Source organism: Mustela erminea, chromosome 20 (assembly GCF_009829155.1).
Source record: "Mustela erminea isolate mMusErm1 chromosome 20, mMusErm1.Pri, whole genome shotgun sequence".
Lineage (NCBI taxonomy): Eukaryota > Metazoa > Chordata > Mammalia > Carnivora > Mustelidae > Mustela > Mustela erminea.
Window position 1 is genome coordinate 11770535 of NC_045633.1, and position 283957 is coordinate 12054491.

General features: G+C 48.3%; 4 protein-coding genes, 2 long non-coding RNA genes and 1 other non-coding gene across 23 annotated transcripts in view; 4 read left to right on the forward strand and 3 right to left on the reverse strand.

The window, feature by feature from the left end:
- The first annotated feature begins 2149 nt into the window (after positions 1-2149).
- MYH11 (myosin heavy chain 11) lies at positions 2150-113307 on the forward strand. Of its 5 annotated transcripts, XM_032328677.1 has the most exons (43): positions 4280-4298; positions 18812-19173; positions 29031-29187; positions 48087-48114; positions 58008-58110; positions 59646-59666; positions 61973-62065; positions 63313-63376; positions 64986-65084; positions 67834-67977; positions 72406-72501; positions 74405-74523; positions 76121-76273; positions 77164-77337; positions 78518-78691; positions 80193-80307; positions 82975-83168; positions 84492-84613; positions 84741-84810; positions 84986-85146; positions 86486-86594; positions 88795-88926; positions 89018-89224; positions 90100-90237; positions 91301-91424; positions 91922-92093; positions 93736-93948; positions 95383-95527; positions 97453-97659; positions 99025-99129; positions 99218-99370; positions 99603-99851; positions 101336-101548; positions 101840-102052; positions 102271-102432; positions 102852-102980; positions 103252-103340; positions 103779-103902; positions 104404-104612; positions 105538-105646; positions 105735-105907; positions 109544-109582; positions 112612-112693. In XM_032328677.1, exons 2-42 carry the CDS (start codon positions 18829-18831, stop codon positions 109572-109574), a joined length of 5838 nt encoding a protein of 1945 aa, XP_032184568.1. In that variant the 5' UTR covers positions 4280-4298; positions 18812-18828; the 3' UTR covers positions 109575-109582; positions 112612-112693. The 5 variants fall into 5 exon arrangements, with proteins under 5 accessions (XP_032184570.1, XP_032184568.1, XP_032184566.1 ...); XM_032328679.1 differs by lacking the exons at positions 4280-4298; positions 109544-109582 and adding an exon at positions 2150-2257 and having other exon boundaries at positions 112612-113307; XM_032328675.1 differs by lacking the exon at positions 109544-109582 and having other exon boundaries at positions 112612-113307.
- A 498-nt stretch (positions 113308-113805) lies between these two features.
- NDE1 (nudE neurodevelopment protein 1) lies at positions 113806-147282 on the reverse strand. Of its 3 annotated transcripts, none has more exons than XM_032328680.1 (9): positions 147175-147281; positions 139583-139706; positions 138016-138169; positions 132408-132556; positions 120558-120694; positions 118805-118984; positions 117651-117742; positions 116051-116202; positions 113806-115231 (listed from the first exon to the last, which is right to left on the reverse strand). In XM_032328680.1, the coding sequence occupies exons 2-9, from the start codon at positions 139663-139665 to the stop codon at positions 115138-115140; spliced, it is 1041 nt and encodes a 346-aa protein (XP_032184571.1). In that variant the 5' UTR covers positions 139666-139706; positions 147175-147281; the 3' UTR covers positions 113806-115137. The 3 variants fall into 3 exon arrangements, with proteins under 3 accessions (XP_032184571.1, XP_032184572.1, XP_032184573.1); XM_032328681.1 differs by lacking the exon at positions 147175-147281 and adding an exon at positions 146015-146136; XM_032328682.1 differs by having other exon boundaries at positions 115138-115363; positions 147175-147282.
- Positions 147283-151767: 4485 nt separating this feature from the next.
- Positions 151768-191740, forward strand: MARF1 (meiosis regulator and mRNA stability factor 1). 10 transcript variants are annotated; one of them, XM_032326935.1, is made up of 28 exons: positions 151768-151908; positions 152529-152611; positions 155525-155726; positions 157891-158580; positions 159327-159501; positions 160419-160645; positions 161883-162000; positions 162589-162761; positions 163979-164407; positions 164606-164763; positions 164851-165009; positions 166564-166756; positions 167459-167637; positions 169165-169245; positions 171413-171649; positions 171761-171880; positions 172601-172776; positions 174055-174275; positions 175041-175183; positions 175352-175485; positions 176583-176785; positions 177443-177670; positions 180927-181157; positions 183736-183948; positions 185179-185239; positions 185326-185451; positions 187158-187328; positions 189097-191740. In XM_032326935.1, exons 3-28 carry the CDS (start codon positions 155583-155585, stop codon positions 189339-189341), a joined length of 5235 nt encoding a protein of 1744 aa, XP_032182826.1. In that variant the 5' UTR covers positions 151768-151908; positions 152529-152611; positions 155525-155582; the 3' UTR covers positions 189342-191740. The 10 variants fall into 10 exon arrangements, with proteins under 10 accessions (XP_032182826.1, XP_032182825.1, XP_032182827.1 ...); XM_032326934.1 differs by lacking the exon at positions 152529-152611; XM_032326936.1 differs by lacking the exon at positions 152529-152611 and having other exon boundaries at positions 166567-166756.
- A 9601-nt stretch (positions 191741-201341) lies between these two features.
- Positions 201342-283957, reverse strand: part of BMERB1 (bMERB domain containing 1) — a 105639-nt gene continuing 23023 nt past the window's right edge. The window contains exons 2-6 of the mRNA XM_032328288.1: positions 241136-241259; positions 212898-212971; positions 206337-206451; positions 204982-205064; positions 201342-202600 (exon numbers count right to left, since the gene is read on the reverse strand). Coding sequence (XP_032184179.1) covers positions 202488-202600; positions 204982-205064; positions 206337-206451; positions 212898-212971; positions 241136-241259 — 509 coding nt within the window. The 3' untranslated portion in view covers positions 201342-202487. The remainder of the gene's footprint in view (positions 202601-204981; positions 205065-206336; positions 206452-212897; positions 212972-241135; positions 241260-283957) is intronic.
- On the reverse strand, positions 214186-214349 carry LOC116581541. The gene has a single exon (XR_004282100.1). It is a non-coding gene; the product is annotated as a U1 spliceosomal RNA (small nuclear RNA).
- On the forward strand, positions 220302-249473 carry LOC116581207. 2 transcript variants are annotated; one of them, XR_004281953.1, is made up of 8 exons: positions 220302-220438; positions 220952-221064; positions 234182-234427; positions 238329-238502; positions 243531-243659; positions 244801-244912; positions 248454-248561; positions 249118-249473. It is a non-coding gene; the product is annotated as an uncharacterized LOC116581207 (long non-coding RNA). The 2 variants fall into 2 exon arrangements; XR_004281952.1 differs by lacking the exon at positions 249118-249473 and having other exon boundaries at positions 248454-248934.
- The window catches only part of LOC116581208, a 23881-nt gene continuing 3638 nt past the window's right edge, over positions 263715-283957 (forward strand). Inside the window, exon 1 of the long non-coding RNA XR_004281954.1 lies at positions 263715-263761. This is a non-coding gene — a long non-coding RNA (uncharacterized LOC116581208). The remainder of the gene's footprint in view (positions 263762-283957) is intronic.

The window sequence follows — 283957 nt, forward strand, 5'->3', positions numbered from 1 at the left end:
GGAAGCATGAGGAAGTGATCAAGAGGGTCTGAGACGCTGAGCCCTGCGGTGGGGACCCTGCAGGAGGGACAGGCTCTCACTCGCCGTCACATACCCAAGGCCTGTGCCAACCTACTGGGTTTCAAGTTTGTCGAGAATAATAACTACCAGATAACAGAACCATATGTTCATTTTACAAGGATCATCTCAACGACTGTTTACAAACATTCAGGTAGGGAAACTGAGTCACGGAGCCTTTAAGGACTGGCCTGTGGTAGAACAGCTAGAAAGCTGCACTGGCCACCAACCGCAGAGGATTCAGCCCGAGAAGGCATTTCCCTTTAACAACTCTTTGGAAGTAAATCCTGGCAATGATGGGCTCCAGTCCCAGCGAGAGCCTGGGCAAATCTCTGCACACCTCTAGGACCTCAGTTTTCTCACCTGGAAATGGGGGTATTAACACAGGCCCACGCCCCTCCTCCACCTAATCTGATCTGGTTACTAGGGGAGGGGTTGTGGACCAAGGGCACAGAGCCTGGCAAGGGTCTTCCCACGGCCTCTGACCCTCTCCCCAAACCCTCTGGCCACCGGGAGTAGCTGGAGCCCGCGTGGGCCTGGGGGGCTGTCCCCGCGCGGCGCTGTCGCGGCCGTGGGAGGCAGGGCCCCCTCCCCCGCGCCCGCCGCGCCGGGAGGCCGCTCCGCACCATATTTAGTCAGGGGGAGCGGGCAGCCCCGGGCTGGTATGCGGCGCTGGGAATTCCTGCAGGAAGGAGCCCGCGCCTGCCCTTTTTGGGTTGTCGCCCGCCCTGCGCCCCCCGCCGCGCCCCGGGAGGGAGGACCGGCCCGGGAAGCCGGAGCCCGTGCGGGGCGGGGAGCGGGGTGCGCGGGTCCCCGGCCTGGCGCGGGGCCAGCCCACCGCCTGGGCTTCCTTTTATGGCCTGTGTGCGTGCGGGCAGCGGAGACCAGGGAGAAGACCGAGAGCCAGGGAGAGAGCCAGCCGGAGATCGGGAGCCAGAGGCAAGGGCCAGAGACGGAGGGAGACGTGCGGGAGAGACAGGTGCCAGAGACAGAGGGACACTTACGACAAAGGGAGAGACAGAGAGAGACGGTGATGGACACAGTGACATACAGAGTGGCCGCAAGACAGAAAGCATGATGGATTTGAGTCAGACATACGGGAGAGAGAGAGAGACAGACAGACAAATGCCGGGGGAGGAGGGGAGAGAGGAGTGCTAAGCTTTAAGTCAAGTTTTAAGCAGCTTCTTCATTTGCAAGAATTTTGTGGGCGGGGGAGGAAAGTTTGGGGACTTGCAAGGGCGGGGTCCCACCCATTTTATTTGGATCCTGACATGCACCATGCAAATTACATAAATGTACCCTCCCCAACACACGCATCCGTATTTTTTTTTTTTTTTTTTTTTTTTTAGCTGCGGACACTAAGGTTCAGAGCAAGGAAATGACTTGCCCGAGGTCAGGCACTCAGCGAAAGGCACATGGAGGCCTGAAGTCACAGCAGCGTTTTTTTTGTTTTTTTTTTCTTCTTTTCTTTTTCTTTTCATCTTCTGCTTGTGGGTGGAGGTGGGGATGGCAAATTGGGAAAAATAAAAAGTTCCCTTTCCCGAACAATTCCCAGCATTCGGGGGCTCCTGCCTCGCACTTTGCAAAGTTCAAAAAATCCCCTTTCTTTACGCTTCACGCAGCACGGCCAACCCCGTATCCAGCCAGTGGGAGGCAAATAAAATCAGGAGCCGGTCGGCGAGGTGGCAATTCACAACCCCCCCGCCCACCCGCTCCGTGGGAAGGAAGCGGTTAAAATCCGCGCCGTGCTCTTGACCGGGCCAAGCCATTCTCAAGCATCCCCTGTAGACGCTGGCCGCTCGCCCCCTTTCTCTGGGAATCAGAGTCTCGGTGACTGTCCCAGAGCAGGGAAGGCGGGTGAGACACGTGCCCCGAAGCCTTCAGCCGCGAGCTCCGCAGCCCCCTGAGCTCCCGCTCCGCGTGCGCCCCTCTCCCCGCGCAGCCGCAGGTGCGCCCTAAGGCCCGCACTGAAGCCGCTCTTCCCGGGCCCTGCAGGGGGCGCTGCGGAGGGAGCAGCATGGGACCCTCCCTCCCACTGCCCCCGGGCCGCCTCCCCTCTCCCTCCCGCGGGCAGCTCCGGGTCTATAAAGAGAGGAGTCCCGGGCCAACCGGGAGATTTGGACTCCCCTGCCTGGGAGGTGTGCCAGATCTGAGCTCTCCACCCAGTTTCTTCTCCGCTGTCCCCCCAGTTGGGAGATCTGTAAGTAGGGTGGTCCTGGGGTGGGGGTGGGTCAATGGGGTAGGGGGTTTGAGGGTCCCACGGGGCATCCTACAAGGGCTGGGGAGCCGCGAGGTGTTTTGGTTGTCGTCCTCTCAAGGACTATGGGGAGGAAGGAGGGATTCCCAATGTGCATTTCTCTGCCCCAGCCAGCCTAGGTTTTCCTCAAACCAGCATCTCAATGATAAATACCTCCTTGGGGGTTCTTTCTAAAGACAAATGCCCAGGCCCACCTCCAGTTACACTTGAATCTCCAGAAACAAAAACAAAAACAAAATACTTAAAAAAAAAAAAAAAGAGGCGTCCTATACTGTTCTTAAAAGGCAAATCTGGGAGATGTGACCCCTTACAGTCTCAGAGGACCAACTTCCTAAGCTTCTAACTTTGATTTTAGGCACAGATAAAACGCAAATGAACTTCACTGAAAAGTCGCTTCCAGGCACAGAGGTGTGCAAAGTAATGCTCCAGGTGTATTCGGAAGCAAGGCTAGTTCTGTTGAGAATGTGTTAAATGAGTCAAAAACACATGGGCAGTTGCTCTGCAGAAAGAGGAGTGTTTTTCACCATTTAAAGGATGTGCTTGTTGATATCCCTGGAGAGGTAGGGCTGGTTATGATCCAATGTATTTCTTACAGCCCAGTTTTCTTCCAGACCCCCTCACTCCAAAGTAAAAAAAAAAAAAGTCTTATCCAGGCTAATCCCAGGGGCTTCAAATACCCAGACAGATGCCAGAGCTTCAATTTGCATCCATGACCCGCAGGTGGATTCAGTAAGAAGGTTCTGGGATGGTCTGCAGAGCAGCTGATACAAATGTTGCTCTTAATGTCCCACAAAGTGGGCGCACCTGTTGCAGTTTCCTCCCTGCGCAGAGAGCTGGTGGGGATTTTGCTGCTTGAGGAAAGGCACCATTCAAAGCCACGCTGATCATAAAGTCAGAGAAAGTATTTAGAAACCCAAGACAGAGAGTGTTTAGTTCCAGTATTAAGAACCGATCGATAAAATTCCAATCGATAAAATTGCAAAGTGGCCAGGGTTTGGCAAAGGGAAAGTGGGCAGATTGTGAGTCAGCCAATGTGCATAGTTGTGTTTTCTTTGGTCTTTCTGGATGGGTTTTGTTTTCTTAAAGATGCTGGACTGAAAGGCATTGGATGGGTGGCAGTGTGTGACAGAGGATGTTGAATCTCTGTGGAAGGAATTCTTTCTTCCGAGCGTTTCCAGGGAGATAGCCACCCAGCCTGATGGGATACGTATGTACCAGGCACTGTAGCCATGTTTGATGTAATTTAGCTCCTGAATCACCGCAACAATCTTTTAAAGGAGGCTCATGATGCCCATTTCGTAAAAAGGCAGCTGGGGCTCAGAGAGGTTCAGTAACTTGTCCGGCGTCACACAGCTTGTAAGCGGTGGAGCCCGTTCCTGGGTATGTCTGATGCCAAGGCCATAGCCTTGAACCCACCATCTTTTGTCTTTACGAAAACCCTTTTTGCAGTTAGGTTTCTAGGGGCGACCAGCTGTTTCCAGGAAGGCAAGGTTTTATCATCTTCTCTTTGAAGAAAACAAATGGGCCTTTTGTAAATTTAAAATAAAATGTGTTGTTTGTCCCCCCCCCCAGGGATGGGGGTGGTGGGCCGTCCGGGCTGCCATCCCGAGGGTCCAACCCATGAACCAGCTGGGCTTCCCACAAGAAGCTTCTAGGGCTCGCCTGGTACACACCGTGTTTTTTTATTTTCGCATCTGAAATAGACGTGTTATTCCGTACAAGGTATTTGTTATGGGTTTGTTATCATTACTTTTCTGTCCAGGGGCCGAGATTGAGGCAAACATGCCCATGTATGGTAGCGTTTTCCACGAGGCCATCCCCAGCTCGCTTGCAAATTAGCGTTCTATGGCAGCTTTGTTGGTCGAGACTCTGGGGATTTCTTGGCCCTTGTTCTTCCCATTTGGGAACAAGTCGGGGAGCCTGGAGAAGGAGGCCTTGGGGAGAGTAGAGGGAAGACTTTTGCCTGCTCCTCTCTTATTTACAGGTTTTATTTATTTAAGGAACTTTTTTTTTTTTTTTTTTTGGACCACTCACGTTTCTTCAGCTACTGCTTTCCAAGGTGGGAATAGAAAACAGAATTTCTGTTCTGTAAAAAATGAATTACCTTTGAGAGACTCTGTTGCACGGGGGGTTAATATCTCCAAGGCTTCACAAAGTCTACGAGGCGTCCTGTCCAGTGCGTTGATGAATTTCTCTAACACTCCACAGTCCGGTCCCTTCATTCACCCGCAGGTCCCCCTCTGTCCCCTTCTCCCCGTCTACCTCTGGCACTGTCTCATCTGCCCTTCCCTCTTCCCGGAGCTCTGGCTCTAGAAGATTTGGCCAAACCAGCTCTTCAGAATCCTGCTTGTTCATCAATTGCCGATGACCTGAGTCCCCTTCTTGGCCTCTGGCTCTCGTCATTGACTAAATCACTTAGCCAGATGAGGACCTGTCATCTTAAGGAAGAGAAGAGGACCAGCTCTGGAGGCTGTGATGTCCAATGTCAAGGCACCGGCCAATTCCATTCTTGGTTTGAAGAAGAGTGCCTTCTCGCTGTGTGTTCACATGACCTTTCCTGAAAATTTTATTTTTTTTCCGGTGGGGGAGCTGAGGGGGGGCGCGATGTGTCTCTTCTTTCTGCAGAACATTGGATCCAAACAGGTGGATTTTCTGTTGTAGGCACAACCATGTAATTCTGAAATCAGATAGGCATCAGATTTTTCTGGAAAGCCAAGTCCAGTATTAAATCCCCTGGAATCCTAGAATGTCACGAACAAATTTAGAAATCACCCGCGTTGGCAAACCTCAGTTTTCCCATCTGAAAAATGGGGGGTGGGGAAGAGCTAATGAGCACTTTTGCCAGCCGACCTGCTAAGCTCTTCACTGGCATCATTTTACTGGCTTTACAACAACCCTTTGGAGGAGATATTATTATTGGCCCCTTTTTACTTTCGTGCTCTAAATAACTTGCTCAAGATAGCTTGCCTGACTGATGAGAAGGAACGGATTCTGCAGATCTAGGCCTTTCTAACTCTAGAGCCCAAGGGATTACCCTGTTGGGAGGATTAAGTGGAATAATGCCAATAAAGGCTTTAACATAGTGCTTGGTCCCTGGTCAACTTCAGTGGACAGTTACTTATAACGCACCTGACCAGAGACCTTAAGGGTTTTGCTTAATATGGGAGAGTGGGTACTTGGCAGAACCAGAATGCCTGTCTCTGCTGTGACCTTTCTGTAAAGGAGAAACTTGTCCCTGATTTTCCTTTTGGATCATGTCTCCATAAATCCTATTTGCCCCAAAGGTGGTTGCTAGAATCTTCTGCTTCAGTATGGTCACACTTCCTCAACTGTGCCAAGAACATCGCACATTCCAGTGCTCTTGGCCCATTTGTGATTTTTTAAAAAATATTATTTATTTATTTATTCGACAGACATCACAAGCAGGCAGAGAGGCAGGCAGAGAGAGAGAGAGAGGAGGAAGCAGGCTCCCTGCTGAGCAGAGAATCCGATGCGGGACTCGAACCCAGGACCCTGAGATCATGACCTGAGCCGAAGGCAGAGGCTTTAACCCACTGAGCCACCCAGGCGCCCCCATTTGTGATTTGTGTAGGGTCGAGATGGCCTCCTTGAGGCGCTCCCCTGTGAACGAAACCCTGTCTGACTTTTATAAGGGTTCTTTTGCTCCCTGGGGTCTCTGCCCTCCACCCCTGACCTGTAAAGAGTTTAACCATGGCCACACATCAGAGGAAAGGCTGAGTCTGAAGAAGGCCACGTAAGGATTTGAAGGAAATTTTGTAAGAGTGCCTGTTGTTTTTGCTGTTGTTTTGTAAGAGTGCCTGTTGTTCTTACCTTGGATTTGAATCAGTTAATAAGCAGCTTGGAAGGAAAAGCCCTCATCAAAAGTCCCCAGGAAAGGGCAGCAGGACCTGCCCCTTGCTCACTCACGCAGCCTTGAACTTGCCACTTCCCATTCCTTCCTTAACGCCGCCGGACCAGCAAAGTCTGCAGCAGATGATACAGAATCTCAAAAGGGTCAACCTTTGAGACCTCTGGGGTGGCGATTGCCATTCCCCAGGCTCCAGGTTGAATGCCCTTCTCATCCCCTGAAGTGATCAAGGTTAGTGTATTCTCATAGATCTTTTGAGAACCTTTCTATCTCAAATTTCCTTTTGTTACACAAATATTGGCATTCTGGAAATTAGACCTTTTCTTTTTATTTTTTTTTTTTTTTTTTCAGTTAATCCTAGATCTCCTGCCTCTTTCTGTATTAGCCTGTTTTGGCATTTTAAAAAATCAGCTGCGTAATACTCTATTGTTTGAAAGTCTAGCTTCTTACGGAAACAACCCCTGATGGAAACATTACCAGCTGCTTGCCATCACTTCTCTGAAGAGTGCTTCAGGGACCATCCTTGTATCTATTTTTGTCTAATTACATGAGTTTATCAGATAAATTCCCAGCAATTCAATGGCTAAGTCAAAGGGTATGCACATTTATTTTTTTTTTTTTTATTTTTTTGAGAGAGAGCGCGAGAGAGCGAGTGTGGCGGGAGAGAGGCAGCAGGACAGAAGGAGAGGGCAGAGGAGAGGATGAGGGCAAGGAGGAGAGAATCTTTTTTTTTTTTTTTTTTAAAGATTTTATTTATTTATTTGACAGAGAGAGATCACAAGTAGGCAGAGAGGCAGACAGAGAGAGAGAGGAGGAAGCAGGCTCCCTGCTGAGCAGAGAGCCCAATGCGGGACTCGATCCCAGACCCTGAGATCATGACCTGAGCTGAAGGCAGCGGCTTAACCCACTGAGCCACCCAGGTGCCCCAGGAGGAGAGAATCTTAAGTAGACTCTGTGCCCAGCGCTGAGCCCAACACCGGGCTCGATCTCACGACCCTGAGATCGTGACCTGAAGCCGAAATCAAGAGCCGGATGCTTCAGTGGCCAAGCCATCCGGGCGCCCCGGCAGGCACATTTAAAATAGATAGATATTGAGAAATGTCTGTCCCATTTGAGACTGTCCCTTTATTGTAAGCTGCGTTATGCCAGGACTGTAAGCTACAAAGTACAATGGGGCTGTTAGGGCCAGAAATGACCGGTTCTCTCTATCCTAAAACTGTTCTGCATAGGAGCTACGATGTCTCCTGCTCACTCAGTTTCTCTCCCAAGGGGAGAAAAAGGAGTTTGCTCTCTGAACTAAAACACTTCCTTCGGAGTGACTTTAAACACAGTATCTAAATGAGTTAGATGTTGAAAGCAAGACAGAGCTGATAGTTTCATTGCCCATCTTTTTTCTGTTATGGTGAGGGCGGGTTGCCTCGGGACCCTCCGGAGGTAGGGGATGTGATGGGGGGAAGGCGTGGCGTGGGGGCCAGGCCTGGCGCAAGGAAGAGCTTTTCTGCTAAGAGTAGATTGGGTGTCAGGCAGATCCGGATTTAAATCCTGGCTCCAGCTTTTACCAGTGAAGACCTTTAATGTAGTTTACTTTCCAGGATCTCTGTAATATTAAAGGAATAATAAATGATGCTTACCTTGCCGGACACTTAGGACACACTGTGAGCTGGTGTATTTAATAAAGGCCCCACCCCAGGGCGCCTGGGTGGCTCACTTGGTGAAGCGGCTGCCTTTGGGGGGATGGAGCCCTGTGTAGGGCTCCCTGCTCAGTGGGGAGTCGGCTTCTCCCTCTCCTGCTCCCTCTGCTGGGCACTCTCTCTCTCTCTCTGTCAAATAAAGAAAAATTTTTTAAAAAACTTCTTAAAAAATTAATAATAATAGTAATAGATGGCCCAACCCCATACCCCATGGAAAGAAGGGGCCCAGTAATGATGGTGGCTATTAATAGTAACAGAGGTAGAGCCCAGTGGCCTTGTGGGGACAGCTTGAGGCTGGCAACACTGGTGTGTTGAGGGAGCCTGGTCTCACTTCTACTTCCTTTTGCTCCTACTTTCGAGCTCCTCCCACACCTGGGCTAGACCTTGACATCGTTTCTCTGATGCAGAGGTCCTTCCGGCAGGTTGGCTTATGTCCTGGATGGGCTCAGAGGACATTCAGTTTTGTCTGTGTGAAAGGGGCAGCGTTTGTTTTAACTTGAGGGGATGGCACTTTCGTACCTAAACTCAGACTTGTGGGTCTGTTGGCCATCTGGCCGTGCATGGCCCACATTCTCACCAGGTGACCCCACCTGGGCTGAAGGAGCTGAGGCCATCTCTAGGCAGAGTGGGAGGTCCCCCAGCCACCTGGAGCCTGGGTCACTCTACATTGCCGCTCTGACCCCGGGGACATTTAGGTTTGTGTCTCTGGTCCCAGCTCCCGAGCCGCAGCTGGGCAATGAAATCTTCAGGGAAGCTGTTAAGCAGGCGTGGTGATGTGCAAATCCTATATGATTTGGGCCCTGGGGTATTTTACTCCTTTTTCATTAGTGCGGAAACAGAAAGGGCAAGATCTTTTACCCCTGCGTTCCCCTGGGGAAAATAAAGCCGACATGAGAACACACGAGAGCCCCTGGACAGTCTTCATGGGTCCAATTTCAAGCCTTTGGTATCCACGGATATCATAAAATGTGAGTGTCAGGCCAGCCTCCTCTTCCCCCTTCCCCCACATGAAAAAGGCAAGGCTCAGAGAGGCAGGGGGACTTGCCCAGAGTCACCCAGCGAATGCGTAGCGGAACTGGGACTTGTAACCTGGTGGTGTCGCAGAGGCTAGCCGACAGCTTGTTGGAGCTCAGAGAATGAAACTGTGTGAGGCTGGCAAGGAAGTTGGGGCTGTGTCCATGCTGGACACACTCAGCTGTGCTGGATGTTGCTGACGCAGAGCACGAGAGTCCTTTGTTCTTATCGAAAGGCTTGAGAGCAGCCCTTGAGGAATGAACCCAACTGAGGGTCCATCAGTCCTCCGCAGCACTACCCTGGGTGACCTTTCCGACCCTGAAGCCGATGCAGAGCGTGGGAGGAGGGGACGGTGGGGGACGGAGGAATCTCCTGGAGGCTCAGCTCTCTGGGAGTCTGTCTCTTGTCTGACTCATGTCTTCATTTCACCTGTGTGACCTTCTGCACTTGGCCTTCCAAGCTGGTGTGGATGACGGAGCGACGGTCCTCAGCTTTCCTTGTCTTCCTAAGAGAACCCCTGTGTTTGTTCTTAAGCGGTGATTCGCACTGGGGACAGTTTCGAGCATCTGGCGATGTCTAGAGGCCTTTTGGCTGCCACAGTGGGTAGGAGGAGGGGCTGCTGGTCTGTAGCAGGTAGAGAACAAGGATGCTGAGAACATCCTCTAATGCACAAAGACAGCCCCATCCCCCACCAAAGAATGATCAATGCCCAATGTCCCCAGCGCTGAGGTTGAAAACCCCTGCTTGAAATGAAGGGCTGCGGCCAGGAGCAGGAGACCAGGTTTTGTTTCCATGCAGCACGAGGAGAACCCTCTCGCTGGGATCCTGCTCCCTGACCACTCCTCTGATTTTGCCAGCTGCCTTTTTTTTTTTTTTTAAGATTTTATTTATTTATTTGATAGACAGAGATCATAAGTAGCAGAAGCAGGCAGAGAGAGAGGGGGAAATAGACTCCCTGTTGAGCAGAGAGCCCTATGTGGGGCTTGATCCCAGGACCCTGAGATCATGACCTGAGCCGAAGGCAGAGGCTTAACCCACTGAGCCACCCAGGCACCCTGCCAGCTGCTTTTTATGCCTCCCTGTGTCTCCTCCCCTAATGCCTGACGTGACACTGTGGTGAGGAGCCAGGATCCCAAATTTTGTAGACACAAGGCTCTGGCTACATGCTGGGGCATATCCTTTTAACGATGAAGCCGACTTACCGGGAGCCTTCGACACGGATCGGGGACCTTTCTCAGGCACGCCTGTATTTCCCAGAGCCCTCAAGTGTTCTGCCTGTTTCAAAGAAGGCGAACAGAGCAGAAGAGATCATCTTGGAAATACACCTTTATTCAGGGTTCACTGTAGCTGGCTGTGCCACGATGGACAAGTAACAGCCCATTTCCTCGTCTGTAAGCCAGAGTTAATGGTGTATCTTGGTGTTTATGAGGGGATTAAATGAGATGATACCAGGTACCTAATAAAGATTTAGCAGCTGTGAGTACTCATAGTATTATCAGTTTGTTAGGCTCACTGAATTTTCTCAAGGGCAAATCTGTAGGATTTCATCCGTGTTTGGTGGGAAAAGAGGTCTGTGGCCAAATGTTTTGGGGAGCCCTGGGTCCAAAGGCATAATATCGTTTTTGGGAGTCAGGACCTATTAACCTCTTGGATGTTCTGATACGTGGTCTCTCTGTGGCAGAGGTAGGGGGGGTGGGAGCTTGGGGGAGTGGAATGAGGGGGGCGGGGAGTAGCACTTTTCAAGTGGCTTTAACCACAGAATTTTTTTTTTTTTTTTGGAAGAGTATCTCAACTTCCCTGAATCCCACCCAACCCCCACCTCTACTATTTCAAGGGATTAGAGTTCCAAGGAACACACTCTGGGAAATGCTATTCCAGGGTGAAGCCAGGCTTCTCTTTGCTTTGACCAAAGCAGATGTCACACTTCGTAACGGCCGGAAGCATCAAAGCCCTGAGAAGTGAGCCTGCTTTTCTCTCTCCTTTTTTGGCTAGAGACAGACTCTCTGCACTTGATCTTGTTTGGGTTTCTGAGTCCTGGACGAGACAGGGTTTCTGGTGATGGGGATTCCTATGTCCTTTGGTTTTTCTGTTGTATTATGTTTGCTGTTTTTCTGACTTGTAAGGCGGTTGACCTACATCGCCATCGGAAAGAGCCCTTTTAGTTGTCACTTGAACTACGCCCTTGGTAGGTGAAGGTGGTCAATTTTATGTGTATTTCCTCGCGAAGATGAAGAAAAAAAAAGGAAACCACAATTTTTCATGGAAGTGTGTACTTTGTATCAGAAAAGTACTCATAATTTGGGCACGTAGTGGAATGAATGGTCACAAAATGATCACGTCCCTGTCCCCGGCACACAGATTAAGAAGGTCCTGCTCTTCTGGCTAAGATGTCTGATGTCTATCACTGTAGGATATAGCTTTGCCTGGTTTCGAACCTCCTATAAACAGAATCCCACAGTACATCCTTTTCGTGTCTCCCTTCTTCATTCAAATGTGTGCGTGAGATTTTTTTCTTGCTGCGGTGTGGAGCCAAAGTTCCCTCCATCTCACTGGGGTCCCATTTTGAATGTTGATAATGTGCCAGGAACGGTGTCAGATCCTTTCAAGGGTCAGATCTTTTACTGCACATTCTCCGTTGAGCTCCAGACAAGCCCATCCGGCTCTTGTGGGAGGCAGAGGGGCACAGGCTCTGGAATCAGATGTGGGCTCAGGACCTGGCTCTGCTGTGTGACCTCAGGCAGATCGCTTCACCTCTCTGAGCCTCTGTTTCCGTATCTGTAAGATGGAGCTGAGTGTAACAGCCAGTCCTAAGGCTGTGCTGTTGTTCCCTGGTGGTCCTGCATGTGAGCCACTCAACCCAGCCCCTGGACGGGGAATGTGAGTGTTAACACTCCCTGTGGGTATACAGAGAACTTGACCCTGGGGATGACATACAGGCCAAACGGGAAATGGTGTGGGATACTGATACTGCTTACACATAGATGGGAATTGTACAAATTTTATGTAGTACTGTTTTTCATTTTAAAGGAAAATGTCAAACAGAACAGCGTAGCCCATCTGTAGGCATCCCAGCCCTCAACCCCTGCCTTGTCAAGCAGTTACAACTACTTCTGACTATCTCAGAAAGGAAGGGCCTCTAAATAGTTTTTTAAAGTTCATTCACTTAAAGTCCTGTCCATACCCCACATGTGGCTCGAACTCATGATCCCCGAGATCAAGAGTCACGTGCTTCTCCCACCGAGCCAGCCAGGCGCCCCAGGAAAGTACCCTAAATAGATGAAATCATGGTACCATGGTTGTTCTGAAAAGTTTAACACATTCCCTAATATAAAGGATATTAAGCTGATGTTCAGATTTTCTTGATCGTCTCCTATGCTTTTGGGACAGGTTGTCGGAATTTCGTTTTTTCTCACAATTGCATTCGATTTTGCAAAGCTTCCCGTGAAAGACGTGGCTTTTCAGAAAGGCGAAATGTGCCCTTATTTCTGATTTGCCCTGGTATATGCATGTTAGGGGAGGAGGGGTTCTTCCCCCCGCCTCCATGTTTGTCTTTTATTTTCTCTGTTGGACTTTTTCATTGTGAAAATGTTCCTATGTGTGCACAAGTAGATAGACCGCTAGGCCACCCCCCCCCCACCCCCGCCGCACCTGCCACTCCCCTTTGGTACTAATCAAACCGGGAGGCCCCTCTTTTGTCTTCATCCCTCAGTTTTTCTCTGGGTCTCAAACCCCCTTCTAGTTTAAACTATCCTCTCCTTTTTCTGTACTTGGTTAAAGGAATGCAATCATTTGTCTGATGCCTTCCCACCTGTGGACTTTGTTGCAGCTTCCCACCGTCCCCCATGTTTAGTGCATTCCCTGTGCCTTGCATTTCCTGGGTGTTAGACCTTCACCTAATGAGGGTGAAGCTTTGGTTCCCCATCCCCCCCCACCTTCTTTCTGGAAGAATATTTCCTTGACACTGGTGGCACTTTCCATGGTTCCCCATCTGGCGTCTGATCAACTCTTTATTGTGATATTAAGGTTAATGGCCACACTTAGGTGACACCCTCCTGATGTACACATGATAAACCTCTCCAGCCACTTCTCCTCTAACTCCGTGGGTCTAAATTGCAGATCCCAGACCTACATTCTCAGCATTACCCAGGAACTTCTTAGAAATGCACGTCCTGGGGCTCACCCCAGGCCTGCTGATTCAGGAGCTCTGGGGGTGGGCCCAGCCATCTGTGATTTCACAGCCCCACCCCCAGGGCAGGGTCAGGGTGCTGGTGCACAGTGATGTGCGTGAGCCACGGGTCTCATGGTTTGAGTGACTACCGATGGTCATTGTCAGGGCCCACTGTTTTATTAGGGCTTCCAAAATTGCTCCGTTCTAGTTTTGTTGTTCCTTCTGCATTTGCTCATTGAAATTCTTCCAAGCAGAAGGAGTGTTCTTTCACAACAATTAAAAGTGAGGTTGCGGGAGGGATGCCCCTGGAATAACGTCCCACAAGAAACCCAGAAGAGTTTAAAACTGCAGGAATTGTGATCGTGAAACTCAAGGTCATGTGCAGTTCCTTATTGTGCTTCTTTGAGTGACGAAGTGATTATTCAGAGTTAGGGAATAATTTACTCATTTCTCCACCTTCTTAAAAATGCACTTTTAGGGGCGCCTGGGTGGCTCAGTGGGTTGAGCCTCTGCCTTTGTCTCAGGTCATGATCTCCAGGTCCTGGGATCGAGACCTGCGTCGCGCTCTCTGCTCAGCAGGGAGCCTGCTTCCCCATCTCTCTCTCTCTGCCTGCCTCTCTGCCTACTTGTGATCTCTGTCTGTCAAATAAATAAATGAAGTCTTTAAAATCAAATGCACTATTACAGGGGCACCTGGGTGGCTCAGTCGTTTTGGTGGCCGACTCTTGATTTCAGTTCAGGTTGGGGTCTTTCGAGCCCTGAATTGGGCTCCAGACTCAGCAGGGAGTTGGAACCTGGTCGAGATTCTCTCCCTCTCCTGCCCTTCCTCCTGCTTGTGTACTCTCTCTCTCTCTCTCTGTCTCTCAAATAAATGAATATTTTTAAAAAATGAGCCACTAGATCAGGACTGCTGTTATTTTCACCCCTGAAAGAGACAAGCGGCTGAATTTTGCCTTGCAAAGTCTGCATGTCCGGAGTTGTCTGCCTGTTCACGGGACAGGGGGCTGCTCCATCTCGCTGGGATGCGGGTTCCAAGCGCGGGCGTTACATTGGTGAATTCAAAGGAGTCATGAATTCTTCTCTGCCAAAGGAGGGGGAGCAACCACACTGTATGTCCCGGTGGCCGTCCATCCTAACTCAGCCTGCGCCTCAGTTCCTGGGGGGCACAGCAGCAGTGGGTGGGGGAGGAGTCCTGGGGCGGGTGGGAGGAGCCAGCTGGCCAATCCAGAGCCGGGTGTGTCAGTATCTTGGTCCCGGACACATGGAGACATAGGATGAAGACTGTTTCAGAGGGGCTCCTCAAGCTGAGAGGACGTTTAATGACTTGAAATTTTACATGAAGACTTTTCTCTGCCAATTATTTAGTGACCTTGAGGAACGATTTGTTATCGGGAAGGCAGAATCAATGTTTTGCTTCTCCTCCGCTCAAGGTTACCAGTTTTCAAAATAAGGTCCGGGTTGCCCAGCATCCTACTTGGATGACCTTTGAAATTTATGTTAATTACCGTGCCTCATGGGTTTCCGCTGAGCAGGGAGCCTGATGCAGGGCTCAGTCCCGGGACCCTGAGATCATGACCTCAGCTGAAGACAGATGCTTAACCAACTGAGCCACTCAGGCGCCCCTTACAGTTATTTTTCTTACCAATGTTCAAACTCACCTGTATGGGACCAGACAGAACCATAGTTTAATATTTTAGCATATAGCGTCCTATTTTTTTTTTTTTTTAAGTCCTCCCTAGGGGCACCTGGGTGACTCAGTGAGTTAAAGCCTCTGCCTTTGGCTCAGGTCATGATCCCAGGGTCCTGGGATCAAGCCCCGCATGGGGCTCTATGCTCAGCAGAGAGCCTGCTTCCCCTCCTCTCTCTCTGCCTGCCTCTCTGCCTACTTGTGATCTCTCTCTGTCAAATAAATAAATAAAAACAATCTTTAAAAAAAAAAAAAGTCCTCTCTACACCCAGCCTGGGGCTCGAACTCACAACCCCCAAAGTCAAGAGGTCACATGCTCCCCTGACTGAGCCAGCCAGGCGTCCCAGTGTTCTAGACCTTTAAAAATGTCTATACATACACATAAAATTACAGGAAAGATGCTGTTATAAATATTCCCATCCACTTTATTGAGATATATTCTACATACAGTAAAGCTCACCGATTTTTTTTCTTTTTTAAATTCACTGGCTTTTAAGTGTATAACCCAGTTCTGGCAAATGTGTACAGTCGTGTAACCACCATAATCAGAATATGGAACGCTTCATCACCCTGAAGTCTCCTTTGTGCCTCTCAGTGGTTAGTTGCCCGGGCTAGTCCCAGCAGCTCTCTATTGATCTGCTTTTTGTCATGATGGTTTTGCCTTTTCTAGACTTACGTATCAGTGAAGCAATGGAGTCTTTTTAGTCTGGCTTCTTTGATTTAGCATAATGCTTTTGAGATTTGTTCCTTTTTTTCCCCCTGAGTATTCTATTTATACATAAGTATGACGTATTTCTAAGTTATAAGTATCTTCGCATGATCCACGGTCACCTACGGTATGATTCTATTCATATGAAACGTCTAGAGAAGGGGAGCCTGTAGAGACAGAGTAGATGAGTGGGCGCAGGGACTGGGCTTGGAATGAGGGCAGAGCAGCATAAGGGAACCCTTTTGGGAGTGATGGGAACATTCCAAATTTTACTGTAGCGATAGAGGCACAACTTGGTAAATTTGCTAAAAGTAGCTGAAATGAACATTTACAAACGAGGGAATTTTATGGCATGTAAGTAGGTTAAAAGGAAAGGGAGAAATTTTGGCATAAAGGAAAGTCCACACGGTGGATTTTGGGGGGAATTATCCCATGCTAATGGATGGATGTCCCAGTTAAGGCATCACTGGAGACCCCTGAGATGGATGGCAGGTTTACTGTTCCACATAACAGTGGCCCCCACATTGTGGTGCATCTGTGAGACCTTGTCTGTTCTCTTGGGCTAAATTCCTAGAAATGCAATTGCAGGGGGTGCCTGGGTGGCTCAGTCAGTGAAGCATCTGACTCTCACTTAGGTCATGATCTTGGGGTCCTGGGATCAAACCCCGCATCAGGCTCCTGGCTCAGTGGGGAGCCCCTTCTCCCTCTCCCTCTGCCCCTCCCCCTATTTGTGCTCACTCTCTCTCTCTCTTTCAAATAAATAACATCTTTTTTAAAAAAAAGCAATTTGCATAGATTTTTAAGGTTTTCCATCTGTAAGGGTGACATGTGCAGCGACCGACCCCATACAACTTTTGACAACACTGGATACGACCAATGGTTTTCATCTCAGCTAAGCTCATCGGGGAAGATCAACATCTCATTGCTTTAACTCATTTGCTAGTGAGGTTGCGCGTCTTTCTCATGTGTATTGGCTACTTGAAGGTCTTTGTGGAAAAAAAATAATCTAATAATTATAAATTTAACAAAAAATATAAAACTACAAATATGATACAAATAGATCATTGAAAGTCTATCCCTGTTCATAGTAGCATTACTCACAATAGCTAAAACACGGATACAACTCAGGTGTCTATCAACAAGTGAAGGGATAAGCATGGAGATGTGTCATATACATATAATGGAATATTACTCAGCCTTGAAGAGGAAGGAGAGTCTGATACAAGGGACAGCATGGGTGAATCTTGAGGACATGGTGCCAAGTGAGGAAGCTAGTCACAAAAAGACAAATACAGTGTGGTGTCACTTGTATGGCTACTTAAAGTAGCCAGGTTCATAGAGAAAGTAGATGGTGGGTGCCAGGGGTTGGCGGAAGGGGAGTGGGGAGTTAATGGGGGCTAAGTGTCAGTTCTGTAGGACCCGAAACTTCTCAAGTTGGATGATCGTGACAGTTGCATAACATATGAATGTACCTAATGCCACTGAACTATATACCTAAAAATGGTTGATAGCGAATTTTATGTTACATATATTTTATTGCAATAAAAAAATTGGGGGAAAATGGTAGAAAATAAAAATCACTAGGGGCATCTTGGTGGCTCATTCGGTTAAGCATCCAACTCTTAGTTTCTGCTGAGGTCATAATCTCAGGGTCATGAGATCAAGCTTTGTGTCAGGCTCTGTGCTCAGCAGAGAGTCCATTTGGAATCCTCTACCTGTCTACACCTCCTGCCCCTGCTCTGCTCTTTCCAAAACAAAACAAAACAAAACAAAAACCTCTCTTAAGTATATTCACAAGTGGGTATTTCTCTAATTTTTTGCCTTTTTCCCTAAATACTTTATTTTAAATATTTAGAAATATCTATAAATAAATATATGATAATAAAATAAATACATATAAATAATAAAACAACAATAAGACATATATTTAAAAATCTAAATTATTTTATTTTATTTTATTTTTTAAAGATTTTATTTATTTATTTGACAGAGAGAAATCACAAGTAGTCAGAGAGGCAGGCAGAGAGAGGAAGGGAAGCAGGCTCCCCGCTGAGCAGAGAGCTCAAGGCAGGGCTCGATCCCAGGACCCTGAGATCATGACCTGAGCCGAAGGTAGCGGCTTAACCCACTGAGCCACCCAGGTGCCCTAAAAATCTAAATTATTTTAAACATTTTAAAATAAAAATGGGGTATTACACCTACCGTTTACATTCTCCTCTCTATTTTTTTTTAAAGGTCTATTGAGGGGCGCCTGGGTGGCTCAGTGGGTTAAAGCCTCTGCCTTCGGCTCAGGTCATGATCTCAGGATCCTGGGATTGAGCCCCACATCGGGCTCTCTGCTCAGCAGGGAACCTGCTTCCTCCTCTCTCTCTGCCTGCCTCTCTGCCTACTTGTGATCTCTCTCTGTCAAATAAATAAATAAAATATTTAAAAAAAAAAAAAGGTCTATTGAGTTATAAGTCACATGCTGTAAAATTCACTGCTTTAAATCGTACAGTTCAGTGGTTTGTCACATATTCACAAAGCTGTATAGTCACAGCTACAGTAAATTCTAGAAATTTCCATCACCCCCAAAAAGAAGCCCTATACTTTCTCAGCTGTCGCTCCTCAGCCCCTGGCAATCACTAATCTACTTTAGTATCTATGGATCTGCTTCTTCTGGACATTTTAGGGAGAGGGGATCCTAGAGCATGTGGCCTTTTGTGACTGGATTCTTTCACCGGGCACAATTTTATCGAGATTCATCCACGTTGTAGCACGTATCAGTACCCTGTTTCTTTTCCAGGTTGAATAATATTCCTTGGCATGGCTAGACCCCATTTTATGTGTTCATTCTATCTGTTCATGGACGCTTTGGTCACTTGCACATTTTAGCCATTGTGAGAAACACTTCTGTGAACATTCTCTACAAGTTTTTGTGGCGACGTGTAGTTTCATTTCTCTTGAGTTTGCGCCTACGTGTGGAATTGTTGGAACATGAGAACTCTACGTATAACTATTTGAAGAACGCTCCTCTTTTATTTGTACAGTAAACAGTGAGACGTGGACACCTTCTTGTGTCAAAGCATGTAGATCCTATTCTTGCTTCACAACCCCTGGATAGCATTTTGTTGTATGAAAATACCATGGTTTGCATCTCGGGCGCCATGATGGTAAACAATAGGCCATGATGCAGATCCTTTTCTGAGGGGCTTGGCGTTGTTTCCATTCTTTGACTTTGTAAACCATACTGTAGGGAACATCTTCATTCTTTGTGGAATGTTCCTGCAGACTGCGTTCCTAGACATGGGAGGAGAAGGTTTCGTCTGTCTCTAGGGCTCAGTTTTGGCCAGATTCTGATGCTGTCCCTTTTTTCCACAGGGGACCAACCAGGCACCATGGCACAGAAGGGCCAGCTCAGTGATGATGAGAAGTTTCTCTTTGTGGACAAAAACTTCGTCAACAGCCCAGTGGCCCAGGCTGACTGGGCTGCCAAGAAGCTGGTTTGGGTCCCTTCGGAGAAGCAAGGCTTCGAGGCAGCCAGCATCAAGGAGGAGAAAGGGGATGAGGTGATTGTTGAGCTGGTGGAGAATGGCAAGAAGGTCACGGTTGGCAAAGATGACATCCAGAAGATGAACCCACCCAAATTCTCCAAAGTGGAGGACATGGCAGAGCTGACATGCCTCAACGAAGCTTCTGTGCTCCACAACTTGAGGGAGAGATACTTCTCAGGACTCATCTACGTGAGTAGCTGGGGGGGACATCCAGTCACTTCTTCCAGGCCTCCTTCACCCCTGAGGGAAGGAAGAGCTTTTGAGATGTGCTTGGGATACAGGTTGGGAGGATCAAAGTCTCAGCTGAGGGGGGCCCACGTGGTGAGGTAGAATCATTGACTTGAGTTCACACCCCAGTCCTGTGCCACCTTGTACTGTGACCTTGAGCAAACCCTTTCACCTCCTGAAGCCTCAGTGTTCCTATCTGTGAAATGGGCATAACCACCTTCCTCCCCATAAAGGAGGTGCCAAGATGCTGTGTGATCGCCTGTGCCGAGCGCTAAGGTGCCTGGCAGATGCTCACCAGACTCACTGAAGTCGTTTCTGCCTTTCCTCCATCTTGGAAATGAGGAGGAGCTCTTTGGGAAGGCTGGACCACCTGGGCATCCAGGTGGGGAGGAGACATGAGGGTCTGGCTAGGTTTTTGTGGAGGTCTTCCCTGTCACAAATGGGAATTCCTCACCTGGAGCCAGGACCCCTCTGGGTCTCCCGCATAGACCAGAGCAGACCAGAGCTGCTACCGTCCATTCTGGTAGCCACTGGCCCCATGTCGCTAATTAGGAATCAAAATTCATTTCTTCGGTTGGACTGGCCAGTGTCCAGTGGTCACCAGCACGTGAGGCTGGTGGCTGCCATATTGGGCAGCACAGGATAAAACACTGACATTACTGAAGGAGGTTCTGAGGGGGGACGGTGTGACTCGGGGTGTGTGGGTTCCAACTCTCCAGAGGAAGAAGGACCTAGGTTGTCCCCCTGGTATCAAGCTGCTGGGCTGGGGTGGGGGTCCTCCAGTTTAGCCTTTGTCTGCCTCTCAGAAAGGGCACGCTCATCCCTGGGGTGAGTTGCCTAACTTCCCTGAAATTTCATTATCTTTTCTGTGAGATGAACACGAGATGAGCACCAGCCTTGCAGCGTGGGTTACTCTCAAAACAAAGCCCTTGGGACTCCTCCAGGCACGTGGTCCGCTCTCCGAGTGAGTGCCAGGTGTTACTGCTGGTTATGTCCGTGTTACAGCCTTTTTTTTCTTGGATCTTTTGCAAATCTGTGAAACAGTCCCTCCCTTCCATGTTGCCGCGTAAAAACGACCGAAAAAAAAAAGGACAAAAGAACCCTTGTCATCTATAAAAATGCACTGCAGATTTTTTTTCCTAATTAGGAAAATAAGTCACGTTTATTACAGAAGATTTGGCAAGTTCAGAAAAGCCCAGCAAACACACACAAAAAATCAGTCCTCCCCCAGAGGTCATAACCGATAAAACGGTCCTTTCTTGAGCTCTTTCTTTGCGAGAATGGTATGTGTTTACGTATTTACAAGCCCGCGCACATACGTTAGCCTGCTCACTCTTTTTTTCCGTCTGTGAGTCTGTGCTGATCGTGCCCACACTTCCATTATAACCCCAAAGATATCCTCTTAGGGGCTGTGCGAGCTATGCCGTGGATGTGTCGTAACTGATTATCCCTTCTTCATATGGAAATGTCAGACGGGTTGACAGTAGCTTTTTTAAAAATTAAGATTTTATTTATTTATTTGTCAGAGAGAGCGAGCAAGCACAAGCAGGGGGAGCAGCAGGTAGAGAGAGAAATAGGCTCCCCGCTAAGCAAGGAGCCCGATGTGGGACTCGATCCCCACGGCCTGAGCCGAAGGCAGACGCTTAACCGACTGAGCCACCCAGGCGTCCCAACAGTAGCTTTTTTTTTTTTTTAAGAGCCAAGAGGGATTAGAGGAGCAACCTGGAATTATCCAACCTATCCTCTAACCCCTGTTGTGTGCCTTGACGCATCTTATCTCATTTAATCAACACAATGCCCCCGGAATAAGGATACTTGTCCCATTTTACAGGTGAGCAAACTGATCTCAGAGAGCTGAAGCCTCTCCTTAACTTCCCTAACTACGAAGGGAAAGTCCCCTTGGTCCAAGCCACTCCTTGTATGGAAATACCATCGACTTGGAGCTGTCCGTACAGCCTGGGCATTTCTAAGGAGGCCGGTCTGCAGGGGCTGGAGAAGGGGCAGGATGGATCTCTTCCAGGCCTTCCCCATCTCAGATGTGTTCTCTCCCTCGAGGAGGTCAAGGGCAGGCCTGTGTATAAATCTTACCTGCTGTCCTCTGACATCGCGTTTGAGCCCAAAATAGAAATCAGGAAAAAAAAAAAAAAAAAAAAGAAAGGTTTATGAAGGTGCTGAGACCCAGAATATCTAATCTGACAGCAGATTAAAAAATGAATCAAAGCTTCAAATTCCTGCTATGCTTCTCCGGACAGTTTAGACGAAAAGCCTTTCAGCCTGACTGCACGCGTACTCCTATCTCACTCCCTACTGGTCAGTTTATTCCCTTAAATAGAATCCACTGTCCCTGACGGAGGAGACAGGAAGTCGGGGAGGGGAAGCCTAGTGCGTGACAGCAGGTGATGCTGACTTGGCTTTTGCTGACGGAGAGAGCTTCCCCTTCCATTCTGCAAAGTTCACCTCCAATGAAGACCTTTGTCCTCTGGGTTCTAGAAGAGTCTATGGAAGCCATTGGGTCCTGTGTCTTTATCCTCGAGAAGCAGGTTGTTGCCTTATCTGTTCATGGCACACATCACGCACGGCGCATGCGTGTGACTTGTCCACACTCACCTGCCCTTCTGGGCGCTGGGTTCCCTCGGCTAGGAGCTCAGCACACCACTCAGCAGTTGGCTCTGTCCTTACTGTTTGGCTGGGGGATGGGACAGGGGGTTCAGAGAGAGGAAGCTCAGCCAAGCGTGAGCCTTGCTGGTAGTGGGTACTATCCTAAGTCCTTCCCGTCCTGTGGTGAGAGCAAGGCTGACCTCCCATCCTGCACGTGACATGTCCGAGGCAGAGAGCTGATGTGACTTGCTTGGGAAGGGACCTGTTGGGGGGTCAAACTCTGGCCTGTCCAGTAGAACTCTCTAGGCTCTCCTGCTGGGGGGATGCTGAGCATGACAAGGCCCAGCCCTTGCCCTGAGGCTGCTTCCTGATGAAGGGGAGGAAGAGAAGACACACTCGAGCCAGATGCAGATAAGGGACCTAGATTCTAAGACGAAGGATGGATAAAGAAAACGTGGTACGTCCGTACCATAGACCAACATTCAGCCTTGAGACAGAAAATCTTGCCATTTGTGGTCACAGGGATGAAGCCAGGGGACACAACACTGTGAAATAAGGCCGTCACAGGAGGGCAAACAATTGGGGTTCTGCTCGCATGAGGCATTGAAAATCGTCTTGCTCAGAGTCAGAGCCTGGAATGCTGGCTGGCGGGGAGCGAGGTGGGGCGGGGGCGGAGGGAAACGGGAAGGTGTTGTCCAACAGGTACAGGGTTTCAGTCATGGAGATGAGTGCGTTCTAGAGAATTGTGGCTACAGTAACAATCCTGTATGGCACGCTCGAAAATTGGTTAGGATGGTTGGGGTGCCTGGGTGGCTCAGTGGGTTAAGCCTCTGCCTTTGGCTCAGGTCATGATCTCGGAGTCATGGGATGGGGTCCTGGGATGGAGCCCTGCATCGGGCTCTCTGCTCGGCGGGGAGCCAGCTTCCTCCTCTCTCTCTGCCTGCCTCTCTGCCTACTTGTGATCTGTCTGTCTCTTAAATAAATAAATAAAATCTTTATTTTATAAAAAAATTGGTTAAGAGGGTAGACCACAATTGTGTTGTGTTCTTATCTCAAAATGTTTTTTTTTTTCCCCTAAAGCACGTCCTATACTCAGTTCCCATAAATGGGCGCTAAGACATTTGTCAGCCTCCAAGGATTTTAAGGTCAAGTCTAGGTATAGGTACATGTTCTTTCTGGGCAGGGGTCTTGCTTTCATTAGACTCTCGGAGAAGCCTCGTTACCCCCACACCAGTGACGACAGCCGCTGTCACCGTGTTACAAGTTCATACTGAGATGCTAGAGCTACTATTGTTCTATTCTTTATGTGAGAGAGAGACCCTGTTTTGAATCATATTTTTGCAGATAAACTGGGGCTTAGAAAACTTGCATAGCTTGATGAGAAACAGCCGGGTCTTGAACCCAGGAAGGCGGGCCCTGGAACCACTGCTTCAAACTGCTGCTCATTTAATCTTTCCAAAGATCCTATGAGACAAGAGGCTATTACAAGAGGCCATTTCAAAGACCAGGCCAATGAGGCTTAGCTGTGCTCAGTCCTCTTGCTGGAAGTGGGCAGAGCTGGGGTCCAGGGAGGTTTTTCTCCTCCGGGGCTGGAGTGATTGGCTCCCTGTGGATGGTGAAGGTTCCCAGGAGAGCTGGAACCTTGAGCTTGAACGATGGGCGTGGGCCACGGCAGGTGGGGATGCTGCCATGGGTGCTATTAGCTTGGAGCCGCACAACCTTCATGTGCAGAGAAGGAAGAAGTTCAACTTTCTAATTATGATTTCTTGAGCACCTACTAGGTTGTAAGCTGTTAGCCCAGAGTGAGTGATTTTTTTAAAAATTGAATTAGTTTGATATATCTCCTCTCCCTACCCACTCTCCTCCCCCTTCCAAAAGAATAGAAAAGAAAATCTCAGTTTCTGCCATTGCCTGAAGAAGGAGAGGAGCTGGTGGCCCGGGGCTCAGGTTGTTAGGTCACCATCCTGTTAGATGGGGTGTGGGCCCTGTCTTTTCCGCAGGCCTCACTGCTCCCTATTGTCTCCCAAACCCTGGGGCTAAGTGTTCTTGGTTATTGATTGCTACACCTGCTTTTTATTCCTAACTGGCTCACTTCACTCATCTCTAACCTGCGCGTTCCCTGTCAACAGTGAGACTTTCCAGGTCTGTGCCAAGGCCCTGGGGTTGGGAACATGATCCAGAACAGAGGTAGATGAAGTCTCCCATTCACTGGGTTTCCCAGCCCCAATTTCCTACCTGTGAACCCCAGAGGGTATTTTTCTGGTTCTGATTTCACTGTTCTGGGAAGACCAGGTAGCTAAGGAGAGGCCTTCCTTCCAAACTCGAGCAAATGACCATGTTTTTGTCTTAGACATTTGGCCCAGTGACCTGATGGAGTATCTATTCTGGGGTACTGAGAACAGGCCATGAGCAGAGACCTCCTGAGTGCCAGAGGGTCCTGGATGGTGGGGAAAAAAAAACGCATTACTTCTTTGGGTCTCGGAAGGTAGAAAGGAAACACAGCTGGGAGCTGCCCCTGACTGAGCCCTGTGACCTCACTGTTTAGATCTTCCAAACTGTTATTCTTTCAAAGAAGCTTTCCAGTAACACGGGGCTGTTCGTGCAAAGACCACAGGGAAATATTTAAAAATAAGAAGCCTAGATCATGCTTTGTGGCTTCTTCTCGTGTGTGTAGTTAACTGTCTGGCCAGATTTAAAACGTTATTTGGAATAGATCATACAGGCAAAGATTCAATAGTATATCAGGAGGTTCAGATTTCGACCTTTCAACCCTATTCCTCATCTTCTGTTCCCTTTCTTTGGAAGGCTCGAGCACGTTTCTTACGTAGGCTTCCAGAAATATTCTATACCTATACAGGCAAATATGTGCATATTTGTATATGTATGCATGCATGTAAATGTACTTTAAAATAATTTTTATTTATTTGAGAGAGAACACAAGCAGGTGTGAGGGGCAGAAAGAGAACCAGACTCTCCATTGAGCAGGGAACGTGGGCTTGATCCCAGGACCCTGAGATCATGAGCTGAGCTGAAGGCAGATGCTTAACCCACTGAGCCACCCAGGCGCCCCTGTCTATCATTTCACAGATGGGCTAGAAGAGGCTCCAGGGTTCGGCCACTCGCACAGATCCTGCAGGTTATGGAGGAGGGCCAAGCTAAGGTTCTGCCCTGCGCTGTGTGACTTACAGCCTAGTTTCCTTCCACCTTCCCCTGCTTGTTCTTGTTCCTGCCGGAGGAGGCCGAGGGAGCAGTTGCCTGCTCAGGGCTCTGTGGCTGACCATATAAAGTCTCAGGGAAGAACTCGAGTCCCTTCCTAATACGGTCACAAGAGGGAAACCCTGGGTCTGTGGCTGAGACCTGCTGGTGGCAAGGATCCCTGAGATGCTGGCTGGAACACAGGAGGTGGGGATATTGAAACTCTGAACTTGACCAGCTGGAGAGGGTCAAGTTTGTGGGGGACAGGGAGGCAGAAAGGCCACCAACTGCAGGGGGGCCGGGGCTGTTGAAATGAACCGAGGTTAAACAGCTCAAGCCTGCAGATTCTGAAGCCCAGCCACCCTGGGTGAGGACGTGCTCGTCTGCCCAGCTCTTCCTCTCGGGTCGCTGTGCCCTGGAAAGATGTGCTGAACTGCACAGAGATTCAGAACTGCCTGGAGACTTGGATTAAGGGCTTGCTGGGGGCTTTGCACCAGGAGCTGTCCTAGGCAGATAGGAGAAAAGTGCTGCTTCTTCGGTAGCTGGTGATGGAGTTGGGAGAGCCATGCGTTCTTTCTTTCCTCTATTCAGTGTATTCAGCAAGGGTTTACTGAGTGTCTGCCTTGTGCATGGCCCCTGCAGGGCATCTTGCAGTCTGGGAGCTGATATTTAGGATGAGCCCTAAAAGAGGAGATGGAAATGGTTCTGGGAAGATGGAGGGGAGATATAGAAGCAACAGCACGTGTGACGGTTCCAAGCTGGGAAGGAGCAGGGTATAGTCACTAACATTTATTGAGCACCTGTTATATACTCCACACTCTGTTAAGTGCTTCATGAGCATTATCTCCCAGCAAGCCCACGAAGGATCTGCTATTACACACCTTCATTTTGCAGTAGAGGAAAACAGGCTCAGAGAGGTCAAGAGACTTGCCCAGGGTCACACAGTAAGGAAGTAGCAGAATGAGGAGGGTTGGTTCAAAACAAGTTCTCAGTACTCGATTCTGTACCCTAAACTGCTACCCTTGACTGTCTCCAGGTCAAGGGCTTGGGGAGAGGGAGGTTTATGTAAAATGTAAATGACATAATGTAATGTCATTTACAGTGTAAATGACCCACATTCCAACAAGGGCATGGAGGTTGGCTGGGGGCACAGCCCAGGGGCATCTGAAAGTGGAGTTAAAACCCGAAGGAGAGGTAGGGTAGAACTTGGTTGACCATCATTCAAATGACTGATCATTATTTGGACACTTACTGCACCCGAGGCCCTATACTAGGAACCAGGACACAGAGCCCCTGGCCTTTGTAACCAGGTCAGCAAACATCTACTGAGCACCTACTGTGTGCTAGCCCAGTGCAAAGCCCCAGGTCACAGAGATGAAGGCATTGCCGCCCCTGTTCTGGGGAATCTCTGTAATTAACATACCCCTCAGGCATTTATTGGGCAGGCATTTAGTGAGCACCTGCTGTATGCCCAGGCCTGTGTAGAGACTGGAGAGGAGGAAGAGGGTGCTCTGGCCGTTGGGGTACTCACACTGGTGTTGGCCAGATGGCGGGAGGGGGCTGGACAATCAGATGGGGGAGGGGGCATCCAGGCGGACAGTGGACCCACCAGGCGAGTGCGGGTCCGCCTGGGCCTGCTATTGTAGGAGCGTCTGCTACTGTAGGAGCCTCTGCCTTTACCCTCGCTTGTCTCCTCCTTTATGATCCAGACACACTAAACTGCTGATAATTTCCCGGCATGCGTGCCCTCACCCTGCTGCCTTCCACGCTTCGCTACCTCCTGAGCAGGCTAACACCTCCTTGTCTGCTAAGGCTCAGGGCAGGGAGCTCCTCCCTACTGGAAGTTTCCCTGACTGCCCCCCAGTGGGGATTAGGTCTCTCTCTCTCTCTCTCTTTTTAAAATTTTATTTATTTATTTGACAGACAGAGATCACAAGTAGGCAGAGAGGCAGGCCGGTGGGGGCGGGGAGCAGTCTCCCTGCTGAGCATAGAGCCCGATGCGGGGCTCGATCCCAGGACCCTGGGATCATGAAGGCAGAGGCTTTAACCCACTGAGCCACCCAGGCGCCCCTAGGACCCTCTCTTTATTGCTCCCCTCATTCCCTTGGCTCCATCCTTGTTCGAGTGACAATATTTTAAATATCCTTGTCCCCGCTCTGATCTGCAGGTTCTTGGAGGGCAGGGGGGCCACCACTGACTTATCTATCTCCAGCATCTAGCACAGACCCAGTATACAGTAGGTGCTCAATAAAAGGCTGATGGATGTTTAGACAGGCCTGTGTTGACCTCATTCCTGCCTTTTTAGGGTAGTGCCTTCTCCCACCTGCCAACCCTATACTTCTCGAAGATTCTGTCCCCTTCTCTCGCAGGGCCATCACGCCCCATTGGCTCTCCTCCTCCAGTCAGCTCCGGGCAAGGCTGAAATCCCTTTGTGGGAAGGACATTGTGTTTTTTGTCTTCTCTAAGCCCAGAGCCTTGCACGGTGTCTGGGACGTACCCACTGAATGAGGGACTGAGTGAACAGGTTTGTTTTTCTTTCTGTAGGACAGGCAGAGGTCGGAAGGCCTCATGGCTGGTGCCCAGGCCTGGCAGTGAGCCGAGCTGGGCTTGGCGCCGCTAGGGTCTCGCTTTGTGTCTTTGGTCAAGTTGCTTAACCTCTCTGGTGTTTGCTTGGTCTTGAGTGTCACCCAGAGATAGGCCATCTGCTCCTGCGTTTGTCCCTTCCAGGGGGAGGAGGAGGGAGAGAGGGCCTGCTTCCTGGCTGCTAGAGCCTTGGGCAGCACTGATGGTATCGTTTGGGAAAATCAGTTCCTGTGGGACAGGATGGAGCCTTCCCCCCCGAGCTGTGACCTCAGCCCAGGGAAAAGTCGGTGTCTAGTACAGAATGGCCAGAGCAAAGGAAAATGCCTCGTGTGTGCACACAGTGGGGTTTGCCAAGTGCCTTCAGCACTTTTCCTACACAACTGTTTTTTTTTTTTCGTTGTGATAAAATCCAAATGATCTAGAATTTGCCATTTGAGCCGTTTCAAGGGGAAAATTCAATGGTGTTTAGCTCATCTCCAGCGTTGTACAATTAGCACTATCTCGTTCCAGAATGTTTTTATGAATCCCCCCTCCCCCAAAGGAAACCCCCGTTGCCCGGAGCAGTCATTCCCTCTCCCGCTCCCTCCAGTTTCTGGAAACCAGGGCTGTGTTTCTGTCTCCATGATTTGCCTGTCCTGGATATTTTGTATACATGGAATCCTACACAAGGTGACCTTTTGTGTCTGGCTTCTTCCATACCGAGCATATGCCATTTTCGGGGTTTGTCCGTGCCCTAGTGTGTGTCAGGGCCATTCCTTTTGGGGGACAGCTGTGTCCGTCCCTTTTGTTCACAGATGAGGTGGAGTTTTGTTAACCGTCAAGAGAATGTGAGCTCTCTTGGGGTAGGACAGTCGTGCTGGCTAGCTCTGATTATCCCGGCGACGACCTCACCAACCCTGTTTTCATCATCTGTTACATGGGCAGCAGGGAAATCACAGTGTGACAGTCACAGGGGAGATAAGGGGACTCAATGAAGAGATGCCTGTGAAGGGCTTAGAGCTTGGTACAGGTGCCTAGTAAGTGTCCAGTACACGGAGGCTCGGGGAGGTGAGAGGCGGCCTGCAGGAGAAGGGCTTGCACCCCAGAGAGGGGTCTGAGCCCCAATTGTCGGAACGCACTCAGCTCTAAGATAGAACACAAGTGGCCCGGAAACCCAGGCTTGCCCCTTGCTCCTCCTCTTCCCCTCTAGCCCTCCTATCAGTGAAGCCCAGGCGTTCCCATTAGGACTCTGAGCCTCAGTTTCCCCATCTCTACAACGGCAATATGAATGCACCCAACGTTTTGTCGTGAGGATGCCGTGAGCAAATGCTTGCAGAGGTGCTCAGTACGTGTTTAAATGCAGGCGGCGATGGGCATTGCTGGGTCAGGACCCGGTGGACTGGGTGTCTAAGTTCTCGCCGAGGCCCCATGCTGCAAGTAAGCTTGGTTTCTCTCTTTGGCAGACATACTCTGGCCTCTTCTGTGTGGTGGTCAACCCCTACAAGCAGCTGCCCATCTACTCGGAGAAGATCGTGGACATGTACAAGGGCAAGAAGAGGCACGAGATGCCGCCCCACATCTACGCCATCGCGGACACGGCCTACAGGAGCATGCTGCAAGGTGAGCTGCCCTCTAGGTGGACAGGGTGTTGCCCAGGGGCCGCTGCTCCCTGCCGAGGGCCGCCTCCGGGAGCTCCCGCTCTGCCCGGGCCCCTCCTGCCCGCCCGCCCGGCCTGCAGTCCTCGCCAAGAATGCAGAGTTTGGCAGGCCGAGCTGGGCCCCAGGAGCCTTGTGCCTGAAAAAGGGAAAAAGCCGGCCGAACATCTGGGTGCACGGCTGGGAGGGTGAGGGAGAGCGGACGGCTTGGGCAAATACGGGCATGGACTGCTCTGCGCCCCAGCCCCTCTGCTGCCCCGGGCCCGGCCAGCTGTCTGCTGGATGGTGCGGAGCCCTCTTCACCTCTGGAGGGAAGAGGGTGGTCGTCAGCCCCCGGGTCCCAGCCAGCCACCTCTGGATTTGCCGCCCTATGGGGTGGTGTGAGAGGTCTTCTCCTCTCTGGCCTCAGTTTCCCCATCTGTAAAAAGGGAGTGATAAGGTCCATCTTGCTGCTTATGGAGATTCTCAGGCAGCCTTGTCCAAATGGAAGCCCTTTGGATATCACCTCCATGTTTGTGTATTACTATGATTAGTATTACTATTATTAATGAACTTTTAATTGAGGTAAAATATACATACAGTAGAGGGCATAAGGTCCACAAACTTCGTGTTCAGCCTGAAATTAATTCTGGCCTACATCCGCAGTCATCTGGCCACCACTCAGACCAAGATGGGAGATGTTTCCAGAAAGTGACAGTTTGAATGCTTGCCCCCTACAATGAGTAACACAGTAAGGATGTCCACTCTCACCACCCCTAATGAACATTGTGCTCGAAGGCTTAGCCAGTGTAATAAGACAAGAAAAAGAAATCAGGGCATCTCTAAGTTGTATGGCTTACCTGTTCAACTGCCTTGTCCTCTCTCAGTAAATTCCCTTGCCTCAGAACGATTGAGCCCTTGCTTTCCTCCTCACGTTTTGGGTGCATTTTGGGTGCATCACCCATCCCACGGTGACTATCTTTGGGGAAGGGTGAGAGCGTTTTCTTTCCTATACGTGGATCTGGACTTGAGACACAAGCATTCTCCCATTCTTACACTTGGGAGAGGGCCATGGAAAAGGACTTGGGCAGTCCTAAGGCTGTATATGATTTCACGTGGTTATAAGGTGTGACTAGTCCTGAGGTTATGAACCAGCAGCTGGCAGGCTGCCTCCAGCTTTCAGATAAGTTTGATTTGGTCCATACAGTCTTAAGGATACTTGAAGTGGTTGTCATCTTTCAACAATTGAGAAATGATATATAAAAAGTGTATATATTTTGTCAGGGGCACGATTTTTCCAGTTCCCCAGTCCTTTCCTGGGGCATTTGTTCATGATAACTGCCCTGCCCTTCTGTTTGATTTTGCAACCTCTGGAGTAGCTACCTTCAAGACTATTCTGAGTCAGGAATTGAAAGCTCAGTTCTGGAAGCTCCTGAGGGCGGGGATCCAGGTGTAGCCAACCTAGCATGGCTCAGTAGAAGTGCCTCCAAGTTACTGACAGCATTAGCCAAACCCCACATGTGTGACCCAAGCTGGATCACTGCAGACAAGGGGCTGCCATTACCTTCAAAGACCAGCAGATGGTGCCTTGCAGAAAGGGCTACAGAGATGTAATCTTAGTTGTGAAGGGTGGCTTCTGGAGTTAGGTATGTGTCTTTGTTTAAAAAAAAAAAAATTCATTTGTGGTCTCCCTTGATGGACAAGTTTATAGCGATGGTTCGCACATCTTTTTAAGGAAGCTGAACATCACCAAGTTACAGTATTCGTGTCATTTGGGGTACTTTTAGTTGCACAAAAATATAGCATACCATATAGCAACCAATTAAAGTGGCTTAAACAATAGGAGTTTATTATTTCACATGACAAGAAGTGTGCAGGCTGATGATTTCAGGATTAATTAGTTGAGAAGCTCAAAAACAGACTCCTTTGGGATTTTCTTGGCTTCTTCCTCATGGTCACAAAATGGCAACCGTAGCTCCAGAGATCATGTCTTTATGCAATAATGTCCAAAAGCCTGAAGAAAGTGGAAGGTTAGGTTCTTTTCTTGTCTCTTTTGTATCAGGTAAAAAAACCTTTTCCAGAAACTCCTCAGCAGGCATCCCCTGATGTCTCATTGGCTAAAACTTGGTCACACGCCAACCTCTAAACCAATGGTTGGCAGAGGACTGGGATGTTAGTAATTGTTTGTAATTGTGTCTCATTGGCTAAACCTTTGGGCATATGCCAACTTCTAAACTAATCGTTGGCAAAGGGGACTGGTACCTTTATAATTGGCTTGGACTATTTCTGGTTCTTTCCTGGAGCTGAGGGAGCTCCCATAAGCACGTTTTCTCTGAACACCAGAATGAAATGAAATTCTGTTAGCAAAGGGGAAGGGCACAGTGCTCTTAAAATACATGTATGTGACTTTAAAAAACCTTTAATATTGGAGATTCATCCTAGAAGAATAAAAACATATTTAAGCTAAAGAAAATATACCAGCACCCATAATCCTATCACTCAGAGATCACGATCATCAACAGTTTGGCATTTAGCTTTCATGTCATAACTGAGCTGAATATTCTGAAATGGAGGAAATTTTGATTGTCTGAAAATAATTGATTCCAGAAAAAAAAATCATTTCAAACAGGGACCAAAATTTCACTGTAAGTGGGGAGAAAAGGTTTGACTGGGTAGAGGAAATGACCTTGCCAACTGTCAGTCTATTTTAGCTGCATATAGTAGGAATTTGGTTATAACTGCAGCTAGATACTAATTCTTAGATTGAGTAGAAAATTAAGGGTTGATTTTTTAAACTTTTTTTTTTTTTTTTTTTTACAAAATCCCATGAAAGCATAACAGAAAGTTCTTCATGTCATGTTTGATTCCTGCAGCTAACGAGAATAATTTTTGCAGTCTTACGAGACTTACAAGAGGGGTCACCTGTTTCTCTGAAGGGCTCTTTTGTTTTGGGGGTGCTCCGTAAAGGCTCCATTGTGTTGTCCTTCATGATGAGTCTATGATACAAACTTTATTTGGTCTATTGAGTTCAAATGTGAATCAACAGCTGCTCCATATGGTTTCATTTTGGCATTACCTGGTACTTTCTGGAACACTACTAATGATAGACTCCGGTGGAACAAATTGTGGGGGGAAAATACAAGCTTGGGAAAAACAATATTTTCTCTAGAAAGTGGAAGTTTGGTTTTTGCCAAGGAAGGTGGAGGCCTAGTTTTTTTGACTCCATTGATGAAGGTCGTGCTCCCAGGTTGGAAGGTCACTTGGCTGGGATGCGCAATGAGCTTTCTGTCTCGTTGGAGACGTGAAGGGAGCAGCTGTGGCTTCCTCCTTAAATCCTTTGTACGACAAGATGAAGTGTGAAGAGGGGGCCTGGGGAGGGCTAACACATCCATCGAACTTGGTACATGAACCCTTAAGCTCCCGAGGACCCACACCCTGCATGAAAGCCAGACTCCATCCTTGTCTGCCTATTCAACTCTATCTCTACTGGTGTCCAGCACTTAGTAGCTGCTCAGTTAATTTTTTTTCTCAGTTAATATTTGTTGATGAATGAATCAACAATTTGTTGATCTCCTTTAAGTATGTCCAGATATATGATGGGGACCCTGCTTATAGCTTATCCTTGAAGGCAATTACTACTGGAGCCTTCCAACCTGCCCCAGCTACCCTCTATGACAGGCAGCCAACATCTGGGACTTTCCTTAGCATGTTTGGAATTGGCTTCAACCCTCTCATGGTGGATTCCTTGTTTCCTGGTTTCTGTGCCTTCCTCTTCCTTGATTCACCCTCCTGTTTAAATGGAGCACCTTTTCTAGTACCTTCTGAAGTCAGGATGTAGACGAGGCAGATTGAGGTCCCGCATATCTCATCTGAAGACTTGATGCATCTCTAGTAGGTAAAGGCCAGTTTAGCTGCGTGTACTGTTTTCTTTCAGCGTTTTTAAGGCATGGCTTCACAGCCTTCTAGCTTGTTCCGTTGCTGAGAAGATAAAAGGCAATCGGATTCATAATCCTTTCCGTGTGACCAAAAAAAAAAAAATCATTTTTCTCCTTCTCTGGAAGCTCTTAGACCCTTCTTTATGCCCGTGTTCATGACGCTGATGGGATTTGTCCTGGGTCTCTTTTCACGCGTTGTGCTGGAGACTTCGTGGACGCCTTTCATCTATAAACTCGTGGTCTTATACTCTGAGCTATTTTTGTGAATTACTTACTTGATGATTTCTTTCTGTGTCCTCTGTTCTGCTTTTCTAGAAGTCTTCTCATGTCCAGAACTGAACTCCGGGACTGTCCCTTTTTCATTTCCTTATCTTTTTCTTCTTCTCTCTCTCTCTCTTTTTTTTTTCCTTTTCTGGGCAGTTCCTTTAACTTTGTCTAATGAGCCTTCTGTTAAGCTTTAACTTGTCATCATATCCATATTATATATGTGTTTGCAGGAGGGACTAGCCAGGGATGAGCTTGGCTATCGTTTGAGTAGAGCTGGGCCATTCCACTGCAGCCCTTCTCATAGATCTTTCCATCTTTTTCTTTTCTTTTTTCTTTTTAAAAATATGTCATTTATTTATTTGAGAGAGAGAGAATGAGAGAGAGCATGAGAGAGGTCAGCTGGAGAAGCAGACTCCCTGCCGAGCAGGCAGCCGGATGTGGGACTCAATCCTGGGACTCCAGGATCATGGCCTGAGCCAAAGGCAGTCGCTTAACCAACTGAGCCACCCAGGCACCCCTCCATCTTTTTCGTCCTTGTGCTCATCAGGTTTTCAGGGAAGACTTGCGCCGTGGTCTGTCTCCCATCATTGTGAGGGTCTAGTTAAGAGGCCAAGGGTTCCAAACTGTGGAAGAAGGAAACTTGCATGTTATCCTTTCAATATGGCCCCTGGTGCTGCCCAGGGATTTCATTCTGCAGAGAATAAAATCTGTCTCCTTCTGTGGGCTGGGGGAAGGACAGATCCTTGGCTGCAGGGAGCGCGGACAGTATCTGGCATGTCTAGCAGCTTCTCAGACGGACTTCCAGCGGATCCCTGTGTTTGTCAGTCCTCATTTCTGCCGGGTCTCCCGGAGCCCCCGGCTGTGGCCGGTTACTGAGGTTTGACCTGGAGGTAGGGGAGTCTGTGATGAAATCAGGCTGCTTTCAGCTTTGCCCACTGGAGCTTAGACGTCTCCTTTCCTGCGACTGTCCTCACGCATCCTGTTTTCTGGCTTCCAAGACTTCTTTGCGTTTCTCTCTTTTCCAGTTCATTTCAACTCAGAAAGTCCCTTTACTGTCTTTTTACTCGGGTTTGGGGAGGAAGGGCTGTGAGTGACAAGGGTCCAGCCCACTATCCTTGAATGGAAATTCTCTCTCTGAAATCTTCTTTTCCAAAGAGGTGATAATGATAATAGTGGATTTTTTTTTTCATAGATTTTATTAATTAATTTATTTTACAGAGAGAGATTGAGAGTTTGATCCTAGGACCCACTCAGGTCATGATCTCAGGATCCTGGGATCGAGCCAGGCATCCAGCTCCCTGCTCAGTAGGGAGCCTGCTTCTCTCTCTGCTCCTCCCCATCTCCCTGCTCATGCTCTCTCTCTTTTTCTCTCAAATAAATAAATAAAATCTTTAAAAATAATAATAAAATAAAATAAAGCCTTGAAGCTATTATAATCCAACATACGGACTCTAGAATAAAAGCGATACTAAACCATAAAGTCAGGAAGGGCAGCAAAGGTTTATTTTTCCCCACAGCATTTCCCGTTGCTGGTTTTTATGAAACAGCAAATACTGAATCCTTTCAAAATTCCTCATTATTTTTCCCTCTCTTCCTTCCCATGTGTGCATGTGCCCATGGGGTTTTGTTCATATGACTTGTCAGTTAATCCAACGCTGGGGCCGGGGGTTCCTTTTAGAGCCTGGGAAACTGAGGCTCGGGGGAGGCAGAGAACTTGCCCAAGGCCCTGGGAGACTCAGAGCTGGATTTGAACTTGGCTTATCTGATGCCCGAGCCCAAGGCTTGCCCGGTCAGCCAGCTGCTGCGCCGAGCCCTGGGCTGTCCCGTGGAAGGCGGTTTGCTCCTGGAAGGTCTACCTTCTTACACATGTGGGGTGTTGAAGGTTCAGCCCTAATGAAGCCAGAGTTAACCGACTAGAGTAAATTAGCAGGATGCATGTGGGGAAAGCACCACGAGGCTTCCTGGGGGTAAGCCACTTTGGATCTCCCGCCTCCCCTGCAGGGTCCCCAGGGATGGGGGATGTGCCTGGGAGAAGGGTGTGAGAGGCGCCTAGGATTTCCTCCTGATGTGCCAAGTGGAGCCTTCAGGATTTGTTACCCTATGCGGGAGAGCAGAGTGTCTCATCCTCATGTAATTAGCATGGATGGGCCACTCTCCCAGGGGATTAAAAAAGAAATCATGGCCCGGCTGGCCGGCTTCTGTCAGCTCCGGGGCTCTTGGCTGAACCCTCTTGAAACTGACGAGAAATCTAGGAGATGGCATGAGCTAACCTCTAAGCTCTCTGCTTCGCAAGTTCCCACACTCTGTGTCCCTCTGTCCGAGGGAGGTCGAGGTCGGTGGGTCCTGGGGGGCCGGCTCAGGCTCACCAACCCGCCAGAGGCTGCTCTGTAAGCTTGGCAGAGAGAAGGAGGGCACCGATGTCCTCCCCAGCCCAGCTCACTGCTCTGGAAAGCCCGGACAGCTCGGCTCTCTGCAGCACCACGAGCACCCATTTTACAGATGGGCAAAACTGACCCTCAGTGCACCGAGTGAGTTGGCCCTAGAGCCCCATGTCCCACCTGGAGACATCACCTTCTGCTGCCCTCAAAACACTGCTTTTTCCCTCCTAGGCCGCATGGTAGTGACGTGCTCTTACCTCCGTTTTTCAGGCCAGGAAACTGAGGCCCCAGGGGACTAAGGGACTGGCTTCGGCCCTCTCATTAGAAAGCACTGCTCTTGGCCTCATATGCCGGCCCCCTGGGACAGAATTGTTGCCGTCTAGAGCTGCTGCACAAGCTCGCTATTTTGGGTGACGTGGACGATGGGCTTGGTGATGATCAGAGCACTTGCCGAATTCTTCCACGTGCCGTGGGTCATTTTAAGCTGTGTCCATCCAGTCTTAGTTCACTGTTCTCACTCCTCTCCTGGAGAGGCGTGGATTCTTATCCCTCTTTCCCTCGGAGGGACAGCGTCTCGCCCAAGAGGTAGAGCCAGAAAGTCATTCCAAGTCATTTTGCTCCAGAAACCATGTTGCTGCAATGTGTCCCCGCGGAGGGGACCAGGTGCCTTGTTCTCTGCCGTTTGGAGATTTTGCAGCGGCTCTCAGCTCTGCGTCTGGCCTGGCGGTGGGGTGGGCAGACGGGGTCTCTGTCTGCCCGGCTCGGTCATCGTGGAGGCCCTGGGACATGTAGGTGGGCTCTCTGAGTGATCATGAGAAGTTCACGTTCTTTGCCAGGAAGTGAGGAAGGGTAAGGATCATCTGATGCTTACAACCCTTTTGTGGAGTGCTTCTGGTGTCTTACTTAGACGGAGGGGAGAGAGCTGGGGAGAATTCTTTTTTTTTTTTGGTAGCAAGCAGTAAATATCGAGTTGAAGAAGCAGGCCTGATCGCCTCAGTCACCCCACGCGGACGTTTGCTGAGCACAAACACATACGCCAGCCTCCTCCCTCTGCATTCCCCCAACCTCAGAGGGAACCTGGCTCCCTGTTCCCCTTTTAATTCAACAGTGTTGAGACCCCACTGTGGGGGGGGGTTGGTGAGGTGGGGTACCAACTACTTGGTAGGGACAAGGCAAGGGAGAAGGCAGGTAGATGACCAAATCATCCCCACAAACACACGGGCTCTGGAAGGGAGTTCCCGGGGGCCTTGAGGTGGACCCTGGAGGCTGTCAAGAGTCTGGGAGGGCAGGGCAGGGGACACATGGGCGTAACAAATGAGGTGCATATGGGATCCACAGGCTGGTGGGGTTGGAGCAGAAAGGAGGAGGGAGAGTGGGGCAGGCGGGAGCTGAGGCCCGAGAGCCCCCCAGGAAAATACTGGTCTCCCCAGACCCCATCCATCACCTGGCCAGGTCTGCTATGAGAGATGTCAGAAGTCCCTGTGGATCTGGAAAATTCCTGCTGGGCTCCAGCATTCTCTCTTCCCACCCGGAATCTCTTCCTACCAGCTCCGCTGGAGGACGAGGAAAAGGCCCTGAGAAAGGGAAGGACCTTGACCTGCCCAGTAGTCGGTTGGGCCAAGGGCCCTGGAGCTGGGTTAGAATCTCTGTGAGCCGTGAGGCTAAGAACTGGGCCTGCCCCAGCTGGTGCAGGGGTTGATTTGGACAGTGCACGGGGGACACGCTGTCCGCTCCCGGCCGGTGTCGCAGGTATCGGCTGTCACCTGTCTGCGGCCCACAGCGGAGGCCCGGCCCTGACATTTACCTTCACGAGTGGCATTAGTTAGGCAGGTGCTATTCTGCATACGGGGGAGGCTGTGTCCTCCATTCCTTACTGGCTGGGGCGGGGAAGGGTGCCCCTCTAGTGACATAGGCCTGGCCACCTCCCTCTTGCTGGGTCCCCTAACAGCCTGGCATGGGAAGAGAAGCCGTGAGCCCGGGTCTGTTCTCAGTCCCAGTTTGGTTTTCTCCTTTTATGGTCAACCTGCAAGCCTCTGGCTCCCCAGCCATCAACCACGAGCTTGTGTTTGGGATCGGGCCGAAATAGCTGGTCTGCGGGGAGCTGGGCGTCCCCTGAGAGTCCTCAGGCCTCTTCAGGGGAGGGACCACCAGAGTGCTTGATCTCCCCCGTACGCTGACTCGCAGACTGGCACATCCAAAGCCGGACCCCGAATCTGGGGAGAAGAAAGAGAGAGGGGGGCATGTTTCGGGGTGTATGTGAGGTAGGGAGCACCCCACATCTCTGGGCTGGGCGATGCTGGACTGCCGGCCCCAGCCCTGCACCCCTCTGCTCCTGGACTCTGTTCTCTCTCCATCTCTGACCTACTGTGTGCCAGGCCCCCTGCATGAGGTTCTCTACTTCCTTGGTGTCTCCCACACTCCCTACCCCGGTGATTCCTACACAGTCTACACTCGCTGCTCAGAATCACTTCAGCTGTGAAGACTTTGCATCTCTGTCTCAAGCAGCTGCAGAACCAACCTTCTTGTCCATAGCATTTTGGGCAAACACCTATGGGAGCCTTTGCTCGCTTCCCGCCTTCATTTCTTTGCCCGTCTGACTCCCACCCTGCATCCCAAGCCTCTCAAAAACAGACTCAGCAGTTCCTCAGGAACTTTGTGTTTCCAGTAGAGGCTCAGGACGTGTTTGCTGAGTGCGGTTGTGACCATAGACAGAAGTGTTTTTGTTGCTTCTGTCTCGATTGCCTTGGGGGAGAGAGATGCAAAGGAGAAAGCATTTCTTGAGCACCTACTATGTGTCAAGCTCTGTTCCTGGTAGCTGGGATCAGGCCCAGCCCTTGCCCTTCAGCCACTCAGGGGCCAGTAGGAAAAGCATGAAAAGCAGTTTTGTAACTTGTTCTCTTTTTTCACAAAATTAATTTATTTTAGAGAGAATGTGCGTGTACAAGCCGCGGGGAAGGGCAGAGGGAGAGGGAGAGGGAACCTGTGGCAGACTCCTTTCTCCTTTCTGAAGGCGGGAAGCGAGCCTGATGCGGGGCTCGAACCCGAGACCCTGAGATCATGACTTGAGCCGAAATCAAGAGTCAGACACTTAACTGACTGTGCCACCCCGGCCCCGTTTTGTAACTTCTGAAAAACAAATAGATCTATGTGAATTTTAAGGAGGCAGGTCTCTTGATTCAGAGATGGTGTAAAATTAACATAGTTTCTTTTAAAAAGCTTTATTGTGGTATAATTTATGTATCATAAATCAGTCCATTTGAAGTATACAGTTCCCTGGGGCACTGTTCCCTGGGTGGCTCAGTCAGTTAAGCAAGTGCCTTTGGCTCAGGTCATAATCCGAGGGTCTTGGAATCGAGCCCCACATGGGACTCCCTACTTAGTGGGGAGTCTGCTTCTCCCTCTCCCTCTGCCTGCCACCCTGCCTACTGGTGCTCTCTCTCTATCCCTCTGTCAAATAAATAAATAAAATATTTAAAAAGTATACAGTTCCCTGGTCACTAGTGACTTTATGGCGGTGGGGGAGAAGGCAGCCATCAGCATAATCTGATTTTCTGTATCTCTAACCACCCCTCCCAAAGAAAATTGTGTGTCTGTTGGTAGCCATTTCCCCCTCCTACCTTTAGTTCCACAGGATTGCTTGTCCACCTTCTGTCTCTCTAGATTGGCCTGTTCTGCACACTTCCTATCAATGTCACGAATGCTACAGTATGTGGTCTTCGGTGACTGGCTTCTTTCTCAGAGTATCATGGCTTCAGTGTCCATCCACATTGTGGCAGGTGTCAGTGTTAGATTTCCTCTTTCTGGCTGAGTGATATTCCACGGTATGGATTTTTGTTTATCCACTTAGCAGTTGATGGATTTTTTTGTTGTTTCTACTGTTTGGTTATTGTAAAAAATATAAAGCAGCAAAATTATTTTCTAAGATGGAAAATTTCCCCTTCATCCATAGAGTCCTCTCGTGGATAAAGGATCCATTATTTTTCCATATAATCTATACCTTTTCCCACTACAACATCTTGAGTTAAAACAATGATCACAGTGACATTAGATTACAGTGGAGGGAGCCTTTGGGCTATTGGAGCCAGGGCCACCATGAAGCCATGTGGTACTTTTATAGAAATAGAAAAAGGCACTGCTGTCCCAAGGCACTTTTCCTCTATCTGCCGGAAGATTGTTTTAATAAATGTACAAATCTATAATGACCAGTGTGAATGGTTTCCACTTGAGTTAAGCAGTGTACAACTTATACCACTGTCCATGGCAACCCTAGAGGGGGCGTGCAGTGGAAAGGTCTCTAGTTTAGCTCTAGGAAATATAGAGTCAGAGAAAATCATAGAGGAAGTGACTCTCAAGGTGCCATTTCAAGAATGGATTGGGAGTGGGGCACCTGGGTTGCTCAGTAGGTTAAGCATCCGACTCGTGGTTTTGGCTCACGTCATGATCTCAGGGTCGTGAGATCAAGCTCTGTGTCCAGCTCGGTGCTCAGTGGGGAATCTGCTTGAGATTCTCTCTCTCTCCCTCTGCCCTCCCCTGTCCTCATTCACGCTGTTCTCTGTTTCTCTAAAATAAATAAATAAATCTTCAATTAAAAAAAATGGATTGCGGTCTCTAGTCCAAAGAACTGAAAACGAGTTCTCAAGTAAAAACTTTTACTTGAATGTTCAGAGCAGCACTCTTCACAATAACCAAAAGGTAGAAACAGCCCAAATGCTCATTGGCAGATTAATAAATACACAAAATATGGTATATCCATGCAAGGGAATATTACTCAGCCATGGAAAGGAAGGAAGTGCGGACACATGCCACAATATAAGGATGGACCTCAAAAACACCACACTAAGTGAAACCAGGCAGACACTGGTTGCTAGCAGTTATGGGAGTGGGGAAGGAAGAGTGATTTGCTAAATGGGTTGAGAGCTTAGGATGATAAGAATGTTCTGGAACTAGGGGCGCCTGGGTGGCTCAGTGGGTTAAGCCTCTGCCTTCAGCTCAGGTCATGATCCCAGGGTCCTGGGATCGAGCCCCACATCGGGCTCTCTGCTCGGCAGGGAGCCTGCTTCCTCCTCTCTCTCTGCCTGCCTCTCTGCCTACTTGTGATCTCTCTCCCTCTGTCAAATAAATAAATAAAAAAATCTTAAAAAAAAAAAAAAAAAAAGAATGTTCTGGAACTAGATCTGCACCAGGCACACCATGCACAGGGCACAAAGCTATGAACATACTCCACACCACCGAACTGTTCACTTTTACTTGATTCATGTTGTGTGAATTTCACCTCAATGGGAAAAAGGAGGAGGAGGAGAATGGGTCAGGCGGGAATAGGGTGCCGTGGGCAGAAGATGCAGGTACAAAGCTCAGAGGAAACTCTGCTTCCCACATTCAGAGGACTCTGCTCTCTTGTGTCATACCCAAGTTTGGGCTCAGGAAGGAGGCAGAAAGCCCCAGGAAGTCGTGGGTCAGCACGCGGTGCCTACATCAAGCCCTCCTTCTGCCCGTACCCTCAGCTTCCCACGCTTGGAGGCAGTGCGTTTCCGATGGGAATGTCCCCAGCCAGAGGTCCCCGGCAGCCCCCAGCACAGAGCTGCCCTGGCAGCTTCTGAACCTTCCCCAGGAGTCTGCTGCCTCTCCTGGGGACCTGGCGGGGAAAGGCCCCAGGACGAGCGTCTGACCCTATAAATCTCTGGGCCAGGCTTCCCAAGACTGCTGGGAAAGCCTGTCCCTCTCCCTGGAGCAGAGGGATCAAGATAGCCTGTCTGTCCGTCCGTCAGTCTCAAAATCATTCCTTAAAATAGCAGAGGTTGTCTGGGCCAGCCCCCTCTGGGCAGGGGTGGAGTATGTGTCTCTCTCTCTGCCTGGTTCTGATCGCAGGGTGCTCTACCCCTCCCCTACTCCCTGCTCCGTTTTTCATGGGTTTCCTATTTGGCTCTGTCCCTGAGCGGGTTTCTCCTTTGGGTGGAAGTTGGAGGCACAGACATCCATATTCCTGAATTCCAGAACAAGGAGCTGGTGGTTGTGCCAGAGCCGGACACCTTCCCCAGCAGGTTTCCCCTCCACGGGAGAGGTGATCCTGACTGCTGTCTCTCCCTGCTGTGCCCCTCGGAGATGAAAGGCTTTTTTTTTTTTTTTAAATATTTTATTTATTTGACAGACAGCACAAGTAGGCAGAGAGGCAGGCAGAGAGAGAGGAAGGGAAGCAGGCTCCCTGCCGATCAGAGAGCCCGATGCGGGGCTCGATCCCAGGACCCTGAGATCATGACCCAAGCTGAAGGCAGAGGCTTTAACCCACTGAGCCACCCAGGCGCCCCATGAAAGGTTTTTCTCCTGTTTTTTTTCTGCCCGAATGAAGGCATGGGCAGGGTTGGCTCCTTCTGGAGAGTCTGAAGGAGAATCCTGGCTTTAGGTGGTGGCTGGCCATTCTTGACTTTCTTCGTCTTGTAGACACATCCGTCCTGTCTCTGCCTCCTCCTTCATGGGGCCTTGTCTCTGCACCTCTAATCTCACTGTACTTTTCCCTCAGAAATAAGAACAGTGGTCATGGATTTAGATAGCTATCCGAAGTCCAAGATCATCTCATCTGGAGATCCTTAATTACACCTGTAACCTCCTGATTCTAAATAAGGTCACCTTCTGAGCTTCAGAACAGACATATCGTCTGGAGGGGTGGTGGTGCTGTGACCTTGGACAGGTCACCTTCTGTACTCTGTTTTCCTCATCTGTAAAATGGGGGTGATGCTAGTGCCCACCTCCAGGGCTGCCATGGGAATTAAATGGGTCATGCTGCACCAAAGGAGCTCAGCGCAGACGCAGTGAGTTGCAGTGAGCACTCCGGAAGGGGGAGCCACTGAAGGCATTGTAGGTGGTGGCTGTTTCTTTCCCCCTGGGTCCCAAACTTTGGGGTTACAGTGGTTTCCCTAAGAGCAGTAAAGAATATTTTTCCAGGGGCGCCTGGGTGGCTCAGTGGGTTAAAGCCTCTGCCTTTGGCTCAGGTCATGATCCCAGGGTCCTGGGATCGAGCCCCGCGTCGGGCTCTCTGCTCAGCAGGGAGCCTGCTTCCTCCTCTCTCTGCCTGCCTCTCTGCCTACTTGTGATCTCTGTCTGTCAAATAAATAAATAAAATCTTTTTTTTAAAAAAGAGTATTTTTCTATTCACCACTTTTTTGCTGAGATAAAGGAATGGTTAGAAGAATCCCAAGCTGACTTCCGGCTCAGTGCAGAGCCCGATTGGGGGCTCAATCTCAGGACCCAGAGATCAGGATCTGAGTTGAAATCAAGAGTCAGATTCTTAACCAACTAAGCCACCCAGATGCCCCTATATCCTTTTTAAGACACAAAAGGCATATTGCTGTCTTTCCTAGCTATTTATTTTTTAGCTTAACGTATCTTAGAGTTCTGCATCAGTGGGTAAATATCTGCTTGGTCCTTTTTACTGGCTGCCTAATGTGCCCTTACATGGCCACACCAGTGTTTAACTATTAGAAGTTGTTTGATTAGCTTGTCTTCAGTGGATGGACCAGTCAAATGGTTTGCATCCAGTCTTCCACTACTGCTGATGTTGTTACAGTAGACCGACTTAGGCGTCTGTCATTAGTCACATGTGTGGGTATTCCTGATGTGGATGTTTCTGGAAGGGTGTGGAGCAGCCAGGAATCAGAGCAGAAGACGGCGGTATAGGTACGAGTCAGTGCAGTTGGACTGGAAGATGAGACTCCGTGGGGATGGAGTTCTGATGCAGAGGGAAAGCGCTCCATCTTTCTGTCTTGTTCCTGGGGTCCTTCTCCCTGCAAGGGCCTCCCCTTGGCCCTCAGCTCAGGAGTCAGACTTGCCTGAATGGAGCATCTCCACACTCCCTGAACATGGTGCCCGCAGGCAGCTGAGGCTTGTACTGCCACCTCAAGGTGGAAAAACTTAGAGCAAGAAAGTAATTAAGTAGTGTTTTGGAATTAAGTAGTGTTTTGGTATCTCTTCCTTTTGTTTTGAGGTTGTGGCTCAAATGAGTCACCAGAATGCCCATCTGTAATCTGAGAGAAGAAAAGGAGAACTAATTCGAGGTGGAACAGGGTTCATGGAACTTTCCCAGTCATTCATGTTGCCTTGTGGTGGGCCTAGATCTTCCCTATGTGATAGAATTCCACCCTCTAGATATGGTCATTACTGTCTGCTCTATTCCCCAGTGACACACAGGAATGACCTTCTCCAGTCCCATCCATCCATCCATCCACCCTCCCACCCAACTGTCTGTCCATCCATCCACCCACCCACCCAAGTGTCCATCCGTCCATCCATTCATGCATGCATCCATCCATCCATCTTTCCATCCAGCCAGCCAACCATTCATCTTTCCATCCATCTATCCACCCACCCACCCAACTGTCCGTCCATCCATCCATCCATCCATCCATCTTCCCATCATCCAGCCAGCCATTCGTCTTCCCATCCACCCACCCACCCACCCACCCAACTGTCCGTCCGTCCATCCATCCATCCACCTTCCCTTCCATCCAGTCAACCATTCATCTTACCATCCATCCATCCATCCATCCATCCATCCATCCATCCAACAATATAATTGAGCACCAACTATGTGCAAGGTGCTGGAGATACAATGTTAAACAAAACGTATAAGCTTCTACTTCCCCAGTAAAGCTTGCTTTCTAGTATAGGGAGATAGACGATGTGGGCTCAAAGTGATATTTCTTAGACTGGGGGAGACAGGCGTGCTGGGACAGATGTGTGGATTTGAGATGTGCTTCTTAGGAAGTGGATCCTTCTTCTATCCTAGAGGCCACTCCATACTGTGGTTCCTTCTTCCCACCTCGACCTTAGCACAGCTTCTTCGTGGCCTGGGAATAGGCCTCATGCCTTCTCTTGGCTTGGTCATGCTGGTCTCCCCAAGCTGCCTTGTCCCCCAATGTCTTTTCTAATCTCCTGCAGCTATGGCCCCTCAGGACCCATGTCACATTTCCTATGTGCTCTCATACCCGGGAAAGCAGGAAGAGCCCTCCCTCTGACCCACGGTGTTTCAGAACGCTGATTGGTCACCGAAGTGGCCATGTGACTTTGGGCTACCTAACTTCTGTTTCCTCAACCCCAAAAGGGGAAGGGGTCAAGATCAAAGGTTGCACATGGAAGTGTGTCTGGCCCAATTTGGGTTCAAATCCTGCCTCATCCACTGTTGCATAACTATGGGCAAGTTAAAAAATGTCAGTGTGTCTCAGTTTCTTCATCTGTACAATGGGGATAAAAAGGCCTATTTCATAGGATATGTGAGGTCAAATGTGTGTTAATGCAGGTCAATGCTTAGAACAATGCATGGCACCGAGAAGGTGCTAAGTATTACGTACTATTATGTGGTACTTTTAGGGCCGGCATCATGCCCAATATTTGGTAGATACCCTTAAAGTATTTGTTGAATGAATGAATAAACAATTCAGTTTTTCATATGTATATCAAGTGTTCCCATCAAGAAGCCGACTTCAAAAAAAAAAAAAAGCCCACTTCTTTTTTTTTTTTAAGAGTTTATTTATTTATTTGATAGAGATCACAAGTAGGCATAGAGACAGGCAGAGAGAGAGAGAGAGAGAGAGGGAAGCAGGCTCCCTGCTGAGCAGAGAGCTGGATGTGGGGCTGGATCCCAGGACCCTGAGATCATGACCCGAGCCGAAGGCAGGGGCTTAACCCACCAAGCCACGCAGGCACCCCAAAAGCCCACTTCTTCTAGGGTTAAGGGTGGTTTTTTTTCAGAGCTCACCAACTAAACTTTCTATATCAGGAGCTCAGGGCTTGGGAGCTGGGGTCCGGAAACGGAAGGAAGCAAGGTCCAGAACTGGTTGCTTCTGCGCAAGGATTCCATAGTCCTGTGGGGCACAGACACCAGCAAATAGAAAGAAGCAAACCCGGGACAGAGCATTTGGGAAGCGCAGGTGCTATGGGACCAGGGGTGTGGAATATCGCCCCGTCTTGCAGACAGGCAGGAACCATGGAGTGGTCCTGAATTTCCATCTGGGAGGGACTTGGAGGCAACAGAGGGATTACGGAGGAGACTGGAGGCTCTTCTCAGGGCTTACTCACTCCAGCAAGGTTGACAATTTGTGATAGCTTGGCAGTGTTGAAGGAGATTTACAGCCAAGCCATGCCGTGGTTCCATCGCTGTAGGGAAGGCTTCTTGGAGGAGGTGTCATCCTTTTTTTTTTTTTTTAAGATATTATTTATTTATTTGAAAGAGAGAGCATGAGCAAGAGTGCAGGCAGAGGGAGATGGAGGCGTAGATTCCCCGCTGAGCAGGAAGCCTGATGCAGGGCTCAATCCCAGGACCCTGGGCTCATGACCTGAGCTGAAGGCAGATGCTTAACCGACTGAGCCACCCAGGCATCCCAAGGAGGTGTCATCTTTGAGGCCGAGGGACCAGGAAGGGGCCAGAAAACAAGGGAATAGCCTGAACAAGCAGGAGTATGCTTGGGGCGGGGGGGTGAGGGTTTCCGTTGGGGCATCAGAGTGAAGGACCCAGGGGTGTCAAGGCTGGGGAGTCTCCGGAGGCCTTGAGTGCCATGCTCAGGCCTGTGGGCTTTATCTAAGAGCACTTTCTTTTTAAAAACAACTTTATTGGGCACCTGGGTGGTGCAGTTCCTTGAATGTCTGACTCTTGGTCTCTACTCAGGTCGTGATCTTGGGGTCCTGAGACCTAACCCTGTGTCGGGCTCGGCATTCAGTGTGGAGTCTGCTTGAGAGTCTCTCTCCCTCTCTCTCTGCTCTGATTTCTCGGTTACGGTTAATTTGCCAGCAGTCGAATTTGTCGGTAACTCTCCCCAGATCCCTCATAGGGCAGGAAATGAGTTCCAGACCCTGGCTCCACCCTCGGAGGCCACTTTAAGAGTAGAAGGTCAGGGCGCCTGGGTGGCTCAGTCATTAAGCGTCTGCCTTCGGCTCAGGTCATGAGGGTCCTGGGATCGTGCCCCGCATGGGGCTCCCTGCTCAGTGGGAAGCCTGCTTCTCCCTCTCCCACTCCCCCTGCTTATTTCCCTCTCTCACTGTGTCTCTCCCTGTCAAATAAATAAATAAAATCTTAAAAAAAAAAAACAAACCAAACTTGGTCAGTTAAGCCTCTGCCTTTGGCTCTGGTCATGATCCCAGGGTCCTGGGATCAAGCCTCACATCCGGCTCCTTGCTCAGCAGGTGCCTGCTTCTGCCTCTCTTTCTGCCTGATGCTTCCCCTACTTGTGCTTGCTTGTTCTTTCTCTCAAGCAAATAAAATCTTTAAAAGGGGTGGGGCACCTGGGTGGCTCAGTGGGTTAAGCCTCTGCCTTCAGCTCAGGTCATGATCCCAGGGTCCTGGGATTGAGCCCCACATGGGGCTCTCTGCTCAGCAGGGAGCCTGTTTCCTCCTCTCTCTCTGCCTGCCTCTCTGCCTACTTGTGATCTCTGTCTGTCAAATAAATAAATAAATAATCTTTAAAAAATCATTAAAAAAAAAAAAGAGTGAAGGCGATCAGTAATGTCTGCTTAATCACCTTTCATCTCACGATGCCCTGTGTTCCCCACCAGGGTCCTCTGGTGGTCAGCAACATGACCCAGCACTTGATCTAGGAAAGGAATGTATGGAGGATGGTCAGGGGGCTCCTGGACGGGGTGGGAAAGCTAGAAAGCCAGCCTCAGAAGTGGCAGGGAGGGGCTTCTTGGGATCTGGGGGCAGGAAGTACGGCCCCTTGGGGCTCTGTCAGTCTTTTGTGCTTCCCCGCCCTCTGGGCTGGGGGACCCAGTGGGGACCAAGACTGTATATGATGGCAGGGGTGAGGTGGGGAGCATGTGTGCTAGAGGAACATGGGGTGCTGTTCTTCCCAGGACAGGATACGCTGCATTTTCAAACCCAAACTGTCAATTACTCTATATTCCAGATGCAGAAACTGAGGCACGGAGGGGTTAAGACTGTTTGCCCGAGGCCACAGAGCTAAGAAGTGGCTGAGTGGGATCCCAGTATGCTCTGTCTGGCAGAGTGGGCTCCCGGGACACCCCCCACCCCACAAGAGCTGGAGGGGCTGGAAAGCCCACTGCCTTTTGAACTCATCAGGCTCCAGCATCTTTCCGGGATTGCTTTCAGGACTTGGGGGTAGGGAAGAGCGCTGAAAGGAACCGTACTGTCCTCTTGGCTCTGCTCGTGTCCCCTGCACCCTGGGCAATGAGCCCAGCAGGCCCCTCGCCTCTTTGATGGGGCCAGTGTGCAGGAGTTTGGGGGGCAGAGCGCGGGGAGGAGCCGTCTCCAGACCCTCAGCTCAGAGCTAATTCTAATTCATGGCTTTTTTTCTTTCTGTTCTCAGATCGAGAGGACCAGTCCATTCTGTGCACGTAAGTGGAACGCCTTTTTGGTTTGTTAATACGGTCGAGATCCAGCCTGCTAAAAAGAAAAGTCCATGAGGGCAGAGCTCTTTGCTGACCTTCCCAGGGGCCTCACTCATATGTGGCACAGAGTAGAGATGCACTTGACATTTGCTGAATGGAAGTCCTTACAGGGAGGCAGGCACAACCAAACCATCAATAGATACTTGGTGCCGTCTTGTTCTACACCATCCCCCTTTCTGAAATGAGCATTTAGTGAGCACTTACTGTATGCTAAGCCCTGAGTTATTTACAGACAATTCCACTGGGCGCCTCCCCTATGGCCTGGCCAGAGTTCCCTCCCAAGCAGGCCTCCTACTTTGATGCCACCTCCCTTATCCCTTCTGCTGTTTTTGAAGAAGGCACACTTCTTGGTAAAAGCCTACAGGATTTTGATAACGCAGTGCGGTATCAAGGGGACACAGATAATCTCAAGAAGGCAGCCCTCGTGGTTAGGAGGTGGGGCCTTGGAGACACAGGGCTAGGTCTGCTTTCCTACTTCACCGCATGCCGGCAGTTCTTTCTTGGGCAAGATGGGTATGTCTGCAAACCTCAGTCTCCTCATCTGTAGAATAGGGCCATCAATTGCCGCCACACCCTGGGCTGGTTGGGAAGATTGAAGGGGCCATGTCAGGGGAGAACTTAGTATGGTTCCCGGCCCGTAGCAGGTGTCACATCCTTGTTGGCTGGTTGTCTGATGCAGTGGTGGCGCTCTGCGGGGGTTTTGCTGAGCCTTGCTTGCTGGAGGCACTGTGGGGTTCCAGAGCAAAGCCCAGGCTGAGGAATCAGAATCCTGGCTGCTGTGAAGCTCTCTGCTTTCACAGATCCAAGAATCCCTGAGATAGATCTCTGTGATTTTAGGCCAGGAGTCAGCAAACTGTCACCCTAGGGCCAGATTTGGCCCTCTGTTCTTACAAATAAAGTTTTATTGGAACACAGCCACACCCACTCGTGTCAGTTTGGCTTGTGGCTGCATCTGTGCTGTTGAGTTGAGTATGCACAGCAGATCATCTGTGCGCCTCAAGGGCTCAAATAGTCACTCTCTGGCTCTTTGTAGAAAAAGTTTGCTGACTTGCGGCTTCAGGCAAACCAATGAACTTCTCTCTACTTCCTTTTGCTCTTTTTTTCCATTCTACCCTAAAGACAAAATAAACAGTTTTTAATTTACATTAAATTGAAATGCAAAATGCATTTCGCAAACACATATATTTTATATTTAATTTTTTTGTAACTGTAAGAATAAAGCAGATAAATACCCAAAAGTGAACAATGGGAAAACTTCACCCACAGTCCACTGCCAAGTTTGGCCCCAGTAAACCTTGGTGTGGCCCCTTGTTGCTGATGTTGCCTTGTTGTTGTATTTCTAGGCAGTTTTAAACATGAGCGTGAACTCAATCGTGCACATACATGTTTTTCTCTTGTTTTTTTTCCTGCTTGACTTTCCACTGATGTCCCATTTCCGTGTTATTTACAAATATCCCTTCTGATGACTACGGACCCTCTGTAGAGTTAGTGAAACCCTTGATCAGACTCCAAGTGTGAAGTTCTTAGGTTACAGAAGGAGACAGAGAGAGAGGGAACACAAACAGAGGGAGTGAGAGAGGGAGAAGCAGGCTTCCCGCTGAGCAGAGAGCCCAATTTGGGGCTTGATCCCAGGATCAAGGCAGACGTCCCAGGCAGACGGTTAACGACTGAGCCACGCAGGTGCCCCCTCTTAGGTCATTTTAAATTTTATCCTCAGGGTGACTGGGTGGCTCAGTGGGTGAAGCATCTGCCTTCAGCTCAGGTCATGATCCTGTGGTCCTGGGATCAAGGGGTCCTGGGATCAAGCCGCATCGGGCTCCCTGCTCAGCAGGGAGTCTGCTTCTCCCTCTCTGCTGCTCACCCCAGGGGTATTCTCTCTCTCTCTCTCTCTCAAATAAATAAATAAAATCTTTAAGAAATAAATAAATGCATATTATTCCCAAACAGATATATGATGATGTCCTTCTTTGTGGGCAGAACTTCCTCTGTGACTTCTCAGCCTCTGTCTTTGAGGATGGAAGTAGGATCCCAGAAGCAAAAGTTGCCTCTGGTCTAAGGCTCCTGATTCTGGAGTTTGGATTGAAAAAGAACTCACGAAAAAAGAAAAAGAAAGAAAAAGAACTCACGTTTCCCTGACCTTATTTGCCTGGCACTGTGGTTAGGATTTTGGCTGTGTGTGCACATTATTGTTAAATTACTGTTATTATTTAAGTGGAATCACTTAAAAAAATAGAATATTTTTGAAATGATTTTAGATTTACAAAAAGATTGCCAAGATAGTGTCGAGAGTTCCATATCCCACCTGCCAGGTCTCCGTTTCTCCTATAGTAACATGTGACATCGCCACATGTGTCCCACTAAGACAAGAACCAGTGTGTTTACTAATGTCCTTCTGTTTCGTGATCCTATCCAGAATGGCATCTTGTTGTCATGTCTCCCTAGACTCCCCTGGGCTATGACAGTTTCTCAGACTTTCCTTGTTTTTCATGACCTTAATGGTTGCTTTTTTTTTTTAAAGATTGTATTTATCTATTTGAGAGAGAAAGATGGAACATGAGTGGGGGAGGGGCAGCAGGAAAAGGAGAAGCAGGCTTCCCGCTGATTAGGGAGCCCCGCATGGGGCTCTATCCCGAACCTTGGGATCATGACCTGAGCCAAATGTAGATGTTTAACCGACTGAGCCCCTCTGGCACCCCATGATAGTTTTGAGGGCTGAGCAGGGATTTAGCCGAACACCCCTCAATCTGGGTGTGTCTGATGTTTTTCTGGGACATTAGACTGGGGTTACAGGTTTTGGGGAGAATGGCGTCGAGGTGAGGTGTCTTCTTCATCCCACCATTTCAGGAGGAAGATCCAACCCACATGACTCTAATGTGACCTGTCCTAAGTGATGTTAAGCTTCATCACCTGGTTCACGTTGGATCTGCTGGGTTTAGTCATCATGTCCGTGTCAATGGTGGCTTCCCCGGGCAGGTTATTTGGGGGACCATGACCGCTTAAAACCAGCTCAGGTAGCCCTGGGGTGCGGGTCCTTCTAGACTTTCTGTCCCCAGATGTGTCTGAACATCAGTTGCTGAATGACTGGCCTGGAAGCCTTATGGCCTGGCCTCACCGGTGGGGCAGGAGGTACTCCTGACTCAGTGGCCAGATTCCTGACCCCGGGGTGCAGGCCTTTTGGCAGAAACACATCTGGGTTACCTGGTGCATACAGAGGTTGAAGAAAAGGCCCTTGGTCTCAGCTCACGGGGAGCCTGAACTGGGCTGGAACTGCGCCCACCCCGGCACAGGGGTCCTCAGGCTGTTTGCGGACTCTGCTGACTGACAAAGTAAAGCAGTGGGGAGCTCTGGGGTCCCTTTGGCCCCTAAGTGACGCTGTGACAACACTCAGCTGGTCCAAGCGAGCCATCATGGGGCCATGTTGGCTCCAGAAATAGGCCAGATTTTCATGTCAGGGGCAGCCAAGGAGCTAGACGGATAAGTAAGGAGTCTGGGACCCAGCTCTGCCGTATTTCCACAGAAAGCCACCCACCCTGTCTGAGCCTCAGTTTCCTTGCCTGTAGAATGGACAGCTGCACCCGCCTCACAGGGCGGTTGTGAGGAATATATGAGTTAGTGACGGAAAACACCGAGCACGGCATCTGATGATGTCATTTAGCACTCAGCGAACATAACTGCTGTTTGTTCGATGTTTTTGGAAATGTGGCTTCACTGTCAGCCATGCTAAGCGGAAGCAAGGAGAAACGTGGCGGGGGGCGGACAGGCAGTGAATAGTAGCGAGTCATAATCCTGATAAGCTGTGTCCATGATTTTCTTATCTTAATGCATCTTTTAGGCCTGGCGGGTAGATCTACAGCTAGCTTCTTACAGACATTATTGTCTCCCCAGACCAGGATTTATAGATGCTAATGCCTCGGAGAGGCTGGCGGTAACAGAAAGGGGTGGATGAGGTCAGGGGTGACGTTAGGGAGTGGTGGGGACTGTGGCAAACTGGAAAGCTCACACGCATTCAAGGGGCAGCTGTGATCCTGCTCCAGACGACGTATGCTGTGAGAGAATGCTGACGTGCTGTTCCCAGAGCTGGTTGGGATTTTCTTCCTCTCTAGGAGGATCCAGAACTCTGGGTTTTAGAAAACACAGTGGTTGTGTTTTGCACATGCTGGTCTGCCCTTGGTTTTTCCACTCCACAGTGGATCTTGGAGTACGTTCTGTCTGATCACACATAAACCAGTCTCCCTCCTTGAGGCTGCCCAGAAATGCTGTGTCATGTTTAACCATCCTTTAGCGATGGTAGCTGTGATTGTTTCCAGACTTTAAAAAATATGCATAAATGAACATAAAGACACACACACACACACACACACAATCGATCCTTATTATTTCTTGAGTCCATTTTTTTTTAAAGATTTTATTTATTTGATAGAGATCACAAGTAGGCAGAGAGGCAGGCAGAGAGAGGAGGCAGGCTCCCCACTGAGCAGAGAGCCCGATGTAGGGCTCTCTCGAGACCCCGAGATCATGACCCGAGCCGAAGGCAGAGGCTTTAACCCACTGAGCCACCCAGGCACCCCTCTTGAGTCCATATTTGCAAATTCACCTACTTGCTAAAACCAGGACACACAGAGCCAGGAAACGTTTGAATGGCCCAATGACATACACGTTTCCAGCGGAAGAAACCCCACCTTTGTGTTAACTCCCTGACTGTGTCCTTTCGGTGCTAGATTTAGTTCCACACTGTGTGTTTGTGGCTTTTGTTAGTGATTTCATGTTAATAATGTACCTACATTATAGGCTACGCCTGCATTTCGCAGGGCTCCTCTCCTCCTCTGGGCTACCCAACAACAGCCACCCCATGTCCCCAGTCCCCCATCATGCCGCCCTGATGGAGCAATCGCAGACCCTCGGATGACCTTGATTACTTACTTGTTTCCTTGGCTAGTGTCTCCCTCCCTCTCCTGGAATGTAAGCTCAGTGAGGGTGGGACAATGTCCTCGTTCCCCAGCACACTGCCCCTGTACATGGCCAGTGCCCAGTGAGAGGGGTTGGCTATAGCCATTCAACTGTCGCTTGCCAGTGTGTCCAGTCCCCCCGAACCATCAACAGCTTAGCTCTCCTTCTTAAATTTCTTTTGGGCCATTGTCAAAATCAGCCCAAGTGACTCGAGCATTAACCTGTTGATAGCAGGGTATGAGCTTTTAAAAATAATCAGTGGTTGGGGTGCCTGGGTGGCTCGGTGGGTTAAAGCCTCTGCCTTCGGCTCAGGTCATGGTCCCAGGGTCCTGGGATCGAGCCCCATATTGGGCTCTTTGCTCTGCAGGGAGCCTGCTGCCTCCTCTCTCTCTCTGCCTGCCTCTCTGCCTACTTGTGATCTCTGTCTGTCAAATAAATAAATTAAAAAAAAAAATCAGTGGTCAAGGTAAGCCCAGGTGGGACTCACAAATTTGCGACAGATGTTAATGCAGTCAGTAACTGGAAAGTGAGTGAATGTAATGTTTGGAGCGGAGTCCTGTGGTCTTGCATGTAGTTCGTGCTGTGTGAACAAGTCGGGAACCCAGGTGAGGGAGACATGGAGAGGTCCTGGATTGAGAGGAAGTGCTACGTTCAAGGAGTAACCCATATGTGACAACGGGCTAGATTAGAGAGAAGGGGGTGGTGGGCCAGGAGGTCAGAGGAAGGTAGGGGGTCTTCTGGGCCCTGGGAAGGATTTTGAACTTTAGTCTAAAATGTATAGGAAAGCGTTGGGAGACCACAGCCAGTGGGCCAAATGCGGCCCCTCACTGTTTTTTGTAAATAAAGTTTTATTGGCACACAGCTGTGGTTGGTTGTTTTCCTGCTACAATGGCAGAGCTGAGTAGTTGGGACAGAGAATGCATGACCCACAAAGCCTAAAGTGTTCAGTAATTGGCTCCTTACAGGAATGGTTTGCAGACTCCTGGCTTGCATAGTGGAAAAATAGGGTGGGATTTATAGTTTTTTATTGTTGCTGTTAATTTTTTTATGGTGTTATGTTAGTCACCATATAATACATCATTAGTTTTTGATGTACTGTTCCAAGAGTATTTATGTTTAATAATAGTGTGAATGTTGAAGATAATGATATAAACAGACTATAAGTATTATATAAGCATTAATTTAGAAGTATTAATGTAAGTATTAGGGAAGAAATGGTTATAAGTAATAGTAGCTCATCTTTTTGTATATCTGACTTTGTTCTAAACATTTTTATGCATATCTACTTATTTAATCCTTGTAACTATCATATAAGTGCTTTAATTATACCATTTTATAGATAAAGAAACCAAGGCATGGGAGTAGTTGAATGACCTACCCAAGGTCACACAGGTAACTGGTTGAGCAGGGATTTGAACTAAGATGGTCTTGCCTTGGGACTGATTGAGTTTTCTGTGGGCTGATGCTGTCAGGGAAGGAGAGATTGCTCCTACCTAGAGGCAGCATTCAGAACAGAGGCAATGCTTACCTGGGCTTTGCAGGGTGTGTAGGAGTTGGACTACAGATTTGCTAGAGGACCTCACTGGCTGCGGGGGTAGGGGTCCCATGAGGACCAGGGACTGAACAGCTCTGAGACTCAAAGCTAAATTGGCTTCGCTGCCAAGGGCAGACCACAAGCTGAAATGGTTTCGTAAATGGTGTTCAACCCCGGGACCCAAGACCAGCCACGTGATGTAAAAAATTATGCAAAATGAAAATGCAGAGCCCTTTACTCAAAAAGTGTTAAGAATTTCAAGATGGCAACAACAGAGTGCAAAGTCAAGCACAGGGCCCTCCCATGTAGCTGGCATAGCTGGGGTTAAAGGGCCCTTGCTTTTGGGGCAGGACTTGGCAGTGGGGGGATTACAAGGCCAGGAGACCTTATATGGTCACGAGGAGAGAACTGGGCACCAAGTTCCCTACGAAATAGGACAGAGGTTTTGAGTACGTTGATCAGGAAGGCATCTTTACCCCTAGAGTTCAGGGGCCAGAAAAGTAAAGATATTAATGTTTCTAAAGCAGCCCCGAGCACATCAATCTTCAGACACTCGTGGGCCTGGAGCTCTGGAGTTTTCTTTGGCACAGCCTCCCAGGACAATTTATTTTTATCAGTAAAACTTGGAAACTGTTGAGCCAAGCAGCCCACATGGGGAGAAGCAGATTCCCAGAGTGTATGTCCCACTTCCCCTCCCTCATAAGGTCAAAGGTCAGGGCCACAGTCATGGTCATGCCAGTATCTTTGCTGTAAAACAGAAGAGGTAGGAGAGGCTGAAAACAAAGGTGGAAAATGAGATTACTGTGGGAAAGGAGACGTTCTGGGGATCTAGACGCTGTGTGTACTTAGACCTGAATAGGCTCAGCATCACCTATAAAGGTGGCTTCCTGTACTCAGATTTTCTCTCCTTCCTCTTGCTCTGGTCAGAACCTGCCCTTCAGTCTGGGGGTGACATCTGGCAAGCATTCTGTTGTTAGCCTATAATTATAATATAAGTAATATATCATATAAATAAATATAAAATATAAATATATATATAATATAAATATATATTATAAATATAAATATAAATATATATAATATAAATAAAAAGTAATATATATAATGTAAGTTATATATATAAATTATATATAATATATAATATAAATATAAGTAATTCATACTAGGGTGTAAATGACTCAATGTCTTGGTTCATTGGTTCCTCTGGCCTTAGAAAGCTAGTCCCTGGAGGGGTGGGCCTGTATCGTGGAATGACTGGGCGAAAAGTAGTAGAAAGCATCCTGACTGCATTGGAATCAGAGGCCTTTCAGTTCTGACTGTGCCCTTGCCTTACTGTGTGACCTAGGACAAGTTGCTTACCCACTCTGGGCCAGAGTTCCTCTTCTGTAATAACTGGGAAGTGGTACATCCTACCTTCAGGATTGGGGGAGGGAAGGTAAAGGAGATAATGCATGTGAAACAATTAATATGGGGCCTCTCCTTCCCCTAAAAGTCAACTCTCCTTAAAATTTAAAAAAAAAAAAAAATTTTTTTTTTTTTTTTTGTTTGGACTCTATTTCCCCCTCAAGAAATAGGAATAATTGACTCCTCAGTTCCCCATTCACAAAGTGCGTCTGAGGCTATGTGAAACAATGTGGCCACTGGGACAAAGACCATTAGGAAGAAGGAGAGGGTAGTACTAAGGCCAGCACTCCTGGAGATCAGACACTTGATGTCCGGACATCAGGACCTACAGCACTAGGTCCAGATATTCAGGACACGTGTTACTTTCTGTCTTTTTTAGCCATGAGCAAAGTTGTTAACGAGTGCCTGGCAGGGAAAATTAATGTCTTTCCTAAATAGGAAAAAGAGCAGGGACCGCACCAGTGCTATGGCACTGGTTCAGTGTGGAGAACCTTGAGCTGACCTCGTGGGAGACACGTTCTTTTCCAGACTTAAAAAAAAAATTATCTCTTGCATTTCAGAATGTTCTGTGAGCTCAGAAAATGAGAGAGTCTAGGCAAAGAAAGGAAAAACAAAAGAAGAAAATGGGAAGGGAGGCCAAGAAGGAAAGAAAGTTATTGTTGAGACCCTGTCCTTCCAATTCACCAGGAAGAGAGGGAGTCAGAATCAGTATCTAGAACCCTTGGAAGAAGAAATCCCACCACGATGATCTTTGCTGGCCCAGAGAGGCAGGTGGGTCAAGAAGGCCATTTGATTAAAAAAAAAAAAAAAAAAAAAAAAAAGTCTGCCATATTCTAGGATTGCTTTTTTTTTTTTTTTTAAACATTTTATTTATTTATTTGACAGAGATCACAAGTAGGCAGAGAGAGAGGAGGAAGCAGGCTCCCCACTGAGCAGAGAGCCCGATGTGGGGCTCAATCCCAGGACCCTGAGATTATGAGCTGAGCCGAAGGCAGAGGCTTTAACCCACTGAGCCACCCAGGCACCCCCTAGGAGTGCTCTTTTGAAAAGACTAAGAACACTAGGCTGTGCTAAACATATCAGTCATTTACACTTTAGTGTGAATTACTTCAACCAGGTTTGTCTTCTGATACTTGCCTCAGATAATTAGCTAGTCACCTTACAGTCAGCATGGGCTTCTCCAGGGGATGAAGGCACTTACATGGCTGGTAGGAAAACCCATAAGGGAAGCTTCTAACACTTTTATCTTAGAGGCTGGCACTCTAAGAGTTACCTGTTCCCTTCCTAGAAGGCTGCCCTTTGCCTGATCTTTCTGTCAACAAAGCTAATGTCTTATAAGTAGACGATTTGCCGAGAAACTATTCTGTGTGGGACTATAATGATGGATTCATGTCATGTCACATGTGTCCAAACCCACAGAACATCCAGGACCTAGCATGAACCTTAGTGTGAACTCTGGACTTCGGGTGACGATATGTTAGGGTATGTTCATCAATTATAACAAATGGACCACTGGTGGGGGGGGGGTAGGTGTTGACTGTGGGGAAGGCTATACATGTCGAGAGACAGGCGGATAGAGGAACTCAGTGTATTTTCTGCTCAACCTTGTTGTGAACCCGAAACTGGCCTAAAAAAGTAAAGTATCTTAAGCAAAAAAGAGAAGATTCCAAATAGACCTAAGTTTGGACCTTGGTAGGAAAACTCAGTTTGTCTCTTTTACTCTTTTCATCTGAATCCTTTCCTGCATCCTCTCGGGGCAGGGAGGACGAGGAGCGTACACTGAGGTGGCAGCCAGCCTAGGGTTTCAGGTCCAGCGCAGCTCTGGGCCGGCAGCATGACCTTGGGCAAGTCGCTTCCCCGCTGGGAGCCTCATTTGTCCTACCGGCAAATGGCCCGGAGCTCTAGAACGAGGGTAAGGTTATTTTCAATGTCATACTGTTCCCGTGTCTTTCAGAGGGGAGTCCGGAGCTGGGAAAACAGAAAACACTAAGAAAGTCATCCAGTACCTGGCCGTGGTGGCCTCCTCCCACAAGGGCAAGAAGGACACAAGCATCACGGTGAGTGCAGCCCCTGTTCAGTGGCCGAGCCCTAGCGCACAGGTCTCAGCTCCATGGAAAGACCCGGGTCCGTGTTTAACGGGTCCCTTGCCCAGCAACTCACAGGAGGGGTCTTTTTCCAGCTGAGTGGGTCCTTTGACTCTGGCCGATTCCTCACCTCAGCCCCGATCAGCCTCTTGAGGGGTCCTGTTTCATGACTCGGGACAAGCCCTCTCCTGCCACCGTGAGGAGATTGCTTCACATCAGGGCCTCTCAGTAGCGGTGCCGCTGTCATTCCGGACCAGATAATTCTCTGCTGTGGGGCTGCCTTAGACATTGTAGGACTTTTAGCAGCATCCTGGTCTCTCCCCAACAAGATGCTGGTAGCAGCTCCTCTGCCAAGCTGTGACAGCCCCCCCAAAAAAGTCTACAGGCATCTCCAGGTATACTCTGGGGCACCCAGATTGGAGAACCACCCTGTAAATCTTTGTAAACTGCCTAGGACTGAGACGCACCTGTCACTCCTCCACGTGCCGCTCTGACTGGGACCCCAGGGGATGGGAAGAGCAACATCCCTCAGCTATGGGCTTTGGCTCAGTGCAGTGACTGAGCATCGCCCGGATGCATCAGAGGATGGGGTCCAGCGAGGAGTCCGAGCGATGCTGTTCTATTCACCAGACTTCTAGATGGGTGGGGAACAGAGATCGCTGCTAAATAACCATACAGATAAACCCACACTGACACAATCTGAGGACAAGAAGAGCAAGTTTCTAGAATTATCCCTCCTGGGGTCCATTCTTCTCTTCTTTGTCTTCTGTCTCACCCTGCCTCATCTGTCCCTGAGGAGGAGGGGACATGCAGTGGGGCTGCTTGAAGGACTTGTCAGTGCCTTTGTCTGAAGGTTTGGGGCTGGGGAGGTGGCAGCCTGGAGGCCTGAAGACAGCTTGGAGGGGCTTGTTTTCTAGACCTGCTGGATGGTTCTAGAACTGTCACAGAGGCAGCTTGTCTGGGCTGGGCACCATCTGGAGGGAACCCTTCCAACAAATGCAGGAAATCCAACTTTTCCAAACTGTGTCTGGCACAGTGTGTAGGAACACAAAAGCCTACGGTTAAGTTTACACGGCCGTTAAACATGGCTTCTCGTTGCCTTCTCTTTCTCTATAATAGTCAACCCAAGACATAATAATACCTAATAATGACTGACCTCCCCCAAGGGCCTACGATGGGCCGAGCCCTTTTTTCTCTGCTTCTGCAAACCTGTCTCCATCAATATCTCATTGATCTTGTTCCAAAGAGCCCACCTTGGCCCCAATGACCAAAACTTTTGAAATGCCTGAGCGTCTAAGAAATTCTTAAAAGGAACGAGCTCAATGGGAAAGAATCAGAATCAGAGAAAAGTTGCCCTCCCCCCCAATTACCCTGGGGAACCCAGGCTGTCTGGGGGAGGCAGCGGTGGGGCGGGGGGGGGGATTACTATCCCGATTCTCCAGCCCCGGACGTGGCGTGTGACTGGAATGACACTGACGTTTGTTTTATACTGTATTGTTCAACTACAGCAAGGCCCAGCTCTTGCCTACGTGAGTAACTAAGAGTGTTTTCCTGGTGTGTACGGGGAGGCACGGAGTGTATTTCAATCTGCATGGTCCTTTTGCATCCACTGAGTCCTCTAGGTGATGGTAGAAGGGGCGGGGCCCCGAGTGGCCACAGCCCAAACCAACAGCTCACCAAAGTACCATCTGGTGGGGGTTCCAGCGCCAGCGTGTGGGGCGGGGGGCCCGCGTGCCTGCCGTGGGAGCCCCTTGGAATGCTCCAGGTCGTCCTCCAGCCCGGAATGGAATTCCCCAGTTCAGAATGAATCCCCTCCCCCTCGTGCCCGCAACCCTTCCCACCAACGCATCCATCACCGGGTACCTCAAACTGGACCACCCTAGAGATGTCTGTCCCACCTGGTTGAGTGTTTTAGGACCCCTCTGGCCCTGAAGCTTCCCTGGCTTGATTGACAGTCGGTTAATGGCACTGCTGTGGCATCCCTCCCTCCCTCGTCCCTGCCATCATGCCTACGTTTCTCCCCTGAGCCCTGTCCCCTGTGCACCAGTGTGTCCTCGTGCATGCGTGTGCAGTGCGTGTCTGTCTTTGCATGCCAGTTGCTCGACCCAAGGCTCCAGAAAAAGGAGACTTGGCGTTTGCGATGCACTAGCTTCGGTGGCACGGTAAGGCCCCAGCTATGCAACACCCAACGGGGTCCTGCCTGGACCTCTGCAGATGGGAACTCATCTCTAACGCAGAGCTTGAGGGGCTGGTGTATGGGTCCCCGTTCTAGAAGAGATCCTCAGAGGTCCTAGCATGTGCTGGGATCACACTCAGTTCATCTGAGTGAGATCCTGGGAGGCCGTGTCATGGATGGATGTCAGAAGGAGAATCAGGATTCTTATTTGAGATCTGCTCCTGTGTGACCCTGGCCAAGTCACTTAACATCTCTGAGCCAGTCTCATCATCCATCCAATGGATGGTTAGAACCAGATGTCCATGTTTAACACTCTCCTGAGAAGAGAAACCCATCTACTGGAATATTCTTGATCTTAGCCAAAAAGGCTGAGAAGCGATCCTGGAATTCCCATTCTGGAAAGGGAACCTTTTTGGGGAGATGTTGGGATCCCAAGTTTGTGTTGACAGAAGTAATCCCTTTGGATTTCTTCCCACCAGGCAAGGAAAGTCCTTTGCCCTCCTTGCAGATTCCCACAGGTCCCAGTTAGGGGGATTCTGCGTATGCCCTGGGGATTTTCACAGAGGTGACACCTTCATTTCATCTTTGGGAGTTACAGAGGAGCAGGGCCTGTGAAGGAAATAAGAAGAAATAAGTAGCAGCTTCACGTCCCCTGGACAGCTACCCGTGATGCCCTCCTGGTGGACAGAGGCACGGGGGAGAGCTGTGTGCTCCTATTCCCTTCTAGAACTGTTCCCAGTTTCTTTTTAGCCCTGCCCTGCTGCCCTGAGGAAAGGGACAGGGAACTCAACAGAGGGAGCGTGGAGGAGACCCCAAGGTCCCAGGACTTCCCAGGGGAGGCCCGGAGGAAGAGCTTGGATGGGAAGGCCATTGAGCCAGTCTGCAGCCATCGTGTTTTGGGGCTAGGCAAAAGCAACTCATCGCTTTCCTGGCATGACTTACCTCGTTGGCCCTTTCCTGCCACAATTAATCACATGACCGCATTTGTGCACAGGAGCTCCCTCAGAGGGGGCTGGGGGGGGGTGCTGTGGACAGTCTCAGCTGCATTTAACCTGATGAATGGAGCTCAGGCAACCTGCTTTGAAGCTTTGTTCTGCAGTCAGTTAAGAGTATTCCCGGTGGGTTTTGTGCATTCTTTACTTGTCTTCCATAAAAAACTTCAGAAAAGTCCTGAGAGAAGAAAACTTGCAACTTAAAAAACCAAAATCACACTAAAACCATCAGGAGGAGGGCTGTAGTGGTTAGCCTGAAAGACAGCTGCTTGTTAAATGTGAGCAGCAGCAGAACTGCCATGGACAGCAGTGCAGGTTGTGCACTGCACAGCTCCTAGGAGCACAATTCATTATGATACAAATGATGTCCTCAACCTTGTGCAGTGGTTGTCAGTGAAATGGCATTTCATAGATGAGCAAGCCCTGGTCAGAAAGTGGCCTTCCTAGGGAACAGATGCCCTAGCTATAAGAGAGCCTGGCCAGTTGCTTCTCTTCTGAAATCCTTGAGTAAATCTGGACCTTAGCATTGGAGTCTCAAACAGGGTAGGAGATAGGCAAGGAGAGGACCTGTAGGTTAAGGGCAGAATTTTGGGACGACCTCTGACTAGAGCAGAGCTGTCATAGCCTGGGTTCCTCTCTCCACTAACTAGATGTGAATACATTTTAGGGTGAGCTGGAGAAGCAGCTTCTGCAAGCAAACCCGATTCTGGAGGCTTTTGGCAATGCCAAAACGGTCAAGAACGACAACTCTTCACGATTTGTAAGTAGCAAAACTCTTGTGGTGTCCTCGCCTGCCTGAGAATGCAGAGCCTGTGTGTGTGGGGAGCCTGGGACAGAACGGGGGGGAGGTGAACCCTCGACAGCGCTGTGCTCATATCTTCAGTCCTGTCGTGACCTTACAAGGCTGCAAGGGCTCCTGCCACTCATTCCTTCCTTCCTTTCTTCCTTCCTTCAGATATTCATTGAGCACCTTTGGTATACTAGGCACCTGTAAGGCATTTGACATTTATTCAATAAATATTTACTGAGCACCTAGTAGGTGCTAGACACTTAATACTCATTCATGCATTCAGCAAAACACAAATTGAACACCCACTATGTAGTAGGCACGTACATCCTTTAGTGAGTATTTATTAGGCACCTACTGTGTCTCATCGTTCAAACACTGTTACATGCACCATCTCTTGCTTTTTTGTCGGCTCCGTGGGTTTTTATGAAGCATCTGCAGGAGACCAGACGTGGAGCCAGGCTCACGTCTGGCTCAGCAAACGTGAATTGTAGCAAATGATTCAGAAGTGGTTCCAGCCTTCATGAGGCTTGTGGTCTAGTTGGGGAGTTGATGAAGGTATGTGAGGCGGAAAGTGCCACCTTCCCACATACGCTTCCCCAGACTCCAAGAGGCTCCGTTTCTCACTGGAGCCTCACGGGGGACGGAGAGCCCTGAAAGTGGGTGATTAATGATTCAAAGACCTGGTTCACCTGTCCCAAAGAGGAGGATTGATTTCCACCTGGATGAACTTGAGCCTGGTAGATCGTATCATGGTGGAACCTGCCTGCTTCTGGGAAGAGGGCAGGGAGGGAGCCCCCCCAGCCACAAAGCTTGCCACAAAACTGGCTTCCTCCTTACTTGTGGCTTCTCTTGGGAGCACTGTCCCATTGGGCAGATCACACTACCGCTCTTGGCCTCAGCTTACCCACCTTTAAAATGGGGATAACCATGACCAGCAGAGGGGCATTGTAAGAGCCAAATGAAATTGATTTGCGAGTGTGTTTTATAAGTTCCTCTGTTGCTGCAAGGCTTAAAATCATCCCAGCTCAGCCGATGGTGGTTCCTTCTCACATGCTGACCTGTGAGGTTCTGAGTGTTTGCAAGAAACTGTCTGTCCTCCGCCGAGACCCTCAAATGCTGCCTGACCTCTCTCTCTCCACTTGCCTACAGTACAGGGGTGAGGGGCTGAGGCTGGGGAGCCACCCTCAACCCCGTGAACTGTGTTTTCTTGTTGGCAGGGCAAATTCATCCGCATCAACTTTGATGTCACTGGTTACATCGTGGGAGCCAACATTGAGACATGTATCCTTTGCTGATCCTGGGTCACACGGGCCCTGCCCGGCATCCCACCTCCTGCCCCGAGCCTGAGAGGCCCAGAAAGGTGGACGAGCTGCCCCTCTATCTCTGAGCTCCTGGGTTCCTTCCAGAACAGATCGGCCCTGGGCTTGTTGTCTTTGAACAGCAGGCACTGCAGTGTGTTTGTCGCACAAACGTGAGTCCCAAATAGCCCACATTTGGTTCTGGGGTTGCCCTCTCCTTAGCTGAGTGACCTCTGATGAGACAGTTCCACAAATTCCAGAATCCAGCGACTTCTGAAAACCGAAACTCAGCAGATGGTAACACCTGCTGAGCCCACAAGAGGCTGTCTGTAGTCTCTCTAGTCCCCTTAGGAGAACAGTGACAGGAGTATCCATGAGCTCTCTTAAAGACACTGAGGGTGTCCCATGATACGCATACAGAACATCCACATTGGTCTGTCCAAAATCTAGCAAATTCTGAACCACTTCTGGTCCGAGCATTGGGAAAAGAGATTGTGGAACTTCTGGCATTTTGATGATTGTTAACCTTACACCAGGGTGGCGTGTGTTGAGCACTAGCTTGGGCCTTTGGCACATAGTATCTCATTTAATTCTGGCCCAGCTCTGAGAGGTGGAGAAGCGGTCTCTGCAGAGCGACCCAGCCGGGCCCAGAGCTTGTGCTGGAATGGCGCTGAGCAGGCCTTGGGCACTGGTGGAATTGAGCCAGTGGAATTCAGATTTTTCAGATGTAAAGGAACAGCTTCCTGCTTTGGAGGAAGCAGGCCCCACCGCCAACCAGCCCAGCCTCTCTGTGCCCGCTATGGGGTGAACCCCCCACGACCTTGGGGCTGCATGGCCGGCCCATCCAGGGAAGAGTCTTACAGCCTATTCTCAGACCCCTGCTCACTCTTCTCAGCTGTTCATTTATTATGTTCATGGCGAGTCCCAGACAGAGACCCCTCCCTCTGGCCTCAGCTTCTACCTTTCAGATCCGGAGCTGGCATAGTGCATAGCCTGGCCAGCAGCCCCTGTGCCACCTGGGAGCTTGTAAGAAATGCAGGCCGTGGGCCCTGCCCCAGACCCGTAGACTCAGAGCGATAGGGATGGGCCGGCCCCCTGGATTTTAACAAGCCTTCTAAGGATGCACAGTTGGAAGTGGACTGGGACAGCGGAGCGACTGCTAGGCTAAATTTTAGGGCTCCAGGAAGGCAAGCACTGCTACCTTTGCAGGGCACAGGTGGGCCTGCCCTAACATCCAGCCACATCGCACTTATGGAAGAAGAAATCCACCTCGTACAACGGCCCAGCCACCTGTGTGCCCTCCCCCACAATCTGGGACCCCTGCGGTCTCCATGGCACACCGAAGTGGAATGGCTTCTCTCCTTTAATGAGTTAGGGGTGGGTTTGCATTCTTCTTGTGTGCTCTTGGAAAATGACTTCTTTCCCTGACCCTTGGTGTCCCTATTGTGTTTACTTCCTTGGATAGTTTGTAAGGCTTAAGTGAGATCTCCTCTCCTGCTGTTGGTGAGACAGAGATGGGAGAGGAGAGATAGGTTCTGGCCAGGGGAACACCTGTGATACCCCCAGAATCCCTAACTCCTCCCCCAAACCAGATCTGCTGGAGAAGTCGCGGGCGATTCGCCAAGCCAGAGACGAGAGGACGTTCCACATCTTTTATTACCTGATTGCAGGAGCCAAGGACAAGATGAAAAGTAAGTGACCTGTGAGAATGCATCACTGGGGGTGGGGTAGGTGATGGGGTTCAACCACCCCATTCATCACGACCCAGGGTTAATAGATTGGCTATTAAACCAGAGCCTCAGATGCTGTCCAGGGAATAAGTAACTTGGGGTGGCAGGAGTGTAATTCCTCATCTCCTTTTGGTGAGCTGAAACCTAGCCTTGGCCACCTGCTAAGCCACATTCCCTAACACAGGGTTGCATCTAGAAGGACAAAGGGAGGCCTTTATCTCAGCTGCCCCCAAACACCTGCCTTTAGGAACAAAGCTGCCTGAATAATTAGATCCATATTTATCCATCCACTTATGAAACTTTATCACATATTAATATGCATGAATTTTAAAAATCAATTACTGTCAAAAGGTTTATAATAAAAACACCATTCCCTCTTCACCCTTTTTCTAATTCCTACCTTACCCTATAGTACTCCTTTTCTCTCTTTTAGCTGTTCCTTCTGTACTTACCACTATCTCTCTATTTAACAGCTTAATATAGATGATCTATAACATAGGCTTGTATATACTGTATGTCATATATAGGCTGTTATACGTTCTGAAACTCCAGTAATTTACTCTTAAAAGAATATATAAATCACATAGCTGAAAGGAGGAATATATACATATTATAGTCTAAATTCTAGTAATAATTTTAAGATTAACATTTTATGAGAGCAATACAAACTTTGCTTCCCATCATTTTGGGGGCCCAGGGTTAGTGATTTTGCTTAAGAAATTTATCCAAGAGATGTGTGCGCTGGTATCAAGGTGATGTGGTGTAGTGCAGTGTTATGCCACTAGGGGGAGACCTCATTCACTCTTAAATCCTGACACTTGGCGGTCTGGAGCTTATAATAGGGTCTGAAGTAGAGTAGCTTTGAATAAAAGGGGGCGATGCTGAACAGATGTTGTACACTGGAAATTAGGTAAGTTATCAGTTACAGTGCGGGACATTATGAGGTGGCCCAGGGAGAAATGTGTCTATCTCTCCATTCTTTGGAACAAAAGTCAATAGTTTGCTTGTTTGGTGATCTGGGTTCCAGGTTTGTGCTCTGTCTCTAGTCTTCCAACAACTGGGCAAGGATAAAGCTAACTCCTAAAATTCCTCGGGGCCATTTTTATTCTTGATGCTAGATCTGGAGAGAGAGGATCAAACATTTGTAAGTTTACCCAGAGTCTGGATAATGAAATCTTGGTCAAGACCCAAATCCCTGTGACTTTAATCAGGCATCGTGGCTAACCCAAAGGCTGGAGTTAACTGGTTTCTTGGGTCAGTTTAACCTCAGGCACTTTCCAAGTGACTTGACCCGTAAAAGACCTTTGTTCAAAAAGAAAACTGTCTCATTGACTTTTCTCCAAAACCACAGTCAAATCCAGCCTCATTAAAGATTGTTCTGGAAGAGGACATTTGTTGAATTGTAGGGTGTGCTAAAAGCAGATAGTACAAGAAAAAGAGAAGCAGTTATAAATGGGAGAGAGGATGAACAAGAGCGGAAACAAAATGTAACCACAGAATACCGCTTTACAGAGAACTATCTTTCCTGTTCCAAACAGGGAGTTGGCAAATGTTGCCACTAAAGGGACTGATGGTAAATATTCTAGGTTTGGGGGACCATATGGGTTCTGTCGCCGCTACTCAAATCTGCCTGCCCCTGTAACATGAAAGCTGCCACAGAAAAGAGACAAGGAAATGGGAGTGGGATCGTTTCTAATGAAACTTTATTTGTAAAACAACCAGGAGGCACGCCTGGGTGGCTCAGTCATTAAAGCGTCTGCCTTTGGCTCGGGTCATGATCTCAGGGTCATGGATCAGCCCCACATCTGGCTCTCTGCTTAGCAGGAAGCCTGCTTCTCCTTCTCCCACTCTCCCCGCTTCTGTTCCCTCCCTCACTGTGTCTCTCTGTCAAAATAAATAAATTAATTAAATAACATCTTTTAAAAAAACCCAATAGACTAGATATGATAAGAGAGCTAAATCTTTATCCACCATTCCAGGTGATGGATAGATAATATCTCATTTTGAAATATACAGAACTAATTTATTATAGATGATATCTAAATACAACATTGAAATTTGTATAAACCTATATAATATATGACATATAGTGTATACAAGCCTATGCTATATATAATTTATATTAAGCTGTTAAATAGATAGTGGTAAGTACCAGAAGGAACAGCTAAAAGAAAGAAAAGCAGTACTATAGGGTAACGTAGGAATTGGAAAAAGGGTAAACAGGGAATGGTGTTTTTATTATAAACCTTTTGACAGTAATTGATTTTTAAAATTCATGCATATTAATGATGCGATAAAGTTTTGTTAAGTGGATGGATAAATACGGATCTAATTATTCAGGCAGCTTTGTTCCTAAAGGCAGGGTGTTTGGGGGCAGCTGAAATAAAGGCGTCCCTTCGTCCAGCTAGATGCAACCTTGTATCAGGGGATATGGCTTAACAGGTGGAACTAAGACTAGGTTTCAGCTACCAGGTACCTTGGGGCAGTGCACAACCTGCACCACATTATGAGGCTGGTGATGGCTGGTGATGTCTTCTGTGTGACAGAGTAAAAGGAAGGTTTTAAATTGTACAAGTCTCAGGAAAGGGAACAAATTTAGTGATTCTGCTTAAGAGATTTAGCCAATTTATCCAGACCCTTCACCAGGTTCCTGCCTCTCATGTTCAAAGTCCATCTTCCTGACCACCATCCCATCTTCATCTCCTTCTAGATGACTTGCTTTTGGAGGGCTTCAACAACTATACATTCCTCTCCAATGGCTTTGTGCCCATCCCAGCTGCCCAGGATGACGAGATGTTCCAAGAAACCTTGGAGGCCATGGCAATTATGGGCTTCAATGAGGAAGAGCAGCTGTGTAAGTCTTCATGCCTTGAGACTGAAGGCTGGTGAGGGGACCTAGAGTCATGGCCACAAGAATTAGTTAGAGGTTCTTCTCTGGTTGGGACAGATTTCTGCTTGCTGGATTTTCTCCATATCCTTAAAAAAAAAAAAAAAAAAGGAACGAAGGAAAATTAATATTACCTTAAGTGGCTTATTGGTGTTTTAGAAAAGTGGCTTCATATGTTAGACTCTTTCAGTTATAAGCAACCGGAATTGGCATAAGCAAAAAGGGAAATGATCCACTCACAGAGCCGAAAAGTTCAGGGATAAGGGTTTCAGTACAGTGGGTTATGTGGACTCAAAGGATATCTCTAGAACCTGGTCTGTGAGCAGTATTTTCTTTAGGTGGGCTGCCATTTCTTGGCAGCAAAATGGCTGCTGAGGCTCCAGCCCTTACGTCCTTTGGGTTTATGTCCAGCAAAGTAGACTGGATTCCTTGTCTGAGTCCCTGGATGGAGTTCCATTGACTCTTACTGGTTGGCTTAGGTTGATATGCATATTCCTGAGTTATTCACAATGATCCCAGGAAAGTTCTGAGTGGCTTATGTTATCGTCTCTGTTCCATGCTGGAGCTGGAGCTGGAGAGGACGTTGGCCTTCTCAAGAATATACGGGCCCAGGATGGGCAGGGGTTGGGGGAGTAACTGAGGTGAGGGGCTTACTTGGATTCTTCCTGGAAAGTGCGTTCTGGTCATAGACCCATGTTGATCAATATCACCGACCAATGACTAAGAAACACATTTAATTCTGAGACCAAGAAAGCTCAAAGAGATCATCTTGGTTTCCACACTGTGCTTTAAGAAATACTTGTCCTGGGGTGCCTGGGTGGCTCAGTGGGTTAAGCCTCTGCCTTCGGCTCAGGTCATGGTCTCGGGGTCCTGGGATGGAGCCCCGCATCAGGCTCTTTGTTTGGTGGGGGGCCTGCTTCCCCCTCTCTGCCTGCTTGTAATCTCTCTCTCTGTGTCAAATAAATAAATAAAATCTTAAAAAAAAAAAAGAAGAAGAAGAAATACTTGCCCTTCTGGGTTAGACGTGCCCCAGTGTCCAAGGTTAATCTCTTTTGGGAACACTAGGACACGGTTGTGGAAAATTTTTCTTCGTTCCCACGCCCACACCCCTTTGGAGCCCCAGAATCGTGCTAAGGTTGCTGAAATGCAGTCTAGAGGGCAGCTTCCCTTGAGATAACTGGGGGCCCAGAAAAAGCAGACTCCATGGGCCAGTGGACTAATGGGTGGTGTTTGTGGATTTTAGCCAGAGCCCCATAGCAGAATCCGGGGTAACAGCATCCCTTCCTGAATGGCATGGGCTCTCCCAGAAGGATTTATTTTATTTGGGACACGAGTCATTTTTACTTCTAATCTTTGCTTTAAACACACACACACATTAAGTACTGTGTGCCAAGCATTTGCTAATGCCTCTTTAAAAAAACAAAAAGGCACCAAGATGTCCAGTGTTAAATAACAAAAACCAGAAATGTTGATCAGCGAGGATTTATTCAATTATTATTTGGCCTTGAGAAAGAAAACGATTGCTTTCTCTATTGTTTTAGAACCACAGGCACTTGGGGAAATATTTCTAATATATTTAAAGTGAAGACATCAGGAGATAAAGCAATATGCTAAGTGCTTTATATGCCTTATTTAACATCAGAAGAACCCAGCGATGTGGCCATTGTTATCCCCAATCTGCAGATGAGACTACTGAGGCCCAGAGAAGTGAAGAAACTTGCCCAGGGACCAGCAGCGTGTTGCTGGTGGAGCTGGGACTCCCTGTTGTGTCTCAGCGACTCCCAAGCCTCATTGTGTGATTCTCTGTGCTCTGTGTTTGTGTGTGGAAAGGTGGTTTTTGTCCTTGATCTCAGGGTCCTGGGATCAAGTCCCGCATCGGGCTCTCTGCTCAGCGGGGAGCCTGCTTCTTCCTCTCTCTCTCTCTGCCTGCCTAAATTTACTTAATTAAACCCTTTCCAAAATCCGTGTCAGAACCAGGGCATGGAAATCAAGGCTAGAAGGAGCCCAGTGTATTCTAAAATGTGGACTGGTATCCTTATCAGGACCGGTCGAATCCCACTGTGAGAAGTTGATCCTATTCTCTGTTCCTTTTTAATTCTAACGACTTAAAGGAAGCAGCAGCAGCTTGGCACCCATTAGGTCCTCAACCCCTCTCTGGTCCTTGTGCATCTCCCGCTTTCACCACATAGAGCAGCCCCCGGGGCCCAGCATCTTGCTAGAATTTGATTAATATCCCGCCTCCTCCCCTGGAAATTTTTGGATCTCAGGGCTCACGAGAGGGAACACTGCTGCCACCTAGTGGTTGGAGACCAGGAATGCTTCTAAACATCCTATAGGGATACATGGAACAGCACGAACAGCGCCCCCTCCCTCCCCCGACCCTGTGCCCCCTGCAAAGATTTATCTGGTCCCAAACTTCAGCAGTGCCAAGGCTGAGACCCCCTGAAGGACACTCCTTCCCTGGGCCCTGTGAGCACTTCAGCAATCCTTAGCTTAAATTTAGAGTTGAAAAACTATTAGTATTATACTTAGCAGTTGACAAAGCCCCTCTGCCTTAGTTGTTTCCCATCAGGAGAAGCTCTACCCTTCTGGGGAGGAAGGGTTTCTGCAGTAGTGAGTGGGAGCAGATGGGTGGGTGGTCAGTAAACTGGGCCTTCCTCCTGTTGAGCTGGGCCAGAGTCCCTGAGGTGGGAGGGCAGCTGTTGCGAAGGGCTGGCACCCCAAGGTTGGCCTGAAGAACCAGAGGAGGTTGGGATCTCAGGCTTTGTTTGCAGAACTCGGTGATTTCTTCTTGGAAGCCAGAACCCTGGGGGATTTGCATATGTGTTCTACTAAAGGCAAGCACCCAGCTTTCCGTCCTCCACCTTTCCATCTGTCAACACCATCAATTAGCCCATTTATTCGTCAACCCACTGGTCATCTATCCAAGATCAACCACCCACCATCCATCTACTGGTCCAGCCATTGATTTGTCCATCTTCCTCTCTTCCTTCCCTCCACGCATCCCCGATCATCATGGACCATCCGCGCGTCCTTCTATCCTGCAACCTCTTTCCAACTTCCCTCCCTCCCCATGTGTGTCTGGACCCTGAAGGAGGCTTTGAGAATACAGAGATGATAGGACAGTCCCCCACTCTCCAGTAGCTCACAGTCTTGTGGGGATGTCAGACGTAGGGGCCATTTTAACGGTAATGTTAGTTAGTTAGTTAGTTAATAGTGTTCCAAGGGTCTGGGAACACATTGTTTTACCTGAAGACTCTTGGATAACAAGTAGGAAGAAGTTTCCCCCTTCTTGATCCTAAGCAGAAGTATCTTTTATTCTCAGCCAGACAACATTAAGAAGGACGGGGATTGTTGTTTTGCTTTGTTTCATTTCTTACTTTTTAAATATCTCTTTTAAAAAGATTTTATTTTATTTATTTGACAGAGAGATCACAAGGAGGCAGGCAGGGGGGGGGGAAGCAGTCTCCCCGCTGAGCAGAGAACCCAATGCGGGACTTGATCCCAGGACCATGAGATCATGACCCGAGCCGAAGGCAGCGACTTAACCCACTTAACCCACCCAGGCGCCCCTTTAAATATCTTTTATTGACATATAATTTACATTTAGGAAATTGTGTATATTATAAGTACACTCTTTGATTAATTTTGAGAGACTGAACATACCTGTGCTCCTCACACCCATTTAAACTAAGAGAACACCAACAGCCCCCCCCAAAGTTTCCCATAGCCTTTCTAGTAGTTTCTCCCAATCAAGGTTAACCATTATCCTGACTTCTAACAGCATAATTTTCCCTGTTCTTGAACTTTCTGTTAGTAGACTTACATACTGATGTTCTTGTTTGTATTTGGCGCCTTTTGCTAAGCATTTGCGAGATAAAACAGTTTTACTCTTGTCAGTCATTCATTCTCCTTGTTGTAGAGTAGGGGTTGACAAACATTTTCTGTAAGCGGTCAGATAATATAATATTTTGTGGATCATATGATCTCTGTTGCAACTGTTCAGCTCTGTCCTTGTAGCATCAAGCAGCTACTGACCATATACAAATGAATGTTTGTGGCTGTGTTCCAATAAAACTTTATTTACAATGGCAGGCAGTGGGCCAGAATTGGTGAATGGGTTGGTCCAACCCCTGCTGCGCAGTATTCCTAGATAACATAAGATTTTTAACAACCATCTGAATGTATTCTGCTATCCCCAGCCAGGTTTTCTACAGTGTTAGCAGGGAATTAGGTTAGTTAGCCTTTTTCATAGACTTAGGAGCTCAGACCTGAGTCTTTTTGGGAGAAAGACGTAAGCTGGCTCTAAGGTCCCTGATAACTTTGGGACTCTAACCCTCCAGAGCACCTTGGCATTGACATTTGTGTCTCATCTGCTCTTCTCCTCTTACCCAGCTATACTCAAGGTGGTGTCGTCTGTCCTGCAGCTTGGAAATATCGTCTTCAAGAAGGAAAGAAACACAGACCAGGCATCCATGCCAGATAACACAGGTTCTTCTTGCCTTTGCTCAATAATTGACAACTTGTGTGATGGGAAGGAGGGTCACATGAAGTCTTTGCTTGTTTTTTGGGTGAGGGTATTAACAAGAGCCAAACTAACTTATTTTCGCTGACTTCTGTCTTTGTTTGACTTTTACTGCTGATGATCCCACAGGGGGAAGTTCTTGAATCAGAGCGTGGGCTGGGGGGCGGGGAGGGGAACTGATAGTTTTAGATCAGACAGAAAGGATCTTTAGGGAGCATCAATTCTAACCTCAACCCCATTATTTGTTTTGTTAAACAAATATTTCTGAACATGGGCAATCTGCCAGGCCCGGGGTTCATCAAGAAACCCCATAAGAACAGCCCCATTCGTCATGGCACACACGGTCTTGCTGGGGAGACAGAGCTCAGGTTTCTCTGCAATTAGAACTGCCAAATAAAATCCAAGATGCCTAGTAAAACCCGAATTTCACATAAACAGCAAATATTTGTATTGCAAGCCATATAATTTTATAATACATTGTATGTTCTTTGCAATATTTGGAAAGTAATTACAATTTGTAAATATTGGTTGTTCATATGAAATTCCAGTTCAACAAGCATCCTGTATTTTTTTTTTCTAAAATTGACAGCCTTACCTGCAAATAAGCAGTGTATTATGGAAAGGTTGCATGGTTACCCCCTTGCTTGTGGGGGCCTGAGCCAAAAGGGTGATTTAAGCCCTCGGCTTGTCCACCTGTTGTCAGTGTGCCACTGGCGTGGGCTGTATATTGTGTTGCTTTCTGAAGCTCCTGGAACTTCCCCTTCATTGCACCTGTTGTGTTTCTCATGGGGTACACTCCAAAATACGGCAAGTGAAAAGACTTCTCTCACCGAGGAGAAAACTTCAGGGAACGACAAACCAAAAGCCCCCATTCAAAGCGACGGGACAAAATCCTAAAATCACACTGTGTATCAACTGTCACACGTGTGCAAACCATCAGGCACCACTAGAGGTCGCACGGAGGAAGCGTCATGGAACCTCAACCTTTTGAGGAAAAGGTTTAAAATGCAGATATGCAATAATATAACAAGAGTCCCCCATCCAGGATGGACACTTGTGAATATGTTCTAATACCATTTTGTCTTTCAAATGAAACGGAGTAGCTGACAGGGACGTCCCCTTGGCCTCCCAGCGGGATTCTGTTCTCCTCCTCCAGCCTCAGCAATAGCGCCCCCTAGTGCGACAACCAAAAATGTCTCTGATTATTGCCAAATGTGCTGTGGGACCAAAATCATCTCCAGTTGAGAGACATTGGCTGGTCTAGAGAGAGAGAAAATGAGAGTTGTTCCTTTACCTGCTGGTGGGAACTCATCTTGTGAAAATACCACGATATGTTTGTTCATTTCCATATTAGTGGACATTTCAGTTTTTTCCAGTATTTTTCCAACACAAAAAATGATGCGACACACATCTTGGCTCAATGGGACACATCTTTATTGGTAGCTGGCCAAATGCTGGGCATTTGATGTGCCTTACCTCATTTAAGTGCGTTGACAGCCCAACAAGGTACCAGGGGGCCCATTCTTTTTACAAGCTGAAAAAAGTAAGAGTCTAGGAACTGAAATGGTTTTTCCAAAATCACGTGGTTAGGAAGTGGGAAAGGGGCAAGGGCTTGGACTTAGAACTGTCTGACCCTAAGCCCCTCCTTGAGGGCATACTTCCATCCCACCTCTTAGCAAAACACTGGGGATGAGGTCACCAACGACAGCAGTTTTCAGGACTCTTTCATGCTCTGTTCACTACCGTCATGTTCCATTTCTCTAAAAATATCCGATGTACACATAGATCATAAATATCTCATGTGATGGGCCTCCCTTCCTAAGCCTTATCTTTTGTGATGCTCTTAATATGCTTTTTTCCTCCATCCAGCTGCTCAGAAGGTTTGTCACCTCATGGGAATTAATGTGACAGATTTCACCCGGTCCATCCTGACTCCACGTATCAAAGTTGGGCGGGATGTAGTACAGAAAGCTCAGACAAAAGAACAGGTAATGATACACTTGCTGTTGATTTTTGCATGTGAAATGACTTCTGTGCTTGCCTTTTTTGGTGCAGAATCATCCATCCTTCCATCCATCCGTTCATCCATCCATCCATCTGTTCATCTGTCCATCCATCCATTCGTCCATCCATCCATCCATCCGTCCATCCATCCATCTGTCCATCCATCCTTCCATGCATCTATTTATCCATGCATCCATTCATCGATATATACATACATCTGTTCATCCATCAATGCATCTTTCCATCCATCTGTTCATCCATCTATTCATCCATCTGTCTGTCCATCCGTTCATCCATCCGTCCGTCCATCCATTCATCCATCCGTCTGTCCATCCATCCATTCATCCATCCATTCATCCATCCATCCGTCTATCCATTCATGCATCCATCCATCTGTTCATTGAACAGACCATCCATCCATCCACCCATTCATCCATCCATCCCTCTGTCCATCCATTCATCTGTCTGTCCATCCACCCATCTATCATTCATCCATCCATCCGTTCATCCATCTGTCCATCCATTCATCCATCCATCCATCCGTTCATCCATCCTTCTGTCTGTTCATCCATCCGTCTGTCCATCCATTCATCCGTCCATCCATCCATCCATCTATCCATTCATCCATCCACCCATTCATCCGTTCATCCATTCATCCATCCATCCATCCATCCATCCATCCGTCCATCCATCTGTCCATGCATCCGTTCATCCATCCATCTGTCCATCCATCCGTTCATCCATCTGTCCATCCGTTCATCCATCCATCCATCTATCCATTCATCCATCCATCCATCCATCTATCCATTCATCCATCCACCCATTCATCCGTTCATCCATTCATCCATCCATCCATCCATCCATCCGTCCATCCATCTGTCCATCCATCCATTCATCCATCTGTCCATCCGTTCATCCATCCATCTATCTGTCCATCCATCCATCCATCCATCCTAACTTATTTTCGCTGACTTCTGCCTTTGTTAGACTTTAGACTGCTGATGATCCCTCAGTGGGAAGTGTCCATCCATCCAACCATCCATACGTTCATCCATCCATTCAGTCATCCATGTATCATCTATTCATCTTTTCATCCATCTGTCCATTTCTTTATTCCTCATCCACCCAATACTAGAATATTCAAAGTCCCATATCAGGTTGTGAAGATCCAGTACTGAACAAGAGCAGCACAGTACCGCACTCACGATCTCATCTTGATCGCTTAGTTGTACATTCAAGGTCAGACCTAAAAGATATGTTTTTGAAAATGACTGTGTACCCTTTCTAGAGGCAGCACTGACCACTTCTAAATGGTCCCTCTGATGCAACAGGCTCTCCTCAGTGCCAGCTCCCCTGATAGGAAGTATTTAATTATGCAGACAGTTATTCCTTAGGTCTGACCACTCAATTCCTTACTGCCACTTTTCTACTGGGTGTAGAGATGGTGTAATTTCCTTTTTTTGTTTATTTTTAAAGGACTGATTATGGGTAGGAGGGGAATAAAAGTCTGAGCTGCTCACCAGGCTTATCTGAAAATGTGGCCCACTGGAGATGACCATGTTCCTTCACTTGTCTCCACAGGCAGACTTTGCCATAGAGGCTCTGGCCAAGGCCATCTATGAACGTCTTTTCCGCTGGATACTCACCCGTGTGAACAAAGCCCTAGACAAGACCCACCGGCAAGGGGCTTCATTCCTGGGGATCCTGGACATTGCTGGATTTGAGATCTTTGAGGTACAGCTTGGTGGGATCCTGATAGCCCTGGTCTTGACTCTTTGGAATGAAGTCTCCTTTGGAGAAGCCATTATTTCAGAGAAGGGCAGGCAGATAACTACTTAGACTGGGAGGCTGTCTAGCTAAGGTTACACCCTCGAGGGTGTAAGAAATGTACTGGTTTGTGATACTGAGAAGGCCAGAGCTTCAGCTGGGTCCAACAGGCAAGACCTGATCTCTTCCACCTCTCTCCCTCTCTCTCTTTCTTTCCCACCTCTACATTGGTTCTGTTCTCAAGCTGGTTTTCCCCTCATGGTGGCAAAATGGCTGCCACAGCTCTAGATTGCCTTTTGGCAACCCCAGAAATTCTGACCAGCCGCAACTGCTCCCAACAGTTGTAAGCAAAATCTTCCAGTTGAGTCTCACTCCCTCTCACTCCCTTGAGCTGGGCCAAGCCCTGTCTTCAGGGTCTTGCTCTACTTCTTGTAATGGGGATATGACTACTAGATCCCACACCCACAGACTAGAGGGACGATCCCAGTGAAAGGGAAGGTCTGGAGATGGACAGATAGTCTGAAACACATCTACGAGAGAATCACTCCCTCTCTGAGTTTCATCATCCCCATCTGTGCATTGGGGGGGTGATGAAGGACCCTGCATAGTTGTTCTATGCATAAATCACTGCACAGCTGAAGGAGATAAGCATCCTCAAAACAGCATGTGTGGGGACCCCCTGGCGTGAGAAGAGCCAGTCCCGTGAACTCTAGGCAGCCTTTGTTGGGACTCAGCCCGCTCTGGACTCTGGTGCACAGGCTGCCAGCCACGGCGCTCTCTCGGGGCCGAGCTTCCCTGGGTGCCGTGTCCTCTGACCAAGACGCTCACCCGGCCTCCCCGCTGTTGCGCACACTCAGGTGAACTCGTTCGAGCAGCTGTGCATCAACTACACCAACGAGAAGCTGCAGCAGCTGTTCAACCACACCATGTTCATCCTGGAGCAGGAAGAGTACCAGCGGGAGGGCATCGAGTGGAACTTCATCGACTTCGGGCTCGACCTGCAGCCCTGCATCGAGCTCATCGAGCGGCCGGTGAGGGCCCACATCACACTCGCATGCGTGTGTGGCCTCCTTCGGCTGTGGCACGTGGACCCTGCCCTCGCGCCACGGGTGCACGGCTTCCCCCGCCACCGAGTCCTTGTGAACTCGAGCACACTGTCCCTTAGCCCACACTTGGTTCTCAAAGGTACTTTCTTTTTTTTTTTTTAAATTTCTCTTTCCCACCGCTCTTCTCGCCTCCTTCTCTTGCGCTCCCCTCCCCCCCCTTCTTTAGCATTCCTTCCCCTCCATTCCCTTCTCTCCCCTCCCCCCTCTTCCCCTGTCTCAATCATTCATCCCCAAAGGCAAGGGTCTTTGGTTTGTTAGCTCATGTACCCCTAACCCCTAGAACCACGCCCACAGTAGGCACCCAAGCAGCAATCGTTGAATGACTGTGTACTAAGCACCTGCTCTGTGCCGGGCCCCCTCTTCAGGGGCTGGGAATGTAACCATGGACCGGATGGACCTAGTCCCTGGCCTCCTGAAGGAGCAGACATGAAGCCAGACAAATCCGCTAAAAGCTCTCATAGGGCCCATGTGGGGAACCATTCAGGGAGGCCGGCTTTGGATACAGCAGTGAAGAAACGCTCAGAGCGGCTGGCCAGCTCGGTCAGAAGAGCATGTGACTCTTGATCTCGGGGTCCTGAGTTCAAGCCCCTTGTGGGGTGTAGAGCTTACATTAAAAAAAAAAAAAAAAAAGAAAGAAAGAAAAGAAAAAAGAAAAGAAATATGCCTCCCTGATCTGAGTCTAAAAAGTGAAGACCATTTGAGCAGAGTAAATGGCAAGTGTGTAAGTTTGGCCGTGTTCCTGGCACCTTGGCTTAGCCTGTCGGGGCCACAGAGAAGGGCTTTGTCCAAAGGAACCCTGGAGGCGAAGTTACATGTAAATTACGTGGAAAGCAAATTACATGGAAAGCAACAAGTTCAGGTGGGCTGTTCAGCGTGTTCTGCCCACTAGGGGGCAGCAGCAAACACGTTCTGCTGGTTCCCGCCTGTCCTTCCCCAGTGCAGGTCCAGGGTAATTTGAGGATAGATCTGTGGGAGTGGAAGACACAAACCCATCTTTATATGTAGGCAGAAGAGGTGACATGGCGTGTTTCGGTGACTCACTCTTTCTGGCAAGCCCGAAGCACGGGCACGCTAGCTGGGATCCCGCCTGCCTTGTTTCCCACAGAATAACCCTCCTGGCGTGCTGGCCCTGCTGGACGAGGAGTGCTGGTTCCCCAAGGCCACGGACAAGTCCTTCGTGGAGAAGCTATGCACGGAGCAGGGCAACCACCCCAAGTTTCAGAAACCCAAGCAGCTCAAGGACAAAACGGAGTTCTCCATCATCCACTACGCCGGGAAGGTACCAGCCGTGGGCCCCAGCGCGCTCTCCGTCCCCCCGGGGACCAGGCGGGGTGCTCAGAGCAGGAGTAATTTAGGAATGGCAGAGCCCAAAGGTGTGAATCAAATGTAGACCAAATCCAAGCAAGTCTTCCTATCTATTAATCTATAAGCGAGATATTTATACAGATATGTTCTAATCTCTATAACGTATTCCAGGCAATTCTTTCTCGTATAGACCCTGACTCCTTCTTGCTACCATTTAAACCCAAGAGGAAGGGCCAGATGGGATGGGAGAACTGATGCACACACTTTGGGGCCCAACAGACCCCTCCCTTACTGCAGCCTGGAGCTTACCACAGCCAGCTTCTGCTGTCCAGGAAAACACGTGATGGAGGTCTCCCTCCTCCTCTTTGTCCTCCTCCTCCTCGGTAATCATGGTCATCACCTGAGAGCTGTAATTACCCAGGAGCTTCCCCGGGGCTCCCGAGGGTCCTGGATAACGTGGAAAAAAACACAGCTTGGCCTGGCCTGCAGAATCTGAGTATTTTCTTGTCTCTCCAGTGCCCTCCCCTCCCCCCCGCCCCGCCTCATGCCAACAGGCAAGGCCCTGAACCGGACATTGGCAAACCACAGCCCACGTGCCGCATCTCACCCACAGCCTGTTTCTGTACATGAAGTTCTGTGGGCTCACAGCTCCTATGTTTACATAATGTCTTTGGCCGCTTGTGACCCATAGTGACAGAGATGTCATGCCCTGTAGCGCTGAAAGTATTTACTCTCTGGGCCCTTTACCAAAAAAAAAGTTTGCCAAATCCTACTCAAACTCAAGGGCATGTGCATTCCCTTAAGCACGCAAAAGAACGCCTTCCTCTTTCCCGCTTTCCAAATGGCTCTTTTCTGTCCCCTCTCCCATCAGGCCTGGCGATCCCCGTGGCAACCCACATCCCATAATAACCCCCCAGAGCTATTTTACGGGCTGTTCCCACTTCAGCATCACAATCATAAAATGAAGGGTTCTGCCATTGTCCATGTTCAAGTCAGGAACTGGAAAAGCTTTATCGATCCCTTTGGTGTGTCAGAATCTCTGAGGTACAGCAGTTACACTCATCAGAGAGGGGACGTGAGGTCCTCACACGTCATGGGATTGTTGCCAAGGCCCCTCTTCATGAGAGGGGAGCCTTGGGGGTGAGGGAGGGGTTTTGCCATCTGCAAAGCTCTCCAGGGCTGGAACTCGAACCATCCTCCTGGGCTCTGCAGAGGGGGGGCTGCCAGAAACTAAGAGAAGCAGGGATGGAGTCAGCAGGGGGCGCTGTTGGCCGAAGCCCCCATTGTCACAGGGTCCTTCAAAGGACTGATCTGCTGGACTCATCATGGGTGTTTGAAGATTTCCATCACGGAGGCTGCTAATGCCATTTCCTCTCTGACCTGGGAAGACCCCAGAGGGAAACAGGAGCCCCTGGGCCCTGGCCTTAGTTAGTCACAGAGGCAGACAGCCCTGACCAGTGCGGTGATGCTTGCAGGTGGACTACAATGCCAGCGCCTGGCTGACCAAGAACATGGACCCGCTGAATGACAACGTGACTTCCCTCCTCAACGCCTCCTCGGACAAGTTCGTGGCCGACCTTTGGAAGGACGGTAAGAGCCGGCTGGCTGGAGCTGGGGGACTGGGTACGGAGGGCTCTGCCTCCTTCCAGGTGCCCCTGGTTCACACACCTGCTCCCCGGAAGGGGTGGGCCTGTGTGGGGGTGGGGAGAGGACAGGGTGTGCAGTGCTAGTGACAACTTGTTGATGCGTCCTGCCACTTCCAGAGTGATGACCCCTGACCCCTCAGTCCCACACCTGGGGCCCAGGAAGACAGGTCTAAGTCAAGGGACAAGCAGTAACAGAGCAAACAGTGCAGGAGGCATGATGACTTCCCATCTGGGGTCAGAAAGACTCGACTATGATCTTCTCTTGGCCACGCACTAGCTTTGTCATCGTGGCTGAGTCTCTTGATGTCATTAAGCTTGAGTGTCCTCCTTAGTAAAACCAGGAAGAGAAGCATAATCCCCATAGGGTAGAATCAGACCTGGGACTCTCGCTTGAGCATGCATCAGGGTCTGCTGGGGGGCTTCTTGAAACTCAGATAACTGGGCCTCAGTCCTGGAAGTTCTGATACAACAGGTCCAGGTGGGGCCTGAGAATTTGCATTTCTAACAAGTTCCTAGGGGGTGGTGGTGGGGCTGGTGTTCTGGGGACCAGAACTTGGGTTCCCTCTGAGAACCAGAGAAGAGCTAATCCATGTTGAAGTGCTTACATCTGCCAGTCCCATAGTGAAGACTCAGTACATGCCTGCTTCCATGAGGCCTTTGGGGCTGATGGGGTTTTCTGCTTTTGTTCCTGGACCTTGGTGCCTGCAGCAAATTGTGTCCTTGCACAGGGCCTGTCAGCCTTGGGCTTATAGGCCTGGAAAACTTGTTTTAAGCATGGTAGAAAATGCTGGAGGAGGGGTTCTGTTGTACCAACATTTACTAAGTGCTCGCCATGTCCCAGGCCATGGGATGGGGTAATGGGATCTCACCCTGAGATTTGTGACCGTTTCAGCAAGACCCTTCCCTGAAGGAGCCCAGAGTCTGGCAGAAGACAGAAACAAGCAAAGACGCTATGACATGGGGTCATATGACCTGCCTGACTACAAGGAACAGAAATAGGGCATCCTAATGCCAGTGGAGTTGAGCTGAACCGTCATCAGCCAACTGATAGAACTGCAGTCTATGAGGCACCTGGGTGGCTCAGTGGGTTAAGCCTCTGCCTTCGGCTCAGGTCATGATCTCAGGGTCCTGGGATCGGGTCCCGCATCGGGCTCTCTGCTCAGCAGGGAGCCTGCTTCCCCACCACCACCCTCCTGCCTCTCTGCCTACTTGTGATCACTGTCTGTCAAATAAATAAATGAAATCTTTAAAAAAAAAAAAAAAAAAAAGAACTGTGGTCTATAGACTACTTCATCCCCCAACAGCAGAATGCACATTCTTCTCAAGCTCCCATGGAATTTCCACCAAACTAGACCACATTCTGGTCTATAAAACACACCTTAATGAATCTAAAAGAATAGAAAGTATACAGTGCCTGCTCTTCGGCCACCATGGGATTAAACTAAAAATTAGTAAGAAAAAGATAGCTGGAAAATCCCCAAATACCTGGAAGTTAAATGACACACTTCTAAATGGCACTTGGGTCTTGGCCCCCATGTCTTATTTAGAAGTGTCTGGGTGTGTTATTTAATTTTCTCAAGTGAAATTTTAAAATATTTTGAACTTTAAAAAAAAAAAAAAACACAAATTACCAAAATTTGTGGGGTGCAGCCAAAGCTGTGCCTTGAGGGAAATTCATAGTTATGCCAGTGGTTTTGGCTTGGATGGGCAGCATGGGAGTCTCTCATTTTGTTCTGAAAGAAAAATAACCTTGGTGGCTGTGATGTCACACCAATAACACCACCACTTATTCCTTGTTGAGTCCCTATTAATGTGCTAGATTCCTACCTTGGAGTGTTTGCTATACATTGTCTCCAGAATATTGATTCTCTGAAAATCTACCTAATCACTCACTAAGCTTATCAGAGAGATCACCCCCATTACTCTTTCTCTCCCTCTTTACCCTGCTTTTTTTTTTTTTTTCTTTCTTCTTTACCCTGCTTTATCTTCCTAGGTATGTCTCACCGCTTGGAATATTGTGTACTTATATACGTTGTCATTTTTGGTCTCTTTCCAATAGAATATCCATAGAATATGAGCTGGGATTATGTGTGGAGACACAGGGTCATTGTTCATAGCTGTATTTGTGGGGCCTGGTGCATAGTAGGCTCTCAATAAATATTTCTTGATAGGTGAAGGTCTGAAGGCAGGCAGGAGAGGTAAACCTTATTCACTTCTTCCTGCCCTAGGAAGTAGGTGCTGGTTTGACTCCCATTTTGTAGGAGAAACTGAGGCACAAAATGACACCAGGCCAAGAGAGTGGCAAGAGAAGGATTTATTTCCAGGTCTCTGTGATAACCTAAGAGAGAGAATTTGTTCTTTTTGTCACTTCAGGAGCTTTCAGATTTCCCAAATAGACAATACATGGAAAGCAGACCTCTACACACCTCCCCTTACCTATTGCTAGAGGAAAGGTGTTGGTCCACAGAGGAAAGAATGGGGACAGTGCCCACCAAAATGGAGCAGATAACTTGGAGTCTCCACTCCCTGGGCCTAGTCCTCTGGCTTATTGTTGGGGTGGAGGGCCCCTGGGTGGGCCAGAGGCTGACACCAACATCAATGTGCCCCACAGTGGACCGCATCGTGGGCCTGGACCAGATGGCCAAGATGACAGAGAGCTCTCTGCCCAGTGCCTCCAAGACCAAGAAGGGCATGTTCCGCACAGTGGGACAGCTGTACAAAGAGCAGCTGGGGAAGCTGATGACCACCCTACGTAACACCACACCCAACTTTGTGCGCTGTATCATCCCCAACCACGAGAAGAGGGTGAGACCACCTGCCTGGCTTCTGGGGGTGGGGGCCAGAGTGTACTCTCTGGGGATATCATCAGGAAGCTTTGGGAAAGCAGACCAGGGTAGAGAGGAAGGAGGAAAACCTCCATACCCCACGGGCTCCGTCTGATGCAGGTGGAAGGTTATCTGAACTGGGTACCCACTCCCCATCCCGGAGGCAAAGGAAGGCAAGGAGACAGAAGGGACTTTGAGCCTTGGACTTTTGGTTCAGGGCATCGAATCACTCATGCATTCATTATTCTAGTCAATATAGGCAATCTAGTCAGTAGAGCTGCACCTGTGCCAGGGACTGAGGATAGAGTGCTGGATAAATCGGGATCCTTGCCTGCAGGTTTCTTCCGGTGATCTAGTGCAGGGATGCTTAGCTGGGGCAGTGTCCCCCGGGGACATCTGGCCACGTCTGCAGACTTCGTTGGCTGTCATATAACAGGGAGGGAGCTGCTGTTCAGATCCAGTGTAGAGAAGCTAGCAATGCTGCTAAACGCCTTATGGCACACAGGGCAGCCCTCACAGTTGGAAAGCAGAGACTAAGCCCAAGATGTCAATGGGCTGATGTCGTGGGAGACCTGCTGGGAGAAAGAGATGCACAAGCTGATATGCACAACGCAACATGGTAAATTACAAGAACACCATGCAGCCGGGGCTCCCACTCCAGCCTTGGGGCTCAGAGAACGCTGCCTTGGGAGTGAGTAGGCACCAGCTTGGTGAAGTGGAAGGCAGGGTGAGGAAGACATCCTAGGCAATGGGACCAGTAGAAGCAACGATGTGACCTGAGAAGCGAAAGGTCTAGGCAGCGACTGGGTCATTTCATGCTGACCTGTGATGGTGTGAGGCAGGGATTGGGGAGAGATGGGACCAAATCCTTTGGCAGGAGCTGGGTCATGGCACTCCTTGTGGGTTGACCAGAGGAGGCCGTTGTGGGCTTTTAAAGGCAAGGGTATGTCACGATCCGACTGATGTTAGGGAAACAGAATGAGAGGTTGCAGAGGGAGGCAAGACAGGGGCGGGAAGCAGGGAGGGAGCGGTGATGGTGAATGGATGTCCTTTGGGAGCCATCTGGGAGGTAGCTGCTGCAGCACCAGTGACAGGAAGTGAGGGAAGGAGAGGCTTCTAGCCAGGTGAGGCTGGTGCCACCAAGTCCAGGAGAGGTGGCACTGGTACCTCAGCTGGGACCTCCACTGGTGCCTCTGTCAGCCACGGTGGCCTGACACTGGGTCACCCAGGCCTGAGATTCGGGGCTTGCTGCTCCCGGAGTCCCAGCCCCCTGGTCCACCGCTCTGCCTCTCTGGCCTTGCAGTCTGGCAAGCTGGACGCCTTTCTGGTGCTGGAGCAGCTGCGTTGCAACGGGGTGCTGGAAGGCATTCGCATCTGCCGCCAGGGCTTCCCCAACAGGATCGTCTTCCAGGAGTTCCGCCAACGGTGAGCCTGCTGGGGTCAGGGGAGGGGGCTTGGGTGCAGGGAGGGCGGGGGGGTGAGCCAGGCCAGGTGGAGGGCTGGAAGGATGCCGAGAGGCGTTTCATCAGTAGCTTCTGCCCTGTGTCTCCAGCTACGAGATCCTGGCTGCCAACGCCATTCCCAAAGGCTTCATGGACGGGAAGCAGGCCTGCATTCTCATGGTGAGTCCCAGCCCCAGCTCCAGCCCCTCCCCAGGGATCTGACTGCAAATGCCCCCCCACCCTCGTCGCTGGGGACACTGCCAGGAGCTTGTTGGGGTGGAACCTTCCTGAAACATGCCCCATGGACACATGTCACAGCTGAGAACAAGAGCACCTGTCCCTTTTTCTTCTGCAGATCAAAGCCCTGGAACTCGACCCCAACTTGTACAGAATCGGACAGAGCAAAATCTTCTTCCGGACGGGGGTCCTGGCACACCTGGAGGAGGAACGGGACTTGAAGATCACTGATGTCATCATGGCTTTCCAGGCCATGTGCCGCGGCTACCTGGCCAGGAAGTAAGGACCTGAGCACTGTCGCCTTCCTGCAAAGGGCCCAGAAACACACCCTCCTCTGGGGCTTCTGTGGCCTCATACTCTGGTTCCCTGCTTCTCTGAGAGGCCACCTGAGTTAGGAAGCATCCTGATCGCCTGGCGCTGCTTCTGGTGGAGGCAGAAAGGCTACCATTGTAGGGAAGTGCCCTCATTGTAAGGGCTGCCGTCCTGCCCCCCAGCTTACTTGCTGGTGAACTTGGGCGAGTTTCTCTCTCTCTCTCTCTGTCTCTACGAGGCTCAGATCTCTCCACTGGAGGAGGATTCTTATTCCTGCCCATGGGGTTGTGAGGAGTCCGTGGACAGGGCTAGGTTGTCATTTCAGAAGTGCGAGAAGATGGTAAGGACAGGAGGGAAGAGGATTTGGCTGTCCCCATAACCCCCTGTTCAAAAGGGATCCAGAAGGCAGGGTCTTGGGAGATCGGATGCTCCTTCTGTTTTGCGAGGCTTAGGGTCTGCATGAGGGATGGGGCTCCTCGAGGGAAGTCACACCCCACAGAGGACTGCAGGGACTGGCGGAGTGGCTCTCTGCCCAGGGCAGAGTAAGCCCATTCGTTACTCAATGGACCCAAAAGGGTGAAGGCCAGAACCAAGGTGGTGAAGACCAGAACTGGGGGGTCTGCACCCCCAGGGACAGACCTGAGTGGTTATATTTCATAGCTCAATTCTCTGATGAGCCCTCCCACCTCCACTGACACGAGCAGTGTCATTCTTCAGGTTGACCCGTGTACCAAGATGGCAGCCCCGCAGGGAAAGAGGAGCCATTGAGCTCCCCCTGGCGGTGGTTTTGCAAACCCGCCAGCCCTGAAACCCAAAGGAGCCCTGATTCCGAGTCAGACTTGAGATTTCGAAGACACAAAGACACACCGGAGGAAAGAGTGGGTCTGCCTGTCACTCACTTTGGGGAAGACACGGCATGGCTGGAGATGTGTAGGACCCCCTTTAGGACTGGTGGAGTGTAGACTGACTACCTAGGCATTGTTTGGACCACAGATCTGAGTCCAGGGCGTTTGGTGAGCTGGGGGTTTTCCTTGCCCACCGAGAAGGGAGCTGGCCTCCAGATCATTGAATTGGTCTGCGCCCGGACGACATGCATGTGCTGATGCTCGAGCTTCCTGAAGAATCCGAGCTGGAGAGCAGGGGGGGAGGGGTGATGCCCCTGCAGGAGTCACAGAATCACATGCCGGACAGGCGCGTCTTGCTTTTGGGATGTGCGCGCGCACGACCCCGGGGAGACAAGGCTTGGGCACCACCCTCCCTCCGCCTCCCCGGGGGGTTCTCACAGAACCCACTTCCCCTGCCCCAGGGCCTTTGCCAAGCGGCAGCAGCAGCTGACGGCCATGAAGGTGATTCAGAGGAACTGCGCCGCCTACCTCAAGCTGCGGAACTGGCAGTGGTGGAGGCTGTTCACCAAAGTGAGTGCCGCGGAACCCGCCTCTGTCGGAACCCTCTGCCCCACTCTGCGCCCCCGATGCTCCCGCTGTGGGGCCGCATGTGGTTGACAGCCCATGTGCGCATGCGCTGGGGGGCTCAGAGTCACACCTCGCCTGTGTGTAGTTTCTTGGCCCGAGAAGGCTTAACCCCCCTTCTCCTTCGGTGGGCTCACAGGTTATCAATGACCCTGACTGGGATCCCAAGCGTTTGCACGGGGATCCCTCCCGTTGCTCATTTCTTTCCGCACCCACTTCCCCACCATAGCCCCGCTCCTCTGTCCTCCCTTCCTGTGGTGTTGCCGTTTCGAGAATGTTCTACAAGGGGAGTCCTACACTCCGTCATCAGGGCAACTGGCTTTGTCACAAGGCACACCGTTCTCTGAAGATCAGGACTTGGGGGCATTCGTGGTGGATCTTACAGTAGCACGTCAGGGTCCAGCCCCCAACACACTCCTCCCTCCGTAGGATACTTTGCAACTCTTAAAAATGACGGCCACCTAAAAACGCTGGACCAAAGCCGTGTGGAGGGCCCCTCCCTCCGCACAGTAAAGGCCTGCTGTGAAAAACCCACAGCCGACGTCATCCTTAATGGGGACAAAACTGAGAGCTTTTCCCCTCAAGCCAGGAGAAAGACAGGGATGTCCCCTGTCACCGCTTCTAGAGCACAAAAATGGCAGCTAGCAAAAAACAAAGGCATAAAGCTGACAGCGGCACGGGGTCATGATTATCTTTTAGTTTTAAGTAACGGACTTGGCGTAGAAAATTGGAGAGCGTGGTCTCGGGTGTGTTTTTTAAACATGTAGGAGAAGGACTGGCGGGAACCGTCAAGGGTGCACACGGTCACCTTGACGGGGAGGTAGAATGTGGGAGATTCCTCCCCGCTTTCCTCCTTGGGATTGTTAGGGTACGGAGTCGACCACCCCTCGATTAGACAGAGAACACTCTTGATAATGCAAGTCACACAGCGAGGTTTATTTCCAGCTAGCTGGGGTCCAAGTATCTCCCGGGTGCAGCGGGTTTCAACAAGGACCCCAAGCACTCAAAGCCAAGGGTTTATATAGCCTTTTCAAGGCACTTCTCCATGGCTACATACATATCTTGCACCCTACTTTGACAGCTTAACTTTGTTTAACCTTTTGCCACCCCGGCGTCACCCTGGAGCCATCTTGGTGGTTAAGTGAGATCTAGGTTTAGAAGAAATGTAACTTTATTTACATTTTCTTCTGCTTCAGCCTCCTTCAGTTTAATGGTGCGACCTTAGGCCTTGAGGAACTGAGCCCTTTGTCTCTGGAAATTGGGCCATTGAAGAGATGGCCCTATTTGTTGTAAATCACCAGGACATTTGCAAACCAAGGGAGACTCCTGTCTTGCAGGATTGTGATCTCTGCAAGTTAACTATTTGTTTTCTTTAACATTTGGTCCCTGTGGCGCCACCACCTAACCGCCCTGATGGTATATGATTAAGTTGTTTTTCCAGGTTTTAGCTACTTTCTCTTACCTCAAGTTACGCGCGCCCTGTGGCCTGGTTAGGGACGCTCAGTAACAAGGCTTCCCGGCCTTCAGGATGGCCATTCTGATGCTAACCCACTCTTACAGTGCAAGGTGCCAGCTTTTGCTTTGCCAGGATGGCTGTACTTATGTCAGGGCTAGACTCGAGGTGGGTACAGCCTTGTTTTTCTTGGCTTCCACACCTGGAGCTGATTTCTGGGACTTGTTTTTAAGTCCCCTGGGGGAGGGGAGCAGGGACAGTAAAATAGGTCCTTACAGGATGATATAAGCCGGTTGGTCAGCGGTAATTCTCTCTCTGGGAACGGACAAAGTAGGAGAAGGAGAGAATTTTTCCTTTACACTGTGCACATTTTTTTCCGGTGGCTTTCATTGATGATTTCTGAACTTCAGTGCTATCAGAGTGTTGGATGGAAAGGCTGTGTCGCGGGGTGGCTGTCCCGTGCTTTCTAGAATCTGCAGCGGCACCCCCGGCTCATACCCACTAGGTGTTGGTGGCATCCCCTGCCCAGACTGGAACAACCCAAACTGTCCCCGGCAATTCCCAGGCATCCCCTCGGGGGTGCGGGACAGCATAAACCAGTCCCTGGTTGAGAACCGCTGATCAGAGGTATCAGGAGAGCTTTTAGCATCCTCGGGCCATGGACGCCCGTGACGGCTGGCGGTGTGCGCGCAGGTGAAGCCGCTGCTCCAGGTGACTCGGCAGGAGGAGGAGATGCAGGCCAAGGAGGACGAGCTGCAGAAGACCAAGGAGCGGCAGCAGAAGGCCGAGAGCGAGCTCAAGGAGCTGGAGCAGAAGCACTCCCAGGTAACGGCCCAGAGCCCGGCAGGGGCTGCGGAGGGAGGGCAGCCGTGCCCCCGCGGGGCTCACCGGCCACCCCCCTGCTCCCTGCCTGCAGCTGGCCGAGGAGAAGAACCTGCTCCAGGAGCAGCTGCAGGCGGAGACCGAGCTGTATGCTGAGGCCGAGGAGATGCGGGTCCGGCTGGCGGCGAAGAAGCAGGAGCTGGAGGAGATCCTGCATGAGATGGAGGCCCGCCTGGAGGAGGAGGAAGACCGGGGCCAGCAGCTGCAGGCCGAGAAGAAGAAGATGGCTCAGCAGATGCTGGTGAGGCCCTGCAGGGGCTGCTTGCCTTATCGTTTGACCCTCGTTGCAAGCCTGTGAGGGGCGTGTGGTCATGTATGTCCCCGCTGGGGACGGACTAAGGCTTGGAGGGGATCGGCCCGTCCCGGTCTCCCGGAGAGCCCGCCCCATTCTCCGGCTCTACCCTCCGTGTGCAAACACCGTTACCCCTCACAGCCCCGTGTGAGGGACATTCGCATTAGTTAGCTGTTGTTGTACGACAAAAGGCCCCAGAACTTAGCAGCGTGGAAGGACACGCCGTTGGGTCACAGGGTCAGGAATCTGAGAGTGGCTCGGCGGGAGGTTCTGCGTGAGACTGTATCCTGCGGTTGCAGTCGGAATGGGAGCCCAGGGTTGGAGGACCCACGTCCACGTGGCTAGCTCCCGTGGTTGGAGTCCGGAGGCCTCATCTCCTCACTAGGAGGGCGGGGAGCTTCTCCTTAGGGCTACGTGGCCGCTGGCTTCCCCCAGGAAGGGCAAATCAAGAGAAGGAAGAGGGAGGAGGCCACAATGCCTCTTACAGCCTGGCCTTGGGCATTATACCTAATCACTTCCTCCTAAATCCAGCCCACGCTGATGGGGAGAGGAATTGGGCTGCTCCTCTGGAAGGGAAGAGTAGGAGGGTTTGCAGACACATTTTGAAACCACAGAGTATCTACTATCCCCATTTGACAGATGGGAAGACTGAGGCTCAAGAAGCCAGTGGTTTCCCAAACCTTTTATTTCCAGTAAAAGGAGACCGCAGCGCCGGGGTCGGGGGGGGGCATGAGACCCGGGCTCCGTGTGGCTCAGCCCCCAAGCTGCGAGAGAGGGACCCCCTTGGGAGCGAGGTTTGTGATTCCGTTCCCTCTCCCACAAAGGACCTGGAAGAACAGCTGGAGGAAGAGGAAGCCGCGAGGCAGAAGCTACAGCTGGAGAAGGTCACGGCCGAGGCCAAGATCAAGAAACTGGAGGACGATATTCTGGTCATGGACGATCAGAACAATAAGCTGTCAAAAGTGAGTGAGTGGGACCAACACCTGCGTCAACTCGGCAGGCTCCCCGGGGCTAAGCACTGCAGATGCTTCCCCTTTCTGGCCAAATGCATGGTGCAGAAGGCGGCCTCCTGACTGCCTTCTAGAGGCAGGTAGACCCCATGGATGGGGTCCCTGGCGGTCCCTCCAGGACCAGGGCTTGCCACGGATCAGGTCTCAGAAAATCCATTCCAGTGGGTGCCCTGAGTTGTGCAAAGGCAGCCGCATGTGCCTGAGACTCGGGGGCCTTTCCCTCATTCTCACGGGCCGCTTCTGGTCAGTGATAGGGTGACCTGCAGGCGTGGTTTGCCTGGGACTGAGGGCTTTCTGGGATGTGAGACTTTCAGTGCCCAAACTGGAAAAGTCCCCATGTCACCTGGAATGAGTAGGTCACCCAGATCGGGAACCACTAGGCAGCTCCACTGAGTTCAGACTCCCTTGAGGTCTTTGAGCTTGATGTCAGCTGGGCCCCTGTGTTGAGTCAGGCTCTGTCTGGGGTACAAGGCCTGTATGACAAGGGGGGGCCCTGGCCTGGTAAGGCTCATACCTAACCATTAGTGACCCTCACAGTCAGGGTTCTGAAGAAGGTGTTCACAATATTATATAAATAGAACATCAGGGGATAGAAGGAAGGTATTCAGGGAAGGCTTCCTGGAGGAAGTGACATTTAAGAGAAAATCTGAAGAATGAAGAGCAGTTGGAAGGGGAGTGGAGAAGCCACTCAGGAGATGGTCCTATCTGTGCAAAGGCCCTGTGGCAAGGAAAGAACTGGCATGTGGGAGGAAGGAATGAGGGTTCGATTGCCTGGACCATGAAGTGTGGGGGTCAGAGGTCACATGAGGTATGAAGTACCTGGGTTTTAGGGAATGATTGTTAAGAAGCTTTTTTTTTTTTTTTTTTAATCATTTTAAAGCTAGAGGTTGTATTGAGTGTTCATCTGGGTTTTCTTTCCACCTGTTTTTCTGGAAGTGACTAAAAATGAAATGTAGATCTTAGAAAAGGGAAAAGAAAGCAATTGATATTTTTTTTCCTTCCCCCCCCCCCCAAGGAGCGAAAACTCCTTGAAGAAAGGATTAGTGACTTAACAACGAATCTTGCAGAAGAGGAAGAAAAGGCCAAGAATCTTACGAAGCTAAAAAACAAGCATGAATCTATGATTTCAGAACTGGAAGGTAAACCTCGTACCTCAAAGGGGGTTTCAAATGGGTGTTTTAAAATCAGAGAGCTGGGGCGCCTGGGTGGCTCAGTGTGTTAAGCGTCTCCCTTTGGCTCAGGCCATGATCTCAGGGTCCTGGAATTGAGCCCCACATCGGGCTCTCTGCTCAGCAGGGAGTCGGCTTCACTTTTCCCCTCCGCTTTTCCTCCCACTCATGTTCTCTCTCTTTCACATAAACAAATTAATTCAATTAAAAAATACAATCCGAGAGTAAACCTGAGCGAGGCCCCTTGCAGCGGACACACTAGTAGCAATAAAGGAGCCGCATTGACTTTCCTCCTGCAAGATCATGGTCTGGGCCAGGCCAGGCCAGTCACTTGTGGGGCCGTGTGTGTGTGTGTGTGTGTGTGTGTGTTCATGTGTGTGTCCGTGAGGTGCCAGAGCAGAGAGGCTTGTCCTCTGGGTGCCTTTCTGATAGCTGGCACCTGCTGAGAACCCCTGGCTTGGTCGTAGTGCGGCTGAAGAAAGAGGAGAAGAACCGGCAGGAGCTGGAGAAGCTGAAGCGGAAGCTGGAGGGGGAGGCCAGTGACTTCCACGAGCAGATCGCCGACCTCCAGGCGCAGATCGCAGAGCTCAAGGTGCAGCTGGCCAAGAAGGAGGAGGAGCTGCAGGCCGCCCTGAGCAGGTAGCGAGGCTGGTGGGGCTGCGTCTTGTGGTCCCGGGGGGTCCATGTGCCCAGCGGGCTCCCGCCACACCGCAGTGGGCCCCGTCTTCCTCCTCCTCCAGGCAGGCCTCCATGCTGCTCGGGGCCTCCCCTGTCCTGCCTGCACTTCCAGAACCATGCCACTGATTTTCTTCTCTTCCCTCCAAACTCATCCTCTCCTGCACCTCCCCTCCTCCCGCCACGTCTGCCTCTCGGATGTCCCGGCCATTCTCGTGTCCAGTGGCTCCCATGTCCAGGAGCCCGTTCCACTGGAGTCTCAGGCACCGCATGCCTGAGGCTGGGATGACCCCTGCCCCTCCTCCCGAGGGTCATTTTGTCCCCTCTTTGCTCCTCCCACGCCCAGACCGCAGCCGGCCTCAGATTCTACCGGTCCTTAGAAACGTGTCCCTGTCCCATTCCCTGTCTGCCCGGCTGGGTTCCAGCTGACAGCCTCACCCTGGGAATCCTGCAGCGACAACTAACAGGGATTTTCCTGCTCACTGTGTGCCAAGATCTTTCCAGGCGGTATCTTCACGCACACACCAGGCTAGGGACGCTGCTGCGATCTCCGTGTCACTGAGCAGAAAGCCAGGCCTGGGATCTGAGCCCCAACACTTCCTGACTGGTCCCATGACCAGCTCTTTTGCTCCCAGTGTGTGCTGCTGGACAGCACTAGGGTGATGGACCAGAAGCATCCTCTGGGTTGTGAACTTGACTTTTACCCGACCACTTAGCCTTTTCTCTCACTGCTTCCCGTTCCCAAGCTCAGTAGGATCAAGGTGCTCACCTCCCCTTGCCCTGAGGGATCTTGCCTCTGGGCCCTCTTTCAAGCTGTTCCCGTTCCTTCCATCACAGCAGGAGGCCAGCCCCACCATGCGTCAGGGGGGAGCTGCCTTCCACGCAGGTCCTAATGGTCTCCAGGCCATTCAGACCACGCTTCTCGCATCCCAACTTGACCCATGGTTGCTGCAACCCCCAGGGGGCCCTGGCTTTTAACATCTCGCCAAGCACTTTGCATGGTGAAGACACTTTTGAACCGTTTGAACCAAAAGAAGAAAGAAAAACAAGTAGTTGCTCAGGAGAAATGATTGTCCAGTGTTCATAAGCGTCTATTAAGCTCCTGGTGTGAACAAGGCACCTGGCTAGTCCGGGAGCAGGCTCGGCTTTCCCTCTTTCTCTCTCTCTCTCACATGCACACACACATATGTGCACACACTCTCACCAAAATGTTTTTTTTTTTTTTAAGATTTTATTTATTTATTTGACAGAGAGAGAGGCAGAGAGGCAGGCAGAGGGAGAGGGGGGAACAGCCTCCCCGCTGAGCAGAGAGCCTGATGCAGGGCTCCATCCCAGGACCCACATGACTTGAGCTGAAGGCACAGGCTTTAACCCACTGAGCCACCTGGCACCCCAAAATCTGTTTTTTGACATCAGATCTGTCCTAACCCACAAGCAGTCCCACCTAGAAAGAAGGGGTCCACCGTGTCCCCGGGACGTGGCCGGAACCTGGTTTAATGTCCGTGGAACATGAGTATCTCATTCAGGAAATCATTTTCGGCGACGTCGGGAGACCGCAGGGGCCAGAGAGCCCGGGGTCTTCATTCTGGTGATCTGTCCCCGGCAGGCTCGACGACGAAATCGCTCAGAAGAACAACGCTCTGAAGAAGATCCGGGAGCTGGAGGGTCACATCTCGGACCTCCAGGAGGACCTGGACTCGGAACGGGCCGCGAGGAACAAGGCCGAGAAGCAGAAGCGGGACCTGGGGGAGGAGCTGGAGGCGCTGAAGACGGAGCTGGAGGACACCCTAGACAGCACGGCCACCCAGCAGGAGCTCAGGTGGGTGCCCGGCCTGCGGACCCCAGCGGCTCCCGCCACTCCGCTGCACAGATGGGGTGGCCAGGGTCGGGGTGGGGGGCGATGGGCAGCCGCCAGGCACATCCTGAACCCCGAGGTCCTCAGGCCCTACAGTTACCGTCTGTAATAGAGGTGCGATCCCTTCTCGTCTTATTTGGCATCACAGTAGTCAGACTTACTTGATTCGAAAACGATTTGAAAGCTCTAGAAACGTAGATACGAAAAACATCAGTCTTAGTCCTAACACAGTCCATGTTTTTTGGGTATTCCTTCTTGCCTTTTTTTTTTTTTTTTTTAATTTATTTGACAGAGAGATTACAAGCAGGCAGAGAGAGAAAGGGGGAAGCAGGCTCCCCACTGAGCAGAGAGTCCAATGCGGGGCTCGATCCCAGGACCCCGAGATCATGACCCAAGCCAAAGGCAGAGGCTTAACCCACTGAGCCACTCAGGCGCCCCTTCCTTGTCTTTTCATGTGGGTGTCTACATGTGTCAGTAATTCTCTAGATTCCAGTCCCCGAGAGCATATGTCTAAGTTTTGTGATACATGTTTTAAAATTTTGGCTAAGATCAAGTGTAAAATAACACTTGTTGGTGGGGCCCTTAAGATGTGCTAGAAGATCACAGATACCAGCAACAAAAAAATACCCCAAAACATACATACAGAACAACAAACCCCCCCAAAAAACACTTTACCTGCTAGATAAGGAATGCTGACTTTAAAGAAAGTAGGTCGTTTATTCATTCAACAAACATGCAAACGCTTTTGATTGTGTCCATGTCAGGTGCTGTGTTAGCACTGAGACTGATTACCCACACTTGGGGTTTTGTGCCACACCCCTTACCTGTGTGGAGAAGCCAGCCCAGTGTTCCCCTCCTAACAAGGCCCATGATCCAGAAAAGCCTGGGTACGGTATTTTAAACACATTAGCTCAGAGCCAGACCAGATTCTGGCTCTGTCAACAAGCGCCCACTGCTTACCCTCTCTCAGTCTTAGCTTTCTCATCTGTAAGTTGGAAGGATATACCTGCCTCTGAGGGTCACTCTGAAGGTTATATGAGGTCACGTATAGAAAGAACTGAGGTTGGGGCCTGGCACATAATAAGTGCTCAAGAAATAAGAGCTAATATTAATATTTGAGGAACATTTTGCAATTTACAGATGTTCTTTCAACACATTCCTGAGTATTTTTGTGTATTTATTTGCTGGCCTTGAAGAGTTTCTGGGCAGTCACCATACTCCCCCGTTTTGCAGCTGAGGAAATGCTAGGTCCAGAGAGGTTGGGTGACTCCCCTGAGGTCACACAGCCAGGGAGGGGCCGGTGATGGAGACCTCAGCTCTGGGTCCCAGGAGAGCTCTCGTCCCTTTCCATGGCGCTGTCTCCACCCAACAGCCAGCCTCTGTGTTCTTCCTGCCCAGGGCCAAGAGGGAGCAGGAGGTGACGGTACTCAAGAAGGCCCTAGACGACGAGACACGGTCCCATGAGGCCCAGGTCCAGGAGATGAGGCAGAAGCACACACAGGCCGTAGAGGAGCTCACGGAGCAGCTGGAGCAGTTCAAGAGGGTACGTCACGGTCATTTTGCAAGCGTGGTGCACCGACAGCTCCCCATAACCACAGATCGAGGTCGGGGCTGAGAAAGAGCCAGCCCTACGAGACTGGAATGATGGGTCGTGAGAGCATTTATTAAGCACCCACTGTATACGTGCCAGTTAATCCTCACAACCAGCTATGACGTAGCTACTGCTGAGCTTGACACATGAAGGAAGAGAGAGCCTGGAGGTGAAGAGACTTACCCAAGGTCACACGGCCATTGATCGAGCTATGATTTGAACCCGCGTGGGCGGTCTGGTCTGCAGACCTGCCTCACACCTTCCCCAGGGCAGGGTCTAAAATCCACAGCAGCCCCCACTCTGCCCTGATAAGCAACTATTTAGCAAAACTTCTGGGAGGGGAACTTGAGACAGAGGCCATCCTGTAATTTCTCTGCAGATTGGCAGAGTTTGAGAATGACCAGATCTAATCGTTCACCCGCCCCCCATGGTTAGCTCTTTGGGGGTGTAGGGCACATGGGGCAGCGAAATAGCACTCCTCTGAATGCAGTGTACCAAGAACTTCCTCTCCCTTGGGAGAATTTCCCTGTTTCATTCAGGGGTGAGCTTTCTCGCTTGTGACATCCGGATTGTTTCCGTCCGGATCGGATTTCTGTCTCTCACCCACAGCCCTGTGGCTGCCCTGCATCCCTGCACTATCTAGGTATCCCCCCAGCTCGACTAAGTGGGGGCACATTACCTAACCCTTGCTGGAGTTGGCACCTGTTTCTGTTACCAGCCCAGGGGACTATTCTTCAGGGGGTGGTTTACTGACACCTTCCTGGGAGCTGGGTCACTCCTGCTTCTATCAGAATCTGCAGAGGTCCTGCCGGTGAAAATAATGGTTCCAGCTCCCTAGGCAGCACAGATTGTGAGCTAGATGGTCCCATGGTTTTACAAACACTAATTCACGTCCTCTGCAGCCTTGTTCATGAGCAGATCTTCTGGCCCCATCATCCGCCCGTACACAGGTGACCTTAGGACACTCTGAGAAATGGAGTGTGAGACTGAGCCCCTTGCAAATGAATAAAAGGACACTTGTTCGTGTCCTCTTGTCAAGTGGGATCTTAATACTAACCTTTGACCTTCTGTCAAGTCTTTATGCGTGTTGGACAAATAAGATTTTGCTAATTGTAACTACGACGTGCATTTCCCCTTCTGGTACTATTTGAACGGAAGTGATGAGCGTGGACGTCCTTACCTTGTTCGTGATCCTAGGGGAAAAGCCCTGTTTTTCTCACTGAGTATGAGGTTTGTCTTGTTTTTCAAAAGTCAGAAGTCCTCCGGTATATGCAGTAAAACCCACCAATTTTAACGGTATACATTCATATTACCAGCACCTGTCATGATAGAGAACACTAGAATTTTTTGTAAAGAAGTTGGAATCCGATTTTAATTTTTTAAAAAATATTTTGTTTGACAGAGAGGGAACACAAGCAGGGGGCATGGGAGAGGGAGAAGCAGGCTTCCCGTCGAGCAGGGAGCCTGATGTGGGGCTCGATCCCAAGACCCCGGCATCATGACCTGAGCTGGCAGATGCTTAAAGACAGAGTCACCCAGGTACCCCTGGAATCCAGATCTTTACATGACATTATGTTATTAAGGTGTTGGCAGCAAAGAATAGGTCAACTAGGACAATGACAACAGGTTGGATGTAGCCCGGGAGATGCTCATTTGCAAACTTTGTGATTCAGAAAAAGAGATACAGTCTTACTGTCACTGGTGTGCCCTCCCCACCGCCCATCCCCGTGTCGACAAGCACAGGTGCCTGGAACCTTCCTGACTCACTGGACAGAAAGGGAAAGCGGAAGATGCCCCAAGGGATGGAGGGTCCCATCTTAAAGTGCCTTCCTGGCCAGAGCTGTAATGCCTTCCCTCTCCTCTGTTGACTTGGCCAGGCCAAGGCCAATCTAGACAAGAACAAGCAGACGCTGGAGAAGGAGAATGCTGACCTGGCCGGGGAACTGCGGGTCCTGAACCAGGCCAAGCAGGAGGTGGAGCACAAGAAGAAGAAGCTGGAGGTTCAGCTGCAGGAACTGCAGTCCAAGTGCAGCGATGGGGAGCGGGCCCGGGCCGAGCTCAACGACAAGGTCCACAAGCTGCAGGTAAGGCGGCAAGCATCCCTTGGTCCCAGCTCTGCGGCCATGAAGCTCCTCTCAGCTAACTGAAGTCTCACTTGCTACAAAGCAATTTGGTTTCCTCCTGTTGTGTTCCTCGAGGAGAGGAGATGGCCTCCCTCTTCCATTCCATCTTTAGAAACCTTCGTCTCATTCAGCAAGTATTTGAGTATTTGCTGTAGGCTGGGCGCCATGTTTAAGGCTGAGCTACAGGGAGCAAGAGAGAGACAGCGCTTGCCCCACTAGAGGGAGAGGCATTTCTAATCCCATGAATGAAGGTCAAATGATGCAGTAAGTATAAATTAACAAAGGGCTTGGCCTGCAGGAGGAGGAGTCGAGAAAGGCTTCCATAAGACGGAAGTATAGTCTGGGATAAGAAGGCTGGGAGGCAGAGGGAGCAGCATGTGCAAGGGCCCAGTGGTAGGTGGGGGAAATTAGAAAAGATCAGAGAAGTAGAGCTAGAATGCTGAGCTGGAAGGCAAAACGTGCTGCAAAGTGGGACTAGAGAGGTAGGTCATGGCTGAATGGCACAGGGCCTTCAAGGCCCCATTCTATGTGCATGTCTTTACTCCGAGTGACAAGAAGCCATAAATAGGCTTCAAGTTGAGCAAAGATGAAGTCTGTCTGTCTTTGGTCTTACTTAGCTTTGACTAGACATTTGGCCCGATTTCCAGTTCTGGGATACAGGCAGACCTTTGATAATTATTTAATGTGCTTACAGCTTGGGATAAGAGGGCAGGGGAAGCATTAAATGGGACTTTTTCCTGCGTGCAGGGGAGAGCAAAGGTTCTGCTCTCCCAACAGTAGCAATGTGCTAGAGGAGCAGAGTCAGAATCATTTACATCCCCGTAAGTGGGAAGAGAATGGACGGTGGACTGACACCTGCAAAAGGACCTGCTCCCCGCATCTCTGGCTTTAGCCCTAGGGCCCATGAGAGGGCCAAGACTAGGGGTGAGGAAGAGGGCGGTGGAAAATGGCCCTTGGAAGTGGACATGCCCTCTGTATGCTCTTCCCCAGCATTAGGGGGCGGGTGAGTCCAGAAGAGCTCTGTGTGGGGATTCTCAAACCTGTTTCATTTTCCCCCAACCTTGGGAAGGATCTGGGATCTATTTAGTGGGATTTGGGCCCAGTCAATACAGTTGGGCGCTCTAAGAGGTTCTTAGAACCAGGCATCCCAGCTTGGAGGGGATACATTTCCCTTGGGAGCCGCAGAGCTAGTGTGATCAGGCTCCATAGTTCCTGGGTGTGTCTCAATCGGCAGATCCCACAGGAACCACTGTGCGACTAGAGAGGGCTTCTCTTAACAAGGACCCTGTTCTGGAAGTTCTAACCAAAGTCTCTTGGCGTCCTCAGAATGAAGTGGAGAGCGTCACAGGGATGCTCAACGAGGCTGAGGGGAAGGCCATAAAACTGGCCAAGGACGTGGCGTCCCTTGGGTCCCAGCTCCAGGACACCCAGGTGGGTATTCGGCCGCATCCTCCGGAGGGACCCCGGGGCATGAACTTCCGGGCGTGGGTCCCTGGGACTTCCGTGCATCCTTCCGTAGGAGCTGCTTCAAGAAGAAACCCGGCAGAAGCTCAACGTGTCCACCAAGCTGCGGCAGCTGGAGGACGAGAGGAACAGCCTGCAGGACCAGCTGGACGAGGAGGTGGAGGCCAAGCAGAACCTGGAGCGTCACATCTCGACTCTGAACGTCCAGGTGCTGGCTGTGTGTGCGTCCTTGCTGTTCCAGGACAGCCTTGCGGGGAGAGCAGGAGCTCGGATGGGCTGTGGTGGTGGAGCCTCGGAGCCATTTCGCTTGGCTCACTGGCCCCCCCTGCTGTTGAATTTCTGCAGTGCAGCGAAGGTTGTCTCTTCCCAGGGTGGGGTCAGGGACGGGAATCACCCAAAGGCCCTCTCCCCTTATTGGAGCCTGGACACTGCCATTTTAGCTCTCCGATTCGAAGAAGAAGCTGCAGGACTTTGCCAGCACCGTGGAAGCCTTGGAAGAGGGCAAGAAGAAGTTCCAGAAGGAAATCGAAGGCCTCACCCAGCAGTTCGAAGAGAAGGCAGCTGCTTATGACAAACTGGATAAGACCAAGAACAGGCTTCAGCAGGAGCTGGACGACCTGGTCGTCGATTTGGACAACCAGCGGCAACTGGTGTCCAACCTGGAAAAGAAGCAGAAGAAGTTCGATCAGGTAGGGGCTGGAGGGTGGTCCACTCTGTGTGCGGACGCGGGCCGGGGCAGGTGGGGCTCCGAGGCCGCTGGTGGGGTTGCTGTGTCTCTGCAACTCATCCTTGCTTGGCTGGTGGCGATGGAAAGTCACCTTGTCTCGGGTGACCACGAAACACGAGGGCTCCTAGGTCAGAGTAGGGAGAGCAGCAGCGCTCGGACATGACTGCCAGGTACCCCCACCATGAGGGTACCCAGGGACCCCGGTGATGCCTGAGTTTCTCGCCCCAATAAGCAATGAGGTTCATTTTATTGACTTAAGCACTTGCGGGTTGCCTCCTAAATATTCCAAGTCATTTAATGTTTCTACTCTTTAAATAACCAATTTCCCCTCACATTTCATTACGCAGAATTGCAAGCACCCAGACACGCTAAAATCACGCAACAGTGAACACCTATGTGCCCACCACCTGGATGCGATCGCAAACATTTTACCAGACTTGCTTTATTATGTGTTTATTTACAAGCATGAACTGTACTTGTCAAGGGGGTCTTACCTTTTGGATGCATTTCAAAGCAAATTACTGACCTCCCCCTCTGTATTCTGCGTATCAACTAGAGTTCTTGTTCAAGATAGAAGCTTGCTTCCAGGGAGATAAAAGTTTACCTACATGGAAATGCACAAATTTTAAGTGTACACTCTTGAGTTCTGATCGATGCCTGCAGCTCTGTAGCCAAGATCCCCAAATACCGACTTTTACTACGTTACTCAGATTCAGCAAATATCATTTGGTTTGCAAGTGACTGGGGGTTATCCTAAAAATCACTTTGGGGATGGTACTGGGTCAGAGGCGTGGGGGGCGCTCAGAGCACCAGGCTTCTGGGCGACAGGCTGGCCCTTCCCTTTTCTGTCTCTGTGCGGTGGGCCTGTCTTCACTGCTGGCACCTTGCTGTTCCGTTATCGGTTTGAAGGTCCGAGGCCCCATCTTTTCTTTTCCTGTCACACTGGGTATAGGGTTTTTGCATTGACAGTGCTGTTTGGGGGTCCCTGTTACTTACTTGTCTTTGCTGACTTCTATAAGTCTGAATTTTGGATGTTTCCGTGTATGATATATGCTGCTCTCTCTGCAGATGAGATTACTGTCCCTAGTCTGGCTCCGAGGGCACTTTTGAGAGCCGGAGACGAGTGGCCATGAAAACAACAGAATGACTGGCCCCCGGCAGGATTAAATGTCACTTGGACCCCAGCAGTCGTGTGTTCTAACCGACATGGGTGACATGAGTGATTTCAAAGCACAGAGACTCAGCAGATGCTGGCTGTGCTTAAGGTCGACCTCAAAGTCAGAAGCAGGCTTGTCATTAGCTCTTTCCATAGGTATCTGGATGAGTTACCCCTGCCCCCGAGTAAATGCAGCAGGACACGAGGCTTCTCACCCATATTTACAATGAGATGAAGCCTGCCTTCAGGCTGGCCTAGGGGTCACCGCCAGGGTTTCTGTTGTGTTGTAGCTGTTGGCCGAGGAGAAAAGCATCTCTTCCAAGTACGCGGATGAAAGGGACAGAGCCGAGGCCGAAGCCAGGGAAAAGGAAACCAAGGCCTTGTCCCTGGCGCGAGCCCTCGAGGAGGCTCTGGAGGCCAAAGAGGAACTTGAGAGGGCCAACAAGATGCTCAAGGCCGAGATGGAAGATCTGGTTAGCTCCAAGGATGACGTGGGCAAGAACGTAAGTCGCCCTCCCCGCGAGTCATCCGTCCTGGGGGTGGGCAGGGGGCGGGGGCGATGGCTCCGTGCCTCTTTGATGTGAAACCATAATCTGGCCTAAAGGCAGTCCCTCGGATGGTCCCATACACGTGGGTTGGGAACAGCTGTTGGGGAGGGGTGGCTCCGAGTCCACAGTTCCCAGAGGAAGGCTCTGGTCCTCACTGGACAAAAGCCGCCTCTCTCGGACCCGAACGAGGTTCCTGGCACTGCGGGCGGCCTGCCCGTCTTCATGACGTCCGCTCTGGCGTGACAGGTCCACGAGCTGGAGAAGTCCAAGCGGGCCCTGGAAACCCAGATGGAGGAGATGAAGACGCAGCTAGAGGAGCTGGAGGACGAGCTGCAGGCCACGGAGGACGCCAAGCTGCGGCTCGAGGTCAACATGCAGGCCCTCAAGGGCCAGTTTGAGCGGGACCTGCAGGCCCGCGACGAGCAGAACGAGGAGAAGAGGAGACAGCTCCAGCGGCAGGTGATCCGGGGCAGGCCAGGGAAAAGGAGGGCTGTAGGGCAGGGAGAGGGAGGGGTAGCCAGCTTCCTTCCTCCCCTTACCACCTCCTGGCCCGATGGAGACTTGTTTTCCTCCCTTGTAACCTGGGGGCGGGAAGACCCACCTGGGAGGGGGCTGTGCATGCCTGGGGGCTGGGGGGACGGCGCAGCCCAGCGGCACGCATCTCCCCTCTTGCTCAGCTTCATGAGTACGAGACAGAACTGGAAGATGAGAGGAAGCAGCGTGCCCTGGCAGCCGCGGCCAAGAAGAAGCTGGAAGGGGACCTCAAAGACCTGGAGCTGCAGGCCGACTCCGCCATCAAGGGCAGGGAGGAAGCCATCAAGCAGCTTCGGAAACTGCAGGTGGGTGATGCGTCCGACGCAGGGTGCGGGCTGACAGCGGGGCGGGAGGGAATGGCGTCCCCAAGGTCGGGGAGGCAGCAGCAGCAGGACACAGGCCTGGAAGTGGTGCCTACGAGCTGGTGTTTTCCCAGCACCGTTCGGCATTTGCGGGCTCTTTCCTGCCCCGGGTAAGGCACGGTTACCAGGCATGTGGCCGTGGCCTTCCATCGCCATATTTTAGGTCTTGCTGAGCCCCTCCAGAACGGGGCCTCCAAACAGCAACCTGGTCCTGTGAGATGACGGGCATTGCTCCTAGGATGGGGACGCCTCTGTGGTTAATCGTGGCAAATCCTAGGGGTTGGCCTGGGAAAGCTCATTTGGGCAGCGGAACTCGGGTGAGTAAGGACCTCTTGGCTTGTCCTTCCTGTTGACTCATGCAGGCTCAGATGAAGGACTTCCAGAGGGAGCTGGAAGATGCCCGAGCCTCCAGAGATGAGATCTTTGCCACCGCCAAAGAGAATGAGAAGAAAGCAAAGAATTTAGAAGCAGAACTCATGCAGCTGCAGGAGGTAAAACCTTCTCGCTGGGAGCCCCAGAATGGGGGGGGGGGGTAGGGGTGTCGTGGTAGGAGCCCTTGGCACGCCGGTGTGTGCCCCCATGGATTTCTCCCATTCATCCGGCATTCCATGTGGCCGGACCCCGGAGTAAGGGCAGGGAAAGACAGGATGTGGAGACAGCACTTCCCCTGAGCTCAGGGAAGGGTAGCCCTAGAAACTGCTGGAATGCAGCCCTTCCGTGGTAGATAACAGGTTTCCTTCCTCCCCACCCGCCACCATCCAGGATCTAGCCGCGGCCGAGAGGGCTCGCAAACAGGCCGACCTGGAGAAGGAGGAACTGGCGGAGGAGCTGGCCAGCAGCGTCTCAGGAAGGTATGGGGCCGTGTACAGAGGAGGGGGTCCGAGACGTGGATGATGAGAGAGAGGCAGCTCATGGGAGCACCTCCCGGACACCCATTTTAATGCTAAAAATGACAGTGCCCTGCTGAGCTTGTCCCGGGGGTCTTCACCCCCCAGTTGAGTGTGGCCAGTTTCATTCATTCTGAATAAGCAGCATGGCGGGGCTGGGGCGGCTGGGGGCATCAGAGCGCGGAAACTCTGCGACAGGCCTGGGTCTGCTGATACCAACTGGGTAGGAGTCCTGGCTCCCTCCTTGCCGGCTGTGGGACTTTGGACAGACAGGTGTCTAAGTCTCGGAGCCTGTTTCCTGTTGTAAAGGAGAGCAACCCTCAGGCATCACTCCTTCAAGGAGAGGGAATCTTACAAGCCCGAGGGAGGCTCGAGCCCCAGATGTGGCTGCATTCCCCACAGGAACACCCTTCAGGACGAGAAGCGCCGCCTGGAGGCCCGGATCGCGCAGCTGGAGGAGGAGCTGGAGGAAGAGCAGGGCAACATGGAGGCCATGAGTGACCGCGTGCGCAAGGCCACGCAGCAGGTGGGGGCCGGCGCCACGGGTTCCGGGGGCCAGCCTGTCTGCTCCCCACCCCTGCTCCCTCCTCTCATGGTCCCGCAGCACCCTGCCAGCCTGCACTGTCTCCGCGGCGGGCCAGTGTGTGTCTGGCCTCCTCCAGCAGACGCTGTGTACCTCGAGGAAGGACCTTGGGGGTTTACTTCTTGTTCTGTCCCCAGCCTTACTCTCCTGAGCACTCAGTGACGTTACTGAGTGTCGGGCTCCAGGACGGGTGGTAGGGACCCACCACGGGACCTAGAAACAGGGAACCCTGTAGCACCGGGACGCTCCCCCTGAGCCCAGGAAGGAGCTGGTGGCTAGAGGACATGGCGGGGGGGAGGGCTCTTGGGGGCTCCAGCTCCAAGGACCCATGCGGAAGCTGAAGAAGAGGGGTGGTGGGGGGGGGCAGCAGGAGACATTCATCACCTCTGTGGACCACCCTGGGCTTCTGGGCCCCTACCTCATGACCTTCCCCATCCTCCGCAGGCTGAGCAGCTCAACAACGAACTGGCCACGGAACGCAGCGCGGCCCAGAAGAACGAGAGCGCGAGGCAGCAGCTCGAGCGGCAGAACAAGGAGCTCCGGAGCAAGCTGCAGGAGGTGGAGGGGGCAGTCAAGTCCAAGTTCAAGTCCACCATTGCGGCCCTGGAGGCCAAGATCGCACAGCTGGAGGAGCAGGTCGAGCAGGAGGCCAGGTACGTGGAGCCGGGGCTGCAAAGACAGCCTGCATGCCAGCGCGTGGCAGGGGGGAACCGGGGTGGGGGTGGGGGGCTTAGGCTCTCCAGGCCCCAGCTGTGGCTGGGAAATCATCCCTGTGGTACCCGGACCGCAGCCGTGCCGGGGGAACGGTGTGTGCACACGGGGGAGAGGTGGGCCTGGCCCGGAGGAGGCCCTTACGGCAGCACAAAGGAGCAGGCCTCCTTGGTGAGGTCAGCCAGCCTTCCCGGGGGCACGCCGGCTTGCCCTGGCCTGCATTCGCAGAAGGTCACGTTAAGGGCTGTACAGAAAGTTCCCATCAGCCACCCATGCAGCACAAGCAGCTGCAGGAACGCTGCTCACCAGAAAGGAAGGTCACAGCACCGTGGTCCCCGTCAGATGGCAAGGATTCCCACCCGTTCTTTCCATTTTGGCAGTGGCTTCCCCAGTCACTCCCATGCTGTAGACTTCAGCCCTTAGTGCTCCTCTTCATGGCTTGGAGTCTATTTGCAGAGAGGGGCCCCCTCTCCACAGCCAACCAGGGAACACTTCCGTACCCCCATAAGACCCCCTGTACCCCTACACCCTCCCTCCCCGCCCCCCCCCCCCCCCCGTGTGTCCCTGAGCCCTCAGCACCCACTGACCGACTTTCCATTTCTGTGGTCTGTTCTGGGCCCCTCCTATGAATGCAATTACGTGCTGTGGGGCCTTTGGTCACCCGTCGCCTTCACGGAGCGTGTTCCCCGTGTTGGAGCCCGTCTTAGAACTACGCTCCCTTTCGTGGCCGAGTCCGGTTCTTCCGATCTGGGGGAGGAGCCCCAGCGTGGGGCTCCGGACGGGTGCTCACGGCGCGCACAGTGCCAGTCGGGGCTGCGCACGGACGGCCAGGGAAGCCGACCCCACTCCCTCCGTGTCCGTCCGCAGGGAGAAGCAGGCGGCCGCCAAGTCGCTGAAGCAGAAGGACAAGAAGCTGAAGGAGGTCCTGCTGCAGGTGGAGGACGAGCGCAAGATGGCGGAGCAGTACAAGGAGCAGGTACCCCTGCCCCGCGCCCCGCCCCCTCCGCCCAGCGCAGACCCCACGGCCCCCTCCCCCCACTGACCCTCTGTCCTCTCCGGGGCAGGCGGAGAAAGGAAACGCCAAGGTGAAGCAACTGAAGCGGCAGCTGGAGGAGGCGGAGGAGGAGTCCCAGCGCATCAACGCCAACCGCAGGAAGCTGCAGCGGGAGCTGGACGAGGCCACGGAGAGCAACGAGGCCATGGGCCGCGAGGTGAACGCGCTCAAGACCAAGCTCAGGTGAGGCGGGCAGCGCCCCTGCCCCCTGCGTCCTGCTCCTTGCCGCGGGCTCCAGCATGCGCCAGGCCCGACCGGGGACGCGGATGCTCCCGCGGCGTCTGGGACGGCTGCTTCCCTTCCCGCCGGTCCTCAGGGAGGAGGCGGCTAACCCCCATCGCCCGCATCAGCACCTGCCCTCCTCTCCTGAACCTCTGCTCCCGACTCTGCTCGGCTCCGTGGTCTACCCCAAGGGCTCTGGCACCACTGCTGTCGGGGCTGGATCGATTGTTCTAGATCGCAGGAGCTGGCCTGCGTGTGGGGGATGTGAGCAGCAGGCCCGGTCTCTCCCCACCGGGGGCAGCGGCGTGCCTGGGATCCTGCCAACCCAAAATGTCTCCAGACCCTGTCCAGTTCCCGTGGGGGTGCAGTCGTCCCTGGCTGAGAACCTCTGCCCTAACCGGGGCTGAGTTCTCTCCCACACTCCCGCACCTCTGGGCTTGAAGGCGGGTGGGCCACCCCCCTGTACCTCAGGGCTCCTCAACTCCTCCCCTGGTTCCCTGAAGGCGGGGACCCCGAGCTTCCTGCCTGTGCCCACAGCCCTCCATGGGGTCAGCCCTAGCTCTAACTTGCCCATCAAGCATCGAGCCTTCTCCCTGCCGCCGCCTTTAATTTGTTCAAACACCATGCACACGAAACCACACTTTCTTCCTTCTGCTCAGAGTGGTTTGAGAAAAGCAAACAAGCACACTGCCATTTCCTGCCGGGCATCCTCTAGGGCCAGGGGGAATGGACCCCACTCACTGCTTCCTGGACCTAAGGCTCCCCTCATCTTCCCTCTCCCTTGGGCATCTGCTTTCCCGCCAGACTTACTCTCCTGGCCCATCCTTACAAGGGCCCGTTTCCCCCCATTGACCTACCTCCTGACAGACACGCTCATTTCTTCTCTGTCCCCGTTCTGGGCTGGACCATCTAGAACGAGCTCATGCTAATACCTCTGGTAGGCGTACTCCTCGTGTTCACTCAAGGACGTTGCTCCAGAAATTCTTACTCTTCTCTCCTTTACAACGTTTTCCATCCACAGAGTCATTCCGTGAGCTGAGCCCGACTTCCCTCCTATCTTTACCATACAACCCTACTGGTCAGTCCTCAGGCCCCACCGGACCCCGGTGCAGCCGGTCCTTCCTTAGCTGGGGCTTCCTGGACACTCCCCGCAGCTGGTTTGCTGCTTTTCTCGCTGTCTTTCCTCACCTCTTCTGCTGGTACATCTCCAAGCCAGCTTGCCCTTGGCCTGCCCCAGTGGCCTGCCCCGCCATCTTGGTCTCTCTTCATTGCCCTCTCTGCTCACTCCCTGGCTGATCTCAAACAGCCTGGTGGCTTTTGAATTCTACCCACAGCAAGTGACCTCCTTGTTTCTATCTCCAGCCCAGACTTCTTCCTGGAACCCCAGACCTGTGTGCCATTCCCACCCAATGCCTCACAGGGCAGCTCACACCTTGAGCCCTGACTGAACCCCTTCCCCCGCCCAAACCGCTTCCCACATAGACTTCTCCAGCTTAGCAACTGGAATGATAGCGCCATCATTAACCCAGGCTACAAACCTGGGGTCATACTTTGCTTTTTCCTCTCCTTTATACCTTATATCTAATCTGTCAGAGAATCTGGTCAACTTTCCCTTAAAAATACTGTATATACAGAATGCAGCTGTTTCTTGCCATCCTGGGTCAAGCCACTCTCTCCTACCATCTGGATAATTCTCACACTCTCCTCATGGGCCTGTGTTCATGCTGTGCATTTGTAGTCTGTTCTGAACACAGTAGCCAGAGGGATGCTATTGAAACTGAGGGGAGTCACAACCCTCCTTTGCTTGGAACTATCCAGCAGCTTCACCTAGTGCAGACTGAAAGCAGCATCTTTATAATGGTTGGTTCCTGGAGGCCCTAAGGATCTCCATCCACTGCCTCCTAAATGAGACCTCTAAGTCTATACAGGCTGCCTCAGGGCCTTTGCACTGGTGGTTGCCACTGCCTGGAATGCTTTTCCCCCAGCTCTCCGTGTGGCCGGATCTCTCCTTCCCTTCCTTCAGGCACGGACTCATCCACGATACCTGGTCTACAGCGTCCAGCTTCACTCCCTGCAGTCCCCCTCCTTGGCCACCTGTCCCCATGTAACCTATTTATTTTACTTAGGTCACTTTTAGCCTTCACTCTGATGCCCTGGGCACATGGGTCAGGTTTTGTCTGTTCATTCATCCCCAGTGTCCGGGATAGTGCTGGGCACAAACTTTCAATCACTGAGTCACAGATGTTTCCCCAACCTCATTGTCCTATCACTTTGGCCCTTCCTCCATAACCTCGTACTACCTGTACCTTGGTTGACTTCCCATTGTCTTTAAAATTAACTGTTCTGATCACACACATCTATTTGCAAATAAAATCTACTACCCCTGTATGGTTAAACCAGCATCACTGGCATTAATGGGTCACAACACAATAAAATACAGCGAAAACAAAGCAATAATGAATTCTAGCCCCCGTGGCTACAAATTGATGACTACAATCAGAAAGGCCTACTTTCCAGTGAACAAGAGAGTGACAGAAGACATTTGCACCAAGAAGACATTTGCACCAAAAAGACTATCTCTGATATAATCAGATGTATTTAAAATGAGCTGGAAAGGGAATACCTTTGTCACTGTGCAACCCAGTCATCCAAGGTCACGGCCAGACACCAACAAAAACCACCTGCCGTGTCAACTCCAGACCCTGAGAACCCCTGCATGGATGAGGGAAAGCCCAAACCCCTTTCAGAATGGGGAAGAGAAGGGCTGGCGAGCGAAGGTAGAGGGCTTCGGGAAGGAGACCCCGGATCCTGCCCCAGGTGAGGGGCTGTGGGTCCCACTGCTGGGAGCCAAGCCAGACATAAGCCCTCAGGTCCAATAGAGGCTTACGAAAACCCCCCAGGGTGATGGTCCACAAGAAGCTGCTCTCACCACGTGGACCTCTGGAATTTGCTCTGCTGGGGACTGGACCCTGACCCTCCCCGGCATCCCGCCGTGTGGTGGGGCAGCAGTCGGCCTCTCTGGCTGTCACCCTAAGCTGTCGCTGCTCCCTTTTCTTGGGACTAATGACCCTTTTGGCACATGCTGAACATCCCCTGTGGGTTCTGCCCCAAACAACCCTTCTTAGGGCGCACAGCTCTCCGTTTCTTACAGTCCTAGTATGAGCAAATGCTAAGGCGGGGTGAAGACAGGGCCTGCCTTTTCTGCCTCCTGAATCTCATACTCGTGTAAAACCAGAAGGCAAGCACTAGAGCTCTGAATGAGGGGGTATGCCCTAGCCAGCTCTCCGAGGACAAGCGCAAAGCAAGTTTCATAGTTCTACTGACCAGATAAATCTCAGCTCCTGGTAGAACCTGCGCATTGTACCCAGCCTTTGCCATGACGCCAGTGCTCCCGACACGAGCTTCTCAAACTCTACAAAGGCTTAGGTGCACCAGCTGCTCTAAGAGCTCTAGGTAGCACGGGCCTCACTGCCAGGTTGCCTTCTACATGCCTAATTTAAGAGCTGAAGTGAAGGTCTTCAAAGATTCAGCCCGCACTCACACAGCCTCCCTCTCGTTTGCGGATGGTAACCACCTGGGCCTCTCTCTCTGTTTCAGAGGCCCCCTCCCCCAGGAAACTCTGCAGTGACTCACCAGGTATCATGCCTTTCGCTTCGCAGCTCATGTGTGTGGCAGTTGGGTTCCACTTTTCTCTTGCCACCCCACCCGCCCTGTCCCCGGTAGCCCCCTTTTCTGGCCTCTGCCCTCAAATTTCCACGAGATTGCTGTAAAACCTGCAGGCGTGGAGATCTTAGTTCAAAACCCTTTTATCACAGCTGAGATCAAACTAAGAAGACTTCATCTCTTGACCTGTTTTCCTTTCCTACCTCTGCTTTGGCATCGGCCATGGCTCCCAGCGTGTCCCTGTCACCACGTGTTGACTGCTGTTCAGAGGCTGCGTGCGTCACCTGGATTGTTCTTACCTGCCTAAGAGGGTGTGTCTCCCACACTGCTAGGACACTTGGCTGCGCTGTCCTCCCTGGTCTGGTTAAGACCCCACACTGAGCTGGTAGGACAGCTCCACAGTCCGGGTCCATTCCTGAATGACAGCTTCAGTAGGTTGGCTGCTTTGGTTCGCCAACCCGAATTCACAGGGCACAGGGTCATGGTAACCCCAGCCCGACAACTGGATTCCCCCACAACCCCCCGCAGCTGGGCTTCCACAAACACATCTGCAAAAGAAATGAGCTCTCACCGCGCCTCGTACGGTTGCTGTGGCTGCGTGGGGCTGAAGCAAGGCCCGGCCAGCTGCTAGCTTCATTTCCAGCACACCAGGGCGCACACCGGCCCCCTTGAAGCCCAGCGTGGTCCTGCCACAGAGCCTTTTCCATAGAGGTCTTGCAGGCACATACTCAGAGCAGGGAGTGGACACCCGAGACTTGAGGAAGAACACAGCGCCCTTCCCGAGACAGAGTTAAGAGGCCTCGAAATGCCTGGGCGTCTCACAGCTCTATCACATGTGAAGTTAGGAAACTGGGGCTGTGTTTCCCTCCCAGTTTCCCTGAGAGGCCAAGCCAGCCCTGGCTGGTGTCCCCCTTCTGCTCTTTTGGAGAATCCCAGCTTTGCTGCCACTACCTGGGTACTTACAGGCTGACGGAGGGATCGGCAGGACCTTTAGGAAGAGCTTTTGAGCAGTGCTCCTGCCAGCTCAGCCGGGACATGGCACCCACTAGTTGATGGGAACCCGAGTTCTTGCAGAACAAATGCTTGGTCTTGGGTCGATTCCTGCCATGCTACTAGGGCCTCACACAAGTTCTCTGAGGCCATGAATATAAGCCGAATGCTCCAGGATCAGACCCTTTAAGAAAATCTCTAGAGGGGGTCTTACTTCATGGGGGACAGATGCAGCCAATGCCAGTCTTTGCCTTGGATTCGAAACCAATTCCTTCACGAAGGGCACCTGAACTGGGAGACAGGCTCACAGGACGGGAAACTAAGCAAGGGGGGGGTTTATGGGAACTCTGGGCACAATTTACCTCTTAGATCAAGGGAACCCGTTTCTCACTTCAGCTCTTCACACTTGCCCATACAGACTGTCCCAAAGGGTAAAGAGTGCTTGGAGCCTGGAATGGGAGGAGAGAGAGAGTTTCCCAGCCCCAGGCTGTCCCATCAAGTCTGAACAGGGAGGGGCGGTGCCGGAGGAGACCCGTGTGAGTGGTGGCTGCTACTTGTCCTGTCCTGTCCTCAGAGACCCTTCTCGGGGACCCAGGTTCTTGGAAAGCACAGTGATCAAGAGGATTTTTTAAGGTCACTTCTAGAGAGTGTGATGGAAAGTCAGTTCTAAGGGCACTGGGCACCTCCCAGCTTCCCCCTCACGTGAGGCTGGCGGAGCCTTCAGCTGGGAGTGGCTACAACTTGAAGTATTCGTTCCTGATCACTGCCCCCACCCCCCAAAGTACCATTCTCTGAACTGGGGTGGGTTTTCCCAGCCCATGTCTCTCCCACTCTCAGGCCCTAAAAGGCTCCGGTTGGGACACCCCTTCTCAGCAATCAGAATACCCTGGGCTTTGCTTTGCCTCCAATCTTACCTCTGAGTTGCCCCTTTTGACTAAAGCACGGATAACCGGAGGGGAGCTCTTTCCCTTGCGGCTTTTCTGCTCAGCCTTTGCATGGTGGAGCGGGTCATTTTCATTACAGAAAGTCTGCACTCCTCTCAGGCATCCTAAAATGAGTTAAGATAGGTCCTCCGATTTGGGTCAAACAGGGCCACACAGCCAGAGCCCAACAAGATTATTTGCTGTGGTCGCAGAAGAAAGGACCAACAGGTCTTCCAAGAGGAGGAGGTTGAATGCGGGTGGCTCCGTCTTCTCCTTCTGCCTGCCTGCCCTCCTAATCGAAGACTTAGGTCAGGTGACCCGGCAGTTACTCAGGGCATCTGGCACTCCAGAGATGGGAGCCCTTAAGGACAGAGAGAAATGGGGGGCCCTACCAGCTAGTGCTAAAACACATCTCGGATTAACAGGTCTATCTTACTTTTCTAACGTATTCCGTGAGCACCTATCTATAGGTCAGGCCTGGTTCCTGCATGGTGAGCGAAAATCAGATAAGACCCCTGCCCTGTGACAACTCACGCCAAGAATTCTGCTCCACATGCAAGCAGGGTGCCCTGCGCTGCCCGAACCGAGAGCACCCTTCTGGTGTCCGCAGAGACCTCTCCCCTGCAAAGGGAGGGGGTCCCACCCCTTGCCAACCGACAACCTACAGCCCTCCCCATTTCTACCTTCTGAAAAGGAGGTACAGCATGAGAACACACTCCCCTTTATACTGGCCCCACAGGGTATGAAGGAAGCCCACGGGAACGTGTCAGCCTCCAATCGGTGTCTCCTTCTTTTCTAAATTAAAGACCCCAGCAGACCAGAATCTTCTGGGTCATCGGATGACCGAGCCAGATTTTTTTTTTTTTTTTTTTTAAAGCAGATCATCTTGCTTTGAAACATCTCCTTTCCCCCAGGCCAGCTGATGAAATGCTAACTGTACCTTGAGGCTGGTCAGGGCTTGACTTCAACCAGAGACTCCGCCTCTCACTTGAGTTTGTCCGTGTTTGTTTTTGGCCCCTTGAAAAAGCTCTTCCCATCTCGGGGGAGATTTCCGTACTCAAGAAACACGTGTTTTCTCGAATCCCACAGGCGAGGCAACGAGACCTCTTTCGTGCCCGCTAGAAGGTCTGGAGGACGTCGGGTCATTGAAAACGCGGACGGCTCGGACGAGGAAGCAGACGCTCGCGACGCAGACTTCAACGGAACCAAAGCCAGCGAATGAACGACTCGTTGCAGTCAGGACAAAACCAAACCCAGTGGACTCTGCTCAGCACTGTCAAAATCCAGCCTCAGATTCTGAACACCACAGACACCCCTCACGATGACTATAAACACCACCGTCCTGAGTCCGGGGCATCATGGAACTCTCGAGTGACGTACCAAATGAAAAAACCCAACAGGCGACACAGACACACCCCCGCTGCCTCCCGTCGGTGAACTGTGCAGCGACTGTGAGTTTTTAGGGAAGATCTAACTCCAGTGCCTGGTCACTGTGACATGGGGAGGAAGTCACCAGAGCAGGTGCCGCCTCTGCCTCCCGCTCCCAAGTCGCTCCCCCTGTGTCCCCTGCCCACGTGTCGCGTGGGCCCCTGTTTGAGTTCTTTCCCCTCCCGGTGACCACACCTCAGACGCACACAGTTCACGGAGACCAAGTGCCTTCGGCAGTCACAGGAATTAAAAAGGAGACCCTGCTCCGGTGGGAACGAGCAGGATTGTTAAACACTGTTTTATACGCACCCCGATTGTACTTAAGGACACCCTCACGAATAAAAGGTTATAAATCACTGGAAGGCAGTCAGCTCTTCTGTTGTTTTTGAGAGTGAAAGAATGGGGGAGGGGGCAGGCAGGGGCATTCTTCGAGAATCCTTACGGTGACCCTGTGAAGCGAGTTTACTCTTCATCCATCAATGGGGAACCTGAGGCCCAGGGAGATGAAATAAACCGAGATTCCAAAACTGCCCCCCCCCCAAAATCCACAAAAAAACAAAAAACCCAGCTCCCAGACATGTCCTGTGAGTCTGTGGGAGGGGGACTTCTCCAACCAGAGGGGGGCAGCTCCAGGCCCAGGAAGTACGACCGTCGGGAACATGACCAGGAAGAACGTCCTGACCAGTCCAAACCCATACGTACATACTGTGAAGAGTACAAGAGATTCTTGAACTTTTAGGTTAAAACACAAGACTCCATCCAACAGGGGACAACAAACTTCCTGTGAAGGCCAGAGAGTCAGTATTTCAGGCTATATATGGTCTGTCAAACGTGTATCTGTCGTTTTTCAATTGGTTTTTTTTTTTTTTTTAAACAACCTTTTAAAAACATAAAAGCCATTCCTACTGCGGGGGCCATGCAACACCAGGCTGTGGGTCATTTCCTTCCTCAGCTTGAGTGTTCCAGATAGAGATCCCTTGCAAAAGTTCTATTTAACACAAAACAAGTCCACACACCGACTCCGTGGGGGTCCAATAGATCTGAGAAGAAATAATGCAAACCGAAAAACTCAAGCCAGTGACCATAAGCAAATATACCCCAAGCAATACACACACATATCCCAAATACACTTCCTTCTAAGGAACGGACTTGAAGCGAATTTTTACAAGTAGGGTTTCCTTTTTCTGTTTAGTTACCTGGTTAAAAAACAAGGTTCTCACCACCGTGCAAACCGTGCTAGCGAACAGGAAAACACAAATGAAGCGGCATTTACTGGCATTTACCTCCACCGCCACAAACTAGGTGAAACTTAGTTTCTCTTGATTTTATTGTTCGTTTAAAAAAATAAAAGTATGTCTTTCACCGATACAGGTTAGAATGTTCCTAGGGTAAGGAGCCGGCCAGCAGAGCCCAACTGTCTGTTGAATTTCAGTAGCACTTGCAAAGTTCTATCTTCAACTCAAGGACGTTTTTGCTATTCTTTTGGAAAAATAATTTAGTGACAAAAAGGCCATTAAGCTGCAGGCATGCTCCTGATTTCGTGTGTTCTATTTACTTGCCTCCAAAGGTGTGAGGCGGCAGCTCACACCAAGCAGGGTTGAGCACACACAACGTCCACGTGGAAATCCCGTGTTTGTTTCTTCTTTGACGAGGAAGCTTAAGATCTCCTCAGAAACACAAACACCTCTTCTCAGTGCCTCAGGGAGAGGCAGATTAAAAAGTCCCAGAGGTACATGACAGCATAGATTCTTTTTAAAAAGGCAGGGGCCTATTGTGCCCCTCTCTCCTAGACATGACTTCATTACACAGACACTTCCTGTGCCACAGAGCACTGGGGGGTTCTGTCCTGAGGTGGACTCACACGCCACGTTGAAGGCATCTCCAGACATTAAAAACTCATCTCAGAACCATTCGGGACTCCGGTCAGCTCACAGGGATGGGGTAGCCTCAGCTTCCGCACCTCTGAGCCCTTACCAGACGGTCCCGTTTGTCCCTGTCCGCACCAGCAAAGATGGGGACCGTGACACATTTCCCCGGGACGACCATGGGCGATGGCCTCGTTGGCTAATGTGACTGTTTGCTCCTATTTCTCAAACTAACTTAAAAACACAAACACCTAGTTTAAAGAGGGGAGGAAAGGCAGGACTCCCGCACGGACACACCGGGGCTTCAGCTTCCGTGGATTTCCTAAAGCAACATCTTGACTACACCCTGGGCTGACGGCAGCGACGGTGAGGAAGTATTTGAAGGCGGCTTCCCAAACTCCAGGCGTTTTCCCAACCTTCAGACAGAGCAAACCAAATTAGGCGGACATGACAGCTGTGACACACTGGCTAGCATCGGGGCCCACAAAGTTCTAACAGTGACGATCAGGAGTCAGGATCAGGGTCTCCCTGAGTGTCATTTTTCTGTCCTGTGAAGCGAAGGAAAGGACACTGGCCATCTGGCTCCCACATTCCCAAGGCCACACGGAAAGCCTGATCACAGAAGACCTGCTAAAACATCCTCATCGACCGGGCTGGCATTCGTGTGTATGCCGTGGAAAATGAGTCTTCTGTTTCCTGCTATCTGTCTGCCATGGGTTTCCCACGGTGACGTGGCTTGGGGGCCAGGAAGATGGTGGCATGGGTTAGAAAACGAATGAATCTAGAAGCTGCCCCCAATTTTCCGCAGGTAAGAAAACATGCAAAGTTGTCCGAAGGTCAGATTTGCATTTTCCCCTCAGGTGACTGGCTTCAGGAATCGAGTCTGGGCTGGAACTTAGAGTCTGTTTCCTGAGTTTCTAAAGATTTTTTTTTGTTTGTTTAAGGAAAAAAAATCCTCCTCTGGGGGAAGCAGAGCTGTGTTTGGAGCCCAAGTCTCAAACCAGGGTTTCACACAGGACATGGTCCCAGCATGACCAGGAGATGAGGCTACCAGAATCAACTAATGAAAACTAGCCTCTCCCTGAGCATTTGCCCTTAACCAGAAGACACCACCTAACTCGGTCTCAAAGGGGTAGAGGGAAAGCTTCATGGACATAACTCTGCAACTTTTCCAAAATGGCTAGGGGTCACGGGTTGGAGGCTCCCCCCTGGAGTGGACAGCTAAAGGTACTGACCCTTTGTCACCCAGAGGCACACCGGTGCTGCTCGGCTGTCTCTCACCGGCATCTCTGTGCCTGCTCCCCCGTCCCGAGGCTGGGCCACTCGTTCGGTTTGGGGACTGATCATACACGAAGTTCCGGCAGGACGCAAGCTTCGACTCCAGGGCCTGGAGAGACACACGCACTCATCTTCCCAGTTCAAGACAAGAACTCCCCTCTTACCCAGAGCCTATACACAGACAATAACTGGAAAAAGGGGCCCTCAATTTGTGTTGGATGCTGGAATTCCAGCGAGGGGCCCGGAAGGAGTCCAATGTACATCAACTTTTAGAGCCACTGGCCTAAGACATTTCAGAGCTTCCAGGGAAAACAATTACCCTGCCTATTATCCAGTTCTGCCTATGGGAAATAGGAAATCCACATTCGGAATAATTCGCTCTTTTGTTCACCTCCATAAACATGCACAGAGAGATTTGTGCAGAAGCCATGTGCCTTGCTGGAAAGGGACCCCATGAAAACCAACAGGGCACTGAGGCCAGCCCACACTTCCTGTATGCTAACTACACAAAACATTAATAGAGAAATGTGTTGGGGTGCCTGGGTGGCGCAGTCGGTTAAGCATTCGACTCTTGAGTTTCAGCTCAGGTCGTGATATCAAGGTCGTGGAATCGAGTCCTGCGTCAGGCTCCACCCTCAGTGCAAAGTCTGATTCAGATTCTCTCCCTCCTCCTCTGCCCCTCCCACTTATGCTCTCTCTAAAAAGAATAAATCAATCTTAAAAAAAAAAAAAAAGAGAGAGAGAGAGAGAGAAATTGTGCTTATGGTACAGAAAACCAGGCAACCAAAAGATAAAAGGAAAAACACGAGACATCAGTTGTAAGCTTCTAGAAGATTGCAGTTCTTACTACATACATTCTGGCAGGATTTAAATTATGTGACCATTCCAGGCCATCATTGTTGAAAATAAAAGAAACCATCACAAAGAATACCTATGTTATTTCTTAAGTTAGAGACTTAAGAAATAAGTTCATTCCCCTGTAATGAATATAAAACCTATGAAATTAAAGTTTTTTGCCCTAGCCTTTTCAGATTGTCTTTAACTCCCTAAGAAGCTTTTAAAAAGGTAATTTTTAAATGTTTCTCAGGTTTTTTTCAAATTAGGAAAAAAGAAATCATAGGGGTGCCTGGGTGGCTCAGTGGGTTAAAGCATCTGCCTTCGGCTCAGGTCATGATCCCAGCGTCCTGGGATCAAGCCCCGCATCAGGCTCTCTGCTTGGCGAGAAGCCTGCTTCCTCCTCTCTCTACCTGCCCCTCTGCCTACTCGTTATCTCTGTCTGTCAAATAAATAAATAAAATCTTCAAAAAAAAAAAAAAAATGGAAAATCAGACACCAACCAAATTTCCGAAATCCCAAAGAAAAATGGCAGGGAAAGATATGCCCAGGTATCAAAGGGAAAACAGTCAGAGCTCTGGGTGTTTGTCAGGAACTCGAAAAGAAGCAGAGTTTTGCCTAAAACACAGGGAGTCTCTGCTAAAGGGGAAAGGAACCGGAAAGGTAACCCGTTTCCAATATCCTGAAACACAGGCAAGGAGCCCGGGGAGGTGGCAGTCTTACCCCTACTTTCCGAAGCAGGTCTCCCACAATGTTGAGGGCCGATATCCGTGCTGCAGGAGTGAGGGGGGTCCCACCCGTGGAGTCGTCCAGACCTGGGTATGCAAAAGAAAGCACACGTAACACCAACCCGCCAACCCGCAGCTCTAAGTCTGTGCACTAACATCCCTCAACGCAGAACCAAGGGGGCGCACTTGGGAAGCTGACTCTGCCCTCCGATCCCGCAGGCGGCCCTGGTGCACTCACTAGTTACCTAACACAGGCAGAGTCTACCTGAGGACCAACTTTCTGCAGCCTGACAACCACTATATTCAATGTTTAACTTTACGTGTTCTTCTTTCAAAACAAAATCAAAGTAAGTCCTCTTGGAGCTCTAGGAAGTCCACAGAGTTAGGAACAGTATCAGAGCAAACCACATTTGTAAGGGGCTTAACTCTCTGGATGCCCCTCCCTCTCCTCCAAGCAGGACTCAGGGACCAGCGGCACCAGCATCACTGGGGTGCTGGTTAGGACGCAGGATCTCAGGCCCTGCCCAGACCTGCTGAATCTCAGGGGCATACTCAAGTGTGGAAAAAACCCTGCTCTAGATTGTGATTCTTGAAGAACCACTGGCCTCTGGATCCCAGAGGCAGGCTAAGGGATAAAACAGCATGAGGCCTGCAGCCAGCCTGGGTCTGAATCCCAACTCTGCTATCTAGCAGTGGTATGATTTTAGGCGAGCTCCTTTATCAGGGCCTCAGTCTCCTCATCCACCAAATGGGGATAGCACTTGCATCTAGGGCCTGTGGTGAGAATTCAGTGAGGTCATATATATGCAAAGCACGCCAAGCAGAGTGGCTAACTAGCACAGGCCAAGCACTTAGTAACTGCCTATTGCTGTTGCTTGCTGTTAGGTGGCCCGGTAACAGTCTCGGTTCCTCAGCAGAGGAGCTGGGGAGAAAACTCAAAGCTTTCACGTTTTTACCACGCAGCCCAGGTACACCAGCTCTGCTTCTAGGCTCTTCTTGCTTATCTCAAAGCTGCTCCCCGCTCTGCTGCGAACACCCCAGTTTGCTCCCTGCAGTACAGCCTGGGCCCGTGGCCCCTCTCGCCCAGGACGCTACCCCTGGGAAAGCTTTGTGAAGCAAAGAAAATGCTCCTGATGGCTCTTCCCTTACCGCGTCTGAACGTCCCCGGCATGTTTAAGCTAGCGCCGGGTGCCCGATGAGCCACAGGTGTGGACGGCACGGAGCCAGTGGCCTGCACGGCTGTGTCCGTCCTTTCGGTCTCCACTGAGCTGGGCATGGGGGTCCTGGGCTTCTCCTGCTTCTGCTGCACGGCCAACTCCTGCCGCAAATCTGAGTCAGGACGAGGATTCAGATTAGGTTCTTGCTTCGGGGGATGGGGAAGGATGGGGAGGGTCAGCAGGAGACAGAGGTCAGGGAAAAGAAGTATCAGAATGAAAAACCGTAGGTGGAAACCCTCAACGAGGTGAAATCCACAGGATCTGGCCTAGCGGGCCTGTAGAACTACATGATTTCTTAAGCAAAACCAAAAAGATCTAAAAATTCTCAAAAACTGTGGCAGTGATAGATACACGAATGCTTTTCCTGTTTCAGAACAATTTCACTGCAATCGGGTATAGAGAATACGAAGTGAAAATATGCTTTCCGCAAATGCCCTTCCTCACTCATAACCACTGTAATATGGGGGTAATATTTTCAATCCTTTTTTCCCTGTATTTTCAGACAAAGAATTTATATGTATCTCTATTAAGCATATAATAGGAATAATACTTATTAAGCCTAAATAGAAATATAGCTACAGTCCAGGACAGTATGTCTTCATCTAACTTTATTTTTATCTATAACTTATTTAATGATTATTTAATGTTCCAGAAAATAAATCTGTGTAATTTGTTTAATCGTTTCACTATGGACGGGCATTTATACAACCACCTTTCAGACTTAAAAAGAGTTTTTTCTTAGGGGCTCTTGGGTGGCTCAGCTGGTTAAGCCTCTGCCTTTGGCTCAGGTCATGATCCCAGGGTCCTGGGCTCGAGCCGCACCCACATCAGGCTCCCTGCTCATCAGGGAGTCTGCTTTTCCCTCTCCCTCTGTTCCTCCCCCTGGTCATGCTCTAATAAATAAAATCTTTAAAAAAAAAAATAAAAATAAAGTGATACATGTATCCCAATGTATATTAAAATTTTTTTTTTCTTTTTAATCCTCCTTCTACTAGCTATATGTTAGAAACTAAATGTTATGAACAATTAATTGGGATGTTAAAAAAAAAAATCTCTTCTGCATCCAGATCTACCTCTGGAACCGGGAACTTCCATAGAGCAAATGGTGATGGGAATTCTGAGCTCTAAGCCACAAGAACAATGGGCTAGTGAACAATTCTATCCATAAGAACTTTCTCCCCATAGGGGTGCCTGGGTGGCTAAGTGGGTTAAGCTTCTGCCTTTGCCTCAGGTCATGATCCCAGGGTCCTGGGATCGAGTCCTGCATCGGGCTCTCTGCTCAGCGGGGAGCCTGCTTCCTCCTCTCTCTGCCTGCCTCTCTGCCTACTTGTGATCTCTCTCTGTCAAATAAATAAATAAAATCTTTAAAAAAAAAAAAAAAGAACTTTCTCCCCACAAAACTCTTATATACCTATCAATCAAAAAGCCAGCCAGGGGTGCATTTAAGTATTTACAAGGGGTCTTTAGAGGGTCAGACATCTGACAATTCTGAGCAGGGGATGGGGACCAAGGCTGAAGCCTGCCCAGTGTGGTTCTGTACCCTGTGACCAGGCTGCCCGTGTGCCAAGCAGGGAATGGATTTCCAGCAAAGGTAACACTAGGCAATACTGCAGGACAAGATGTTCTCATGTCGGCAGAGGGGGAAACACTGGTGAACAAACAGAACAAAGTCAAGGCCTCCTGACCTCTGGCTTCATCCTTCAGCCGCTGAACAGATTCTAGGAGATTCTCCTTCTCGTCCAGTTCGCTCTCCAGGAAGGCATTTCTTTCAATGGCTTGATTCAAACGCTGCTCAAAGTCTTCCAGAGACATGATTGTGGCCCTGGTAAGAGAGAAATAAAGCTGTCCAAGAGAGCAGACGGCAGTATCCATTTGGTGCCTACAGATCTGGCAGAGAAGAAAGGCCAGACACGGCAGGGGGCATGAGTCCCAGCACGGGCACTTCCTAGACATCATGGACCTGAACAAGCACCTTAACCTTCCAGGACCCAGACTCTTTGCCTGCAGAATGGGAATCAGCTTAGCTCTTAGGGTACCTAAAGCTGTCCTGGGGATTAAATGACCAATGTCCATATAGCACTTAGCAATGAGCCAGTGCCTTTTTAGGATGACACAGAGAGCGCCAGTCAAATGCCAAAAGCAGCCAATCTTCCCTTGGAGACTCACAATGCAAATCGCTATTCAGAATATCCCACTAAAATCCATACACAACTTAATAATGTACATTTAAACAGGGAGAAGAGCCCATCTTTAATTTTTCAGTTACCTTAAACAAATCAAAATGCCTTCCTAAAAACCACTACCTCTTGTGACCAGTACAGACATTTCACTGGAATGCTATTAAAGGCACTGAGAAGTGCTGTAATAAAGAAATGTGTCTAACTCTGAGGCACAGAGCAGGTGGCTTGCCCACACAGTTGCCTTATGTGCAAAGCACAGGTAAGTCACAGTACCTTCACATGGAGGTGGGGGTGTCAGAGGGCAAGTAATACATGAAGCCCCCAACAGATGTTTCGCACATGAGTCCTCAATAAATGCCAGCGGTATTTTTTTCCTTAAGGGTTTTATTTATTTATTTGACAGAAAGAGACAGAGCAAGAGAGGGAACACAAGCAGGGCGAGTGGGAGAAGGAGAAGCTGGCTTCCTGCTGAGCAGGGAGCCTAATGTGGGGCTCAAACCCAGGACCCTGGGATCATGACCATTTGGATCATGAGCCAAAAGCAGACACTTAATGACTGAGCGATCCAGGTGCCCCAATGCCAGCAATTTTTATTAGTGACCCTGTGTTTGCCTTCAGAAGAACTTTAACATGCTGTTAATTGTTATCTCAAGGTGGTTGGAAGTGTATGTTTGGAGCAGAGCCCCAGAAAACCTGGCTCTTCAACGTAAGACCAGCTAATAACGGCTCTTGGGCAGCTTAACCTTATCTTTAACCGCTGGTCCCGCAATCACAAAATAAGGATCAGTTCATGAATTCATCCATGCAACACATCCTGCTGTGTCCAGACTGAATTGTGTTCCTACCCTCCCCCTCAAAGGGTCTTCAGAGAAAAATAAAGTTACCAAAAGTGCTTAAATAAAAACAACAAAGGAATGACATTTAGGTGCATAATACTGGAATCAGTTAAAATCACCCTAAAGGCCTGACATGTCAAACAACAAATGAAAAAGATAAAATGCGTAGCAATTCATGTAACAGCAAAAACATAGGATTTTACCACAGGGCACAGAAGTCCTGGTGAAATGTAGATGTATGGTGTTTGTGAAGAGAAAGACCCAACATCACAAAGAAATCCATTCTCCATTAAGTTACCAGATAGTTCAGCATCCTTCCCAAAATATTAATAGGTTTTCGTTGGGGACAGTAGCACAGGGGTCTGATGAAGAAGAGCACATGATAATAAAATACGAATGGGGCACCTGGGTGGCAAGGTGGGTTAAAGCCTCTGCCTTTGGCTCAGGTCATGATCCTGGAGTCCTGGGATCAAGCCCCACATCGCGGCTCTCTGCTCAGCAGGAGGCCTGCTCCCCACCGCCCCGCCCCCTGCCTCTCTGCCTACTTGGGATATCTGTCAAATAAATAAATAAAAATCTTTAAAAAAAAAAAAAAGTAAAGTAAAGTAAGAATGACCAGAAGCACTCTGAAAAAGCGAGAAGAGCTCTCCCGGATATAAAGAACACACTGTCATAAATCCTCAATGGAAAGTTGAGGTGGTGTGGCATTAAACAGTTATGGGGGCAGACTGGGAAGACCCCAAGATCCAGAAATACATCAAAATACAGAGGAGAACTTAACTTATGATAAAAGCGACACTGCAAACATTGATGAAAAGATGGTTGATTCAGGGGAACCTGAGTGGCTCAGTGGGTTAAGCCTCTGCCTTCAGTTCAGGTCATCATCTCAGGGTCCTGGGATCAAGCCCCGCATCAGGCTCCTTGCTCAGCGGGGAGTCTGCTTCTCCCTCTACACCTCTCCCCCAGTTGTGCCCACTCTCTCTCTAATAAATAAACTCTTAAAAAAGAAAAAGACAGAGGCGCCTGGGTTGCTCAGTGGGTTAAAGCCTCTACCTTCAGCTCGGGTCATGATCCCAGGGTCCTGGGATTGAACCCCTCTCTCTCTCTCTCTGCCTACCTCTCTGCCTACTTGTGATCTCTGTTTGTCAAATAAATAAATAAAATCTTAAAAGAAAGAAAGAAAGACAGACAGAAACAAAGAAAGAGAGAGATGGTTGGCTCAATTCCAGGTTTGAAGTCTACTAAATAGCCACCCAGAAAAAATTAGCACTGGCTCCATACATCATACTACACCCCAAGATAAATTGAATCAAAAGTTTCAACACCTCCGTATTTGGTCAGAATCTATTACTGGCTTCAGGAATGCCAGAGAACTACGGACCAACTTAACGGAGTTTCTGAACCAATGTGGATCGATCCTCATCATGACCATACATGACTATATAGTCAGCGCTGGTAATACCAGTGGGGCACAGCACTTAGATGTGCTGTCACTGTGGGAATACTGGCTCTCTAAGAAAGGTAAGCATCCTGTAGCTGTAACTGGGGTGAAAATGGCTTCGTGTGCTTCTTTTGTTAAGATTCTGTCAACTGATATATTAAAAGTGTATTTATCAGAACAGGAAAATGCTGTGTACCCAGTCTGCAAACTGGTAATCTCCTATACCATTACTGAGAACTGGAAAAGAGCTAGATTTTCGGTAAAGGTGACTATTATGAAATACATTTGGTAGATAACTAAGAACATTCTTTTTGAGCCAATAAATGCTTTAAAAATCTACGTATCAGCCCCATGCATCAGAGTGGCTGGTGCCAAAAGAACAGTAAGCAACAAGAACCAGTGGGGACTGGAAACATTGGACCTTTTGTTCACTGCCTGTGAGAAGGTGAAATGGTGGGTCATTACAAAAACAGTGTGGAGGTACCTTAAAAACTTAAAGATGGGCGGCCCATGGGGCGCCCGGGTGGCTCAGTGGGTTAAAGCCTCTGCCTTCAGCTCAGGTCATGATCCCAGGGTCCTGGGAAGGAGTCCCACATCGGGCTCTCTGCTCAGCGGAGAGCCTAATTCTCTGCTTACCTGTGATCTCTCTTTGTCAAATAAATAAAAATTAAAAAATCTTTAAAAAAAAAAAAAAAGATGGAGGGGACCCTGGGTGGCTCACTCAGCTAGGTAACTGACTCGTGGTTTTTTGGCTTAGGTCGTGATCTCAGAGTTAGGAGATCGAGCCCTGCGTCGTGCTGTGTGCTTAGAGTGGAGTCTGCTCAGGACTCCTTCGTCTCCCTCTGCCCCTCTTGCCTGCTCTCTCTCGCAAATACATAAATAAATCTTAAAAAAAAAAAAATGGAATGATAATTTCATTTACCATGTATGTTAAATTTACATGTAAATTCCATTTACCAGTATGATCTAGCAATCACACTGCTGGACGTATATTCACAAGATGTGAGGGGCACCTGGGTGGCTCAGTGGGTTAAAAGCCTCTGCCTTTGGCTTGGGTCATGATCTTAGGGTCCTGGGATCGAGCCCCGCATTAGGCTCTCTGCTCAGCAAGGAGCCTGCTTCCCTTCCTCTCTCTCTGCCTGCCTCTCTGTCTACTTGTGATCTCTCTCTGTCAAATAAATAAAAATCTTTTTTTAAAAAATAAAGTTGCTTTTTTAAAAAAAATTTTATTTATTTGACAGAGAGAGAGAGAGAGAGATCACAAGTAGGCAGAGAGGCAGGCAGGGAGAGAGAGGGAAGGAAGCAGGCTCCCTGCAGAGCAGAGAGCCCGATGGGGGGCTCGATACCAGGACCCTGGGATCATGACCTGAGCCGAAGGCAGAAGCTTTAGCCCATTGAGCCACCAAGGTGCCCCATAAATAAAAATCTTAAAAAAAAAAAAAAAAAAGAGAAGAAGAAGAAGAAGAAGTGAAAGCAGGATCTCAAAGAGATATTTGTACTCTTGTGTGCATAAAAGCATCATTCACAACAAAGAAGCAGAATTGACCCCAATATCCACGAACAAATACAGGGATCAAGAGAATGTGGTATATATGGTTGATTTTTGAACAACACAGGGGCAATGGGCACCAACCCCTCACATAGTCAAAAATCTGTGTATAACTCTCGACTCTGAAAAATTAACTACTTATTGCCTACAATCAACCAAAAGCCTTACCGACAACATGAGCAGTTAATTAACACAAATTAGTTATGCCTTATGTATTACATACTGTACTCTACAATAGAGTATGCTAAAGAAAATGCTATTAAGTAAATTGTGAGACAAAATACATTTATAGTACTACACTACATCTATTGAAAAAAAAATTGCCTATGAGAGTGGATCCATGCAGTTCAAACCTGCACTGGGTCCACTCTAAGTACGTAGGAATATTATGCACCCTTAAAAAAGAAAAGGAAATCCTGTTGCATGCTACAACATGGGTGAGTCTCAAGGGCACTAGGCTAAGAAAATAATTTGTCCCACAAGAGGACAAATACTGCAGGATCCACTCCTACAGAGTATCCACAGTAGGGAAAAATCACAGAAAGCAGAAAGGTGATTACCAAGGGCCGGAGGGAGAACAGAAGAGGATTTAGTGCTTAGTGGGTGCAAGTCGCAATGTTGCAGGATGACAAAGGTGTGGAGAGCTGTTGCACAATCATATGAACACACTTAATGCTACTCAACTATACACTTAACACTGGCTGGGGCGCCCAGCTGGCTCAGTCAGTCGGGCATCTGCCTTCAGCTCAGGTCATGATCTCAGGGTCCTGGGATTGAGCCCCGCATCAGGCTCTCTGCTTCGCAGGGAGTCTCCATCTCCCTCTCACCCTGATGTTACCCCTGCTTGTGCTCTCCCTCTGTCAAATAAATAAATAAATAAAATCTTTTAAAAAATGGTTATGGTGGTGAATATGATGGTGTGTTTTTATCACAAGTTTCTTGGAAATGTCTATATAACCATAACACATAGAACAGTAAAGTTAGATAAAATTAATGTTTATCTTTGTACAATTTTTCTGTATCTTAGCTTTCATATGTTAAACAAAAAATAACCTTTAAGGAATGTATTTAATTTTTAGTTACTTCCAATGAGGCCCTGAGTCTTTCAAGTTTATCCCCTAACTAAAAGTCAGTCATTTCGTTTTACAGATGTACAGCAGAATAGCTTTAGCAAGCAAATACCTGGTAAGGCCAAGAAATTATTGTTCTTGAAGTAATTGGTCAAATATTCAAAATATTACTATTAAAATTTTACAATAAAGAATCAGATTTTTTTTAATGTATTTATTTGACAGAGATCACAAGCAAGCAGGCAGAGAGAGAGAGAGGAAGAAGCAGGCTCCCCACTGAGGGGGGAGCCCGATGCGGGGCTCGATCCCAGGACCCCGAGATCATGACCTGAGCCGAAGGTAGAGGCTTTAACCCACTGAGCCACCCAGGCACCCCAAGAATCAGATTTTTATATTTTTAATAAAATTTCAATATTCCAGAACTTTATGCATTCTATTATTATTTTATTTATTTGGCAGACAGAGATCACAGTAGGCAGAGAGGCAGGCAGAGAGAGAGGAGGAAGCAGGCTCCCCACTGAGCAGAGAGCCCGATGCAGGGCTCGATCCCAGGACCCTGAGATCATGACCTGAGCTGAAGACAGAGGCTTAACCCACTGAGCCACCCAGGCGCCCCACTTTATGCATTCTGTGATGAAGATCTGGGCCTCCCTTCTACCTCCTCTGATTTTAACACCAAACAATTCAGCATTTGGCCAGAATGTCAATGCAATACGCCTTTAATTTTAAAAAATATAAAGAAATGGAAGAAAAGGAAAAGGAAGCACAGACTAATTGCTTTACAAACCTTAGACTGCAGAAAGCCCTCCCAACTGACTGATACGTCTCATTACAGAGAAATCAAATCACTTTTCCCAGTAACATACACAAAAAAGCCAGAAGACAAACGTAAATGCCAAATATTTTCAATTTGTATCAGGAATATAGAATGATCCTCTAGAAATGAAAAACAGCAGCCAAGATGAAAAATAGGCAAAGATAAAGAGTTCATAGAAAAAGAAATAAAACAGTTCTTAAATTAGGAAAAGGAATCAGCAACACTTTTAACTGACTGTTACTTGTAACTGAGTAACTTGTAACACTGTTACACTTGTAACACTGTAACTTGCAACTGAGAAACGTGCCCATTGGTCACTTACTAAACTGGCGGAAATGCAAAGTTTGAAAACCACTCTGTTAGCGAAGTTATTTGGAAATGAGGAATTTACATACATACCTGCTGGGAATATAAAGTGATACAGCCACAAAAAGAACAAATGGGCAAAACCACCAAAATCACATATGCATCTATTGCTAGACCCAGCAGTTTTACTTGTGGGCACCCATGTTACAGATAAAATCTGGGCAAGCCACGTTTAGGATTCATTACAACAATGCTTATCACTGCCCAAGAATGTGAATGTAGCAGACATCCATCCACAGGGGACTGGACAAATAAATTATTATGTACTATGCAACACCAACCATACAATAGAATATTATGCATTTGGGGAAAAAAAGAACAAAGAATGCTGTGTCCTGAAAGATCTCCAAGATGTACTGTTATGTGAAAGAAGATGTACAATGGCATGTACAGAATGCTCTTTGCAAGAGGGGGAGGGTAAGATGAATTTTCATTTTTATTCGCTCTTTGGGAGGGAGTTAAAGATGAATTTTCTATTTTATTTGCTTGAATTTGCATAAAAATACCTCTACTCTTTGTATATTATGTTGGAACCCATGAATGTACTCTGTCTTCACGGTAGACTGCATTAATGGTCCTAATTCTTCAACGGTCCTAGACCCACATCCTTGCTACCGCCTCACTGTGCTTGGAATGTACTGTCCCACCTCCTGGCTTGGGCCATGTGACTTGCTTTGATCAAAGAAACACCCGTGAAAACAATGGTATGCCCAGTGGCTTGTGAATATACTACAAAGTCATGGTAATCAAGTTATTATGGTATTAGTATAGTAATTCATAAATCGTACACTCCACCAAAATAAAGAATCCTGAATGACGGGGCACCTGGGTGGCTCAGTGCATTAAAGCCTCTGCTTTCAGCTCAGGTCGTGATCCCAGGGTCCTGGGATCGAGCCCTGCATCGGGCTCTCTGCTCATGGGGGAGCCTGCTCCCCCCCACCCCCGCCTGCCTCTCTGCCTACTTGTGACCTCTGTCAAATAAATAAATAAAATCTTAAAAAAAAAAAAAAAAGCTTTCAGAATCCAGAATGAGATCCCAGGATATGTCAGAGATTAACATATGCTGGGGATGGGTTAAATTCAATGGAAAAAATGAGTATTTAATAAATAGGACTGGTACAATGGGCTATCTATGTACTGAAAATAAAATTGGACCCACGTCTTGTAGTAGACAAATAAATTTCAGGCAGATTAAAAATATAAGTATAAAACAAATAATAAAAAAGTCCTATAACAAAATTTAAGAGAAGACATGCACAATCAAGGGATCAAAGAGATTTCCCTAGTGCAGTCTGGACACCTAGAAGCTAAAAAAGGAGATATAAACGGGATGACCTAAAAATGACAATTATTTGTATGGAAAATGATACCAGAGACAAAGCAAAAGACGAGATTATTCTATGAGAAATATTTTTCATGCAAGACAAGAGATGAGAGGCAAAAATATACAAAGAGGGGTGCCTGGGTGGCTCAGTTGGTTAAGTGACTGCCTTTGGCTCAGGTCATGATCCTGGAGTCCCGGGATCGAGTCCCGACTCGGGCTCCCTGCTTAGCGGGGAGTCTGCTTCTCCCTCTGACCTTCCCCTCTCATACTCTTTGTCATCCTCTGTCTCTCTCAAATAAACAAATAAATAATATGCAAAGAGCTCTGATAAATGGATGAGAAAAGAGATCCCACTTCTGATCAGGCTAAGCTGCCAGAGATCACAACTACAAACTCCGGGTCCAACAGCCACATTCTGAAGGCACAGGCAACAACGGGCGCCAATACTCAGAAGAAAGAAACAGCAGTGGGTGAATGTCACCTCTCTGCCAGTGTTTTGCCGACAGCTCCGGTGAAAGAAAGCCACCATCACAGTCAAATTCTCATCTAAAGTCTTCCCACATCTTGGACTAATCCCTGAACCATACCTATACTTAGCAGGCCTGAGGCAGCCTGGTTAAGGCTAAGAGAATCAAACAGATTTCAGCTACTGCCCATGAAGCAGGAAGTTGGGAGTGTTAGTTCAGCCTAGTTAATAGACCAGGAAAAAAAAAAACAACCAAATACATAATCCATAGTTTCTGCAACGCATCATTCATAATGTCCAGAATTCAAGATGACTCAACAGGACACGGGAAGAGCACAAAAAATGGGACCCAAACTCAGGAGAAAAGGCACTCAGTGGAAATAGCCCTAAGATAGCCAAGATGTTAGAACTAGCAGAAAAGGACTTTAAAGTAGCTATTGTAGCTATGTACAAGAATATAAAGACAGGGGCACCTGGGTGGCTCGGTCTGTTAAGTGCTTGACTCTTGATATTGGCTCAGGTCATGATCTCCGGGTTGTGAGATCGAGCCCCGTGTCAGGCTCTGCACTCAGTGGGGAGTCTGCTTGGGATTCTCTCTCTCTCTCTCTGCTCATGTGTTCTCTCAGATAAATAAATCTTTAAAAAAATAAATAAAGGAAATCTTAAAAACTGTGCACAGTGAAGTTTCCTTATAAATAAATAAAGGAAATCTTTAAAAAAAAGGTGGCAGGGATGCCTGGATGGCTCAGTCGGTTAAGCATCTGCTTTTTGCTCAGGTCATGGTCCCAGAGTCCTGGGATCGAGCCCCACATCAAACTCCCTGCTCAGCAAAGAGCCTGCTTCTCCCTCTCCCCTGCCTGCTACTCCCCTGCTTGTGCTCTCTCCTGCTCTGTCAAACAAATAAATGAAATCTTAAAAAAAAAAAAAAAAAAGGAAATTCAGAACTGAAAAAACTGGCTTATCAGCAGATTGAGAAGAGTCAGTGAACTTGAAACCAGATCAATAGAAATTATCCAATTTGAAGAACCAAACGAAAAAAAGATTGGGGGGGGGTAGAAAGGAAGAGGCTGTGTGACAATATCAAAAGGACTTATGTGTGCATAGTTGGTGTCCCAGAAGGCCAGAAGAGAGAAAATGGGGCAGCACAAATCTTTGAGAAATGATGACCAAAGTTAAGTTAAGCAAAAAGAGAAATTTACAGACTAAGGAAGTCCAGATATCAAGATAAATACATATAGGGGCGCCTGGCTGGCTCAGTCGGTAGAGCAGCTAACTCTCAATCTCAGGGGCATGAGTTCGAGCCCCATGTTGGCTGAAGAGATTAAAAGGAAATTTTAAAAAATCAATTCTGGTTAAATCCAACAATTTAAAAAAATGTGAAGTACATATAAAATTGAAGCGTGGGGCGCCTGAGTGGCTCAGTGGGTTAAAGGTCTTGGGATTGAGGGAACCTGCTTCCTCCCCTCTCTCTCTGCCTATTTCTCTGTCTACTTGTGATCTCTCTCTCTGTCAAATAAGTAAATAAAATCTTTAAATAAATAAATAAATAAATAATCAAAGCGTATCAGGAACTGCAGCAAACAAAAAATTAAGAGAGAATCTGAGAGTGGCCAGAAAAAAAACATATTATATACTGGAAAGTAACGATTCAAATGACCTCTAACTTCCGACCTGAACCAAGGAAACCACATGACAGCGGAACAATCCACTGAATGAGAAAAAAACAAAAAAACCTGTCAACCCAGAGTTCTACATCCAGTGGATGTACCTTTCAAGAATGAAAAGAAAAGGACATTTTTGAAAAACTAAAATAAGGAAACTTCACTGTTCACAGGCCTGTGCTGCAAGAAATCCTAAGGGAAGTTCTTCAAGCTGAAGGGAGAGGGGGAAACCCAGGGTCTTAGGAAGGAATGAACCAGAAATGGTACCTATGTGGGAAATATGAAAGCCCATCTTTTTACTCTCATTTCTTTAAAATATACTTGGCTTTTTAAAGCAAAAATTATGGGGCACCTGGGTGACTCAGTGGGTTAAAGCCTCTGCCTTTGGCTCAGGTCATGATCTCAGGGTCCTGGGATCAAGCCCCACTTTGGGCTCTCTGCTCAGCAGGGAGCCTGCTTCCCCCTCTCTCTCTGCCTGCCTCTCTGCCTACTTGTGATCTGTCAAATAAATAAGTAAAATCTTTAAAAAATTTAAAAAAAAAGCAAAAATCATAGCAACGTATTGTGGAATCCACAGCATTTGTAGACTTAACAATATTATGGGTATAGCAGAAAGTTCAAGGATAATAAAAATGAAACTGTAAGACTGCAAGGCTATTGTATTTTATAGGAAGTGGTATGATGAAATATATGCTTAAAAAAAAAAAAAAAAAAGCAAAGCAACCCCTAAAAAATAATGCAGGGGATGGGGCACCTGGGGGGCTCAGTTGGTTGAGCGTTTGACTCGATCTCAGCTCAGGCCCTGATCTCCGGGTTCTGAGTTCAAACCCTGCACTGGGCTCCATGCTCGGTGTGAAGCCTATTTAAACTAGTAATAATATTATTATTAACAGGAACTCAGGGGACTATGGGGGCAACACAAAGGTTCCATATCTTAATAAGAGCACGCAATGAACATAGACACAATTTGCCCAAAATGATGGAACTATATGCTTAAAATCTGTGCATATCACTATAAGTAATTTATATCTAATTTTTTTAAGGTTTTTATTTATTTATTTGAAAGAGAGAGATCACAAGTAGGCAGAGAGGCAGGCAGAGAGAGAGGGGGAAGCAGGCTCCCCGCTGAGCAGAGAGCCCGACGTGGGGCTCAATCCCAGGACCCTGAGACCATGACCTGAGCCGAAGGCAGAGGCTTTAACCCATGGAGCCACCCAGGTGCCCCAATTTATATCTAATTTTTAAAGTGTTTTCATTGAACAAAAAAAGGGGGCCTGGCACAGAGTAGTTATTCAATAAATATTAGTTACAATTGTTAGTATTCTGCTGAACAAAACAACATCAATTTAAGAAATCCTGTTCTTGGGGTGCCTGGGTGGCTCAGTCGGTTAAGTGTCGGCCTTTCAGCTTGGGTCATGGTCCCGGGGTCCTGAGTTCAAGCCCCATGTCGGGTTCCCTGCTCAGGAGGGCATCTCCTCCTACTGCCTCTGTCCCACTCCCCTGCTCATGCTCACTCTCTCTCGAATAAATAAAATTTTTTGTTGGGCTGCAAAGATTTATTTATTTTGCTGCAAAAAGCTTTATTGTTTGTTCTTTCCCAAATAAATAAAATCTTAAAAAAAAAAATCCTGTTCTCTGCGCATGTTGACCTTAGGGCGGTGTGGAGCACATGCTTGTCCTTCTGCCTGGGATGTTCTCACCTCATCCCCTTCCCTGGATGATGTCTCCGCATCCCCTGGTCTTAGCCCAAAGGCCACCTCCCGACATTCACCTGCCGACGGCTGGCGAGTGCAGCCCCAAACCTGTCCCCTCCTTCCCGACATACCGTTTTGCTCTTTCCAAGTCATCGTTTGCTTGCTCCAGCTCTCGGATGTATTTCTGAAGTTGATCCTTAATTGCTTTGGTCTGGGCAAGGTCGTCCTCCAAGGCTGAGATCTGCCGGTAGCCTTCCGAGTGCTGCGTTTCCAACTTCTCCTGGAGGACAAAGTCGACACTGGGCGTGGGATTTAAGACTTCTGATGAGCTGTGCTTACCTCCTTTCCCTGTCACTTCTTCAAAATACTGAGGGATTAATCCTGGAACGGACGCTCCCCGGTTGGAGTGGACACTGTTGTTGTGAGGTTGTGAGCGTCCGATCCTCCCTGGGCACACGACTGGGCTGCACCGATTTCTTCAGCGGCTCTAGCTCTCCCCTATCTTAGGAGCTTTATGGGATGGTCTTTGTATCACACTAAGGAGACTCCAGACATTCTTGCAGCCCTCCCACCACAGCCAGGACACACGACTAACCTCAGCCAGTAGAACCTTCTCTCCACAGTCATGGACTCTAAATCCAGGGAGGGCAGATGGCGAGAACGAGGGGCCACCATTCAAAGTCGTTATGTCCCAAGTGCTTCCTGCCTTCTGGCCCACAAGCATCTTATACCCGGCCCCCTCCCAAACGTGGTCCCTGCAGCCTCTGGGCATCAAGAAGACCCCAACAATCTTCAACACAATTACTTCGCTCAAGGTGTCCACAGCTATGGGAAGCCACATAGACCTCTCCATGCCTCATCCACAAGGGTAACAAACCCACTTCCCGTGACATCCCCGGATTGTGTATCAGGAATCACAATAACTTTGGTGGCTTGTGCCTCGCCCTAAGAGCAGGAAACCATGTACTTAGTCTGACAACTGTTCTAACTTTGTGACCGACGACACGCTCCCTGCAGCATGGGGGAGTTAAAGAGGACTTCTGGACCTTTGGGGGGAAGGAAGGAAGGAAACAAAACAAAACCCACAACCTGTTATTAATTATCAAGAGAGCTTGGTGTGATCTGACTAGTACTTTCCAAGGCGAGGAAGGGTCAGATGACTTCACGATCGGTCACTGCCCAGTTTCAGCCAGCTAACATTCATTCACTGCATGCTTACTCGGGGCCAGCTCCTGGGCTCAGGATAATACTTGGGTTGGCTCATTTAATGCTACTTCAGAGATGTGAACAGAGGCTACTTCATTAGCCCAAAGTCATTTGGTAGCAAATGACTGAGCCAAGATCCAATCTGGGCTCCTGGGGCTAGAGCTCATTAAACAACTGTGCTAGGGCGCCTGGGTGGCTCAGTGGGTTGGGCCGCTGCCTTTGGCTCAGGTCGTGATCTCAGGGTCCTGGGATCGAGTCCCGCATCGGGTTCTCTGCTCCGTGGGGAGACTACTTCCTCCTCTCTCTCTCTCTGCCTGCCTCTCTGCCTACTTGTGATCTCTCTGTGTCAAGTGAATAAATAAAATCTTAAAAAAAAATAAAATAAAATAAACAACTGTGCTAAACTGCCCTCAAACATCTCCTCCTGGGCCACAAAGGTATCGATCGCACACGCACACGTGTACACACACACACACACACACATATTCTGCTCTGGCTACTCTTTCAAACCACCTTCCTTCACCAAACACCCTCACTGCTTTCCCTTCACCTACACACAAAACATGTCCCACCGGAAAGGCCCAAAGTCTAATTAGAAAGTTTGAGGGCAGCTGGCTGGCTCAGCTGGTAGAGTATGCGACCCTTCATCTTAGGGTCGTGAGTTCGAGCCCCACACTGGGTGTGGAGATTACTTAAAAATTAAAATCTTTTTTTTTTTTTAAAGATTTTTTTTCCCCAAATATTTTATTTATTTATTTGACACAGAGAGAGAGAGATCACAAGTAGGCAGAGAGGAAGGCAGAGAAAGGGGCGGGGGGGAAGCAGGTTCCCGCGGAGCAGAGAGCCTGATGCGGGGCTCAATCCCAGAACCCCGAGATCATGACCCGAGCCGAAGGCAGAGGCTTAACCCACTGAGCCACCCAGGCGCCCCTAAAGATTTTATTTATTTGACAGAGAGAGATCACAAGTAGGCGCAGAGAGACAGAGAGAGAGGGAGGAGGAAGCAGGCTCCCTGCTGAGCAGAGAGCCTGATGTGGGACTCGATCCCAGAACTCTGAGATCATGACCTGAGCTGAAGGCAGAGGCTTAACCCACTGAGCCACCCAGGTGCCCCTAAAAATTAAAATCTTAAAAAAAAACCCAAAATACACACACACAAAACAAAACAGGGTGCCTGGGTGGCTCAGTGGGTTAAGCAGCTGCCTTTGATTCAGGTCATGATCTTAGGGTCCTGGGGTTGAGACCCACATTGGGCTCCCTGCTCAGCAGAAAGGCTGCTTCTCCCTCTCCCTCTGTCTGCCGCTCTGCTTACTTGTGCTGTCAAATAAATAAAATCTTAAAAAAAAAAAAAAAAGAAAGAAAAAAAAGAAAGAAAGGAAGCTTGAAAAACAGACACACTCTTCTTTCCTCAATCGAGTAAACACAGGCGTTGCTAGAAAACAGTTGGGATGTAGGGGAGAATGACATAATGGTGCCTGGGCCAGAGAGGCGTGGTGAGAAGAGCTCCCACAGAACAAGCAGATCATTTACAGGGTGGGGACAGGGAGGGCATGCCACATCCTCACCCTGCTCCGTCCCCTCTGATGCTCTGTTTCCTGGCCATGAGCGGAGCAAGCAACTCTGCTCCAGCAAGGAGGGGCCGACCAAGCTGCACGCAAGGACCAGTTCCCAGGGCTGGCTCTGAGGGCCCCACACCCTTTCTCTGGGTGCATCTCCAAACAAAACAGGAGCGCTGGGAGCCGCTGTCATTACCCCAATTCAGATGCAGGTTCCAAGATGATGCAGTTAACGGGCTTCTCCGCCAGCATCAAGATTCAAATGATGGCCTTTGAACTTGTAGACATGAAAAGCCGTTGCTCAATATTGTGCTTTCATTTGGGGCTAATTCTAATAAGCGGTCAGCTGATGGAGGCATCAACAGACGCTCTGTTTGATCCTTTACAGGCCTTCTCATTCAACTTGTGATGAATAAGCCAGTTGTCAAGAAGGCTCTGTGGAGAACATTTCTCTGAGGTGACGGACACATATTTGCTGGTGGCAGTTTATCTATTTTTTAAAGTAATCTGGGGCTCAAGATTACTTTTTTAAATTTAAATTTAAAATTACTTTTAAATTTAAAATTACTTTTAAATTTAAATTACGTTTTAAAGTCATCTCAGGCTCGAACTCACGACCCCGAGACCCTGAGTTACGCGCTCCAACAATGAAGCCAGCCAGGTGCCCCGGTGGCAGTTCTATTCCCTCGGACATTTCTCTTGTTCTCCTGCTCTGTGCTCTGCATCTCTGGCATCTGTCAGGCGGTTGTCATGAAGGGGCGTTTGCAGGTTCAAGGGCTTGGTCTTAAAGCAGTTACTTCATCATTGCTTCGACGGGGGTCTGCCTCGGTGGAGGCCCGGTCCCACTCCCGACTGTCGTTCGTACCGTCCATCTGCCTTCCACTCGGCTTCCGCTCCCTGAGTCCCCTTCAAGTTAAGCATGATGACTCCTCAGTGCCTGTGGCAGGGGTTGGGCTGTCCACAAAACGAGTGACACGGGGATGCCTCGGTGGCTCAGTAGGTTAAGCCACTGCCTTCGGCTCAGGTCATGATCTCAGAGTCTGGGATCGAGTCTCACCTCGGGCTCTCTGCTCAGCGGGGAGCCTGCTTCTCCCTCTGCCTCTGCCTGCCTCTCTGCCTACTTGTGTGCTCGCATGCTCTCTGACAAATAAATAAATAAAATCTAAAAAAACAACAAAAAAAAACAAAAACGAGAGGCGCGGGCCAGGTGTAGGGATAAAGCAAAGGGCACTTATCCTCCTGTGTCAGGGATGGAGCTGGGGGACAGTAGTGGGGACTGGGACGGGCTGGTGAATGCTTGCTCCGTCTCGGCCGCCGCTACCTGGCTTTTCGCTGGTGTGGAAGAATGCAGGTCTGGCATGCTTTTCCTTAAGGAAAGTCAGAAATCCAGATTTTTATACAAAGACTTACAACTTTGAATATTAACTGCTTAAACGCTAGGGGCGCCTGGGTGGCTCCGTTGGTTAAGCATCCAATTCTTGATTTTGGCTCAGGTCATGACCTCAGGGTCCTGAGATCGAGCCCCACGTGGGGTTCTGTATTCAGGGTGAAGTGGGCTTGAGAGTGTCCCTCCGCCCCTCCCCCAGCTCACATGAGAACTCTCTAAATAAAATCTTTAAAAAACACTACAGAAATCAGTTTTACTATCAAAAGAATGAACTGTAAACAAACCCTCAACTCTATTTAGTAACCGCAAGCTGAAGTACTTACAGAGAAGCGTATAGCTGTCTGCAAGTCACTTTGAAACGCATTAGAAAACCAGATTGAGGGGCGCCTGGGTGGCTCAGTGGGTTAAGTCACTGCCTTCGGCTCAGGTCATGATCTCAGGGTCCTGGGATCGAGTCCCGCATTGGGCTCTCTGCTCAGTGGGGAGCCTGCTTCCCTCTCTCTCTCTGCCTGCCTCTCCATCTACTGTCAAATAAATAAATAAATAAAATATTAAAAAAAAAAAGAAAACCAGATTGATGGATGGATAAACAGGAAATAAAAATCAATTATGACAAAGTTTATTGCCAGAGCCTAGGTGGTGGATATACAGGTGGTCCCTGGAAAATTCTTTCAACCTTGCACTGTGCTTGGAAATTGTCATGATAAAACATTGAATAAAAGCCACAGAAGGCTAAGCAAAAAACGCCAGTGGGTCAGACCTGCACATGTCCAGGGTGGGCTCTGTGGTCTATGACATGAAAAGCTTACACTCCACTGCTCAGCTTCTGATGTCTTTGGGGTTTTTCCTCTGCCCCTCCCATCTCTCAATGCCCAACCCATTGTGGATCCCACTTTTTCCCATCTGTGACTAAAGCCGGGATGCTCAGGTCTGCTAGACATCCATTCTTGTCTCTGTCTACAGAAGGTCCGGATTAACTCTTCACTAACCCCTCTGCCCCAACCTGCTGGGGATGTGTGCACGTGCCCACACACTCCCCTCACCTTCAACCACCAGTTCAAATCCCTCCCAGCTCCCCCATGAAGCTGTCTCCAGCTCATGGAGACCCTTCTCGGAGAAGCATCTCTCGATCAATACTACGTAATTGAGCATCTTTTCTTTAAGTTCTTTTGGGGTTAGCTTTGTCTTCCTCACAAAGCTTCCAGAACGCTAGGAGCACATCTGCTTCCACTACCCACCCTTGGTTCTTCTTCCCTAGTAGCTTGGGGACTACCACACTGGGCAGCATAATCTGGACTTTGTATGACCTGAAGGTCAGCAAATCCAGGGACACTCCATACTCTGGCTTTCACCTGCCTGCAGGGGGTGTGGTAGACAGCCAAGGATGACCGTGGGGACTTGGGTGTGACTTGCTTGTCACAGAGCTCCTCCCAGTAGAGGCAGAAAAGATTCCCGGCACCACTTCCACCCAGCAAGCCTGGAGGGAGTGGGGAGCGCACCTGGTGCTGGCCGTTGCCCCTTGCACGGCTGGCCTCACTTTCCCAGGCACACACGCCACGCTGGAATCAGCCCTGGTCTGTGCCCCCTCACCTTGATGGTCTCCAGCTCCATGCGGAGACGGTTATTTTCTGACAGGAGGTCCCTGTTCCTGGTTTCGATCTGCTGCAGCTGCGTCTCCAGTTCGGCTTCATATTCCCGGCTGCCCTCCTGGAATTCTCGGAGCTCCTCCTGCGTGTTCTCTGCCCTGCAGGAGTGCCAGACGCGTTAGGTGATCATGTACCGAGCACCTCCCCGGGCTGTCGAGGGTGAGGTATGGATTCGCTGGTTTTTCAGCCCCTTTCCAGGCAGAAACTAGCCTTCCCTTTATTTTACAGGTAAGACTTGTCTCGGGGCACCTGGGTGGCTCAGTGCGTTAAAGCCTCTGCCTTCGGCTCAGGTCATGATCTCAGGGTCCTGGGATCAAGCCCCACATCGGGCTCTCTGCTCAGCAGGGAGCCTGCTTCCCTCTCTCTCTCTGCCTGCCTCTCTGCCTACTTGTGATCTCTGTCTGTCAAATAAATAAATAAAATCTTAAAAAAAAAAAAAAAAAGACTTGTCTCAAGGTCTTCTGAGGTGAGTCAGCAGCAGAGCTCGTGCCTGAACCCAGGGCTGCCTATCTCCAAAGCCATTTCTTTACCAATTCACTCTCCGCTCATTCTTTCAATATATTTTGTTTTTGAACTCGACATGGGGTAAATATACTTGGAACTGCGTACCCTCCGCAGATATACTTGCAAGCAAGAATTGGGCCTCATATAAATGTGTGCTTACCCCACCACTACAGTGTACCCTGGCCAACTCCGGACACCCGGTTCCGGCCCCTCAGTCCTCAAAAGTCAAGCAACATTTTTTTTCTTTTTTTTAAATACTAAACCTGGGGCACCTGCGTGGCTCAGTGGGTAAAGCCTCTGCCTTCAGCTCAGGGTCCTGGGATGGAGTCCTGCATTAGGCTCTCTGCTCAGCGGGAAGCCTGCTTCCTCCCTCTCTCTGCCTGCCTCTCTGCCTACTTGTGATCTCTCTGTCAAATAAATAAATAAAATCTTAAAAAAAAAAAGTACTAAACCTGAGTTATCTTTAAGTCCAATTATGAATAAGGAAATGAAAGGTACTGGAATAAGACCTCCACACGGAGAGTGTAAGAGTCCATGAGAAATAAAAAGAAACAGTGCTGTGCGCGCGCGCGCGCACACACACACACACACACATTCTCTACTCCCAGATAGGGACACCGAATCGCTGGTTTCACAATTAAATCTGCAACAACCCATACGGTCAGGCACAGGGACCGACCAGATAGGGCATCCGTAATGGATGAAACCCTGCCAGGAAGTAGGATGGGCAGGAACACACCAGTTTCTTAGGACCAGAGGCTTTGGCGCTCACATTCTAGCCCGGCTGCTCACAGGCTGGTGTGACCTCCTTGGGCAAGTTACTGGCCTTCCCTGAGGCTCAGTTCCTCATTTGCAAAATGGGGCGATAATGGTTTCCTCACGAGGCAGTTTTGAGATTTAATGGACGGAACATGGGTCAAGTCCTTCGGAGGGCTTGACGCCCCCAAATGAATGGTGGCTGCCACCACGATGGGAAGAAAAAGCAGGGTGGACTTTGGAAGACTGACCTTTGCTTGTAGGTCATAGCCATATCTTTCCAGTAGTTTGCCTCTTCCTCCCCAGAGCTGAAAGTCTTTCCTGACTCCTCCATGGTGAAAACAGCAGGAGCTCACTCTTCCTGTGGCATGGTGTCTAGGAGAGAAAGCTTTAACATTATTACCCATGTCTGGTAAAAGAGCTCCTCTTCAATGAGGGGGAGGGCACCTTCCTGAATTTTATGTTGCATTAAATGATAAAATGTTGCCAAAAACTGGAACCAAGCCCAGCCAAAATGCAGCCCACCCTCAAGTTCATGAATACATAAAGCTACCCAGATGTTATTCATTTGGGGAAGGGGGGGCAAGGGGAAAAAAAAAAAAGGAGGGGAAGACCTCTCCTGGGGTTATGGTTTAGACAACTGGTGCCACGACCATCCCCACCACCAGGAGAATGGGAAGTCTTTGGGGCAAGAGGATAATGAGCCCAGTTTGGGATATTTCTAATTTGACATGCCAGTGACACACGAAGAAGCAACAAGAGAGCTAAAACTCAGGGGTGAATTCTGGGCTGATACAAATATAGGAGTCAGGAGCCTGTAGCAGGTTCTTCCCTCTTTCTCGTGATGGAACTGTTGGAAAATCTAGTAAGGACTATTTATGGAACTCTGAGGAATGCCAATGTTTGACTGGTAGGCCAAGAAAGAAACAGTCATCTAAGGAGACAGGAGAGAAATGAAGAGACAAGAATCAGACCATGAGCTGTCCTGGGAGTAGATAGATGGTGTCAAGGGAAAAAGAAGCACCGGTCCACAGTAGTCATGATATAACACAGAAACTAAGATAAGGACTGGAAAATACCCAGGAGACTCAGCGAAATGTCGGTCACTGGTGATGTGAGCAAGAGTAGTTTCAACACAGTGGAGTGGGGAGGAGGAATAAATTGGGCGGAGGAGCTTTGAGGAGGTGAAGAAGAGGAAGTAGAGGAAATTTTGGAGAGCTGGGTGTGAAAAGCAGACAAACAGGACAGTAGCTAGAGCGTAGGGGGTGGGATTTGGCTCTGAGGACTTGGAGAGATCCAGAGCAGAGGCTGGGGAACGGATCTCTAGGAACAGAGGGCAGTTTACAGACTCCCCACTGACAGAGCCTCTCCGAATAACAGCTTATTCTCTGAATTTAAGGCTCTGAGCTTGTCAAAAGTTCATCAGGAACCCAAATGAGATATCTCCAAGGTCCCTTCCTTCCCTCAAGGGAGCTCACAATCTGGTGTCCTTAGGAACAAAAGAATGAAAGCAACCCCTCACTTTGCAAGGCATTAACAAGCTGTATATTTGTTTTGTTTTTTTGAGGGCGGGGGGACACAGAGGGAGAGAATCCTAAGCTGACTCCAGCTCAGAGCACAGGGCTTGATCTCAGGACCGTGAATCACAACCTGAGCCTAAATCAAAAGTTGGACGCTGAACTGACTGAGCCACCCAGGCGCCCCATAACAAGCCATATTTTTTACTACAAACATGATTCATTCAGCTAAATATGTTAGTGTGGACATGGACACAATCACCAACTTCTGGATACCTGGTTAAAAAAAAAAAATCAAACAATTATATTTAAGCACAGCCCTTTTTGATAATTGGATGTGCTAGTACCTATACTCAATCTCTCCTTCCGGATTTCTCTCCCTTGTCTCATTCAGAGAGAACATGCCATGTGCCCCACCCAACCCCTTCTGGGGAACAGAGTTTCTCTGAAAGCTGGATGGGCACACAGAAGCTGGAAAGAGTAGAAAGCTGTTCATTTGTCAATGCTTTTCCAGTCCAGCATTTCTTCTTCCATATTTCTGTCGCACCACTCCAATCTCGGGGAAACCAACCCGCCATTCATTCCATGTGATTCAGATCTACTGACAACCAGCATCTAGGAGGAGGCCCATTACAGAAGGGATGGCTCAGAGGTGGGCTGAACCCAAGCTGAGCCAGTAACAGGACGGGTCTAATTCAAACTAGGCCAGTGACTGGTTCAGGGGTGACCCTACCCAGAGCTGAGCAAACTGGTGTCCGGGCCTAGGGCTTTTGCAGAGTCATCAAGAGAGACACTCCGAAAGTGTTAATGAACCTTATTGTGTTAATGGTTTCATAATATATGCATTTATCAAACCGTCATGTTAGATACCTTAAACTTACACAACGTTCTATATCAATTATATTTCCATAAAGCTAGGAGAAAAAAAGAAAGAAAAACTCTTCCCACTAGGGTAGATGGTAGGAAGCTTGGAGCTGCCAGTGATCATCTTTCCATCACAAGGGAGAGTCTGCCAGAGAATGAAGCCAAAACAGAGGAAAGCAGGGCCAAGAGGTGGAGACAGTGGGTCCTGATGGTATCATTTGAACACCTGAACCCAGTCATACCTGATTTAAGGTTATGAGAGATAACCAATTCCCTTTCTTGACTACACCAGTTAGGGTTGGATGGCTGCCATGAAGGGTCCTAATTAAGGTAAGCAGTGAAAAATGTTGTTTGCTGAAAGTAAAAAGAACAGAGTACCTAGAGTGAACAGCAAATAACATTTGCTGACCTAAGGGGAAATTTAGGTTCAGTACTCCCTGCTCAAGTCTTAAGCTCTAATGAGCCCAGAACTCATCTGATATGAAGTCACCAAACTAGCCCCTGTAAGTGTCAAGAACCCATGCAACGGAGTACCGTGCGGCCAATACCTTACAGAGGACGGTCTCAACTGCATGGCACGGGAGTCCATGTAATAGGGTAAAAAACTGAGGGACTAGGGAAAATGAATGTGGACTGGCTTTTCCTGACATTTGGGAAAATATCATATCCAATATTCAACGTAATTAGTTCCTGTCTAAACATCCCCCAACGCTACCCCCTTCATTAGTTTATGTTTAAGCCAGATGGCCCTCTTTTTGTTCCTTGAGCACACCCAGCTTGTTCTCACCTCAGGACCTTTGCACTTGCTGTTCTCTGCCTAGAATGCTTCTCCCTCAGATCTCTGCCCAGGTACCCTTCTTGTCATTCAGATCTCAGCTGGAATATCGTCCCTACAGAGACCTTATTTGAATAATCCACCAAATATCCCCTCTAGCCCTTCACTACTACATTAACCTCTGCTTGGTCTTATTTCATCATTTTGAGTTTTGTTTTTATCTTCCCCCACCGGAATGTCAATTGTTGAGCACAGGGGCCTTCTCCTTCTTGCTTTTTTATCCCAATGTCTAGAACCTGTGCCTGGCGTATAACAGGAACTCAATAAATGCTTGTGGAATGAATGAGCAAAAGGGAAGCTAGAGATAGACCACTAGCAGGTAGGAGATGTGAGGTTAAAGGAAGGCAAGAAGCCAGAAACCTCTGAAGACTAGTTTATAGTTGACATCTGTAAATCCCTAAGAGGTTTGTCAGAATAGGGAAAACTCGACATTCCCTCAGCACCAGAGTGTCATCTCATTAGTGGGAAAGGGCAGGAGAGGATACCATGTTGGAAACAGCCCCCTGCCCAGGTGTACGTGGTAAGGAACATCTGATAGTATCCTTGGGGTTTCATAACTGCACTCTCGTGACAGATGAGTTTTAGGAAAAAAGCTTCCTAAATAAAACACAGCCAGTGAGGACTAAAACTTAATCCTCAGGAAAGGAATGAATTTGAGATGTTTTAGGAGGCACTTCCATTATGCCAGAGGCTCTAATTACAACCGCGCTGATGGGAAGGTTCTGGTTTGGGATCGGGTGGGGTGGTGGCAAGAAGCTAAGCAGAGACCTGAGCTCCTGCCACAGCCTGCACCGTCTGTAGCTGCTTCAATTAAAGGGCAAAAACACCAGGCCTCGCATTTCAGCCCGAAACCCCCCTGCATTTTAACAACACTCCTTAGGAAAAATTTACCATAGACTAAGAAGTAACAGCTGAACTTCATTTTGTTCTCAAACAAGTCTTTTTTTTTTTTTTAAGGTTTCATTTATTTGATAGGGAGAGAGATCACAAGTAGGCAGGGAGGCAGGCAGAGAGAGAGGAGGAAGCAGGCTCCCCGCTGAGCAGAGAGCCCAATGTGGGGCTCGATCCCAGGACCCCGGGATCATGACCTGAGTGGAAGGCAGAGGCTTTAACCCACTGAGCCACCCAGGCACCCCTCAAACAACAGTCTTTAAAACGTACGCTTTTTCCTTTGCCATTTGAAAATGTCTCACAGTTCCAATGTGCATTATTCTTTGCCACAGAAAGCGGGTAATACGGCTTGGAAAAACTCCTTCTCCCTACTGAATTGAACCACCGCATGCGGGGTGTTTAGTAACTTCAATTTTAACACCTATAAGCCATTTGATTATTAAGAGTAAGCGAGCCATCGCTTGGGTTCTTAGAAGCAAAAGCCGGAGCAGAAACTGCACGCCTTGGCCATCCTCCAGAGGTGCAAGTGGACAGCAGAGGCAAATCAGACCCAAGTGCAAGTTGGGGGGTAGGGTGGGCGGGGGTGACTGGAGGGTCTTTGAATTCAAGTTCCTGGTCTCCTTGGGGTTGCCAAGAGACTCTTCAGAGGTCAGATGCCCTCTGGTCCAGTCCTTTCAAACACACTGTGACAGGCACGGGTCTCGGTATATACAACTCTGTACCCACTATCTTCAAAATAAGCGCTGTATGCCTTTATTTCATTTGTGCTACAAAGGTTATAAGCATTCTGCTTCTGTGCTTGTGTTCTCAATACACCATCAGGCCATCGTGCCCCAGGGGCTCTGTGGACAAACCTAATGGGCACCTCAAAAGTATGTGCCACAGCAGGCAAGAAAGAACAAGCTGGGAGCAAAAAGTTCAAAAAGTATGTCTTCTCTGTTTTGCATAACTTAGATCTTCCACCCCACCTTTGATTTCAAAACCCTAGAGAAAACAAAGCATTCTCCCTTGGCTTTCCTAGGAGTGAAGAAAGCCAGCACAGCTGGTCAGGAGGCCGCAGACACGTATAAACTATCAAGAATTAACTCACCACCCTTTTCCACGCCAACCTCAGTCCTTCCCAATCAAAACAAAGGGAGGAGCTGAAGGGAAAGGGAGGGGACTGAAAGATGGGGGGGCGGGGCGGGCAAGTGTCTGCACGTGCTTCAACAGCTCCTAGGTTATGACGCAGGCTCCACATTTTGCAGAAGTGGCATCACAGGGGCAAAACCAGTCAAGAGTCAGCAAGTCTGGCTTCTGTCTCTGTGCTTCCAAAGGCTATAATGATCTTCTTCCAAATATACTTAGATAGGCATGCAAGGACATAGACTCAAGGCTGTATGCCATCATTCACTGATGTGGAAAACTGGAGAAAACAACTGTCAACAGAGGGCTGATTTGGAAAATTACGCAGTTGTTAAGAAGTAAATGAACTAATATGGAAGAAAGTTCATGATACGTTAGGAAAGAGTGCCAATTTTGTTTATAAAGGTATCTCTTGGGTGCCTGGGTGGCTCAGTCAGTTAAGCATCTGCCCTGGGCTCAGGTCATGATCCCACGATACTGGGATGCAGGGAGTCTGCTTCTCCCTCTTCCCTTCCCCCAACTAGTTCTCTCACTCTCTCTCTCGCTCTCTCAAATAAGTAAAAATCTTTAAAAATAAATAAAAATAAAGGCATCTCGCTCTCTCTACATGCATGAATCTAAAAGGGTCGGGAAGCATGTACCAAATGGGGTAAAGCAGACACTGAGATAAGAACCTGTACGGGGAACACTACTATATCCATTGATTTTTACAGTAAGCATATGCTGCCTTTGAAAATTTAAAAAGCTTAAACTCAGATCAAAATATAGAATGAAAAGAAAATAGGAGGGCTATTGTTCCAAGATAATTTTATTCTACTGAATCAAGATGCCAGGAAAAGGGGTGCCTGGGTGGCTCTGTTGGATGGGCGTCTGCCTTTGGCTCAGGTCATGATTCTTGGGTCCTGGATGGAGCCCTGCATTGGCACCCTGCTCTAGAGGTAGGGGGGCTGCTTCTCCCTCTCCCTCTGCCTGCCACTCCCCTTGCTTGTGCTGTGTCAAATAAATAAAATCTTTAAAAAAATAAAAAAACAAAGATGCCAGGGAAAGATGTTTTCCTTCTGTGATTCCCTCTCCTCTGTCCCTTCTTGAACATTTCCAAATACCTACTAAGTGCTAAAGCACTACTGGGAGAGGCAGACAGAAAGCACCTAGATCAGTACCAGGTGCAGAAAGTCTGAGCTGCTGACACCAACGTTCTGTACGCAGGCCAACTCACTTTAGGAAATTAGCTGGTTAAGGAAAGGGAGTGTAATCTCTCTGGGCTCACACGTTCTAAGGCAAAAGAACACACTTTGGAAACAAAAATAACATCTAAACAGAGTAAGCCAAGTTAAGAAACTATTATCCAAAATGAGAGGATAGATAAAATATGCCAATGGGACACCCCTGAGATTTCCGGGATCTAATCCCACACAAAGGACACAATAAGGGGAAAGAGTTAAGTTTCAAACCTGGTTAAAGACCAGTGTGGCGGTGGGGTCACGTAAGTGGCTCTGGGAGTCAGTCACTGGGATCCAATTGCTCTTCAAAGCACCCTATCTGGGTCCTAAAATGCCATCCTAGCCAAGAATACAGAAACAAAACCAGCATAGAAAATGACAAATCTCTGCCCAGTGCACCCTGTAAAGGCCGTTTCTTTAGAAAGGAAGTTAAAAAGGACCTGGAGGCTAAAAGTAGAAAGAGGCACAACCTGGTACAAAGCCTGGACAAAGAAATCAGGGGAGCTCAGACCCTCAGGAGGCAGAGAACCTGAGATGACTGGAGAAGATAAGGCAGCTCCCCAAAAAGCGGTGTCAAGGTGATAGCGGGATTTCCCACGACCTCGGGGAGGCAAGGAAGCCCCACCCCTGCATTCAAACTGTAGAATAAGCATTTTCATCCTTTATCCAATCCTTCCCCAAAGTGCTGTCACGGGAAATCTGAAACTTCCTGCCGCAGAGATCTGAGAAAAGCAGAGGGAAAGAGACAGTTCCAAACACGATCCCGAAGGCAGAGAGATGCCAAGCTGCGGGGCGGGGGGGGGGGGGGGGGGGGGTTGGAAAGAGGCCTGAACTAGAGGGTGTAGTGGGCGGCGGGACCGGGGTGGGGGTGGCGGGGCCATACGAGGAATGAGGGAGGGTCTGGGGCAGCAGGAGGGAAAGGGGGTGGCAGGGGCTGAGAAGAGACCATGAGAGTGAGGAGGGCAGCTTGGAGTGGGGGTGGGCGGGCTGGAGGGCAGAGGAGCCAGGCGGCGGGGGCTGGAGACGAGGAGGGCACGAAGGACCGAGGAAGTCATGGAGGGAGCGGAGGGCAGCTGGTCGGAGACCAGCCAGCGCTGGAAGAGAAAGTTGGCAAAGGCGAGGAGCTGGGCGCGAGGACCCAAGAGTGGGAAGGCACAAAGTTAGGAAAGGAGCCTGCAGAGAGCGGGATTTTTGAGCCCCGCGCCCGGGACCCGCGGAGGACAGGCGGCGGGGAAGGGACGCGCGAGCGAGGGGCGCGGCAGGGTCCCTGCAAGGCGGCTCCCGCCGGTCCCGAGGGCGTGGCGGGCGCCAGGGCGGGCAAAAGAGTGTCCCGGTGGTGGCGGCGGTCCCGGGACGGTCCCCGCTCCGGGCCACCGCCGCTCAGCACTTACCCCGGCTCGGTCCGCGAGGACGGGCGGCAGCAGCGGCGGACGGCACTGCCGGGCCTCAGACCACCGCCCCCACCCCCGCGCCCGCGGCGGGCGCCGACTATTGGCTGCGGCGCCACGGGACCGCGTCCGCCTGGGCCAATCAGCGCCTAGCAGCGCCGTTTGGAAACTTTTTTCCCAGGGCCCGGGCGCCGCGTGGCCAGGCGGCGGCACGGGGCCGGCCCAGGCCTGGGAGGCTCCCCGCGGCTGGGCAGGGACCTGGACCGCCTTGGAGTGTGCAGGCGGTTCTCTGGGTATCCGGGGACGGGCTTGGACGCGAGGGCCACGCTGGTCAAGAAAATACTACTCCGGTCAAGAAAATACGACACCGTTTGCATTTTCCCCACATCAAGGGAAAGACAAAGCTCCAGGTCTGCTTAGGCTAAGCAATCAATGTTCCATGTTCTTTGCACCCAAAATAAAAATTTCGACATCATTATCTTTTTTCAAAGGCAGCGAACTTCGTGTGTCAGGGTCTGGTTTCGAGCCTGGCTTTGAATTCTAGCTGTACTCCTACTAGCCAGTTGATCTTGGGCGAGTGACTTAAACTCTCTGTGACTTAGTTTCCTCATCTATAAAATGGGAGGCCCGTGAAGGATTCTACCTTGAGGTTATGCAGAGACAAACTTGGAGTCTGTAAAACATTTAGGACAGTGCCTAGTAAAGTTAAATACAATCTGTGCAATTCTGGAGTGATTGTGATTTGTTCATTGGTTATGTGTCAGACACAAGGCCAACTTCTTGACATTATATATATATATATATATATATAAAGAAAATTTTATATATATATATAAAATTTTCTTTTTTTTCTTTTTAAGATTTTATTTATTTATTTGATAGAGATCACAAGTAGGCAGAGAGACAGAGAGAGAGGGGGAAGCAGGCTCCCAGCTAAGCAGAGAGCCCCATGTGGGGCTCAATCCCAGGATCCTGGGATCATGACCTGAGCTGAAAGCAGAGGCTTTAACCCACTGAGCCACCCAGGCGCCCCTGAAAGGGTTTTCTTATTCTCACACAATCCCAACTGTTCACCAACAAATATTTGTTGAGCACTCAAGCTTATAACACAACAAATGTCAGACAACATGCCAGTCCGCAAAAGTCTTATGCTACTAAGAAAGCAAGACACTAAATCAGCAAACAGAAAGAAAGAGTAAAATAATTTCAGATGCTTGTAAGTAATAATTTCGGAATAAACAGGGTCATTTGAGAGAAAAGGGCCAGGAGGTTCCCTTCAGATGATCAGGGAAGGCTGCTAGATGGAAATGACAATGGAGCTGAGATCCAGATGATGAGAACCACAGAAAAGCAATTTTATTGTCCTCAATAAAGAGAGGAAACAAAGGTGTAAGAAATTAAATGTGTTGCCCAAGGAGTCCCAATTAGTAATAACAAACCAGGCTTCAAACCTGGGTCTGTTTGATGCCTACACCCTCATTCTCTAGCATTACTCCAGAGGCAAAGAGATTTTTAGCTATTCTGAGGCCTATGGCCATACTCTTAGAATCCTTCCTGCCTCCATGCCGTGGTTAAGAATGACCTTTCTCTAATTTGACTTTAAGTCCTTGCTAGTTCTTGAAGAGATGCAAAAGGTAACCTCACTATCTGTTCAATAGGGTTAAGTACCAAAATGTCTTTCAGGAAACTTCCATCCTGCTCACAAACACTAAATATATCATACACACTGTCCTCTCAAAACTTTTCCTCTGATGCTTTCTTTCATCTTCAGAATTTTTTTTTACTCTCACCGCTCCGTGAGGTTTCTGGGCAGGGAGTAACCATGCCAGTTTACAGATAAACTGAAGAACGAATCCATGAGTTACCAGTTCTGCCTGAATGACATTAATCAAGTCACTTAAACGAGCTCGTTTACAATTTCCTTCATTTTCCATGAAAACAACAGGGAGGACACTGAAATGATTATCATGAAAGTTCTCAGGAATAATTTAAGGAAATGGCTTTTATTGCGTAAAACCTTTACAAGAAAAGAAAATTTTGGAGCATGTTAAAACTTTTTCCTCCCTTTATTCAGTGTTTTCCTTGTAGCTTTTAGATATGAATTAGCAGAGAGCTCAGTTTCTCTTGCTTACGTCCCTCCATTGTAATTTATTATTTCAAAGCACTAAACTGGACACAGGCAGAAGAGAAGTTGCTGTGGGAGAAACTCCTTTAGTGACAGCTAGGTAATTTAGAAGGTGAACTGAATGTAAAATGGTCACTTAAACAGCACAAAAATAAAACTTCATCCTAGTTTCATAAATGTGAAGATTATAATTTAGACAGGGAAAAACTGAAAGTTACTCCTACTCTCTGATAAAAGAGTTTGCCCATTAAATAAATAGGAATAAGATGAACAGAGACTGTATTTAAGAAAATATCTCTTAAGAAAAATGTGAAAGCACTCTTTCAGAAGTACCAAATTGCATTTCACTTCATAATTGCTTCCAAGGGCTGGGGTAGTCTGCCTAAGCAGACTACTGGTTTTCTACAGAAAACACTAAAAACTGCATTCCATTAAAAATTGTCTGTAATTCAGGCTTTTCATTAACTTTCCATTTAGTAGAATTGATTTGACTTTATTTACAGCGTTTAACCTGTTGAGATCAGGCACAGCTCTGGACTTGGAAAAAATGCCAAGCAAAGTCAAACAAAATGTGTCTGATCTGGATTATTTTGTGACCAAAAAACCTTTTTAAAAAGGCAATAAAAAAATTCACAATTACTTTGTTTCCTTTTTTATTTTTTATGTTACTTCGGTCTGTGGTCCTGCAATACTCAACGAGAATAAAAAGAAAAACTCCTTTGAAGAGAAGCATATTCGTTTGGTACTTTGGGAAAGAAAGGAAAACAACAACAACAACAACAACAACAACCAAGACTAGACACAGGGTTGTTTTTCATCTGTTCTAGTTCCCACTTGGAAAATAATACCCACACACAGACACAATGAAGATTTACTCAGCAGTAATAAATACCTAAGCAGACAGATGATGTGTGTGTTTCATCTGCCTTCTGGAAAATGAAAAGCAAGCACAAAGGGCACTTTAGCTACATGTTTGATCTTGCCCTCTGCAACAGGAGTCTACAGGGATGTCTACAGGGATGTGTCAGTTCCCCTGAAATTTCCCCCCACTTCCTGCAAATTGCCTAATGAAATTGCCTCACCCTGCAGACTTCAGGCAGGGACAAAACAAAAGAAGACAAAACTCTTTTGACCATTTCTACTCATTCGTCTGCAAAATTAATCTGTTTCTCGGCAAATTTCAGGAGTGAACTTTTAGGTCGCATTCAGCTAGCACATCCTAAATATGTCTCGATTTAGGTAAGTTTCATTTTTCTCATTGGCAACAGGAAATAGCGAGCAGTTGGCAGTTTCAGAAACGATCTGATCTTCGTGCTGAGCTTTTAAAAACAACAACAACAATAATTACTTCAGGACGCCTGAGCAGCTCAGTCCTTAAGCGTCTGCCTAAAGCTCAGGTCCTGATTCCAGGGTGCAGGGGGGGGCTCCCTGCTCAGCAGGAAGCCTTCTTCTTCTTCTCCCACTCCCCCTGCTATGTTCCCTCTCCTGCTGTCTCTGTCAAATAAATACAGGAAATTTTTTTTAAAAAAATTATTTCAGCTAAAAGATGGTAAAGTATCAACCCTGCCCCCACCCAGGAAAAAAACCCCAAAACCCTCAAAGCCCCCCAAACCCCCATCATCCATTCACCTAACAACACAAGCAGTCACAGGTTTCACAGGGTTTTCCCCCACCCAGTCCCTGGTAACTTTGCATGCACAAACAACAGGCTCTGGACCAGGGCTTTTAAGAATGACGTTTTCTAACTGAAATCACGAGCATCCCCTGATAGGAGGTGACCGTTGCCCAGCCGAGTCTGACTGAGCACACACTTCATTTGGTGCCCGCTGGGTCCCCACCTCGAGACAAACCCCGCCGGCAGGAAGGACCTCGCGGGAAGACCCGCCGGCGGTTATTTTTCTCTCCACTCGCCACTAGGTTGCACTAGATTAAAGATGCTGTGGAAATTATGCGTCATTTAATTAAAAAAAAATAAATAAATAGAGCCATCACGTGACGCGAGGGAGCGGGAGAGAGGGAAGCGCGCGCACGAACGACAGCGCCAAAACAATCGGGTTTTTCATCCAAATCCCGTTTAAAATCGCCTTCCCTTAAAAGACCGAAAGAGCTGAGTTGTATCAAATCCCGGTTGGCAGGTTTTTTCCCCCCCGGCTCCCCCTCACAAGCCCTCTCATTCTTCGCTTATCAGGTTCTTTTCCACGCCACCACGATAAGCCAGGGGGAAGGCCTCCTTAAACTCGGGGTTTTCGCCAAAAAACCCGGGATCTCCCCCAGGGAAGGTCCCTATTTAGGGGTTTATCGGGAGGGGACTGAGCCTGACGAGGCTGCAGGGCCGCGAGGCCCCGCCCCCCCCGGGGTTCCCAGCACGCCCCGCGCGGGGAGGACGCGGCGGCCCCGGCTGGGTGGAGGAAGGGGCGGAGCGAGGGGTGGGGGGGAGAAGAGAAGGGCGTCGGTTTTGCGACAGGGGCGGTGCGGTGCGGAAGCGGAAGTGGAGGGTGCGCTTGGCGGCGGCGGCGGGAGCTGCGGAGTCGGGAATCAAAACAAAGGGCCTGGGGGGGCGGGGGGAAGGCGGCGGGGCCGGAATGTGAGCGGAGGTGGAGCCGGCGGCCGAGGTGAGTTGGCTGGCAGCTCTGGGGACTAGTTCCAGACGGGCTCACTGCTCTGGGGCACCAGCTGGAAGCGGGACAGCCCCCCCCATTCCCTGCCCTTTGCTGGCGGGCGTGGGGGAGATTGGCTACTCCGAGGGGGAAGATTGAGATTCACCTATCAGGCCCCCACCCTAGTTTCGGGTTGTCTCCCTTTCAGGCCCGTTAGCGACTGTCACTGCTGCACCGCTGCTGCCCTTTTTTGGGGTGTTTGGCTTCCCGTCCGCAGCTGTCCCCGTGCACCTTGGGGGGCTTCCAGCTGTGGAGAGCAACCTTTCCTGAGGAGTGTGCACACTTAGAAGGTTAAGAGAGGAAGAAAGGGGCGGTGTTTTTCAACCTGCTTGAGCGTTTTTGCATTCTTTCCTGTAGTTCAGCGCTCCCTAGGGTGTAGTCTCGGGGCTTGACAGATAGTGTTGAGTTGCCTTAGGGCATGAGCCACTCCCACTAACAATTGTAACGCTACACTGTGATACACAGTTTCGTTTCCCAAGCACCTTTCTGGTATTTCCCAGAGCTTTCTGATTACATTTGTATCTTTTGGACTTTCCCACTTCTCTGAGCGCTAAGTATGCTGTTTTTGCATACAGGGAAATCAAAACCTAAACGGTGTTCCGAGATATTTATTGAACTCTTCATTCGTTCAGCAGTTGTTGATATGCACCAGGCACTGGTAGGTGCAGGAAACACAGCAGTGAATGAGAAGACATGATGACGCTGTCATGGAGTTATATTCAAGTAGGAGAGATATATAATAAAGCAAATAAACAATTTTAGATAGAAGGGCGATGAAAAAAAAAAGTAATAGGACTGGGTGGTATGGGGTTCCAAGACTAACTTGGGTAGAGAAGTCCACTTCTAGATTTTAGACTTTGATTGCCTCATTAAACCCCAACAACAGCCCTATGAGGATGCTACAGTTATTATCAGGCCCATTTTACACATAGGATCTGAGGTTCAGAGAGGTTGTGAACTCTACAACGCGACACATACAGGAAGCAAAACTGGGGATTAATACACAGACTGACATCAGAGTCTGTGCTCTCAAGCACTCTCTGACTTGTTCCTACTAAACATAGGTCTTGGAGTCCCCCAACAAGCTCCTCCCCAGACCACAGAAATCTGTGATATTCACAGTACACAAATTAATAGAAACCTTGCTTAGGCTACCTAAGGTACTTAGTGGCATGGCATTCCCAGGAATGCTTGGGAAGTTTTCTGGGTTTGGGCCACTAACAAGCTAGTACGTTTGTACTTTCTGTTGATTGTGTTGAGCAATACTGAAGGCATCTTGGTGTGGTGGAAAGAGGACAAGCCTGATTCTGCTCCCTTTCTAATTATCTGATCTTGGCAAGTTATAAAACTTAATTAAACTTTTGTTTACTCCTCTGTAAAATCTGTGGCTTATTTCTCCCTTGACTCTCTCACAGATTTACTGTGGGGGGAAAATTAGGTAAATGAATCTTACTGTCTGGTTATTGTCATCATTGTATTTCTTGGGCCAAACACAGGCCTGTTAATATAGTATATAGTAAATAAATAATTACTGATTGAGGAAATAATGTTACATAAAAAGGCTTTGTAATTGGTATTGTGCATTACCTACTAGCTCACTGTCAGGACTGGCCTTGAGATTTGAGAGAGCATGTGGAAGTTGTGTACTGTGAATATCACAGATTTCTGTGGTCTGGGGAGGAGCTTGTTGGGGGACTCCAAGACCTATGTTTAGTAGGAATAACAACAATCATAATTTGTTGTCATTGTGGCAGTTAACTCCATCTCTGCTTCCACAGTAACTCCTAACTGTACATAGTAGGTGAAGAGTTGATGTAAACATTCCTTAATTTAACAAGTAATTACTTAGTATATGCTATGTTAGAAGCCCTGTGCTTGGCATAAGCTCTACATTGGGAAGACAAAAACAGATAGTGGGCTCCTTTTTCTCATTTTCCCCCCTCAGCCATGTTGTGGAGGGGGAGAAATTAGCCACACTCTGCAGAGGAAGAAACTGAAACTTAATGAAGTTGTTGTAACTTCCACATAAGGGCCAAATAGTCAGTATTTTAGGCTTTGTGGGACATGCAGTTTCTGTTGCAGATACTGGACTAGGTAGCTGTAGTGTGTAAATAACCACAGACCATATTAAACAAATGTCTCTATTTACAGACACCAAAAGTTGAATTTCATATAATTTAGTGTCACAAAATATTATTTTGATTCCCTCCCCAAAATTAAAAGTATACAATGCCTTCTTAGTTTGAGGTCATTTAAATCTTAGTTTGAGGTCATTTAAATACAAGCAGTGGGCTGGTTTGGGCTGGCAGGATATAGTTTGCCTGCTCCTGCTTTATGTGATCAGTTCAATATCTTAGATAGAGTACTCCTCTCTCCCTTCACCGTACTGTGTAGATGTTACAATCTCTTGAGAAGAGCCTCTTGGAGAGAGAGAGAGCTAAAAGAAATGGTTTTCTTTATGTCTGGGTGAAATTTCTGATGCATGGATAACCTTAAAATGGCCACCGTAGATAAGAATAGGTGGTGGTTCTATATGATGGCGAGGACTTGGAAATGAGGTTCAGTTGTCCTTACCGTTGGCAGGCTGCCTCCATGCCCACTGGCTGTTATCGATTTGATCTGCTTTTATTGTACTGTTTAAGACTTGTAAGAATGTGTTCGCACTAGAGTAGATACAGCACAGCTGTGACTTGAGATTTCTTGGTTAGCTTCTTGGTGGTATATCAGATTGCACTTTTGTAATACGTACATGAAGAAATTGGTTTGCTTGTTCTGTCGCAGAATCAAATTCACAGAGTCTACAGAGTTCACTTAATTTGGACCTTCCACAGTCATATCAACAACATAGCGGGATAGGTTGCTATTAAGTCAATTTCAGAATCTTTTGTAATTGACAATGAAGACACATAATTTTTTTTTTCCCTAAAATTACATGCTCTTTGTTAACTTTTTCACCCTCACCCGTAGGGTCTTCAGGGAAAAATGGTCACAAAGAATTAAGAAAAACTAGAAAAGGCCTGCTCGGGGCTGGAGGAGGTTGGCAGTTGGCTGCACTGATCTCTTGTTGGGAGCCATTGTACCATATAGTTGTACCATAAGTACAGTTGTAGTCTCACTTTAAAAAAAAAAAAATTTATTTGAGAGAGAGTGGGAACGCACACACAAGTTAGAGGGAGAGAGAAAAGCAAGCTCCCCACTGAATAGGGAGCCCAACTCAGGGCTCTAGATCCCAGGACCCAAAAATTGTGACCTGAAGGCAGACACTTAACTGACTGAGCCACCCAGGTGCCCCTGCAGTCTCACTTTTTTTTTTTTAATAAAGATTTTATTTATTCATTTGAGAGAGAGAGAGAGAGCACAAGCAAGGGGAGAGGCAGAGAGAGAGGGAGAAGCAGACTCCCTGCTGATCTGGGAGCTCAATATGGGACTCGATCCCAGGACCTGGGATCATGACCTGAGCCAAAGGCAGACACTTAATCATCTGAGCCACCCAGGAGCCCCAAGTCTCACATTTTGATAGTGAAACTTGTACTTAGGCAAATAAATAACACTGAGACCTCATTCTTAACAGGGTGGAAGAATGAAAGAAAAGAAAGATGAAAGAATGTTGAACCACTTTGTATGGCTGTATGATGGAAGGAAGCGGAACTGAGGACTCCTGCAGTAGAACACCTGGATGGCTGCAACAAAATAATGATGCTAAGCCATGGCTTTGGAAATTCTCTAATTGCTTTTCTCGTCCTGAGCAGACATTGCCACTTAGTCCCCAAACGGTAACTATGCGCAAGACTGAGGACGTAGCAAATTCCTTATGCAAATAGACGTGTGGTCCATTTGGTCTGGGGTTTTCTCTCTCCCTGGAGTCTGTGCTGAGTTTCACCTTATATCATGCTTATTCCTGCTCATAGCACATGATTATAATTCCTGACTCAAGGAGAGCGTAAGTTTTTTTTTTTTAACTCTTGTACTCCTAGTGTAAGGAACTGTAGGTGCTTTAAATATTTAACATTTGGGGAAGATTTGTTTCTTATGGAAGTCACAGAATGCAAAGGTAAAATCCAAATTGTAGAGTCAAATCAGAGGAAAGTATAAAATAGATTTTATTTCATTCTAGCCTTCTGAGATTTGAGTCTTAAAATCAAGGGAAGATTGATGGGACCTTATTGGCAGTCTTTTTCTATTCCAGATTTCTCTTGAATATTTAAATGTGTCTGTAACTTCCTTTGCCTTTTCATAGTGATTGTGACTTTTTCTGATTTCATTCCATGCACCGTATTAGCACATTTCACTGCTATGTCTTTTTTTTCTTTTTTGATACTGCATTTGGGTTTTACATGAGTCTTTACTAAGAATCTACAAAAGGGTATTAGTGACTATTTAAAAACTCAGCTAAATTCCCTGTCTTCTCTAGGTTTTCATTATATAGTTATTTCTTTTGCATGGTGTCAGTAATTGAGGTCATTTACATTAGGGACACTTGGCAACAGGATTGGCAGCGCAGACAGGGCTTCCTGGAATGGAGGATCTGACCCTTACAGAGTCACACAGTACTGGTTTGCACTCAACTTTACAGATCCAGAAACCCGATTTTATTCGTGGCACCCAGAATTGAGTAGATTCAGGGGAACCAACTCATAATAACCCTGACCATAAGAGCCAGATCCTCCCCCCCACCTTTTTGAGAGCCAGATCTCTATAAATCAGAATGCCAGTAGTTTCTAGCCTAAACTGTAATTACCAAGAGGGCAGAGCACACTGCTTGTTGGCAGTCAGTCAGTTGCTGTCTCCTCCCTTTTAGGAAATGTCGAGTGAAAAATCCAGATTTCTCCCAAATGAGTGTACTCTCCCAGATGAGTGTAGAACCACAGCCAAAGGAGTGAAATCATAGCAGTCAGATGGCCCTTTCTGTGCTCTGAAGGAAGAGCATGTCTCTCTCACAATATCAGGACATCCTCTTTCTCTTAATAGTTCCTGCAGTCGGCCAATCGGGGCTATTGATTAGTTAGATCCCCTTTCAGTAGCCAGGTACTCTGCTGAGTGCTTTATGTACCTCTCATTTTATCCTTCTAACAACTATAGGTAGTCCATCCTGTCGTCCCCAACTGAAGGCTGACAAAACTGGAATGTAGAGAGGTTATATAACCTACCTAAGTTCCTAAAACAGTGAGTATCACATTCAAAGCCAGGTCTCTGACACAGGAGCCATGCTGTAACCTTGTAAATATACTGGCCTGTATCTACGTTAGAGGCATATGACAAACGGTATCTCTGGAATCTTATTTCTAAATAGTTTTCTAACTACTCTGATTCTTGTCCCTGGCTGCAAAGTAATTGTTGACATTATGGCTTTAGATTATGGTATCCTAGAGTTTGCTTAATGTCAACAGCACCTGTAAAACTTCTCCATGGATGGGCCACTGGGGCAGATGGCTGATCTCATCCTTAATATCTGGAATCATCTGGAGGACTTTCCGAAACCCTTTATGGTCTGGCTGCAAGAACTATTAAGTCTTTTCCTCAGAGTTCTTGGCTTGTAAGCCGCCTTTATTGAATGCTGTTTGTGACTGTGTTATTTTCATACCACCTGTTTTGTCTTTAGAAGACCCTGTGAGGCAAGGGGAAGTTATCAAAGGGAAGTCCCTGAGGCACAGATGGTTAACCTGCCTTGCTGAACATGTAAGCAGAACCCTCCCCCAGTCTCCTGAAATTGAGGAAGGACACGGTCTTGATTTTAGCTGTCTATTTCGGTGTTCACCTCCTGCAGGCCTCTCTGAAGAATACCCCTGGTTTCAGCTGCCATTCCATATCGCTTGGTTATGGTTGAGTTATGTAAACAGGATTGAACGCTATTTCCATTTTTGGATTGCAGTAGGATGTGAGTAACCAAAAGTCACTGGCCTCATAACATTGACTGGCATTCTGATCTTCTCTTCCCAGAAAGATTACATGGAGAACAAGAAAGTTGCTGTGGAATTAAAGGATGTGCCATCTCCCCTTCATGCTGGCTCTAAGCTTTTTCCAGCAGTCCCACTTCCAGATATCCATTCTCTTCAGCAACCTAAAATACAGCTTTCACCTGTCCCCAAAGTAAGCTGCTGTGCTCATTGCCCTAATGAACCCTCCACGTCGCCAATGCATTTTGGTGGTGGCGGTGGTGGCGGTAGTGGAGGTACTGGTAGCTTGATTCACCCCGGCGCACTGTTAGACTCGCAGAGCACCAGGACCATCACGTGTCAGGTAGGGTCAGGGTTCGCTTTCCAGTCTGCGTCTTCACTCCAGAATGCCTCAGCTAGGAACAGTGTGGCCGGCATTGCAAGTGACTTTCCCAGCATGTGTCTAGAAAGTAATCTGTCTTCCTGCAAACACCTGCCCTGTTGCGGGAAGCTTCATTTCCAATCATGTCACGGTAACGTGCACAAGCTGCATCAGTTCCCGGCTCTCCAGGGCTGCACCTCTGCTGGCTACTTCCCCTGTTCCGATTTCACAAGCGGGGCTCCAGGGCATTTGGAAGAGCACATTTCACAGTCGGAGCTTACGCCTCACTTGTGCACCAATTCTTTGCACCTAAATGTGGTACCTCCGGTTTGTTTAAAGGGCTCACTTTACTGCGAAGACTGTCTGAACAAGGTGTGTATCTTTTTATTTGTTCTCTGGGTGCAGCTGACCTTTGAGGAATGACTTTGTGAACATAGCTAGGTGTTGCTTGAGCAATCTTGGTTGAGCACAGGGATGAAGATTCTCCTGCGAGGTAGCTCTCGCCCCATCAGCGTGGCTTCTCTCACCTCTGAAAGAAGCATAGGGTGAAATGGGAAGGGCCCTTCCAAGAAAGTGCAGAGTCATTATGTAGTTCATGCTTTTACAGGCTTTTGCTGTAATCAGTTTCCTACGTGATGCAAACCGAGTTCGGCAAGGCTTCGTGTTCTCTTTGGACCTTAAAGGCTAGAGCACGATTGCGATTTCTCATACCACTGACCTCATACATGGACCCACTCAGGCGACGCAGGTCATGCCGTGTCGATCCTCTTATAACAATTTGAGGGACTTGGAACTTGGCCTCGATCACATGGCTGTTAAAGTAGACATCTCTGACCTTCCCGTAAAGTGTATTTGGGCTCACCTTTGGAGGATACACATGCCCTAGAACGATCACGTGACTATCTTCCCAGATCATTTCAAGTCACTCCTTGAAGTGAGCTTACGAATTGATAGCCGATAGTTCTGGGAGTGCTCTGAAGTATTGAAAATACCTTCCATCAGAGGTTAACAGGCGGAAAGAAGAAACAGACTGTGTTTTCAGTTGTTGTTTATCACTCTAGGTTCTGCAATGATGTATCTGAAACCTCCTCCTTTTCTTAAAAAAATTTTTAAAACAGCCGGCAAGAAATAGTATAATTGATGCTGCTAAAGTCTGGCCAAATATACCACCTCCAAATACTCAAACTGCACCTGTTACTATTCCTCTGTGTAATGGCTGTGGAACCAAAGGAACAGGGAAGGAGACCACGTTGTTATTGGCGACCAGTCTAGGCAAAGCTGCTTCGAAATTTGGTAAATGACAGTATGGTATAAAATGTGCATATTTAAGTAGTTCTCAGTATCTGATACTAACACTGCATTTAATCGCCTTGAAAAGATTCCTTGTGGTTCTGAAGCTACTGGGTATATAAGTCTTCATTTCTACCTCTTGGTAAAAAAAATCTTTTTATCCTTATAGACCAGCAAGCCATTTGCTTTTCATGTTGAGCTACGGCTACTTGAAACCAGAAGAAAAATAGGGAGCATAGTATTAGAAGTCAGGGCTAGAGGGGACTCCTTGTCAACTTAGGCTCATAATCCTGCTGTTAGTGGTACATTCCGTAGAAATAGTTAATATTTAGAAAAATATAGTAATGATTGATGAAAAGCTCATTGAAAAAAAACCTAAATATCATTTCTCCAAAAAAGTAGTTAATGTGGTATTTTATCCTTTGAAAACATTTTTTAATATTAAATCAGATGTTAATGCAGGTTAAAATTTTATTTTTTTTTTTAAATCAAAGATGGTAACAAGTTCACCCTTTGTCACCTCTTCATGGGTCTTCTGTACTGAGCAGTAGACAAGCATGGGCAGATCATGACGATCAGGTCCCAGAGCTGCAGTGTCCATCTACCTCCACATTAGTGTTCAGAGACACATTACGCCCAGCATGAGAACGGCTCATGCTTTGCAGTGGATTTATTGTGGGCTTGAAGTAACTTGGCCTTTAGATTTGTTCTCTCCTGAAAAATAGGAATAATCACTTAGAAATAACTATTGGAGCTTGCAGTTGTGCTATTAGGTCAACCGGTGAGGTCGGTGTCCTTAAGCTTAACATCAATCAGTAACTTCATTTTTCTGCCGCTAAGACTGCTAGGTAGCTACCAATTTATTTTAGTTTGCCATTGTTTTTCAGTATGTATGATTGAAAGTGTTAACATTTCCTAAGGGTCACCAGAAGTTGCACTAGCCGGACAGGTGCTGGAAAATTTACCCCCCATTGGAGTTTTTTGGGATATTGAAAACTGTTCAGTTCCCTCTGGCCGCTCAGCTACTGCTGTTGTACAGAGAATCCGTGAGAAGTTTTTTAAAGGCCACAGAGAAGCAGAATTCATCTGTGTGTGCGACATTAGTAAAGAAAACAAAGAAGTTATTCAAGAGCTGAATAATTGCCAGGTAAAATAATAATAATAATAATAATTTTAACTATTATGATAGAAGAATAAGCATATGTGGTTTTTTTTAAAGAATTTTAATTTAAAGTTTAATATACATTTGTGCTGAGTTTGCAAATAAAGGAAATTATCAAAAGATCATATCTAGGGGCGCCTGGGTGGCTCAGTGGGTCAAAGCCTCTGGCTTCGGCTCAGGTCATGATCCCAGGGTCCTGGGATCGAGCCCCGCGTCAGGCTCTCTGCTCCTCAGGGAGCCTGCTTCCTCCCTCTCTCTCTCTTTGCCTGCCTCTCTGCCTACTTGTGATCTCTGTCAAATAAATAAATAAAATCTTTAAAAAAAAAAAGATCATATCTAACATACTAGAAATCATTTAATCATAACTGATCTTCCAGTAATCTATTTATATGTGACTAGTGCTCTGCTAATATGATGGTTACATAAATTTATATCCCTTCTTTTGGCTTCCATGACTGCTCTGTGGAGAGGGCTCACAGGATTTATTATTTGAAATACACAAATTCAACTGAAGCACCAAGGTGTTAAGCAGCTTTTTAAAAATCATATGGCCAATAAACGGATGAGCTAGGATTTAAATCCAGATTGTCTGGCTGCACAGTCTATTAAGCTGGAACTAGAATCCAGTTCTTTTGATTCTTAGACAAGTAATTCTGTTGATACGCCATCAGTTGAAGCAGCGCTCAAAACCTTTCCTTGCTCTGGAGACTTTTCAGTGAGTTTGGTAGCTTTAACAGAAATAAACACATTTGAGCTCTGTCGGGGACAGATGTCTCTCCTCTCTCATTACCTGACCCCAGATCCTGAAAGCCACAGACGATGTATGGTGGAGACAAATGATATCCAGTACAGCAGTAAATCTTACCTTCTTCATACATCTATCTCTGCTACTTCCCCAGCTGTTGGCAAAAGCTGGTAGGGAGAGCTAATTTACCTACTTCAAGTTTCACTTCCTTTTCTGCCTGTTTTCTCAAAGGCGGATGGACGAAGTACAAAAGCAGAAGATTAGAGAGGTGAGCAGGGATGATAATGGGTCTAGTTCCTTTGTATGGAGAGACAAATTTGAAATTATTGAGATCCACTTAGAATTTTTTCCATTCCTAAGTGGCAGTAATAACAAGAGTATCTTTCCTCAGGGACTATCTCTAAGCTGCAGGCAGAGTGTGTTGCGGTTTTCTAACCTCAGCTCTTGCTCATTTGTCCTTACTTTAAATTAATGCAGGTAACTGTTGCCCACATCAATGCTACCGCAAAGAACGCGGCTGACGATAAGCTCCGCCAGAGTCTCCGAAGGTTCGCGAACACGCACACTGCTCCGGCCACTGTGGTTCTTGTGTCGAGTAAGTGCGGAAGGTCTGCCAGTTTCAGTTAAACTCATGGATGGAATTGTTACAGAAGCCAGAACATGTTAAAGTAAAATATGCCCCCAGAGAGGCTGACCGACACCAGACATATTTATGCTTATGTCTGAGAGCTGTTTAGAGAAGAAATGGAGTCTGTGTGGGTTTTGTGTATTTTTTCCTTAGGATGTGAATAAGAATTCTTGTGGGGCCAGTTAAAGAAAATGTAACTTTTTTTTTAAAATCCCTTTTTTACCCTGGGCCCAGCAAATTTTTAAAAAATCTAAGAAGAAGCATTTCCAAAGTTGATGTTCCCCGAAATGTTAATATTTGCTTTGTTTCACTGCGGGAAGTAACATGTGTCTTGAAATCCGTAGAAGTATGTGGTGAAATTGTCCTGTGGTCTTAATTCTTCCCATACGAAATGTGTTCCTGTTCCAAGAAGTCGTGGGAGGTGGGGAGCAACTCTGAATTCTATAGTCCAGCCATTTTCTTTTTTTTTTCTCAGTGGGTGTCAGGGAAGTTGTGTGTCTTTGTGCAGTCCTCCTAATGTTCGGGGGCGGGGGCGGGCTGTACCTTTTCTTGCAGCTGATGTCAATTTTGCATTGGAACTCAGTGACCTGAGACACAGGCATGGTTTCCACATAATTTTGGTCCATAAAAACCAGGCCTCAGAAGCACTGCTGCATCACGCGAATGAGCTGATCAGATTCGAAGAGTTCATTTCCGACCTGCCCCCTAGGTTACCACTAAAAATGCCAGTAAGTGGGTTTGTGTTCCTTTTTGTTGTATTCTGATGTTATATTATGGAAGGTGAAGGCCACCCCCCACCCCATAACAGGCCACCAAGTGAGGCTGCTCTTTGTAGGAGGCTGGCCAGAGTTTAGAAATAAGGCTTTGAAATAGTTCTTCTCTTACAAACATACAGAGAATTGATATGTATGGATTTTGCTTTTATTTTGTTGCACAGTATCACAAGGAATTGACATGTAGGTTAACCTTACCAACAGCCACTTTTCAGTTTCTCCAAAGCTAGCAGTGTTTTGTATCCATTGAATGGAAGTAATGGAAACGTTGATTACTCCTTTTGCTTCCAGGCATGGGTAAAGAATATGGTGATGGTTTGTACACATTCAAGATTGGAGTCAAATAAACAGAGAAATTATACACTTTTTTAAAAAGATTTATTTATTTGAGAGGGAGAGGCGCAGGTGCGAGTGAACAGGGGGAGGGGCAGAGGGAAAGAGAATCTCAAGCAGATTCTGTGCTTGGTATGGAGTCCCACATGGGGCTCGATCCCATGACCCCAAGATCATGACCTGAGCTGAAACCCAAGAGTCAGAGGCTTGATTGACTGAGCCCCCCAGGTGCCCGTAATTGACTCTTTTTAGGCATCGGGAGGTCTGTTTTCTACAGTTGCATTCCCCACCATGCACACGCACTTGCACAATTTGTAGTTGTTATTGCTACACCTGTAGCTCGTAGAGCCACGTGCTAGGGGAATGTGGGCATATTTCCAGCAGGGTGAGCATGTTTTAAAGTCTTGATTTGGATGAGCGTGTTTACTGCAGTGTTGAACTATTTTTAAGCTATTTGGAGAATGTATCGGTGACTCTGAAGGGAGGAGCATTCCCTTTTCTAATCTCCAAGGCCTTTAAGTCAGTTGTAGTGTTTTAGGTAACAGATTGCCCACTTTTGAGCTCCTTATTCTTGATGGTTAAAAAAGAAAAAGAAACTTGATCCATTAGAACTTTAAATCTTGCCATTCTCATCCACAAGAGCGATCGTTTAAGGTATACTTCTCTCTTCCTGTGTTTTTCAGTCTAAATAAGTTCACCTTCTCCCCTCTACATCATTGTGACCTCCCCTCCAAGGCTAAGGCTGTTAGCTTAAGCCTAGATATCGCTCCTTGTTCTAATTGTGTGATTGAACGTGTGCCCCTCCGTTAACCTGTTGTAACACTTCTCCTCTGTATCAGCAGTGCCACACTCTGCTCTATGTTTATAACCTACCAGCAAATAAAGATGGCAAGAGCGTCAGCAGCAGGCTCAGGCGCCTGTCTGATAATTGTGGTGGGAGAGTGCTGAGTATCACGGGCCGCAGTGCGATTCTCCGCTTCATAAACCAAGATAGTGCGGAACGGGCGCAGAAGCGAATGGAAAACGAAGATGTCTTTGGTAATAGGATCATTGTGTCATTTACTCCAAAAACTAGAGAACTCTGTGAGACAAAGGGTTCCAGTGCAATTGCCGATAAAGCGAAGTCTCCCAAAAAACTTAAGAATCCAAAATTGTGCCTCATCAAAGATACAAGTGAACAATCTTCCAGTGCCAAAGCCACGCCTGGAAAAGGGTCGCAGGCAAATTCTGGATCTGCTACAAAAAACACAAATGTTAAAAGTTTACAGGTAACTTCGATACCTCTTGCTTTCTGAAGTTTATGGTAGGTTTGGTTTGTGTCTGTGTTTGATATGCCCGCTTGCTTTTGGCGTATCCTTTTGAAATTTTCATTTTTGACCATACTCAGAGCTCCGTGTTTCCCCGACAGGCTTTAACACGCCATGGTTACTTACGTTTTCACCTCCACCACACTTGTCTCTTTTAAGGAGCTGTGCCGCCTGGAGTCGAGGACGGGAACTAGAAGCATTGACTCCCAGCAGGGTCACCCGAGGCTGGCCGCACCTCCTCACAGAAGCTCGAGTGCCGCAGCGCCCGCACCTAAGACCTCGGGGACTCCAGAATCTGCGTACAAAACCAATCCGAAGTAGGTTTGCTCACTCTTCCTCGCAGATGCTTGTCTAATGTGAAGGAAATCCAGTGACCCTTCCCCTGCAACTTTTCCCTCCATTAGAAAAGAGAACCTCTGTGCCCGAAGTGTCACCAGTTCTCCTGTGGAGAAGAGAGATAAAGAGGAGACCCCGTTCCAAGTGAGTTACCCGTCGGCTTTCAGCAAGTTGATCACATCCAGGCAGATCAGTCCTCTGCTCACCACACAGTCTTGGTCTTCTCGGTGAGTCTGGCTGCTTAATCGTGGGGTTGTTGCTCGCAAGAGGAGGGATTACGAAATAACAGCTGTTTGGAAGAATACAAGCGATACAGGAGTGCGTGAGGTAGAAGAGGAATCTTCCACCCCTCCTCGCCCAGCTCCCCTAGGGTAATCTTAGCTGGTGGCATGGGCATTGCTGCTCATCTGCTCTCCCTCTTCCGCGTGGGGATCTGGGTAAGCAGAGGTCAGAGAAACTTGTCTGGCATTCCCTGGTCTGGATGGGATGCACATTAAGATGTCCCTACCATTTCCTCCTGACATCGTCATGTTGTCAGAGAAGCCCGAACTGGACACGCACTGGCTATTCATAACTCCTAGGGTAATTACCAGGAGCTGTTTGAGAAGTCTCTAAACCACTGTCATTACCTAAGTAACACTTACCTAAGCCCTCCACACTCACACTGAGTTCAAGCATTGTCTTTTTCTGCTAAGTTGGTGAAGGCTCCCTCCAGAAAGTGACTTTAGATCTGTAAAGTTACATTTTAAGATACATGTGAAAGTTTTCCTGATGTGGAGAAAGACTATAGCACATGAGCAAGAATATCTAGTGTTTTCAGAGCCAGGGAGAGGTTAAGTGCCTTACATTAGTCTCACAGGCTAATTAACCAAGAACAAGTACTCCAAGTGGAAAATTAATTCATTAGGCCAACCTATATTTTGTCTGTAGTTTTAAATAATCCAGTGAAAGGATATTTGATACTAAATCATGTACTGGTCAATAAGGGGCCAATGGGTGGTACTTCTGACAATAAATCTGTGTATATTTAAGATAAACATACGTTTGGGGAGACAAACCATAGGTGACTTTTAATCTCACAAAACAAACTGAGGGTTGCTGGGGGGAGGGGGTTTGGGAGAAGGGGGTGGGATTATGGACATTGGGGAGGGTATGTGCTTTGGTGAGTGCTGTGAAGTGTGTAAACCTGGTGATTCACAGACCTGTACCCCTGGGGATAGAGTATTATGCCTCCATCAGAAAGGATGAATACCCAACTTTTGTAGCAACATGGACGGGACTGGAAGAGATTATGCTGAGTGAAATAAGTCAAGCAGAGAGAGTCAATTATCATATGGTTTCACTTATTTGTGGGGCATAACAAATAGCATGGAGGACATGGGGACTTAGAGTGGAGAAGGGAGTTGGGGGAAATTGGAAGGGGAGGTGAACCATGAGAGACTATGGACTCTGAAAAACAATCTGAGGGTTTTGAAGGGACGGGGGGTGGGAGGTTGGGGTACCAGGTGGTGGGTATTATAGAGGGCACGGATTGCATGGAGCACGGGGTGTGGTGCAAAAATAATGAATACTGTTATGCTGGAAATAAAAAAAAAAAAAAAAAAAAAAAAAGATAAACATACGTTTGAAAACCAAATATTTAAAAACAGAACACCAAATATTCAGTTTGTTTGTTTTGTGGAAAGCTGTTCCTTTGTATAGATTCAAACAAATCCTAAATGATATGAACGAAGTAAGTAGAGCCACGGTTTTTAAAAATAATTCAGTATGTATGTCTTAAGCAGGAGTATGTCTCCAAACCTTTTAAACAGAACATCCCCACTTGCTTTCAACATTGCAAATCCAAGCACTGGTGCCGACAGCCCAGACCCATTTGCAAATGGTGCCGACATCCAGATCAGCAACATCGACTACAGATTGTCCCGGAAGGAGCTGCAACAGCTCATGCAGGAAGCGTTTTCTAGGCACGGCAAGGTAACCTTTTCTCTCTCGTTCCTGCCTTTCTTTTACCCTTCGCTAGCCTCCAAGTCGAGAGCGTGTCTTTCAACACACGTAACTACAGCCAGGATATGAGGATTACTGAATGAGTTTTTCGTGTGGTCTGCTCGTGCTGATACTATGTCTCCAGTTTTTAGGACATAGCCCCAGAGAGCAAGAGACCTAGTGAAGAAGCACTTGTGGTCATGGGAAGAGATTTAAGTGGCACTTTGGGAAATAAAACGCTGATGGATTTTATTTAGCTCTGACTGCTAGAATACAGGAATAGGATTCTGAAATAATATTGGCTGCTTTTGTTAACACTTTCTGTATTAATGCAGTTTTTAGGTGCTGTTTGCTAGAAGTGCACCTTTTCCAGATTATTAAATAGCTATGCCCCAGGTGTTTGCAGGGTCCAGAGAAGACCCCCAAAACTCCTCCCATGTATTGGCTCCTGAGCCTGCATGGGAGTACTGTGTGCGCAGGAGCGTGCGGGCAGGCCAGGCCGGTTTCATATCCCCGAAGGTCACCCCGTCCTAGTTCACTTAGGTTTTGCTTGGCAAAAGTCTAGAGTTCGGACAGATTCCTTCACAGAAGCACAGAAGTCTGCAAACATGTTCCCTAATAATTCACCTTCAGTTTTAAGATGACAGGGTTCTGGGTAGACATAGCATTCCATTTTCCTTTTTACTGCTGTAGGTGAAGAGTGTTGAGCTCAGCCCCCATACAGATTATCAGCTCAAGGCTGTTGTTCAGATGGAGAACTTACAAGAAGCAATCAGTGCGGTGAATAGCCTCCACAGATACAAAATTGGCAGCAAGAAGATCCTGGTCTCACTTGCCACAGGAGCTGCTAATAAATCACTCTCTTTACTGAGGTAAAAACAAACCATTTATTTCAGGAAATAATATTTGGCCCAGAAACAATTTTAGAAATAAGAAAATAGATTCGATCATTTTCCCAGCCCTCTTAGACGATTACATATGCAGTAATGTTTATTTGTTAATCGATAGAGCTTAGAGATAAGCTGGAAGTCAGCAAGAAGCTAGTTAGAATAATTCGACTGTTGTTCAAGTCACTACTCAAAGGTGAAGTACAGCTTAAACTTGGCAGGCAGTTAGGAGTAAAATAATACACCACATATCCAGAACAGATTCTAAAAATAGTAGCCCTCTATGATAAAAGTTTATAAGCCTGGAAAGTGTGAAATACTACCTCCAAATCTTGGGAGAAGGTTGGTTGGTTTGTAAAGGGTAGGTCTACCAAGCTCCAAGCTCTCAACCTACAGGTAGATGCTTAATATCAAATAGACACTCCGTAAGTCTGCATTATGATTATGTCACTTGTAGGAATCTGGTCGTGATTTTATTCTTAATGCACTTTGGTGATTCTTCGGCTCTCCCTGTTTTGGGGGAAACAAATAAAACAGAACTCAATTCTAAAAAATCTGTTTGAATTCTTAAAGGTATTTTTATTTGACATGTACTTCACCATTATTTTAAATTACAGTTTTTATCCCCTAGAATAAAAGTAATACTCATGGAAGAAACTTTGGAAAGGTCAGAAACATAAAAGAAGAGGGGGAGAAAACCATAATCCTGTGGCTCAAAGCCAGATCATTCAACAGTTTGCCTTTTGTTTTCTCTCTGCTTTTGGCTGCCTTTTTGGTTTTTAAGACCATAGTTGGAATGATATATCGTATTCAGTTCTGTATCCTCAACTGTGGGAATTCCACTCCCATGTGGAGTTCATGAACTATGTGAACCACAACGTGGCAGGAGACATTCAAGCTGTTCTTTTACTCTGAGTCAACAGGGTGTTTGTCTCACAGAGTAGTCAGCATTCTTCTGATACACAGGTGTGAGAAGCCCTATGCTTGTGTCTGATTTTATATTCTTTAATCACCTTGTCCCTAAAGTTATTTAAGTTTTTATGGAAAATTAATTTTGACATAACAGAAACTGGTAAATTTATGTTGTGCGGACCCTTGAATAACGTAGGGGTTGGTGTGCCATCCCTGTCCCCATGCAGTCAAAACTCCACATACAACTTTTGGCTCCCCACAATCTTAACTACTAATCGCATACTGTTCACCAGTAGCCTTACTGGTAACATAAACACCGGATTAACACCTGTTTTGTATGTTACATGCATTAGATACTGTATTTTTATAATAAAGTAAGATAGAAGAAAACATTACTAAAATCACAAGGAAGAGAACATACACTTACAGGACTGTACTGCCTTTATCAAAAGAAATCCACAAGAACACCAACTCGTGAAGTTGTTCAAGGGTCAGCTGTAATTTGTGTTAATTATGTGAACTCAGTTTTTTAGATACAACTTGGAAATCCTCTGTTGATGTCCAATAACATCTCTCACAAAGTGAAATTTTGTTTTACAGTGCAGAAACAATGTCTATTCTTCAGGATGCCCCTGCCTGCTGTCTGCCTCTTTTTAAATTTACAGATATCTATGAGAAAAAGTAAGTTAGGTTTATTTATTTTTTTTCTTATTGATCCAGTCTGTACTTATTGGCAGTTTCCAGAATTCCAGAATTGATTGGTGATCGGTGTAAAACTGTGGTAGCCGCTCTGCACTGGCCCGGTGGAGGAAAAGACATAAAAGCAGTGGTATTCAAGTTCAGATTTCAGTTCTAACATACATCTTAAAAACATCTTTTGTTTTTAGCAAATTTAGACCTCAGTGCCTAAAGCTGTACTTTTTTTTTTTTTCCCAATTTGACTGATGAGTTTTGTTCTTCATCGAGTGAACATTTTTGAGCACCTTCTAGACCATAAGCTCCTGGACAGCAAGGATTTAAGGACAGTCTCGTCAGTGCACAGGGCTTAGCTGGCACTTAGCAGGTACTAGTGGAATGAAAGTGTGGGGCTCTGTGGAGAGCGCGGAGCTGGGAGGACACAACCCTTGTCCCTGAGGACTTTATGACTGGAACAGAAGAGAAAACATTCACAGATCATTCTAGAACAAAGAAAACTGTCATAAAGGAAGTGCAGGGAGGAGAAAATGGTATGAGGATGAAAGGAACAAGGAGCCGGCAGCATTAGTCTCTGAACCGTGGGAGCCCTGTTCTGTGGAGGAGGGAAGGGGAGGTGTGGGTGCAGGAACCGTGCTTCCGGAAACTCTTCTGGTGACGGTTCCGTCGGAAGTGGAATGGACAGGGCAGAGGGGGAGACGGAGGGACAGTGCCACACCAGTCCCCAGACCTGGGCAGATGCTCTAGGAATACCGAAGTTTGAGTTGTCTGTGAATCAGGACTTGGTGACTAGTTTTGCATGGAAGGAGAGGTAAACGGTAGAGGTTGTTTCGATTCTGAGTGGGGTTTTTTTGCCCCCGATGGACTAGGCGGATGGTTGTATGGTTGAATCAGAAATGGAGAAATAAAGAAAGCATGTTCAGGAGGTGCAGTGAATTTTTGTCCTTGGTTTTTGGACACTGAAGATAGAAAGATGTGGCAGTTATTTTCCTAAAGGGGATCGTGGGATAGGGGAGCAGATTGGGAGGGAGAGGCAACCCAGAGAAAGGCAGAACTGGATGAAATGCCATGAGGGACAGGAAGCGGGAGAGAACCCAGAGGTGAGAGTGACATCGAGACATGGGGGGATGGTGCGAGGTTTGGGAGGAGGAGGCTGCTTGGTGACTTGAGAGCCATCCCTACAGAGCCCTGTGGGTAAAATCTGGGGGCAACAGGCTGACAGACTGGTTGGTAAAATGGCAGAGCAGCTCCTGAGAGAGCAGCTGTTCCCATTAGAAGTATAACGAGGTTACAGGACTGAGCGAGAGCATCAGGGGTGTTTATGTGCAGGAGCAGACAGCTTGAGTGAGGGCGAGGGTGTGAGGCCGAACTTGGTCTGAGCATCAGTGTAGGGCCCTGGGAAGAAACCAGTGGAGTGGCAGATGTGCACTTAATGTGTGCCAGGTTCTTTCCAGACATAACATTTAATCCTCCTATCAACCCTGTGAGGTGGGTATTATCTTCCCATTTTGCATTTGGAAAAGCTAAGCCTGTGTGGCCTCAGTCACCTTGGTTCTAGAAGGTTCTAGAAGGTTCAACCAAGGTGACTGAGGCCACACAGGCTGGGTCAGGATGTGAACTCAAATCTTCCTGCCTTCTGAGCTGGTGCCTTTAAGTTGCATGTGTAAGAGACCTGCGTCGGGGGGATGATTGAGGAGTTGACCCTCTGGAAATGAGGTTGAGGCATAGATGAGGGGAAGGAGTAGCTGAAAATGAGTATACCTCTTCTGAGGGAGGAGAGCAGAGATGGTGAGAGGGGTAGGTAATCCAGAGGGATTTCCAGTTGTGGGGAGCCGAGTTAAGAGGTCATATCCTATAGCTTTCCATCTCAGGAAATTAGGTGAGATCATTTATAGAAACTTTAGGGTTCGAGGAATAAGCACCAAATGACATAGTGACTAAGGGGCAGTGTGCCAGAGGTGACTTGAAGAATTGCCAAGCATTACTGGTTTGGTAGTGAATGAATTTATAGTAGAATTATTCCAGTTTTACGTTTGAGGAGACAGGGGAACCATTTTTGGCAGTAGCTCCTTATTGCGTCAGATACACAGGCATTTCTGTGTAACCAACGAAAAACGTTCTAAGTCAGTGTATCTCTCCTTTTCCTCACTTTTAGGTTTGGACACAAGTTGAATGTGTCAGATTTATATAAATTAACAGACACGGTCACAATCCGTGAGCAAGGGAATGGCAGACTGGTGTGTCTCCTCCCCAGCAGTCAGGCCCGGCAGAGCCCCTTGGGGTCTTCCCAGTCGCACGACGGCTCCTCGACAAATTGCAGCCCAATTATATTTGAAGAGTTAGAATATCACGAGCCTGTCTGCAGACAGCATTGTTCCAATAAGGACTTCAGGTATAACACTCATTTCCTTTTAGAAATCATCCTTGTGCATAAGATCACGGAATATCTGTTAAAATTACCTTGCAAATGTTTTAGCCAACTCTTGTGTTCTCTTTTCTGTAGTGAACATGAATTTGATCCAGACTCGTATAAGATTCCTTTTGTGATTCTCTCTTTGAAGACGTTTGCGCCCCAGGTTCACAGTCTTCTGCAGACACACGAGGGCACCGTGCCTTTGTTAAGGTGAACATGTCAAAGCCACCGAGATACGATGCTTTGGTTCTCCTCTTTCTAGAAAGTCTGCCCCCTGCCCACCCCTCTTCCCAAGCGAGTATCATAGAATGCCTCATCCTAACATTTTTGGTGCCTTGCAGTCAAATTATATCTGAAATGGGCTACATTGGCTTGGTATTTCCACAAAAAAATTTGTGTGTGTGCAGATTTTTAGAAACATAAGCAACCAATAGGAACGTTTCTTCCCCACAGAGATGAGATTAGTGTAAGCGCTGTTCTAGAAGTATGTGCGTGTGCTGCTAGAATGCACATACCTCAAGCAGTAACTTGTAAAGCTTGAGAGAGAGGTGTTCTTCAGAAGGCCTGTAAGCATCCCGGGACCAGGTAGACTTACTATAGGGGCCAGCATGGGCCCTAAAGCCCGTTTGCCTTAAAGCCACTGATACCTTAAAGCAGGTAAATAACTGCGCTTGGAACCTAGGTACCTTATTTCTCACCCCCCTGTGCTGGAACACTGTTTGGGTACTTCTGGTATCCTCAGCGCCAAAGAGGTCAATGCCGTGGTGATGGCCTCCTCATCCCTGGGACCTGAATTTTCACGTTCAAACCCAGATCCTGAGGATTTAAGGAGAAAGGATTTATGAGTGGATATATTCAAATAAAGATTTCTGTGTAGCAGGTGCTTTGCTTTTCCGTTAGTTTGATTAGCCTCCCTGTCCCCCACTTCAGCTTTCCAGATTGTTACGCTGCCGAGTTTGGCGAGCTGGAAGTAGTGCAGGAGAATCAAGTGGGCGTTCCCTTAGAACACCTCGTCACCTGCGTTCCGGGAGTAAACATTGCCACTGCGCAGAGTGGCATCAAAGTGGTCAGATGGATCCACAACAAGCCCCCGCCTCCAAACACAGGTAGGAGGCAGGCCCTGGGGTGTTCTGAGCCACCAGCCACTGGGAGAGGAAGCCGTTGGCTTTTGTCTTGCATGGCAGCACTGTCTGCTGTTGTTGTAAAAACTGAAACTTCTCCAAGGTGCTGAAGGTCTGACAGAACCAGATGTCTTGCAAGTTCCAGTGTAAATTCTGTAAAAAAGTTTAAAAGCCACATTTCACTGTTACAAATACCTTTAGACCCACCTAATTTTGTGAAGCTTTTTGGCTTGTCAGTTGACCGGCCTTTTTAAAAAATGGTTTCAAGGTATTTGAAAGAAATACTGCTAAATGCAGGTTTACCTTTGAAATTTGTTTTGGTCAACGTTTGTGACTTGGATAAATGTGAAAACAGATTTAGCTTTCCGTGTAAAGGACCAGGAAATGCAAACCTAGCTTTGGGTGAGTGAGTGAGTTCCAGGCCTCGTCCCAGGCTGCAGGTGTTAATCCTACCACTTGTGAATGGGGCTGAATATTGTTGCCTGCCTAACGACACTTCCTTCTTTTTGACCCTGACCACTTCCTCCTATGCGCCTACCCCCCCCCCCCCCAAGGATTACCAGGGAAGGAGAAACATTTGTATCAGAGCTGCTTACCACCTTCTCCTGACTTTCCCCTCAGTCCTAGACTGCTCAGGCTCCCATGCACTGTGCTCTTTCTCTTCCTCTTTTGTCGTCAGTCTGTTAGTCTTGTAGAAACGTTTCCATTGGATTATACTTTCATAATTAAAACTTTTTCTTAATTACATGGACATTCAAGATAAATACAAGACTCTCTTTCTTAGTTTTATATCGGCAGGTTTTACGTTACTGCTTTCCATGGTTTCCTGCACGATGTTTTCGGCTTCCCTACAGGTTAATTAGACTTCTCTGGGCTACCTGCTTGCTCCCCATTTGTAAATTTGTTTCTGTCGGAAAGTATGTTCCATGGGACCAAGTCCAAATGAACCTTTGAAATAGAACCAGTTTACAAGCTGGAAACCTCCTGTGTAATTCTGCTTTAAGTTAACACTCTGCTGAACTATGCTTTACTTTGGCTACAGAACTTTGAGAAGTAGTGGTAAAGCATCTGCCAGCCCATGAAGAAGTTGTGCTCGTCCATAGATTATATGGGACCTGAGTGTAGATGCTGAGAAGTACAGCGGCCCTTTGGTCTCATCTCCTTGGTTATGGTTGAGCTGAGGCAAGGGAGGGCGAAGTTAGTTGGCTTTCTTTCAGGGGTGAGATCCTGTCTCAGGCATGTTCTCTTTCTCTCCCCGTCTAGATCCTTGGCTTCTGCGTTCTAAAAGTCCTGTGGGCAACCCCCAGCTGATCCAGTTCAGCAGGGAAGTGATCGACCTGTTGAAGAGCCAGCCGTCCTGTGTCATCCCCATCAGTAATTTCATCCCGTCTTACCACCACCATTTTGCAAAGCAGTGTCGGGTGTCAGACTATGGATATTCCAAGCTGATAGAATTATTGGAAGCCGTGCCTCACGTATTGCAGGTAAGGAAGGATTAAGGATTATTTGCTTAATGACAGGAACTTTTCTCTATGGCCTCGGCTCCTTCAGGGAAACAGAATAGCTGGTAACCTCATTCGGGGTGGCTTCTCAGTTTTTCTAGAAAACTGTGAGTTTAAACATAAAAAAGGAACCCCTCAGAGCACTGAGAGTATTTTCCTTCTAATCTCTGTAGACTGACCTTCCTCTCCCTAGCTCAGGACTCTCCAGGATTGTTCACTCTTACAGAGGAGCTGCCATGAACATGGGCTTAGCTCTCATCAATGAGTTAAAGACCAGCTCCTGGGCTGGAGCCTAGCGTTGGTTCCTAAGGAGTCTTGACCCTATTAATTTAGCTTGTTCCATAGCTTCTTACCCATAAAACAGCTTCCAGCTTATAAACTGGCCTGGAACACCTGGGCTGTCTTTTGTAGAGTTTAGTTGAAATTAGTAGTTGCATTTAGTTGAAATTTAGTAGAAATTAGTTGCCCAGATTAATAATGGGCTTTTTATTTCCGTACTCATGACTAGTTGGGAAGGGGTATAAAGGGCAAACAAAACGGGGGCAGGGACCTCTGGCACTTGAACAGTCGTTCATTTTGACCGTCTGCATTCTGTTGACCTACATGTATTTAAAAATGCAGATCCCATACATAAAAGGACTTGTTCTCCAAGACAGGTAACAGGAGAGAGAGGGAATGCCATCACCCAGAGAGTCAGTACGTGCCAAGGTCTGACAAGTATAAATAATCAAAGTGTTTGATTTGCAGATTCTCGGAATGGGCTCCAAACGTCTGTTGACCCTTACCCACAGGGCCCAGGTGAAGCGCTTTACTCAGGATTTACTAAAACTTCTCAAATCCCAAGCCAGCAAACAGGTCATTGTGAGGGAGTTCTCACAGGCTTATCATTGGTGAGTTGATGAGAAGGGCGGGGGGTCAAAAAAGAAAGCACATACTTCAGAACACTTTTTCTTCCCACAGATTTAAAATCATTATCCAGCGTTTTCTGTTTAGGATTTTTGAGGAAGATTGCAAGTGATATTTCTGATTCTTTACCCACTTCCCTGGTTGAATTCTAGGTGTTTCTCAAAAGACTGGGATGTCACCGAATATGGTGTTTGTGAGTTGATCGATATTGTCTCAGAAATCCCAGACACAACGATCTGCTTGTCCCAACAAGATAATGAAATGGTGATTTGTATCCCCAAGAGAGGTATGTTGACCTAAATGTGCTGTTCGACAGTTGTGTATCTTAACAAGGAATCCTATGTCCTTTCCCCGCCTCCATGGTTCCTGAAGATTCCGTGGAAAGTGCATCGTGAGAACTATCGAGGTACATTGGATCTGGGGTTCTTCAGAGCAGGTGCGGCCACTTGCCAACAAGAAAAGCAAGCTAGGTTTTTAGAATTCACTGTAGGGGAAAGACGGGCATAAGCAGCACTTTCTTGAAACGCCTTCTTCAGCCTGTCTGTGGCTGTTGGCCCCATAATTATCCAGCTGAGAGACAGTTACCATGGCTGTTGCTTGTCTCCTCTTTAACTGAGCTACTTGACTGTGCACTCTTGAGAAAGAAAGATCCAAGCAAATGTTTTGACTTTCTCATTTTGGTCCTTCTGATTAAGCTCTGGGAGCTGAGATAAGTAAAGTTACGTGTACCTACTGCCATGTTCTCCCAGTATTATTAATCCGTGATTCCTAACCTGTGTTCCTGCAGAACACTCCTGTTCATGAAATCATAATCTCTGAAAGCTTTTGGTGTGAGTCATGTCAATCTTCTGGATTCTGATTTAAAAATTAATAGAAGCAAAAATTGCAGTTGAAGCTTTTTCTCCCCTGTGTTTTTGATAAACTTTTGTTGCCTGATACTCTGTCCTGCTAGCAATTTTAACCGAAGTTTAGAAGGCACAAAAAATGTGTAGCTTTGCAGAAATGCAACTTTACAGAAATAATTTCTTGGTTACTCGTTCAAGTACAGAGACCTGGAAGTATGTCATGCGCATATATACGGGATAGAAGTGAGGGATGGAGAGCTAGAGAAAATACACCTAGCTTGTAAGGCGAAACTACAGGGGGGTATATGTATGTGTCTTTCATAGTATACCGTAGTAGTCTCCTGGCTTCCTGGTGCTGTACCCTTGACTGAGTTTGAAAACCATTCTGCAGAGAGAGAACATGAACGTGTTTATTTTAGGTTGCATGTGTTTGGAAGGCAGAGATGGTATCTCTTGTCATCTGTGCGTAGGACTAATACAGCAGTCAGGTTCGACACAGAGGAATGGAAGAAAACTGATTTGTTTTTTCTTTTTTAAGAGCGTACCCAGGATGAAATAGAAAGGACAAAACAGTTCTCCAAGGATGTTGTGGATTTGCTGCGGCATCAGCCGCACTTCCGGATGCCCTTTAACAAGTTTATTCCCTCCTACCACCACCACTTTGGCCGGCAGTGCAAGCTCGCGTACTACGGGTTTACTAAACTACTTGAACTTTTTGAAGCCATACCTGATATTTTACAAGTGAGTGAAGAGGTTTCCAGTTATCCTTTTCTGAGCAATATATGGGGGGAAATTTTTCTTTTCCAGGTCTGTTTTTCCTGGGAATAGGGAGTTAGGAAATAGGAGGGAAACCTTCAATATTTTGATCCGAGAAGCTTTGTTGTTGGCTCAGTACTTAGTATTTCTAGGTAAATGTGTGTTTTTAAACTTTAATAAAGAAAGAAATTATTCTTTGAATTTGTTTCAGGGTAATTACTGAAAAAAAAAAAGATTAAACAGTTTGATTTCTTAAATGGAATATTCTTCTGTTAGTGCCATACTTCTCGAATCTCTCAGGTTGGCAGTGGGGATGAGTCTGTGAGGTGATGTGAATGCTTGGCTGTTGAGTGACGTTGAACCAGATTTCTGTTGTTGATTTTATTCGTATTACTATTTTTGACCCTTCAAGAACTTTTAAAATTTTTCTCATAGGTGATAAAATACACATTACCTCGTTAACCCTTTTTTAAGTGTGCATTTCAGTGGTACTAAAATCTTGCAAAACTGAAGCTCTGTATCCACAGAAGAGCCCCAGAGTGCTGCTCAGTTACTAAGTGTATATGTTTACGTGCCCTGGAATTCCGTGAACAGTCCGAACTGGTTCACTGTTGCCTTCCTCCTCCCTGCGTGTTTTCCAAGGTATTGGAATGCGGAGAAGAAAAAATCCTCACTTTGACAGAGGTGGAACGAGTCAAAGCTCTGGCTGCCCAGTTCGTCAAACTCCTTCGGTCCCAGAAGGATAACTGCCTTATGATGACAGATCTGCTTACAGAATACGCTAAAACTTTCGGTTACACATTTCGTCTCCAAGACTATGATGTCAGTTCAATTTCGGCTTTAACACAGAAACTCTGCCATGTGGTAAAGGTGAGCAGATCTTTGTTTTTATGGATGAAAATGTGGCCGCGGCAGCATCTTCCCCGGGATGCTTACCTGTGCTTAGCATTTCCTTGTTCACCCCAGCGCTGGTTCTCTCTTCACAGGAAGTGAGTGCTTCGTGTGCCATTAATGCATTACTAGGTAGTAGGAGAGGACTTTGGTTTGAAGAGTTTTGGTCTTGCTCTGGTGTGTTTCTTCGAGGCCTTGCGGAAGTAATGTCTCTCTGAGCTGAGGAGGTCTCTGTTTTATCTGAGGTTGTTTCTTCTCAGGAGTATCCTTCTAAGCCGATTGTGGTCTCTGACAGTGTGGGGAGACTGTAATCACAGGTTACAGCCCTTCTGGATTCTGACCCACTTGAGTAGATTTAGGAGCAGGCCAGGCTCACAACTGGAGAGGGTAACTTCCTCTTCCTGCCCGGGGCTGAGCTGACCCTCCCCATCCTAGGCAGAGCAGCTGGACAGTCTCAGGCTGCTTCCTGCACAGGACCAAGAAAACTCACTATAAGGAGGGAGCCGTGAAAGGGAAAACATACCTAGTTGGGGTCAGCCCCAGTTCCAAATCTAGATGGAATCCAGTTATGTGCTGTGTGATTAAAGGGAGAAAAACTTTCTCAGGAGACAGAGAAGGAGCTGCCGGAGAGCAGGAAGGACACCAGGAGTGTGGCTGCTCCCAGTGCCGCCCGCTGGGAGGACGGGTGAGGGAGGGACTAAGTAATGTGACCTTCAGGCCTAGCTAGTGGGGGGACTTAGTGTGGCGGGCCAGGACGGGGTCAGCTCCAGTGTGTGGGGACCAAAGAAGGGCACACGGAGTGGGTTGAGGCAGGAGGACTAGGACATGCCAATAGTGACAGGTAATGCAGACAGCTTTTTGGCTTGTGTATCCGTGGGGAGGAGAGTGCGAGCGCCACTCGAGGAGAGCACGGGACAGAGTGGGCCAGTGCGCGCTCTGGTGGCTGCTTCGCTCCCAGGTGGAGAGCCTTGAGCATGTATGAGAGCCACAGGGAAGGATCTGCTCGAGGAAGAGAAGTACACAAAGTCGAGACAAGGTGGCAGGGTGGGGTTCCTGGGGAGGCAGGCCTGGGAATTGGCATTCAGCGGAAGGAGGCACAGCCCTGATGCTAGTATTGTGACTGAAGGGAGAGAATGTAGGGTGACTGCGGTAAGTTTGATGTTCCTCACTGGGAAGAAGAGGGAGGGACTGAAAGAGACCTGATTCAACATCGAAGTGGCTGTCATGGTGCTTGAGACCCGCCAGGACCTCAGGCGGGGGAACTGGGAGAAGGGGGAGCTCTGCAGGAGGGAGGTGGGACCTGTAGCGCTCCTGCAGGGCTGCCTCGGGGAGGGTCAGTGGCATCGGGCTGCTTTGGCGCAGGCACGGGGAAAGCAGACAGTTGGCCTCAAGGCGGGAGTTTGCCAGACAGTGCAGAGAAAAGGCCCAGGGACAAAGGAGTTTATGGAGTATGACCAGAAAGGCAATGAAATAATGGCCTGTTGTGCCAACGTGAACAAAAGAGGAGCGTGCGAAGAAGAGAGAGGCCCTGGATTGGAGGACATGGGAGTCCATGCAGGTGCAGCTGGAGAACGGGAAGCAGAGCCGATCACTGGACTCTCTTTCCAGTCTCCCCCCTAGCGTCTGCCCCACACATTCTTTCGCATGCGGTTTGCGTGGGGAGTGTGCATGAGCTGCTTGGGAAGTGGCCAGTAGCTGGCAATCCCAAGCGTGACCTGGGCGTGGGGTTCTGGATGGAATCGAGTAGGAGAGGATGTGCCTGGAGATGGGGTGGATGAGGAACGGAGAGGCCACGCAGTGGGGTAGCCCTCCTGGTCGCTCGGTCACCCGGTGTGCGAAGGCAGTGATGGGTTCCAGTCGATAGCAAGTCTAAGCCGTGAGCAGACACTTGGAAGAGCCAGGGCAAGTGAGTGGGGAGTTGGGGCGCCAGCAGTCAGGATGGGGAGGGATCGGAGGGGCTCTGGTGTGCTCCCAGGCTGCTGCTGCCTCTCCCAGGAGCCTCTGGGAAATGCTGATGCCCGAACTTCACTCCTGCCTCTGATGTTCTGATGTAGTAAGTCCCAGTGTGCTCTGAGCGTTGGCATTTTTTATAGGCTCCGCAGTTGATTCTGTTGTGTAGCGTGGGTTCAGAGTTGGGAGATGTCTCTAAGTAGCATCAAAAGGGCAACTTTTAATTTTTTTCCTTGAAAGAATGGAGTTGTAGCAATGGTCTGGGCATCAGAGGATATCGCTCGGATACCCCTAGACTTGAATCTGTTGCTTGATTGAACCTTGTGTTTGCAGAGGAAATCTCTCATTGAAATAAATCTCCATGGATCTGTAACCACGATAAGTGGGGTAGAGGGTCTACCCGCTAACCTCCTGCCTTGGCTCTGGGTGAGTGTCTGAACCAGGGACCCACTGGGATTATGAACCCAGAGCCCCAGAGAGTACGAGCCTCTGATTACCCAGCCCTGACCGAGGCACTGAGACCTGTGGTCTTGGCTGGAAGACCAGACAACTGTAAACTTGGTTTGCCTCCCAGCACCTAAGCTTGTGCATGCTGAAGCTCTGCTGGTTCTAAGTCCAGGGATGGCTCAGATCAGCCTGTTCCTCGGCCCAAGGCTGCTCTCAGTTAGCCCTTGCTTGTTTCTTTACCTGCTCTTTGGTCCCCCGGTGCCCACCTGTGTCTTTTCCAGAAGCCCCCCCCCCCCCCCCGCCCCGACCCTGTGTCTCCTTGAGAAGCAGGGTGAGACATGTCGTCTGATAGGAAAATACCCACTTGCTGGCTAGCGATGATGGACTAGAGAAGTGCGGGGGCCTTTAGTCAGAGTGGGCCTTCAGTCTGCTCTGGGCCCCAGAGGTGGGGTGAATCGGTCTGCAGAGCAGCGCTGTGGACGGTCGCCGGCAGTCTAGACTCCCCCCGACTTGAGTGCAGCAACCTTCAGTTCAGGGTCTTGGGCCGCTGCGTGTCAGCCGGCCAGTCTTACCTCCTTCCATAGGGGAGTGGAAGGAGTGCTGTAAGAGAGGGCTGGTAAGGATGGCGGACTCTGATCATGGACCAGCGGAAAGGGACCCGCTCTGGTGTCTCACAGCAGCTGAAAACAAACTCGGGCACTCACTTCTGTGTAGGAGAAGGGAGTAGAGGTTTTCCCTCTGTTGGTCTCCCTAGCCCAGAGGACAGTAGCTGAACCGGGTGGCTGTGGCCAGTGTGCCGCTCTCGAGCTGGGAAACCCTGGGCCTCTTGTTCCCCCAGATTGCCGACATGGAGTCGGGCAAACAGATCCAGCTGATCAACCGCAAGTCCCTGCGCGCCCTCACTGCCCAGCTGCTGGTGTTGCTGATGTCTTGGGAAGGAGCTGCCCACCTTTCTGTCGATGAGCTCAAGAGACATTACGAAACCACCCACAGTGTTCCCCTCAACCCCTGTGAATACGGATTCATGACCTTGACCGAACTTCTGAAGAGTCTGCCCTACTTAGTGGAGGTACGAGTGCTAACGGTTCTGTAGAGCCGTCTTCCTGAGGTCTGCTGAACTGCTCCGGGGTCACCTGGTGGTCTGGCTTGGAGGCTATAGAGCGGGGAAGGACCAGTCAGCTGTTCTGTGGTTGAACATATGAGGCAGGGCAGGGGTGCAGGCACCTTGCCCAGTTGAGTGCCCAGGTAAGGGGGAAGCCCTGGCCTCCTGAGTCCTGAGCTGGGGTGCTTTCGTGCTATGCCAGGCTGCAGTTTGCTACTGGCAGCGCTTTCTGACGAGATGGATGGTGTGTGGGTGGCTGGGGGGCTGTCATCAGTCAGACACAGGTCAGAAGCGAAGGCTGGTCACCTGGGTAGACTTTAAGAATAGCACTTAAGATGAGAAGAATCACGGAAGAATATTACAGATGTAGATAAGCACCCCCCACCCCCGCCAAATTAACAAAATTGACCCAAGAAGTGAAAAATTACACCAGCTGGGGCACCTGGGTGGCTCAGTCTGTTAAGCATCTACCTCTGGCTCAGCTCAGGTCATGATCCCCGGATCCTGGGATTGAGCCCCGTGTCAGACTGTCTACTCAGTGGGGAGTCTACTTCTCCCTCTACCCTTCCCCCGTGCTCATGATCTCTCTCTCTCTCTCCCTCTCAAGTAGATAAAATATTTATTTGATGCAGAGAGGGAGAGAGCACAAGCTGGGGCAGTGGCAGGCAGAGTGAGAGGGAGAAGCAGACTCCCCACTGAGCAGGGAGCCTGATGTGGGTCTTGATCCCAGGACCCTGGGATCATGACCTGAGCTGAAGGCAGATGCTTAACTGACTGAGTCCCCCAGGTGCCCCTAAATAAAATCTTTGAAAAAAAATTTGAGCAGTTACCACAAAGGAAGCTCTAGGATCATTGAAATTTTACCAATGAAAAAGACACCGGGACCAGATAGGTTAACAGTTGAATTTTTAACTGACTTTGAAGAATAACTCCCAGCTTCCTAAAAACCATTTAGGCCATGTTAAAAGCAAAACAAAAAGACAAAAGAAACAAAAAACCTCACCACTTAATTTTATGAATCCAAAGCAACTTTAATACCGAAAACCTAACTAATTTAGTCCTCCAAAACACAATGGTTCTAAATAGGGTGTTAACCAGTAGAATCTAGCAACGTGGGAAAAATGTGTTCCCCCATTAATACCATATAACCATATGATGGATAAGTAAATAATTGAGAGAGATTGACAGAAACTCTCTCCTTAACCATACCCAGGCCAGGCTCCTGGGAGCCGCCTTCTAGACTAGACCACGACCTTGGATGTCTTGGTAATTTTCCGTCCACCAACACCCGCCAGCCCTCCACCAGCTATAAATCTTCACTTCTCTTTGTTGGAGCCCAGTTCTGCACTGAGGTTCTTTCCTTTTATTGGGGATAGTTCTTGAATAAAAACTGTTTTCCACCTTTACTGTCCAGCTCTGGTTTGTCCTCAAAATATCACATCCAATAGGGGGGCGCCTGGGTGGCTCAGTGGTTGAGCATCTGCCTTTGGCTCGGGTCATGATCCCAGGGTCCTGGGATCGAGCTCCACACTGGGCTCCCTGCCTCGCAGGAAACGTGCTTCTCCTCCCACTCTCTCCCACCCCCCCCATTCCCTCTTTCTCTGTATCTTTCTCTATCAAATAAATAAAATCTTTAGAAAAAAAAAAAAAAACAGCATCACATCCAACATTTTGAAAACTCCGTTGATTATCTATTACGTGAATAGTGGTTCTAGGCAGCATGAACGGATAACCCAAGACAGAAGGCTTTCCGCGGCCAGCTTGGGCTGGGAAATACCCCTTCCCTTGGAGATTTATCAGTGCACATTAAAGACTCTAGAAAGATTTATGGTAAAGAAATTTGTTTACCTGAGGACAGAAGAGCTTTGGGGTTTCTTCCTTCTAACCCTCCACCCCGTCCTTTTTTTTTTTAAGGAAGACTGATGTCATCCTGCAGCACAGAGTTCCTGGGATCCCCACTTTGGGCGAGGGGGTTCGTTGGCCTCCGTCCCCGCTGTCTGATGCAGTCCTCTCACTCTGGGGGTTTGCCTCTTCTCCTTACGGTCTCCTCTTTTTGAGACCGCACATCTGCTAGTTTCCTGCCTTTCTGACACGCTGTTTCCCCAGATCTCAGCCATCTGAGACACACAGTGCTCTAAGGCAGCACTTGCTGTGGGCAGAGATCCTTGAATGAGTGCCCCCGCCCCCCCAGGCTCAGCGGCAGTTTTCAGGTTGATTTGGTGCCTTTTTACTCTCAGCAGGAGGCCGGGACTCCCCAGCGGGGCAAGACTAGTCACTCTGGAAGTTTGTTGTTGCTTTGTTTTTTGTTTTTAAGATTTTAGTTATTTGTCAGAGAGAGAGAGAGCATGCGGGCGAGAGAGAGGACAAGCAGGGGCAGAGGCAGAGGGAGAAGCAGACTCCCCGCTGAGCAGGGGGCCCGACACAGGGCTCCATCCCAGGACCCTGAGATCATGACCTGAGCTGAAGGCAGACACTTAACCTGCTGAGACGCCTGCAGGCGCGCCACTCTGGGAATCTCTAATGCTGCGTTTTTCTCTTGGACCAGGTTTTCACCAATGATAAGACAGAGGAGTGTGTGAGGCTTACGAGCCTGTACTTGTTTGCCAAGAACGTGCGCTCTTTGCTTCATACATACCACTACCAGCAGCTTTTTCTCCATGAGTTTTCCGTGGCCTATACCAAATACGTCGGAGAAACCCTGCAGCCCGAGACCTATGGCTGCAGCAGCGTGGAGGAGCTCTTGGGAGCAATCCCGCAGGTGGGTGTCCCTGGAGCCTGGAGGGGGTCTTCCGGGAGAGCCCCAGGCTCTCCTGAACACAGTCAGCAAATGCTGCCAGAGTAATGACATGGCAGGCATTTTGAAAGACATACTGTTGGCATGAAAGGGATGATGCTAGCGTCTCTCCTAGGTTCTGCAAGCCTTTATTAAATGCATATATGCCAGGTGAGTAAGTTGCAGTTCCGTTCCTCAGGAAGGTGTCAGGTGATGGAGAGTGGGGCACCTGGCAGGTGACGAGGCAGTGTGATCAGCCATCCGTGGGTACCCCCGGGGGGGCACAGGCAGGGCCCCGCCCAGGCTCAGGGTTCGTTCTAGAGCCCAGATGTCAAGGATTTATAGACATGAACTATATGACGAAGATGGGATGGTCTGGGCAGAAGGGATTGGAAAAGCAGATGCAAAGCAGTGACAAGTAGTGTGGAACGTTGAGGGCATTAAAAACCAGGAGGAGGCCTACCAGTGCAGTGGGAGCTCACTTGGGGAGGGCCTTGCTCCTCCATGTGAGCAGAAGGACCTGGGGGAGAGAAGTGGAGAGCCTCGGGCTTGTGTTTGAAAACACCAGTGTCAGTGCTGTGTCCAGAGTAGCAGGAAGGGCGGGGGGAGCTTGGCGAGGACCCTGGATGTGGCCAGCCCAGGTGAGAGTGGTAACGAGACCGAACCTGCGTGAAAGTATTGCAGGAGGCAGCGAAAGACCCAGGGAGGCTGAGATCCGGACTCGGTGCCGACGCATGTGGGGGTGCTGGGAGCCAGGGTCCTCCGCTGCCACTCCTGCTTCGCTGAGGAGGCGGAGCGAGGACTCTGTTTCAGGATTAGGACCAGGAGCTTAGTTTGGGGGGTCTGGAACATCCCCATTAGTTCTTTTAGGGTATATTTAGTTTCTGGAGGAAATAGGAAGGACTCTTGTGTGAGAACTGTCTCTTTTGACAGACCAGAACTGGTGTTGGGGAGATGGTCTTTCTGAGAGCCCTAAAGAATATTTTTAAAGCTGAGTCTCATCATTTTTAGACTCCATGTTTTCTTACAAGGTGCATGTCTCTGCCAGCTTCTGCTACTTAAAAAGTTAAAGAAAGTATAGAAAAATTTTCCTTGACGTTAGTTTCTGACTTCTAAGATATCTAGGGTCAGCGCAACAGGTCCCATTCTTCCTGGACTTAGGGCTTATTTCCCCTCCTTTTCCACTGCTTAACCAGTAGTATGTCTTACCTGCAGGTGGTCTGGATAAAAGGACATGGTCATAAGAGAATTGTAGTGTTAAAAAATGACATGAAATGTAAGTAAGCACCCATCCCCCCCTGCTTCAGAAACCCCGGTTCTGCCACTGACTTTTCCCTCTGACGGCTGCTCTTGGTCCCCCAGGTCGATTGAGTTCCTTCGGGCTTGCCCCCACCCAATCTGAAAACCAGCCCTTGGCCACAGAGCACATCTCGGTGGTGCCTGAATCTGGCATGGCTATGGAACTTGAACTTGGAGCAGGCAGCGATGGTAAGCGAGGCACAACACAGCCAAGCTTGTGAAATTCTTGGAGAACTGGTTGGGTGTGGGCTGGGGAGTGGGTGAGGGCAAGGACCACTGTGAGCCGTCTTCGTATATTCTCCAAAGCAGTCTTGTGTTTGATTGGTAACAGAAAAACGAGCCGGCACTTCATAGCATTTTATGGTTCAGGTTCTTGAACATTTGCTAAAACAGTATTTTAAGACTATTGCAATTGGGTCAACTCTGCTGCACCCAAGGAGGGAGGTGGAAGTTAATTCTGAATACAAGGATGGACAGGGACGTTTTAGTTAAGGAGCAGAGCGGGGTCAGTGGGGGGTCACATCACCAGGAAAAGACATCAGAGGTGGAGGACTGAGGGCCTTGGTTAGAGAGCAGGGGTGCGGAGTTCTCACAGAACTGACTTCCAAGATGCTTGCCAAGACTGGGCTCAGTAAGGACCAGACAGACATGGAAGGCCAAGGTCAAGGCCTCGTGGAAAAGAGGGCTCAAAGGGCCAGGCTCAAGTTGGATGGAGAGAGTCTTTGTCACAGGGCCTTCCTGAGAAAGACTTGGTAATAATGCATGAATAATCTTCAAAACAACATTGATCCACTCAGATTTTATGTGGAGCTTCCTCTGTAGGTAGAAATTAACTAGCCTGAGCTCTGTAGCAGTTGTAACTTTACTAAAAGACGTTTGAATCCATTGCTTCATATGAGACTTTTATCTTTGTATGATTCTGTAAGTCGCTAATTGGAAGCGTTGCTGTGACCTTTGTGTGGAGGACACATTACACGTTTCATAAAGCATGGGAAGCAACTCCCCACCCCTAGCTGTCAGCACAGCCTGCAGGGAAGTTACCACCAGTCTCCGAATAAGGGACCCAATTTCTGGGAGGTTAAAGAGCTTACCCAAGGGGCTCCTGCGTGGCTCAGTTGTTGGGTGTGTCTGCCTTTAGTCCCAGGGTCATGGGATGGAATTCTGCATCATCAGGCTCCCTGCTCAGCGGGAAGCATGTTTATCCCACTGCCCCTGCTTGTGCTTTCTCTCTCACTGTGTGTTTCTCTGTCAAATAAATAAATAAAATCTTCAAAAAAAAAAAAAAGCTCAGGGTGCCTGGGTGGCTCAGTGGGTTAAGCCGCTGCCTTCGGCTCAGGTCATGATCTCAGGGTCCTGGGATCGAGTCCCGCATCCGGCTTTCTGCTCAGCAGGGAGCCTGCTTCCTCCTCTCTCTCTCTCTGCCTGCCTCTCTGCCTACTTGTGATCTCTCTCTGTCAAATAAATAATAAAATCTTAAAAAAAAAAAAAAAAAAAAAAAAAGCTTACCCAGAATCACTTAGTAAGGGAGTGACAGAACCAGGGTCTAGCTTTTGCTCATTTTAACTACTTTAAACCTCTTCTAAGGACTTACTTTCCCCTCCCCCTGATTGTGGAGCCTTTTTTGGTGTTTGTGTGGCCCTTTGGGGCATTGCTGTTTCTGAACACAAATCTGGAGAGCCTGGCTTGTGGCACTTCATTTACCAAAGAATGACCCAGACCTTTCCCTTAATGGCTTTGTTGTTGCTGTTTTTGTTGTTGTCGTTGTTAACCTTGTGTTCTGGAGTACTTCCTGGCCTTTTTCATCTTGAAGGCTGAGAAAGAAAGCCTCAGGCACAGACTCATGGTAGACTGCTGTCCTGAGTTGAGCCCCAGCCTGCCTTCTCTTCTCTGTCCAGGGCCCCACCAGACCGAGCAGGAGCTTCTCCGCCTGACCAGTGACTCCCCTGTGGACCTTCTGTGTGCACCCGTCCCTTCGTGCCTGCCGTCCCCACAGCTGAGACCGGATCCTGTGGTCCTCCAGTCTGCTGATCTCATTCAATTTGAGGAACACCCTCAGGAGTGTTCTGGTAGGATGCGCTGTTCAGTCGCGAGGTTTTTCTCTCTGGGTTAAAAAAAATCAAAGCACGATGCCTGTATGGTAAAAGTTTGACGGAGGTGGGGAGAAACCGTATTTTCAGGCACAAGAATACCTACACTGATTATTCAGGACCCTCTTTTCTGGTCGGTCTTCCTGCGGAGTTGGATTCATAGCCCAGGGAGGCTTGGGGAGCCCCGAGCCCAGGAACGATGGTGCGTCTGGAGGGATGACGCAGCTGGGCCGTGGAGAAGCCCATGGAGGCTCCCTGGGCTTGTGTTGCCCGCCTTTGTAGAGGTGCAGCCGCTCGTGGGTACACCTGGTGGCCCACGTGCGTGCACGGCAGCTCTGGTCCGGCCTACAGGTCAGTGACGGCCCTGGGTTGGGGCGTCATGGTGGAATGAGCAGGGGAGGGAAGGCCATCTGTGACTTGAGCTCTGGACCCTGCACAGTGGGCTGAGAAGGGACAGGAAGCTGGCTGCAGCCAGCACTGACCTGGGGGGGGGTTTGCGGTGGGAGGAGGCTCCCGGCACACTCGCACCTCCTCCTCACCGCAGCCCTGCAGGATGGGTGACAGACCAAGGACCGCACTAGCCCCAGGTGCCGGACTGGGAAGTGTCTGAGCTGGGATTTGAACCCCAAGCCTCTTGTCTTGCTGTTGTGTCACCTGGCCTCCGGAGAGGTGGCCATCTGCTTTGTCGAGGCTTTTCCCCTTTGTGTCTCACGAGGGGTGCTTCTCCACTCCGCTTACCGTTCCAGGGGGAATCCAGAGGCAGCCTCGTGTTGCCGAGTGAGGGAACAGAGGCTGTTTATCTGGAGAAGAGGAGGTAGGGAAACATAGACGTGGCTTTTGCCACTGGAAGATGTAATGTGTGACAGAAGCAGGGGTGTGCTCCTCTGGAGGGACAACAGGAGCCGGTGTGAGGTGGATAGCAGTGCGCCTGTGGGGTTGCAGCTGCGGTGCATTTAGTCTGCGCGAGTTCAAGCAGATGCGTGGTCCACAGAGAGATGCCGCATGGCGTGGGCAGCTCTGTGTGCTGTGCTCCTGCGTGCCGGCCTGAGAAGGGAGCTGGGGCGCCGCGCCCCCTCCATCACTCGGGCCTCTCCGCGCCTCTGGTGCGAGGGCCCCCTGCACATGCACACACAGTGGGAGTCTGAGCTGCAGTACATCTCGTGGAAGCAAAAGTGGCCCCCTGTGTAGGCGGGGCTCGGCCAGAGAAAGAGCAGCCTGCAAACACTGCAGGAAAAATGGCCGTGTTTCACTGCCTGAATATTTCAGGCTAATTCTGCCTCTGTGCACTTCTCTCCCTGTCTGCCCACCTTAGATCCATGCAGGGCACAGCCCTCAGTCAACGGAATGGGCCTGGGGCTTCCTGACACTGAGGCCCCTCCTCATGGGAAAAGTCGTTAGGTCCCATGAGGCTCATAGGTCTTTAACTACCTGACAGAGCGAGTGAATGGGCAGAGAATCCAAACTAGGGGTAAAAATGTCTACACCATTGCCCATTGAGTTATAGCCAAAAATGGAGCTTTCTAGAACTTTGTAATCCCAGGGAGAGCGAGCTGAAGTGCAGTTTTATTTATAAATACCAGACTCACGTGACTCGTTGGCCACATAGCTGATAACAGAAGTTGCGGCATGGGCGTGATGTTTGGTGGGTGATTTTAAAAATACTTTTTGAGATGAGACAAGAGAAACTAAGACCCCACACGTCTTGCAGGTCCTAGAACTGAATGTGTTTGCTCTTTGGTGTTTACAGAAATTATGATTTTAAACCAAGAAGAGAAAATTGAAATTCCAGTACCAGTAAAGAGTAACAACCCAGCCTCGGACTCCAGCTCCTCTGGCATCTCTGCAGCTGTCCCGGTGCCTCCCTGCCCCTCCTCGGAAACCTCAGAGTCACTGCCCAGCAAGGACCCCGTGGAAAGCCCAGCCAAAAAGCAACCCAAAAATAGAGTAAAATTGGCAGCCAATTTTTCCTTTGCACCTATAACCAAGCTTTGACTCGCGTTTTGAACATAGAATTAGGATGGGGAAACACTGTCTGATTCTGCACACAAAAGTGGGTTCAGAAAACACAGCCTTTTCCGTTTGAATGCAAACCCCCTAGAAGCCAATTTCTTATCAGATTTATCCCATAACGTTTGGTTTCTTTGACATTGAACACAGCTTTAGAGCTGAAATGTTTCTTTTTTTCCCTCCCCCAATTATTTGGAAAAAGCAAACAAACCAAAAAACAAAAAAACACCCCCCCCCCCCCCAAAAAAAAACCCTTCCTGGCAGTTGTTAAGGAATCCTCAATATATCTTACCAAATTTTTCTTAATTAGTAATGGTGTTCTGTAAGGAGAAAGTGGTGAGAACTCAGCTGGAAGGGAGTGGTTTTACTGCCATTCAAGCCACATCCGTGGTTGGATCTTACATGTAGCCTAAGATAGCCTCTCAGCCTTTGCTTACTGATGTTTCCAGACGGTGCAGATCAAGTGCGTGGCGTGTGATAGCACAGAGCCTGCTCTGCGGCCCTGTGTGTTCTCATGCGGAAGCAGAAGGGCAGGCAGGCGAGGCGGGGAGAATGTGTTTTCGGGTTGGATATGAAGCTTCCTGGCTTCCATGTGACTTGTAAGCGTGCCTTGTTTGTTTTATTGAGCTATGTCTGTAGTTGACAAATGTGGCTTCATCACAGATTTTTTTTTTTTTTTAACCCTGCTTCCACTTCCGGGTGCCATGTAGGAGCTTTCTAGACAGTTGAGGATGTTTTAAGCTTTCCTTTTATGTTACGTTCCAGTGTGATGCGGATTAGGTTAAGGAAAAGGAAATGGTCTTGATGTCATGAATTTAAAGTCAGCATTTGAATTCCAGCACACAGTACTGTGTGTCGAGGGGCAATGTTGGGAAGAGAGTCTGATTTTCTAAAATATGCATGAAATGCATAAATTACAAATCAGAGTTGAGGGGCGAGGTGCTTTAACCAGAGCGATATCGATACTCTTTCCACTAGGAAGAGACAGATTCTATCTATACATGTGAAGGCCAAGGTTGATCATCTTAACCTTGTATTTGTAATTTTAAAGCTGGTTTTGGTAGCTGGGAAGCTTTATGTGTGAGTGTGTTGGGGGGAGTGCTCAGTGTGTTTTAATAGTGTCTGCTTCTGCTGTTAGTTCTCACTGTTGGAAGCATGTTTGGGTTTTTGTAGTGTCTGATGTTGGCATTTGGGAAAAGCCAGCCTTTGAGAGAGCACTGCCCTGTGGAATGACCTTCGCCTTGAGGTGACGGGTGGTCTCTTACCCCTCCTGGAGAAACCTGACATTTACAATGGGTTGTATTTGTTGGGCAAAAAGGCGGATTCATTCATAGAGCAGAAAGAACCTGTGGGCATAAGGTCTTCCACTACTGAGATGGTTTCTTTTGGGGAAATGTTTGTATTTTGTAATTTCTAGAAAGCCAGAAAATGGGCTCTGATTTCATAGCCAGCATTTTGATAAAATGCCACAAAACAAGGGCTCCAGAGAGATTTCTACAAGGTGGGTTTTTGTTCCCCAAAATCTTTAAAATGAAGCCAGTGGTTCCCAGTTCTCCAGACGTGGCCCCGGCCGAGATGGAACGACCCTGGAAAAGCCTTGCAAGCAGTATGGCCCTCCGCGAAGCCTCTCCGAATGAAGGCATTTGTCCTACAGACATAGTACGGCAAGAAGTCAAATGCAGATGAGCAATTTTTTTTTTTAAGAAGCTTTTAACCAGTGTGAGAAAGTTGGTGTTGAGAACCTCAGTGGCCTTATTCTGAGACTCCTTAAGGCTGAGTTTGCACTCTCGGACTTTAGTTTTGCTCGCCTAGGCGGGATCGACTTTAAAAACATCAGAGGTACCATTACAAGTCACGAGGAACAGCCTCAGCAGCTTCTTTGGGCAGCAGAGAGGAGCCCGCGGGCTCATGCTGTCCCAGGAATGTGGTCGAACCCAACCGTTAGCCGGAGTCGCCAGCCAGTCTGGGACGCGTGTGTGACCAACCGTCGCTGTTGGAAGATAAGAGAATAAAGACAGCGTGAGCTCGTTGTGTCCGTGATGTACTCCACAACCGTCTGATTGCTATCTATTTTTTTATCCAGAGGCTTTAATTAAATGATGTGATGAAATGATGTATGAGAATTAAGACAAAGAAATTCTTTATTTCTGGGTGGAAAGATATACCAGATTAGATATATCTGTTTAAAGAAAAAAAAAAAAAGATAAAAAGTTATCACCACAACCCCCTTTCCCATCTTGCACTGTTTGTTTCGGATTGGGCTTGGGGGAAGAGATGTTTTTTCTTAACTGTCTACTTTGTTTGAACACTTTTTTTGTGGTTCAAGTGCTGTTTTGTGTGTTGGGACCAAACAGTTGTCAATAAACTACAAAGCAAGCATCAAACTTGAGTTTGCCAAGTGCTGTGTTACTCGTCTGCGGGGAGGGGTGGGAAGCCAGTCCAGGCCTGTCCTCTTGCCACGTAGGGTCTCCCCAACTTCTCACCCCTTCTGAAAATCCAGCTGTTTTGGGGAGAGTGAAGGAGTCTGACATTTTCAGGGCCCTTCTCGCTGAGCCCGCAGCCCTGACAGGTGTCTGCCTTCCTGATACCCCAGGCCCTCGGAGGTTTCCAGCCAGGTTCCGGTGTGGAATCACCTGTGGGGCAAATCCAGTAACCACAGACCCCTCTGGGTAGAAACCTGAGATCATCCCTTGGGTCTCTCTCACCCTGGGAGAGAAATCCATTCTGCAGGCTACCTTTTTGGTCACTGCCCAGCATGCTTTTCCAACTGAGCCACCCAGGCGTCCCTCCCAGCATGCTTTTCCAATAAGCCCATTTGGAGAAGACTTCCTTCATCAATCCCATGTTGAAGTCCTTCCTCTGAGGCCACTGTGACACCTGCCACTACCCCCACTTGCAAGATGTCTGAAAAGACCTAGAAGACCCTTGAATGTTGGGGTAGATTGCGTCTTGATGAAGTGCCATTTTAAAAATTCCAACACGAAACTGCTCTTGAACACCTTTGGCAGTCCTTTCCAAACATCTTTTGTGGTAGCAGATCTTTGTAGAAAACCTTGAGCTGCCGCCATGCCCCTTTCAACTGACACGGGGGGATTCTGTAGGTCTGGATTGGGACTTGCAATGGGGCATTGCCTTTCTCTCTCTGCGTTCCCCACGAGGTCTGGGGGTGGTAGCTTCGAAGATGGCCGGCTGAATGAAGGCGCACCTGTCCGTGCGAGGAGACAGGTGTCCACATCTAAAACCTGGCATTCTGGGATGTCTCTTCTCTGCTTTCTAGTAGCTTCACATGGGCAGAGACCCAGTTGTGTCTCAGAAGCATCCTCACTGTCTTCCCCCACCAATGAGCTTGCTTCGTGGATTGGGACAGGTCACACCTTGGCTCTGGGACTGTGGGAGGAGCAGGCACCCCTACTCACCATCCCATAAACGGGCAGTCAGCATGGTCCCACCACTGCCTTGCCTGACCGCACACTCCTGCCTTAGCCGGCCAGCCTCTAGGCTGCCTCTGTTAACGCTCTTGGGGGACAGACTGAGCCCATTTGCTTGTTTGAATTAACACTTTCCCAGGAAAGTTCTAATCTCTCCCTCAGAGGGAGGCACCCCCGGGGAAATAGGAGGAAACAGCTGCTTGCCTATGGGACATGGTCAGCAAATTATGGAAATGGCTGCAAAGAGAGAGAGCCCCCTCACTTCTCAGATGTGGGGGGCCAGGAGCTTAGATCGCAAGTCAGCAAGACAAGGAGAATTCCCATTTCCTGGGAAGGAAGTACTTGGAAATGGGGGACTCTGAGCACAGAGGAGGCAGGGGGAAGCTCGGCAGCCACCACCGCATGTGGAAGTGGCCAGGAGTGCTGCAGAGGTCAAGGGCAGGGTGGCGCCATCTTCTCCGACCTCAGGCCGCTCGTGGGAAGGCCTCTGCTTCCGCCTCTGCCAGGAGGCCTTCCCAGCTGGGCTGCAGGGCCTGGCACGGAGAACTCCCACTCCCACCTCCACTCTTTTCTCCCTGAGAGTTTCTGATGTCGCTCACAGTGAGTACAGACAAGCCTGCCCACGGCCCTGCAGGGCCCCTGCCCTCCGTGTTCGCAGCCTCTGGATCTGGTGTGGGGCCCGGATGCAGAATCAGGAAAGACCTCTCCGTTCTCAAATAGCCTGTTGCGCTTCCCTGCATGAGGACGAGAGGATTTTACACATGGACTGTGAGTCCCGACCCCTGCCGACCTCCTGCATCTCCCCTCTGTCCTCTGTCCTGAGTGCGGACCCCAGGTTTTGTGGGCCGACAGCTGGAAGCCACTTGTAAATCCAGAGGCTGCCCACATGGGCTCCCTCAAGATGGCAGCTTAGTTCATCAAACTGAGGAGAATCTCCAGTCGGCTGAGAGGGAGCCCCACAGAAAGTAACTGAACTAAGGGAGCGGCTTCCCATGGTCCTTGCCAGCATCCAGCAGGTGGAAGCCCGCCCCACAGGGGCTCCCGCACGATCCTGGAGGAAGTGACCGGGGAGGAATGAAAGGAGTCCCGGGCTAAACCCGCTGAGGGTCAGCCACCAAGTTTCAAAGCCGCAAGAGCCGTGATAGACCGGCTCACAGCCCACCCAGCTTCCACCTCCGCGCTGAGGTTTCCAGATGGGAACGAGAGGCTGCGGGGGCTGAGCAGAGAACCACCCCCTCTGACCCAGCCAGTAATTCTGGGCTGGCCATGTGACCGTCAAAAAAAAAAAACAGGGCAACAGGCCCAAAATGGAAGTGTTTATGCTAAGCTCCATGTCACCACACCGCGACTTGGACGACAATTTCGCCGCTCCCAGAAATGGAATCCTAAACCAGTCAATCAGGAATAGTCTGATCAGCACTAGCCAGGTGACGTGCCTGTCAGACCCCTGTCGTCCCCTAAAGGGAGGTGGCCTTGCAGTAGCCAACCTGCTTGTGTGCCTGGTAGAACTTCCGGTTCCTGCTGTCTCCTGCCTGTAACAGCTCCTCAGAGAGCCTTACTGTCTGCTCCACTGGATACTGCCTGATTCCAGCTGATTTTTGCTCAAGGAAACTTAACATTTTTTTAAGGATTTTATTTATTTATTTGTCAGAGAGCGCGCACAAGCAGGGGGAACCGCAGGCAGAGGGAGAAGCAGACTTCCTGCCTGAGCAGGGAGCCCAATGCGGGGCTCAATCCCAAGACCCTGGGATCATGACTTGAGCCAAAGGCAGACGCTTAACTGACTGAGCCACGCAGGCGCCCCAAACTTAATGTTTTTAATATGCCTTAGTTTATTTTTTACCTTGATGCTGGCCACACCTGGAAGACCCTATGCTGGGGTCCAGGATGCGCCAAGGAGGATGAGCGCCTAGAGCTGTTGCCTTTGTGCCTCACCAGGAGACTCTGCCCAAGATAAAGCCCACCCTCCACCCTGAGGGAGGCAGGCCGAGAGCAGACAAACATGAAGTCCAGGTGACAGTGCTTGAACCCCTGGACCCAAGGGTACCCCACATCTTGGCCCAGGAACCAGGAAATGTTCTTAGGTTTTGGTCTCTTGGTCTTCTGTTTCGGTTACTTACAACCTAGAGCTTCCTACCGCAGAGCTCCAGCTCCCCATGGGGACGATGGAGGGGGCTGGAAGTGGCCACTGAGAGTTCCTGGCAGCCCCCAGCGGCCTCCTGTCCCCACCCAGCCTCACCTCCTCCTACTCCTGTCTGTGCTGGTCTCGCTGCAGAGGTGCCTCCTCCTGCAGGGACATCCCTGAACCCCAGAGTCCGGTAGATGCCCCCTCCCATGCTTGCATGGCCTCAGTGGGACAGAAAGTCCTCAACCATTCATCAAAACCCAAACCCGTGGCAGCTGCTGCTCCTGTGGGCGGACAGGCCATGAGCCACCGCATCCATAGAGAAATAAACCTTGGCGGGGAGAGTGGGCCCTGGGGCCTGGAGTCAGCTTAGGGTGAAGGCCAGAGCGAGCTGTATTGTTCCAATAAGTGGGAGGGCAGTTGCTCACGAGGAGGACTGGGGACAGAGGTGAGCCCTTGAGTGGCTGGTAGCAAAGCTGGTGGGAACAGGAGCTGCCGACCTTCACTGGTGTGTGCGGCTGTGATGTGAACCCACACCCACCTCCATAAACATTCCAGAAGGTCGGCTTCATGTCCTGAGGCTTTACGTAGCTTGGGTTCTGTGGTGAGTGAGGAAAGGAGGTGAGTTTCACGGTGGACTTGGCGGGAGGAGGAGAGGACAGCTATAGGAAGGGATATGAGGGGTGTACAGAGCTAGTGGGGGCACAGGCCAGGTCATGGGGAGGCCCCGTAAGCCCCAGGGAAGGTGCAGACACCTTGGGGAAGCATGTGGAAAGGGGCTCCCGTGGACATTCAGGGAACAATAACTTTTGTCACTGCTGCCCGTCATCTCCTCCCTGTCAGCTTCATGAAGGCAGGACCCAGCAGGTCTCACTCACCCTCTCCACCCCAGGACTTCCAGAACCATAGCAAGGCTTGAGCAGCCTTTGACCCCACAGCTTCTTGCCTTTGGCCGTGGCCGACAAGAACCCACTTCTCGAAGTGCATTATCTACCGCCTGCATTGTTCTCAGCCATCCCGCACGGTTGATGTCTCATAAACGCCCCAGTGTGTTCTCTCCATCTTACAGGTCTGGCCGCTGAGTTGCCGAGAGGGAAAGACATCCCCCAGGGAGAGCAGCAGCTGGCATCGTTCCCCAGGCAGACTGACTCCAAGCCAAAGCCCTTCATCACCTTCCAGATGGCTCTCCCTTTGGCTACTCCTGCATGTCACTGGGTTTTGGTCAGATTCATCGCCACTGAGCAGGCCTACCTCCGCGCTCCTGTTGGATGTCCATCTCCCTCCCTAGAACGTAAGTTACAGGAAGGCAGAACCCTCCCTGTCTGGTTTATGGGTATTCCCTGGCACCTGCCATGTGTTCCGTTCCGTAGTGGAATTAAACATGTGAACGGATGGAAGAATGACCCCGACATTTGTTCCTCGAAACAACCTTCCTGAATGTCTTGCCCCAGCCCATGATGCCCACCTTGCTGTCCTGTGGGTGGTAGCAGGTATCTGAGCCTTGGCTGCTGGCAGTGGGTGCGTTCTGTCTCTTCTCGAGCTGTACTCGAGCTGAGCTGGTGCATTCCCACAGGTCAGGGCTTCCAGGCCACCAGGGAACAGAAAGGTTCAGAAGAGGCTCAGCTGCTGTGGCCGTGGCCAAAGCTAACGTCCATCTGAGGACAGCTCAGTGGGGAGTGGGGTGTGAGGCTGTTGGAGTTAGAAATGAGAAGAAAACTGAGCCCGATTCTCACCTTGCTCTCAGACTCCGGTCCCAGCTCTCCCGCAGACATGCTGTATGAACTTGGGCTAATCACTTCCCCTCGCTGAGACTCACTTTCCCCATTTGTCACATGGAAATGCAATGGGACAGCGGGGGACGGGGCATTCTCCTGCCTGATGCATCTGGCTTCTGGGCCAGCCCCTTGCTGAAACCGCTCACACCAACCCCCTCCTGTTGCCATGTCCCCTGGGCCCTTTTCACATAGTTTTTATTTTATTTTATTTTTAAAGATTTTTTATTTATTTATTTGTCAGAGAGAGGGCGAGAGCGAGCACAGGCAGACAGAGTGGAAGGCAGAGTCAGAGGGAGAGGGAGAAGCAGGCCCCCTGCGGAGCAAGGAGCCCGATGTGGGACTCGATCCCAGGACGCTGGGATCATGACCTGAGCCGAAGGCAGCTGCTCAACCAACTGAGCCACCCAGGCGTCCCTCACATAGTTTTTAAAGCCACTCGATGTGTGGGTCAAGTTGGATGCTGCAGAATCCCCGCCTTGACCCAACCAGGTGTTCCTTCTTCCTCCCCAGCTGCTTCTATGTTTGTTCCCTTAAACGATGATGTGAGCAAGGGTGAGAAGCTGGAGGAGTCGGGAGGAAGGGGGTAGGGAAGGCCCTAGAGATGCTAACGACTTTGCAAACCAGGCCCCAGCCCCAGGGACCACAAGGGTTGGGGGGCAGGTGCGGGAGAGCTGGAGACCTGCCAGATTTGCCCATTAAGAAGGTCATTTTGGCTTCAGCATGGCGCACAGATAGATCAGAGAAAGAACTGGCAGGGAATCCGAGAAGTTCTTGGCACAGGGAATAACGTACGAGGGCCCGCGAGAGGGGCTAACAGACGGCATAGCCAGAAGAACTGTAAAAACCCAAGAAAGCTTTGGTGGCCCTGCACAGCAGGCGAGCGGAGATGAAGCCAGGGATTAAGGGAGGGTCAGAGTGCTGAGGCCTTTTTAGCCACACGAGAGAACCTGGATTTCAACCTAAAGGCATAGGCACTGTTTTAAAGAGCAGAATGACAATTAGGTTTGTATGACTCAGAAAAGCAGCCGGCCACGGTGTGGAGCACGACCAGGTGCTAAGGAGGCCGGTTCAGAGCTCCTGTGGGTGACTGAGCAAAAGGGGATGGCGGTTACGCTGGGAGCATGGCAGTGTGCACGGACTCTAGGGAGACTCGGGGGGCAAAAGCTAAAGACTTGGGAACTGGGGGAATGTGAGGAGAAACAGATGAGTCCAGGTCACCTCTTCCCATAACCTTTCTTGAAATGGGAAACCCCAGGGGAAACTGAGGCAGCTTAGGATGGGGGCTGGCCAACTTTTTCTTAAAGGGCCACCATAAATATTTTAGGATTCGTCAGCCATGGGGTCTCTGTCACAAGTACTCAGCTCGGCTCTTGTAGCCCCAAAAGCAGCCAGAGACAATATATGCACAATTGCTCTTGGTTACCCACCAATAAAACTCAATTTACAATAAGCAGGTGAGGTGACGGTTCTCTGGCCCCTCGTTTAGGACACGTCACATTTGATGTGCCTCTTCTGGTTCCAGATGGAGAGTCTAGGAAGCAGTGGGGAAAGTGGTTCTGAGTACAGGAGAAAGGTCTATTCTAGGTGAAGGAAGGAATCCAGGAGCAGTCTGGGGGCAAAGGCCTTCTAAGGCCCCCAGCGGGCAAGAGCAGAATGCTGAGGGCCAGGCCCTGAGGTCAAGGAAGAGAGAAAGGAGACCCAAGAGCGGTCTTCCTGTGTGGTGGGGTTCTCCTCGAGATGGGGTATTTTGGCAGTATCGTAACTGGGCCATGACACATCTCAGAGAGCTAGCCTGAGGGCTGACTGCATGGATACGACATAAATGCGGGGTGCCAGGATACGCCAGCCAAAGTCATGCCCTTTTGGCATATGGATTATTTTGAGCTAAAGTTCCTTGAGAACCAACAAGTGCAGCGAAAGCTCTCCTTTGCTCCATTGATAAAGGAAATTCCCATTTGTAAAAGGAGTCTCCCTCTCCCACACCAGGAGGAGGAGTCTCATCCGTGGAGAAGGCAGGTCTTACATCTGCATAACAAACCTAACCACACAACCCTTGTTTACCATACTTTTCTGGGCCCTCTTCCCATAACTTGCTACCCTCCCGGAAGCCCAGAACCCCTTCCCCTTTTAGTTCAGGTGGTATGTAAGTTCAAGTTCCAAGGACCTCGTTGGGTTGTTGATTGCCCAGTGCCCCCACATGTACTTGTGCAGTGCCCGTGTTCACACACTCCTGCCTGTTTTTCTCTTGGTCTTCTCTTTGGCCCATCTCACTGAAAGGCCTCCAGCTGGAGAACGTGAGACAGGCAAAGGAAAGGATTTTTCTTTCCTTACATACCACATGGTGACATCCCCAGTGAGAGGGGTCAGGGACAAAAGAGTGCCAGAAACCAGATTGAAATAGGGTGAGGATGGGACTAGAGATGAGGAAATGAAGATAGCAAGATGGCAGATAATTCGGAACATGTAAGGCTATGAAGAGGGACAGAGAGATGGTGGCTGCAGGGGAAGATGGGATGGAGGGTTGGTTGCTTGGTTGGTTGGTTGCTTGCTTGGTTGGTTGGTTGGTTGGTGATGGGAGAGATTTGTTTCGATTCTAATAGGAAAACAAAAGCCTCTTAGGCTACAGGAGAAGGTTGGATTAATGATGATTCCACCACCAACAATCCATAGGGCGTTGCTCCAAGGACTTGGAACCACCTCCTCATTTGTAGAGAAGAGATGAGAACATCTGCCTCTGGGGTTGATGTGAGGAGCTGCAGAGAAAAGGCCCAGGTGGCTCTCAGTGAACATTTCTCCTGTTGCATCTTTACTGCTCCAGCTTCCAAAATGAGTGAGTCTGGGTATGCAAGGTTTCCTGGCTTTGCAGGCAGCCCTGGTGATCTGGAAACCTCTTGAATTATTACTTTCTTTGGCTCTTGTGTGAAAGCCTGAATAAATGGTGGGGTTTTTATTTGTTTGTTTGTTGAAAAAAAAATCAATAGAAATAGCAGGAACATAAATTAGGTGTACCCCAGGGCTCAGGGGATGTACTAGAGGCAGGATTTTTATGAGGCTTTCGATCTCCTTTGGCTCATTGGATCAGTGAGTGACTGCTCTCTAATTGGTCTGAGGTCAATCCTTCAATACCCATGTTTTCTACAAAGAAAGAAAAGTAGCAGACCCTTCGCAGCCTGTGGGTTTTTATTACAAGAGTGGGAAGCATCCATGGAGTGGCTTGAAGAGCATGTCTCCCACCCATCCCCCTGCCAAAATTCATGTCTACTTGCTATCTCAGGATGTGACCTTATCTGGAAATAGGGTCTTTGCAGAAGTCCGTAAGCTAGGGATCTACAGGAAAGCACCCTGGGTTTTAGGTGCACCTTATAAGAAGAGGATAGGATACAGACACACAGAGGACAAAATCATATGAGGACAGAGGTGGAAACTGGGACGATGAAGCCAAGGAATGCCAAGGATTGCCAGGAGTAGGAAGCAGTGAAGAATGCTTCCCTAGAGCTGCCAGAGGGAGCATGGCTCTGTCAACTCCTTGATTTCAGACCTCTGGCCTCCGGAACTGTGAGAGGTATATATTTGTGTTGTTTTCAGCCACCTGGTTGAGGTACCATGTTATGGGAGCATCCTGGGCAGCTCACAGAGTCTGACTTCATGCTTGGTCTAGGGCAGAGAAGGAGGCCATGGGGTCCCCTAAGGCCGGCGTGGTGGCACAGGCAGTGGCCAATGCAGCCTCTTCGGCTTCAGAGTGGCAGGAAGTGTGTACAGGCCAAAGCTTGGACTAAGGCACAAACACATCTGAAACAGTGGGAGGGACTGAGGGGGTGCTGCGCACTACAAGGGCCAGGGAACCCAAGGCTCTGGGGTCCTCAGTCTGAGATAGTATGAGTCAAAGGCAAAGCTGTTATAACTTGAAAGACCTACAGATTCAGAAATGTTTTTGAAAAAGGTGATCCTAAGAACTTTACTTTCGTCTTAAGGAAAAATCAGAAATTCAGATGAAGCTTTGTTCTCCATGGTATTTATCTTAACATTCTTTTTTTTTTTTTTTTTTAAGATTTCATTTATTTATTTGGGAGAGGGAGAAAGAGCATGAGCAGGGAAGGAGCAGAGGGAGAAGGACATACAGACTCTGCACTGAACATGGATTCTGACGTGGGGCTCCATCTCAGGACCCTGGGATCATGACCTGAGCCAAAATCCAAGAGTCGGACACCAAGCCAACTGAGCCACCCAGGTACCCCATGACATTCTTGATAATACCGAAAAAGTAGAAGCAGCTTAAATGTCTGATAGTAAGGTAGGGTTAGTTAGATAGATTATTGGCATACCTACAAGATGGATTACTAAGCAGCCATTACAAATATTTGTAAAGAGTGTTTAATGTTACAAAGAGGTCTTAATGATGTGGGAAAATGGTAGTGATATAACACCAGATGAAAAAAGAAACTGGTTATAAAATGGTACAATATGATGCTGATTGTGGGGAAAAAAAAATTGCATGAAGGAAAATCTGCCACAAGGGCAGCATGGTCTCAAATTGGAAAATTTGTGGGAGATACAAACAGAAAACGAGAAACTTCTTTATACTTTCTATACTTTTAAAAGGTTTACTGGGTATGTGGATAACTTCCATAGTCAAGGAAAAAGTAAAAAACGTTAAAAATCCTGTGTACGTGGTTTCCATTTTTATTTTCTCTGATGGATGGTTGCACATCAGCGAATCTTGAGTTACGCTAACTACGTTAGGCCGGTCACAACACACACACGCACAGAGAGGTCACATGGGCTGTGCCGGGCTGGCTGTCGCAAATGTACATCAAGTTACACAGGTGGAATTATTAGGCTGGTTAAAATACACCACCAAACGATGGGACACGGTTGGGTCAGGCCACCTCTCCCGCCTGCCGCTGCTGTTTCCGGAGGTCTTCGTGTTAGGCTGGTGAGTGGTGTCCTGCTGGCACTCCCTCCAGTGGTCCCCAGTGGGTGGAGAGTGCCTGAGTCAGCATCAGCTCTGGGTCCCCTTCTCATCTGCCCATGCCTGGTGTTGGAGCCTCCAGCACTCTGCTACCTCTTCTGAGCACTGGTTGTGCTCCAGCCCAGGCCCTCATCCCCACTTTGCTCCACACACCTGGGGCAGACATTACAAGGGAAGGAAGAGCCAAGAGCAAATGGACACACTCCCGATGTGAACCGTGCCCAGACACAGGAGGGGAAGAAGCAGATGTAACCACAACACCACACACAAGCTCAGTCTTTACAGATGGGCCTTCATGTCTCCAGGACGCATGGGCTGTGTGGAGCCCTCCAGAGCACAGCCCCTGGGAGAGGACAGACGGGAGATGGGAGCTGTGCCCATCCAGGGCAGGCCTGATAGCAGAGCTAGAAGGGTGGATGGGGGATGTGTCCAACATGGTGCTAGATTGTTGAAAAGTCACGACTATACACACCTGGGGATCATGCCCCTCTCCCAGTTCATTCGCACGGTAGGTTAGATATAGATAGATAGAAGTGGAGATATACTTTTTCAAGGGAGGACCTTTCCTGGTGGTTGGATAAACAGTGAGACAGACTCCTGGGTTTGGCATGCTCTGGGGGGGGCCATGCGACAGTGAGGGACTCCCTATTGCTACACTCTGTACAGGGCGGCCGGGCCCGCCCGCCACGCCCACGGCCCCTGGCGGCAGTCACAGGCTTGCCTTCAACCCCTTCTGCCTTGGAGAGCTCTTGGGCCCCTGTGAAATGGGGGCTATGAAGACAAGAGGGTGGGAGGGGGGTTCCCCGTGGCCCCGGGGGCACCCCACATGGGGGGCTACATGATATTACACTGGGTGGCTCCGCAGCAATCCTTGATGAGTGCCAGCCCAGTCTTGGCCACTGTGGGCTTGCTAGGTGGGGGCTCTGCTTTCTTCTCTGCTCGGGAGCCTGCAGCAGGATAGGGGCACAGAAAGAGAGAGGGGAAAAGGGAGAGAGGAAGAGGTGACATAAGAGATGGTGACAACCATCAGAAGCTCCTGTCCCATCCCAACCCCTAGCCAGGCCTTGCTCCAGCTCTACAGATCAGGTGCGGTGGAGAGCTGGCGTGTGTTTTATATGGTTCCAATAACTATTCCCACCTCCCTAGGAGCCCCCTGGCTTTCAGTCCTCAGCTTCCAGGCACAGCCTTGAGCTCTTATCCTATTCAGTTCTCTTTGCCATTGTATCTGCCAAGCCTGACACAGTGTCTGGCATTCAAAGTATTTGGTGAATGGATAAATGGGAAATATTGTCCAAGTCACTTTAATCTGGGGTTTCATGTCTTTCAATTCTGGGAATTGGTCATACATTATCCTTCCAGAAAACTCCTTGTTTTCTGTTATCACTTCTTCTAGAATGCCTATTTGAAGTAAGCTGGACTTTCTTATTCTCTCTTCCATGTTTTGGAAGACATTTGCCATATCTTTGTCTCTTTGTGTTATGTGCTGGTTAATTTCCTCAGTTCTGTCTTCCAATTTATGAATTCTCCCTTCAGCTCTGTTTAATCTAAAGGTTTTTACTTCTGTGACAGTTTTTTAAGAAACGTAATTATTTGCAAATCTACCAATTCTTTTCTCATGGCATCCTGCTATTTCATTTTGGGTTTTATCCCTTCTCTTATCTCTTTCATCATTTCAAATATACTTTGTTTTCTCTTTTAGATAGTTTGTTATCTCCAGTTCTTGGGAAGACATTCTCTTTGTGGTATCTACTGACTCCACTCATGGTGTTCAGTTCTTTATGGTTTTAAAATTTTTATCAACAGTTCATTTTCATAGAGTTGTTTGTTGTTGTTTTTTTCCCCAAACTGTGGGTTACATATTGTGGGATGCAGAAAGGTCCTCACTGAGCAGTTTTGCATCACTTTGCTGGGACCCCAGAGATTTCAGTGGCTTTTTATTAGTTTTAATTTTTCAACTTTAGATCCCAGCACTAGAAGATTTGTGCAAATTTGGACACTTGGCCCTTTGCATGGGGTACAAAAAACTGGGTGTTTTGATTTCTTGCCAGATTACTTTTTGCTATTCATAACCGTGCTTTCCTTGCTCCTCCTCTCTCCCATTAGGTGGACTTTTTCTGATTGGCTTTTCATGAAAGAGACAGTCCACTGAGGATGCTGGATTTAGGCAAGGACCATATGCCTTGTGATATTAGGGGCCTGAAGAAGGGGACCTTCTTCTTTCTTTATTCCCTTGTACTCTACCCCACATTTTATGGGATATTAATAGATGGTCAAGGAAAACTGAGTTTGTGGCCACAGTAAATGGTGGCAGCCTTTGGGTTTTATCTTCCTAGCAAGATTTCCAGTCCCCTAACTCTGGTAACAGTTGATGTCTCTGGGGCTACAGAAGCAGGCATGCAACACAGATCTGGCCAATCATAGCATCCCAGCCTCTTGATGATGGCGAAGGCCTAGGAGGTGGGAAAATGATCCGAGAAGGGCCAGTCAGCGTATTCCCCTGAGACTGATGTGTTTGGATACCAGGAGAGAGAATGTATGGTTTTGTCTTGCTGCTGCTAATTATGGTTCTGGAGTTCAGGCCCCAGGAAGAAGGCCCATCCATGTAGTAGGAGAAAATGAAGCTTACATACAAAGAGGGGCAGAAATAGAAACAGAAGGAAAATGAAGGCATTTTAACAGTGTCTAGTTCTCAAAGCTGGTTCCTGTTGCACTTCTTCCAACAAATCCCCCTTCGTGCTATTGCAAATTTGAATTGAGTATGTTTCCTATAACTAAAAGTAGCCTCACTGGTTCAACAAAGAGAAGCAGAACCTGTTACCACTTCTTTAGGCTAATAGATATTGGCACCAAACAGGTCAGATATGTAGCATTTCCCAAACTTGTTTCACATGGAACCTTTTTGCTCTGATTATCAACAGAGGCTGGATTTCCCTGAGCCTCAGCCCCCACCTTTCTGCCTCAGTGGCCATGCAACTTCTGAGAAATCCACCAAACCTACAATTGGTAAGAGATAGCTGCTGCTAGGACCAGCTACAGTCTGCCGAGCCCTGGGCAAAATGAAAATGCAGGGCCCCTTGTTCCAAAACTATTAAGAACCTCAAGATAGCAGGAGCAGAACATGAAAACAAGCACAGTGCCCTTCTGGCCATCGGGGCCTGGGCAGCTTCCTTGGAGGCATGCCCATGAAGCTGGCCCCACCTGCAGCCATCGTGTGCCCAAGTCTGGTCTCTAGAAAGTATTTTCTTGTCCCCCCTCTGGCTCCCAGACCTCTTTAAAATTTCCTTTTCTCCTGAATGGGGGAAGGAGGAAGAAGAATGTAGGCACTCACTGGCTGGAGATTTGGTTACTTTATCTAGGGGTTTTAACTTGATTCTCAGGAAATCCGCCATTTCCTTGTCTTCTTCTTGCTCCCTGTGGAGACAGGCATGTAAAGACAAGAGGGAAGTAGAGTAAGCAAGGAAAGCATCAGGGAACTGAGGAAATGGGGCCAGAGGTTAAGTGTGTGGGACCACGCATCAGGCTCTGTGGCTGGTGTGGGTATGCTTCTGTGTATTATGTGCGGCTGATACGTGTATGCTGCATGTTACATCTGGATGGGGAATGTATGTTCTGTTTTATGCGTCGGTGGTGTACCCATGTTTTTTTGTGTGTGTGTTATGTGTCCGTGGTGTGTACATGTTGCATCTGAAGAACTTACTCTGAACCACAGACATGTATCAACAATGGAGTAACTATCTCCCTGGGGCCCAGGTGAGATCCCAGGGCAAAGGCAAGGCCATGCTAGGACCCAGCCTCTGCAGGGGTTTCAGTGGGCTGAGTAATACCTCTCCTGACCCTGTACCCTTGTCACCTACACATCTGTGTTCCCATGAGGTCTGTGGTAAGTGTCAGCAATTCACCTGAACTCTTCCAAGGGTCATCAGGAACAAAGTCAGCAGGCCCAGCCTGGCTGAGCCAGGCGAGGTACATTCCAGCCTTCAGAGGACCCAGGAGGACAGACAATAAGGAGCTAGATGCCTCCTAGGTTGGAAGAAGACCTGTGAGCCTCTGTCCTTGTGGGGCTTTCCAGGACAAAAATACTCAAGAATCAACATTCCTTTCCTTTGAGTGGGTGCCCTGTGCCTCCAGTGCCCATGGTTGTTCAGATCAAGTGGCAGGTGCATCTGCAAATAGGAGACCCTGAGAGCTAGGGAGTGGTGCTGGAGCCACCAAGGTGGGGGACAGTGAGGGGGTTTAGGGGAGGGGGAGGAGAAGAGAACAAAGCTGGGCAGTGGAGAGGGCAGGCAAGGAAGCAAGTCAGCCCAAGGGGCAGGGTTTCTGTAGAAAGTGAAGGAAGTGGCCTTGATGACCAGTTTGCCTTGGGAGAAAGGTCAGTGAAGAGAATGCATAGGCGGCTCTGTCACAGGTCATGTGATATAATTCCTCCCTGGTCACCCCCTCAAGTAACATTGTCTTAGGACCCACAGGCCTTTGCAAGACTTTCTGGAGCTGGATTCCAGTTTCCCTGGGATGTGCAACAGGTCCTCAGACCAGAAGGCTGGGGGTTCATTTGGACCCAGTATGTGGGAGCATTTCTTGAGGCCACACCTGTCAGGCCAGGCCACGAGTCCCTGCAGCAGAAGACGGCTTTGAGAGGAGACCTAGGACTGCGTTCTAGCAGCGCTGGGTTGGGAGCCCACTCACCTTAGTCGCTCGACCTCCGCATCATCCACCAGAAAGTCTCTCTTCTGCACCAGCTTGTGGATCTTCTGGATTAGCTCATCCTCTCTCTGCTTTTGCAGCTTGGTCTTTTCTTTTTCTGGGAAAAAGAAAACACCAGCAAAGAAACTGTCAAGTGCAAATGCTAGAAGCACATAAGTCCAGGGGCCTGGGTTGGGATCCCGGCTCTGCCATGTCACTCGCTGGGTGAACTTGATCTTCAAGTTCAACTGGACCTCTTCAAGCCTCAGTTTCCTGTCCTGTAAAGACACATGGTGGGGCTTAAAGGCAGCGGTCTTAGTGAATGGCTTAGCACAGAGCTGGGCCCGCGGCAGGTACTTAGGAGGCGGTTAATGATGCAACAAGGGGGTCATGCAGAAGGCAAGGGGCTCAGAGTGCCAGGCAGGGCCAACCAAAGTGTACAAGGGCATCATCCATCCTGATGGCTCTTGTCCTGTCCTAGATACCAAGGCCTAGAAGGCCAAAGAGAGAACAAGAGAGTCAGGACTAGAGATGACTGAGAAAAAGAGGCAGAAACTTGAACCTGCTTCTGCTCCCTCTGCCCAGACCCCTTCAGAAGATGAAAAGTGTTGGGCAACTTGTCTGCAGACACCACCCACTGGCCTCTAGGGACCACCTACTTGCTCCCAGGCATCACCCACCAGCCTCTTGGCACCTGCACCTTCTACCAGGCATCTTCCAACTGCCTCCATGCACCACTCACCACTCCAAGCACCAACACTTGCTTGGTGATGTGACCCTTTTGCTTGCCAACATTATCCACCTCCTTGCCAATGAGAATTGCCAGCTTGCCAGCTTCACCCCCTGTTTGCTGGCAGCACACACCTGATTCCCAGCATCTCCACATGCTTACCAACGTGACTCTCCAACTGGGCTTCTTGTCTTCTCCAACACACCTCCTTAGCCCAGGCCATCTCTTCCTGGACCATGTGTGCCCTCCTAACTGGACTCCCTGGACCGCCCTCCTAACTGGACACCCATTATAGAACCAGACAGTCCTGCTTTCACACCCTACCTTCTCCTCTCCCTAGCTGTGCAACTCTGGGCCTGTCCCTCAACCCCTCTGGGCATCCAGTCTCTCAACATAGGTGATCATGAAGTTGCTGCAAATTTTAAGAGAGACCAAGGAAAGTAGGCTCACTGCCTGGTATCTCGTAAGGGCTCATGACCTATCAGCTTCTTCCATTATAAGCTATCATTGTATATCGTCACTGTTGTTTTAATGACTAAATGCTCCCCTCTTAAATATTTACCGAATCAGGTACAAAAGAAATAAATACTTATTTAATGAACGAAAAGCAAATCTCAGCCTAAGTGTGCAAATGAGAAGTGCTTCATAAATTACAGCTGTTATATTTTTATTTCCATGAGCTTGTCGTTTCCATTTAGTCCTGTTTCTCAACCTCAGCACCACTGATATTTGAGACTGGATCCTTCTTTGTTGCAAAGGCCTTCCTGTATACTGCATGGTGTTTAGCCAGATGCCCAATCTCTACCCACTAGGGGCCAGCAGTACCCCACCCCAGGTGTGACAGCCAAAAATGCCTCCAGACATTGCCCAATGTCCCCTGGAGGGGAGACAAAATCACCCCTGGTTGAGAACCACAACTTAAGTCCTTTCTGACAACCGTATGAGGGAGACACTACTTTTATGTCCAAGGGAAGGTGCCATGACCTCTCCAGTTCTGAGGAGACAGTGGGGGCCGTGGAGGTGAGATGACATATCTTGGCTTGTCCCAGAGGAGTCCTCAAGGCAGAGAGGTCCCAGGCATTCTCTTCCAGCCAGATATCTGCATCCACCCCTGGGGAGCTGGTGAATGATCTTCTGACCCTGGCTGGAGAGGTGTGAATTTCTTGGCCATTCAGTGATCTCTTTGCTTGATACTTTTATTGATGGGTCGTCAGGAGCACTGTTTCTTCCCCTGCCTGCACTCAGCTGAATCCATCTAGACACCTGGCCCTGGGCCAGGGAATACACAGAAAGACTCGACAAGGAGTTGGAGGAGAAGGTAGAGAGTAGGAAAGCAGAAGAAAGAAAATTTTAATATGTGAATTTCTACACAAAGGTCCCTGGGAAAACTTGATTTCCTGGGGGAATCAATGGAACCGGCATTGAGGACCTAAGCTCTATTGCTAACTGGTCCCATGACCTTATCAACCCATGATTCTTAGCCAGATAGTCAATGACATTTCAGGCGGAAGGCACTCTTCACATGGGACTCCTTCTGCGCTGCAGGTTTTGGCATCCCTGGACTTTGCCTGCTGAGTGTGGGTACTGATCTTAATTTAAATTTTTGGTATTTTGTTTATTATGGATTTGTGTGTGTGTGTGTGTGTTTTAGTATTTTAAAAATTTTTAAAAAGATTTATTTACTTTATTTTAAAGATTGACAGAGAGAGTGCATGTGGGTAGGATGAGGTGCAGAGGGAGAGAGAGAATCCTAAGCAGACTCCCTGGTGAGTGCAGAGCCTGATGCGGGGCTCCATCCTATGACCTGAGATCATGACTAGAACCAAAATCACGAGTCAGACACTTAACCAACTGAGCCACCCAGGCGCCCTTATTTTGGTATTTTAAATATTGCATTAATATATTCTTTGTCGTGGTTACTGGATTTTTTGGTGACCTGGCTGTCCTTGTCCTCCTCATCCTAGTCCCTGTTCTGGGTCAGCCAGGCACCCCAGGGACTGCGTCAGCCAAGAACCCATCCATTTCCACCTGTGTTCTGGAAGCTTCCATGGCCCCGACTGGAGCCCCTGAGGCCTGAGTTGGCCCTGACTGGTCCAGCGGTCACACACCCATGTCTCCTTTGCCTCAGCAGCTCCCATGTGTTCTGCTGAGACAAAAGTGATCCTGGAAACCAACCCTTTCTAGGCCCATCAGAGTTCTCAGAGGCTGAAAATTAAGACACGGAGGCCCTAAAAGTTGGTTTTTTGGGGTTTTGTTTTTGTTTGTTTGTTTTTGCTGTGAAAGAGAGAAGGCAAGAGGGTCAGTGCTCAGAGAAGACCGTCTGCTCTTCTTTGCTCCCACCGTTTTGGTCCTTCTGGATAATCGTAAATCTTTGTCACTGTTTCCCAAGTAAGTGATGTGTGACAAGGGGTCTTACTGGAACTAGGAGGATCTGTTTACAGGAAGGATATGCTATGCTAATCTGTGTGTCCTACGAGTTCTCCTAAACATAGAAGAGTTGGGTTTTTCGGTGAGAAGATCAAGGGAGGGAGATGGAGTGGACTTGCTTGGCTCATCCAAAACAGAGGGGGAGAGAGAAAGACAGACAGACAGACAGGGAGGGAATATTCTAACAACTTTCTTGTTTCCGAACCCTTGTGAGATTGGGTTGAGCTTCAGGCCAGTTTTGGGTTGAATAGTATCCCCCTCCCCCTCCAAAATGTCCTCTTTAGTGGGGTTGGAAAGAGGATCTTTGCAGATGTCCTTAGTGGGATGAGATCATATTCACTAGGGGGAGCATAAATCCAATGACAGCTGTCCTGGGAGACGTGGAGAGGACGTCTAGATGTACAGGGAAGACGCCATGGGATGAGAGAAGCAGAGATTGGAGCAAGTGAGCCGCAAGCCGAGGAGCACCACAGACTGCCCGCAGCCACTGGGCACGGGAAGAGGTAAGGAGGGATTCTCCTCGAGAGCTTCCGGAGGGAGCAGGGCCCAGATTCCGGACTTCCGGCCTCCGGAACTAAGAGAATCAATTTGGGTGGTTTCATGCTGTTTGAGGGAATTTGACAGAGAGCTCCTGCAATGGCCCAGGCTCCAGAAGCCTCCTCTGCCCTTCCAGTAATTGCCCATTTAGTGCTGCCATCAGCTGGGGTGGGTTTTTCTACCTTTGAAACTGGTTCTCGGCGGGATATAAAAACGGGACAGCAGAACCGGCCGTCCTCAGGGGTGGCTCTACACTCGGTGTTCCTACCGTCACGCGAGGCTCTAAGAAACGACCCATGCCAGAGCTCGAATTTCTAGCAGGTGCTGTCTGGACCTTGTTCTTCTTGCTCCCTTCTTTGGATGCTTTGCGTTGGGCATTTGGCTTTCTGTGGTAGGGGTGTTCTCGAGATAGAGTTCACGCTGCATTACAAGTCCCCCATCGAATCATGCAACCGTGTCGACAAGCCATCCTAGAAGAGTTTGGTCCCTCGAGGAGATGCCCGGTACCTGAGTGCCGTCCTCCCGCACCGTGCCTGGCACCTGGCGAGTGATCGCTGGGACAGCGGCGTCCGGAGGCTCTGCTGGCCCTTTACGCCCGCCCTGCCATCAGAAGAGGAATGGACCGAGCGCTGCCACGCTTCGCATCTCCCGCCCCACAGCATCTGCACAGCGACCATGGGAGGCTGGCATTCTTGGCCTGATTTTGCAAACAAGGAACGTAAGGCTCAGAGAAATTAAGTTGCCGCATGAAGGCCACCGGTCTGGCCAGCATGGATTCAAAGCCAGGTCCTGGACTCTATAGTAGGGGTTCTCGGGGCACACAGGGGACTCAGGCATTAAGTGTCTGCCTTCGGCTCAGGTCGTGATCCCAGGGTTCTGGAATGGAGCCCCGCATCAGGCTCCCTGCTCAGTGGGGAGCCTGCTCCTCCCTCCCCCTCTGCCACTCCCCTTGCTTGTGCTCTCTCTCTCTGTCAAATGTATAAATAAAATCTTTAAACAAATAAAAATATAAGGTAAAGGCCCTTAGGTGGCAATTTTGCACCCGTCTGCCAGCGTGTATTTGGCAACACCTGGGGACATCTTTGGTTGTCACAGCTGTGGGGCAGGGGTTGCTACGGGCATCTCGTGAGCAGAGGCCAGGGGTGCTGCTGCCGAGTACCTTACAGCACACAGAACAGACCCCCCACCAGCCCCAACAAAGAATGGCCCAGCCCTACATGTTCTAGTGAGAAGGCATTAGAACAGTGCTCGGTTCCATAATGCACGAGAGAGAGAGAGAGAGAGAGAAAGATATTGAGTGTGCATAAGTGGGGTGGGGGGAGGGGCAGAGGGAGAGAGAAAATCCTGAGCAGACTCCCTGAGCGTGGAGCCCCACACGGGGCTCGATCTCACGACCCTGCAGTCATGGCCTGAGCTGAAACCGAGTCAGGCGCTTAACTGACTGAGCCACCCAGGCGCCTCTGAACCTATAACCCCTTCGATTATGCTTCCTGCCCAGTCATAGCTACCACTAGCTGGTACCACTAGCGCCAAGCCCCATCTTCCCACTGACTTGTGAGTGGCTGGAGCAGGGAATCATTTTGTCTTTGTCACGTGCCCGGCATCTAGCCCAGGCAGGCAGGGGAGAAGCAGCAGGTAGAGGGAGAAACAGCCTCCCTGCCGAGTAGGGAGCCCAATGTGGGATTCGATCCCAGGACCCTGAGATCATGACGTGAGCCAAAGGCAGATGTTTAACTGACAGAATCACCCAGGTGTCCCCTAAAGCAAGATTCTTGACACAGGGTTGTTTTCTGCACCCAATACACCTTCCCTTAGCACCTTCCAGACCCTCATTCCTAACCCAGCCTGGAGAGCAGGGAAAGCTCTCTTGGGAAAAGAGGCCAAATAAATTCGGATCCAAAGCAGTGGGTAGACACTCTGTGTGTGTGTGTGTGTGTGTGTGTGTGTGTGTGTGTGTGTGTGTATCTGGCTTTATTCCATATACTTGAAGCAAAACCATATTTTCCAACCCTACCAATACCTACCAAAGCAGATAGAGCAATATCTTAAACAAGATGTAAAAGAGATTTCATAAAAAATTTTTGAACATGCCACTTTTCATTAAATATTTGTGGGTTTAGAAAAGATAATTATGATCCATAAAAAGGAACTTAGGTCAAAAGGTAATAGGTTTGCTACTACCAGGTTAAAACGAATTAGTGTATAAACATAAGAGGGCACAAGTTTGTTCAGTTAACGACAAGGACAACAGTAACAATTTCTTAAGCATTTACTAAAGGATGGGAACTGTGTCTAGCACCGTACATGTTTTTCCTCTCAGTCAATTCCATAATGACCCTATGAAGTAGATACCATTATTGTCCCAGCTGACAGGCGAGGAAACTGAATTTGGTGGAGTAAGTTGCTTCCGGTCATTTCATTCATTAGTAATCGAGAGATCTAGTTTGGACTCCAAAGTCAGAGCTTGTAACCCCCACACTCTACCCACCCCCAAAGAGAATAGTAATAGTAATAATCATTAATACTTCCTGGACTCTTCATTTTTGGACCAGATATAAAGCTAAACCCATCCCTTGTCATGTTCAATGTATCACAGTGAGATTTATACCCAATGAGTTAAGTAAGGGCTGTGACTAGTACTACGCTATTTTCAGAGGCCAGGAAATGGAAAGTCAGATAAAGTGACTTTCCCAAGGTCAAGGAGGGGACCAGAATGAAGACTTGAAGCCAGGTCTACCTGACAGGAAGCAAGAATGGGGCTGTGCTAGGAGCAGAGATGAACTCAGCCTTCCAGACCTAAGGGGCACAGACCGGGCTGGCCGGGGGGCTCTGGGCGCCTCCTTAACTAGGCTGGAGTCCCCCATGCTTACCTGGGATGGCAACCAAGTTCTGTAGCTCCTGCTTCAGGTCCATAATGTCATTGCAGAGCTGGATGTCGTCCATCCTGGGGAGACAGGACACCATCCCACAGCAGGTTACATTGACAGAATGTTCTTATGACCCTGAGCATCACCCAGTTTAAACAAAGTGTTTGGGGAGGATGTTGTCCTTTGTAAAGGCCTCACACGCTCTTCCTACAAGTTCCCCCTCCAAAGAAGAAAAACAGGGGCGTCTGGCTGGCACAGCGGGAAGAGCATGGGATCCTCGACCTCACTGTTGTGAGTTTGAGCCCCATGTGGGGTGTAGAAATTACTTAAATAAATAACAACTTAAGAAAAAGAAGAAAAACAGAAAGTGTGTGTTACCCTGCTACTGAGAAATGATCAATCACTATTAATGACCCCTTGATGGAACTGCTTTTGGTCCTCACATCCTTATTTCTTTGCTGCAGGCCCAGTGTTTTCCATTAGCAGCTATGCTAAAAATTTCAGACATTGTAGAAATTCACAATGTAGAGAAAAATATTCCTCAGCCCTTTAGAAAAAAAAAATGTCAACACCTTGGTTTATATTCCTCCAGATTTTTTAAATGTTCATGTTTATACTCTAAGTTACGACATCATTACTATCATACAAAAATGCTTTGCAATTTTTTTAACTTAATAATCTATCTTGGGCATTTCTCCACGTTGGTATGTGCGTACCTCCTTGTTTTTTAATGGCTGCGTAGTATTCCATTATCGTGATACATGGTGATTTATTTAACCATTCTCCTAGGCGCAGACATCTGGGATGTTTCTAGGATAAATTCCTAGAAACACATCAATCCCTAGAAAAATTAATTCCTAGAAATGCCATCACTGGGTCAAGGGACACAAACACTTGCATTTTACCTTTCGTTTTTATTTTTTTTAAAGATTTATTTATTTATTCGAGAGAGAGAGTGTGGGTGCATGCATGCTCACAGGGCAGAGGGGCAGAGGGAACGAGAGAGACCATTTCCAGCAGACTCCAAGCTGAGCGAGGAGCCCAATGCGGGGCTCGGTCCCAGGACCCCGAGATCATGACCTGAGCCAAAACCAAGGGTCAGCTGCTCAACCGACTGAGCCACCCGGGTGGCCCAACACTTGCATTTTAATTAGGAACTTGCAAATTCCCTCCAGATGCGTCATATTCCCACCAGGAAAGGACGCTCACTCCTATAATCTCTGCTATTGGGCTACCCAGACAGTCTTGCAACATGCTTTACAGTTGTTTTGTTTTGTTTTGTTTTTCCCCCCAGGGGAAAGCGTGAACACAGTCCCCCACTACCACACGTTATGCACTCGAGTTTCCCACATTTGGGGAAATCGCAGGGGTCAGCATATCCAGAGTGCAATGGGTAACCCTTGCCCTGGGAAAACCATCTTCGTGATCACAGTAACTCTCCTGCCAGGTAAGTACTGCTTCACAGTTTTGTAACTGTTGTGCACGGTATGTATACCGCAAATCTGGAATTTCACCAAGTGTATTTTTCAAGGCTGCTTTAATTATCCCCTTATCTTGACTACTTAGGTGGGGTTTTCAGGTTGGTTTTTTTTTTTTTTTAAGATTTTATTTATTTGACAGAGAGAGATCACAAGTAGGCAGAGGCAAGCAGAGAGAGAGGAAGGGAAGCAGGCTCCCTGCCAAGCAGAGAGCCCAATGCGGGGCTCGATCCCAGGACCCTGGGATCATGACCTGAGCCGAAAGCAGAGGCTTAGGTTGGGTTTTTGGGGGCTGCCATTTGAGCCACTGTTGACTACACATGGATTCATACAAGGCTTTTTCTTCACGTTGGATTATTCGGAGTGGGGGCCGTGGATTCTCAGAAGTGGCGCCACTGCATACGAAGGGCTTTACACAGCTGTGGCTGTTAAGATGTATTTTCAGATCGCTGCCCCGTGGGGCGTGGAGGGTATATGCCTTCATTCTGCACGTCTTTATGGAACATTTCCTGTGCCTGCCACGGACGGTCGTGGGCTCCAAGCATCCGAGGCTCCTCTGCCCTCGGGAGCTGAAATTTAGGTGGGGTGACAGAGCGTGAACACAAACACAACAGAACGTCACATGCTCTGAAGAAGAATCAAGTGAGGGGCTGGGGGCACGGAGGGGCCAGTCTGCACACATCCTACTCCTGTCCTGGGAAGACACAGAGGGGAGCATTCATGTTCTCAAAGGACTCGACTGAATGCATATGGCAAGTGGGAACAGGACAAGGACTAGAAATCAACACCTCTGAGCCCGCTGATCTTCCTACCTCCTTTCGTGGATCTGTTGCCACACATTCCACAGACCAGCAATGGGGCCCCCTTCCCTTTGCTGGCCGAGGAGTGCCCATTATTACTCCTTCTGATCCTAGCTCCCAGCTTTTGGGACAAGCCGCAGCATCATCTCCCTGTTGCCAGAGCCCCCCAAGCGTTTGTCAGGCCCTGCCCTGAAATGTCCTAGCAGGTGGCAGCTGCCTCGAGTGAGCTTGGGGGCTTGCCAGTAGGGCACAGCCTGTTCCCATGGGCTCTCGTCGGCGATCGTTCAACTGGAGGGCCTCCAGAATCCTTTGCCACATCGACTGCTGAGATCAGCCTCCATCCGTGGCTCTAATGAGGATGATTTTGGTCTCCAGGGATATTGGGCGACGTCTGGAGACACGTTGGTTGTGACAGCTGGGGCTGGTGTGTGGGGATCGTTGCTGGCATCTACTGGGTAGAGTCCAGGGATGTTGCTAAATGTCCCACAGCACGCAGGATGGCACCTCAGTGGAGAATGATCTGGTCTGAATGTCAGTCATTCTCTCGCTGAAAAATCATGGGTTATGACTTCAGAATTGAGACAGGTACCTGGTTGATCATTTCAAGAGATGAAAGAAGGAAAGGCAATGAAAGGGACAAAAGAGAGACAGACTGTGGTCAGAAGCAAGAGCCCTGGTACCCAAGAGCTCTCCTTCAAAGGGGTCAATGCACCAGCAGCTGAACTTCTCTGAGCCTTACTTCCCTCCTTTTTAAGATGGGAATAATAGGGGCGCCTGGGTGGCTCAGTGGGTTAAGCCTCTGCCTTCGGCTCAGGTCATGATCCCAGGGTCCTGGGAACGAGCCCTGCATCGGGCTCTCTGCTCAGCGGGGAGTCTGCTTCTCCCTCTCTCTCTGCCTGCCTCTCTGCCTACTTGTGATCTCTGTCAAATAGATAAATTAAAAAAAAAATCTTTCAGATGGGAATAATAACAGTCTTGCTGCCCATGTCAAGGGCTGAGCATGTGCCTGGGACAGGTAAAGTGCTCGGTAATTTGTGTCTAGTACAACTACTCGCTATGACAAAGAAGCAGGGAGAGAAAGAGAAAATAACGCTGGGGAAATAGGTGATAAATGGAACATGTTCAATATTAAAAATAATCATCCTTATTGGGTATTTTCCTCTATATCAAAGTTTTGAAATAAATTCTTATGTAATTGTAGAGGACACACCTGCTCTCTGCAGAGGTTTTAGAAAACACCAACGGGTATGAAGAAGGAAACTAAAATGACGCATGACCTTGACCTCCCCTGCACCCAGGGGCCACTCTTCCACTCCAAGTATTTCCGTGTAGCTCGTGCCAGCTCATGCTCAGTTGAGTTTCCTTTCTGTAATTCAAGTATGGCGGGCTTGTCCTGGGAGGCCTTCTCACTCACTCTCTGCCCATCTCAAAACTGCAGTCAGCATGATTTTGAGTTCTCCCAAACACACTCAAATTCACCACCATTAACAGGTGAGGAATTCTTCAGAAGCTCTCAGGGGAGTCACAACACAGCTCCTCATAAAAATCTCTATTCGATCCTGCTCTTATCCTCAAAACCAAAAAGTAACCATGTACCGAACATTTACTATGGGCCAGGCAGTGTCTCAGCACGTTCTACCCATAAACTCATCTATATCGTCACAGGCGTCCTATGGGAGAGCTGTTTTTATCTCCATTTTATAGACGAGGAAATGGAAATGAAGCAACGTGCCCAAAGCCATAACAAAACACCATAGATTGTGTGGCTTAAACCACGAACATTAATTTCTCACAGTTCTGAAGGGCTAAGAAGTCCAAGATCAAGATATCAGCCAAGTGTGGCTCCTGGTGAGGGCCTCCTTCCTGGTTTGGAGATGGCCACCTTCTTGCTAAATCTTCACATGGCGAAGAAAGAGATCCTCTCTCTGGGGTCCCTTGTGTCACTATGGGCCATAATCCCATTCATGGGGGCTCCACTCTCATGACCTAAGCTCCTCTTATAGGCTCCACCTCCAAGTACGATCACATTGGAAACCAAGGCTTCACCATAGGAATTGAGGAGGGAGAATTCAGTCCTCGGCAAGAGTGATGGCAATCCCGTCTGCCTTCGCCAGACATCCACTTTTCCCGGCTCCCTTGCAGCTAGAGGTAGCCATGAGACCCACTTCCGGCCAATGAGATGGAAGAGGAAGTCTGCTTGGGGGCACTCCTGGGAAGGATGATCCGAGACCAGAGTGCTACCCACCTCCTCGTCCTGATGCTTCTGCAGTCACTGTGGCGAGAGTGACAAGGGGAAGGGAGCTAAGAGGTACCTTGCTGACGCTCAGATCACCTGCATCCAGACTTCTTGGTAAGGCAATGTTAAATGTCCTTATGATTTAAGGAGACTGACCAGCTGTCTTGGTTGGCCTGGAACTGTCCCAGCTTCAGCACTGAAATTCCCATGTCCTGGGAAACTGCTCTGTCCCAGGAAAACAGGGACAGTTGGCCATCCTAGATTTAAGACATTAGGTTTTTAAAAATTGGGGGGAGGGGAGGGGCAGAGAGAGAATCTGAAGCAGGTTCCATGCCCAGCTCATAGCCCAACATGGGACTTGATCTCACCACCCTGAGATCATGACCTGAGCTGAAATCAGGAGTCGCCTGCTTAACCGACTGAGCCACCCAGGAGCTTTAAGATTTAAGACACTATTAAGAGAATGTTTTGTTACTTAGAGTTGAAGACATTTTCACTGATACATGTGCATGGATATGTGTGCTTTGACTAAAACAAATATATGTACTGCTCAATGCAAGCATGAATGGAATTTCAGTCCTATTAAATTATATTGTTACGAAAGCATTTCAGTAGTTCATGCAAAGCACTTTTGAAGCTTGGCTGGACCTTTCGAGTAAGGCATGTTAGTCCAGTTCTCTGCAGGAAGAGAGCTAAGTCCTGGAAACCAAACTCTACTGTTGCCAGCTTGTTCCAGAGAGAAAGAGAGAGAGAGAGAGAGATGTCATCTCCAAGAACCTGATGAACGCAGCAGGGAAAAGAAGCCAGCTTGTGCTATTCTCCACCCCAGCCTTTCATGCTGGGACGACGGAGGAAATCGGTCATTTTACCAGCTCTGGGCTGGAGAGGTGATCAAGCTCTGTCAGAATAATAATGCACCTATTTTACAAAATATCTTTGAAAATAACATGGTCTGGAGCCTAGTGGAAATCCAGCAGAGATCGCCATGTGAAGGTCAAAATAGACTGATGGAGGAGAAGCCCGACTTTTAAAAAATCATATTTATCTGGCTCCTTCTTTTTGTTTTTTAAGAAATTTTTTAAAAAAATATTTTATTTATTTATTTGAGAGAGAATGAGTGAGAGAGAGCATGAGCGAGGAGAAGGTCAGAGGGAGAAGCAGCCTCCCCAAGGAGCTGGGAGTCCGATGTGGGACTCCATCCTGGAAGTCCAGGATCATGACCTGAGCCACCCAGGTGCCCTATCTGGCTCTTTTATAAAATGTGGATGTTTGGCATTCTGGGGATGGGTAAAAGGCAGGAACACTCATCCAGAGATGAGTCTAGCGCTTGGAGCCTGGACCCCAGCCTACGTCCCACCACAAACCTCTCCCAAAGGGAAAATTCTGTTTTTCTATACACTCTACACATCTGACATCAAATGTTGCATTTTTCTGCACCGAGCAACTCTGCAGTTCTTGACAGATGTCCAACTGTAGGCAGGTGTCCTCCAGTTTGACTCAACTCTGATACTCGCTGCCTCGGGTTAGCAAGACCCCAAGACTACGGGCTCTGTCCCATAAGCCTACCCTTGCTTCAGATACTGATTGCCAGCCCCAATCACCTGCTCTTCTGACAAAGTGGCCATAAACTGGGGTTCCTGTGACCCCCCTCCTCAGGTTCAGTACTTTGCTAGAACTGCTCGTGAAATTTGAGGAAACAGTTATTTACATTTGCTGATTTATTATAAACAATATTACAAAGGATACAGGTGAACAGCCTGAGGAGGAGGAAACACAGAGCAAGGTAAGGGGAAGGGGCACAGGGCTGCGGTGCCCTTTCTTCTTATTATACCATAATAACTTCGGGCAGGCCATTCCTCCCCCCAGGAGCTCAGTTTCCTCATGTATAAAATGAGGTGACCCCTGGGGCCATATTCTACTAGCACCCAGAGCCAGCCAGACCTAAGTGCCCATCTCAGTTCCACCATTCACTGACTGTACACTGTGGGCAGGTCCCTTCACTGCTCTGGGGCTCACTGCCCTCACTTGGAAAAGGAATGACACCCTTGTGTTTGGGTTGCATGAACGTGAAGAAAGCTTAGGGCAGCCCTGAGCTTTGCACACATCTAGTAGGTGCACAGGAGAAGGCCACTTCTGTCAGCCCCTCCAGCCTCGCGGACACTCCTGAAAAATCTTTGCCAACATTCCTGCGTCAGAGAAAGAGCCTCACCTTCGTGAGCTATTTCCATGTCCTCAAACCGAATGGCTTGGAGATGACGAATGTGGGCATCTGTTTAGTGTTCTTGGATTAATGAGCTCAGATGCTGTCCCCAGAGGGAGAAGAAGCACTGAGACATCTCCAGGGAGCCCGTGGGCTCAGCTGCCTTTCCACATCCTGGCGGGGATCAAGGGCCCAGACAGGTGCCTGCCACGGGCTTAGGTGACACATCTATGAGAGGGACATCTTTGTGAGGCATGACTGAGAAGTAAGCTGCCTGTTTGCTCCCTGAGGCAAGTTCAAGGTCTGGGTGTTAAGTGGCTTCTCCTTCAGTTGTAACCCTAACCCTACCCTTGTTTCTAGATGCGACCCTCTGTTCCCAAAAGAATGTCACCTCCCTGGAGCGCAGATGACTCTTCTGTCCCCTTTTCTAGACCAGCTCCTTTTTGAGTCAAAGGAAATTACTAACACCGAAAAAACTCCTCACACTGAACCGTGGGGGTCTGTACCCTTTTCTGTGTGCATGTTGCATGTCAATTAACAATTGACCTGAAAAAATTATCAACAATATTGGTGAAGGCCTGGAAGGGTATTTCTGATCTTTTGTTACCGTATAAATACTCCCTTTAAAAAAAATTTTTTTTTTTTTAATTTTATCACAGAGACTGCAGAAGCAGGGGAAGCCAGAGAGGGAGAAGCAGGAGGGACTTGATCCTGGCACTCTGGAATCATGACCTGAGCTGATGGCACTTACCCAACCGAGCCACCCCAGCGCCTTGGCCTAAACATTTTCCACAAAACATCTCAATTAACTCTCACCACGACCCTCCTAGGTGGGTACTATTATTATCACCCCTCCCATGATGTCAGGAACTTGTTCAAGGTCACGGAGTAGGTGACAGGGACTTGAACGTAGGCAGTCTGGTCTCTGCAGTGGGGAATATGCAGGTTCCAAGCCATACAGTGGGAGGAGTTCAGAGAAGACAGAGATCAGAGTAGTTGCGGGGGAGCAATTTTCTTAGCTCGAGGGCCACTTACAGGAGCACAACCTGGATGGTCAGGAAGAAGGGTGGGTGTCAGGCACTCATGGAAAGAGGGAAGCTCACTCAAATACTGATTCGAGAAAAGGGCGTGGTGTCCCCGAGGATGTGGCCGTGAAGCGTCCACCAGCACAGGACATCTTGGTGGGTCTGGGTTACAAAGGACGACCATGGGAGTCATCTTAGGTTCTAGAGTGACAGCATGGCCCGGCAATGGGTCTGTGCAAGCCAGTCTGGCAGATGTGGGGACCCGTATGTACACAGCGAGAAGAAAGAGCACCCTCACTCTGAACTTTCTGTTTAAAGTGCTCAGGAGACTTCGTAGAGGACAGGTTTGTTCATGAATCTTCAGCAGCGTGGACAAGCTATGGCCCACACCTCAAACCCAGCCCACCGTCTGCTTTGGTACATTGCATGAAGTAAGAAGGGGTTTTTTATTGTTGTTGTTCTGTTTCTGGGTTTGTTTTTTTGTTTTTTTTTGTTTGTTTGTTTTTTTGCGAGAGAGAGCATGCACATATGTGGTGGGGAGGCGGGCAAAGGGAGCGGGAGACTCTCAAGCAGACTCCACAGTCGGCGCGGAGGCCCGCAGGGGGCTCCATCTCACGATACTGAGATCACCACCTAAGCCAAAACCAAGAGTTAGACACTTAACATGACTGAGCCTTCTAGCTGGCCTTGGTAAAAATGGTTTTTACATTTTTAAATAGCAAAATATCAGAAGAAGAATAAAATTTCCGGACACATGAAAATTACATGAAATTCAAAGTTCAGTGCCTATAAATAATGTTTTACTGGAACTCAGCGATGCCCATTCGTTCACGTGCTGTCACTGGCGGCTCTCGCTTTACAGTAGAGGTCATCAGAATAGAGACCGTACTGTGGCCTGCTGGACTCTCAGATTTTTACTGGCTGGTTCTTTGTAGACATGTTTTGTTGCGTCCTGATCTTCAGAAAGAACCATGCATTAATCAGAGACTAATCAAGTTGCGGGGGCTGGAAGAGCTCTCAGCTTATACGGATGAAGAAGCCCAGAGAGGGAACATTGATCCTGGATGCATTGATTTGCAGACTTATCTAATAAATCAGTCATCCAGAAAATACTTACTAAGAGCCTACTGTGTGCCGGGCTTCCTGACTCAGTTCTCACTTGCACCAGCCACTGAGGACCCAGGCCAGCCACCAAGGCCACGCAGCAAGCCAGTGGGGTTCTCCTGGGTCCTGTTGCTTTTCACTAACGGTCCAGCCCACTCTCTGCTCCAGGCTCCTATGGGGTATTGGGCTGTGCCCAAAGCATAGAAGGTTTGCCAACAGATTGCCTGCAGGCACCAGCTACCGTGATCTGGCAGTTTCTGCAACCGTATTTGTCCTTCTGTGTGTCCTCTGTCTCTCTAAAGGAGACACAAAGTTCTGAGATTTCATTCCTTATTTACTATGTTTGTTCCCCAATCTCCTACCAAGATAGAGCCTAGACTGAGACGTATGTTCTCCCTTGGATGGCTCAGCAAACTAGGAAGAGGAGAGGGGTTCTGGCCCGGGGTTTCTCTAATCCTAGCCCTGAGTCCCTTGGCTGAGTGGTTCACCAAGAATCAAAGAAGTGGATAGGGCGCCTGGGTGGCTCAGTTGGTTAAGCATCTGCCTTCAGCTCAGGGCATGATCTCGGGGTCCTGGGATGGAGCCCCGCGCTGGTCTCCCTGCTCAGCGGGGAGTCTGCTTCTCTCTCTCCCTCTGCCTCTCCCTCCTGCTCATGTACTCTCTCTCTCTCTCAAATAAATACAATCTTAAAAAAAAGAATTAAAGATGTGGATAAAGATTCAGGCTCAAATAATGAGGATGGGAGGGGAAAAGAGAAGAGGAGGGAAGAGAGAAAAAGAATCACCATAAATGCCCAGTAACAGCACGTGGTTCCATATATAATTTTCCACCTCTGCAAGGAAGAACTCAACAACCATTACAAAGTTATGGCCAGCCAACCCGCAAGCTTTTCTCAAGAGGACCTCTCAAGACAATACAGCCAACAGAGAATTGATGAGGGAAGATGCTAAGGAATTAGGGTTGCCAGATTTAGCAAACAAAAAACAAAAACCAGGGCACCCAATTGTATTGGATTTTCCGATAAATACCGGATAATTTTTAGTATGAGAATGGCTCAGGCAATATTTGTTTGGAACATACCTGCTCTAAAAACAGAATCTGTGGTTTATCTGAAATTCAGATCTAACATGGCATCCCATGTTTTCTCTGGCAATTCTATGAGAAGAGGGAGGCCAGAGTTTCAGCAACAGGTTCACTTCCAAGCCCAGGGGCAGGGGGGTGGGGGTCGTTTTGGGCTGAGGGAAGAGGCAAGTGTCCTGAAGGCCTCAGTAGTTAGAGTAATTGCTGCGTCTTCTAGACTCATCTCCCCATGGCCACTGGAGAGCCCTCTGTTGACCGGTTTCTTGCAGTGTGGGAGCCACAGAAGACAGGGACGAAAAGCCTCAAGCAGAAATAGCAAATACGATATGTTAATTTAAAAAATGAAAAATTATTAAAAAAAAAACACGAAATAGCAAATACAGCCCATGGGCTAATGGGTGGAGAAAATTGGGGACAATTGGAAACCTGCGTCAAGGGCTTTGAAAACAATTAAACTCTTGAGCCCACTGATTCCATTTCTAAGGTTTCATCCTAAAGAATTCATTTGTTTGTTTGTTTGTTTGTTTGTTTTTAAGATTTTATTCATTTATTTGACAGAGAGAGAGAGATCACAAGGAGGCAGAGAAGCCGGCAGAGAGGGGGAAGCAGGCTCTCTGCTGAGCAGAGAGCCAGATGCGGGGCTCAATCCCAGGACCCTGGGATCATGACCTGAGCTGAAGGCAGAGGCTTAACCCACTGACCCACCCAGGCACCCCTAAAGAGGTCGTTTAAAGGGTACCATGAAAACTTAGCAGTGATTATGTGCAGGACAGCCTTATTTGCAATCACGAAAAACAAAAAGCAACCTAAGTATCCACCGATAATAGCAGACTGCTGACTTACATATGGGATGTATGCATGATGGAATTCATAACACAGGCATTAAAAATGGCGCTCAGGAGAGATGTGATTGATATCAGAGAATAAACCATATAAAAATGGTTCACAAAGGTTAGGATCCAATTTTGCACAGTACCGATGCATAAATTCCATTCAAAATGCTACGATGATGATTTTGAAGGAAACTTTATTTCTTTCATTTGCTTCTCTGCATTTTAATTCTTTTTTTCACCATATGCATGTATTATCTGAAGCCACTGTGATTGGAAAAGACGCTTGGTATGGTATCTTGATGACTTCTAAAGCGTTTTGTGTTTTGCGGGGTCAGGGTGGCCCGATTGGTTAAGCAGCCGACTCTTGATTCTGGCTCAGGTCATGATCTCAGGGTCATGGGATCGAGCCCTGCACGGGGGTCCATGCTCAGTGTGGAGTCAGCTTGAGATTCTTTCTTTCTCTCTCTGCCCCTCCTGCTGTGCTCTCTCTCTCTCTCTCTCAAATAAGTAGATAAATTTTTTTTTAAGACATTTTGTTTTTGTTTTAAAATTACCACGGGACACCACTTTCTGCAGAGCCAAACCCTGCCAGCCTTGGGTCACTGTAACCACAGAAGAAACCCCTCTATGGCCTTTTATCTCTTTGGCCTCCTCTGTAGCCAGGGAGAGCCCATTTGGGGCTAGCAGTCCACCTGCAGGTCTGTGCGAATCCTGACTGGCAGTCTTCAAGCCCATTCTCCCTTCAAGTCTTGCTGGGATCAGAGCACCTTCACCTCAGACTAATTTTTAAGCAGCCCCCAAGACGGCCTTGCCAATGCCTCCGGGCTTGGTCAGGTGCTCTTACACTCTCATTGCCAAGACCCCATGTCCTACCACCGTCCATCCACCTCCCCTCCCCCCACCCCCGATAATCACCTGGGCACTTGTGTTTCTCCCTAAATCGCCCATGTGCACCCTTTAAAGCACCCTGCCTCCTCCCTCCGTGCTTCTCGAACGTCACCTGTGCCTGACACATGGCAGTCAGCCTGTGATCAAGAAAAGTAGGCGGGCAGGCGGGCCCAGAGTACACACAGTCCTGGAGTTTTATTAAAATGAGACCTCGAGACCGCGAGTGCAGGTGGAAAATTTTCCAAATCGCATGATAGAGACCTCAGGAGGGCAACAGCATTTATCAAAGGGGGTGAGTCACACCCCCCCCCCCCCGCAGAGAAATCCAATTACATACCCTGCTTTGCATTCGGGTATCAATATTCTATTCTTGACCCCCCTCTGGGTGGCGCTGGGGCCCTCCTGCGCAGTCCTTTCTCGGCTATCTGCTGAGGTCCCACCCGTGCACCAGCTCCTCTGCCAAACCTACTAGCACGTCTAGTACTAACAGCCCCTAGCCTTCACCTGAGCACGGACCCCGGTCTGGAACTGGACCCGCACTGTCTCATTTAATCTATAGGGCAGGTATTATCATTCTTAACTTTATAGAAGGCTCAGAGAGATTGAGTAAATTGTCCAATATCACACAGCTGACAAAGGACGAAGGCAAGATTTGCAAGGAGGCAGTCTGACTCCGGAGCCCTGACAAACGTCACTACAACACACTGACTAGAAGTGCTCCACAGACACGCCAGCTTGTCCCGTTCTGCCCCAGGACCCCCGTCCTTTGTCCCATCCCTGCCATCAGGAGCCTCTTCAAATGCCTTCAAAGGGTCAGCTCCAAGATGTAGGGAGGCCACATTCACATATCTTTTATACACTGTATTGTTAATAATTGTTCTGTTTTATTGTTAGCTACTGTTAATCTCTTACCGTGCCTAATTTATAAATGAACCTTTCTCATAGGTATGTATGTCTTAAGAAAAAGCATGGTATACATGTAGAGTTTGGTGGTCTGTGTAGTTTCAGGCCTCCACTTGTGGGTCTGGGAAGTATCCCAGTGGAACTGTCATAAAATATATTTGGTCTTTGTCCTTAGCTACTAGCACAGAACTCTTAAAACCCTGGGTGGAATTTCCCAAGGGAAAGGAGTGTCTTTTGTCATTCCTAATGATCCCCTTGAGAACAAACGCCCGAGTTCCTGCCAATGAGGTGATCAGAGTGGAACTACACGTTAGTGTCATGTAGGGGCTGGTCTACCAGAAAGACCAAACCTGTGATTAGAAGGTGGGAGTTTTCAGTCCCTCCTTCCCTCCCCAGCCTCGGAAGAGAGAGAGGAAAGGAATGCAGACTGAGTTATAAAAACGCTTGAACAGTGAGATTCAGGGAGTTTCTGGCTTGGTGGACACACATGGGCTGGGCAGGCTAGTGTGCCTGGAAAGGGTATGGAAGCTCGGCATCACCCCACCATCCCTGTCTTGTGCCCCACGCCTCTCTTCCATTTGGCTGTTCCCGAGTTGTAGCCTTCAAAATACACCAGTCAACACAAGCAAAAATGCTTTCCTAAATTTTCTGAGCCAATTTAGCGAATTATCCAATCTAGGGGGAGGGATGTGGGAACCCCAAAATTGTAGTTGGCTGGACAGAAGTGTAGGTATGCCCGGGAGTTGTGACCAGCATCTGAAGTGAGTGCAGTCTTGGCAGGGAATGAGCCCTTTAACTTGTGGCATCCGACCCTAACTCCAGGTAGGTGGTGTCAAAATTGAATTAAATGGTTGGATATTCCGCTGGGGTCAGAGAATCAGAAAGTTGGTATGGAAGAAGGATGTGTATTTGCTCAAAAACATCAAACACTGAACCAAAGAGTTACAGAGAAGGTAAGCAAATTTCGCAAGATCACAGAGCAGGTAACTGGCTCCGCTGGGGTATCAGCTCTTACCCAAACAAAGTTCTTGACCTTCGATCGCTCCAGTAGGCTTCCTCTAGCGGTTGCTGACGACGTCACATTCCCCAGCAGCACTTGGTCCCACAGCCAAGATCTCAACCCAGGTACCATCTCTAAGTCTGGTGCTGGTTCAGCCCCAACACTGAACCCCTGACCACGCTGTGTTTCTCATTCACCGTGCCAACGCAGCAAGAGGAGAGGTCCTCTCCAAGTTTCTCAAGATGGCTCAATGTGACCAAAGGAAAAACCAGACAGAGAGATGGCAGACGACAGATGGCTGGAGGACTGACTCCTCCAGGCAGTTAATGATGCCCTGGGCAAGTCTCCCTGAATTTAATCCGAGATCATCACAGCCTGAGACATATCCTCTCTAAATTGTCCTAGCAGCAGGTGGAATTTCCCCCCCCCAGAATCCGAAAGGCCAGTCCTAGCGGGTCTAAGAGGCAGCACCAGCACCTGGAGACAAGGAGCGACAGCGGATAATCACCCTCTGCCGGGGGAAGGAGGGTGCAGAGGTCCCTTTTCATAACCTGGTCCAGCTCACCAAGCTCTATCTGGGGAAACCTCACGGGAAGCCAAAATGTTAGCTTATTCAGGCATTTTCTTTCTTTTTTTTTTTTTTTAAAGATTTTATTTATTTATTTGACAAAGAGAGATCACAAGTAGACAGAGAGGCAGGCAGAGAGAGAGAAGGAAGCAGGCTCCCCACAGAGCAGAGAGCCCGACGCGGGACTCGATCCCAGGACCCCGAGATCACGACCTGAGCCGAAGGCAGCGGCTCAACCCACTGAGCCACCCAGGCACCCCTTATTCAGGCATTTTCTAAAGTGCTGCTTTCAAAGTGAAATTCAGACCTCATTTTATAATTGCACTATTTCTGTCTCCGGCCCAACTCGAGGTCCTCAACTCCCTCCTGGGGTCACAGAAGGCATGGATAAGCTTTCTCATGACTACATCGGAAGTGCTTACAGGAGCTGGGCTCTATACTAGTTCTTTATGCACATTCATTCATTTATTCTTCATTCCAAAGGTTGTGAATTATATTTGTACCGGTTTTACAGATGAGGGACTCAAAGCTTAAAGTTTCCGCAGTCCGTCCGTGGTAAGGCTGGGAGTGACTCCCTGCACCACCCAGCTCCAGAATCCACATTGATCCTATTCTATTCTGATCCCCCAAATCCCTCTGCAGTTTGGTGAAGAAGCTCAGAAATTCCCCCTCTGCCAGCTCTCAGCTCGCTCACTTGATCTCTTGAAAAAATTTTTAAAAAAAAGAAAAAAAGGAGACTGTGTCTTGGTTTTTCGAGGGCAAACACAGGTAGGCCATGGAGTGAGTTGAAAGTGACTGTCGCTGAATGATTATATATTCGGGTTCTGGTGATAAGCTTTTAGAAAGCTAATTGTTGTGAGTTTCTCGATAAATACGGCACCAGGTTCAATTAAAGGCCTAATCAGTGTATTTCGATAACGGACACGAGGATGAAGACAACAGATGGCTTTGGGATTTTCATGAGCCACGCGAGACCACAAACATACATTTCATTCTGATTCTGATCACGGTTAGAAGCAACTGGAAAGAGAGGTACCTACTGCCGTTCCAGGAGCCACGCTAACGCTGGGCAGATTTTACACTTTCAGACTGAGGCCAATTCTCATCAAGAAAAAAATTAGGAAAAGAAAATAAGAAGATGAGTTTCTTCTGGAAAGGCTCTGGATGTGTGTCAGTCAGGGCTCCTTCGGGAAAGCAGAACCACCATGAATTATGGGGCAAGGGATACACGGTAGGAACTGGACTTCTCACCATCGTGGGAAGAGTTGGGGACACGCAGGTCTGGGAGGGGTGGCGGAAGACCAGAGGAGTCACCAGCCGTATGAGAAGCCAGGTACATACAGCCATCAAGGTTGGGCTGTAGAGGGAAGGCAGGTGGAGGGGTCTTTGGGAGGCTGTTGTTTTGGCTTCCAAGGGTCTAAGAGATGGAGGACTGCTGTTGGTCAGCAGGGCCAGCCCTGGGGATGACAAGCTGGTTGGGAAGTCGGCGAAAGTCAGGAGGAGCCGGAACCTCCATGCCTTCTCTATCTGATTGCCTCCTCATCCAAACATGGCGGCCCTCAGTGAATCAATACTGCACTTCCTGTCTGCCTCTCGGATCTCCCACCTTTAACCCGGATACAGACAAGGAATGGGATTCTGGGGTTCCTCACTGAGCTATGGTTTCGACAGACCCTCCCAGCATGGGCTAGAAGGAACAGAAATCGTCTCAAGCTCATCTGATGAAAGATAGTTTAACCAAAAAAAAATGGGGAGAAATGTTATCACTTTGACAGCTGGTGCCCAGATTTATCTTGGGGAAGAAAGAGTTTTTGCTCAGAATCTTAACTTGACAAACAGCTGGGGTAATGTGTCCAAGAGCCTAGGTGTCTTTTGGCACAATGGCTTTTTGGAAGCAGGTGAAGTTTCTCTGCGTGAGACTGAAAGGGAGGGTGCACCTGGGTGGCTCAGTCAATTGAGCATCTGACTCTTGGTTTTGGCCCAGGTCCTTGATATCAGGCTCTGTGCTCGGCATGGAGTCAGCTTGAGATTCTCTCTCTCCCTCTGTCCCTCCCTGAAACATATCTTAAAAAAAAAAAAAAAAAAAAAAAAAAAGGGCACCTGCGTGGCTCAGTGGGTTAAAGCCTCTGCCTTCAGCTCAGGTCATGGTCCCTGGGTCCTGGGATCAAGCCCCATATCAGGCTCTCTGCTCAGCGGGGAACCTGCTTCCTCTTTTCTCTCTGCCTGCTTCTCTACCTACTTGTGATCTCTGCCTGTCAAATAAATAAATAAAATCTTTAAAAAAAAAAAAAAAGACAGGAAGGGGAAGTTGTCTTCCTGGGAATGGAGAGGTCTGAGCTAGGTGGATGAGCCAGGGCCCTGGAAGTAGAGAAGGGCCAGGAAAAAGCAACCGCTTGGTACAAGATGCCTAAAAGGAGCCCATTAGCTGAGAATGTCAAGCTGGGTTTTTAAATAGCTGTGAAGGGCTCAGTGCAAGCCCTTTCTGGATGTTTAGTTAGACAACTCCTCGAATGACCTGTGGAAGTAGCATAGGGCTTTGTCCTGTTCTGTCGTTATGGAAACTGGTGAAGCATCCAAGTCACCTACCCACGCGGATGGGGTTCCAGGATGCAGGGAACCAAGCCTGGGGGCAGAGAAAAGCTGAGCAGGGAAACCCTGAAATTCACTAACAGCACAGCGGAAGATTTGGGGTTTCCCCAGGCTGCGGCCACACAAGTGTGAGGCCTTTCTCCAAGGGTCCGGACAGCAGACACCCAGGGGGTAAGAAGATACAACATCCTATAGAAAGGCCCAGTTCAGCTGAGCTGCTTGGGGACTGGAATGGGAATGTCATAGCCGAGATCGTTCTCTGCTTTCCGAGACGACAGTGTCTCTTGTTTGCCACTCTGAGGCAGCTGTGCTATTCTCCTTCCTTCCCAAAGACAGGCTTTCTGTGCTCATCCACTGACTTTGGTTTGCAGATCCATCACCGAACTGGCCCAGTCTCCCTGTATCCCAAGGAGAGAGACTCTGAGTCAGTCTGGACCAGTCAGCTCTGGCCTGCAGAGGGGTGTAAGGAGAGACAGAGACCTTAAGAATTGAGCAGAGTATCCTGGCACTCACGTCCCTCCTCTCCATCACCCATCTGAAGCTTCCGTATCCTTCCCAGGAGCCATGCATTTTTTAATGTCCTCCCCCAGATGGCATTAAGACAGAGCTCTCATCTACACTGTTCATTCCCACGTTCCCAGGACCTGACCCATGGTAATATCATAGATGCCGGCTGCATGAAGGAAGGAATAAATCAACACTTGAACATCCCCAGGTGTGGAAACTCAAGATCTCCCAAGTCTCCCACTTTTTACAGCTCCAAGTGTTTGGGGTGCCCTCTCTCAGGCTGAGATGGTAACCTGATTCGCCAGCGACATCTGTGTTTGGTCCCGGTTGCACAAAGAAGAAACAGACTCCCTCTTCTACCAGGCAGTCCTTCAGTTGTCTCGAGACACATCTCAAGTGCCCCTGAGCCTTCTCTCCAGTCTGAAATTCCTTGTCATGGAGGAGAGCTTCAGTCTACCTTCCAATCTCCCTCCCTTCTCCCGTGCCCCCTATTCAAGATAAATAACTGTACAACTAGTAACCAAGAGTGCAGGCCCAACGTCTGCTCTTACAAAGGCATCTGTTCTTTTCCAAACTCGATTTCTTCCGGAAGCAAAGGGAAGTAACATTTCCTGAGTACTTACATTGTGGCAGGCACTGGTCCGGGCACTTCATGTATAAATGACTTCCTTTACTCCCCATAACCACCCTGTGCAATGTTGGAGCCATTGCCATTTGACAGGTGAGACCGCTGGGGCTCAGAGAGGTTAAATATTTGACCAAGACTAAACAGCCTGTAAATGGCAGAGCTAGAGTTCCAACGTACGTATAATCTAACCTAGAGCAAGTATAGGTCTCTCTCTTGATCAGAAGGCCATGCTGTCCAAGATGAGGACACCCAGAAGTGACAACACAGGCTTCCTTCCCACTGGCAGAACCCCAACTAGGAATGTCTTGGATTGACTTCATATAATTCAAAACACCTGAGGATTTTAGGGGATGGAGGAAAGAAAGACCTAGAGTGGGTCAAAATTCCAGAAGGAAAAAAAAAATCCACGTATCTGATCATTCAATGAATAGCAGCCAATTAAATAAAGTGAAAGATGTAAATCAGGATATTTACATTTCTTGGAGGATGGGGGCCAGCAAAGCTCATGGACGGCACACCCTCTAAGCCGTTTGTACCTTCCGTCCTTCCTTTTCTCTGTGAGCATCCTGCCTGGGAAATATCAAGGGAGGGCTGGCTCTCATGCGAAGAGACAATGTGGAAATGAAGCCAGCCCAGTCCAGCGTTATCTGATTCCATACGCGCTAAGGAAAAGCTGAACCCTCCGCTGAGATCATCAAGAGATACTGCCGAGCCCTTCTCAAGTTCTGCTGCCATTCAAATCAGCACTGCTCCAGAAACACGCAGTGAGCGTGAGAAAACCCTTAATTGTCAGGCCGCCGTGTGTGCATTACCAAGGCGCTCCCTCTCCCTCTCTCTGTCTCATAAGATGCCCCCTCTTTGGGAGATTTCAAAAAATAATGAGAATTTAGCATAAGATCAAGCAATGTACATTCTCCATGCCTTCCCCTCTGCTCAGCTCAGCCACGGCCCTATCTGTCACCATCGTGGCCACGCTGAGACTCCAGCTCGATGCTGAGCCCCAGTGCCATTTGCTATCTGTCTCTCCTAATGTGGCCTGCTGGATAATGTCCCTCAGAGATATGATGGCCTAATCCCTGGAAGCTAGGAATATGAGGGACGTTGCGGGTAGAATTACATTAAGGATCTTGAGATGGAGAGATTTCCCTGGGTTATTCGGGCGGGTCCTAAATGTACTCACAAGCAGCCTCATAAGAGGGAGACAGAGTGAGATTTGGGTGGACAAGAGGGAGGAGATGGGATGATGTCAACAGAGAGAGATTTAAAGATTCCCTTCTGCTGGCTTTGTCGGGGGCAGAAGGGCCCACCAGCCAAGGACTGTGAGAAACGCAGCTCTAGAAACCGGAAAACACGAGGAAAAAGATTCTCCCCTGCAGCCTCCAGGAGAAGCGTCGTCCTGCAGACGCTTGATTTCAGCCCGGTGATGCCGATTTCAGACCTCTGGTCTCCAGAAGTGTAAGAGCATATATGTGTGTTATTTTAAGACACCAACTCTGTGGGACTTTGTTACAGCAGCCATGGGAAACTCATACACTTTGCAAAGTGTCTACACAGCAAGTTGTGTGTCATGCTGTCATTCCGCTGGAATGCTATGAACTAGATCCACCATCTGTCTAACCCTCACAGGGCCAGGCCCCTCTCACTACCTGGTCTTGCCAGCCCCAGGGGAGCCCTTGCAATGGGTCAGGCACTAGGAGAAGCGGGAAGATGAGCTCTTGTTCATCGATGATGTAAGTATTCACTGTGCACCTGCTCTGAGTTTGGGCACGTGCTGGGAGTGAAAACAGATCAGCCTCTGTTCTCAGCAAGGCCAGTGTCTGGGAGGAGAAGGACAGTGAGCACATACTCATGCCAATGCACGGAGGTCTAAGTGGAGGGAAAGTCTTCTAAGAAAAGGAAGGTGGTTGGGGGATAACACTGGACACAGACCGGGAAGTCCTGGGAAGGCTTCCCTTCTCTGGATCTGAGCTCTGGAGGGAGAGGGAAAGTCAACCAGGCAAAGAGGATGGTGGGAGAAGGGGTCCAGGCAGAGCGAACAGCATGGAAAATGGCCTCAGTGGCAGGAAAGGGCGTGGAGTGGGCGTGGGGTGCAGATCAGGGGTAGGGGCTGGGGCGAAGGAACGATGAAGGTTGAACAGAAAGCAGAAGAGACAGGAATGGACCTGGCGGTATCAGGTAGGCTTGATCACACTAACACATTCTGGAAAGTGTTTAAAACTGGGAGCGTGGTCTGATTTGCATTTCCAAAGTCTCCCTCTGGCTGTGGTACCCTGGTCCGGAGGGCAGCTGGGTAGAAGGCTGGGAGGTTCTTGAGATCAGGGACGCAGGTGGGAATGTGCACTTGGGTGTTGGCCGTGATGACGGAGGAGGAAAGTGGACAGATTTTAAAACTACTTTAGGGGGTAAAATGGACTCAGTTTGGGAATGGATTGAATACGCAAGGCGGCAAATTAGAAGGAGTCAAGAATGATGTCTGACTTCAGCATTTGACATTTCCGTGGTAGATGGTGGTACCGGGCCGCTTGCAGAGCTGTGCTTGGTGGGGACAGGCCTGGGGGATGGCGCGGGGATCAAGAGTTTGGACCTGGACATACTGGGTCCGATGTATCTGAGACATTGATGCAAAGATATCAAAGATCATAAACTTGCTTCCGTTTCTTAGCATTTTTCATTTAAAAAGGGACAGGTAGGGGTGCCTGGGTGGCTCGGTCACCGAGAGAGAGTGTCCGAGAGCGAGTCAGTCTGAGAGTTTCTTTAGGGCAGTACTAGATTGATGGAAATGTACAACAGTGCGGATGCTTTCCAACAGAACAGCCATTAGGCTTAGTCGATGAACGAGCCCTTGAAATGTAGTTGCACTAATGAAGGACTATACTTTTTATTTTATTTCCATGAATTTAAATTGAAATAGCCACATGGAGCTTGGGCTTGCCCAGTCATAACAGAGCCGCTCCAGGGTATCCCCAACGGAGAAACTACTGGTTGTGGAGTAAGTACATGCTCATTTTTACTAGGTAATTCCAGATTGTTCTACAAAGTGCTAGAGCCAATATCCCTTCATCTTAATGAGCCTTTGCCAACTTCCTAGGTCTTTGCTATCCAGAGAAAGCATCCAGATGGAAGTTTCTGAGAATAAACAGGGCTGTGGTAGTCAGGATTCTCCCATGGAACAGAAGCAATAGGAGATTTGATTGACTGATTGAGCGATTGATTATTTCATTATAAGGAAGGGGCTCACTTGATCATCAAGGCTGAGAAGTCCCAAGATCTATCGTCAGTCACCTGGAGAAGCAGGAGCACTGATGGTATAGCTCCCGGCCAAAAGCTGGCAGGCTCAAGCCCCGAGAAGAGTTGATTTTTCAGTTCAAGTCCACAGGGAGGAAAAGATCAATATCGCAGCAGAAAGCAGGCAAATTTCCCGCTTTCTCAGCCTTTTTGTTCTTTTCAGGCCTTCAGTGGGTTGCACGAGGCCACCCGCTCCGGGAAAGGAAATCTGCTTTACTCCGTCCACTGATCCAAATGTCTCGTCTCACCCAGAACTCCCCGCATGGACTCCCCAGAATAACGTAAAACCAAATGCCTGGCGACCCCACAGCCCCAGTCAAGCTGACACATAAACTTCGCCATCACAAGAGCCTACTGTTGTGATCTCCCTCCCAGCTCACCAGCACACAGGACGCTCAGATCCTCGGAGGTAAGAGAACCAAGTCCTGGATGGTAAGACCGTCTTGAGTTCCCAGGGAGAAGAGTTTCCTTTCCTGAAGTGTGTTCTGACTGCAAAAGGCAACTTGGAACAGCAGACACTTGTCGAGTGGGGGACATAATCTTTCTCCATTTGATCAGCCCAGTTTCCCACGCCCATCCCTACCTCCTGGCATGCTTAGAACTTCAGGAGGATCTTTCCACTCAGAGGTCCAGCCTGCAATGTCCTCCATCCTCTCTCCTTCTCCCTCCGTTTCCCTACCCCTCCCTCTTTCCTTCCCCCCCACCCCGAACTCCTCAAATCTGTGCACATTTTGTCCAAAAAAAAAAAAAGCTTTTCAGATCTTCTGCATTGAGAGCATCTCTTCCCACCTGATACCTACAGTGGCTCTGTCAACAGTGACCTGTTCTTAGAGGATGCTATTTAAAACCCAGAGTGCAACGGGCGTGAGGCAGAATTCCCGAACGTGGCTAAGATGTGTCAAGTTACATAAACGCACAGGCTTCGTTTTGCCCTTGGCTTGAAGCTCTTCCTAACGGACTTGAGAATCGCCAGCTCGTTGAAGACCAAAAAAAAAAAAAACAAAAACAAAAACAAAACACCAATGCAGGTGTATAAAACATTTTTAAAAATAACACGGGTGATAATAAAGTCAAGGCCCCGGGGTGGAGCTGGTCTTACTGGTAGAGAGCCGCTCTCCAGCTTCCCGGGGAGAGGAGCGTGTTCTGGGTGTTCTCTGGGGATGACTCAGCACCCTGATCTCCTGTGATCCTTCAAAGCATGGCGTTAACAGTGAAAGGGAGGATTTGCTTATTTCCTTAGGAGGAAAAGCCACCTACTTTCAGACGCGTCCTCTCTTTCCATCTCCGGCTGCCTTGCTGCCAGAAAAGCGTAGATGCCCCACTGTACAGAGGGAGAAACTGAAGCTGAAACACAGCTAAAAATCTGCTCCAGGGCCACACGGTTGGTTACAAGTCGAAACTGGGGTTCAGGGGCGCCTGGGTGGCTCAGTGGGTTAAAGCCTCTGCCTTCGGCTCAGGTCATGATCCCAGGATCCTGGGATCGAGCCCCACATCAGGCTCTCTGCTCAGCAGGGAACCTACTTCCTCCTCTTTCTCTCTCTGCCTGCCTCTCTGCCTACTTGTGATCTTTCTCTGTCAAATAAATAAATAAAATCTTTAAAGGAGAAAAAAGAAAGAAACTGGGGTTCAAAGTCAGTTGAGAGACCCCCATAGCATGGTGGTTGGGATGGACGCTGGACCTAGAATACTTGGGAGAAACCAGTATCTGCTACTTAATGAATGCTGGGCAACCCCAGGCAAGTTACGCGACCTCTCTGTGCACTAGTTTCCACGTCCTCTATAAGATGAGAAGTAGCGGGGTGGGACGTGGCTGCTGCCTACCTCTATAGTTATAGTGAGGATTAAATGAGTCAATGCACATGAAATATTTAGAATGCTGTTCAGCCTAGCAAGTACTCGGAACGCTGCTGTTCACAACCCATGCACCTTCTATCCTACCCACTGGACTCCCTGCCATCTGGATCCTAGGGCTTGACCTCTCCACCATGCTGATACTACTTAATGAAACCAAGTGACTGGGGTTCAGGCCGTGACTCTGGAAACAGCAGAAAGTGAGTGCTATGCCCCTGAAATCCATCCTGCACAAGCCCGCCTTCCCTCCCCACTGCGGGGCTGACACTCCCTGATTAAAACCCGCCACTGCCCAGGGCAAGCCGAGAGACAGAGCACGCTATCCCTTTTATGAAAATCCGGCAAGCGGGTGTAAAATGAAGATAACCACCCCCTGCCCCTGCTCAGAGGCGTAAGATTCTTAATTATCTGAAGCCCAGAGAAACGGCAGGGCTGGGATTGTTCGGAGACGGCAGGAGAGCCCAGGCAGGCGAGCACGGGCTGCTGAGTTAGGAAAAGCTAATGGTGTGATTCAGTGCCTGGAATTAAAGGTGAGAAAAGGAGTCTGAGCTTGGCGATAGTCCAGGTGGGACAGGCGAGAGGGAGTGGTAGGGACCCAGGGCAGCGGCAGAGGGACAGAGGGATGGGAGGTGGGTTACGGAGGATCACGGAGAGAACAAAACGGACTCCAGGCTTTACCTCCCGGACATTTGGTACTTATTACAGGGGTGTGTTTGTGATACGGAGGGCTTTACTGACTCATTCACATGAAGCCCATAAAATCACCACACTTCACGTGGGAGAGCTCCAGCTGCCATGTAGCAATCTGTAAACCAGAGGAGAAGCTGAGGAAGATGGAGAAGATAAGTTGCCCCCCAAGGTCCACTCATAGCCCTTCCCCAAGCCTGACCTTGTGGCTCTTAGTCAAGGCGAATAGGGGGTTGCCCTAGGGAGCCTGGATGACTCAGTGGGTTAAGCTGCTGCCTTCGGCTCAGGTCATGATCCCAGCATCCTGGGATCGAGTTCTGCATCGGGCTCCTTGCTGGGCAGGGAGCCTGCTTCTCTTCCACCTCTGCCTGCCTCTCTACCTGCTTGTGTGCTCTCTCTCTCTCTCTCTCTTTCTGACAAATAAATAAAATAAATAAAATCTTTTAAAAAAAAAAAACAGGGGGTTGCCCTGATTCGTCCTTTCATTAGTAGGTACTTTTCATAGATGGTGTGATCACGTGTGCTCAGGGCTGGCCCGCTGGAAGGGCTCACTGAACGTTGACTGCTGTGCCCCCTGAGAACCTTGTAGAGCACTGCCAAGAATTCCTGGGAGGTTGACTTGCAAACCTGGCCATCTATCTAAGTTAGAGCTCATCATTTTGGGTTCCAAATAAATTGCTTCTCTCCAGAGAAAGAGTGTGGAAAAGTTCTGATGGAGTCCGGTTCACTGAGCCTCCCTCAGTAAAATCCTTTCCATTTCTACCACACTTAATTCAAGATGGCGGAACAAGACAAAACCCAACGTGGGATTGCACAATTGTGGGATTGTGGGCGTCCAACGAGGAGTTTGTCCTCACATTCTAGAAGGGCTGGGCAAAGGAGAGAGGGAATAAAGAGTAAACAGCAGTTCTTCTATGCTCTGTCATGTGCCCAAGGTCATCCACTGAAGACACAGGAGAGCCAGGACAACCCCTGACTCTACTTCTCCTGAATCCATGCTAGTTCCCCGAGGATTAGGTGAATCTCACTCTTCTACTTCCTCACCATCCTGGCAAGAAGAGAGGTTGAACCAGCAAGACAAGAACATGGAAGTCCATGAAAGAAAAATGTTAAACATTGGGGATGTTGGGGCAGCAGCCATTGGGCCCATTCATAAAACAATCAATACAGCGGGAGACAGTAAAAGTGAGAAGACACTGGCAACCGTGAAATGTGGTCTGACTCACTCCCATGGTCTCCATAGGAGCTGATGGGTATTAACTTGATTACTTTGGAGCAGGTGTGACAAAACCAATCTCATCCTGGTTATTACAGCTACAATCCTTGGGACAGTTTCAGTCAACGGCTGTCACCTTCCTATCACTCAGAGCTTCCCCGCCTGAGCCTGAAAATGCTTAGTATGGTCTGAAATTCTGTTTCCCTCTTACACTGTGCCAGGGGCCCTCATATGTGTGTGTGTGTGTGTGTGTGTAGGGAAGTTGTTGGGAAAGGATGGAATGTGCATATTCTGCAAATATTAATTGCCCTAATAAGTGCTAAGCCCTAGTCAAGAGGCTGGGAAGATAGAACAGTGAGGAAGATGAAAAGGTTCCTACCCTTGTGGTGTATACTCCGTAAAGAATTTCCATCCTTCCTCCCCACCCCCCTTCCTCCCTTCTCTCATTCACTCACTGAATCGATACTCTGGGATCACTGACTCCTAGCTCAGCTTCTGATTAGCTAATGCAACCGTGGGCAAATTTTTTAACCTCCGATTTTCTCTTTTCTAATAGGGACGGGAGAATAGGAGCCCTATAGCTGTGTGAAGGCCTGGCTCCGAGAAAGAGACAGGAAACCGAATTCAAGAATGGCCCCCACCTGGCCTGCTAGCCCTGTTCAGGTCTGAGTGGGCAGTGATCTCCATCCTGTGGTGCCTGGGTCCATCGCACATCTCGGAGATTGATAAGGTGGGTACACTTCCAGGCTGGGCCTGGTGGGGGAGCTGTTCAGTAGATCCCACTATTGTCTACAGGCTCCTAACAAGTCTCCCCATTCCCTGGGGGCCCGGGAGCGGGTCCCTCCCCTGGAGAATGGCACTGAGCCCCCTCTTAGGTCCTGACTACACTGAATAACTTGGTTTATTCCAGTATCTACTGAGGCATGGGTGGTACCGTGGTGAGCCTAGCTGTTCTCAATTTATCCCTAGGTGGGCACGATGGGGAACTTCAGTGAGTCAAGAATGTCAGGCCATGCCTGGCCCAGAGCTGGACCCTACACGCCAGTCGTTCTTGTCATTGCGTGCTCACGTGCCAGGCTTGGGCCGGATGCTGGGGATAGTGAGCATGCGCACACCCACACGGGATGCAAAGGTCAGTAAATGCAAAGTGACGGCCATTATTCCTGCAGTCCCAAGAGCAACCTTTGCTCCCTCTTGAGCACCCGGGGGCCTGAAGGGAACTCAGAGGTTCTCTGTCTTCTTTTCTTTTTTTTATTTTTTTTTTTAAGACAGAGAGCTCACCTGAGAGCAGAAATTGGTAGAGGGAGAGACAGAATCTTTTTTTTTTTTTTTTTTTTTAAGATTTTATTTATTTGAGGTGGGGGGGCAGAATCACACTCCCCGCTGAGCAGGGCAGCCAATATTGGGCTCAATTCCAGGACTCTGAGGTCATGACCTGAGCCAAAGGTGGATGCTTAACTGACTGGGCCACCCAGGTGCCCCAATTAAAGGTTATATGTTAAGTAATAGAAGAACAGTCATAAAACTATCCGTCAGAATTAATAAAGACCATTACTATTAGCATAGGTCATTTTTATGAATGGGGATTAAAGGTAGAAAGGAGGAAGAAAGACTTAATTTGCATGTACCGGCACACCTCGAGATCCCGCGTTTTTTACAAATGGAAGGTTCCGGGCTTCGGTGGAAGAAGTCGGTGCAGATGTGGCTGTACTAGCAAGAAAACTGGAATGAGAAGTGGAGCCGTAGGACAGGACTGCACTGCTACCATGTCTTGATAAAACTTTCAACAGATGAGGATCTGCTTCTCGCGGACGAGCAAAGATAGGGTCGGGAGGACTGACTCCGGTTTGGAGAAGTTCTGCTGTGGGCGAAATGCCTTCAAGGAGCATCACAGGCAGCAGAGAAATTGTTCATGAAAAGAAGAATCCATCCATGCAGCAGACTTCACTGTCTGCCAAAAAACTCACCTGACTCACTTTATAGCGAGTTCTGCTTGACTGCAGGGACCCGGAACCGAACCCACAATACCTCTAAGGCACACCTGTATTATTTAGAGACTGTGATTATCCCCAACTCTCTTGCTGCCCCTGAACTATCAACCATTCCATACGTCTTGGGTTTTCCCTTTGCCCGGAGTCCATCCAGAAGGAGGGTCTGCACGGAGATGTCAGCATTGCTCCATCCTATGTGTGGATCCTGGCTGTTTCTCTCTACTCGTTTCCATGGGGTGACTCGACCCATTACTTGCCTCTCTGAGGGCTGTCCCCGAGAATCTGTGTCTAGTTCCGTGGTGAACCGCGCAAAGACCCAGAACTTTCCGCCACTCCTCTGTACTTGGGTGATCCACAGGCACCTGAAACTCCTGCCCGGTCCTGGCTATCTTGGGGGTTGGAATCACTGACTTAGTCAAACACCTGGTCTTAGTCAATGCTTCTCCCACACAACCAATCCTTCCTCAAGTTCTTTTGAAAAACGAAAACCCAAAAAACCCCCAACACCAAAAAACAGAAAACCCACGAGGAGGAAGGGATTGTTTCTCCACATTCATGTATGTATTAGTTTTGCTTATCCCCAGATCAAAGGGAAGGTGTTTTTTATTCGTATTTTTATTGCATAACGGGCCTCAGTGAAATCAGTGAAAGAAAGAATGGAATATGTACCTTCCAGCGCCCACCCAGAAGGTGTGATGCTGCTGCTTTTTCCAGTGCCGGTGACCCCAGGAGAGGTATTATCATTTTCCCCCATTTCACAAGTCAGGGAAATGAAGCTCAGAGAGAACCTGCCCCAAACTCTCCCAACTTTCTTGGATCTTTTAACTCTCTGAACCCAGAGGCTGTGCTCTTAACGACACCGACACTCGTACCACCACTGGGTCCCCGTGTCTGCCTATCTCTCTTCCCTTTTCTCTTCTCAGAAACAAACATAGAAGCAGCTTGGGCTCTTGGAGTCTTTGAGTCAGACTGGCTTGAATTCAATCCCAACTTCAAGGTCTTGTTTAAAAATGAAGGCTCTTTGGGGCACGTGGGTGGGTCTGGTCGGTTGAGCCTCCAGCTCTTGGTTTCAGCTCAGGTCATGATCTCAGGGTTGTGAGATGGAGCCCTGCACTGGGCTTTGCGCTCAGCACCAAGACTGCTTAAGACTCTCCCTCTTTCTCCCTCTGCCCCTCCCCGCTCATGTTCAACCCCCCCGCCCCAGGTAAATCATCAATCAATCAGTCATAAAATGGAAGACTCTGATACCCATTCCTCTAGGCAGTTACATATACATGAAGCCTTTATCCCAGCGCCTGGCCCCGGTAGCTTCTCTGAGGGTCCTCCCCTCCCCGCCACTTCCTTTTCTCGGCCACCTCCCCGAGGCACTCACATAAACCTGAGCTCAGACTCCCGGCGGACCAAGACTTCCCGGAGGCGCTGAATTTTCGCCATCTCCAGCTCTATCTCCTCGGGCATCATGGTTGTCTCTGCCATGGAGATGATGTCCAGCTGATCTGCGCAGGAGACACGAAACGTGGGTGTCAAGAACCCAAGGCCACCCGGTTTCTGAGGACCATCCTTGTCCGCGGTCCAGGGAGCAGCCTTGCCCCAGCTCCCTGGGCGCACCCCGAGGGCATCCAGATGGCCCTCTGAGCCACACCTGTGCATTTAGGAGTCAAACCTTTGGAAACCAGAAAACACGCTTTCCATGGGAATCCTGTTAGGATGGCACGAGGAGGCTCAGATGGGCTCGCCAAACCTGCTCGCGGGTATCTGTGTGGCTTTACGGTCCCTGCCTGGTCCCAGCTCCTGAGCCTCTCTTTGTCCCTTGTCCCAGCTTCAAGGCCAAGGGCAGCTTCAGGCAGAAAATCATTTTATTATCATTCTTTTACAGCAATACTAGTATCTTACAGGAATACTAAGTAAGGTAAGGAATAGTAATAGGAAGAATACGAGTTTGTTGTAGAAAATTCAGGTCATACAGTTAGGCAAAATAAAGGAATGAAGGAAAAAGTCATCCATACCCCCACTAAGAGAACCCCAGAGAGAACCACAATCTACATGTTGATGGAAATTCTTCCTGCCTCATATTTATTTGATGTACATTCTTCCCATATATATATATGTACATATATATGATAATTTATTTTATTTTTTAAAAGATTTTATTTATTTGACAGACAGAGATCACAAGTAGGCAGAGAGACAGACGGGGGGTGGGGGAAGCAGGCTCCCTGCTGAGCAGAGAGCCCGATGCGGGGCTCGATCCCAGGACCCTGAGATCAGGACCTGAGCTGAAGGCAGAGGCTTTAACCCACTGAGCCACCCAGGCGCCCGTATATATGATAATTTATATGATTAGAATAACTGTATATTAGAATAACTATATATCATATAACTATATATGATAATTTATATGATTAGAATAACTAGATGATTGTATATTATATATGCGGTATGCATATTTAGGGTAATACATCTGGGTTTTTTACATGCTTTCATGTGGAACAAAACGGAATTTCATCGCAAATGAATTTTGCATTTCATTACATTTGCACTTCATTACAAATGAAGTTTCCAAATGGAATAGTACTCAGCCACGAGGAAGGAGGATATCCTTTGGGACAACATGGATGGATCTTGAACACCTTATGCTAAGTGAGGAAAGGGAGACAAAGACAAGTACTGTATGGCTCTGCTTACCTGTGGAAGCTAAAAAGTCAGACTTGTAGAAAACAGTAAAACGGTGGTTACCAGGGGATGGGAGGGCGGATAAAATTGACGTAGTTTAATATTTCTTAAGGGTATGGCGGGGGGAGATTTCTTAAGGGTACAAACTTGCAATACGGAGTAAAAAATCTTTTTTAAAAAGATTTTATTTTTTTTATTTGAGAGAGAGACCGAGATAGTGTTATGAGAGAGCATGAGTGGAAAGGAGAGGGAGAGAAGCAGCTGAGGTCATGATCTCATGGTCTCCCTTCCCGCGGAGCAGGGAGCCTGATGCGGAGCTCGCTCCCAGGACCCTGGGACCCTGGCCTGAGCTGAAGGCAGACGCTCAACCGACTGAGCCACCCAGACGCCCCGACAGCCATAACTTTTAAAAAAAAAAGAAAACTGGAAAAATGTATGCTACAATGTTAGAGTAGTTAAAAATGTCCACAGACACCCACACCCTTGTACACCTATATTTCCACCATTACCCAGGTCCAGTTCCATAGAAAGCTAGGGGCTCACACTTTATTACCTGTTCTTTTCACATAACCTATCGGGAGCATTTCCCCGCATCCTTGGATGGGCCCCCCCCCCCCCCCCCCCCGCAGCAGTGGGAAAGGTGGCGTGGTCTTCTATTTGTGGCTGTATCGTGAATCACTCCACCAGCCCCCGGACGTTTAGGTTGTTTTCCATTTCCCCCACCATAATCAGCCCTGTGACGAGCATCCTCAACGCTCAGTCCTTGCGTGCATCTCGGGGGTGACTTTAGGCCACGTTGCCGGTGTGAATGGCTGGTTTTAAAGGCTGCAGTATCCCAAGATCTTTCACAGAGAAGAACAGATAGAGAGGGGGACATAACGTTGCTCTAACGGAGGCCGACTGCACATGACCCACATCTTTCTCTTTCCTTCTACGCCCAGCACCTTCTGCTGCCTGGTGTCTGTCTTTGTCCTTACCTCCAAGTCGATGGTTTGGAAAGCTGCCCTCTCTCTACCTGTCTCCCTCCTACAACCTGAAGCCCTGACCCCTGATCTGGACCCCTGACCTAGGGCCTGGGGATTTGTGATTTGCAGATTTCCCTTAAGTTGAGTATTTCCAGCTTGGATCTCGAACCGTTGCCCACTGCCAGAAGCCCACGCGGCTGCTTTCTCATCTGTGGGAAACTCCTGACCCTCGGTTCTCCACTGGATACCAGGTTTGGGGTAAATTGCCTTCCCTCATGTGCCCCCTAACATGTCTGTTCCATAAGCCTCCCCTCCACCCCTCAGAACTCTCCGTCTTGCTGAGGAAGCAGGAGGAAGGCCATGACCTACCAGTGATTCTGACCTTGAAACAAATGACCTCCCCAATGCTCTCGGAGGTATTTTGTAATTTGTAAGAGAGAAACCAAGGGGCAAGACCAAGAAATGAGTCAGGGCAAAAAAAACTGTGGTATGGCCACCCTAGGCCCGCTGGAGATCCTGTCTCCACTTGGCTCGGCCCCTCAGAGGAACATCTGCTTCTCTTTATACTTTCTGAGAACTCCCGGGTTTTCCAGCATGGACAAGGCGCGGTGTTGAGCCAGGAGGAGGGCCGAGTGTCTAGATGGGTGGTGGGGAGGTGGGCAGATGGAGGACATGCTAAATCGGGGCTATTCTCTAGGCCCTCCCACAGCCCTCCAAGCATGGCATGTCCTGAAGACGAGCCTGCGGTCAGGCTGGGCTGGGGGTGGAAACGGGGGTGGAAGTGGAGACAGGGAGAATGAAAGGGGTAAGAGTCAGAAAGAAGAGGGAGAAGGAAGGGGATCAGAGGAGCTGTCCCAGATGTCCAAGGAGGAATTTTAGGAGTTGTCCATGTGACATGCTGAGTCAGGATCTCAAGGCTCCCGGAATCAGATCTGGGGACTTACTGTGGCCACCCCTCCCCGAGACTGGATGGCTTCCGGGGCTGGGGCACTGAGGGCCGACCTGAGGAAAGAGGGAAGAGGGAAGACACAGGATAAAAGCAGTAAGGTTAATTGAGCATCACTGTGTGCCCAGCTCCAGCCAGGCTGGAGGCCCAGGTTGAAGGAGCATGGACTCTGGGCACAGGGCAATAGAGGGTTATAGGGACCAGGGGTGGGGCGGGAGTGCATTCAGGAGTCGGGTGGCTCGGTTTTGAGTCCTAGCTCTGCCCCCTCACTCCCTGTGTGGCCCTGGAGAGTTAGTTGACATCTCGTGACTCAGTTTCCTCCTGTGTCATGTGAGGACACCAGAGGGCAGTTGCGAGGATGGAATTAACGGAGGCCGGTCAGCCTCCATGTGTGGTTACCATGCCCTTGGCCATCACCACCAGCCCGCTCTGCCCTGCCCTCCCCTCTTTTAGTCCTCACCATACACCAGCAGGATCAAGATGTTCTCTGTGGAACAAAGAGGGAAACAAAGGCTCAGAGCTGGCAAGGGAAGGAGCCGAGCCCTCATCTACCTCCAAAACGCAGGTACTTCACCCCATCACCGCTGCCCTTTGTGCAAGCAGATGTTTTAAGACCACCTCCTGCTGCCCATCCTCATCTTAGAGTCAAGGTCAGTGTCTTAGTTTCCCAGGGCTGCTGGAACAGATCAACAAAATTTGGTTGGCTCAAAGCAACGGGAATTTATTTTTTCTGAGTCCTGGAGGCCAGAAGTCCCAAATCAAGGTGTCAGCAGGGCTGTGTTCTCTTCAAAGGCTCTGCCGAGGGTCCCTCCCTGCCGCTTCCAGACCCTGGTAGCCCCTGGCCATCCGTGGCCTGTGGCAGGATTGCTGTAACCTCTGCCTTCCATGTTCACGGGCCATCTTCCCTGTGGCTCTGCATGTCCTTCTGGGTCTTTTTCTGTAAAGACCCTATTTTCAAATAAGGTCACATTCTGAGGTTCTGGGCGGATGTGAATTGGGGGAGGGCACTATTTAACCCAGCACAGGGATGAACGGCCATGGGCTTGCAAGTTCCCTGAAGGCCACGTCCCCTCTTGGGGAGCCTTGATCACTGCTCCTGGAGGCAGCCCTCGCTGGAAGCAGCCGGGATGCCAGGAAGCAGCCAGGAGGAGGGGCAGAGGTAGAGATCCGTGGTCTGAGGCCAGTGGTAGCTGCGTGACCTTGAATGAGTTCTTTACCTCTTAGCATCTCTTCCTGCCTTTTCCAGTAGCTACCATGTTCTATGCTGTGCTGAGGCTTTATATGATCTCACTCCATCCCTATTTTATACCTGATGAATCAGAGGCTTCGAGAAGGAAGGGACTTGGCCAACATCACACAATCAGAACATTGCAGAGACAGAATGCAAACCCAGGGCTCAATCTCTCTCTCTCTCTCTCTCAAGCACATCATATAGCCTCTGGGCCAGGGCTAAAGACATTTGTGGTTGGGAAAGTGTGTCATTAACCACCCCGCAGAGATAAGTATCCTCATTTCTCACTTGCGGTTCAGATGCGCAGTCTGATTTCCATGGACAGAGGTTGAAAATGGCCACGTACCCCGGGGCAAAATGTGGGACAAAGACTTACTCACACCCCATGGATTGGCATTTTACCTCCCTCCTCCAGGGAGGATGGAGGAAATGGCTCAGCCAGTCTCCAGGTGCTGAGAGGAACATTCAGACTTGACTGGGGCTGAGAATAGGGCTGATATCTCTTTTGAAAAGTCTCGCTCCTGAGTGCTTTCCTTCTCCTGGAGAAAGGAGCAGGCACTGTGCTGGGCTCACGATAAGCCTCATGTCAGTTAATCTTCACAGCATCCTGGGTGAGGGGTTAGCAACTATGGCCATGGGCCAAAACTGGCCCCCTGCCAATAAAGTTTTATTGAAGCATAGGCCATGCTCATTCATTTACATATTATTTATGGCCGCTTCCACTTTACAAGTACAGAATACTAGAGTTTTAACAGCGACAGAGGCCACATGGTCCATAAAACCTCAAATATTTGCTGTCTGGCCCTTTATAGAAAAACACCTGCCCTAGAGGGTAGATACTATAATTTTCTGCTTAAAGATTAAAAAAAAAAAAAAAAGATTTACCCAGTAACAAAAAGAGCTAACATTGATTGAATATTTATTGGATTTTAGGATCAAACCACCTTATTTGATTCTCAAAATAGCCCTACTTAATAGCACCCCCATTTCACAGACAAGCAAGGTGAAGCTCAAGAAAAGGAATAAAGGGTGCCTGGGTGGCTCCGTGGGTTAAGCCTCTGCCTTCAGCTCAGGTCATGATCTCAGAGTCCTGGGATCGAGCCCCGCATCGGGTTCTCTGCTCAGCAGGGAGCCTGCTTCTCTCTGATGCCTCTCTGCCTACTTGTGATCTCTCTTTCTGTCAAATAAATAAATAAAATATTTTAGAAGAAAAAAAAGAAAAGGAATAAGAAGAGCTGAAATTTCCAGTCAGATGTGTCCTAGGAGAGCCCTTGTCGTAATAATCACATTCATTTAAGAACTACCTCCCCACTTAAGAACTATCATCATCATCTTGACAAGAGAGAAAATTGAGCATATGGGGAGTCGCTGTTCTCAAGTGTTAGCAGGCGTGGTGATTATCTGAGTAGCTTGTTAAAAAGGCGGATTCTCTCTTCTACCCCCAGAGGTTCCCCCCAGGGATTAGGCTAAAACAGGGCTGGGGAGTCGTGTCCAGGGAACTTCCATAGAAAGCCTCCAGGCCAGACCCTGAGAAACGCTGGTATAGGGTTTAAATAAATGAGCGTCACACACAGTCGGTTGCTTTTCAGTCTGAACTTGCAAACAGAGCTGGCGTGATGGGAACCTTCCCGGCAACATTTTCCAGCTAGAGGGCAGGCATCCAACAGCTGCCGATAAGTGTGTCCATGAGGACAAATCCTGGAAGAAGATGGACAAGTGGGGCGCCTGGGTGGCTCAGTGGGTTAGGCATCTGGCTTCAGCTCAGGTCATGAGCCCAGGGTCCTGGGATCGAGTCCTGCATTGAGTCCCACTCCCTGCTCAGCAGGAAGTCTGCTTCTCCCTCTGCCTATCCACCCCCCACCCCCCAACTCATGCTCTCATCTCTGTCTCTCTCTCTCAGGTGGATAAATAAAATCTTACAGGAAAAAAAATGACAGAGAAGCTAGAGAAGACGTGCCCATGAGGCTCCAGGACTGCTGCATAGAGAGAGAGCCAAGCACTAAAGCAAGGAGGTCCCCAGGGCTCCAACTGGGACTGCCGTCACTGAGCTCCCGGGAGCTGAGTCACTTCTGGGGGATGAGGCAGCTAAATCCATCTTTTTATCCCCAAATGCCACATCAGGGAAACGCATGGCTCACAAGCCCCGCAGCACCAGCTAATAAGAGCTGAGCACTGGGCATGACTGAGACGCACCTGCATGTCTCACCATATACCTCGAAAATTGAAAGCAGTCCAGGGATGGGGTGGGAGCAGTGGTCGTGGTCCTAGCTGAAAGCAGGCCATCTCCTAGAAGCTTGAGATTCAAATGTGGGCAAGGAAGGGTAAAGCCATGCCAGGGAACAGAGAAGCCTTCCCTATAGTCTCTTTTCCAACCATGGGTCCAAACAGGACTTTAAACCCAGCATCCCCCGGACCATCCCCTACTTCTTTCTGCTTCATAACTTTCACGCACCTGGTCCCATATGCTAGCACTATTACCCTTGCTTTACAGACTGCTAGGATGTGGCTCAGAGAGATTGTAAATCATGGGCTAAAAAATCACTGAACCAGTGAGTGCCGGAGCTGGAACTCCGACCTGTGTCTGAGTTCAAAACCCACGTTGTAGATCGAAGGGCTACAGACAAGCTTTTCCAAACCTCCATCACTGCGTGGATTTGCAATGGGCTGAATGGCTGTTCTCACCCCAACCCTCCCCTGACTCATTTCATAGGTTGAAATCCTAAACCCCAGTGTGATGGTATTAAGAGTTGGGCTCTTTGGTAGGTAATCAGCGTTAGAGAGGTCATGTGGGTGGGGCCCCATGATGGGATTAGCGACCTTATGAGACAAGACTACAGAGCTGACATTCTCTCTTTTCAGCTTTCCCCCGTGCAAGGACACAGCGAGAAGACTGCTCTCAACAAGCCAGGGAGGAAGCTTTCACCAAACACCACGTCTGCCGGTGCCTTGATCTTGGACTTCCAAGCCTCCAGAACCAGGAGAAGTCAGTATTCATGGCTTAAGCCCTACAGTTTATGGAATTTTGCTAAAGCAGCCCAAGCAGAGACACAATATTATCATTTACTCAATATTTCTTTAGATTGGCTTTTTTTTTCACTCAAATAAGCTCCTTAAAGGAAATTGGTATCGTATCCATAAAGAATAAGTCACTATTACTTAGCATAATTGGGAAGTAGCCATAAAAATAATTCCAATGGAAACAAACCAATGTTGTTAAATTCCGGCTAAAAGCTCAGATTGAAGCCAAATTCTTCCTTCTCAGCTAGGTGGATTAGCAAGTCCTAGAAAGTGAGTAAGTACCCAGGAGGTATTAAAGGCAAAGCTTTCTCTGGTAATCATAAATGTTGATAATTGGGGGAGGAAAAAAATGATTTTGCAACCATGTAATTTGATGTTGTTTGATGCTAGAAGCATCTGAGTACCACTGGGGGTACCCCGGTCACCCACCCTAGAAAAGCAGTCATACACTGGGATTCCAGCCCTGTGGGTTGCAAGGGTATTAGAGGTCATTCAGTCAGTCTCATAGCCCTGTCCAACAGGGTGTGACCGGACACATCAAGATTGGGTTCTGAGAGTCCCTTGACAAACAGCAGGAGGCCTACACTCCAGAGTTGTCTCTGGACAATGGAATGAGAACACAAGTCTGAAGGAAAAGTCACAACCATGTGTCAACTTTCTCATCCAAAGATGCATCAGTCAACTGAGTCATTATTCCAACCCAGCTCATTTCATGGAAGCAATTACATGAGTGGACATACTAATCTAAGCCCCAACGAGCATTTATGAAGTATCTAGCATCCTTAGAATGCCCTCAGAAGGACACCTGAGAGAAGGGCCTTGGGGATTGCCTGTGGGGTTGGGGGTTCAGTGTTACGAGGAGCCCCTCCCACCTAATACAACCTTTTCCATTGTTTGAATTTTTTTAAAAGATTTTATTTATTTATTTGACAGATAGAGATCACAAGCAGGCAGACAGGCAGGCAGAGAGAGAGAGAGGAGGAAGCAGGCTCCCTGCTGAGCAGAGAGCCCGATGCAGGGCTCGATCCTAGAACCCTGAGATCACGACCTGAGCCGAAGGCAGAAGCTCAACCCACTGAGCCACCCAGGTGCCCCTCCATTGTTTGAATTTTTAAATAAACTTCCTATTTTGGAATAATTTTAAGTTTCTAGAGAAGTTGCAAAGATATCACAGAGACTTCCCATATACCCTTTGCCTAGTTCTCCCGCCATTGCCAGCATCACCAAGACACTGATGTTGTTGCATTGCTTTTGGCTCTATTTGAATTTTAGCATGAGCAGGTATAAGTCAAGGTAGATTAAAAAAAAAAAGAAAGAAAGAAAGAAAGAGCAAAGGAAAAGAGTTGGTGGATACAGGCACTGTGGGAGCCAGGACAGTCTTTGAAGAGGGCAAGCGAAGGGGATCGTTATGGGCATGGGCTTTGGGGTCTCAGGGTTGGCTCCTATGCTGACCTTGGTCTCATCCACTGATGACTCTGGGCCTCAGTTTCTTCATCTGCAATGCAGGAACAATCACACCCATTTCGTAGGTAATTTGCGAAAGTGCCAGGCATATAACAAGTTCTCTCTCTAACTCCCTCTGTGATATTTGCCCTTGTTATTCCTTTAATAAGTATGCATTGGAAACCCACTTTGCGCCAGCTACTTCTCTAAGCAACAGGGATGGAACAAAACAGAGAAGATCCTTGCCCTCATTGAGCTGACCTTCTAGGAAGGACCTTACATGTAGGGAGGAAGGTCATTAGTATACCATCAGCCAATCCCCGATGGTAGTAGATCTAGACAGATTCTAGTTCAAGTTTTGCTTCTATCGCCGAGTGTGTGATCCAGACTCACCACTTAATCCTCCTAATTTCAGTTTCCTCTTGGGTAAAATAGGTCTCCCATCTCACAGAGCTGCTGCTCGGGAGGGGACATAAGATGTGAAGTGCTTGACGCTATGCCTGGCATGATAAAGGGTGCTCGGTATCATTCTGACTACCCTCACATGTCCTTGCCCTGGAAGAAGCCAGACTGACACGGGGAAGAAGACAGGGTGAGGATCCTCAGATCTGGAGATCAACAGGTTGCATCTGGGCCATTCCTCTGTCCCTCTAGGTAAGACTTCAATCCTCCAACTCCACCTGCCCTGAAGCAGGGTCCAGAGGGTTCCCAGCAACCCTCTGTTGAGAGCCATTCTTGGCTCACCACTGAGCGTACCCATGCACGTCTTCTGACCCATTAGTCTTAAATCCCAGGGAAATATATCTAAGCCCCATTACTATATCCTGATGCACTTCTAAGGCTCCTGGTGACACCCCTGCCTTTTATTGTCATCAATCATTCATGGAGGAAAGAAGCTCATCTCAACCCCCAAACACTGCCTTAAGAGATGCACCAAGCATCTCGCCTTCTCGCTATAACGGGAATATTATAGGAAACAGGCGGTTGCTTTTAATGAGTCATCATTTCCCAAGAAGATGCAGTAACTGCTTTTAATTCCAGCACTCCCGGCTGCTCCATGCCCACCCCCCCCCCCGCAGCCTACCTCGTGAAGGAGGATGCCGCTGGGTCCTGCATGCCCCTCCCGCTGCACCAGGCCTTCCTGAATGTACTCTATACTCACAATCACCCTGCGAGGAAGGTTTTGCAGCCGAGGAAGCTGACTTGTCTCCAGACCTTGTTCTGGAGACAAGTTCTGTACCTTATGGTTCTTAGTCTCTGTTGTGACCTTGGGCTAATTGTTTAGCTTCCCTGAGTTTCTGTTTTCTCAGCCACATCTGACTTGTCCAAATGGCAAAAGTTATTAGGAGAATGCACGCCCAGCCCTGGGGTTAAAAAACCCCGAGCCACAGCCAAGCCGACTTGGGTTTAAGCTCTGGCTCTGTCCCTTTCTAACTGCCAACGTTGGGCAAATGATTTAACCTCTTTAAGCCTCAGTGTCCTTATCTGTAAAATGGGGGTAAGGAAGTAGAGCACGAGAACATCGAAGGCTTGCTCTGAAAAGTCAGAGACCGAAGCTATGGCAAGGGTTTAATCTCAGCCCTGCTCAGCAGCCTCCAAGCATTTTGTTTAGACTGGAGTCTCTCACCCTCACCCTCACCACTACCGACATTTAGGGTCAGATCATTCTTTGCTAAGGGGGCTGTCCTATGCCCCCTTAGCAGGGGGCATGTAGGGGCAGTAGGATGTTGGCAGTGTCCCTGGCCTCCATCCACTAGACGCCAGGAGCATCCTCCCACCAACCCCAAATGTCTTCAAACATTTGCAAATAACCCCTGGGGGACAAAAGTGTCCCTGGCTGAGAATCACTGGTTTAGATCCACTTTTTCAGGAGAGCTCCTAGGAACACCTTACTTCCTGTTTGCTATACAAGGTAATATGCACAGGTTTCATAGATTAGGCTGTGGGCATCTTGGAGGTGCCATTATTGAGCCTACCACAGTCTATGTAATAGAGAAGGCTGAAGAAACCTACATGGACGGTCCTAGGACCGGGTCATTATCATCTTTGAGGGAAGAAACTATGGTCTGTAGGGTGGGGACCTCAGTGAGGGATGTGGGACAACAAAGCAGAGAGACTGCCCTCCAGCTCACTGGCCATTGTCCATGTCACCCAGCTCAGTTCCAGCAGCCATGGCACAGTATTGTTTAGCTGATGACATGAATCAACTCAGAATGTTGGCTCTGCCCTTTATTGGCTAGTGCCCCTGGACAAGTAATTTAAATTCTTTTGAGTTTCCTCTTTCTCACTAAAGTGGGTCTAACAATACTTGCTTACAATATTTGTTCATTCCATACTATTTGCACAGTTGGTGCAGGGATTATGCAAGCTAACCTACTGTCAGTATCCATCATTTGTAAGTGAGGACAATAATAGAAACTACACAATGGTCATAGTGAGGGCTGAGTCAGAGATTTTAAGGCTAGTACATCAAAAAGACCAAGTTAGATCTTGATGAGTGTCAATTATCATTCACCGTCACCATCATCATCACCGTCATCATCACCATGACCACCATCATCACAGTCACTACCTCCATCATCACCATCACCACCACACTACCATCACCACCATGACCATCATTATCATCATGACCATCACCATGACCACCATCATCACAATCACTATCTCCGTCATCACCATTACCACCATCATCACCACCATAACCATCACCATCATCACAATCACTACCTCCATCATCGCTGTCACCATCATCATCACCATCCCCACCATCATTGCCATCACCACAACCACACCATCCCCACCACCATCACCATCATCATCAAAAGAGACAGCACCCCACCACAGACACCATCACAACTGGAGCTATGGGTGGCAAAGCACAGAATAGATCAGTCCCTTGGGAGCCCCTCTCCCTTTTACCTTCTGTCCCAGAACTCTGTTCATTGGGAATACCCCACTCATACACCACCCCATCTCATGCCTTCTTAGGAAGGATGAGAAGCACCAAAAATATTGTGCCCCACCTACATCATCCACAAAACCAACATTAAGCCTGGGGTGGAGGAGTGATACTAAGGTAATGGAAATAAATTCTTTTTTTTTTTTAATTCTAGAATATTATCCTTCAAGGAATCATCTTGGAATGCTTTATGTTTCTAATAATACCAACATTCCTCAAGCCTTTTAAAACTTCTTAGACTCTTACATGGCTATTAAATCCTTTCTGGAATATTGAGAGATATTAATAAACAAACTCTTTGATAATTACTTTCAAATCAGCTTATGAGCCACTGAAGAAAAGCAGTTTAGCGCATTTAAATTCATGTTTTTATATTCGCATGATCTGATTACCCACTTTATTTGCACAAGCTGGCTTGGAATGACTTTGGGTAGTTCCAAAAAATCAAACTTCCTCTCCAAGGCAAAGCTTTATCATTATTGGGCTGTTGACAAGATCTCAACACAGACTGGGACTACAGATCCAAAGGAGGATTTCTAGAAAGGTTTTCATCTGAATAATGTGTGTGTTACCATCAAGGTGGGACTTTGAAGGAGATGACACACGAGTTCTGGCAGATTATTTGACAATGTGTAATGTCATTTTTCATTACTTGGCATCCTCCCTCCAACACTTCTAAGTGACCTTCAATGAGTCACCAAACAGCTCTGTCATATTTCTCCCAGCCCCGAGTGGAAGGGCTTGGGTTGGTTTCAAAAGTCCTTTGAGACCATGTAAGAGAATCAGATATTCTTACTAATTCAGTGGGAGTTGGTAGAGATGTCAAATTTAAACTGTGGAAACTGATAACCTTGTAATAATAATAAGATGATTATCTAAATAAAATTTCATAAACATGGGGTGCCTGGATGGCACAGCTGGTTAAGCATCTGACTCTTGGTTTCAGCTCCATCTGTGATCTCAGGGTTCTGAAATCAAGCCCTGTGTCGGTCTCCATGCTCAGCACAGAGTCTGCCTCAGGATTCTCTCTTCCCATCTCCCTCTGCCCCTCCCACTCATGCTCTCTCTCTCTCTCTCTCTCTCTCAAATAAACAAATATTTAGAAAATAAAAAATAAAATTGCACAGGCAACTAATATTTTCTGTAGCACTTTTTCAGTTTCATTCTATTATTCAAAGCCCATTAAAAAAAAATCCTCCATCCCAGCAATCTCAGAACAATTTCACGAATATAGACGATTATGAATCTATCCTGAGCTGTGATTCATACATCTCTCCTAAGACTCCCTAACACTTGCAATTTACAAACCAATTCAGAAGTAGGTGAAGGGCGAAGGTCACGCAAGGATGGCTAGAGAACCAGATGGTGCCGCTTAAAACCATGCTTGGTGGGGCTAAAATTATTGGGATCTAGAGGAAAATTAATTGCAACTGTCTAAAGTAATATTTCAGTTTTTAAAAATTGCCTAGCCTGGAAATCATGTGGCTCATTTCATCCTTCACTGGCTGGAAACTTGGGGGTAAACTGCTTGGAGAATATTATTTTCATTCAGAGAATGCCAGAGAGGGGAATAGCATGGGATAAACCATGTGTGAATAGGGGTGATTTGGGTGTGATTCAAGGTGTCTGAGGGTCAGAGAGCCTCAGTCAAGGAAGCCAGTGCAAGGACTGCATGCGAGCATGGGTAGGCCAAGGTCAACATTCACCAACACAGAAGGCACGCCGGGATGCCAGGGGCAGAGCTGGATCATGGGAGAGGAAGGAAAGAGAAGCCAAAGTGGAGATGGAGATTCTGGATGGGAAGTCCAGCATGAGAAGTATGCCATGGCCCCACCAGGGAGATCAATCACAGAGACAAGAGATTTAGGACTTTTTTTTTTAATTAAAAAAAATTTTTTTTTAATTAACTGAAATCCAGACTTTGTTCAGTGTCCCTTAGTTTTTACCTAATGTCCTTTTTCTGTTCCCGATTCCATTCAGGTTATCACGACATTTAGGGTCCTCTTGGCTGTGACAGTATTCCTTGTTTTGGATGATGACCTTGACAGTTTGGAGGGGTACTCACGGCTGTTTTAGAGAATGTCCTTCAATTGAGATTTGTCTGATTATTTCTCTGATCTTTATACTGGGGCAATGGGTTTGAAAGAGGAAGACCACAGAGGGGATCGGCCATTCTCATCACCTTCTATCAAGGGCACATGTTCTCAAGATGACTTATCAATGCTGATACTGACTTTGACCACCTGGCCAAGTAGTATTTGTCAGATCCCTCCACTGGAAGGCTGTTCTTGCCCTCCGCCCCACTACCTCCCATACTGTCCTCTTTGGAAGCAAGTCACCAAGCACAGCCCACATTTACAGGGTGGGAAGTTACGTACACCTCCCTGCGGGTAGACTCCGGAGTTATTTTCAAAATCGGAAGAAAAATATTCCCACGGTAAAAGATGAAGAGGATCACATGCAAATGGAGCAAAATCCCAGAATTTCTTGTGTGTCCCTGCCTGAACTGGAGGGGTGGCGTCGAGCCAGCTCCCCCCAGCAATGCTTCAAGAGATGCGAAAATCTGAGCATTACGTCCAAGGGTCAACTTGACTTCAGAAAAACTGAAGACACCAAAAAACAAAACAAAACAAAACACACACACAAAACTAAGACAAAACAAAAAAAACTGGACACCAAAGCAAGGCAGAGGTTCAACCAGATATTCTTTTCATAGGTTCTGATTTTTTTCATTCAGTTCATTCATCCTTTTTGAACACTCAGCGCTCTGTCCCCTCGAGTGGCCCTTCCTCTGTGGAGTTTTGGACAAATGACATGGCTTCCCATGTCATTAGGTGACTCTCTGTTTGTTCAACATAACTACCGTACACCAGCCAATGTTCCAGAAGCTGGCCTATGGAAATGAAACCTCCTTCCTACTGGGGGAAGATGGGCAACAAGCAAGGGAGATAGACAGTATCCTTTAAGTTGGCTGGATTACATAGTGAGAAATATGTGCTTATGAGCTACCAAGCGATGGATGGGGGACCCCTTCTGACACTGGGGTCTGGGAAGGCTGCTCCGAGAAAATGACATCTGAGCTGCCATCGAATGGCCAAGAGGAGCAGGCTTGAGAAGATGGGAGGAAGGACCGCTACTGGCAGACAAAGCTGTGGGTGCCGAAGCCCTCAATGGCTACAGGCTTCATATTCAAGAACAGAGAGAAGGTCCATGTTGCTGGAGCGAAATGAGAAAGGGGAGCAGCGCTGTGGGAGGCAGCGATGGGAAAGGGCCAGAGGAGGTGGTGGAAAATCAGGGTTGGATTCCTGGCGGTTGACCTACAGAAGGCCGTTTCACGGGGGCAGTGAGGAGATCTGGTGGTGGTTTCCACGGTTGCTGTCTCCTGGAAGAGAGCACACAGCAGAGGGAACAGCCCAGGGGAAGCCAGCACAGCCTCCTGCCATTGCCTCAGAGGATGAAGATTAAATGCATCACAACCCATGCAAAGTGCTTAGCCCGGGGCCTGGTCATTGTGAGCAATCAGTAAATGCAATAAAATAAAATAAAGCAAAGGCAATCATTTCAAACGCAATTAGGCACATGCCTGCTGCTTTTCCCCACTCAGCAGCAATTGGTCCTGTGGATCTTTCTGGGAGTGGGACAGCCCACAGCCCGCTGGTGTCCCATCTTCTTCCCACAGACCCGGCCAACTGGCCTGGGGTGTGGCATTCAAATCATGAGGAGGCAGAGTGTTTTGGGGCGTACACCCAGGCGCACCCAGTGGAGTCCGAAACACCAGCCCAGTCCTCAGTTAGCCCTGGAGGGCATCCAGAAGGTTCCTTGTGAAGGCCAGCAGAATGTGGCATCCCCAAATTTGCCCCCTTGGCCTAAGAATTGTTTTGAGCTAAAGGCATTCAAGAAAAAAAGCAAAAGAATGAGAAACAAAGAAAGCTCTCTGCCCTTCCCTGATTTGCCTGAAAGTAGGACGTCAGTCTGCAGAGGTGTATCCTTCCCCTCACTATCAGGAAGGGCAGAGGTTAATCACCAGAGAGAACTCTAGACCATTATCATTACCAGACAAATCTATAAAACAAACTCTGCTGAAAATTAGCCCTTCCCTGACATGAATTTCCCACGTTCATTTACCTCCCCACGATGTACTGCCTGGCAGCTCCAAGTCAAGTGACTTGTCACTTCTCTAAAAATTTATTGTTCTTTTGTCCCAATTCTAACCACTCCCATGAGCTGCTCACCATGGAGGCCGTGTGTATGTGCAATGCACACGGTCACAAACTTCTGTTCATTCCTCTCTTGTAAATCCATCTTTTGTCAGTTTAATTTACAGACCCCCAGCCCAGGACCCTAATGCGCATAGAAGAAAAAGATTTTTTTTCTTCCCCTACACCTGCTTGGTGCCTTTTTTTTTTTTTTTTTAAAGATCTTATTCATTTGAGAGAAAGAGAGAGAGAGAGCACAAGCAGGGTGGAGCTCCAGAAGGAGAGGAAGAAGCAGGCTCCCCACTGAGCAAGGAGACCAATGCAGGGCTCGATCCCAGAACCCCGAGTTCATGACCTGAGCTGAAGGCAGACACTAAACTGACTGAGCCACCTAGGCACCTCCCCACTGCTTGGCATCTCTTAAAGTGCGTGCCAGGAACCGAGGGCTGAAGTCTGGTTCTGGCATAAGTTGGGGGAGAAAAACAGGCTGGGAATGAAGAGTACCCCACTGTGAATGTGAAGTAGTGAAAGGTATTTGGGAAAAGGTAGGAAAAGCTCAATGCCATGGGGTAGAGAAGAGCAGGAGAAACTGTCAACAACACCCGTGAGCCTGGAAAACTCCAGTATGAATCATGCAGCGCCCACGTCAGGAAGGGGCTATTTGGAGCACAGCTAGAGTTGGACTGGGTCTGCCTTGCCTGAGAGGGACGAGGGGCTGAGCCAGCCTGTTAGCTATTCAAGTTACTGCTTCCCCCAAACAGAATTTCAATCAACAGAGTACTAGGAGTCTAGGCCACCTGAATGCATGGAAAATGAAAAATAAAACTTTCCATAGTTCCAGCTGTGCCAAGCCCAGAGGGTCTGCTCCGAGGGAAGCTGGAACCCGCAAAGAACATTTTGCCTAAGGGGAGACCAGCAATTCGTTGAGACGAGGGAGTTTAAAGGGCAAGTTCCTGCTGCGGGCTCATTTTGATCAGGGCATTTCAGCTCTAAATGTCATCGTGTGATGTCTCTGACATGCAGTGGCCATCTGTTGATTCTGCCTCCCTGCATGCTTCGCCTTTCTTTGGTAATAAGACCCCGACATCCACTGGGGAACCAATGAGGCCACCGGCCCCCAGTCTTGGGGATTGTGGAGTGGCATAGCATTCTGTGTCCCTAGCCACCGGGGCTGGTTCTGATGGGCAAGGGGCCCCGTGACAAAACACAAGGAATCCGGTCCAGAACTCTTATGTGAACTCTTGCAGGAAGAGAAACTCTGTCCAGTTTCCTGCTGGACATGAACCTGCTGTCACGTGGTCAAGAACCAAGAGATGGGCAGGAACAAATGAGGTGTTTTGAAACCCTGAATCAACCATTCCTGGATAAATAGAACCTATTGTGTCCTGTTTTTGCTTAAACATTTTGGGAGTCTCCTGTAGAGAGTCACACTAACACCTGGCATCTTTTTTTTTTTTTTTTTTCAGTTGTGCTTAGAGGGCTTTTTTTTGGTTTTTGTTTGAAGATTTTAGTTATTTATTTGACAGAGACACAGGGAAAGAGGGAACAGAAGCCGGGGGAGTGGGAGAGGGAGAAGCAGGCTTCCTGTAGAGCAAGCCCGATGAGGGACTTGATCCCAGGACCCTGGGATCATGACCTGAGCTGAAGGCAGATGCTTAATGACTGAGCCACCCAGGCATCCCACTCAACATCCAAAAACGTGTGAGGCTGAGCAGCAGGGGCTGAAAATGCCACTAGAGTAACCCAGCTATGGAGCAAAGGGCGGTCCTAGTATCTCCCACCTGCCTTCTTCCGGAAAGCCTGCACACCCGGCTCCTAAGGCAGGGTCTGCACACTGCAGCCTGAGGGCCAGATCTAGACCCTTCGGGTTTTGTGCAGTCTGGGAGCTAAAACTGGTTTTGATACATTTTTAAATTGTTGGGGGAAAAAAATCGAAAGGAAAGGACTGGATCATGACATGTGGAAATTATACAAAATTCAAATTTCAGTGTCCATAAATAAAGCTTTATTGGAACATAGCCATGTGCCCATTTGTTTATGTGTCGTCTATGGCTGCTTTCACACAGAGTTGGATGGTTGGGATAGATACCATATGGCTTCAAAGACACAAATATTTACTATTAGCCCTTTAAGAAAAGGTTTGCAAACCCTTCTCCAAAGGGGGTACTTTAGACATTTAGGAAAAGTGACTCTGTGACTTGTCTTTTATAAACGAGGATGTCGGGGTGCCTGGGTGGCTCAGTGGGTTAAAGCCTCTGCCTACAGCTCAGGTCATGATCCCAGGGTTCTGGGATCGAGCCCCGCATTGGGCTCTCCTCTCAGTGGGAAGCCTGCTTCCTCCTCTCTCTCTCTGCCTACTTGTGATCTCTGTCAAGTAAATAAATAAAATCTTAAAAACAAAAAACAAAAAACGAGGATGTCAAAGGTTTTAAGTTCCAAACTTCTTATGCTGATAAACTTGGTAAAACAAAAACAAAACCAAAAACAATTGGTCTTCCTTGCCAGGTAACATGAGCAGAATAGCTAATAATTTCCACAAGTTTGTTTAGAAGAAACTCCTATTTAAGGTTTTAAAGTTGTAAAATGAATTTCGATCTAGAATTCAAGCAATAATCTCAAAGGCAACAGCAATGATATATTCAATCTTAGTAATGGTTACTTAGCCCTATTTTTCCATACTCACAAAACTTCTCTTTCTAGCACTTTTTATTTTTTTCATATAATCTGATGAATAATCCAAGCCATAATTGAAATAAACTTTACTGTAAAGATAATAGTTATTATTTATTGTCTTTACTATTTGCCAGGCAGAATTCTGAACATTTTGCTTATATTAACACATTTAATGGTCTCAACCCGTGTATCAGGTAGGTACTATTATCATACCTATTTGGTAAATGAGAAAGCTAAGACATGGAGGCAGGTTAATTTGCCTAAGAAGTTCACATAGTCATTGAATATTGGATCCAGTATTCAAACCCCAGGACTCTGGCCCCCTAACCTGTGCTGTGCTATGGGGTAGACCATCTCAGCTTTATCTAAAAGAGGTGACGGTAACAAGATCTCACTATCATTGGGAATTTACTTAGGTGCACCACACAGTTGACCCTCAAACAACACAGGGGCCAACGACACCCCACTCCCTACATAGTCCAATGCATGTATACCTTTCAACTCCCCCAAAAGTTAACTAGGAATAGGCTACTGTTGACCAGAAACTTGACCAGTAACATAAACAATAACATACATTATATGTATCATATACCATAAAGTAGGCTAGAAAGAAAATAGTATTAAGAATATCATAAGGAAGAGAAAATACATTTGTAGGACTATACTGCATTTATTGAAAAATATCCTCATAAAAGAGAATCTGCACAGTTCCAACCTGTGTGGTTTAAGAGGCAACAAGAGATTGCCTTCGCCCAGTGTGGGTGGGCTGCGTCTAATTCGTTGAAGGCCTGAACAGCTCAAAAGGCAGAAGAAAGAGGAATTCACCCCTTCCTTTTTCTACTTCACTGACTGAGCTGGGACAGCACAGCTCATCTTCTCCTGCCCAAGACCTGGTGTTTATATCATCAGCTCCCCTGGTTCTCAGGCCTTCCTCTGGACTCAGACTGATTTACACCCCAGGTTCTCCTGGGTTTTCAATTAACAGATGGCAGATCATGAGAATTTCCAGCCTCCATAATCACATGAACAAATTCTTCATGATAAACTATATATATATATATATATATATATATACACATATACGTATATGTATATATATGTTTATATATAGAGAGAAATCTATCTATGTAGATAGATACAGAGATATAGATATATAGCTCATGTTGAGTTTCTCTGGGAAATCCTAACTAACCCAAATCCTAAACAATATCCCCTTGGCTAAGTCGAATGGGTTTCAGTTGCCTACACCCGAAAGGATCCTCACACATAGCCCAGATAAAGGCAAAACAGTCTCCCAGTTCTTATATCTTCTGAATCATCAGCATGGGCCTCTCAAATAATGGATTTTCTGGATTTCTAATTACTCCCTCAGTTGTGCACTAACTAGCCCAGCTCCCAAGAATTACTGATTTGCAGGTGGAGAGACTAGTTGAATATGCCTAAAATGGACAATCTGGGAGTCGGCAAATTGGTTTCAGGCTTTGGTTTTGTTTTTCTGGTGGATGTCTGTTTACGTCCCTTCTCTTTTCCCGAGAAGGAAACAAGCATCCTTCCCCATCTTCCTCCAGTGAAACAGCTGGAAATGGCAGTTTATACTTGGGATGGAGCTGGGGGAGATAAACAGTGTCTCAGAACCAATTACCGAAATGACCGGAATGGATATAAAACACATGCATAATTTCCTTGTAAGTCACATCAGGTCGAAACGGTTCAGACATCGTCCAAACTGTTTTCTGAAGAAAGTAAGCAAGGGGGCTGGAAAAAGGGAGCGATGTCTTCCCGGGGCTGGTACTTTTTGGCATTTGATGGGTGTGACTGTCCTTTTATGGATGAAGGACCCGAATACCGAGGAGATTTGCGAACTGATGGCAACGTCAGAATCAGAGATTTGCTAACTGATGGCAACGTCAGAATCAGGCCTCCAGCCTCCGAGTCCAGCTCCTCAAGCCCAGTGACCTCTGAATGACGTCTTTCTTTTGCCCCAGCTACTGTGCATTTACTGATTTTCCTTTGGAGGACTGGACACGTGACCCAGAAACTGACCAATCAAAATATTCCACTGCCACCTCTTCCTCTCCCTCTACTGCCACAATAATTGGTTCAGATGGACGGATTATCCCAGTTGGAGCAATGAGAGTCAGTCCCAGGACATTTAGTGAAACTACCGGAGAAGATGACTGTCCCTGCTAGGATTGCTAGCTGATGGGTCACATAAGCTTGGAGCAGTTGGTGTCACCACATGGAAAGCACCTGTCTTGAGAAAGAATCTAACACTTGCTAGATGCAGAATAAAGAGAAGATGAAAACACTCCGTCCGGCTGACCCATGACTGAACTGATGAGGTTCTGAACCCCTGGATCTAGCCATGCCTGAAATCTATGCATAAGCCAATAACCTCTTTTTCTAAGGATTTTATTTATTTATTTGAGAGAGAGAGAGAGCAAGAGTGAGCATAAGTGGGGGATGGGGAGGGGCAGAGAAGGAGGGAGAGAAATCCTCAAGCAGACTCCCTGCTAGGTGGGACTTTTTTTCCCCGGACGGAGATCATGACCTGAGCCCAAATCAAGAGTCGGACACTCAACGGACAGAGCCACCCAGGTGCCCCCAGTAACCTCCTTCTTTAGCTTAAGGCAGTTGAATTCATCGTGTTGCTTGAACCTGAGAGCCCTGAGTAATGCAACCATCATCTTATAGTCTGCAGGGCTGATGGCTTCCTGCCCTAGACCTTCCAGACACCTAGCAATGACTGAAGGTGACAACAGCCATTCTTGCACGCACTGTTTAGTGAGTGCCAACTACATGCCCGATGCTGACCCCAGCGCTGCAGACGCAGAGGTGAAAAGGATAGGGCCTCCCTCCGTCCTCATCGATCACAGGGCCCAGGATTACAATACAGTACATACGTGTTTGGGCGGGGAGAGGGGAAGTCATCAAGGCCTCGCCTAGTTTAGGGGTTAGAAAGGTGTCCCTGATAGGGTCATGATCTCAGGGTTCTGGGATCCAGCCCCATATCCGCTTTCTGCTCAACAGGGAGCCTGCTTCCGCCCTCTCTCTGCCTTCCTCTCTGCCTACTTGTGATCTGCCAAATAAATAAATAAAATCTAAAAAAAAAAAAAAAAAAAAGAATGGTGTCCCTGAGGAAGTGACCGTTAATGTGATACTCCAAGAAGGAGTTAGCTATTACGAGGAAAGGAGAACCCAGGGCGGGCAGCTGAGGATTTGAGCTAGGAACTGGCAAGAGACAAGGCTGAAGGTTCCTCTCTCTTCTTCCTCCGCAGGTCTGTTAACTGGACTCCTAAAGCTTATCCTGAATCCATCCACTTCACACAGTCTCAGGGCCCCATCAGCCAAGCAACGGCTTAGAACCCCATGATCCCAGTTTCTCTCTCTCTTTAAGATCTTATTTATTAGAGAGAGAGCACACATAGGGGGAGTGGCAGGCAGAGGCGGGCTCCCCGCTGAGCAAGGAGCCCGATATAGGACTCTGTCCCAGGATCCTGGGATCATGACCTGAGACAAAGGAAGATGCTTAACCGACTGAGCCACCCAGGTGCCCCACTCCGTGGTCCCAGGCTTGAACCCGTACAATCCATTTATCCCACGGCTGCGCGGGTGAAGGCAGTAGGAAGCCACTGAAAGAACATGAGCCCGGAAAGGAGATGCTCTTCCTGCGACCAGGTCTCCACTTTGCACACGGAAGAGCTCATCTTAAGCTATCTCTAACCCGGGGCCTGAAGCCCTTCTCTGGACTTGTGGTCAGACTGCTGGAAGGGGCGGGGCCACCGGAAGCGGGAGGGTCTACCGGAAGCAGGAGGGTCTACCGGAAGAGCAGCCCAGAGGGATCGTGCCCGTGAGGACGAAGCCAGCCAGGCTGCTCTGAGTCACTTCACAGTGAGTAATGATTTGTTATACTCCGTGGTCTTCCCTGAATTCTTTAGCCTCCGAGGCGGAGGACTTGCGCAGGGCCGCACTTCCCGTTCAATTCAGCGAAGCAGGTTCGGGGCTTCTTTTGGGCAGGACCGCCTGCTGGATGGCGGGGTCTGGGGGTTGGTGTCGGGAACACACAGAAGGACGTCTTGGGCAGAGGAGCTTTGAAGCCCATGGAGAGAGAGAAATTCATGAGGAAAAAGAGGAAAAGCAAGTGTAGAACAACTATTTTCTTTCTTCCTTCCTTCCTCCCTCCTTTGCTTTTTTTTTTATTTATTTGACAGAGAGAGAGAGAGAGACAGCACAAGCAGGGAGAGAAGCAGAGGTAGAGGGAGAAGCAGGCTCTCGGCTGAGCAAAGAGCCCGATGCGGGGCTCGATCCTAGGACCCTGGGGTCATGACCAGAGCCAAAGGCAGACGCTTAACCACCTGAGCTACCCAGGCGCCCCTAGAACAAGTATTTTCAGTGTCAGAGAAGTAAAGATGGTGAAAGAAGCCAGACACAAAAGGCCACAAGCTGTATGACTCCTTTTAGGGGGAAATACCCCAAACAGGCAGATCCAGAGAGACAGAAAGAGTAGTCCAGGAGAGGGGGTGTATGAGAAGTGATGAGTTTTCTTCTGGGGACGAAATGTTTGGAAAGTAGGTGGAGGTGACTGCTGCATGACATTGTGAATGTATTAAGCACCCTAAGGGGTACGCTGTATAATGGTTAAGTTTACACTCTGTGAATTTTGCTTCCATTTAAAACCAAAAATAAGAAAAGAACAAGGAGGGGGAAAGGACGTAATTCTAGCCGGGAAGAGACTAAGGATTTCATGGAGGGGGTGGCATTGGTGCTGGATCCTGACGGATGGTTTGGGTCTTGTCCTGCGGAGGTCGGGAGGCAGGAAGAGGGTAAGAGTCATTCCCTGAGCCTAAATAAAGATGTGAGCCTTAATTACATCAGTTATCCTCAGGGCAAGCCTTCCAAGAAGGAAGCAATACATTACCCTGTTTTATAGATAGAGGAGGGAGTCCCAGAAAGGGAAATGAGCCGTCTAAGATTGCAGCGCTGGGGAGTAGTGGAGAGCTGGGATCTGATCCAGGCTTAGACTCAGCCAGGCAGAGCTGTCTTCAATAGAAGGAAAAGCACGTACACTTGGAATTCTCCTTTAAGTTAACTTATCCAAAATGGGTGAAAGGAGTCAACATGTAGAAAGGTCCAGTTATAAAAGAAATAAGTCCTGGGCTGCCTGGGTGGTGCAGTCATTTCAGCGTCCGACTCTTGATTTTGGCTCAGGTCAGGGTCTCAGGGTCGTGAGATTGAGCCTCGAGATGGGCTCTGCGCTCAGCACAGAGTCTGCTTGAGATGCTCCCTCTCTCTCCCTAATAAAGAAATCTTCAAAAAAAAATAAAAAAGTAAGTCCTGGACATGTGATGGACAGCTGGTGACTACAGTTAATACTACCGTATTGTACATCTGAAAATTGCTAAGAGAATAGATCTTAAAAGTTCTCACGACAATAATTTTTAAAAATGCATAACTGTGTGTGGGGACGAGCATTCGATGAGTGGGATCATTTCACAGTATATACAAATCCTGGGTCGTCATGGTGTACACCAGAAACTAATAGCATGTTGTATGTTAGTTATACCTCCATAGAAAAAAGAATTTACGCTTCTCAGGTTTTTCATGGAAGACTAATCCACTAGATATATACCCATAACAGCCTTCTTTACAATGTGAAAAACTGGAAATGTGAAATGTTGAGCTGCAAGGGATGGTTAAAATCAAGTTATTGAAGAATAAATACTTGATGACTTGAGAATATGCTTGCAATATATGGTACCAAGTAAAAAAAGGTGTAATATGGAAAAGTGAAGAGTTGCCTATTATTAGATGCATGGGAAAAAAATATATGGAGAAATGACTGGACAGAAAACATGCATCAGGATGTTGGTTAACTTAGGAAGGTGGAATTGTGGGTGATACTCCTCTTACATTTTATAATTTTTTCCCCAGTTTTCGTGTCAGTAAAATGGACATAATATTAGGACTTCTCCCATCAAATTGTTACAAAGACCGAATGAGATAATGTATGTAAAGTCTAAAGCACAGTGTCTGACTTAGGATAAATGCCCAATTAAAATAACTGGAACTAGAAATATTATCAGGCACATGGATTAATTTTGTAACTGGGAACACAGGCAGTAAATGCTATTTCAGAATCCTGTAGAACCTTTTTTGTTTCTCGGCTTTTGTTTTAAATATAGGACACTCCTACATCCCAGCCCCCGGAAGTCACCTCTCTTTGCTCTCTGTCAGTGATATCCTCCTCCAGGTGTGAAACTGGAGGGGGCAGTGAGTCATGGCTGCTTCCACAGGTGCCCTTGAAATGTGAGCTTTACTCAGCTCCATGCTGCTCTGTGTAGAAAGCAACTAGGTTCTTCCAGGATCAGCACTCTGTCCCTAGGCTGCCCCTCCAAAGGGAGTTACTCCACAGAAGGTGACAGGACTCAAAGCCATATCAGCAGATGGTTCTGATGGCCACCAAGACATCTCACTCCCTACTTCCAACCCTAGGCAATCAGGAAGAGCATCTCTGCTCACTTCCTGGGTTCTTGTGGGTACTGACATCAAGGCATCCAATTCAGTCCATGTGGGGCAAAGACTTTTTCCTTTAGAAATAGAGAAGATGTAGCCTCAGCATCATCCCATACCTCTAGGCAGTTCCTCGGAGTAGGACCTGGCCTTTTTTTTGTCTTTCTCTCAAGGTTGGTTCCTACTCAAGGTCACTCTGCCACTTGGGGCAGGCTAGGGAGCTGTGGGTATCATGCCCATATCAATGGCAGTGGATTATATCCTGCAAGGAAACTTGTCTGTCTTTCCCAGAAGGTCTGGTTCAGGGTCCCAATGATGTTTTAGAATTACACAAGCAATAATCGCTTCTCAGCCTTTTGGCTAAGATCAGTTTTAGAATTATACAAGCAATGGAACATTCTAGAAGTATACTAAGAAAGGAAAGGAGAGTATTCCCTTGACATCTCTCATCCATGCCCAAGCCTCTTCTGGAGGTAACCAACCATTGGTGATAGTTGGGCAGGCATATACATATATGCACGTGTGCAGGGTTCTTGGTTTTATTTTTTAAAGAAATGGGAGTATACATGTTGTACAACTTGTTTTTTGTTTTTACCTAATTGACATGTCTTGAAGACCTTTTCCTTGATTTTCAAAATAGATCTACTACAGTCTTTTCTATATAGCTACATAGTACTTTGCTCTAAAACTCTACCAGGGTGCCTGGGTGGCTCATTTGGTCAAGTGGCTGCCTTCAGCTCAGGTCATGATCCAGGGGTTCTGGGATCGAGTCCCACATTGGGCTCCCTGCTCAGTGGTGACTTTGTTCCTCTCTCCCTCTGCTCCTCCCCTACCTTGTGCTCTCTCTTGCTCACTCTCTCAAATAAATAAAATCTTTAAAAAAAAGAAAAAGTTTGGGGCACCTGGGTGACACAGTCAAGTGTCTGCCTTCAGCTCATGTCATGGTTTCAGGGTTCTGGGATCAGGGCCCAGAGTCAGGCTCTCCAGTCAGTGGGGAGTCTGCTTCTCCCCTCCGCACCTCTCTCCCTTTGTGCTCTCTCTCTCAAACAAGTACAATTTTTTTTTAAAAGAAAAAGTTAAAAAAAAGCTAAGCTCTACCAAAGTTTGATCACTTCGCTATTGATAGACATTGTGTTGTTTCCACATTTTCATTACTAGATACAATAATATAATGAAATTCTGTTATAGAGAGCTTTATGCATTCATGCAAATATGTGTAAAACACAAATAAAAGGGAAATTCCTGAGGCGAAGGAGAGGTTCATTTAAAATATGTTAAATATTGCCAAGGGGCCTTTCTGAAATGTGAAATGAATTTCCAAATTCAGTCTTTCGAGTAGATGCTGAGTTGTCTAGATTTAACAGACACTTGTGATATGTGTTTAGGAAAAAGTATTTTAAGTTTGTTTTATCCCTATATTTTCCTTCCTTTCAAGGGATCTCCACAAAGAGATAAATATTTATAGAATAGGCACATTCACTACCTTGAACTTGAATGTAAGATAGAAGAGATAATTGCATAGTTGACCTAAGGGAAAGAGCAATAAAATGCGCTTGGTTGTCTTGACAAAATCCACCACTGCCCACTTGGGAACTCAGTAACAGACTAATTGTCCTCTCCAAGGTAGAGGGGCTCAAAACAAAAACCGACGTTTATTTTATATCATCTTCACAAAAACACCATAAGTTTCTATTTTTATTCTTTTTTAAAAAGATTTATTTATTCATTTGTGAGAGAGAGAAAAAGCATGAATCAAGAGAGGGGTAGAGGGGGAGAATCTTCAAGCAGACTCCCCACTAAGCTCCACGCCCAACCCAGGGCTCGATTCCACCACCCATCAGATCACAACCTGAGCCAAAACCAAGAATCAGACACTTAACCAACTGAGCTACCCGGGTACCCCTATTTTTATTCCGTTTCTACAAGTGAGGTAACCAAGGTTGTAAGAAATCAAATGATTGCCAAGATCCCAGAGTTAGAACAAGACACAACTATGATGTGAACTCAGATCACGTGACTCCCGAAGCCATGCTCTAACCACCATGCTAAAATGCCTCATCCACCACACACCATGACCCTAAGAGCATACCTGCACAGCCCTTTCACAGACACCCTTCTTCATCATCAGGAATTCAGATTCAGTAAGTCATGGCATTTGATGAAGCACAATATCACCACTATTAACATTACACTTGAAGGCTGAGCCAATGCAATAAGATGAGAAAAAAAAAGTATAAGAAACAGAAAGAAACAAAATAGTGTTAATTTGCCGATTGCATGATGGTCCGCAAAGAAAATTAAGAGCATATATATTATAAAGAGTTTAGTAAAGTTGCTGGTTATAAGATTAATATCCCCCCAAACCTGTGAGATTCCTATACTCCAGTAACTATTAATTAAAAATTTCATTTAAAAAATCACAACAGCAAATAAAACTAGAGTTCTTGTAGGAATACATTTAATAAGATATGTGAAATCGTCAGAGAGAAAGTGATGAAAGTTTATTGGAGAACATAAAGAGAAAAATGGAAATCTATACCTTGGTCATAGATGGGAAGACTTGTATTGTAAATGGGCAAATTCTCCCCGATAGCAAAATAATATTAGGTAACAGTAATGAAGATACCGTGGAACTGACATGTAGACAGAGAAATAGAAAAACATAATAAAAAAGGGTCTCAACATGCAGGCATATGGAAATGTGCTAAAGGCAGGAGGTTCCATTATAAATCAGTGGAGACAGATAGATTCCCCAGTCCTGGGGAAACTAGTTATTCACATGAGAAAAAAATAAAATTATATCTCTGTTTCAAGCCATACATCAGTAGTTCTCAATGCTTTAAAATAATTATTGAGGACTCAAAGAGTTTTGTTTATACATCTATCAACATTTATTATATAAATAACCTAAGACTGAAAACTTTTAGAAATATTTATTAATTCATTTAAAAATAATTGCCACAAACTCATTACATGTTAACATAAATAACATTTTTAATTAGGAAAAAAAAAAAAACCTGTTTTCCAAACAAGAAAAACTCCATGAGTGGCACCGTTTTGCATTAACATCTGGTTATTTTCCTATCTGCTTCTACATTCAGTCTGTTGTGATTTTGTTTTGGTTGGAGCACATAAAGAAAATCCAGCCTTACAGGGATTATGTGGTTAGCAAAGAGAAGTAATTTAATAGCCTTTTTAAAGGTTTTTATTTAAATTCCAGTTAACATACAGCATAATATTAATTTCAGGTGTACAGTATAGTGATTCAGCATTTCCATACAACGCCCAGTGCTCATCCTCATCGTGACGAGTGCCCTCCTTAATCCCTGTCACCTGTTTCACCCATCCCACCTACCTACCCCACTCCACCCCTGCCCACCTCCCTTTTGGTAACCATCAGATGTATTTTCTATAGAGTTTGCTTCCTGGTTTATCTCTCTTTTTTTCCCCTTTGTTCATTTCTTTTGTTTCTTAAATTCCACATTTGAGTGAAATCATGTGGTATTTGCCTTTTTCTGACTGACTTACTTTGCTTAGCATGATACTCTTTAATTCCATCTGTGTCATTGTCAGTGGCAAGAGTCCATTCTTTTTTACGGCTGAGTGATATTCCATTGTACATATATATACCCCATCATCAGTTCAACAGTAGATGGACACTTAGGCTGTCTCTGTCATTGGCTATTGTAGTTTTAATTCCAGATTATTGTGGATATTCTTATTTTCTACTAGACCAAAACTCACGAAGTAGTATCTTCAAGGTTAGTTGCAATGTGGATTCTGAAACTATATCAATGAACTTCTTATAGTGTTACATGAAAATCCATTGGTCTATCTTACTCTTTGAAGAAATCTTTTAACCAGGCATAATTTTTTAATGTCATGCATTGGTCATTTAGAAAATATTGATTCACTGAGTTATGCTAATCTCTAAATGTTGATGCATTTCGTCAGAAAAATCCCATTACTTCACATTACTACCAGTGTCATCCAAGAAGTCATGTACTGGGAAGCTGTCAAGCTCATGGGAACAGAGGCAAGTTTTCCAAAACCCTGATTGTCTATTGAAAGCTCAAGTGTTATCACTGGCAACAAATATTCTCAGTTGTTTTCCTTGAAGTGACAGGCTCACTTCATTCACTTTTGAGAAATTGTCTGGCAGACATCCAAGCCTTGAAAATTGTCAGTTATTCTTTTAAGTAAAAATGGCACTCTCTACAGAAAAAAAAGCAGCTAGTTCAAACAATTGCAGTGTTTTTCCTTCAGTGCTTTATACGTCCTTCGCATCCCATTATCTAGAATATTTAAAAGACACATTCTCAAGGGTCCAGAGTCAAAAAAATTAGTAATTCTTTTTTATAACTTAAAAGTTTTTTTTTATTTATTTGACAGAGAGAGAGAGAGAGATCACAAGTAGGCATAGAGGCAGGCAGAGAGACAAGGGGAGGCAGGCTCCCCGCTGAGCAGAGATCCTGATGCAGGGCTCCATCCCAGGACCCCGAGATCATGACCTGAGCAGAAGGCAGAGGCTTAACCCACTGAGCCACCCAGGCGCCCCCAAGAAATTAGTAATTCTTATTGCTTCACCAAGAACATTCTTTTTTTTTTTTTTTTAAAGATTTTATTTATTTATTTTTGTGAGAGTGAGCGCGAGTGGAAGAGGGTTGCAGAGGAAGAAGCAGACTCTCCACCGAGCAGGGAACGATCCTAGGACCCCAAGATCATGACCTGAGCTGAAGTCAGATGCTTAACTGACTAAGGCACCCATCAAGAACAGTCTTAAGTGAAACTGATGTCTACTTGTTTTTAACTGTGAGTGCATAGCAGTGAAGAACATAGTGATTCCTAGCAGAATTGAGTTAAGACTTAAGTCCTAACACATCAATAATTATCTTAAATTAAATGGTCTAAATATATCAACTAAAGTAGCCCCCCAAATTGGCAGAGTGAATAGAAAAACATGATACAGCAATATATTATCTGCAAAAAACCTCACTTCAAATACAACAGCATAGGCAGATTAAAAGTAAGATGACAGAAAAAAGTATACAAATACTAATCAAAAGACAGAAGGAGTGGCTATGCTAATATCAGATAAAGTAAACTTCAGAGCACAGAAAATTACAAGAGGGACATTATATAAGGGTCATTCCATCAAGAAGATATAGCAACCCTATTTATGCACCAAACATTAAAGCATCAAGATATATGAAGTGGACTGACAGAGCGTAAAGGATGGACAGATCCACAGTTATAGTTGGGGGTTTCAACCCTCCACTGTCAGTTCCACGCACTGATGAGATTACTAGACAGAGAATCAGCAAAGATAGAGAATAATTGAAGAGCTCTGTCGATTAACTCAATGTAGCTGATATTTCTGGGACACTTGAGCCAACAATAGTAGAACGCAGTTTCCCCCCAAGAGCCCATGGAACATTAGTCAGAATAGACCACATCTGGACCACAAACCCAAATTTAACAAATTTAAAACAATTGAAAGCATACAAGTTATTTTCTCTGAACATAATGGATTCAGTAACAGGAATGTAACAAAAAAAAACTCTCAACACTTGGAAATTAAACAATATACTTCTAAATAATCCTTGGTTCAAAAAAGAAACCGCAAAGGGAAAAAAAAGAAGAAAATGAAAATATAATATGTCAACATATATGGAATGCAGCTAAGACAGTAGAGAGAGGGAAATTTATAGCACTAAATATACTAGAAAACAAAGTTCTCATATCAATAATCTAAGTTCCTATCTCAAGGACATTTTAAAAAATAGCAAAAAACCCAAAGAACACAGAAAGAAGAAGATAATAAAGATAAGAGCAGAATCAGTGAACCAAGAACATCAAAACAATGGAGAAAAAGCAACAAAATTGGGGCACCTGGGTGGCTCAGTCAGTTGAACGACTGACTGTTGGTTTCGGCTCAGATGGTCTCATGAGTCATGAGATCAAGCCCCATGTGGGGCTCTGCGCTCAGCATGGAGTCTGCTTGAAGATTCTCCCTCTCTGCCCTCCCAACCCACATGTGCACGTTCTCTCTCTCAGATACATAAATAAATCTCAAAAAAACTGTATAGTTTAAAAAAAAAGCAAAACAACAAAAAAAACTGTATAGTTTTAACATACACATACACACTAATACATATATACACAGTATTTATAAATTTGGGGAAATCTGAATTAAATCAACAGATTGGATAAATGTCAGCCTTCTGCTTTTGATATTATCCCATAGTTATGCACAGTTCTCCACTGGGTGAACATGGGTAGAAGGTAGACCAGGATTTCTTAACAGCTGCATGCACAGCACAATTATCTCTAAGATGTTAAAAAAAACAAACAAACAAAAAAAAACAGACAGGCCAGACTGAGTGAAGGTATTTATCACCCACAAATATACCTATGATCAGGAACCAAGTAAAATAACATGGTAAGGAGGAAAAAAAAAAAAAAAGGAAAGGAATGGAGGTTTCCCTGAAGAGGAAATTCAAATGTCCTGTCAACATATAAAAAGATCTTTTACCTCACTGGTAATCAGGAAAATGCAAAAATAAAATAATAAATATCAGACTGGCTAACTTTTAATCATCTTGAGAGCTGACGGTTGTTCAGTGTGGATATTTAAAAAAGACAGCTACTCATACCCTGTTGGGAGCGATGTGAATTTGTACAGTCACAGTTGGGTAAGAGTTTGAGGGTGTTTGCTAAAACTGAAGATGGGCATACTCTATGCTTAGTCCTTTCCCTTCCAGATAAATGCCCTGCCTCAACTCTTGCTTCTGGGCCGAAAAAAAAGATACATCCCAGGATGATCATGAGAGCAGTGTTTGCTAAACGGGGCAAATCAAAAACCCCCCATATATTATCAATAGGACATTGGGTGAAGAATTTGTGGTATATTCATATACTATAAATACTTTGAGCAGTTAAAAAAAAAAAGAATTGGTCTATATGTATCACTGTGCATAAATCCTAAAAATATAATGTTTAGTGGCAAAAGATATGTACGGTGTGATATTCCATATATGTGGGATATATTATGGATATATACATCATACAGTAAAAACATAAGCATGATACGAAGGATACAGGAGTCACTTTTGGAAAGGAAGGGGGCGAAAGAGGGATCTTCAGGGGTGCCCGGGTGGCTCACTCGGTTAAGCATCTGCCTTTATTAGCTCAGGTCATGATCCCAGGGTCCTGGGACTGAGCCCCCACTTTGGGCTTCCTGCTCAGTGTAGAGTTTGCTTCTCCCTCTCCCTCTCTTTCTGCCCCTCCCCCTGCTCTCTCCTTTAAATAAATAAAATCTTTGGGGGGAGAAAAAAAGAGGGATCTTCGGCTGAATTTTTAAGGGTTTTTTTTTTTTTTAATTGATGTGAAATAAAGATCTCAGCAGTAGCCAAATCTGGACGGTAGATATGGGAGTGTTAGGTTTTCTCTGTGCTACTCTTGTGCCTGAAATTAAAAAACAAACAAACAGACAAACAAAACAAAACACACACACACAGAAAGAACCTCATGTTTGCTTCAGGATGCTGGGGCATCTCCCCATGTGAAAACCCACAGCCTCACCCCTAGGGCACTTGCTGTGGCTGGAGCGGGGGGGGGGGGGTGGTAGGGGGGAAGGTGGTGGTTGAGGAGGGGTGTGGGGTAGCAGGGAGAGTGAGGCATGAGGGTGACTCTCTGTAATTGCATTCTCCCAAAGTGGTATCTTTTCGGGTGAGGTGAGAAGTTACTGTGATCTTTTTCAAGGCTACAGCGAAGGTTTACCAGAAGAGGCTGTGTGAAAGCCAAGGGCAGGCTGTTCAGTGGTCCTGTGATAGGGCAGCCACCGCAGGTGTGCAAAGAGAAGCGCCTTTTATGCCCCCTCTCCCACCTCCACATCCTCCTGCCCCCAGGGCTGCTTCAGCCTTCCTGTTAGGACCCGGCTGCTTCTGCTGTTAACAGTGACTCCATGGAGGCTTTTTTTTTTTTTTTTAAGATTTTATTTATTTATTTGACAGAGAGAAATCACAAGCAGGCAGAGAGGCAGGCAGAGAGAGAGAGGGAAGCAGGCTCCCCGCTGAGCAGAGAGCCCAATGCGGGACTCGATCCCAGGACCCTGAGATCATGACCTGAGCCGAAGGCAGCGGCTTAACCCACTAAGCCACCCAGGCGCCCCTCCATGGAGGCTTTTAAAGGCATTTCAAAGACCCTGCCACCCATGATGCCATTAGAAGGAGGCACAGGACCTCGCTCCTGCCGTTGGATTCAGAATGGCGTGTCCGCTCCTCCCCACGTCGGTGCATCCCTGCTAGGATTTCTCGCCCTCAGCACATTGACATTTGGGGCCAAATAAGTCTTCGTTGGGGAGGAGGGGGGCTGACCCGCACATCACAGGTTTAGCAGTATGTGTCTATGCCAGCAGCACGCCTTCAGCCCCAGTTGTGACAGTTAAGACGGGGGCGCCTGGGTGGCGCAGTAGGTCAAGGCTCCAACTCTTGATTTTGGCTCAGGTCATGATCTCAGGGTCCTGAGATTGGGCCCCAATCCGTGCCCAGTGCGGATGTATGCTTGGGTTTCTCTCTCTCCCTCTGGTCCCACCACCCCGCCTCTACCTCTGTCTCCCTCTATCTATCCCTGGAAGGGGGCCAGAGAAGAATGTGTCACACATTGCCAAAAGTACCCTGGTGCCACTTCATCCCAGGTTGGGAACCATTGCCCCAGGCAGTTGGCCGGATGCACAGTTATTGGGTATTTTGGTTCAGGTCACCTGCTACCCTATGGTTTCAGCAGCAGGTTGGGTCCAGGGTGCTTAAGATTTTACTTTTTATTTGTCAGAGAGACAGAGAGCGTGAGAGCACAAGCAGGGGGAGAGGGGAAAGCAGACTCCCCACTGAGGAGGGAGCCTGACCTGGGCCTCGATCCCAGGACCCTGGGATCATGACCTGAGCGGAAGGCAGAGGCTTCAGCGGCTGAGCCCCCCAGGTGCCCGCGCACTCATCCTCTTCACCTCCTGATGCGGCCAGGAAGGTTTGCTTCTCCTTTCCTGAGAGGTTTCCGCAGTGGTGTCCCTCAGCCGGATCGGTTAGGCAGCACGTTATATTCAGGCGGAAACAAATGGGCCTCCCAGAACCCTGTCCAGTTTTTCAGACTCTCTGTGGATGCGTGTTTACAGGCCAAGTCCCACGCACTGAGGGATGACTCTGCTGCTTTCAGAATCCTGGCCTGTCCGCTTCCCAGCCCCCGCGTCTGAGTTATTTGACATCTGGCAACAGAAGGACTGAGTGAGTCCGGTGCACAGCTGCCCCTTGACTAATCTTCTAGAATCAATAACCTGAGTCACTATACCTGACATTTATAGCATCCTCCTTAAAAACATGATCTATTTATTCATTTTTCAATTGCTTCTCTCTCCATGTCCCAGTGAATTAAATCTCTATCCTCCATCCCCGGCCGGGGGGTGGGGGCTTCTCTCTCAAATGCTTTCTCTGTCCAGGCTGCTTGCTGCTCTGGTTCCTGTGGTTTCCTCCTCCAGAAGCACCTTCCTTTTCCTGGACTCCTCTCCCAGGCAAAGGCTTCTTTTCTACAGGTCTCACGCACACAGCCTCCGACCACCTCCGTGTCTGTGCCCCAGACCCACCCTTGACTCCAACTTCAGACAAACCAATGTTTTAGTATAAGTATGTTCCAGATGTGGCATGGGATATACTTATACCTCAAAAATGATTTCTTGGTTGTCTGAAATTCGAAGGTAAAGGGGCATTGTTATCTGTCAGCCCCAGCTGGACTTCTCCTGCATAGCACTTAACTCAGGTGGAAATTAGATTTCTGTTGGTATCATTAGCTCCATTGAGAGCCATGGGTAGGTTCCTTTCTCCCATGTTTTATTCCTGGCTTCTGGCAGCAAGTTTTGAAACCAGAGGGCATGGAATGAACTCTCTTTGGTGAATGGATGAGTGCGAGGTAGAAGGAAGGAAGGAAGGAATGAGAGAGGTTAGGAGGGTGGGTGGGTGGTTGGGAAGGAAGGGAGGAAGGAAGGGTAAGAATAGAACCCATGCAAGGTATGTTCTCTTGACAATGAACTGTGTATAGTTTCCGGAAGCGCTACTCTGCTTTGCACTTCTGTGACTTTGTTGGTTTCCTTCCTTATCCAGTCACCTGAGCACAGGGGTCATTTGTCTGAATGCCCTCCTGGGCTCCCCAGGCTGCGCCAGAAGTCTCTGAGTTCCCAATGTACCCAGATCTTCCCTCTTATGAGGTACTTAACATATGAGATCATTATGTATTAATGTGGCTGTCTCTCTCATCAGCCCATAAATTCCTTCAGGGCAGGCACAGTGGGTCAGTCATCTTGGTATCCCTGGAACTAGGCAGAGCTGGTAGGTAGGTGCTCAGCCAGTGGTCATTGGTGTGTTAAGCTGGTTTGCTGACGGGTCACACTGACTGCCTAGTCTCAATGTGGCCCACCCTTGCTTCTTGCTTTGACCACCTTCAGGCTGATTTTGGCATATAACAACATCAAAAATGAAAATGAAAAACAAAGACAACAAATCCAACTCCAACAGGAAGTAATGTATTTTTTCTTTAATTGAAGCTTTAGGGAGAGATGGTTATCTGACTCATCCCAGAGCAAAATATCTAAATGTCCTCTTACTTTGCATCTCTTTTCCTCGTATACCCTTGATACTTCCCTGAATCTCCTCCAGTTTTGTCCCCCACCCCTCTCTGGCAAGCTGGCTCCAGGGTCCCAAGCACTGCCCCCAACTCCCTGTACCTGTAGTTTTTAGGGTTTTTTTCTTAGGTAGGGCTGTTTAGTCCTCTCTGGACTTTTCCAGTTTGTATCAGAGAATCATCACCCCGCTCAGAGAAGTCTTCTTGGGAGTCCACTTCCTTAGAAGTTGGAGAAGGCTAGGGGAATTTTAAAGCAATCATTTAAATTAGGGCTTCCTGGTTACACCAGAAGGTGGTACTATCCATCTGAAAGTGGGACAGGAATTAAAGTAGAAAATGTGCTAATTCGATGCAGAAAATGGAAGGTTGGTGGCATCAAGACCAGAGCTAATGAGATGTGCCATGTGGCAATGGGAGAGCAACCAAGGGAACAGAGACCTGAGAAGAGAAGAAGAGAACAAAAGTCTGGGGACCAGGGGTGCTGTGTTGAGAATGGGCTCTCGAACACCCTCCCACTGCCCCACCTAAAAATGATGGTGCCTCCTTCCTTAGGCTCTTTCCTACCGATGCTGCTGTGATTTCTTTCCTGCATCAGAGACCCCACTATGGTACACCTGAGCATGATGCCTTTGAATGGAATAGAGAAAAGAACTTGGAGAGGTTCCAGGGGATGCTTCTGAAAACACATACCACTCATTCTACTCTTCCCTTCTACTTTTGTGGTTAGATGCATCTCTGTTTATAAATGTTGGAACTTCCTATTACATTGACCCTTTCATCATGACAAAATGTCCCTCCTTGTCTCTAGTGTTTTTTTTTTTTTTTTTTTTTGTCTTAAAGTCTAGTTTGTTCAACATTAGTAGAATCATTCATGCTCTCCTGTGTTTGCCTGGTATATATTTTTCCATCTTTTCCTTTTCAGCCTGTTTGTGTCTTTGAATCTAACATTTGTCTTTCATAGGCAGCATGTAGTGGGTCTTCCCCATTCCCCTCCTCCAGTCTGACAATCTCTGCTTTCTGATTGGAGCATTTAATCCATTTACATTTAATGTGATTTTTAAAAAATTTTTTATTTACTTATTTGACAGAGAGAGACATTCGAGAGAGGGAACAGAAGCAGGGGGAGGGGGAGAGGGAGAAGCAGGCTTTCCACTGAGCAGAGAGCCCCACATCAGCCTCATCCCAGGACCCTGGGATCATGACCTGAGTGGAAGGCAGGCTTAAGACTGAGCCACCAGGTGTCCCTTTAATGTGATTATGATGTGATTGGATTTACACCTGCCATTTTGCTATTTGTTTTCTCTGTGTCTTTTTATTCCTCTGTTGCTCCTTTAAGGACTTCTTTTATTTTCTATTTTCTAGTGTGCCATTTTAATTCTTTTGTTTGTTTGTTTGTTTGTTTTCCACCATCTTTGTTTTGTTTTTAAGATTTTATTCATTTATTTGTCAGAGAAGGAGAGAGGAAGGCAGAAGGAGAAGCAGATTCCCTGGTGAGCAAGGAGCCCAGTGTGGGACTTAATCCTAGGATCCTAGGTTCATGACCTGAGCTGAAGGCAGACACTTAAGTAACTGAGCTACCGAGGAGTCCCATCACTATCTTATTTTGAGATATTTAGTGGTTGCTCTGGGGCTCCTGTCAATTTTTAATTCTCATAAAATTACAGAATTTTGTATCACTGAATCTAATCACTTCTTTGTCAGATCAGTTGTTTATTCTGCAAGGATTTAGCCAACACCTACTTGTGTCAGACACTGTGATAGACGCTGGGGACTCAAAGATGAACAGGTCCCAGTTTCTGCCCTCTAAAGAGGGATGTGACCCAGACAAAACAGTCAGCCATTATAGTGCAGTATGATTAGTGCTACATTACCGAGGACGCATGGGATAATACATTATGTCCATGAAAGCCAAAAGGAGGGATACCCATTCAACTTGGGGAGATCAGGAAATCCTTCTAAGGAGGCAAGAAGCCCAGGCTATTTATTGAAGAATGAGGAGGAACTAACAGGTCAGAGAAGTGGGAACTGTGTATTCTAGAAGGAGGGAGCAACCTCAAACACAGCCTGGAAACATGTTAAACTGTAAGCCTTGCAAGTAATATAAGGAAATGTTGGCAGCTGGATCTAAGGTCCTGGTAGGGTATGTGGAAGGAGAGAAAGCTAGAAAGGCAAGCTGCTAGGGAGCTAGAAAGGAATTCAGCTGCAGCCTGAAGGCAATGTTGAATTCCTAATGGATTTAAACAGTGGGTCACACTCATATTGTACAAAATGACTCTGTCAATTATTTGGAAGACTCACGAGACAAGAGAGAGTGGGAGACAAGAGTCAGCTTAAGGGAATTGTCAGAGATCAGACATTTAGGTTGGGGGTGAACAAGGACTGGAACCAAGGAATTTGGCTTCTAGTCTGCTACTTTTTCTACTACATCATGTTCACTTTGAATCACATTTTCTTTTGGCATAATTAAGAAATTTTAATATAGTTTCAAAATGAACCCCACAAAATGAATTTAGACTTACATACCTCTCACAATCTAAACCTAACAGAACACCTTTCATCCAGCAATTCCACTTTTAAGAATTTAAACAGAGGAAATAATGGGATAGATGTGACAGAAACTAAAAAAGATATTTACTGTAGCATTGACAATAAGAGCAGAAATATTATGTGGCTTACATGTCCATCAGTAGGGAACTGGTTAGGGGTACCCAGACATTGGAAGATTATGCAGTCATCAAAAAGGATGAGCTACGGGGCACCTGGATGGCTCAGTCGGTTCAGCATCAGACTCCTGATTTCGTCTCAGGTCATGACCTTGGGGTCCTGGGATCCAGCCCTGAGTCCAGCTCCTGCTCAGTGGGGAGTCCAATTCGCCCCCCCCTTATCCCTTTGCCCCTCCCCCTGCTTGCTCTCTCTGTGTGTATCTGTCAAATAAATAAATCTTTAAAAAAAGTTGGGGAGGGGGGGATGAGCTAGTTCTGTATTATTGACATAGGAAGTTGGCCATGATATTTTGAGTGAAAAAATTAGGCTATGTTTACTACATATAATTCCTTTCCTTAAAGAAATACTTAAGGTAATATATGTCCACCAAATTTGGGGGTAGTTTGAGGGTGAGAAATGGCTCTGACTTTCTACTTTTTACATTCTGTATTGCTTGAATTTTTATAATGAGCACATATGACTTTTAAAAGACTTTTTAAAAGCCTACTGACAGCATCTCCTGCAGCCCCTGCAATAAATACCACAAAATTAATTCAATCTCTTACGTCTCCACTGCCTGAAGAGAAAGGAAAATGTCAACTTGTTTAGCCAGAAATTGCTACAAAGAACAGTCAAACATTAACTACAGTCCTTTCTGAGAAAATGGAAGGAAAATCAGGCCAGAAGGTCCTGGCTTCAGTATAGAGGTTAAATTGCCTTGTTGGTGAATGCTTCAAAGGAACGTTCCTTATACACCCAATGTGAGGCTCGAACTCACAACCCGGAATTGTGGGGAAGGACTGTTCCTTAAAATAAAGCTATTTCCTATCTTGATATCTAGTTAACATCAGCCTGCTTTGTTGACTTGGCTCATGTGCATCCAGTATACCGGCTCATTCCATGCATATATTTTTCTCCTTGGGGGCCATGTTCTTGAAGCAGCTACCTCCAGCATCACAGTACCTGGCCTTTCGTGTCAGGGATAAGCAGGGGTGACCAGTTGTATTGTGCACCATTGGGTAGCAAACACTTTCTTATGTTGCAATCTCCATAAAACAGGTAGTAGGGGCAACCAACTAACTTAGATTGCTCCTGGGCTTGGAGTCCTGGAATGCAGGACTTATCAGTGCTCAACTGGGGGCAGTCCCAGGCCAATCAAGATTTTGGAACACCCTGGTGGTGGCCATCATTGTGCATTTTTCAGGTGACATTTTTCTATCCTTCCCCTATTCATTTCAAGCCTTCTTTGTTGCAAGAGATTGTAGATGCTTCGGAGCTCATGTAAATGATTTCTCACAAAATACTCATTGTAACCAGATTCCACTAACTGAACTATTGCTCTGTTCAAAGGAGAGTCTTTCGAATGTAATTTGCTGAGTGTTGAGCTCCATTTTTTCCTGCTCAGCCCCCACCGTGTTCACAGTATAACAGAGTAGTGATCTTGATCTTGTAGCTTCATGCAAAGTCATTTATGGTCAAAAGCCTATTGCATGTTCCCAGATATTAGAATCTGTGTTGAGACTGAGATGTTGTCTGGGCATAGGTGATTTTAGTATGTACTTCAGAAGAGAAACGGACCCGATGGAAGGCAAGTAGGGCCGGAAACTTGACAGTTCTTCTTGGTCCCTTCCAGTGGCTTGTTTGAGAAGGACACATTCAAGCATGACTGCTCTCCATCAATGCAGTTAATAATTAATACTGGCCATGGCTAAGCTTATAATGATTACAAGTTAGACGACAGAAGGAAAAATCAGTTAGGCATTAACAAAATGAGACATAAGTTTTGACACTATGATCTGATTAGGTATAGCTTGACTTTGCAAAATACATTTAAACAAGTATACTGCATGTGTTTATTATTGCAATGCAAAGGAATTAATTTTGCAAGCTCATTTTATGACTTTCTTTTTTAAAGATTTTTATTTATTTATTTGACAGAGATCACAAGTAGGCAGAGAGGAAGGCAGAGAGAGAGGGGAGGAAGCAGGCTCCCCACTGAGCAGAGAGCCTGACTCGGGGCTTGATCCCAGGACACTGGGATCATGACCTGAGCTGAAGGCAGAAGCTTCAACCACTGAGCGACCCAGGCGCCACTTTATGAGACTTTTAAAAAGAGGTTTATGTATTTATTTGAGAGAGATCATGTGCATGTGCCTGTGCACAGGGGGAGGTTGGCAAAGGGAGAGGAAGAGAGAAAAATCTTAAGCAGACTCCCCGCTGAGCTTGGATCCTGAGATGGGGCTCGATCTCCCAACCCTGAGATCATGACCTGAACCGTAACCAAGAGTCAGAGGCTTAACTGACTGAGTCACCCATGTGCCCTTTTTTTTTGAGAGTTAAAACACTCTTGGGATGCCTAGGTGGCTCAGTGGGTTAAAGCTTCTGCCTTCGGCTCGGGTCATGATCCTGGGGTCCTTGGATGGAGCCCCACATTGGGCTCTCTGCTCAGCAGGGAGCCTTTTCCCCCACCTCTCTGTCTCTGCCTGCCTCTCTGCCTACTTGTGATCTCTGTCTGTCAAATAAATAAATAAAATCTTAAAAAAATAAAAATAAAACACTCTTGATATCACAAAAGACCCTCTTCTAGGAGACTGAAAATTATTTGATCCCAGAGGTAGGATTTCTTGGTTTTTTCCATTACGGCTGCTGTTGTCCCATACACTCAGTAGAACCTTGATAAATGTCCTAGACTGAATTGAGGTGCTCGACAAGTGTAGGAGAAATAGAGTTAGTCATTATTCAGTTAGCGTCAAATTAGGGTTTATTATTTAGAAAATTTCTTATTTTTTTAAATAATTGTGATTAGTGGTGGCTGGGTGGCTCAGTCGGCTAAGCATCTAACTTCAGCTCAGCTCATGATCTCAGGGTCCTGGGATCGAGCCCCGCATTGGGCTCTCTGCTTAGCAGGGAGTCTACTTCTCCCTCTCCCTCATCCCCTCCCCCTGCTCATGCTCTGGCTCTCTCTTCTCTCTCTCAAATAAATAATTAAAATCTTTTAAAAAATTTTAAAAATGTGATTAAAAATGGGGAGACCTGATATTTCTCTGAAAATACAAAATTAGGCCATAAAACTTGGCACATGGGAAGAAAAAACTTTTTAAATATTTTTCCTCGAATTCTTGAGTGTGGTTGACTTTTTTGTTCATTCAGCCTTGAAAATGAGTGACCCCTCACAGGTCACTGCCCAGGAGGGAACAGAAAGCTCAGTGTGGTCCCTCTGCTTCCTTCTCTGAAGTGTTATCCCATACCTCCAAAACTTCAATGAGTTTACTAACCACAGATAAACCTTTCTGGATTGGCTATCATGGAGCCAGAAACAAAGACCCACACTATCCCAGCATTCTGGAAGAAGTTCTAAACAAAGGTCAGAACAAGATAATAATATTCACACTTTCAGAGAGCTTCTGCACCACTGGTCATACCCACACACTGACTTCTTTGCTGCTTCTCATCTCCCTCCCTTCTTAAAATGAAGTTTCTATTTTGGAATAATTTTAGACTTAGAGAAAAGTTGTAGTCATACTGCAGAAAGTTCCCATGTCCTCTTCACCCAGTTTCTTCCAGTATTAATATCTTCCAGAACAATGGCACGTGTGTCGAATGAAGAATTTTAGGGATGCCCAGGTGGCTCAGTCGGTTAAGCATCCAACTCTTGATCTCAGCTTGGGTCTCCATCTCAGGGTCGTTAGTTCGAACCCCACATTGGGCTCCATGCTTGGTGTGGAGTCTACTTAAAATTTACCTGGTGCAATACTATTCCCTAAGCCACAGACTTGATTTGAATTCACCACTCTTCCATTAATGTTCTTTTTCTGTTGCAAGCTTCAGTCCAGCCTCCCACACTGCTTTAGTGTCTCCCTTTGTTAACTAATCAGAGCTGCCTTGTCTGAATCAGGACAATGAGTCTCAGTTCCCTTTTCTCATTGGAGTGTGTTAGAAACTAGACAGCAGACCCCAAATGGAATCACTGATGCCAGGCCCCATTGAGACTTGACTTAATTGCAGTTTTAGCTCTCCCAGAAATGGAACCTTAAACCAATCAGGACTTGCCTGATAGATTAGTTACATCCTCTACCTGGCAAACCTGTGCCATCCCCTTAAAGACAGTAACCATGCCATAACCAACCCACCTTTTTGTCTAGTACGACTTTCTTCTTCCTGCTCCCTTCTGGCTATAAAATCTCTTGCCTTGTACCGCTTTTCAGAGCT

What these genes read in the sequence shown, in the direction of transcription:
- MYH11 (XM_032328679.1), top strand. Translation starts at nt 18,829, where the DNA reads ATGGCACAGAAGGGCCAGCTCAGTGATGATGAGAAGTTTCTCTTTGTG. An exon ending in CTACAGGAGCATGCTGCAAG is followed by an intron (nt 29,188 to 48,086) that starts GTGAGCTGCCCT and finishes TTCTGTTCTCAG; the next exon opens with ATCGAGAGGACCAGTCCATT. An exon ending in AGCTGGAGCAGTTCAAGAGG is followed by an intron (nt 95,528 to 97,452) that starts GTACGTCACGGT and finishes TGACTTGGCCAG; the next exon opens with GCCAAGGCCAATCTAGACAA.
- NDE1 (XM_032328680.1), bottom strand. Translation starts at nt 139,665, where the DNA reads ATGGAGGAGTCAGGAAAGACTTTCAGCTCTGGGGAGGAAGAGGCAAAC. An exon ending in TGGAGCTGGAGACCATCAAG is followed by an intron (nt 132,557 to 138,015) that starts GTGAGGGGGCAC and finishes TTTGTCCTCCAG; the next exon opens with GAGAAGTTGGAAACGCAGCA. An exon ending in GCTGAAGGATGAAGCCAGAG is followed by an intron (nt 118,985 to 120,557) that starts GTCAGGAGGCCT and finishes GTCCTGACTCAG; the next exon opens with ATTTGCGGCAGGAGTTGGCC.
- MARF1 (XM_032326935.1), top strand. Translation starts at nt 155,583, where the DNA reads ATGATGGAAGGAAGCGGAACTGAGGACTCCTGCAGTAGAACACCTGGA. An exon ending in AAATCACTCTCTTTACTGAG is followed by an intron (nt 167,638 to 169,164) that starts GTAAAAACAAAC and finishes TTTGTTTTACAG; the next exon opens with TGCAGAAACAATGTCTATTC. An exon ending in AACTCTGCCATGTGGTAAAG is followed by an intron (nt 177,671 to 180,926) that starts GTGAGCAGATCT and finishes TTGTTCCCCCAG; the next exon opens with ATTGCCGACATGGAGTCGGG.